The 246,155-nt window shown below is 42.8% G+C and overlaps 3 protein-coding genes, 301 non-coding genes and 31 pseudogenes across 306 annotated transcripts; 332 read left to right on the top strand and 3 right to left on the bottom strand.

Annotated features, from left to right (window-relative positions):
- Positions 1-25,754: 25,754 nt before the first annotated feature.
- LOC149517306 (uncharacterized) lies at positions 25,755-31,287 on the bottom strand. The gene is made up of 8 exons (XM_089765163.1): positions 31,234-31,287; positions 30,762-30,845; positions 30,441-30,616; positions 29,492-29,621; positions 28,735-28,894; positions 27,175-27,631; positions 26,941-26,996; positions 25,755-26,349 (listed from the first exon to the last, which is right to left on the bottom strand). The coding sequence occupies exons 1-6, from the start codon at positions 31,285-31,287 to the stop codon at positions 27,591-27,593; spliced, it is 645 nt and encodes a 214-aa protein (XP_089621289.1). The 3' UTR covers positions 25,755-26,349; positions 26,941-26,996; positions 27,175-27,590.
- Positions 31,288-32,692: 1,405 nt separating this feature from the next.
- LOC149517305 (dehydration-responsive element-binding protein 1F-like) lies at positions 32,693-35,055 on the top strand. 2 transcript variants are annotated; one of them, XM_089764583.1, is made up of 2 exons: positions 32,693-32,852; positions 34,150-35,055. In XM_089764583.1, exons 1-2 carry the CDS (start codon positions 32,824-32,826, stop codon positions 34,850-34,852), a joined length of 732 nt encoding a protein of 243 aa, XP_089620709.1. In that variant the 5' UTR covers positions 32,693-32,823; the 3' UTR covers positions 34,853-35,055. The 2 variants fall into 2 exon arrangements, with proteins under 2 accessions (XP_089620709.1, XP_089620708.1); XM_089764582.1 differs by having other exon boundaries at positions 32,721-32,852; positions 34,080-35,055.
- Positions 35,056-35,944: 889 nt separating this feature from the next.
- Positions 35,945-36,063, top strand: LOC149517304 (5S ribosomal RNA). Its single transcript, XR_016344655.1, has one exon. It is a non-coding gene; the product is annotated as a 5S ribosomal RNA (ribosomal RNA).
- A 312-nt stretch (positions 36,064-36,375) lies between these two features.
- Positions 36,376-36,494, top strand: LOC149517303 (5S ribosomal RNA). The gene has a single exon (XR_016344654.1). It is a non-coding gene; the product is annotated as a 5S ribosomal RNA (ribosomal RNA).
- Positions 36,495-36,806: 312 nt separating this feature from the next.
- LOC149517302 (5S ribosomal RNA) lies at positions 36,807-36,925 on the top strand. Its single transcript, XR_016344653.1, has one exon. It is a non-coding gene; the product is annotated as a 5S ribosomal RNA (ribosomal RNA).
- A 312-nt stretch (positions 36,926-37,237) lies between these two features.
- Positions 37,238-37,356, top strand: LOC149517301 (5S ribosomal RNA). The gene has a single exon (XR_016344652.1). It is a non-coding gene; the product is annotated as a 5S ribosomal RNA (ribosomal RNA).
- Positions 37,357-37,668: 312 nt separating this feature from the next.
- On the top strand, positions 37,669-37,787 carry LOC149517300 (5S ribosomal RNA). Its single transcript, XR_016344651.1, has one exon. It is a non-coding gene; the product is annotated as a 5S ribosomal RNA (ribosomal RNA).
- A 312-nt stretch (positions 37,788-38,099) lies between these two features.
- On the top strand, positions 38,100-38,218 carry LOC149517299 (5S ribosomal RNA). The gene has a single exon (XR_016344650.1). It is a non-coding gene; the product is annotated as a 5S ribosomal RNA (ribosomal RNA).
- Positions 38,219-38,530: 312 nt separating this feature from the next.
- Positions 38,531-38,649, top strand: LOC149517298 (5S ribosomal RNA). The gene has a single exon (XR_016344649.1). It is a non-coding gene; the product is annotated as a 5S ribosomal RNA (ribosomal RNA).
- A 312-nt stretch (positions 38,650-38,961) lies between these two features.
- On the top strand, positions 38,962-39,080 carry LOC149517297 (5S ribosomal RNA). The gene has a single exon (XR_016344648.1). It is a non-coding gene; the product is annotated as a 5S ribosomal RNA (ribosomal RNA).
- Positions 39,081-39,392: 312 nt separating this feature from the next.
- Positions 39,393-39,511, top strand: LOC149517296 (5S ribosomal RNA). The gene has a single exon (XR_016344647.1). It is a non-coding gene; the product is annotated as a 5S ribosomal RNA (ribosomal RNA).
- Positions 39,512-39,823: 312 nt separating this feature from the next.
- LOC149517295 (5S ribosomal RNA) lies at positions 39,824-39,942 on the top strand. The gene has a single exon (XR_016344646.1). It is a non-coding gene; the product is annotated as a 5S ribosomal RNA (ribosomal RNA).
- A 312-nt stretch (positions 39,943-40,254) lies between these two features.
- On the top strand, positions 40,255-40,373 carry LOC149517294 (5S ribosomal RNA). Its single transcript, XR_016344644.1, has one exon. It is a non-coding gene; the product is annotated as a 5S ribosomal RNA (ribosomal RNA).
- A 312-nt stretch (positions 40,374-40,685) lies between these two features.
- Positions 40,686-40,804, top strand: LOC149517293 (5S ribosomal RNA). Its single transcript, XR_016344643.1, has one exon. It is a non-coding gene; the product is annotated as a 5S ribosomal RNA (ribosomal RNA).
- Positions 40,805-41,116: 312 nt separating this feature from the next.
- On the top strand, positions 41,117-41,235 carry LOC149517292 (5S ribosomal RNA). Its single transcript, XR_016344642.1, has one exon. It is a non-coding gene; the product is annotated as a 5S ribosomal RNA (ribosomal RNA).
- Positions 41,236-41,547: 312 nt separating this feature from the next.
- On the top strand, positions 41,548-41,666 carry LOC149517291 (5S ribosomal RNA). The gene has a single exon (XR_016344641.1). It is a non-coding gene; the product is annotated as a 5S ribosomal RNA (ribosomal RNA).
- A 312-nt stretch (positions 41,667-41,978) lies between these two features.
- Positions 41,979-42,097, top strand: LOC149517290 (5S ribosomal RNA). The gene has a single exon (XR_016344640.1). It is a non-coding gene; the product is annotated as a 5S ribosomal RNA (ribosomal RNA).
- A 312-nt stretch (positions 42,098-42,409) lies between these two features.
- On the top strand, positions 42,410-42,528 carry LOC149517289 (5S ribosomal RNA). Its single transcript, XR_016344639.1, has one exon. It is a non-coding gene; the product is annotated as a 5S ribosomal RNA (ribosomal RNA).
- A 312-nt stretch (positions 42,529-42,840) lies between these two features.
- Positions 42,841-42,959, top strand: LOC149517288 (5S ribosomal RNA). The gene has a single exon (XR_016344638.1). It is a non-coding gene; the product is annotated as a 5S ribosomal RNA (ribosomal RNA).
- A 312-nt stretch (positions 42,960-43,271) lies between these two features.
- Positions 43,272-43,390, top strand: LOC149517287 (5S ribosomal RNA). The gene has a single exon (XR_016344637.1). It is a non-coding gene; the product is annotated as a 5S ribosomal RNA (ribosomal RNA).
- Positions 43,391-43,702: 312 nt separating this feature from the next.
- LOC149517286 (5S ribosomal RNA) lies at positions 43,703-43,821 on the top strand. The gene has a single exon (XR_016344636.1). It is a non-coding gene; the product is annotated as a 5S ribosomal RNA (ribosomal RNA).
- Positions 43,822-44,133: 312 nt separating this feature from the next.
- On the top strand, positions 44,134-44,252 carry LOC149517285 (5S ribosomal RNA). The gene has a single exon (XR_016344635.1). It is a non-coding gene; the product is annotated as a 5S ribosomal RNA (ribosomal RNA).
- Positions 44,253-44,564: 312 nt separating this feature from the next.
- Positions 44,565-44,683, top strand: LOC149517284 (5S ribosomal RNA). Its single transcript, XR_016344633.1, has one exon. It is a non-coding gene; the product is annotated as a 5S ribosomal RNA (ribosomal RNA).
- Positions 44,684-44,995: 312 nt separating this feature from the next.
- Positions 44,996-45,114, top strand: LOC149517283 (5S ribosomal RNA). The gene has a single exon (XR_016344632.1). It is a non-coding gene; the product is annotated as a 5S ribosomal RNA (ribosomal RNA).
- Positions 45,115-45,426: 312 nt separating this feature from the next.
- LOC149517282 (5S ribosomal RNA) lies at positions 45,427-45,545 on the top strand. Its single transcript, XR_016344631.1, has one exon. It is a non-coding gene; the product is annotated as a 5S ribosomal RNA (ribosomal RNA).
- Positions 45,546-45,857: 312 nt separating this feature from the next.
- Positions 45,858-45,976, top strand: LOC149517281 (5S ribosomal RNA). Its single transcript, XR_016344630.1, has one exon. It is a non-coding gene; the product is annotated as a 5S ribosomal RNA (ribosomal RNA).
- A 312-nt stretch (positions 45,977-46,288) lies between these two features.
- On the top strand, positions 46,289-46,407 carry LOC149517280 (5S ribosomal RNA). The gene has a single exon (XR_016344629.1). It is a non-coding gene; the product is annotated as a 5S ribosomal RNA (ribosomal RNA).
- A 313-nt stretch (positions 46,408-46,720) lies between these two features.
- LOC149517279 (5S ribosomal RNA) lies at positions 46,721-46,839 on the top strand. Its single transcript, XR_016344628.1, has one exon. It is a non-coding gene; the product is annotated as a 5S ribosomal RNA (ribosomal RNA).
- A 312-nt stretch (positions 46,840-47,151) lies between these two features.
- LOC149517278 (5S ribosomal RNA) lies at positions 47,152-47,270 on the top strand. Its single transcript, XR_016344627.1, has one exon. It is a non-coding gene; the product is annotated as a 5S ribosomal RNA (ribosomal RNA).
- A 312-nt stretch (positions 47,271-47,582) lies between these two features.
- LOC149517277 (5S ribosomal RNA) lies at positions 47,583-47,701 on the top strand. Its single transcript, XR_016344626.1, has one exon. It is a non-coding gene; the product is annotated as a 5S ribosomal RNA (ribosomal RNA).
- Positions 47,702-48,013: 312 nt separating this feature from the next.
- LOC149517276 (5S ribosomal RNA) lies at positions 48,014-48,132 on the top strand. The gene has a single exon (XR_016344625.1). It is a non-coding gene; the product is annotated as a 5S ribosomal RNA (ribosomal RNA).
- A 312-nt stretch (positions 48,133-48,444) lies between these two features.
- Positions 48,445-48,563, top strand: LOC149517275 (5S ribosomal RNA). Its single transcript, XR_016344624.1, has one exon. It is a non-coding gene; the product is annotated as a 5S ribosomal RNA (ribosomal RNA).
- Positions 48,564-48,875: 312 nt separating this feature from the next.
- Positions 48,876-48,994, top strand: LOC149517274 (5S ribosomal RNA). The gene has a single exon (XR_016344622.1). It is a non-coding gene; the product is annotated as a 5S ribosomal RNA (ribosomal RNA).
- A 312-nt stretch (positions 48,995-49,306) lies between these two features.
- Positions 49,307-49,425, top strand: LOC149517273 (5S ribosomal RNA). Its single transcript, XR_016344621.1, has one exon. It is a non-coding gene; the product is annotated as a 5S ribosomal RNA (ribosomal RNA).
- Positions 49,426-49,737: 312 nt separating this feature from the next.
- On the top strand, positions 49,738-49,856 carry LOC149517272 (5S ribosomal RNA). Its single transcript, XR_016344620.1, has one exon. It is a non-coding gene; the product is annotated as a 5S ribosomal RNA (ribosomal RNA).
- Positions 49,857-50,168: 312 nt separating this feature from the next.
- Positions 50,169-50,287, top strand: LOC149517271 (5S ribosomal RNA). The gene has a single exon (XR_016344619.1). It is a non-coding gene; the product is annotated as a 5S ribosomal RNA (ribosomal RNA).
- A 312-nt stretch (positions 50,288-50,599) lies between these two features.
- On the top strand, positions 50,600-50,718 carry LOC149517270 (5S ribosomal RNA). The gene has a single exon (XR_016344618.1). It is a non-coding gene; the product is annotated as a 5S ribosomal RNA (ribosomal RNA).
- Positions 50,719-51,030: 312 nt separating this feature from the next.
- On the top strand, positions 51,031-51,149 carry LOC149517269 (5S ribosomal RNA). The gene has a single exon (XR_016344617.1). It is a non-coding gene; the product is annotated as a 5S ribosomal RNA (ribosomal RNA).
- Positions 51,150-51,462: 313 nt separating this feature from the next.
- On the top strand, positions 51,463-51,581 carry LOC149517268 (5S ribosomal RNA). The gene has a single exon (XR_016344616.1). It is a non-coding gene; the product is annotated as a 5S ribosomal RNA (ribosomal RNA).
- A 312-nt stretch (positions 51,582-51,893) lies between these two features.
- Positions 51,894-52,012, top strand: LOC149517267 (5S ribosomal RNA). The gene has a single exon (XR_016344615.1). It is a non-coding gene; the product is annotated as a 5S ribosomal RNA (ribosomal RNA).
- Positions 52,013-52,325: 313 nt separating this feature from the next.
- LOC149517266 (5S ribosomal RNA) lies at positions 52,326-52,444 on the top strand. The gene has a single exon (XR_016344614.1). It is a non-coding gene; the product is annotated as a 5S ribosomal RNA (ribosomal RNA).
- Positions 52,445-52,756: 312 nt separating this feature from the next.
- On the top strand, positions 52,757-52,875 carry LOC149517265 (5S ribosomal RNA). Its single transcript, XR_016344613.1, has one exon. It is a non-coding gene; the product is annotated as a 5S ribosomal RNA (ribosomal RNA).
- A 312-nt stretch (positions 52,876-53,187) lies between these two features.
- Positions 53,188-53,306, top strand: LOC149517264 (5S ribosomal RNA). The gene has a single exon (XR_016344611.1). It is a non-coding gene; the product is annotated as a 5S ribosomal RNA (ribosomal RNA).
- A 312-nt stretch (positions 53,307-53,618) lies between these two features.
- LOC149517263 (5S ribosomal RNA) lies at positions 53,619-53,737 on the top strand. Its single transcript, XR_016344610.1, has one exon. It is a non-coding gene; the product is annotated as a 5S ribosomal RNA (ribosomal RNA).
- A 312-nt stretch (positions 53,738-54,049) lies between these two features.
- On the top strand, positions 54,050-54,168 carry LOC149517262 (5S ribosomal RNA). Its single transcript, XR_016344609.1, has one exon. It is a non-coding gene; the product is annotated as a 5S ribosomal RNA (ribosomal RNA).
- Positions 54,169-54,480: 312 nt separating this feature from the next.
- On the top strand, positions 54,481-54,599 carry LOC149517261 (5S ribosomal RNA). The gene has a single exon (XR_016344608.1). It is a non-coding gene; the product is annotated as a 5S ribosomal RNA (ribosomal RNA).
- A 312-nt stretch (positions 54,600-54,911) lies between these two features.
- LOC149517260 (5S ribosomal RNA) lies at positions 54,912-55,030 on the top strand. The gene has a single exon (XR_016344607.1). It is a non-coding gene; the product is annotated as a 5S ribosomal RNA (ribosomal RNA).
- Positions 55,031-55,342: 312 nt separating this feature from the next.
- On the top strand, positions 55,343-55,461 carry LOC149517259 (5S ribosomal RNA). The gene has a single exon (XR_016344606.1). It is a non-coding gene; the product is annotated as a 5S ribosomal RNA (ribosomal RNA).
- Positions 55,462-55,772: 311 nt separating this feature from the next.
- Positions 55,773-55,891, top strand: LOC149517258 (5S ribosomal RNA). Its single transcript, XR_016344605.1, has one exon. It is a non-coding gene; the product is annotated as a 5S ribosomal RNA (ribosomal RNA).
- Positions 55,892-56,203: 312 nt separating this feature from the next.
- Positions 56,204-56,322, top strand: LOC149517257 (5S ribosomal RNA). The gene has a single exon (XR_016344604.1). It is a non-coding gene; the product is annotated as a 5S ribosomal RNA (ribosomal RNA).
- Positions 56,323-56,634: 312 nt separating this feature from the next.
- On the top strand, positions 56,635-56,753 carry LOC149517256 (5S ribosomal RNA). Its single transcript, XR_016344603.1, has one exon. It is a non-coding gene; the product is annotated as a 5S ribosomal RNA (ribosomal RNA).
- Positions 56,754-57,065: 312 nt separating this feature from the next.
- LOC149517255 (5S ribosomal RNA) lies at positions 57,066-57,184 on the top strand. Its single transcript, XR_016344602.1, has one exon. It is a non-coding gene; the product is annotated as a 5S ribosomal RNA (ribosomal RNA).
- A 312-nt stretch (positions 57,185-57,496) lies between these two features.
- Positions 57,497-57,615, top strand: LOC149517254 (5S ribosomal RNA). The gene has a single exon (XR_016344819.1). It is a non-coding gene; the product is annotated as a 5S ribosomal RNA (ribosomal RNA).
- Positions 57,616-57,927: 312 nt separating this feature from the next.
- Positions 57,928-58,046, top strand: LOC149517253 (5S ribosomal RNA). The gene has a single exon (XR_016344600.1). It is a non-coding gene; the product is annotated as a 5S ribosomal RNA (ribosomal RNA).
- A 312-nt stretch (positions 58,047-58,358) lies between these two features.
- On the top strand, positions 58,359-58,477 carry LOC149517252 (5S ribosomal RNA). The gene has a single exon (XR_016344599.1). It is a non-coding gene; the product is annotated as a 5S ribosomal RNA (ribosomal RNA).
- Positions 58,478-58,789: 312 nt separating this feature from the next.
- Positions 58,790-58,908, top strand: LOC149517251 (5S ribosomal RNA). Its single transcript, XR_016344598.1, has one exon. It is a non-coding gene; the product is annotated as a 5S ribosomal RNA (ribosomal RNA).
- Positions 58,909-59,220: 312 nt separating this feature from the next.
- Positions 59,221-59,339, top strand: LOC149517250 (5S ribosomal RNA). The gene has a single exon (XR_016344597.1). It is a non-coding gene; the product is annotated as a 5S ribosomal RNA (ribosomal RNA).
- A 312-nt stretch (positions 59,340-59,651) lies between these two features.
- Positions 59,652-59,770, top strand: LOC149517249 (5S ribosomal RNA). The gene has a single exon (XR_016344596.1). It is a non-coding gene; the product is annotated as a 5S ribosomal RNA (ribosomal RNA).
- A 312-nt stretch (positions 59,771-60,082) lies between these two features.
- Positions 60,083-60,201, top strand: LOC149517248 (5S ribosomal RNA). The gene has a single exon (XR_016344595.1). It is a non-coding gene; the product is annotated as a 5S ribosomal RNA (ribosomal RNA).
- A 312-nt stretch (positions 60,202-60,513) lies between these two features.
- LOC149517247 (5S ribosomal RNA) lies at positions 60,514-60,632 on the top strand. Its single transcript, XR_016344823.1, has one exon. It is a non-coding gene; the product is annotated as a 5S ribosomal RNA (ribosomal RNA).
- A 312-nt stretch (positions 60,633-60,944) lies between these two features.
- Positions 60,945-61,063, top strand: LOC149517246 (5S ribosomal RNA). The gene has a single exon (XR_016344822.1). It is a non-coding gene; the product is annotated as a 5S ribosomal RNA (ribosomal RNA).
- A 312-nt stretch (positions 61,064-61,375) lies between these two features.
- Positions 61,376-61,494, top strand: LOC149517245 (5S ribosomal RNA). Its single transcript, XR_016344821.1, has one exon. It is a non-coding gene; the product is annotated as a 5S ribosomal RNA (ribosomal RNA).
- Positions 61,495-61,806: 312 nt separating this feature from the next.
- On the top strand, positions 61,807-61,925 carry LOC149517244 (5S ribosomal RNA). Its single transcript, XR_016344594.1, has one exon. It is a non-coding gene; the product is annotated as a 5S ribosomal RNA (ribosomal RNA).
- Positions 61,926-62,237: 312 nt separating this feature from the next.
- On the top strand, positions 62,238-62,356 carry LOC149517243 (5S ribosomal RNA). Its single transcript, XR_016344593.1, has one exon. It is a non-coding gene; the product is annotated as a 5S ribosomal RNA (ribosomal RNA).
- Positions 62,357-62,668: 312 nt separating this feature from the next.
- Positions 62,669-62,787, top strand: LOC149517242 (5S ribosomal RNA). The gene has a single exon (XR_016344592.1). It is a non-coding gene; the product is annotated as a 5S ribosomal RNA (ribosomal RNA).
- Positions 62,788-63,099: 312 nt separating this feature from the next.
- LOC149517241 (5S ribosomal RNA) lies at positions 63,100-63,218 on the top strand. Its single transcript, XR_016344591.1, has one exon. It is a non-coding gene; the product is annotated as a 5S ribosomal RNA (ribosomal RNA).
- Positions 63,219-63,529: 311 nt separating this feature from the next.
- Positions 63,530-63,648, top strand: LOC149517240 (5S ribosomal RNA). Its single transcript, XR_016344589.1, has one exon. It is a non-coding gene; the product is annotated as a 5S ribosomal RNA (ribosomal RNA).
- Positions 63,649-63,960: 312 nt separating this feature from the next.
- On the top strand, positions 63,961-64,079 carry LOC149517239 (5S ribosomal RNA). Its single transcript, XR_016344588.1, has one exon. It is a non-coding gene; the product is annotated as a 5S ribosomal RNA (ribosomal RNA).
- A 312-nt stretch (positions 64,080-64,391) lies between these two features.
- Positions 64,392-64,510, top strand: LOC149517238 (5S ribosomal RNA). Its single transcript, XR_016344587.1, has one exon. It is a non-coding gene; the product is annotated as a 5S ribosomal RNA (ribosomal RNA).
- A 312-nt stretch (positions 64,511-64,822) lies between these two features.
- On the top strand, positions 64,823-64,941 carry LOC149517237 (5S ribosomal RNA). The gene has a single exon (XR_016344586.1). It is a non-coding gene; the product is annotated as a 5S ribosomal RNA (ribosomal RNA).
- A 313-nt stretch (positions 64,942-65,254) lies between these two features.
- LOC149517236 (5S ribosomal RNA) lies at positions 65,255-65,373 on the top strand. Its single transcript, XR_016344817.1, has one exon. It is a non-coding gene; the product is annotated as a 5S ribosomal RNA (ribosomal RNA).
- Positions 65,374-65,685: 312 nt separating this feature from the next.
- Positions 65,686-65,804, top strand: LOC149517235 (5S ribosomal RNA). Its single transcript, XR_016344585.1, has one exon. It is a non-coding gene; the product is annotated as a 5S ribosomal RNA (ribosomal RNA).
- A 312-nt stretch (positions 65,805-66,116) lies between these two features.
- LOC149517234 (5S ribosomal RNA) lies at positions 66,117-66,235 on the top strand. Its single transcript, XR_016344583.1, has one exon. It is a non-coding gene; the product is annotated as a 5S ribosomal RNA (ribosomal RNA).
- Positions 66,236-66,544: 309 nt separating this feature from the next.
- On the top strand, positions 66,545-66,663 carry LOC149517233 (5S ribosomal RNA). The gene has a single exon (XR_016344838.1). It is a non-coding gene; the product is annotated as a 5S ribosomal RNA (ribosomal RNA).
- Positions 66,664-66,975: 312 nt separating this feature from the next.
- Positions 66,976-67,096, top strand: LOC149517232 (5S ribosomal RNA). Its single transcript, XR_016344315.1, has one exon. It is a non-coding gene; the product is annotated as a 5S ribosomal RNA (ribosomal RNA).
- Positions 67,097-67,408: 312 nt separating this feature from the next.
- Positions 67,409-67,527, top strand: LOC149517231 (5S ribosomal RNA). Its single transcript, XR_016344582.1, has one exon. It is a non-coding gene; the product is annotated as a 5S ribosomal RNA (ribosomal RNA).
- Positions 67,528-67,839: 312 nt separating this feature from the next.
- Positions 67,840-67,958, top strand: LOC149517230 (5S ribosomal RNA). Its single transcript, XR_016344581.1, has one exon. It is a non-coding gene; the product is annotated as a 5S ribosomal RNA (ribosomal RNA).
- A 312-nt stretch (positions 67,959-68,270) lies between these two features.
- LOC149517229 (5S ribosomal RNA) lies at positions 68,271-68,389 on the top strand. Its single transcript, XR_016344580.1, has one exon. It is a non-coding gene; the product is annotated as a 5S ribosomal RNA (ribosomal RNA).
- A 312-nt stretch (positions 68,390-68,701) lies between these two features.
- LOC149517228 (5S ribosomal RNA) lies at positions 68,702-68,820 on the top strand. The gene has a single exon (XR_016344579.1). It is a non-coding gene; the product is annotated as a 5S ribosomal RNA (ribosomal RNA).
- A 311-nt stretch (positions 68,821-69,131) lies between these two features.
- On the top strand, positions 69,132-69,250 carry LOC149517227 (5S ribosomal RNA). The gene has a single exon (XR_016344288.1). It is a non-coding gene; the product is annotated as a 5S ribosomal RNA (ribosomal RNA).
- A 312-nt stretch (positions 69,251-69,562) lies between these two features.
- LOC149517226 (5S ribosomal RNA) lies at positions 69,563-69,681 on the top strand. Its single transcript, XR_016344577.1, has one exon. It is a non-coding gene; the product is annotated as a 5S ribosomal RNA (ribosomal RNA).
- A 312-nt stretch (positions 69,682-69,993) lies between these two features.
- LOC149517225 (5S ribosomal RNA) lies at positions 69,994-70,112 on the top strand. Its single transcript, XR_016344576.1, has one exon. It is a non-coding gene; the product is annotated as a 5S ribosomal RNA (ribosomal RNA).
- Positions 70,113-70,424: 312 nt separating this feature from the next.
- On the top strand, positions 70,425-70,543 carry LOC149517224 (5S ribosomal RNA). Its single transcript, XR_016344575.1, has one exon. It is a non-coding gene; the product is annotated as a 5S ribosomal RNA (ribosomal RNA).
- A 312-nt stretch (positions 70,544-70,855) lies between these two features.
- LOC149517223 (5S ribosomal RNA) lies at positions 70,856-70,974 on the top strand. The gene has a single exon (XR_016344574.1). It is a non-coding gene; the product is annotated as a 5S ribosomal RNA (ribosomal RNA).
- Positions 70,975-71,286: 312 nt separating this feature from the next.
- LOC149517222 (5S ribosomal RNA) lies at positions 71,287-71,405 on the top strand. The gene has a single exon (XR_016344573.1). It is a non-coding gene; the product is annotated as a 5S ribosomal RNA (ribosomal RNA).
- Positions 71,406-71,717: 312 nt separating this feature from the next.
- On the top strand, positions 71,718-71,836 carry LOC149517221 (5S ribosomal RNA). Its single transcript, XR_016344572.1, has one exon. It is a non-coding gene; the product is annotated as a 5S ribosomal RNA (ribosomal RNA).
- A 312-nt stretch (positions 71,837-72,148) lies between these two features.
- On the top strand, positions 72,149-72,267 carry LOC149517220 (5S ribosomal RNA). Its single transcript, XR_016344836.1, has one exon. It is a non-coding gene; the product is annotated as a 5S ribosomal RNA (ribosomal RNA).
- A 312-nt stretch (positions 72,268-72,579) lies between these two features.
- On the top strand, positions 72,580-72,698 carry LOC149517219 (5S ribosomal RNA). The gene has a single exon (XR_016344571.1). It is a non-coding gene; the product is annotated as a 5S ribosomal RNA (ribosomal RNA).
- A 312-nt stretch (positions 72,699-73,010) lies between these two features.
- On the top strand, positions 73,011-73,129 carry LOC149517218 (5S ribosomal RNA). The gene has a single exon (XR_016344570.1). It is a non-coding gene; the product is annotated as a 5S ribosomal RNA (ribosomal RNA).
- Positions 73,130-73,441: 312 nt separating this feature from the next.
- LOC149517217 (5S ribosomal RNA) lies at positions 73,442-73,560 on the top strand. The gene has a single exon (XR_016344569.1). It is a non-coding gene; the product is annotated as a 5S ribosomal RNA (ribosomal RNA).
- A 312-nt stretch (positions 73,561-73,872) lies between these two features.
- On the top strand, positions 73,873-73,991 carry LOC149517216 (5S ribosomal RNA). Its single transcript, XR_016344568.1, has one exon. It is a non-coding gene; the product is annotated as a 5S ribosomal RNA (ribosomal RNA).
- Positions 73,992-74,303: 312 nt separating this feature from the next.
- On the top strand, positions 74,304-74,422 carry LOC149517215 (5S ribosomal RNA). Its single transcript, XR_016344565.1, has one exon. It is a non-coding gene; the product is annotated as a 5S ribosomal RNA (ribosomal RNA).
- Positions 74,423-74,734: 312 nt separating this feature from the next.
- Positions 74,735-74,853, top strand: LOC149517214 (5S ribosomal RNA). The gene has a single exon (XR_016344564.1). It is a non-coding gene; the product is annotated as a 5S ribosomal RNA (ribosomal RNA).
- A 312-nt stretch (positions 74,854-75,165) lies between these two features.
- On the top strand, positions 75,166-75,284 carry LOC149517213 (5S ribosomal RNA). The gene has a single exon (XR_016344563.1). It is a non-coding gene; the product is annotated as a 5S ribosomal RNA (ribosomal RNA).
- Positions 75,285-75,596: 312 nt separating this feature from the next.
- Positions 75,597-75,715, top strand: LOC149517212 (5S ribosomal RNA). Its single transcript, XR_016344562.1, has one exon. It is a non-coding gene; the product is annotated as a 5S ribosomal RNA (ribosomal RNA).
- Positions 75,716-76,027: 312 nt separating this feature from the next.
- On the top strand, positions 76,028-76,146 carry LOC149517211 (5S ribosomal RNA). The gene has a single exon (XR_016344561.1). It is a non-coding gene; the product is annotated as a 5S ribosomal RNA (ribosomal RNA).
- Positions 76,147-76,458: 312 nt separating this feature from the next.
- LOC149517210 (5S ribosomal RNA) lies at positions 76,459-76,577 on the top strand. The gene has a single exon (XR_016344560.1). It is a non-coding gene; the product is annotated as a 5S ribosomal RNA (ribosomal RNA).
- A 312-nt stretch (positions 76,578-76,889) lies between these two features.
- LOC149517209 (5S ribosomal RNA) lies at positions 76,890-77,008 on the top strand. The gene has a single exon (XR_016344559.1). It is a non-coding gene; the product is annotated as a 5S ribosomal RNA (ribosomal RNA).
- Positions 77,009-77,320: 312 nt separating this feature from the next.
- Positions 77,321-77,439, top strand: LOC149517208 (5S ribosomal RNA). The gene has a single exon (XR_016344558.1). It is a non-coding gene; the product is annotated as a 5S ribosomal RNA (ribosomal RNA).
- Positions 77,440-77,751: 312 nt separating this feature from the next.
- LOC149517207 (5S ribosomal RNA) lies at positions 77,752-77,870 on the top strand. Its single transcript, XR_016344557.1, has one exon. It is a non-coding gene; the product is annotated as a 5S ribosomal RNA (ribosomal RNA).
- A 312-nt stretch (positions 77,871-78,182) lies between these two features.
- On the top strand, positions 78,183-78,301 carry LOC149517206 (5S ribosomal RNA). Its single transcript, XR_016344556.1, has one exon. It is a non-coding gene; the product is annotated as a 5S ribosomal RNA (ribosomal RNA).
- A 312-nt stretch (positions 78,302-78,613) lies between these two features.
- Positions 78,614-78,732, top strand: LOC149517205 (5S ribosomal RNA). Its single transcript, XR_016344554.1, has one exon. It is a non-coding gene; the product is annotated as a 5S ribosomal RNA (ribosomal RNA).
- Positions 78,733-79,044: 312 nt separating this feature from the next.
- Positions 79,045-79,163, top strand: LOC149517204 (5S ribosomal RNA). Its single transcript, XR_016344553.1, has one exon. It is a non-coding gene; the product is annotated as a 5S ribosomal RNA (ribosomal RNA).
- A 312-nt stretch (positions 79,164-79,475) lies between these two features.
- LOC149517203 (5S ribosomal RNA) lies at positions 79,476-79,594 on the top strand. Its single transcript, XR_016344552.1, has one exon. It is a non-coding gene; the product is annotated as a 5S ribosomal RNA (ribosomal RNA).
- A 312-nt stretch (positions 79,595-79,906) lies between these two features.
- LOC149517202 (5S ribosomal RNA) lies at positions 79,907-80,025 on the top strand. Its single transcript, XR_016344551.1, has one exon. It is a non-coding gene; the product is annotated as a 5S ribosomal RNA (ribosomal RNA).
- Positions 80,026-80,337: 312 nt separating this feature from the next.
- LOC149517201 (5S ribosomal RNA) lies at positions 80,338-80,456 on the top strand. The gene has a single exon (XR_016344550.1). It is a non-coding gene; the product is annotated as a 5S ribosomal RNA (ribosomal RNA).
- A 312-nt stretch (positions 80,457-80,768) lies between these two features.
- On the top strand, positions 80,769-80,887 carry LOC149517200 (5S ribosomal RNA). The gene has a single exon (XR_016344549.1). It is a non-coding gene; the product is annotated as a 5S ribosomal RNA (ribosomal RNA).
- A 312-nt stretch (positions 80,888-81,199) lies between these two features.
- Positions 81,200-81,318, top strand: LOC149517199 (5S ribosomal RNA). The gene has a single exon (XR_016344548.1). It is a non-coding gene; the product is annotated as a 5S ribosomal RNA (ribosomal RNA).
- Positions 81,319-81,630: 312 nt separating this feature from the next.
- LOC149517198 (5S ribosomal RNA) lies at positions 81,631-81,749 on the top strand. The gene has a single exon (XR_016344547.1). It is a non-coding gene; the product is annotated as a 5S ribosomal RNA (ribosomal RNA).
- Positions 81,750-82,061: 312 nt separating this feature from the next.
- LOC149517197 (5S ribosomal RNA) lies at positions 82,062-82,180 on the top strand. The gene has a single exon (XR_016344546.1). It is a non-coding gene; the product is annotated as a 5S ribosomal RNA (ribosomal RNA).
- Positions 82,181-82,492: 312 nt separating this feature from the next.
- On the top strand, positions 82,493-82,611 carry LOC149517196 (5S ribosomal RNA). The gene has a single exon (XR_016344545.1). It is a non-coding gene; the product is annotated as a 5S ribosomal RNA (ribosomal RNA).
- A 312-nt stretch (positions 82,612-82,923) lies between these two features.
- On the top strand, positions 82,924-83,042 carry LOC149517195 (5S ribosomal RNA). The gene has a single exon (XR_016344543.1). It is a non-coding gene; the product is annotated as a 5S ribosomal RNA (ribosomal RNA).
- A 312-nt stretch (positions 83,043-83,354) lies between these two features.
- On the top strand, positions 83,355-83,473 carry LOC149517194 (5S ribosomal RNA). Its single transcript, XR_016344542.1, has one exon. It is a non-coding gene; the product is annotated as a 5S ribosomal RNA (ribosomal RNA).
- Positions 83,474-83,786: 313 nt separating this feature from the next.
- On the top strand, positions 83,787-83,905 carry LOC149517193 (5S ribosomal RNA). Its single transcript, XR_016344541.1, has one exon. It is a non-coding gene; the product is annotated as a 5S ribosomal RNA (ribosomal RNA).
- A 313-nt stretch (positions 83,906-84,218) lies between these two features.
- Positions 84,219-84,337, top strand: LOC149517192 (5S ribosomal RNA). Its single transcript, XR_016344540.1, has one exon. It is a non-coding gene; the product is annotated as a 5S ribosomal RNA (ribosomal RNA).
- Positions 84,338-84,649: 312 nt separating this feature from the next.
- Positions 84,650-84,768, top strand: LOC149517191 (5S ribosomal RNA). Its single transcript, XR_016344539.1, has one exon. It is a non-coding gene; the product is annotated as a 5S ribosomal RNA (ribosomal RNA).
- Positions 84,769-85,080: 312 nt separating this feature from the next.
- On the top strand, positions 85,081-85,199 carry LOC149517190 (5S ribosomal RNA). The gene has a single exon (XR_016344538.1). It is a non-coding gene; the product is annotated as a 5S ribosomal RNA (ribosomal RNA).
- A 312-nt stretch (positions 85,200-85,511) lies between these two features.
- On the top strand, positions 85,512-85,630 carry LOC149517189 (5S ribosomal RNA). The gene has a single exon (XR_016344537.1). It is a non-coding gene; the product is annotated as a 5S ribosomal RNA (ribosomal RNA).
- Positions 85,631-85,942: 312 nt separating this feature from the next.
- On the top strand, positions 85,943-86,061 carry LOC149517188 (5S ribosomal RNA). Its single transcript, XR_016344536.1, has one exon. It is a non-coding gene; the product is annotated as a 5S ribosomal RNA (ribosomal RNA).
- A 312-nt stretch (positions 86,062-86,373) lies between these two features.
- On the top strand, positions 86,374-86,492 carry LOC149517187 (5S ribosomal RNA). Its single transcript, XR_016344535.1, has one exon. It is a non-coding gene; the product is annotated as a 5S ribosomal RNA (ribosomal RNA).
- A 313-nt stretch (positions 86,493-86,805) lies between these two features.
- LOC149517186 (5S ribosomal RNA) lies at positions 86,806-86,924 on the top strand. Its single transcript, XR_016344534.1, has one exon. It is a non-coding gene; the product is annotated as a 5S ribosomal RNA (ribosomal RNA).
- A 312-nt stretch (positions 86,925-87,236) lies between these two features.
- On the top strand, positions 87,237-87,355 carry LOC149517185 (5S ribosomal RNA). The gene has a single exon (XR_016344532.1). It is a non-coding gene; the product is annotated as a 5S ribosomal RNA (ribosomal RNA).
- A 311-nt stretch (positions 87,356-87,666) lies between these two features.
- On the top strand, positions 87,667-87,785 carry LOC149517184 (5S ribosomal RNA). Its single transcript, XR_016344531.1, has one exon. It is a non-coding gene; the product is annotated as a 5S ribosomal RNA (ribosomal RNA).
- A 310-nt stretch (positions 87,786-88,095) lies between these two features.
- LOC149517183 (5S ribosomal RNA) lies at positions 88,096-88,214 on the top strand. The gene has a single exon (XR_016344530.1). It is a non-coding gene; the product is annotated as a 5S ribosomal RNA (ribosomal RNA).
- A 312-nt stretch (positions 88,215-88,526) lies between these two features.
- LOC149517182 (5S ribosomal RNA) lies at positions 88,527-88,645 on the top strand. The gene has a single exon (XR_016344529.1). It is a non-coding gene; the product is annotated as a 5S ribosomal RNA (ribosomal RNA).
- Positions 88,646-88,957: 312 nt separating this feature from the next.
- LOC149517181 (5S ribosomal RNA) lies at positions 88,958-89,076 on the top strand. Its single transcript, XR_016344528.1, has one exon. It is a non-coding gene; the product is annotated as a 5S ribosomal RNA (ribosomal RNA).
- Positions 89,077-89,388: 312 nt separating this feature from the next.
- Positions 89,389-89,507, top strand: LOC149517180 (5S ribosomal RNA). Its single transcript, XR_016344527.1, has one exon. It is a non-coding gene; the product is annotated as a 5S ribosomal RNA (ribosomal RNA).
- Positions 89,508-89,819: 312 nt separating this feature from the next.
- On the top strand, positions 89,820-89,938 carry LOC149517179 (5S ribosomal RNA). Its single transcript, XR_016344526.1, has one exon. It is a non-coding gene; the product is annotated as a 5S ribosomal RNA (ribosomal RNA).
- A 312-nt stretch (positions 89,939-90,250) lies between these two features.
- On the top strand, positions 90,251-90,369 carry LOC149517178 (5S ribosomal RNA). The gene has a single exon (XR_016344525.1). It is a non-coding gene; the product is annotated as a 5S ribosomal RNA (ribosomal RNA).
- Positions 90,370-90,681: 312 nt separating this feature from the next.
- On the top strand, positions 90,682-90,800 carry LOC149517177 (5S ribosomal RNA). Its single transcript, XR_016344524.1, has one exon. It is a non-coding gene; the product is annotated as a 5S ribosomal RNA (ribosomal RNA).
- A 312-nt stretch (positions 90,801-91,112) lies between these two features.
- On the top strand, positions 91,113-91,231 carry LOC149517176 (5S ribosomal RNA). Its single transcript, XR_016344523.1, has one exon. It is a non-coding gene; the product is annotated as a 5S ribosomal RNA (ribosomal RNA).
- Positions 91,232-91,543: 312 nt separating this feature from the next.
- On the top strand, positions 91,544-91,662 carry LOC149517175 (5S ribosomal RNA). Its single transcript, XR_016344521.1, has one exon. It is a non-coding gene; the product is annotated as a 5S ribosomal RNA (ribosomal RNA).
- A 312-nt stretch (positions 91,663-91,974) lies between these two features.
- Positions 91,975-92,093, top strand: LOC149517174 (5S ribosomal RNA). Its single transcript, XR_016344520.1, has one exon. It is a non-coding gene; the product is annotated as a 5S ribosomal RNA (ribosomal RNA).
- A 312-nt stretch (positions 92,094-92,405) lies between these two features.
- On the top strand, positions 92,406-92,524 carry LOC149517173 (5S ribosomal RNA). Its single transcript, XR_016344519.1, has one exon. It is a non-coding gene; the product is annotated as a 5S ribosomal RNA (ribosomal RNA).
- A 312-nt stretch (positions 92,525-92,836) lies between these two features.
- Positions 92,837-92,955, top strand: LOC149517172 (5S ribosomal RNA). Its single transcript, XR_016344303.1, has one exon. It is a non-coding gene; the product is annotated as a 5S ribosomal RNA (ribosomal RNA).
- A 312-nt stretch (positions 92,956-93,267) lies between these two features.
- On the top strand, positions 93,268-93,386 carry LOC149517171 (5S ribosomal RNA). Its single transcript, XR_016344518.1, has one exon. It is a non-coding gene; the product is annotated as a 5S ribosomal RNA (ribosomal RNA).
- A 312-nt stretch (positions 93,387-93,698) lies between these two features.
- On the top strand, positions 93,699-93,817 carry LOC149517170 (5S ribosomal RNA). Its single transcript, XR_016344517.1, has one exon. It is a non-coding gene; the product is annotated as a 5S ribosomal RNA (ribosomal RNA).
- A 312-nt stretch (positions 93,818-94,129) lies between these two features.
- Positions 94,130-94,248, top strand: LOC149517169 (5S ribosomal RNA). The gene has a single exon (XR_016344516.1). It is a non-coding gene; the product is annotated as a 5S ribosomal RNA (ribosomal RNA).
- A 312-nt stretch (positions 94,249-94,560) lies between these two features.
- On the top strand, positions 94,561-94,679 carry LOC149517168 (5S ribosomal RNA). Its single transcript, XR_016344515.1, has one exon. It is a non-coding gene; the product is annotated as a 5S ribosomal RNA (ribosomal RNA).
- A 312-nt stretch (positions 94,680-94,991) lies between these two features.
- Positions 94,992-95,110, top strand: LOC149517167 (5S ribosomal RNA). Its single transcript, XR_016344514.1, has one exon. It is a non-coding gene; the product is annotated as a 5S ribosomal RNA (ribosomal RNA).
- Positions 95,111-95,422: 312 nt separating this feature from the next.
- LOC149517166 (5S ribosomal RNA) lies at positions 95,423-95,541 on the top strand. Its single transcript, XR_016344513.1, has one exon. It is a non-coding gene; the product is annotated as a 5S ribosomal RNA (ribosomal RNA).
- Positions 95,542-95,853: 312 nt separating this feature from the next.
- On the top strand, positions 95,854-95,972 carry LOC149517165 (5S ribosomal RNA). Its single transcript, XR_016344512.1, has one exon. It is a non-coding gene; the product is annotated as a 5S ribosomal RNA (ribosomal RNA).
- Positions 95,973-96,284: 312 nt separating this feature from the next.
- LOC149517164 (5S ribosomal RNA) lies at positions 96,285-96,403 on the top strand. Its single transcript, XR_016344510.1, has one exon. It is a non-coding gene; the product is annotated as a 5S ribosomal RNA (ribosomal RNA).
- Positions 96,404-96,715: 312 nt separating this feature from the next.
- Positions 96,716-96,834, top strand: LOC149517163 (5S ribosomal RNA). The gene has a single exon (XR_016344310.1). It is a non-coding gene; the product is annotated as a 5S ribosomal RNA (ribosomal RNA).
- Positions 96,835-97,146: 312 nt separating this feature from the next.
- Positions 97,147-97,265, top strand: LOC149517162 (5S ribosomal RNA). Its single transcript, XR_016344509.1, has one exon. It is a non-coding gene; the product is annotated as a 5S ribosomal RNA (ribosomal RNA).
- Positions 97,266-97,577: 312 nt separating this feature from the next.
- LOC149517161 (5S ribosomal RNA) lies at positions 97,578-97,696 on the top strand. Its single transcript, XR_016344508.1, has one exon. It is a non-coding gene; the product is annotated as a 5S ribosomal RNA (ribosomal RNA).
- Positions 97,697-98,008: 312 nt separating this feature from the next.
- Positions 98,009-98,127, top strand: LOC149517160 (5S ribosomal RNA). The gene has a single exon (XR_016344507.1). It is a non-coding gene; the product is annotated as a 5S ribosomal RNA (ribosomal RNA).
- Positions 98,128-98,439: 312 nt separating this feature from the next.
- LOC149517159 (5S ribosomal RNA) lies at positions 98,440-98,558 on the top strand. Its single transcript, XR_016344506.1, has one exon. It is a non-coding gene; the product is annotated as a 5S ribosomal RNA (ribosomal RNA).
- A 312-nt stretch (positions 98,559-98,870) lies between these two features.
- LOC149517158 (5S ribosomal RNA) lies at positions 98,871-98,989 on the top strand. Its single transcript, XR_016344505.1, has one exon. It is a non-coding gene; the product is annotated as a 5S ribosomal RNA (ribosomal RNA).
- Positions 98,990-99,301: 312 nt separating this feature from the next.
- On the top strand, positions 99,302-99,420 carry LOC149517157 (5S ribosomal RNA). Its single transcript, XR_016344835.1, has one exon. It is a non-coding gene; the product is annotated as a 5S ribosomal RNA (ribosomal RNA).
- A 312-nt stretch (positions 99,421-99,732) lies between these two features.
- LOC149517156 (5S ribosomal RNA) lies at positions 99,733-99,851 on the top strand. The gene has a single exon (XR_016344504.1). It is a non-coding gene; the product is annotated as a 5S ribosomal RNA (ribosomal RNA).
- A 312-nt stretch (positions 99,852-100,163) lies between these two features.
- Positions 100,164-100,282, top strand: LOC149517155 (5S ribosomal RNA). Its single transcript, XR_016344503.1, has one exon. It is a non-coding gene; the product is annotated as a 5S ribosomal RNA (ribosomal RNA).
- A 312-nt stretch (positions 100,283-100,594) lies between these two features.
- On the top strand, positions 100,595-100,713 carry LOC149517154 (5S ribosomal RNA). The gene has a single exon (XR_016344502.1). It is a non-coding gene; the product is annotated as a 5S ribosomal RNA (ribosomal RNA).
- Positions 100,714-101,025: 312 nt separating this feature from the next.
- Positions 101,026-101,144, top strand: LOC149517153 (5S ribosomal RNA). The gene has a single exon (XR_016344501.1). It is a non-coding gene; the product is annotated as a 5S ribosomal RNA (ribosomal RNA).
- Positions 101,145-101,456: 312 nt separating this feature from the next.
- LOC149517152 (5S ribosomal RNA) lies at positions 101,457-101,575 on the top strand. The gene has a single exon (XR_016344312.1). It is a non-coding gene; the product is annotated as a 5S ribosomal RNA (ribosomal RNA).
- A 312-nt stretch (positions 101,576-101,887) lies between these two features.
- Positions 101,888-102,006, top strand: LOC149517151 (5S ribosomal RNA). Its single transcript, XR_016344499.1, has one exon. It is a non-coding gene; the product is annotated as a 5S ribosomal RNA (ribosomal RNA).
- A 312-nt stretch (positions 102,007-102,318) lies between these two features.
- On the top strand, positions 102,319-102,437 carry LOC149517150 (5S ribosomal RNA). The gene has a single exon (XR_016344498.1). It is a non-coding gene; the product is annotated as a 5S ribosomal RNA (ribosomal RNA).
- A 312-nt stretch (positions 102,438-102,749) lies between these two features.
- Positions 102,750-102,868, top strand: LOC149517149 (5S ribosomal RNA). The gene has a single exon (XR_016344497.1). It is a non-coding gene; the product is annotated as a 5S ribosomal RNA (ribosomal RNA).
- A 312-nt stretch (positions 102,869-103,180) lies between these two features.
- On the top strand, positions 103,181-103,299 carry LOC149517148 (5S ribosomal RNA). Its single transcript, XR_016344293.1, has one exon. It is a non-coding gene; the product is annotated as a 5S ribosomal RNA (ribosomal RNA).
- A 312-nt stretch (positions 103,300-103,611) lies between these two features.
- Positions 103,612-103,730, top strand: LOC149517147 (5S ribosomal RNA). Its single transcript, XR_016344834.1, has one exon. It is a non-coding gene; the product is annotated as a 5S ribosomal RNA (ribosomal RNA).
- Positions 103,731-104,042: 312 nt separating this feature from the next.
- On the top strand, positions 104,043-104,161 carry LOC149517146 (5S ribosomal RNA). Its single transcript, XR_016344496.1, has one exon. It is a non-coding gene; the product is annotated as a 5S ribosomal RNA (ribosomal RNA).
- A 312-nt stretch (positions 104,162-104,473) lies between these two features.
- LOC149517145 (5S ribosomal RNA) lies at positions 104,474-104,592 on the top strand. Its single transcript, XR_016344321.1, has one exon. It is a non-coding gene; the product is annotated as a 5S ribosomal RNA (ribosomal RNA).
- Positions 104,593-104,904: 312 nt separating this feature from the next.
- On the top strand, positions 104,905-105,023 carry LOC149517144 (5S ribosomal RNA). Its single transcript, XR_016344286.1, has one exon. It is a non-coding gene; the product is annotated as a 5S ribosomal RNA (ribosomal RNA).
- Positions 105,024-105,335: 312 nt separating this feature from the next.
- Positions 105,336-105,454, top strand: LOC149517143 (5S ribosomal RNA). Its single transcript, XR_016344285.1, has one exon. It is a non-coding gene; the product is annotated as a 5S ribosomal RNA (ribosomal RNA).
- Positions 105,455-105,766: 312 nt separating this feature from the next.
- LOC149517142 (5S ribosomal RNA) lies at positions 105,767-105,885 on the top strand. The gene has a single exon (XR_016344495.1). It is a non-coding gene; the product is annotated as a 5S ribosomal RNA (ribosomal RNA).
- A 312-nt stretch (positions 105,886-106,197) lies between these two features.
- LOC149517141 (5S ribosomal RNA) lies at positions 106,198-106,316 on the top strand. The gene has a single exon (XR_016344494.1). It is a non-coding gene; the product is annotated as a 5S ribosomal RNA (ribosomal RNA).
- A 312-nt stretch (positions 106,317-106,628) lies between these two features.
- Positions 106,629-106,747, top strand: LOC149517140 (5S ribosomal RNA). Its single transcript, XR_016344833.1, has one exon. It is a non-coding gene; the product is annotated as a 5S ribosomal RNA (ribosomal RNA).
- Positions 106,748-107,059: 312 nt separating this feature from the next.
- On the top strand, positions 107,060-107,178 carry LOC149517139 (5S ribosomal RNA). Its single transcript, XR_016344493.1, has one exon. It is a non-coding gene; the product is annotated as a 5S ribosomal RNA (ribosomal RNA).
- A 312-nt stretch (positions 107,179-107,490) lies between these two features.
- LOC149517138 (5S ribosomal RNA) lies at positions 107,491-107,609 on the top strand. The gene has a single exon (XR_016344320.1). It is a non-coding gene; the product is annotated as a 5S ribosomal RNA (ribosomal RNA).
- A 312-nt stretch (positions 107,610-107,921) lies between these two features.
- On the top strand, positions 107,922-108,040 carry LOC149517137 (5S ribosomal RNA). The gene has a single exon (XR_016344284.1). It is a non-coding gene; the product is annotated as a 5S ribosomal RNA (ribosomal RNA).
- Positions 108,041-108,352: 312 nt separating this feature from the next.
- Positions 108,353-108,471, top strand: LOC149517136 (5S ribosomal RNA). The gene has a single exon (XR_016344282.1). It is a non-coding gene; the product is annotated as a 5S ribosomal RNA (ribosomal RNA).
- A 312-nt stretch (positions 108,472-108,783) lies between these two features.
- LOC149517135 (5S ribosomal RNA) lies at positions 108,784-108,902 on the top strand. The gene has a single exon (XR_016344492.1). It is a non-coding gene; the product is annotated as a 5S ribosomal RNA (ribosomal RNA).
- A 312-nt stretch (positions 108,903-109,214) lies between these two features.
- Positions 109,215-109,333, top strand: LOC149517134 (5S ribosomal RNA). The gene has a single exon (XR_016344491.1). It is a non-coding gene; the product is annotated as a 5S ribosomal RNA (ribosomal RNA).
- Positions 109,334-109,645: 312 nt separating this feature from the next.
- Positions 109,646-109,764, top strand: LOC149517133 (5S ribosomal RNA). The gene has a single exon (XR_016344832.1). It is a non-coding gene; the product is annotated as a 5S ribosomal RNA (ribosomal RNA).
- A 312-nt stretch (positions 109,765-110,076) lies between these two features.
- On the top strand, positions 110,077-110,195 carry LOC149517132 (5S ribosomal RNA). Its single transcript, XR_016344490.1, has one exon. It is a non-coding gene; the product is annotated as a 5S ribosomal RNA (ribosomal RNA).
- A 312-nt stretch (positions 110,196-110,507) lies between these two features.
- LOC149517131 (5S ribosomal RNA) lies at positions 110,508-110,626 on the top strand. Its single transcript, XR_016344319.1, has one exon. It is a non-coding gene; the product is annotated as a 5S ribosomal RNA (ribosomal RNA).
- A 312-nt stretch (positions 110,627-110,938) lies between these two features.
- Positions 110,939-111,057, top strand: LOC149517130 (5S ribosomal RNA). Its single transcript, XR_016344280.1, has one exon. It is a non-coding gene; the product is annotated as a 5S ribosomal RNA (ribosomal RNA).
- Positions 111,058-111,369: 312 nt separating this feature from the next.
- On the top strand, positions 111,370-111,488 carry LOC149517129 (5S ribosomal RNA). Its single transcript, XR_016344279.1, has one exon. It is a non-coding gene; the product is annotated as a 5S ribosomal RNA (ribosomal RNA).
- A 312-nt stretch (positions 111,489-111,800) lies between these two features.
- On the top strand, positions 111,801-111,919 carry LOC149517128 (5S ribosomal RNA). Its single transcript, XR_016344278.1, has one exon. It is a non-coding gene; the product is annotated as a 5S ribosomal RNA (ribosomal RNA).
- Positions 111,920-112,231: 312 nt separating this feature from the next.
- Positions 112,232-112,350, top strand: LOC149517127 (5S ribosomal RNA). Its single transcript, XR_016344277.1, has one exon. It is a non-coding gene; the product is annotated as a 5S ribosomal RNA (ribosomal RNA).
- A 312-nt stretch (positions 112,351-112,662) lies between these two features.
- LOC149517126 (5S ribosomal RNA) lies at positions 112,663-112,781 on the top strand. Its single transcript, XR_016344276.1, has one exon. It is a non-coding gene; the product is annotated as a 5S ribosomal RNA (ribosomal RNA).
- A 312-nt stretch (positions 112,782-113,093) lies between these two features.
- On the top strand, positions 113,094-113,211 carry LOC149517125 (5S ribosomal RNA). Its single transcript, XR_016344309.1, has one exon. It is a non-coding gene; the product is annotated as a 5S ribosomal RNA (ribosomal RNA).
- Positions 113,212-113,523: 312 nt separating this feature from the next.
- On the top strand, positions 113,524-113,642 carry LOC149517124 (5S ribosomal RNA). Its single transcript, XR_016344275.1, has one exon. It is a non-coding gene; the product is annotated as a 5S ribosomal RNA (ribosomal RNA).
- Positions 113,643-113,954: 312 nt separating this feature from the next.
- LOC149517123 (5S ribosomal RNA) lies at positions 113,955-114,073 on the top strand. Its single transcript, XR_016344274.1, has one exon. It is a non-coding gene; the product is annotated as a 5S ribosomal RNA (ribosomal RNA).
- A 312-nt stretch (positions 114,074-114,385) lies between these two features.
- Positions 114,386-114,504, top strand: LOC149517122 (5S ribosomal RNA). Its single transcript, XR_016344273.1, has one exon. It is a non-coding gene; the product is annotated as a 5S ribosomal RNA (ribosomal RNA).
- A 312-nt stretch (positions 114,505-114,816) lies between these two features.
- On the top strand, positions 114,817-114,935 carry LOC149517121 (5S ribosomal RNA). The gene has a single exon (XR_016344272.1). It is a non-coding gene; the product is annotated as a 5S ribosomal RNA (ribosomal RNA).
- A 312-nt stretch (positions 114,936-115,247) lies between these two features.
- LOC149517120 (5S ribosomal RNA) lies at positions 115,248-115,366 on the top strand. Its single transcript, XR_016344488.1, has one exon. It is a non-coding gene; the product is annotated as a 5S ribosomal RNA (ribosomal RNA).
- A 312-nt stretch (positions 115,367-115,678) lies between these two features.
- LOC149517119 (5S ribosomal RNA) lies at positions 115,679-115,797 on the top strand. The gene has a single exon (XR_016344487.1). It is a non-coding gene; the product is annotated as a 5S ribosomal RNA (ribosomal RNA).
- A 312-nt stretch (positions 115,798-116,109) lies between these two features.
- Positions 116,110-116,228, top strand: LOC149517118 (5S ribosomal RNA). The gene has a single exon (XR_016344831.1). It is a non-coding gene; the product is annotated as a 5S ribosomal RNA (ribosomal RNA).
- A 312-nt stretch (positions 116,229-116,540) lies between these two features.
- LOC149517117 (5S ribosomal RNA) lies at positions 116,541-116,659 on the top strand. The gene has a single exon (XR_016344486.1). It is a non-coding gene; the product is annotated as a 5S ribosomal RNA (ribosomal RNA).
- Positions 116,660-116,971: 312 nt separating this feature from the next.
- Positions 116,972-117,090, top strand: LOC149517116 (5S ribosomal RNA). The gene has a single exon (XR_016344318.1). It is a non-coding gene; the product is annotated as a 5S ribosomal RNA (ribosomal RNA).
- Positions 117,091-117,402: 312 nt separating this feature from the next.
- On the top strand, positions 117,403-117,521 carry LOC149517115 (5S ribosomal RNA). Its single transcript, XR_016344271.1, has one exon. It is a non-coding gene; the product is annotated as a 5S ribosomal RNA (ribosomal RNA).
- A 312-nt stretch (positions 117,522-117,833) lies between these two features.
- Positions 117,834-117,952, top strand: LOC149517114 (5S ribosomal RNA). The gene has a single exon (XR_016344270.1). It is a non-coding gene; the product is annotated as a 5S ribosomal RNA (ribosomal RNA).
- A 312-nt stretch (positions 117,953-118,264) lies between these two features.
- On the top strand, positions 118,265-118,383 carry LOC149517113 (5S ribosomal RNA). Its single transcript, XR_016344269.1, has one exon. It is a non-coding gene; the product is annotated as a 5S ribosomal RNA (ribosomal RNA).
- A 312-nt stretch (positions 118,384-118,695) lies between these two features.
- On the top strand, positions 118,696-118,814 carry LOC149517112 (5S ribosomal RNA). Its single transcript, XR_016344268.1, has one exon. It is a non-coding gene; the product is annotated as a 5S ribosomal RNA (ribosomal RNA).
- A 312-nt stretch (positions 118,815-119,126) lies between these two features.
- LOC149517111 (5S ribosomal RNA) lies at positions 119,127-119,245 on the top strand. Its single transcript, XR_016344267.1, has one exon. It is a non-coding gene; the product is annotated as a 5S ribosomal RNA (ribosomal RNA).
- Positions 119,246-119,557: 312 nt separating this feature from the next.
- On the top strand, positions 119,558-119,676 carry LOC149517110 (5S ribosomal RNA). Its single transcript, XR_016344266.1, has one exon. It is a non-coding gene; the product is annotated as a 5S ribosomal RNA (ribosomal RNA).
- Positions 119,677-119,988: 312 nt separating this feature from the next.
- LOC149517109 (5S ribosomal RNA) lies at positions 119,989-120,107 on the top strand. Its single transcript, XR_016344265.1, has one exon. It is a non-coding gene; the product is annotated as a 5S ribosomal RNA (ribosomal RNA).
- Positions 120,108-120,419: 312 nt separating this feature from the next.
- On the top strand, positions 120,420-120,538 carry LOC149517108 (5S ribosomal RNA). The gene has a single exon (XR_016344264.1). It is a non-coding gene; the product is annotated as a 5S ribosomal RNA (ribosomal RNA).
- Positions 120,539-120,850: 312 nt separating this feature from the next.
- LOC149517107 (5S ribosomal RNA) lies at positions 120,851-120,969 on the top strand. The gene has a single exon (XR_016344263.1). It is a non-coding gene; the product is annotated as a 5S ribosomal RNA (ribosomal RNA).
- Positions 120,970-121,281: 312 nt separating this feature from the next.
- On the top strand, positions 121,282-121,400 carry LOC149517106 (5S ribosomal RNA). Its single transcript, XR_016344262.1, has one exon. It is a non-coding gene; the product is annotated as a 5S ribosomal RNA (ribosomal RNA).
- Positions 121,401-121,712: 312 nt separating this feature from the next.
- LOC149517105 (5S ribosomal RNA) lies at positions 121,713-121,831 on the top strand. The gene has a single exon (XR_016344260.1). It is a non-coding gene; the product is annotated as a 5S ribosomal RNA (ribosomal RNA).
- Positions 121,832-122,143: 312 nt separating this feature from the next.
- On the top strand, positions 122,144-122,262 carry LOC149517104 (5S ribosomal RNA). The gene has a single exon (XR_016344259.1). It is a non-coding gene; the product is annotated as a 5S ribosomal RNA (ribosomal RNA).
- Positions 122,263-122,574: 312 nt separating this feature from the next.
- Positions 122,575-122,693, top strand: LOC149517103 (5S ribosomal RNA). Its single transcript, XR_016344258.1, has one exon. It is a non-coding gene; the product is annotated as a 5S ribosomal RNA (ribosomal RNA).
- Positions 122,694-123,005: 312 nt separating this feature from the next.
- LOC149517102 (5S ribosomal RNA) lies at positions 123,006-123,124 on the top strand. Its single transcript, XR_016344485.1, has one exon. It is a non-coding gene; the product is annotated as a 5S ribosomal RNA (ribosomal RNA).
- A 312-nt stretch (positions 123,125-123,436) lies between these two features.
- On the top strand, positions 123,437-123,555 carry LOC149517101 (5S ribosomal RNA). The gene has a single exon (XR_016344257.1). It is a non-coding gene; the product is annotated as a 5S ribosomal RNA (ribosomal RNA).
- Positions 123,556-123,867: 312 nt separating this feature from the next.
- Positions 123,868-123,986, top strand: LOC149517100 (5S ribosomal RNA). Its single transcript, XR_016344256.1, has one exon. It is a non-coding gene; the product is annotated as a 5S ribosomal RNA (ribosomal RNA).
- A 312-nt stretch (positions 123,987-124,298) lies between these two features.
- On the top strand, positions 124,299-124,417 carry LOC149517099 (5S ribosomal RNA). Its single transcript, XR_016344301.1, has one exon. It is a non-coding gene; the product is annotated as a 5S ribosomal RNA (ribosomal RNA).
- A 312-nt stretch (positions 124,418-124,729) lies between these two features.
- LOC149517098 (5S ribosomal RNA) lies at positions 124,730-124,848 on the top strand. Its single transcript, XR_016344484.1, has one exon. It is a non-coding gene; the product is annotated as a 5S ribosomal RNA (ribosomal RNA).
- Positions 124,849-125,160: 312 nt separating this feature from the next.
- Positions 125,161-125,279, top strand: LOC149517097 (5S ribosomal RNA). Its single transcript, XR_016344483.1, has one exon. It is a non-coding gene; the product is annotated as a 5S ribosomal RNA (ribosomal RNA).
- A 312-nt stretch (positions 125,280-125,591) lies between these two features.
- On the top strand, positions 125,592-125,710 carry LOC149517096 (5S ribosomal RNA). Its single transcript, XR_016344830.1, has one exon. It is a non-coding gene; the product is annotated as a 5S ribosomal RNA (ribosomal RNA).
- Positions 125,711-126,022: 312 nt separating this feature from the next.
- LOC149517095 (5S ribosomal RNA) lies at positions 126,023-126,141 on the top strand. The gene has a single exon (XR_016344289.1). It is a non-coding gene; the product is annotated as a 5S ribosomal RNA (ribosomal RNA).
- A 312-nt stretch (positions 126,142-126,453) lies between these two features.
- Positions 126,454-126,572, top strand: LOC149517094 (5S ribosomal RNA). The gene has a single exon (XR_016344291.1). It is a non-coding gene; the product is annotated as a 5S ribosomal RNA (ribosomal RNA).
- Positions 126,573-126,884: 312 nt separating this feature from the next.
- LOC149517093 (5S ribosomal RNA) lies at positions 126,885-127,003 on the top strand. The gene has a single exon (XR_016344482.1). It is a non-coding gene; the product is annotated as a 5S ribosomal RNA (ribosomal RNA).
- Positions 127,004-127,315: 312 nt separating this feature from the next.
- LOC149517092 (5S ribosomal RNA) lies at positions 127,316-127,434 on the top strand. Its single transcript, XR_016344481.1, has one exon. It is a non-coding gene; the product is annotated as a 5S ribosomal RNA (ribosomal RNA).
- Positions 127,435-127,746: 312 nt separating this feature from the next.
- On the top strand, positions 127,747-127,865 carry LOC149517091 (5S ribosomal RNA). Its single transcript, XR_016344480.1, has one exon. It is a non-coding gene; the product is annotated as a 5S ribosomal RNA (ribosomal RNA).
- A 311-nt stretch (positions 127,866-128,176) lies between these two features.
- LOC149517090 (5S ribosomal RNA) lies at positions 128,177-128,295 on the top strand. The gene has a single exon (XR_016344479.1). It is a non-coding gene; the product is annotated as a 5S ribosomal RNA (ribosomal RNA).
- Positions 128,296-128,607: 312 nt separating this feature from the next.
- LOC149517089 (5S ribosomal RNA) lies at positions 128,608-128,726 on the top strand. Its single transcript, XR_016344296.1, has one exon. It is a non-coding gene; the product is annotated as a 5S ribosomal RNA (ribosomal RNA).
- A 312-nt stretch (positions 128,727-129,038) lies between these two features.
- On the top strand, positions 129,039-129,157 carry LOC149517088 (5S ribosomal RNA). Its single transcript, XR_016344290.1, has one exon. It is a non-coding gene; the product is annotated as a 5S ribosomal RNA (ribosomal RNA).
- Positions 129,158-129,469: 312 nt separating this feature from the next.
- LOC149517087 (5S ribosomal RNA) lies at positions 129,470-129,588 on the top strand. The gene has a single exon (XR_016344864.1). It is a non-coding gene; the product is annotated as a 5S ribosomal RNA (ribosomal RNA).
- A 312-nt stretch (positions 129,589-129,900) lies between these two features.
- Positions 129,901-130,019, top strand: LOC149517086 (5S ribosomal RNA). The gene has a single exon (XR_016344863.1). It is a non-coding gene; the product is annotated as a 5S ribosomal RNA (ribosomal RNA).
- A 312-nt stretch (positions 130,020-130,331) lies between these two features.
- Positions 130,332-130,450, top strand: LOC149517085 (5S ribosomal RNA). The gene has a single exon (XR_016344477.1). It is a non-coding gene; the product is annotated as a 5S ribosomal RNA (ribosomal RNA).
- Positions 130,451-130,762: 312 nt separating this feature from the next.
- On the top strand, positions 130,763-130,881 carry LOC149517084 (5S ribosomal RNA). The gene has a single exon (XR_016344862.1). It is a non-coding gene; the product is annotated as a 5S ribosomal RNA (ribosomal RNA).
- A 312-nt stretch (positions 130,882-131,193) lies between these two features.
- Positions 131,194-131,312, top strand: LOC149517083 (5S ribosomal RNA). The gene has a single exon (XR_016344292.1). It is a non-coding gene; the product is annotated as a 5S ribosomal RNA (ribosomal RNA).
- Positions 131,313-131,624: 312 nt separating this feature from the next.
- LOC149517082 (5S ribosomal RNA) lies at positions 131,625-131,743 on the top strand. Its single transcript, XR_016344295.1, has one exon. It is a non-coding gene; the product is annotated as a 5S ribosomal RNA (ribosomal RNA).
- A 312-nt stretch (positions 131,744-132,055) lies between these two features.
- On the top strand, positions 132,056-132,174 carry LOC149517081 (5S ribosomal RNA). The gene has a single exon (XR_016344300.1). It is a non-coding gene; the product is annotated as a 5S ribosomal RNA (ribosomal RNA).
- Positions 132,175-132,486: 312 nt separating this feature from the next.
- On the top strand, positions 132,487-132,605 carry LOC149517080 (5S ribosomal RNA). The gene has a single exon (XR_016344861.1). It is a non-coding gene; the product is annotated as a 5S ribosomal RNA (ribosomal RNA).
- Positions 132,606-132,917: 312 nt separating this feature from the next.
- LOC149517079 (5S ribosomal RNA) lies at positions 132,918-133,036 on the top strand. The gene has a single exon (XR_016344316.1). It is a non-coding gene; the product is annotated as a 5S ribosomal RNA (ribosomal RNA).
- A 312-nt stretch (positions 133,037-133,348) lies between these two features.
- Positions 133,349-133,467, top strand: LOC149517078 (5S ribosomal RNA). The gene has a single exon (XR_016344860.1). It is a non-coding gene; the product is annotated as a 5S ribosomal RNA (ribosomal RNA).
- A 312-nt stretch (positions 133,468-133,779) lies between these two features.
- Positions 133,780-133,898, top strand: LOC149517077 (5S ribosomal RNA). The gene has a single exon (XR_016344858.1). It is a non-coding gene; the product is annotated as a 5S ribosomal RNA (ribosomal RNA).
- Positions 133,899-134,210: 312 nt separating this feature from the next.
- On the top strand, positions 134,211-134,329 carry LOC149517076 (5S ribosomal RNA). The gene has a single exon (XR_016344857.1). It is a non-coding gene; the product is annotated as a 5S ribosomal RNA (ribosomal RNA).
- A 312-nt stretch (positions 134,330-134,641) lies between these two features.
- Positions 134,642-134,760, top strand: LOC149517075 (5S ribosomal RNA). Its single transcript, XR_016344856.1, has one exon. It is a non-coding gene; the product is annotated as a 5S ribosomal RNA (ribosomal RNA).
- Positions 134,761-135,072: 312 nt separating this feature from the next.
- On the top strand, positions 135,073-135,191 carry LOC149517074 (5S ribosomal RNA). Its single transcript, XR_016344307.1, has one exon. It is a non-coding gene; the product is annotated as a 5S ribosomal RNA (ribosomal RNA).
- A 312-nt stretch (positions 135,192-135,503) lies between these two features.
- LOC149517073 (5S ribosomal RNA) lies at positions 135,504-135,622 on the top strand. The gene has a single exon (XR_016344476.1). It is a non-coding gene; the product is annotated as a 5S ribosomal RNA (ribosomal RNA).
- A 312-nt stretch (positions 135,623-135,934) lies between these two features.
- On the top strand, positions 135,935-136,053 carry LOC149517072 (5S ribosomal RNA). Its single transcript, XR_016344855.1, has one exon. It is a non-coding gene; the product is annotated as a 5S ribosomal RNA (ribosomal RNA).
- A 312-nt stretch (positions 136,054-136,365) lies between these two features.
- On the top strand, positions 136,366-136,484 carry LOC149517071 (5S ribosomal RNA). Its single transcript, XR_016344326.1, has one exon. It is a non-coding gene; the product is annotated as a 5S ribosomal RNA (ribosomal RNA).
- Positions 136,485-136,796: 312 nt separating this feature from the next.
- LOC149517070 (5S ribosomal RNA) lies at positions 136,797-136,915 on the top strand. The gene has a single exon (XR_016344854.1). It is a non-coding gene; the product is annotated as a 5S ribosomal RNA (ribosomal RNA).
- A 312-nt stretch (positions 136,916-137,227) lies between these two features.
- Positions 137,228-137,346, top strand: LOC149517069 (5S ribosomal RNA). Its single transcript, XR_016344306.1, has one exon. It is a non-coding gene; the product is annotated as a 5S ribosomal RNA (ribosomal RNA).
- A 312-nt stretch (positions 137,347-137,658) lies between these two features.
- Positions 137,659-137,777, top strand: LOC149517068 (5S ribosomal RNA). The gene has a single exon (XR_016344475.1). It is a non-coding gene; the product is annotated as a 5S ribosomal RNA (ribosomal RNA).
- A 312-nt stretch (positions 137,778-138,089) lies between these two features.
- On the top strand, positions 138,090-138,208 carry LOC149517067 (5S ribosomal RNA). Its single transcript, XR_016344853.1, has one exon. It is a non-coding gene; the product is annotated as a 5S ribosomal RNA (ribosomal RNA).
- Positions 138,209-138,520: 312 nt separating this feature from the next.
- Positions 138,521-138,639, top strand: LOC149517066 (5S ribosomal RNA). Its single transcript, XR_016344852.1, has one exon. It is a non-coding gene; the product is annotated as a 5S ribosomal RNA (ribosomal RNA).
- A 312-nt stretch (positions 138,640-138,951) lies between these two features.
- LOC149517065 (5S ribosomal RNA) lies at positions 138,952-139,070 on the top strand. The gene has a single exon (XR_016344851.1). It is a non-coding gene; the product is annotated as a 5S ribosomal RNA (ribosomal RNA).
- A 312-nt stretch (positions 139,071-139,382) lies between these two features.
- LOC149517064 (5S ribosomal RNA) lies at positions 139,383-139,501 on the top strand. Its single transcript, XR_016344325.1, has one exon. It is a non-coding gene; the product is annotated as a 5S ribosomal RNA (ribosomal RNA).
- Positions 139,502-139,813: 312 nt separating this feature from the next.
- On the top strand, positions 139,814-139,932 carry LOC149517063 (5S ribosomal RNA). Its single transcript, XR_016344850.1, has one exon. It is a non-coding gene; the product is annotated as a 5S ribosomal RNA (ribosomal RNA).
- A 312-nt stretch (positions 139,933-140,244) lies between these two features.
- Positions 140,245-140,363, top strand: LOC149517062 (5S ribosomal RNA). Its single transcript, XR_016344304.1, has one exon. It is a non-coding gene; the product is annotated as a 5S ribosomal RNA (ribosomal RNA).
- Positions 140,364-140,675: 312 nt separating this feature from the next.
- LOC149517061 (5S ribosomal RNA) lies at positions 140,676-140,794 on the top strand. Its single transcript, XR_016344474.1, has one exon. It is a non-coding gene; the product is annotated as a 5S ribosomal RNA (ribosomal RNA).
- A 312-nt stretch (positions 140,795-141,106) lies between these two features.
- LOC149517060 (5S ribosomal RNA) lies at positions 141,107-141,225 on the top strand. The gene has a single exon (XR_016344849.1). It is a non-coding gene; the product is annotated as a 5S ribosomal RNA (ribosomal RNA).
- Positions 141,226-141,537: 312 nt separating this feature from the next.
- LOC149517059 (5S ribosomal RNA) lies at positions 141,538-141,656 on the top strand. Its single transcript, XR_016344324.1, has one exon. It is a non-coding gene; the product is annotated as a 5S ribosomal RNA (ribosomal RNA).
- Positions 141,657-141,968: 312 nt separating this feature from the next.
- LOC149517058 (5S ribosomal RNA) lies at positions 141,969-142,087 on the top strand. The gene has a single exon (XR_016344302.1). It is a non-coding gene; the product is annotated as a 5S ribosomal RNA (ribosomal RNA).
- Positions 142,088-142,399: 312 nt separating this feature from the next.
- LOC149517057 (5S ribosomal RNA) lies at positions 142,400-142,518 on the top strand. Its single transcript, XR_016344818.1, has one exon. It is a non-coding gene; the product is annotated as a 5S ribosomal RNA (ribosomal RNA).
- Positions 142,519-142,830: 312 nt separating this feature from the next.
- Positions 142,831-142,949, top strand: LOC149517056 (5S ribosomal RNA). Its single transcript, XR_016344473.1, has one exon. It is a non-coding gene; the product is annotated as a 5S ribosomal RNA (ribosomal RNA).
- A 312-nt stretch (positions 142,950-143,261) lies between these two features.
- Positions 143,262-143,380, top strand: LOC149517055 (5S ribosomal RNA). The gene has a single exon (XR_016344287.1). It is a non-coding gene; the product is annotated as a 5S ribosomal RNA (ribosomal RNA).
- Positions 143,381-143,692: 312 nt separating this feature from the next.
- On the top strand, positions 143,693-143,811 carry LOC149517054 (5S ribosomal RNA). Its single transcript, XR_016344297.1, has one exon. It is a non-coding gene; the product is annotated as a 5S ribosomal RNA (ribosomal RNA).
- A 312-nt stretch (positions 143,812-144,123) lies between these two features.
- On the top strand, positions 144,124-144,242 carry LOC149517053 (5S ribosomal RNA). Its single transcript, XR_016344847.1, has one exon. It is a non-coding gene; the product is annotated as a 5S ribosomal RNA (ribosomal RNA).
- A 312-nt stretch (positions 144,243-144,554) lies between these two features.
- Positions 144,555-144,673, top strand: LOC149517052 (5S ribosomal RNA). Its single transcript, XR_016344846.1, has one exon. It is a non-coding gene; the product is annotated as a 5S ribosomal RNA (ribosomal RNA).
- Positions 144,674-144,985: 312 nt separating this feature from the next.
- Positions 144,986-145,104, top strand: LOC149517051 (5S ribosomal RNA). The gene has a single exon (XR_016344298.1). It is a non-coding gene; the product is annotated as a 5S ribosomal RNA (ribosomal RNA).
- A 312-nt stretch (positions 145,105-145,416) lies between these two features.
- LOC149517050 (5S ribosomal RNA) lies at positions 145,417-145,535 on the top strand. Its single transcript, XR_016344829.1, has one exon. It is a non-coding gene; the product is annotated as a 5S ribosomal RNA (ribosomal RNA).
- Positions 145,536-145,847: 312 nt separating this feature from the next.
- LOC149517049 (5S ribosomal RNA) lies at positions 145,848-145,966 on the top strand. Its single transcript, XR_016344471.1, has one exon. It is a non-coding gene; the product is annotated as a 5S ribosomal RNA (ribosomal RNA).
- A 312-nt stretch (positions 145,967-146,278) lies between these two features.
- On the top strand, positions 146,279-146,397 carry LOC149517048 (5S ribosomal RNA). Its single transcript, XR_016344845.1, has one exon. It is a non-coding gene; the product is annotated as a 5S ribosomal RNA (ribosomal RNA).
- Positions 146,398-146,709: 312 nt separating this feature from the next.
- LOC149517047 (5S ribosomal RNA) lies at positions 146,710-146,828 on the top strand. Its single transcript, XR_016344437.1, has one exon. It is a non-coding gene; the product is annotated as a 5S ribosomal RNA (ribosomal RNA).
- Positions 146,829-147,140: 312 nt separating this feature from the next.
- Positions 147,141-147,259, top strand: LOC149517046 (5S ribosomal RNA). Its single transcript, XR_016344314.1, has one exon. It is a non-coding gene; the product is annotated as a 5S ribosomal RNA (ribosomal RNA).
- A 312-nt stretch (positions 147,260-147,571) lies between these two features.
- On the top strand, positions 147,572-147,690 carry LOC149517045 (5S ribosomal RNA). Its single transcript, XR_016344470.1, has one exon. It is a non-coding gene; the product is annotated as a 5S ribosomal RNA (ribosomal RNA).
- Positions 147,691-148,002: 312 nt separating this feature from the next.
- On the top strand, positions 148,003-148,121 carry LOC149517044 (5S ribosomal RNA). The gene has a single exon (XR_016344844.1). It is a non-coding gene; the product is annotated as a 5S ribosomal RNA (ribosomal RNA).
- Positions 148,122-148,433: 312 nt separating this feature from the next.
- Positions 148,434-148,552, top strand: LOC149517043 (5S ribosomal RNA). Its single transcript, XR_016344843.1, has one exon. It is a non-coding gene; the product is annotated as a 5S ribosomal RNA (ribosomal RNA).
- A 312-nt stretch (positions 148,553-148,864) lies between these two features.
- Positions 148,865-148,983, top strand: LOC149517042 (5S ribosomal RNA). The gene has a single exon (XR_016344469.1). It is a non-coding gene; the product is annotated as a 5S ribosomal RNA (ribosomal RNA).
- A 312-nt stretch (positions 148,984-149,295) lies between these two features.
- On the top strand, positions 149,296-149,414 carry LOC149517041 (5S ribosomal RNA). The gene has a single exon (XR_016344313.1). It is a non-coding gene; the product is annotated as a 5S ribosomal RNA (ribosomal RNA).
- A 312-nt stretch (positions 149,415-149,726) lies between these two features.
- LOC149517040 (5S ribosomal RNA) lies at positions 149,727-149,845 on the top strand. The gene has a single exon (XR_016344842.1). It is a non-coding gene; the product is annotated as a 5S ribosomal RNA (ribosomal RNA).
- A 312-nt stretch (positions 149,846-150,157) lies between these two features.
- LOC149517039 (5S ribosomal RNA) lies at positions 150,158-150,276 on the top strand. Its single transcript, XR_016344841.1, has one exon. It is a non-coding gene; the product is annotated as a 5S ribosomal RNA (ribosomal RNA).
- Positions 150,277-150,588: 312 nt separating this feature from the next.
- LOC149517038 (5S ribosomal RNA) lies at positions 150,589-150,707 on the top strand. The gene has a single exon (XR_016344468.1). It is a non-coding gene; the product is annotated as a 5S ribosomal RNA (ribosomal RNA).
- Positions 150,708-151,019: 312 nt separating this feature from the next.
- LOC149517037 (5S ribosomal RNA) lies at positions 151,020-151,138 on the top strand. The gene has a single exon (XR_016344840.1). It is a non-coding gene; the product is annotated as a 5S ribosomal RNA (ribosomal RNA).
- Positions 151,139-151,450: 312 nt separating this feature from the next.
- LOC149517036 (5S ribosomal RNA) lies at positions 151,451-151,569 on the top strand. Its single transcript, XR_016344839.1, has one exon. It is a non-coding gene; the product is annotated as a 5S ribosomal RNA (ribosomal RNA).
- Positions 151,570-151,881: 312 nt separating this feature from the next.
- On the top strand, positions 151,882-152,000 carry LOC149517035 (5S ribosomal RNA). Its single transcript, XR_016344467.1, has one exon. It is a non-coding gene; the product is annotated as a 5S ribosomal RNA (ribosomal RNA).
- A 312-nt stretch (positions 152,001-152,312) lies between these two features.
- LOC149517034 (5S ribosomal RNA) lies at positions 152,313-152,431 on the top strand. Its single transcript, XR_016344465.1, has one exon. It is a non-coding gene; the product is annotated as a 5S ribosomal RNA (ribosomal RNA).
- Positions 152,432-152,743: 312 nt separating this feature from the next.
- On the top strand, positions 152,744-152,862 carry LOC149517033 (5S ribosomal RNA). Its single transcript, XR_016344464.1, has one exon. It is a non-coding gene; the product is annotated as a 5S ribosomal RNA (ribosomal RNA).
- Positions 152,863-153,174: 312 nt separating this feature from the next.
- Positions 153,175-153,293, top strand: LOC149517032 (5S ribosomal RNA). Its single transcript, XR_016344463.1, has one exon. It is a non-coding gene; the product is annotated as a 5S ribosomal RNA (ribosomal RNA).
- Positions 153,294-153,605: 312 nt separating this feature from the next.
- LOC149517031 (5S ribosomal RNA) lies at positions 153,606-153,724 on the top strand. Its single transcript, XR_016344462.1, has one exon. It is a non-coding gene; the product is annotated as a 5S ribosomal RNA (ribosomal RNA).
- A 312-nt stretch (positions 153,725-154,036) lies between these two features.
- Positions 154,037-154,155, top strand: LOC149517030 (5S ribosomal RNA). Its single transcript, XR_016344461.1, has one exon. It is a non-coding gene; the product is annotated as a 5S ribosomal RNA (ribosomal RNA).
- A 312-nt stretch (positions 154,156-154,467) lies between these two features.
- On the top strand, positions 154,468-154,586 carry LOC149517029 (5S ribosomal RNA). The gene has a single exon (XR_016344460.1). It is a non-coding gene; the product is annotated as a 5S ribosomal RNA (ribosomal RNA).
- Positions 154,587-154,898: 312 nt separating this feature from the next.
- LOC149517028 (5S ribosomal RNA) lies at positions 154,899-155,017 on the top strand. The gene has a single exon (XR_016344459.1). It is a non-coding gene; the product is annotated as a 5S ribosomal RNA (ribosomal RNA).
- Positions 155,018-155,329: 312 nt separating this feature from the next.
- On the top strand, positions 155,330-155,448 carry LOC149517027 (5S ribosomal RNA). The gene has a single exon (XR_016344458.1). It is a non-coding gene; the product is annotated as a 5S ribosomal RNA (ribosomal RNA).
- Positions 155,449-155,760: 312 nt separating this feature from the next.
- Positions 155,761-155,879, top strand: LOC149517026 (5S ribosomal RNA). The gene has a single exon (XR_016344457.1). It is a non-coding gene; the product is annotated as a 5S ribosomal RNA (ribosomal RNA).
- Positions 155,880-156,191: 312 nt separating this feature from the next.
- LOC149517025 (5S ribosomal RNA) lies at positions 156,192-156,310 on the top strand. Its single transcript, XR_016344456.1, has one exon. It is a non-coding gene; the product is annotated as a 5S ribosomal RNA (ribosomal RNA).
- A 312-nt stretch (positions 156,311-156,622) lies between these two features.
- LOC149517024 (5S ribosomal RNA) lies at positions 156,623-156,741 on the top strand. Its single transcript, XR_016344454.1, has one exon. It is a non-coding gene; the product is annotated as a 5S ribosomal RNA (ribosomal RNA).
- Positions 156,742-157,053: 312 nt separating this feature from the next.
- On the top strand, positions 157,054-157,172 carry LOC149517023 (5S ribosomal RNA). Its single transcript, XR_016344453.1, has one exon. It is a non-coding gene; the product is annotated as a 5S ribosomal RNA (ribosomal RNA).
- A 312-nt stretch (positions 157,173-157,484) lies between these two features.
- Positions 157,485-157,603, top strand: LOC149517022 (5S ribosomal RNA). Its single transcript, XR_016344452.1, has one exon. It is a non-coding gene; the product is annotated as a 5S ribosomal RNA (ribosomal RNA).
- Positions 157,604-157,915: 312 nt separating this feature from the next.
- LOC149517021 (5S ribosomal RNA) lies at positions 157,916-158,034 on the top strand. Its single transcript, XR_016344451.1, has one exon. It is a non-coding gene; the product is annotated as a 5S ribosomal RNA (ribosomal RNA).
- Positions 158,035-158,346: 312 nt separating this feature from the next.
- Positions 158,347-158,465, top strand: LOC149517020 (5S ribosomal RNA). Its single transcript, XR_016344450.1, has one exon. It is a non-coding gene; the product is annotated as a 5S ribosomal RNA (ribosomal RNA).
- A 312-nt stretch (positions 158,466-158,777) lies between these two features.
- Positions 158,778-158,896, top strand: LOC149517019 (5S ribosomal RNA). Its single transcript, XR_016344449.1, has one exon. It is a non-coding gene; the product is annotated as a 5S ribosomal RNA (ribosomal RNA).
- Positions 158,897-159,208: 312 nt separating this feature from the next.
- LOC149517018 (5S ribosomal RNA) lies at positions 159,209-159,327 on the top strand. The gene has a single exon (XR_016344448.1). It is a non-coding gene; the product is annotated as a 5S ribosomal RNA (ribosomal RNA).
- A 312-nt stretch (positions 159,328-159,639) lies between these two features.
- On the top strand, positions 159,640-159,758 carry LOC149517017 (5S ribosomal RNA). The gene has a single exon (XR_016344447.1). It is a non-coding gene; the product is annotated as a 5S ribosomal RNA (ribosomal RNA).
- Positions 159,759-160,070: 312 nt separating this feature from the next.
- On the top strand, positions 160,071-160,189 carry LOC149517016 (5S ribosomal RNA). The gene has a single exon (XR_016344446.1). It is a non-coding gene; the product is annotated as a 5S ribosomal RNA (ribosomal RNA).
- Positions 160,190-160,501: 312 nt separating this feature from the next.
- Positions 160,502-160,620, top strand: LOC149517015 (5S ribosomal RNA). Its single transcript, XR_016344445.1, has one exon. It is a non-coding gene; the product is annotated as a 5S ribosomal RNA (ribosomal RNA).
- A 312-nt stretch (positions 160,621-160,932) lies between these two features.
- Positions 160,933-161,051, top strand: LOC149517014 (5S ribosomal RNA). Its single transcript, XR_016344443.1, has one exon. It is a non-coding gene; the product is annotated as a 5S ribosomal RNA (ribosomal RNA).
- Positions 161,052-161,363: 312 nt separating this feature from the next.
- On the top strand, positions 161,364-161,482 carry LOC149517013 (5S ribosomal RNA). Its single transcript, XR_016344442.1, has one exon. It is a non-coding gene; the product is annotated as a 5S ribosomal RNA (ribosomal RNA).
- Positions 161,483-161,794: 312 nt separating this feature from the next.
- On the top strand, positions 161,795-161,913 carry LOC149517012 (5S ribosomal RNA). The gene has a single exon (XR_016344441.1). It is a non-coding gene; the product is annotated as a 5S ribosomal RNA (ribosomal RNA).
- Positions 161,914-162,225: 312 nt separating this feature from the next.
- Positions 162,226-162,344, top strand: LOC149517011 (5S ribosomal RNA). Its single transcript, XR_016344440.1, has one exon. It is a non-coding gene; the product is annotated as a 5S ribosomal RNA (ribosomal RNA).
- A 312-nt stretch (positions 162,345-162,656) lies between these two features.
- Positions 162,657-162,775, top strand: LOC149517010 (5S ribosomal RNA). The gene has a single exon (XR_016344299.1). It is a non-coding gene; the product is annotated as a 5S ribosomal RNA (ribosomal RNA).
- A 312-nt stretch (positions 162,776-163,087) lies between these two features.
- Positions 163,088-163,206, top strand: LOC149517009 (5S ribosomal RNA). The gene has a single exon (XR_016344439.1). It is a non-coding gene; the product is annotated as a 5S ribosomal RNA (ribosomal RNA).
- A 312-nt stretch (positions 163,207-163,518) lies between these two features.
- Positions 163,519-163,637, top strand: LOC149517008 (5S ribosomal RNA). The gene has a single exon (XR_016344438.1). It is a non-coding gene; the product is annotated as a 5S ribosomal RNA (ribosomal RNA).
- Positions 163,638-163,949: 312 nt separating this feature from the next.
- Positions 163,950-164,068, top strand: LOC149517007 (5S ribosomal RNA). Its single transcript, XR_016344323.1, has one exon. It is a non-coding gene; the product is annotated as a 5S ribosomal RNA (ribosomal RNA).
- A 312-nt stretch (positions 164,069-164,380) lies between these two features.
- LOC149517006 (5S ribosomal RNA) lies at positions 164,381-164,499 on the top strand. The gene has a single exon (XR_016344308.1). It is a non-coding gene; the product is annotated as a 5S ribosomal RNA (ribosomal RNA).
- Positions 164,500-164,811: 312 nt separating this feature from the next.
- Positions 164,812-164,930, top strand: LOC149517005 (5S ribosomal RNA; annotated as a pseudogene).
- A 312-nt stretch (positions 164,931-165,242) lies between these two features.
- Positions 165,243-165,361, top strand: LOC149517004 (5S ribosomal RNA; annotated as a pseudogene).
- A 227-nt stretch (positions 165,362-165,588) lies between these two features.
- LOC149517003 (5S ribosomal RNA) lies at positions 165,589-165,707 on the top strand (annotated as a pseudogene).
- Positions 165,708-166,019: 312 nt separating this feature from the next.
- Positions 166,020-166,138, top strand: LOC149517002 (5S ribosomal RNA; annotated as a pseudogene).
- A 675-nt stretch (positions 166,139-166,813) lies between these two features.
- Positions 166,814-166,932, top strand: LOC149517001 (5S ribosomal RNA; annotated as a pseudogene).
- Positions 166,933-167,683: 751 nt separating this feature from the next.
- On the top strand, positions 167,684-167,802 carry LOC149517000 (5S ribosomal RNA; annotated as a pseudogene).
- Positions 167,803-168,103: 301 nt separating this feature from the next.
- On the top strand, positions 168,104-168,222 carry LOC149516999 (5S ribosomal RNA). Its single transcript, XR_016344322.1, has one exon. It is a non-coding gene; the product is annotated as a 5S ribosomal RNA (ribosomal RNA).
- A 311-nt stretch (positions 168,223-168,533) lies between these two features.
- On the top strand, positions 168,534-168,652 carry LOC149516998 (5S ribosomal RNA; annotated as a pseudogene).
- Positions 168,653-168,858: 206 nt separating this feature from the next.
- LOC149516997 (5S ribosomal RNA) lies at positions 168,859-168,977 on the top strand (annotated as a pseudogene).
- Positions 168,978-169,751: 774 nt separating this feature from the next.
- LOC149516996 (5S ribosomal RNA) lies at positions 169,752-169,870 on the top strand (annotated as a pseudogene).
- A 311-nt stretch (positions 169,871-170,181) lies between these two features.
- LOC149516995 (5S ribosomal RNA) lies at positions 170,182-170,300 on the top strand (annotated as a pseudogene).
- Positions 170,301-170,611: 311 nt separating this feature from the next.
- LOC149516994 (5S ribosomal RNA) lies at positions 170,612-170,730 on the top strand (annotated as a pseudogene).
- Positions 170,731-171,042: 312 nt separating this feature from the next.
- LOC149516993 (5S ribosomal RNA) lies at positions 171,043-171,161 on the top strand (annotated as a pseudogene).
- Positions 171,162-171,473: 312 nt separating this feature from the next.
- LOC149516992 (5S ribosomal RNA) lies at positions 171,474-171,592 on the top strand (annotated as a pseudogene).
- A 312-nt stretch (positions 171,593-171,904) lies between these two features.
- LOC149516991 (5S ribosomal RNA) lies at positions 171,905-172,023 on the top strand (annotated as a pseudogene).
- Positions 172,024-172,683: 660 nt separating this feature from the next.
- Positions 172,684-172,802, top strand: LOC149516990 (5S ribosomal RNA; annotated as a pseudogene).
- A 1,165-nt stretch (positions 172,803-173,967) lies between these two features.
- Positions 173,968-174,086, top strand: LOC149516989 (5S ribosomal RNA; annotated as a pseudogene).
- A 743-nt stretch (positions 174,087-174,829) lies between these two features.
- LOC149516988 (5S ribosomal RNA) lies at positions 174,830-174,948 on the top strand (annotated as a pseudogene).
- Positions 174,949-176,111: 1,163 nt separating this feature from the next.
- LOC149516987 (5S ribosomal RNA) lies at positions 176,112-176,230 on the top strand (annotated as a pseudogene).
- Positions 176,231-176,972: 742 nt separating this feature from the next.
- LOC149516986 (5S ribosomal RNA) lies at positions 176,973-177,091 on the top strand (annotated as a pseudogene).
- A 312-nt stretch (positions 177,092-177,403) lies between these two features.
- Positions 177,404-177,522, top strand: LOC149516985 (5S ribosomal RNA; annotated as a pseudogene).
- Positions 177,523-179,982: 2,460 nt separating this feature from the next.
- On the top strand, positions 179,983-180,101 carry LOC149516984 (5S ribosomal RNA). Its single transcript, XR_016344327.1, has one exon. It is a non-coding gene; the product is annotated as a 5S ribosomal RNA (ribosomal RNA).
- Positions 180,102-180,413: 312 nt separating this feature from the next.
- Positions 180,414-180,532, top strand: LOC149516983 (5S ribosomal RNA; annotated as a pseudogene).
- A 1,167-nt stretch (positions 180,533-181,699) lies between these two features.
- On the top strand, positions 181,700-181,818 carry LOC149516982 (5S ribosomal RNA; annotated as a pseudogene).
- A 311-nt stretch (positions 181,819-182,129) lies between these two features.
- LOC149516981 (5S ribosomal RNA) lies at positions 182,130-182,248 on the top strand (annotated as a pseudogene).
- Positions 182,249-182,559: 311 nt separating this feature from the next.
- LOC149516980 (5S ribosomal RNA) lies at positions 182,560-182,678 on the top strand (annotated as a pseudogene).
- A 313-nt stretch (positions 182,679-182,991) lies between these two features.
- Positions 182,992-183,110, top strand: LOC149516979 (5S ribosomal RNA; annotated as a pseudogene).
- Positions 183,111-183,421: 311 nt separating this feature from the next.
- LOC149516978 (5S ribosomal RNA) lies at positions 183,422-183,540 on the top strand (annotated as a pseudogene).
- Positions 183,541-183,817: 277 nt separating this feature from the next.
- LOC149516977 (5S ribosomal RNA) lies at positions 183,818-183,939 on the top strand (annotated as a pseudogene).
- A 743-nt stretch (positions 183,940-184,682) lies between these two features.
- On the top strand, positions 184,683-184,801 carry LOC149516976 (5S ribosomal RNA; annotated as a pseudogene).
- A 761-nt stretch (positions 184,802-185,562) lies between these two features.
- On the top strand, positions 185,563-185,680 carry LOC149516975 (5S ribosomal RNA; annotated as a pseudogene).
- Positions 185,681-201,313: 15,633 nt separating this feature from the next.
- On the top strand, positions 201,314-201,432 carry LOC149516974 (5S ribosomal RNA; annotated as a pseudogene).
- Positions 201,433-214,493: 13,061 nt separating this feature from the next.
- On the bottom strand, positions 214,494-229,552 carry LOC111278813 (uncharacterized; annotated as a pseudogene). Its single transcript, XR_016343983.1, has 11 exons — positions 228,826-229,552; positions 227,595-227,663; positions 226,234-226,326; positions 225,541-225,661; positions 224,293-224,466; positions 223,288-223,463; positions 222,332-222,461; positions 221,567-221,727; positions 216,131-216,219; positions 215,776-215,854; positions 214,494-214,928 (listed from the first exon to the last, which is right to left on the bottom strand). The product of XR_016343983.1 is annotated as an uncharacterized LOC111278813 (transcript).
- Positions 229,553-229,695: 143 nt separating this feature from the next.
- On the bottom strand, positions 229,696-233,454 carry LOC111278814 (uncharacterized). Its single transcript, XM_022865469.2, has 5 exons — positions 233,015-233,454; positions 232,153-232,294; positions 231,216-231,448; positions 230,117-230,290; positions 229,696-229,990 (listed from the first exon to the last, which is right to left on the bottom strand). The coding sequence occupies exons 1-5, from the start codon at positions 233,195-233,197 to the stop codon at positions 229,904-229,906; spliced, it is 819 nt and encodes a 272-aa protein (XP_022721204.1). The 5' UTR covers positions 233,198-233,454; the 3' UTR covers positions 229,696-229,903.
- Between the last annotated feature and the right edge of the window lie 12,701 nt (positions 233,455-246,155).

Here is a 246,155-nt window from a genome sequence, read left to right as displayed (position 1 = left end):
TGGTTAACCCTGGTGGTTTGCTTTCATGCTTTCTTTATCTTTTCAACCATTCCATATGCCCCTTTATCAGTGAATGAGAACTCCCCTTGGTTAAGTCCATAGGTTTCTGGAATGAATTGCTCACATCCGGATTGTCTTCTCACTAAAGCTGGAGTATAAGTAACAACACCCCATAGGCCTAATAAAAACACCCATGGCTGATTTCCACAATTGTATAACACCGTATCATGATGGATCCAAGGTGCTCTCCAAAGTATCTCTTGACTATCAAGGGCTCGAAAATAGAAAACCCATTCCTCTTTTGACTTTACCTGAGGTCATGTGATGTAATAGAATTCTTTGATAGGGATACTAAAATGAAGGTATGGCTTACGAAATTGACTTTCTTTACATTCCATATGACTCTTGATCCATACATAAAGCAACTGTAAACATCCATTAAATCAACCTTTCTGCGACAAAAGTTTAGAGATCGAATGGTTTCTGCCAAAATGGTTGGTGTTGCATTGACCTGATATGCTAACTGATCAACAAAATCCACCACTGCAACATCAACATATCCAATGACTTTTGAGAAAATCACCAATCCATATAAAGCTATAGCCATGGCTACTAATCCTTGATCATCATCTATGTGCCCCTGGATGAAATCTCGTAAAAAACTTCATGGAATAGTCTTACTTTCACCCTTTATCTTGACACATGAATCGACTTGAGGCAAACTAAGTCCAAGCATTTACATTAGTTTTTTACGATAGCCCACCTTGTTGGCCCAATAAATCTTGTTTGGGTTTGCTAGATCGAAGTGAAGTAGGACCATATACTCTTCAATTATGGGCACCATGTCTGCTTCATTGAAAACAAAACATCTATATGAAGGATCCCAAAACTGAATGATAGCCCTAATCAAATTATTATCCACTTGCACTTGTAGCAGTGAAGCTATGTCTCCATATCTATTCTTAAATTTCTTTTATCTTATTTTATTCATGCATCTCCATATACTGCTTAAGTCGGATAGATCATTTTACTGTAGCTTTAGATGAACTCTTTCGGGTAATGATGAAATAAAATCCTTAGGCAAGCAATCTCTTTATTTTCTTTGACCCTCTTCTGACTTAATCTTTAATTGATGAGCAGACTCATAGTGGACTGATGTGGATTTTGGTTGCATTTGGCTTTTCATGGATGTAAGTGTGAGATCTGATTTATCAATAACTGATATACGGTAAATATTTCTTATATGAAAATGATACAAACGATAGTGTTAAATATGATCATGATATGATAATGCTAGAACATGAAGATAGAGATGATGCATAAAATGAAATGCTAGAACATGAGAATGAAATGACATATAGATGCACAAAATCAAGCAGACAAAAAGGTTAGATAACAAATTATTCTTTATTGTGTTCTAATTTTGGGTTATATATATTGATGGATAGAAAGGGCTTAAGTTGATTTCTTAAGGGTGAACTAGTAAGACAGTCCAATCCTCACCCATCACAGGCTACCAACGAAAAGGATTCAATTTGAGTGGGAGTATTTTGCTAGCCATTGCAGAGATTATCATCTTACGAGAGCGTAGGTACTTTACTTCTTCCTAAGAGGGACTGAGCCTAGGTATAGAGCTCATGTAATGCAAATGCATGTTATAGTGTGTGTGAAGGAACACAAAATTATCAATCCCATAAATCAAATAAAAAACCAAAAAAGGAAAATGTTAATAAACAAATAACTTAAAGCCATTAGTTCAAAGGATAGGATAAATTCAAAAATTATGGCTCGACTCTCTAATGTCCCTAGTGGAGTCGCCAAACTGTCATAACATATAGATTCAAAAATCTATAACTAGATTTAATGGATGAATGGAGTCCATTCATTTGTTAAATCTAGCTATAGATTTTTGAATATATATGTTATGACAGATTGGCTACTCTACTGGGGACCTTCGAGAGTCAGGCCAGCAAATAAATTTGTGTTATCCAAAAGCCTAATAAAATTGAACCTTTTGTATAGATTTTTTTATTCATTCATGTTTATTTACTTTATTAATTATGTCATTCATATGCATATGCATAACATGAGCTCTATACCCGAGTTTCATCCCTCTAAGAGGGAGTAAAGTACCTATTACTTTCGTGAGGTTTAATGCCTCCACAGTGGCTAGTGAAATACTCCTATTCAAATTAAACATTTTTCACTTATAGCCCTGTAATGGGTGAGAATTAGGGTGCCTTATTAGTCTGTAATGGATAATGATGTAATGAGCAATTTGGAAACCTTTAGACTTTAACCTGAACCACATATAGTGAACCTTAAAAGTACCTAAACCTAAGATAGAGCCCTTTCTACCCAATGATAGGTATACCCTGAAACTAGGACACAAGAAGAATGTTTATCTAATCATTTTAATTGTCTGACTTTATGCATCATTTTTATTATCATATGTAACATTATGCATCGACATCACTTTCAGTTCATCTGTGAAACTAACTATGTTGTTTGTCTGATTTTGTGCTTCTATATTATTTTCATGATCATGTTTTAACATTATCATTTGCATCCATTTCCTATTAGATTTTATCCATGAAAATGTACATTTCATTCATGCATCAACGTATCATACATAAAGCATAGCATAGCATTTCTAATCATAATTGTGGTGCTAAAGGTTCAAGGATAGCTCCATCTAGCGAGAACCCTATCCATCAATACAACACAAGATCCAGAGCCAAACAAATGGAGCAAAAAAATTCTCACCAATTTGAAAAACTGGAAAAAGCTCAAGAAAAGATTGAGAATGAATTAAGTAAAATTTTGAATGCTCTCAACAAATTAAATAAGGGGAAAATAGTAGAAAAGAACACAAGCCAACAAGGCCCTTCATCGTAAGAAGTGACTGGCCCCCTATATCCACCTGATTTTGGTCCATCTCAAGCCCAGTCTACACAAGAGGTTCCACCACAACACTTCACATATCCTATATATCTTGGAATGTCATCAGTTTCTAATCCAAGGCATTACCATAGCTATGTGAATCCTGTCTTTACTGAAAAGATAGTTGAACCAATTCAAATCCCTGATCTGGATGAACTGAAAGGAAAAGATAAAGAAAAGATAAAAGTGGAAGCTCAAGAAAACTTTAAAATTAGTATGCTAAAACAAAAGCTACAGGCTGTGGAAGGAATTGGTTTCTATGGTTCAGTTGATGCTGCTGGGCTTTGCTTAGTCCCTGATGTGGTCATTCCTCCTAAGTTTAAAGTACCAAAATTTGAAAAATATGATGACACAAAGTGCCCAAAAACTCATATTACCATGTATTGTCGAAAGATGGCAGCCCATGCTCATGACGAAAAGCTACTAATGTATATTTTTCAAGATAGTCTTACTGGTTCTGCTGTTAGGTGGTACATCCAGTTAGACAGAGCTCACATCTGTTCCTGGAGTGATATGGCCCATGATTTTATCAGTCAATATCGACATATCATGGATTTGGCCCCTGATCATTTGTCTTTACAAAACCTAGAAAAAAAGGCCAATGAAACTTTTAAAGAGTATGCCTAGAGGTGGAGGGATATTGCTTCTCAAGTACAGCCTCCTCTAACTGAGAAAAAAATTACAGTGTTGTTTATCAGCACTTTAAAATCTCCCTATTATGAAAAGATGATAGGGAATGTAATAAAGAATTTTGTCGACATGGTGATCTCTGGACAAATTATTGAAAGTGCCATCAAGAATAGCAAGTTGAAAGGAGGAGAAACCAAGAAGGTATCAGAAAAGAAAGAAACTGAAGTTCAAGCTATGAGCTTTGATAGGCAACAATTCAGAGGTTATCAACCCTATCCATCCTAAGGTTACTTTCCATACTATCCTGCTATGAATAATGCCTCATCCTACCCATACCAGCTAGCTCTACAACCACCTTATTCATCCATATACCGATCAATTTTTAGCCCTCAAGATCTTACATATAGCCTTAACATTCAAACTCCTGTAGTAGCCCAAATTCATCTTACCAACCCAACAAGTGGTTTACGAGAGCAACGGATTACTCGAGAAAAACTTGTATTTGATCCAATCCTCACGACTTATATGGAATTATATCGAGAACTCTATAATAGCCTTTTGATTGCCCTTAGCCATGTAGACCACTTAAGCCACCCTACCTTAAGTGGTATGATCCTACAGCCCACTGAATTACCACTATGGAATTGCTGGCCATTCTATTAAAAATTGTACTGCTTTAAAGCATAAGGTACAACGATTAATCAAGGATGGAATAGTAAGTTTTGATCAAAGAAGAGCAACAACACCTAATGTTAGTGGTAATCCATTGCTTAATCACAATGTCAATGCTCTGAATGAGAATCAAGAATATGTTAATTCAAAAAAGCCTGAAGAGTCGTAATGAATCAAGGGGGTGAGATAAAAATCCTTCACCTGATCGCACAGGGGCATGATTTTAAAGAAAGATGTTAAAACTGGTTGAATGCTACTTGTCATTTTAGGATTTCTTTTAGAGTAATGTTAGGTTTCTTTTTTGCAATATGATTTCACTTGTTATCATTTTAATAAAGGCAAGTTAATGCATTTCACTACATTTTCTCTTTCACTCGACCATTACTCCATGTTTTGCTACCTTTCATAAATTTATATTCCCATTCTCAAATTTCAGATGATGAATATTTAGATAATGATAACAATAATTTTGAGATTTAATTTTGAGAACTCATCCACATTAATATGAGGAGATGATTTGAACAAAAAAGTAAGTTGTTACCAAAGGTGAAATAGATATGTCTTGAAGATGTGTAATCTTTTATACAGGTTCATGAGCTTTGTTCAATAGATGATGTTCAAGAAAAGTATTCACAATTGAGATGAAAAATGACCATCTTTCTTTTACCAATCAAAAAATCATTCATTGCTACCCCTTTGAGCCTATTATGATTTCTTTTTCTAAAGAACCCCAACCAAGGATCACCCTCTACACTGGAGGGTAATTTTAAAAAAAAATATCATAAAAGGTCTCAAAGATGAAAAGAGAAAGAAAACCAAAAGAAAAAAATAAATGCCACACATGATTTGGGGTAAAGTAATGAGAATCCTTTGTGTGAGGAAAGGAAAAATAGTGAAATGATGTGGGGGCAAAATGCCAAGTTGCATCAAATGATCCTTTGGTCTTGAACCTTTTTAATATATGTTTTGAGCCTATTATATCTATTTCTTTTATGACCCCTCACCTTGACCTACATTACAACCTTGAAAAGCCCATTTGGATCAAGTGTGAATGCTCAACTTGAATGATCATATGTTGAGCGAAAGCATGCTCATGATGAAACAATTGAATCATGCTACATTGCTCTAAAGTTTAATGTGTGAAAGATATCAACAATGGATGAAAAATGAAAAAAAAAAAAGATGATGAAAAAAATAGAGAAAAAATAAGAAAATGAAAAAAAGAGATTCAAATTGAAAACTTGAAAGGGTGATTTTGGTAGAAAAAGATCCAGGTCAAATGGTTCACATAGATGAAAGATCAAAGATATCTGAAGATCCCTCAAAGACGGGGCAAAGTTCGCCAACTTCAAAATGACTTCAACAGTAAATAGAATGAGGTTTTGAAAAAGAATCCTAGATTAATGTTGAGAATTGTCTGAATCTTCATCGTTTGGACATACCATTCATCCCAATGACATGTATCCAATTTATTTCCTTTCCTATTTTTTTTGTACCAAAATAGATCTTCATTGATTATCTTTACCATGATTCACCTTGTGTTCTCTTAGTGTTACATCCCTAGAATAAATCAAGAAAATGTATGAGTGCATTATAATTGTCAAGAATTGAAATGATGATGAATGAATGACAATGTGCATAAAAAAGTCTTACATTCTTTTAAAGAGAAATCTAAGATGATGGTGGTAACAAAATGAAGAAATGGTAGAAACCTAAAAGAGATGATTTGGAAGGATATATGATGTGACGAAATGGAGAATATGATGATGGATTTAACAATAAAATAAAGATAGGGCAAATCTTAAAAAATGGTATAACTAAGTGATGAGTACAAGGATGAATTGATCGATATGACTTGCAAGTTATGATTGAATGATGTAAATAATCAGTGCACAAGTTATGACTTGCAAGTTTGTTTTGGAATGGTTAATGCTAAGACACCTATGAGTAAAACACAGTGATGGTGGATGAAACTTGTTTTGAAATTTGTTAGTGCTGAGAAGTCCATGAATAGTGGTCAAGTGATGATCGATAGATGAAACTTATTCTAAAGTATTGAGAAACTGAACAAGAAAGACATACGAAATGGTGGAGTTTTGAGAGCTATATTACCACAATTATTTAGAATTCTGTGACATAGACGTCTGCATTACATGCATCATGGGGGAATCATTGCTTGAATAATACATGCACATAATTCGATGAATTAAACTTTGTTTGGACATGCATGGCACTATAAGAATATAGGTTACCGCATTTGCATCATTAAGAAGGCATTTGCATTTTTGGTCATAACATTCATTCATGCAAATTTTTGAGTCACTTGAAAAAAGTTATGAATATTTTGATGAGAATTTTTTAGAACTCAAATGAGAATCTTTGAGTTTCAAAATGAGAATCTTTGAGGAGTGAAACCCTAAAGTTCATCGAATGTGAATCTTCGAACTAGAATGAAAAGTTTTAAACTTTTGGATGTGAATCTCCAAAATACAAAGCTTCAACTTTTTGGATATGAATCTCTAAATTTTTTAAATGAGAACATTTGAACTTAGATGTGAAACTCTAAGTTTTATTGCTGAGCCTTTGAACTCAAATGAGAAGCTTTAAATTTTTTGATGTGAATCCCAATCTTGCCAAATACGAACTTTTAAAAATCCTTGAACTTTTGGATGTGAGCCTCCAAAATTCAAATAAGGATCTTTGATGTGAGTTTTGCAAGTAGCAAATGCAAATCTTGAGATCTTGCAAATTTGAACGAAACTGAAATTTTGAGAATTAAATTTTAGTAAATTCTTACGAAGTTGGAAGGTTCTTGCGAATCTGAACCTATGAATGTTGAACTCAAATTGTGAATCTTTGAGTTTCCATTATAAAATTTCTTCAATCACGATCTATAACTCCTTTGGACATGATTGTCAATGAGCAATTTACTTTTCAAAGTTGTGGTGCCTCTATTTAGAGGAGCAATTTACTTTTCAAAAGCTAAGGTGCCTCTGTTTAGAGAAGCAATTTATTTTTCAAAGTTGTGGTGCCTCTATTTAGATGAGCAATTTACTTTTCAAAAGTTAAGCTTCTGATTAGGAGAGCCATTTACTTTTCAAAGTTATTGAGCCTCTGATTAGAGAAGCCATTTATTTTTCCAAAGTCGTAGAGCCTTTAATTAGAAGAACCATTTACTTTTCAAAGTTGTTGAGCCTCTGATTAGAGGAGCCATTTATTTTTCCAAAGTCGTTGAGCCTCTGATTAGAGGAGCTTTGTTTATGTTTCTCAAAGTCGTTAAGCCTCTGCTTAGAGGAGCTTTGATCAAAATTTTAACAAAAATATGAAAAAAACAAAACCAAACAAAAAAAAAGTGTCAAGTTGAGTCTTGAATGGGTGTCTACGTCTTTGTACAATTCTTGCTTCGTAGAAAATGTGCAAAGAGGGGCAGCCGTAGACACCTTATTTAGTCTGGACCCAAACCCATTGGGCATGATCCAATAGGATTTGGGTCTAAGCCCATTGGACCCGGTTTAGGATCCAATTAGCTGGCCCCAATGTGTTTTTTATTTTTATTTTCATTATTTAATATATATATTATATATTTTTATCTATTAATATTTTTATTATTTATCTGCTTTTATTTTTTATTATTATTTATCTATTTTTTTTATTTATCTAATTACTTTTTTTTGTTATCTATTAATATATTTATCTTTTTATTTTGATTAATTTTCGGTTAAGATTAGGATAAAAAAATTGGAATGAATTTGGCTATGATTTGGGAATTGGCAGAGTTGGGATTGGATTCAAAGATTGAATCTAAATCTCAGAAAAAGTTAGGATTGATTAAAAACTCTTATGATCAATCCCTATAAATAGGTGCTGGAAGAACAAAAGAAGACATAGAAAAAAGGCAAACACAGAGAAGAAAGGGAAGCCAAAAAAGGGTTTTTATGGGTTAGAATAGCTCTAGGAATCGATGGGGAATTTTTGGAGAATTTTTTTAAGATTTATTTTTTTCTGAAAATTTTTGAAAAATTTTCAGATTCCGGTTCAATTTTTCGGCGAAGGTTAAATTTTTCGACAACTTTTCCAGCCAAGTTTGAACTTTTCGACCAGCTGCCTAGTTTTCGGTAAGGATTTCCAAAAACCGACCCGCGTCTCCGAGCCGAGACCTCAAGCCGAGCCGTTCCCAGGTTTTTTTTTTGTTTTTTTTTTCGTTATTTATTTATTATTATTATTATTAGATTAGAATTGTTTAATATTTTTATTTTTATTTTTTATTTTCATTTTTATTGTATTTTATTTTATTATTTTATTTTCTTTAGATAAGCTTTCTAAAAAAAATTTTTTTGAGGAAAAGTTAAAAGTATCAATTTTCCTTGAAAATAAGCTTTCTAAAAAAGATTTTTGGGGAAAAGTTGAAATTATCAATTCTCCTTAAAAATAAGTTTTCAAAAAATGAATTTTTGAAGAAAAGTTGAAAGTATCAATTTTTCTTAGAAACAAGTTTTCAAAAGTGAATTTTTGAGGAAAAGTTGAAAGTATCAATTTTCTTCGAAATTAAAGTTTCCAAAAAAAATATTTTTGGGAAAAAGTTAAAAGTATTAATTTTCCTTAAAAATAAATTTTCAAAAAAGGTTTTTTTTGAGAAAAAGTTGAAAGTATCAATTTTCCTCGAAATTAAAGTTTCCAAAAAATATTTTTGGGGAAAAGTTGAAAGTATCAATTTTTCTTAAAAATAAATTTTCAAAAAAAGGTTTTTTTTTTAGGAAAAGTTGAAAGTATCAATTTTCCTTAAAAATAAATTTTTCAAAAAAGGTTTTTTTTAAGGAAAAGTTGAAAGTATCAATTTTCCTCGAAATTAAAGTTTCTAAAAAATATTTTGGGGAAAAGTTGAAAGTATCAATTTTTCCTGTACAAAAGCAATCATTTTTTTCTTCCTTTTTATTTTCTTGAATTTTCTTTAATGTTAAATAATCCGACGATGGAGCCTCTGCAAGTGAAACAGTAGTTTTCTTGCATACTCTTGAGGTGAGAGAATTTTTTCAATTTTTTGCTAAAAGTATTAGAGTCAATTGAGAATAATTTCTAATAATTAATTACTTGATAAATTTTTAAGGCTTATTGGATAACACAAAATTAGGCTGGTACCATCTTTCGATGGGCGTTGTGAGGGTGCTATAACCTTCCTCACACGTAATCGAACTCCCGAACCCTGTTCTGGTTAGTAGACCTGAACCTATTCTTTTAGGGGCCCTTAAACTTAGGTGTTTCCTAAAACGATAGATTCTTTAGGTGGCCAATCGCACCTAGATAAAAAAAGATTGGTGGCGACTCCCTTAAGTCAATGTCTAGCGATGGATCCCTAGATCTAGATGTTATAGCTGCCCCTCTTTGCACATTTTCTGTGAAACAAAAATTACGCAAAGACGTAGACACCCATTCAAGACTCAACTCGACCCTTTTTTTTCTTTTTTTTTTTTGTGTTTAAGATTTGATCAAGGCTCCTCTAAGCAGAGGTTCAACGACTTTGAAAAACATAAACAATGCTCATCTAATCAGAGGCTCAACAACTTTGAAAATGAATAAAACTCCTCTAATCAGAGGCTCAATGACTTTGAAAAATAAATAAAGCTCATCTAATAAAAGGCTCAATGACTTTGAAAAATAAATAAAGCTCCTCTAATCAGAGGCTCAACGACTTTGAAAAATAAACAAAGCTCCTCTAATCAGAGGCTCGATGACTTTTGAAAAATAAATGGCTCCTCTAATCGAGGCTCAATGACTTTGAAAAATAAATGGCTCCTCCAATCAGAGGCTCAACGACTTTGAAAAGTAAATGGCTCCTTGACAATCATGTCCAAAAGAGTGGAAAATCGTGTTTGAAGGAATTTCAGGGGATTTTGCCCAAAGGTCTTATAAATCAACCCTGATACCAAAAGACATCCTATTTTAAGGATTAGGAACTTACTTGACAAGCTTTTTCTCAAATTTAAAAATGTCTTCACATTTATAATCTCTATGTGGGATTTTGGAATACCCCTGCTTCTTGAATTTATGTAGTAAATGCTATGCAATGTATATGAAATTCAATGCATGTTATGCAAATGTTGGCTAATTAACTCCTATTCAATTGTGGTACTCAAGTTTCTCAAGCTCTTTTTTTGGGCCCCGAACCCTTGATTCTTCAAAGACCCAATTACACTGCTCTTTTAAGATCGAACCAGTATAGCTCTCAATCATCTCTTCCACTCACATTCTTCTTGTAAGAAATCTCTTTCCAAATTCAATGTCCTTATCAGAAACTGAACGTCTCAATTCTGCCTTTATCACCCTTGACTTATTCAATGTAATGTAAAAATCTTTCATGCCATTATTCATTCATCAATCATTATTTCAAACTCAAAAAGTAAGAATGCATTTGCACATTTCTTCCATTGTAGGATATTAGGAAGAAAAGAATATGAATGGTTGAGAAACAGTCACCAGAAAAAAAAAAAAAAGACACAAAGAGTGAAATAGAATGTCTTTTATTAGCAAAATATTGGCAAACTTTGGCCAAGAAAGAATTACAAGGATAAGTGTGGGGACAAAGCCTAAAAATGAACAATCAGATAATCATGATAACATATCTCAAGGTTTTTCTAAAAACTCAACCCTCTGATGTATTTAACAACTTGGAGCTCCTCCGAATTTGTTAGTCTCCATGCTAACGAATTTTTAAATTTGATGTTGTATTCTTCTTATCTAAGCTGTCTTTTCAGGTTTTCAACTTAGATAATCCCCTCAATGACTCAAACCGCCCTTTTAGGATTTTCGCCTTGAGTCCTCCTTTTTCATTCTTTTTTTTTTTTTTTCATTTTTTTCATTTTTTTTTCAAGCATAGTATTTCTTCACAGCATCAAAATTTATAGGATGGGGCAAATCATTTCCATCCATCTCAGTCAGTATCAGCGTTCTTTTCGAAAAAGCCTGTCTCACCACATACGGCCCTTCTCAATTCGAAGTCCATTTTCATCTACTATCATGCTGGATTGAGAGGATTTTCTTCAAGACCAACTCTCCTTTTCGAAAGCAACGGGGTCAAATCTTTTTATCATGAGCCCTCATCATTCTTCTTTGATATAGCTGACCATGGCACAGTGCAGTCAATCTCTTTTCTTTTATGAAATTTAATTGTTCATAGCATTCTTGAATCCATTCAGCTTCTTCCAACTCAACTTCTTTTAGAACCCTCAAGGAGGGGATCTCCACTTTCACTGGTAGTATAGCTTCCATCCCATAAACCAAAAAAAATAGGGTTGCCCCAGTAGAGGTGCGCACTGATGTTCGATATGCATGCAGTGCAAATGGCAACTTTTCATGTCAATCTTTATAAGTCTTGGTCATCTTTTCCAAAATCCTTTTTATGTTCTTGTTGGTTGCCTCAACTGCCCCATTCATTTTTAGACGGTATGGTGCCAAGTTATGATGCTTGATCTTATATTGAGCACATATTTCTTGCATCATCTTACTATTTAGATTCTTGGCATTGTTTGAAATAATTCTCTTCGAAAGTTCATATCTACAGATGATCTCTCTTTATGAACTTACAAACCACCGATCGTGTTACACTTGCATATGATGCTACTTTCACCCACTTTGTGAAGTAATCTATCATCACAAAAATAAATCTATATCCATTAGAAGCCTTTGGAGTGATAGGACCAATGACATCCATGCCTCAAATTGAGAATGGCCAAGGTGGTGCCATAACATGTAAAACAGATGGCGGAGCATGGATCTTATCAGCATATATCTAGCATTTATGGCATTTTCGTGCATAGTTAATGCAATCACTCTCCATTGTCAACCAATAATATCCTGTTCTTATAATCTATCTCGCCATCATATGTCCACTGGTATGTGTCTCACATATTCCATCGTGCACCTCTTCAATGATTTTTCTTGCTTCAGCTTTACTTACACACTTTAGTAATACTTGATCCCAATTTTTTTTGCATAGAGCATCCTCATCCAGGAAAAAGTTCATAACCAATCTTCGAAAGACCCTTTTATCATTTTTTGTTACTTAAACTAGGTACTGCTGATCCTTAATATACTATAGGATATCATAATACCAAGGCTTCTCATTTTTTTCCTCTTCTACATTGGAGCAATAAGCTGGCATATCTTTAACATCTAGCTTGATGGGGCTGAATGTCAGTATTGCCATTAATTCGAATCATTGCAGTCAGAGTAGCCAATGCATCAGCAATTAGATTCTCTTATCGAGGTAAATAATCAAACTGGACATCTTCAAATTATTTTATCTACTCTAGAATATACTTATGATATGGAATGAGTTTTGAATCTCTCGTCTCCCATTCCCCTTTCAATTGATATATAACTAGAGTTGAGTCTCTAAATACTTTTAATACTTTCACTCTCCTAGCTATAGCAGCTTGTAAGCCCATGATGCATGCCTCATATTCAGCAATGTTATTTGTGTAATTAAAATTTAACCTTACTGTTACAGGGCAGTATTGTTCTTCTGGAGAGATCAGAATTACCCTAATTCCATGTCCCAAAGCATTGGCAGCTCCATCAAAATACATTATCTAGCATTTTTCTCCATGCTCTTCTTTCTCTAGTTAGGAAATAGTCATTAGGTCTTCATCAGGGAATTTCAACTTCATTGGCTCATATTTTTCAGTAACATGTTTTGCAAGAAACTCCGCTATAGCGCCTCTTTTTATTACCTTTTGGCTCACATATATAATATCATACTCCGAGAGCATTACTTGCCATCTAGTAATTCTTTCAGACAAAGAAGGCTTCTCGAAGATATATTTAATTAGATCTAATTTTACTATGAGCCATGTGGTATGATAAAGCATATACTGTCTGAGTCTTTTGGCAGTCTACGCTAATGCATAACACATTTTTTCCAATGAAGAATACTTGGATTAATATTCTGTGAGCTTTTTACTCAGATAGTAAATAGCTCTCTTCTTTCAGCTAGACTCATCTTGCTGTCCCAGCATACATCCAATTGAATTTTCACATACAGTTAAGTATAAAATTAAAGGTCAACACTAAAGGGTTCGATAAGTATTGCTTAATTTTACCAAATGCCTCTTGACATTCCACATTCCATTTTCCAATATTATTCTAGCGAAGAAGCTTAAATATGGGATCACATTTGTAAGTAAGCTGAGAGAAAAATTGAGAAATATAGTTCAATCTCCTCAAAAAACCTCGAACTTCCTTTGGTGTGCTGGAAGGTGACAAATTTAGAATGGCCCGTATCTTATTTGGATCAACTTCAATTCCTCTTTCACTGACCACAAAGCCTAGCAACTTCCCTGACTTTACCCCAAAGGTGCACTTGGCTAGGTTTAATTTAAGCTGGAATCTTCTCAACCTCTCAAATAGCTTTCTAAGGCTGGTGACATGATCTTCATCATCACAAGACTTTGCAATCATATCATCTACATACACATCGATCTTTTTGTGCATCATGTCATGAAAGAGTGTTATCATGGCCCTTTGATATGTTGCCCTAGCATTCTTTAACCCAAAAGGCATGACCTTGTAGCAAAAGGTTCCTCATATAGTCATGAAAGTAGTCTTTTCCATATCATCTACAACCTTTTTTATCTGATTATACCCTGAAAAACCATCCATAAAAGAGAAAATTGAATGCCTAGCCATATTATCTACCAGTGTGTCGATATGAGGTAAAGGAAAGTTATCCTTTGGACTAGCCTTATTCAAATCACGATAATCTACACATTCGTACCTTTTTATCTTTCTTAGGAACGGGTACTATATTGGTTACCCAATCTGGATACTTGGCCACTTGTAGAAAACCTGCATCAAATTGTTTCTTCATCTCTTCTTTGATCTTTAATAACATTTCAGGCTTCATCTGTCTCAATTTTTGCTGAACTGGCTTACACTATGGCTTTAAGGGCAATCTGTGCTCCACTATCTCCGTGCTTAGTCCTGGCATATTCTGGTAAGACCAAACAAATACATCTATGAATTCTCGAAGTAGGTCTGTCAATCGTTGTTTATCTCTTGATGAAAGTGAAGTGCCAATTCTGACATCTTTCTTATTTTCTTCATCTTTCAGATTCACTAAATCAACTATCTCTTGATGAGGCTCAATTAGCTTATTTTCTTGTTCAATCAATCTCATTAGGTCTGGAGGCATAACATATTCCTCAAAATTCTCTTCATTATCAAGTTCATCAGTGTTAATTAAATTCTCAAAACTAACCTCTTGATTGTTATCATAATTATCTTCATGTTCATTTAAAGACCTGAAATTGAAAGAAATGGGATTTGTTGACAAGATGTGTTTGGAAAGATGGAAATAATGAAGACATAAGAAAAAATGAATAAAAATGCATCTTTCCTAATTTTTATTAAAAATAATAAAAGATAAATGACCCAAACAAGAAAGATCACCCCAATGCCTTGGGCAATAGTTGTTAGGATGTTACAATTACATTGTATTAGTTTCAAAAGTCATAGGCATCTCGATGGCGCTCTAATTATTCAGCTCATAATCTAACGGACAAAGGCGAACCCACCCCTCTTGATTAATCTCCCCTTCATTTTCAATAGCATCAATGGTTAACTGGGCAAAAGCGTTTTCCATGCTTTTTCCTGTATTTGGGTACATGAATCCTTCAGGTCTAAAAGTCTCACACAAGTGTGGGATAACCATTAGTCTTACTGTCTTTCTCGTTGGCTTTCTCTTGATCTCCCATTTTGCCATCTCATAGCCTAGGCCTAACCTGTCGCTATTGTTTATCACCGTCGAGGGTTCTTTTATTTCTTACAAGTTCTTGCCCAGCCCTAGTCCTGGAAACCAGCCCTTGTTAATGACTTGGCTCATCACTATCCTAGAAAAAGGCTGATTTTTAAATCCTTCACCTACAGAATTAACCAATTCAAAAGATCGATAGGAGCATTCTAATGCTTTTTCGACAGCCTCTACATATAGAGTATTCAATGGTTGGGTCACTAGCATGTCTTCCTCCTCAACTACCACTACCGGTTAACCTTCTACATTAAACTTGATCTTCTAGTGCAAGGTAGAGGGCACAGCTCCTGCCATGTAAATCCATGGTCTTCTCAATAGATAACTGTAGGATAGAGAGATATACATCACTTGAAACTTCACATTAAAAGTGCATGGCCCAATTTGTAAGGGCATCTTGATATCCTCTAGAAATTCTCTTCTGGTCCCATCAAAAGCTCTCACAATCATCTGACTGTCCTTTGTATGAGAGTAATCAATGAGTAGCGTCGCCAGAGTTGACGTAGGCATGACATTGATAGCAAAGCCATTATCGATAAGGACCTTGGCTATGATATGGCTCTTGCACTTAACCGTGATATATAGAGCCTTGGCATTTCTCTTTCCCTCTAAGGGAATCTCATCGTCACTAAATGAAATGTGATTTGGCATGACTAGATTTCTAGCCAGGTGATTCACATATTTAACAGATATATTATGTGCCACGTATGCCTGATTCAACACTTTCAGCAGGGCATTTTGGTGTGGCTCTGGGTTTAGCAGCAGTGATAGTAATGATATTCGATCTGGCATTTTATTCAACTGTTCAACAACCGAATACTCACTATGTTTTACCAGCTTCAGGAATTCACAAACCTTTCTTTCTGATACTGGCTTCGGACGATCTTCTTCAGGTTCTACTTCAGGATTATTTCATCTTTCTCTTTCTTTGGCCTTTTTCTCCAGGTTTTGTAAAGATAAACGATCAGGAGCTAAATCCATGATATGTCGATATTAACTGATAAAATCATGGGTCATGTCACTCCAAGAACGGATGTGAGCTCTGTCAACTGGATGTATCATCTAATAGCAGAACCAGTAAGACTATCTTGAAAAATATGCATTAGTAGCTTTTCGTCATGAGCATGGGCTGCCATCTTTTGATAATACATGGTAATATGAGTTTTTAGGCACTTTGTGCCATCATATTTTTTAAATTTTGGTACATTGAACTTAGGAGGAATGATCACATCAGGGACTAAGTAAAGCCCAACAGCATCAACTGAACCATAGAAACCAATTCCTTCCACAGCCCGTAGCTTTTGTTCTAGCATACTAATTTTAAAGTTTTCTTGAGCTTCTACTTTTATCTTTTCCTTGTCTTTTCTTTTCAGTTCATTCAGATTAGGGATTTGAATTGGTTCAACTGCCTTTTTAGTAAAAATAGGATTCACATAGCTATGGAAATGCCCTGGATTAGAAACTGATGGCATTCCATGATATATAGGATATGTGAAGTGTTGTGGTGGAACCTCTTGTGTAGACTGGGCTTGAGGTGGACCAAAATTAAGTGTATATAAGGGGTCAGTCACTTCTTATGATGTAGAGCCTTGTTGGCTTGTATTTTCTTCTACTCTTTTCCTCTTATTTAATTTGTTGAGAGCATCCAAAATTTTACTTAACTCATTCTCAAACTTTTTTCGAGCTTTTTTCAGTTTTTCAAATCGATGAGAATTTTCTTAGTCCATTTGTCTGACCCTAGCTCTTGTATTATGTCGGTGAATGGGGTTTCTATAGGATGGAGTTATCCTTGAACCTTTAGCATCATAATTACAATTAAAAACTTTGTATGATATGCAAATGTATGCATGAAATGTACTAATGTTTGCCATATCATCGATATTGATAAAAGAAATCTCCATTTGAAACTTTATTAAATAAAATTTCAAAATTACATCCTAAAGTCAGAGCAATATTCTAAAGCCCTAAAATTATTCTTTATTTCTAATGCCTCCTTATAAACTTCCTAGCTTGTTGGTAATGATTTTGTGCCTCATCTAGGAAATCAAGTAAATGTCGCCCATGCACTCCCACTGGTTGCACCATAGCCTTCAAACTTTCTACTTTTTCTTCCATTTCTAATGCTTTGTCTGCAACAATGCATATCTAATCAAACAAATGCCTTAGATGCCTTTGTTTTTCTGTACACATGTCTTTCCATAACTCACTCTGTTGAGCTTGTTTCCTGCATTCATCAGACAAAGCTTCTACTTGTGTTGTGTACTAATTCATCGCCAATCTGTCATAATGTCTAGATCTGAGGATTCATCGCTAGACATTGACTTAAGGGAGTCGCCAACAATCTTTTTTTATCTAGGTGCAATTGGTCACCTAAAGGATCTATCCTTTCAGGGAACACCTAAGTTTAAGGGCCCCTAAAAGAATAGGTTCAGGTCTACTAACTAGAACAGGGTTCGGGAGTTCGGTTACGTGTAAAGAAGGTTATAGCACCCTCACAACGCCCATCGAAAGATGGTACCAACCTAATTTTATGTTATCCAATAAGCCTTAAAAATTTAGCAAGTAATTAATTATTAGAAATTATTCTCAATTGACTCTAATACTTTTAACAAAAAATTGAGAAAATTCTCTCACCTCAAGAGTATGCAAGAAACTACTATTTCACTTACAGAGGCTCTATCGTCGGATTATTTAACATTAAAGAAAATTTAAGAAAATAAAAAAGAAGAAAAAATGATTGCTTTTGTACAGGAAAAATTGATACTTTCAACTTTTTCTCAAAAACCCATTTTTGAAAATTTATTTTTTAGGAAAATTGATACTTTCAACTTTTCCTAAAAAAAAACTTTTTTTTGAAAATTTATTTTTAAGAAAAATTGATGCTTTCAACTTTCCCCAAAAATATTTTTTGGAAACTTTAATTTCGAAAAAAATTGATACTTTCAACTTTTCCTCAAAAAAAACCTTTTTTGAAAATTTATTTTTAAGAAAAATTGATACTTTTAACTTTTCTCCAAAAATATTTTTTTTGAAAACTTTAATTTCAAGGAAAATCAATACTTTCAACTTTTCCTCAAAAATCCTTTTTAGAAAGCTTATTTTTAAGAAAAATTAATACTTTCAACTTTTCCTCAAAAATATTTTTTTTAGAAAGCTTATCTAAAGAAAATAAAATAATAAAATAAAATACAATAAAAATGAAAAAATAAAAAATAAAATACAATAAAAATGAAAAAATAAAAAATAAAAATATTAAACAATTCTAATATAATAATAATAAATAAATAAATAAATAATGAAAAAAAAAACTTGGGAACGGCTCAGCTCGGAGACGCGGGTCGGTTTCTGGAAATCCTTGCCGAAAACTAGGCAGCTGGCCGAAAAGTTCAAACTTGGCTAAAAAAGTCACCGAAAAATTCAACCGAAATCTGAAAATTTTTCAAAAAAAAAAACAAATCGCAAAAACAATTCTCCAAAAATTCTCCACCGATTCCTAGAGCTATTCTAACCCACAAAAACCCTTTTTTAGCTTCCCTTTCTTCTCTTTGTCTGCCTTTTTTCTGTGTCTTCTTTTGTTCTTCCAGTATCTATTTAGGGATTAATCAGAAGAGTTTCTGATCAATCTCAACTTTTTCTGGGATTTAGATTCAATCTTTGAATCCAATCCCAACTCTACCAATTCTCAAATCACAGCCAAATTCATTCCAATTTTTTTATCCTAATCTTAACCGAAAATTAATCAAAATAAAAAGATAAATATATTAATAGATAAAAATAATAATAATTAGATAAATAAAAGAAATAGATAAATAATAATAAAAAATAAAAGCAGATAAATAATAAAAATATTAATAGATAAAAAATATAAAATATATATTAAATAATAAAAATAAAAATAAAAGCCAATTGGGGTCAGCTAATTGGATCCTAAATGGGGTCCAATGGGTTTAGACCCAAATCCTATTGGACCAGGCCCAATGGGCTTGGGTCCGGACTAAATAGGATGTCTACAATTATTTTTTTTTTCTTTTTTTTCTTTTTTTTTCTTTCTTTCTTTTTTTTTCTTCTTCTTCCTTATTCGGTTCAAATCTAGTGCATTAAATGCACAATTCCTAAAGTCCAAAATCGCCGTTGTTAGCTGCCAGCGACCGACCGACAAATTGCCTAACATGCATGGCAAGTGTGAATTTTCGGTTGAAAAATAGGATTCGAATCCCAGAAGATCTGGGATTTGAATCCCAGCAAGCTATATAAATAAAGCTTGTAATATGCAAACAAAATGAGGGGAAGAAACCAAAAAAAAAACTGCAAAAAAAAATTTTTACAAAAAAAAAAACAAAGCTTTCTGTCAAAAAAAATATTTTGCAAAAACCAAAAAGAAAGTAGAAATAGTCCCTTAGAACTAGGAACCCAACACCAAAATACACCTACAAAAACACAAAAAACAGGCAAACCAAAAAAACACAACAAAAAAAAAAAATTTTTGATCGAAACTTTGAAAGCCGATCTAGGTCGTTTGGGATACTTTTGGGTGAAACCAAGCCCAAATCTGTGTTTAGGGGGACGAGAAGGATTTTTTAAGATTTTTTTTGAATTTTTTAACCACCGGTGACTAGCGAACGGCAACCGCGACAAAGGCCTGCCGCTTCTAGATTTTTGTCTTAAAAAAAAAAAGAAGACATTTCTTTTTAAAGAAAAAAATGAATGAAAAAAAATTTAACTTTTATATAGAAGACTAATAACCAAAACGACGTCGTTTCAATAAACGTTTAAAACGACATCGTTTTGAGACCTGAGGATCAGCGCGTCAACTCGTAACCCGACCCGAGATCCGCGTAACCGACCCGACGACCCATTCTCCCTTTTGACCCTCAATCAATCCAGGTGAACTAGACCAGACCTCCGTTGAACCGTCGAATCGGCCAGACCAGATCAGTGCCAAACCGACCAAATTGGTCCAGACCCGCGTGACTAGATCGTTAATAGGTTTGGTTCAGGTAAAAAAAAATTTTTTTCAATTTTTTTAAAGATTTTTTTTATATATTATTTTAATTATTTTAATTATTATTATTAATTTTTATGTATGTAAAAATGTTTAAATTTACCAAAATAAATTTTTATTGTTTTATAATATTAATTAATAAATAAATAAAAAAAATTTTATCCGACGATGAGATTCAGAGGTACTCTGAGTAGTGATACCTATTAAATCTCTAGGTGAGAAGATATTTTTTAGTACTACCAGTGTATTTGAGTATTTATAAAAAATTTTCAATAGAATAAAATTTTTTTTATAGAATAATAAATAAAAATTAATTAATTTATTAAAAATAATATAAATAAGGAAAAAAAATTTTATCCAATGATGGGATTCTAAAAGTATTCCGAGTAATATTACTTTACGAAATCCTTATATGAGAAGATTTTTTTTAAATATTACCAGTATATTAAAAATTTATAAAAAAACTTCAATACAAGAAAAAAAATTTTCTTCAAAATTAAATATAAAACAATTAATAAAATTTTTAAAAAAAAAGAGAATAAAATGTGTGCATCAACATGTTATTATTTGCATTGCATACATGACATAATTTTTTACAAAAAGTAAATTCAAACCTCCAAAGATGAGATTCTAAGGTATTCCGAGAAGTAATGCCTAAGAAATCTCTAGGTGAGAAAGAGTTTTTTTAATGTTACCAACGTACTAGAATATTTTAAAAATTATTTTAATAAAAAAACTCTAATTTATTTTTCTCGAATAATATTTGAATATAAAGACAATAAATAAAAAATAAAAAAATCAAGAAAGTTATTTTTCAAACACCGAAATAGGACTATTTTTTATCAAAATCAAAGGATAACACGTAGTTAATTAGTACCGTTTTAAACGGACGCTGTGAGGGTGCTAATCCTTCCCTACACGTAACCGACTCCCGAACCCATATTGTTGCGCAGACCCTAAAATTATCTTTTTAATAAATTTTAATTAATTTTAAGATTTCATTAAAAGGATATGTTTTAATAGGTGGCCAATCGCACCTAACCAAAAAAAAATTGGTGGCGACTCTGTTATTTTTTTTTATTTCGTTTCCAAATTCGTTGGACGGACACAAAATCGTTACGACAAGTTACAGCTAAAACTAGACTTTAAATTTGAACTCCAAACTTGGCTCGAGCTAGATCATTTTTTTCTTTTTTGTTACTCAAACTCAACTCGAAATAGAAATCAAAATACTCGAACTTGCTTTATTAGGCTCGATTAACATATAAAAATAAACTTGATTTTATATTCAATAAAAGTTTGATTGATTCGAGATATTTTACTAATTAAAATTATTAAAATATATTAAAATATAAAAATTCGATTAGGCTCATGAACTACTCAAATCAGGTATAAAAATACTTAAACTCGACTTGATCTATAAGTTGAATTATTTGAGCTCAAACTTCACTTGATATTAATTAAGTTGAATTCAAGTTAAATTTGAATAACTTGGGAATACTAATTTATCATTTACATCTTTAATCTCTCTTTTATCTCGTAAAGCTAACGGTTCCATCCTAGCTCAAACTTTCAAATTTTTTTATTTTTGAAATGTACATTCCTTTTAGTTGTTAGCTGTTAGCTGTTATGATTATTATAAAATACAATCTGAGTGGTATGATGTTAGAAAAAATTGTTGTTCTAAATTACTAATAACGATAAAATTACGTAGAATATAAAGACATTTATAATATGTATTTTTGGAAATTCATAGTTCTTGAAACATAAGAAAGCCTTTTGTTTTTCTTTTAGACCCTGAAATTGGCGATTATAAAACAATCAAGATTTTCTTTTTAAATCCTAAAATTAGCAAATACAAAACAATGAAAATTAAAATAAATAATGATTACATGAAATTTTTGAAAACTATGATTTGAAAATTATTAGTTTAGAAAATTTCAAATATTAACAAACAAATCAAACATTAAAGAATAATTTTAGATATTGGAGCAATCATATTTAATATGTAAAATTTATGACCATTTGTTGTGTATGCATATTAAAAAAATTTAATTTTTTTTCTAAACTTAATACTCAAATCTGCTCTGAAATTTTTTTTTTACAAAATAGATATAAACTATACAGACCTTTTATTAGATTTTTATTTTTTATTTTTGAAAAAAAAAATCAAATTGATCATAGAATTATGGGATATAAGATTTAATTTGTTACTGTATTTTTTAAAAAGTAAGAAAAAAGAAAAGTGATTCAAAAAAGATATTTAAATTCTTTTATAAATTAAAAAATATAAATTTTTGTTTTTTTGAAAAAAACAAACAAATATTTTTCTTAAAAGTTTTTTATTTTAAGAAAACCTTTATATTGAGATTTTGGTTAAGAAGACGAAAAGCTATAGAATACACTTAAATATTAGTATTGAGATTAGAAACTCAAAAGATATAAAATAATCAATGAAATTCAAATTTTTGACAGTTTTTGACATTATTGTTATGTTTTTATCAGTAAGATACACGTTACGAGTTTTTTCAATGAAATTATTAAGTAATAAAAATGTATATTAAAGTAATATATAATTTCTATAATAATACTTGGTCTGTAAATAAAAACAGTTACTTGTAAAGCAAATGACATGATGGTGGAAACTTTGTTTGTTTTATTTGATGTGCTCTACTTTTCTATGCAATAGATTTCCCTTCAAAAAAAAAAAAAAAAAAAAAGAAAAACAAGAATTGATGGTGGTGGTGGACAAGCAGGACATATTAGTAGAAAATGATAAAAGAAGTAACATGCTACAAGTTCATGGTATTAAGACCAATCACGATAGTTGCAATAACAAGTCAACAGCTATTACAGGATCGATCATTTACACAAGCATCGATACAAGAGCAACGACAAACAAGACTTCTACATGTACGAAACTCAACAAAACAACTAATCTAATCAACAAACCCAGTTGCTAAATCATCTCAACAGCAAACTCAGCAGAACCAACTAAATCAAGATCAATCCCTTCTTCATTGATCCTAACTCATGGCAGCAGATTCAATGACTCAGTCCAACAACAGCAAAGGTTTTTCTTTAGTTGACTTAGTTAAAGATATCTGAATGTATACAATCAAATGTAACTCATGTATTCCTTTCATCAAATGAGTTAGGATTGTTGTAATACAAAGATGGGATCAACATTAACCTCATATTTGCAACTCATGTATGCATATATACCTGCAATGTACTTAATTAAAATTCAAGTTGATTCTCATTATTCTCGATTTGATTTTATATGGTATCAGAGTCTATCTAAGCTTAATAGTTTCCTTATCAAATGGCATCAATGAATCCGGCCTCAAGCAAAAACCCTTGGTCTGATGTGATACAAATCAATTCAACCACACAACTACCATTTAAACTCAATAGCATCAACTTTCCTTCCTGGTATTTACAATTTGATACTCTCCTAGTTGGTCTCGATCTTATAGGCTATGTTAATGACACTCATCCCTATCCAGCCCCAACTATTACCATTAAAACTGCCCCTACCCCAAATCCTGCTTACTCAAAGTTGGTCAGGTAAGACAAACTCATCCTGTATGCCATCGTAGCGTCAGTCATAGAATCAGTGATACCACTGATAGTTGCTTTTAAGACCTCAAATGAGGCAATGACAAAGCTCACAAATCTGTTTGGAAGCAAAACCAAGTCAAGAGTCCTGTCCCTCAAGAAATTGTTGTCACCGTCTACTAAAGGAAACAAATTAGTTGCAAAATTCATACAAGCAATGAAAAGCATTGCAGATGAGCTAGCACTAGCTCAAGCATCTGTAGCTGATGACAATTTGATACCTAAATTCAAAGATACCTCAACTGCTATAAGAGTCAGGGAAAGTGCAATATCCTTAGAAAAATTGCATGATAAATTGACTAATTTTGAAGCAGTAATCAGACAAAAGAACTTGTGACAACACTTGTTATAGCAGCCAACATAGCCAGAAAAAGGCAAAAGATTTGAGTTTTCACAACAAGTTAAGAGGTAACAATTTTAGAGTTAAAGTCAATGCAAGTTATAACAACAGACCAACCTGTCAGCTGTGTGAGAAATTTGATCACAATGCTAAAATTTGCAAAAACTACAAAGTCTCATCCCTGCAGAAATCAAGTGCAAAATTTGCTCAAGTTTTTGGTTCAACAAACAATCAAAATTGGATGATGGATTCAGAAGCCTCACATCATGTCAACATTAACCTTAACAATCTGTCCCTCTACTCTGAGTATGAAGGTCCTGATAAAATTTTGGTGGGAACAAAACTCACACTAGTTCCACACAAATCACTACTCCATAAAAATCTTTACTTCTCTCTAATGTTTTGTATGTTCCTCAAATGCAAAGAAATCTTATTTCAATCTCACAAATCTACAAAACTAATGATGTTTTTGTTCAATTCTTTCCCTATCAGTTATTTGTGAAGGATGAAGGAATAACAGCTGATCTTGTTGAGTTCACCCATTGCATCAAATAAAATCGAAGCAGTCTTGTTAAGTTCCAAAATAACAGCTGATCTTTGGCATAGAAGGTTAGGACATCCATCATCAAGGATTTTAAATCATGCTGAAGTCCTCGAGTTTTGATTATGACACTTCTAGCAAAATTTCTGATTGTAATTCATGTTTATGTAACAAAAGCCAGAAGCTGCCATTTAATAATTCAAGCTTATCTAGTACTCATCCCTTGCAAATACTGTTTTACGATGTTAGGGAACCTGCCTTTCTCCAACTAGAAACAAGTCTGATGTCCAGCATATATTTCCAGCATCTAAAGCACAAGTTGAGAAGCAATTTAATACTTCAATTCTCTCCGTATATTCTAATAATGGAGGTGAATAGACAACCCTGTCACCCTTGCTTGCATCTCATGGTATAAAACATCTATAAACATCATCACATACACTTGAACATACTGAAAAATCAAAGAAGAAATGCAGACATATTGTTGAACTTGGTCTTACCCTTCTTCACCGTGCCTTAGTATCCTCCACCTACTGCCCACATGCATTCCGAACAGTAGTGTACGTCATTAACATTAATTTGGTGTAATTTAGAAGCATGTAATTTGGTGACTTAATTAGAGTTTGGCGTTATAAAGATGATAATATGTAAATTTTTACAATTATAATTATGAAATTTACTGTTATGTTGTCAATAATATACGACTATGTTATTAGTTTTTTCACTATCCATGATTTACCAATATAAAATAATCTAAATGGGAATTATTTGAACAATCAATTGGCTAAAAAAGCAAAATTAGAACACTAATTTGAGACATTAGCTTGAAACATAAAAGATCAAAAATAGTTCAAATCCTATTAATGGCCTCATACTTAGAGTGACAACCTAAAACACCTAATTTAGACCTTCAGTTACCACCTGTATTCAAGAGGAATTTAATTTCATTAATTTCTTGTTGGGATTTTAAGCAATATGGTTTGCCATTGTTATTGAAACAACGAAACATGTCATGATTTAAACATTTAAACAAGTTAATCACAAAAGAAGATTAGTTTTACAATAAAAAGAAGAAAAAATTCAATTAGAACGTCAAAATTACAAACCCTTATGATAATGAAAGAAAGTTGCCTCATTAATGAGGTATAATAATCAAAACCACATTATTATGGAGTACTATTACTATATAATAACGAAACCTTACCGGGTGTTGACTTCTTTGACAATGTAAAAAGTATATTCAAGATAGCTGAAACTTCCATGAATATACGTACAAAATTTTACGATTTCGAATTGGTTTTAGTCTTATTTTTTTTCAATTTTTTTCCTCAATCCTGCCTAGAAAAGAATAATAATGAGTTAATGACCATATCGAATCAGACTTAAATTGAACATAAACTTCCATAAATATACAAATCTATTACATTTACCAAGTGTTGCAGCCTTCAACTGCTCTATAGTCTATACCGTGGGGGGATGACACTGAGTGAGGAAAACTGTATTGGTTTTTCAAATACTAAATTTGCATAAAAAATATTAAAAGAATTTAAACTAGGTTGCAAATTGCAATTTTCTCAATGTCTTCTTCTTTTTCATTTTAGGGCAAGGCCAACAAGTTGCAGCGGACTTGAAGTTCCAAGACAAAGCTACCCGAACCAACCCATGGTCTTTTCAGAACCAACCCTCGATCAGCAACTCAGTACTCAAGGGCAGCTATTGCTGAGTTTGGGCTTAAGCTAATCCAGAAATCAGATTAGAGGTTGCCTTTCGGCCATTTAAGAGCACCATTTGCAACAGACCTGCAATATCACATTTTTTTTAAGGTTAAAAATCATAAAACCGGCAATTAACAAGGAAAATAGATGCAATGGATGGTGAAGAATTCATCTATAGAACTCATAACAAAATTGAAATGAAAGAACACAAGGAAATATCAACAAAAGAGAGAACCGTTGCTGATGATAAATCAAAGAATGATGAAAAGACTGGCACATCTGGCTTCACATATTCTAGATTGAGAAAATTTTTCAGAAGATGATGTAAGATTCTGTTTGGTGCATGAAAAAATTGAGGGAAAGGAAAATGGAATTTCAAGGATTATTTTCTCAGGTTTGATAGAGAGAAAAAAAAAAGTGAGGAAAAGTTTAATAAGGAAAATGTCAAAGAAAAACTATTAAAATTTGGAAAATACATTACTAAATTTTCCTTAGTTTTTTTTCTTGTACCATCCAAACAAGATGAAGATTTTTTTTCCTTTGCTTTTCCTTAAAATTTTCCTTTCCTTCAAAAGTTTCATATACCAAACGGAGGCTAAGAGTTTTGTTGCACAAGATGGTTTCAACTGAAAAGTGGCAAAACATGCAACGGGAAGGTATGGAGCAGTGAATCACTGGATCTTGCGCCACTATCATAATCCATGCATCAAGCTTCAAAGTCTTCCTCAAACCTAAGACATAAACATTGTTGCAAGTTATATGCCGCTAACATATGGAGTTCAATTTTTTTTTTAAGAATATGTATGTGTTCATGCAAATAATGATAACAATTCACAGCAGCATATGCATGAAGAAAGGCAAGATGAGGATGCAAGCAACCACAGACACACAAAGAAAGAGAGAGATTACCCTGCTAAATCTTTTAACTTTGTCCACAGATCATTCTGATTCTTCAGTTTTTTATGCATCCATACCAGCCTTACTTTTGGTAGTTTTGGCTGCACAAAGTAAATATGTATAATTAACTCATGTAATCCAAACGATAAGTAACGAATACCTATGCTTACCACAGCATTGATCTTGTAGAACATAAGACAAAAAATACAACTTTTCTTAACCCAGGTTGATGACAATGATATGTTAGTATCACAATGTATTTGACTATGAAATTCCGAAAGTTTAGACCAAAATAGTGCATCCTGTGCATACAACTTCATTACTTTAAATGAAAAAGGGAAAGAAAGTCGTTTGCACAAGGCAAAGCAATTGCTAACTGGCAGGTTGAGTTCAAGGACAGATTCGTGAGTGGCTGCTTGTTGTATTACTCAGGAAGGCAAGTTCCTCAAGCAATTCTCGTTCTTTGGCACTGCAAATATAAAGCATTGCAGTGTGAAGTTAGTGGAAATAACTAGAAATAACTAAGTTTGGTAGATTAAAGCTTTTGAGGGAACAGATTCAACACAACCAGTGGTCTTCAATAACAGGCCATTACACTAAACCAATAAAACTATTTAATCACTCTCACTAAGCACACCATCAAGACTGTTAACATAGGTTAAAACACCATCCAATTTACTAATTTAATTGAATTTTCAGGTACCCAATCATGAACTTTTATGTAACTCTCAACGAACCCATGTGTAATTAAACAAAAAAACTTATATACGTCAACAGTTATGTGATTTATTAATAGAGTGTCGAACTCTTAATTTCAGTGATCGGGATTCAAATTATAATAATTTTAATTACCAAAAAAAAAAAAAACGAGAAAAACTTATAATGCACCAATTGCACTTCTCAACTCTAATCGCGCCACTAAAAAGTATATTTATCCTTTCCATTTGGGATATGGGCAAATTTGCCTCTATACAATGAAACAATGTAGCAGTTTGCAATTGTACTTCAATTTTATTGAGTTTTGCCACATTACTTTCAATTTTATTGATTTTTGGACAAAAAATTACAGAATTGACAGAATTTTGCCAATTGCATTGGTGAAATATTCGACAGAATATTCCCCTTCCATTAGTTTTTGTCAAAAAATCAACTAAATTGGAAGTGTAGTGGCAAATTTTAATAAAATTTAAATACAGTGATAAAATTCAATATTGAACCATAGTATAGTGGCCATTTTATTACTTTAACTAAAAACATGAAATGCGATAAACCAATATGAATTAGCTTACATTCAGAAAATGGCCTAAAGAACAAATTGTTAATTCAGCCAAGATGATAAAGATAATGGAACCTACTGGTCTAATTTAACAAGCTGAAGAGATGTATTTACTACCAATGAAAAATGGAGGATCTATGAGAAATTGACCTACAGTTGATGAAGACTTAATATGGTCTAGAAGGAAAATCAACAAAAAATCACAAATAATAATAAACAATGATATATTTAATTCACAATGCAGTTTGGCTAGTCTATTTCCATATAACTAAATGCTAATAAAGATAATCTCACACCTATTCTATTTGGTATGGAAACTTTAATTGTGAATAAATGGTCACCGCGTATAGATGGTTTGTTCAGCTTTGGCACCCCTTTCCTTGCAAGGACTAATACATCCCCGGGTTGAGTGCCAGGTGGGATCTGTAGTTCAGTTAACCCTTCCACTGTCTTCACCTGTTTTAGTAAAAAGAAATTCACTATGTAATAAAGCACAGGATGTTGGTGAGGTGAAAATAGGAATATAGTTGCCAGCAATGACATAATTATGTCCTCCAGATGTTAGCAAACAAAAGCAGATATAGCCAAGCGAACCAGAAAACAGTTTCCCTTTCGTGTGGAAGACAGTGATGAGGTTTTGCAAAAACAGTCCTTTTGCCATAATGCCATAAGCCTGTCTCATCAGTTGAAGTTATTCCAGGTTTTGCAGTTTATTTTACAATGGCACCTTGGTAAGATGATTTAGCATGCAAAGGGATGACAGATAGGAAATGGATTGCAGAATAAGCTAATGACAATAAAATACTGAAAACAATCTTTAACCAAATAAGAAACAAAATATTCAAGAGAAAGAACATTTAAGAAAGTACGGAGATGCAGGCTTTTACCATGCATAAAGGTGCTCTACAAAATCACAAAAAAATATAGGAACAAACACTCTTCCACTCAACTTTTGCAATCCTATCATTTATAAGAAGTGATATGAAAACAAAAGTATCTAGAATTTAATGCATGAATAAATAATGAGACAGATAAAGAGCAATGAAAAACTACCTTTACAACAGACCCCAGTATGGCATCAAGGTAACTAATGGACACTGTTGAGGAAAGATTTATGCCATCTATTTGGATTCCTTGTACCTCTTCAAAATCTAGATATACAAAAGGATCTCCAGGAGGGTCCCTGCAGAAACCAAAAAGTTTATTATAGTCAAGAACAAGGGAAATTGGCAACAGACCTTTCGAAGATACATATCTACAAGTAGAGTTAAATGTAAAACACTAAGTCGCCAAGACCTAAGTCTACAGGTTTCTTTTGCCTACTTCTGATCACTGCATTATCCATGAAGGTGAAACTGGAAACAAGAGATTAATGTAAAAAATTTGCAGTTGCAAGTTCCCCAAAAGTAAGTCTTATTTTTTATGTAGCAAATTTATCTAAAAGAATCAAGGAGAAGCAACCATATGCGACAAGAAATCCACTTCCCTAAAAGTGATAATGAGAAAGTATTATTACATGTATAGATTTAATTATAAAAAATACAAAAACACTAGTTGAGAAGAAAAGGAAAGAAAATAAACTGGAATGTGTAAAAAGCACATTGAAAGAACAATTCTGTGGCAAGACTTCTATGAGAAAAAACAAAAAAAAAAACCATCATGAAGACATCCAGTAGAATCACAGTACAGTCGCAAAGAAGTTAATCTGATTCCAACACGATCAAGGAATTTGTAAAATGTAATATCACTATCATCCAATTTTAAATAAAGTTTGCATTCTTGACTTTAAAATGTAAGTCTGGAGAAAACTGACAAACAAAAAAAACTTCAATCAAAGTTCCCCCGGTCATTATGGCTGACAGGAAATGGAGCTTATGTTTACTCAGTAATATATTTTAAAGGGCATTAACATACCTAGTATAATTGAAAAAATACAATCAACTGATGATACCAGAAAAACTCATCAATATTAGAGATACAATAAAAAAATTCATCCACATACCCTCTTGGTCCAGCATCACCCTCCCCTGCAACTCTGAGAATACCGCCTATACTAACTCCAGGAGGAACTTTGACTTTGATGTTTTTCTTAACTTGTAAACGTCCTTTACCAGAGCATTTCCTACAGTATTCAGAAATGACTTCACCATCCCCACCACAATTTGGACAAACAGAAACCTAACATATTGAAGTGGAAAAGCTTATATAAGAAACATCTGATAACAAAGTCTTCACACATAGGTTATGAACAGAAATCAAGATTAGAACTAAAAATCCTGAGAAAATAAAAAAAAGGACCAATCAAATCATTATATTTAGAAACATAATTGCTTCCATCTAGCAGCCACGTTAAAAGCTTCAGATATTCAATCATGTAATGTTCAATGCCTCTTTTGATCTTTCTGTTCTGCAATAAAAAAAAAAAAAAAAACAGAACACACTACTAGGATCTCCAATGTTTCTTGAACCAAATTCTGCAGTTGGAATCAATACAAATGCTAAAAATTAAATGGCTGTAATCTCTCACATAATAGCATCATCAGTTTTCCCCTAGAAGCCTGGTTGGACAAAAATCCTTCCAGAGGTTAAAAAGTTCATTGGAAATAATATCTCCTTACTTTATCTTTTTTAGTGTTCCAAGTTTAACAGGCTCTAGGCTATTCCTAGTGTGGTAAAGAAGTGGACATATCTTCTTTCCAAAACTGGTTCTTGGTGTCAAACCATTGGTTACAGTAAATTGTAGAATAGTAGGCCATTGTTAAAATTAAATAGAATGGCTAGTACCACCAGGGTACCACGGTCCATATTCTAAAGGCAATGATACATTTAAACTGTAGACAAAAGGCCATGTTGAGAAATGATCATAAAAAGCCTTAATTCCTCACTACATTCCAACACAACCTGCCTCTACCCTCCCTTCCTCCCCCCTTCCCTCCCCCCCCCCCCCCAAAAAAAAAAAAAAGTGATCAATAGTCCTAAAAGGCAAAAGGAAATCCCAATAAAAAATATAAATTTTATATATTTAAATTGACGTTATTTATTTATATTGTTTATTAGTATAATTATATTAAAAAAATCTATATATCGCACTAATTACAAATTAATTAAATGTAATAACTTATTATTAATATGCTGATTTCTAATATATTAAAATAAAATATTATTAAGTACAATAATTTTAAAAAATATTTTAGAGCACTCCTTAATAAAATATTTAATTTAAATGCAAAATAAAACTTTCCCAAATTATTTTGAACAGATTTTAGCTTGAACAGGGAGTAATGTGACAATGTTTTTATTTATAGTTAAAATATTAAAAAAGTTTTTGTACTTTAGGTTCTTATTTTTTATTATACCTAATTAAACTTTTTGGTAATGTTTAATTTATAAGTTGATAAATAAGATATAATGTTAATTATTTTATATTATATTAAATTTGTATTTAAAAAAATAAATAGGATTATAAGGAGAATTAATTATTCTCTTAGTATAAAACAATTCAATTCTTTCAAAGAAAAAATAATTATTTTTAATTTATAAAATTAAATTTATATGTTTTATTATATCATTAAAAATTATATCACTAATTTAAATTATATAAATTTTGAAAAAATTTGGCTTTAATCCTAAAACCTCTACATGAAAATTGATTCATAGTGTCAAAATATTAAGAACAATCAAGAAATTTTCAAAAAAAAACATTTTGTTGCTTAAAGTAATTAGCAATAACAACTGGTACTAATATTTTCTTGTAACTAAATGATGTAATTCAGTTACATTATTTTTAATTCGTCATTCAGAAAAAAAAAATTAGCAATTTATTGTCAAATAATTAGATAAAATTTTTAATATTATTTATTTTCAATTTACAATAACAATTAGAAAATTTTTGTCACTGCTGAAAAGTTTTTTAGCGGACCGGCATTGAATATAAAGCTAAAAGAAAAATGAAAAAGGATAAAGTTGGCTTTTTAAATCGAAACACATTAAAGGTGAGGGAAAAACACAAAAATAAATGAACAGATAATTTTTTTTTCCTTGAAAACCAAATATTTAAGATAAATGAAAAAAAAAAAAGTTGTAAAAATAAATAAATAAAAAATACAAGGGAAGGAGAGCAAGTCAATTGTGACTTATCCTTTACGGCTTCCGCCACATCCAAGTGCCGTTAAACTAAAGGGAAAAAGAATAAAAAATGGCAGCTTCAACCGTGGCAAGCCGTCTCTGTTGCTCCAACCCAAATCTCAGCCGATTAAATCCGGCTTCAAAGCTTAAGGGCTCCGTAAAGTTTCTCATTGACGCCAACAAGCGCTCCTCAACTACCTCGTTTCAACGCTCATTTCCCATTCGCGCTGTTGACTCAGAAGAAAAAAATCCAAGCTTGGATGAATCCAATGCTGCTTTCATCTCTCAGGTCAGTTTCTCTATAATTTTTCGTTTTGTCTTGTCTGATGAAATAATGGTATTTTTAAAAAATCCAAAATTTACTCTGTTAAAAAAAAAAAAAAAAGCCTTCTTCTTATGTTGCTGTTGAGTGAAATGTGAATAAGAAGAAGAAGAGATGTTAGGAAAATTGTGAAACTTGATTGAATTTTACACTGTAGAATGTTTGGAAAATGGCAATTTTCTGGATTAATGCTAACTTTATTCTTTCAAAGAAAGCAGCAAAACTGCTATAGCAAGACCAGGCTGCTAGAAAGCAGCACACAAAATGAGACTAAGCAGACGACTTTTTTAGACCCCCAATGCTGACAAATAACACAATTCTGCAAGATATTTGGAAACTGAATATTGCTAAGCTTGAGTCGAATAGTTTTCTTGATGCCAACAGCCATCTCGTCTGTTGGTAGAGTACTGTACACTTGGTTCCAGTGAACAGGTTCAAATCCTGGCAGTTTCAAATAAAAAAAAAAAAGAAAGAATTGTTTCCTTGATGCAAGCAACAATATGATCGACAGGCTTAGGGGTTCTTCCAAACTTACTATTGTTTCTCTCATTCCAAATAAAAATAGAAAAGCTGACCAGGCAAGCTTAAGAATAGTAGCAGCCAAAGACTTCCCTTGATATTAGCAGTAGCCCATTGAAGCTCAGAATGCCAATCATCATCTGGTGTAGTTTTCTAAGAAAGATGCAAAATAGCAGCCCACACCTGATGAGAAAAGGAACATGAGAAAAATATATGATCTCTACTCTCCGGAGACAAACCACAAAACAGACAGTTGATACCAGAAATCGAAGTATTGAGCGAGGAGCCAAAAAAAAAACACATGTTTAATCCGTTTTGTTTTTGTACGTTACCTTTTCACTGTTCTACCGGTCAAAAATACTCCAATTATTATCGAAAAATAATGTTTCAATTTCTCGCATTTCAGATTTCGTCATGAATTTCATCGAATCCCCGTTTATTTCTTTTTCACGTGTCTAAAATCAAGTCATGCCGCCCCGTGTCCGTCTCCATGCCCAATTCGCGGATTGATTTTCTTTCAAATCCCCACCCTTTTACTGTTTCCCTATCATTCTCTTCACTTCACTACTGCTTACTTGCTTCACTACTAATCTTTTCATGTTTCTTCTACTTATATATAATTCTAATTACTTGGAAGAACCATTTTGGGGAATTGGTTTCCCTTTTTTGTTATAGCTAGAATGGAGTGCTTGGAGCTTGATTCTTCTCCATCATCTTCTTCTTCTTCTTCATGCAAGCTATACAGCCCGGATTCAGAATCCTTAGCTGAGGCATTGCCTGTTTCCCTCAAGCGAAAAGGTGGTAGGAAGAAGTTTATGGAGATGCGACAGCCGGTTTTAAGAGGTGTTCGGCAGAGGAAAGGGAATAAATGGGTGTGTAAAGTGCGTGAACCATACAAGAAATCAAGGATTTGGTTGGGGACTTTCCTTTGTCCTGAAATGGCTGCTAGGGCTTATGATGTTGCTGCCTTAGCGGTTAGAGGCAAGTCTGCTGCTCTTAATTTTCCTAACTTAGCTTCGATTCTTCCACGGGCCAAGTCTTCTTCAGCTGAGGATATAAAAACGGCTGCTCTTGCAGCTGCTGAAGCTTTTAGGCCAACAAGTTCAACCAATATGGTCCCTTCACATTCAACAAGTTCAACGCATATTGATCAACGTCCAGGTTGCTCATCAACCCCAATTTCCAATGAGAAGAAACCCGCTTGTTTGTTGGATATGCAAGTTGTTGAGAATTCTTCAATATTGGATCACAGTGAGAGCTTGGAAACCAATGCTAATGAGTTTGATCATCCATTGTTCATCGATGAGGAGGCATCGTTTAACATGCCTGGGTTAGTCGAAAGCATGGCAGAGGCTATGCTCCTCACTCCACCGGCATTTCATAGAGAAGTTGATTGGGATGATGATACAGCTGCTACCATTAACATTGATTTAAGGGTAGATCACTAACAAATCATACAGCATTAGGATTGACGGGAATCATATATCAGTTTCACATTGCATTTTTATGCTTCCTTTTTTCTTCTTTTCAATAAGCTTTGGTAAGGCTAGAGAGGGTATTAGTGTAAATTATTATATGACCCTGCTAGTACTGTATTTCTGTACCATAACTTGTCTAAACCAAAGAACAATTAGTTGTAGATTTTCTTTGATCCCATGCTGTTTCATATTCTAATCCGATATAGGTGAGTTCCTATTAATCTAGATAATCTTGCAGATTTGGTGTTTGCACTACATGCAACTATCTCCAAACCATGCTTGAATAAGGTTATTATTGTTGCTATAATTTGATAGTAGATGATTTCTTAGATTCTGGTTTCCTTGAATTTATACCAATAGTTTATATAAACAAAATTATGACAAATTTGTAAATGGGCTTTTTGAAAGTTGAAGATTTTCCCCCACGAATTTGTGAGAAAATAATTTTTATATACTGCCTTCATGCTATTCTTGTACAATTTCATGGTTATTCATCAGTTTTACCGATAAGCAAACAGAAACCAATATGATCACTTCAAATTCAACAAGTTCAACATATATTGATCAACGTCCAGGTTCGCCATCGACCCCAATTTCCAATGCGAAAAAACCTGCTTCTTAATTGATGGAAATATTGATAGTTTAGCGAGTAAAATATCCCATATTGAACAGAAAAATAACTTTCATAGAGTTTAAAAGATACTATCTGTCCTACCACGACAATGGAAGTTGTTAGAGTGCTCCAAGGGCAAGTAAAAACAATTTTAAAAATCAAAGATATGGCACTTGGGCACTTGGGCATTTGGGCTTGTTCGTTGATTGCCGTTCGCAGCACCTCACGTTCTTTTTAGTTTTTGGTATCCGTCCGTCGCAATTACTGCATATTTAATCGTTTGCTCGCCGATTACCGTTCGCGGCGATTAATCGATGACGGGTTGAGAAATCGATGAACCCCCTCTTCTTGGCGTATTGCGTAATCTTTTGGACGGGGGCTCGCGTGTGACACGTCGAGCAACGCACGGGAAAGGAAGGGTCGGATACATAATTTGCGCAAGAAGTGACGGGTGCGATCATACCAGCACTAAAGCACCGGATCCCATCAGAACTCCGCAGTTAAGCGTGCTTGGGCGAGAGTAGTACTAGGATGGGTGACCTCCTGGGAAGTCCTCGTGTTGCACTCCTCGTTCTTTTTAATTTCCGGTATTCTTCCGTCGTTTATTGCCGTGCAGGCACTTGGGCTTGTTCGTTGATTGCCGTTCGCAGCACCTCACGTTCTTTTTAGTTTTTGGTATCCGTCCGTCGCAATTACTGCATACTTAATCGTTTGCTCGCCGATTACCGTTCGCGGCGATTAATCGATGACGGGTTGAGAAATCGATGAACCCCCTCTTCTTGGCGTATTGCGTAATCTTTTGGACGGGGGCTCGCGTGTGACACGTCGAGCAACGCACGGGAAAGGAAGGGTCGGATACATAATTTGCGCAAGAAGTGACGGGTGCGATCATACCAGCACTAAAGCACCGGATCCCATCAGAACTCCGCAGTTAAGCGTGCTTGGGCGAGAGTAGTACTAGGATGGGTGACCTCCTGGGAAGTCCTCGTGTTGCACTCCTCGTTCTTTTTAATTTCCGGTATTCTTCCGTCGTTTATTGCCGTGCAGGCACTTGGGCTTGTTCGTTGATTGCCGTTCGCAGCACCTCACGTTCTTTTTAGTTTTTGGTATCCGTCCGTCGCAATTACTGCATACTTAATCGTTTGCTCGCCGATTACCGTTCGCGGCGATTAATCGATGACGGGTTGAGAAATCGATGAACCCCCTCTTCTTGGCGTATTGCGTAATCTTTTGGACGGGGGCTCGCGTGTGACACGTCGAGCAACGCACGGGAAAGGAAGGGTCGGATACATAATTTGCGCAAGAAGTGACGGGTGCGATCATACCAGCACTAAAGCACCGGATCCCATCAGAACTCCGCAGTTAAGCGTGCTTGGGCGAGAGTAGTACTAGGATGGGTGACCTCCTGGGAAGTCCTCGTGTTGCACTCCTCGTTCTTTTTAATTTCCGGTATTCTTCCGTCGTTTATTGCCGTGCAGGCACTTGGGCTTGTTCGTTGATTGCCGTTCGCAGCACCTCACGTTCTTTTTAGTTTTTGGTATCCGTCCGTCGCAATTACTGCATACTTAATCGTTTGCTCGCCGATTACCGTTCGCGGCGATTAATCGATGACGGGTTGAGAAATCGATGAACCCCCTCTTCTTGGCGTATTGCGTAATCTTTTGGACGGGGGCTCGCGTGTGACACGTCGAGCAACGCACGGGAAAGGAAGGGTCGGATACATAATTTGCGCAAGAAGTGACGGGTGCGATCATACCAGCACTAAAGCACCGGATCCCATCAGAACTCCGCAGTTAAGCGTGCTTGGGCGAGAGTAGTACTAGGATGGGTGACCTCCTGGGAAGTCCTCGTGTTGCACTCCTCGTTCTTTTTAATTTCCGGTATTCTTCCGTCGTTTATTGCCGTGCAGGCACTTGGGCTTGTTCGTTGATTGCCGTTCGCAGCACCTCACGTTCTTTTTAGTTTTTGGTATCCGTCCGTCGCAATTACTGCATACTTAATCGTTTGCTCGCCGATTACCGTTCGCGGCGATTAATCGATGACGGGTTGAGAAATCGATGAACCCCCTCTTCTTGGCGTATTGCGTAATCTTTTGGACGGGGGCTCGCGTGTGACACGTCGAGCAACGCACGGGAAAGGAAGGGTCGGATACATAATTTGCGCAAGAAGTGACGGGTGCGATCATACCAGCACTAAAGCACCGGATCCCATCAGAACTCCGCAGTTAAGCGTGCTTGGGCGAGAGTAGTACTAGGATGGGTGACCTCCTGGGAAGTCCTCGTGTTGCACTCCTCGTTCTTTTTAATTTCCGGTATTCTTCCGTCGTTTATTGCCGTGCAGGCACTTGGGCTTGTTCGTTGATTGCCGTTCGCAGCACCTCACGTTCTTTTTAGTTTTTGGTATCCGTCCGTCGCAATTACTGCATACTTAATCGTTTGCTCGCCGATTACCGTTCGCGGCGATTAATCGATGACGGGTTGAGAAATCGATGAACCCCCTCTTCTTGGCGTATTGCGTAATCTTTTGGACGGGGGCTCGCGTGTGACACGTCGAGCAACGCACGGGAAAGGAAGGGTCGGATACATAATTTGCGCAAGAAGTGACGGGTGCGATCATACCAGCACTAAAGCACCGGATCCCATCAGAACTCCGCAGTTAAGCGTGCTTGGGCGAGAGTAGTACTAGGATGGGTGACCTCCTGGGAAGTCCTCGTGTTGCACTCCTCGTTCTTTTTAATTTCCGGTATTCTTCCGTCGTTTATTGCCGTGCAGGCACTTGGGCTTGTTCGTTGATTGCCGTTCGCAGCACCTCACGTTCTTTTTAGTTTTTGGTATCCGTCCGTCGCAATTACTGCATACTTAATCGTTTGCTCGCCGATTACCGTTCGCGGCGATTAATCGATGACGGGTTGAGAAATCGATGAACCCCCTCTTCTTGGCGTATTGCGTAATCTTTTGGACGGGGGCTCGCGTGTGACACGTCGAGCAACGCACGGGAAAGGAAGGGTCGGATACATAATTTGCGCAAGAAGTGACGGGTGCGATCATACCAGCACTAAAGCACCGGATCCCATCAGAACTCCGCAGTTAAGCGTGCTTGGGCGAGAGTAGTACTAGGATGGGTGACCTCCTGGGAAGTCCTCGTGTTGCACTCCTCGTTCTTTTTAATTTCCGGTATTCTTCCGTCGTTTATTGCCGTGCAGGCACTTGGGCTTGTTCGTTGATTGCCGTTCGCAGCACCTCACGTTCTTTTTAGTTTTTGGTATCCGTCCGTCGCAATTACTGCATACTTAATCGTTTGCTCGCCGATTACCGTTCGCGGCGATTAATCGATGACGGGTTGAGAAATCGATGAACCCCCTCTTCTTGGCGTATTGCGTAATCTTTTGGACGGGGGCTCGCGTGTGACACGTCGAGCAACGCACGGGAAAGGAAGGGTCGGATACATAATTTGCGCAAGAAGTGACGGGTGCGATCATACCAGCACTAAAGCACCGGATCCCATCAGAACTCCGCAGTTAAGCGTGCTTGGGCGAGAGTAGTACTAGGATGGGTGACCTCCTGGGAAGTCCTCGTGTTGCACTCCTCGTTCTTTTTAATTTCCGGTATTCTTCCGTCGTTTATTGCCGTGCAGGCACTTGGGCTTGTTCGTTGATTGCCGTTCGCAGCACCTCACGTTCTTTTTAGTTTTTGGTATCCGTCCGTCGCAATTACTGCATACTTAATCGTTTGCTCGCCGATTACCGTTCGCGGCGATTAATCGATGACGGGTTGAGAAATCGATGAACCCCCTCTTCTTGGCGTATTGCGTAATCTTTTGGACGGGGGCTCGCGTGTGACACGTCGAGCAACGCACGGGAAAGGAAGGGTCGGATACATAATTTGCGCAAGAAGTGACGGGTGCGATCATACCAGCACTAAAGCACCGGATCCCATCAGAACTCCGCAGTTAAGCGTGCTTGGGCGAGAGTAGTACTAGGATGGGTGACCTCCTGGGAAGTCCTCGTGTTGCACTCCTCGTTCTTTTTAATTTCCGGTATTCTTCCGTCGTTTATTGCCGTGCAGGCACTTGGGCTTGTTCGTTGATTGCCGTTCGCAGCACCTCACGTTCTTTTTAGTTTTTGGTATCCGTCCGTCGCAATTACTGCATACTTAATCGTTTGCTCGCCGATTACCGTTCGCGGCGATTAATCGATGACGGGTTGAGAAATCGATGAACCCCCTCTTCTTGGCGTATTGCGTAATCTTTTGGACGGGGGCTCGCGTGTGACACGTCGAGCAACGCACGGGAAAGGAAGGGTCGGATACATAATTTGCGCAAGAAGTGACGGGTGCGATCATACCAGCACTAAAGCACCGGATCCCATCAGAACTCCGCAGTTAAGCGTGCTTGGGCGAGAGTAGTACTAGGATGGGTGACCTCCTGGGAAGTCCTCGTGTTGCACTCCTCGTTCTTTTTAATTTCCGGTATTCTTCCGTCGTTTATTGCCGTGCAGGCACTTGGGCTTGTTCGTTGATTGCCGTTCGCAGCACCTCACGTTCTTTTTAGTTTTTGGTATCCGTCCGTCGCAATTACTGCATACTTAATCGTTTGCTCGCCGATTACCGTTCGCGGCGATTAATCGATGACGGGTTGAGAAATCGATGAACCCCCTCTTCTTGGCGTATTGCGTAATCTTTTGGACGGGGGCTCGCGTGTGACACGTCGAGCAACGCACGGGAAAGGAAGGGTCGGATACATAATTTGCGCAAGAAGTGACGGGTGCGATCATACCAGCACTAAAGCACCGGATCCCATCAGAACTCCGCAGTTAAGCGTGCTTGGGCGAGAGTAGTACTAGGATGGGTGACCTCCTGGGAAGTCCTCGTGTTGCACTCCTCGTTCTTTTTAATTTCCGGTATTCTTCCGTCGTTTATTGCCGTGCAGGCACTTGGGCTTGTTCGTTGATTGCCGTTCGCAGCACCTCACGTTCTTTTTAGTTTTTGGTATCCGTCCGTCGCAATTACTGCATACTTAATCGTTTGCTCGCCGATTACCGTTCGCGGCGATTAATCGATGACGGGTTGAGAAATCGATGAACCCCCTCTTCTTGGCGTATTGCGTAATCTTTTGGACGGGGGCTCGCGTGTGACACGTCGAGCAACGCACGGGAAAGGAAGGGTCGGATACATAATTTGCGCAAGAAGTGACGGGTGCGATCATACCAGCACTAAAGCACCGGATCCCATCAGAACTCCGCAGTTAAGCGTGCTTGGGCGAGAGTAGTACTAGGATGGGTGACCTCCTGGGAAGTCCTCGTGTTGCACTCCTCGTTCTTTTTAATTTCCGGTATTCTTCCGTCGTTTATTGCCGTGCAGGCACTTGGGCTTGTTCGTTGATTGCCGTTCGCAGCACCTCACGTTCTTTTTAGTTTTTGGTATCCGTCCGTCGCAATTACTGCATACTTAATCGTTTGCTCGCCGATTACCGTTCGCGGCGATTAATCGATGACGGGTTGAGAAATCGATGAACCCCCTCTTCTTGGCGTATTGCGTAATCTTTTGGACGGGGGCTCGCGTGTGACACGTCGAGCAACGCACGGGAAAGGAAGGGTCGGATACATAATTTGCGCAAGAAGTGACGGGTGCGATCATACCAGCACTAAAGCACCGGATCCCATCAGAACTCCGCAGTTAAGCGTGCTTGGGCGAGAGTAGTACTAGGATGGGTGACCTCCTGGGAAGTCCTCGTGTTGCACTCCTCGTTCTTTTTAATTTCCGGTATTCTTCCGTCGTTTATTGCCGTGCAGGCACTTGGGCTTGTTCGTTGATTGCCGTTCGCAGCACCTCACGTTCTTTTTAGTTTTTGGTATCCGTCCGTCGCAATTACTGCATACTTAATCGTTTGCTCGCCGATTACCGTTCGCGGCGATTAATCGATGACGGGTTGAGAAATCGATGAACCCCCTCTTCTTGGCGTATTGCGTAATCTTTTGGACGGGGGCTCGCGTGTGACACGTCGAGCAACGCACGGGAAAGGAAGGGTCGGATACATAATTTGCGCAAGAAGTGACGGGTGCGATCATACCAGCACTAAAGCACCGGATCCCATCAGAACTCCGCAGTTAAGCGTGCTTGGGCGAGAGTAGTACTAGGATGGGTGACCTCCTGGGAAGTCCTCGTGTTGCACTCCTCGTTCTTTTTAATTTCCGGTATTCTTCCGTCGTTTATTGCCGTGCAGGCACTTGGGCTTGTTCGTTGATTGCCGTTCGCAGCACCTCACGTTCTTTTTAGTTTTTGGTATCCGTCCGTCGCAATTACTGCATACTTAATCGTTTGCTCGCCGATTACCGTTCGCGGCGATTAATCGATGACGGGTTGAGAAATCGATGAACCCCCTCTTCTTGGCGTATTGCGTAATCTTTTGGACGGGGGCTCGCGTGTGACACGTCGAGCAACGCACGGGAAAGGAAGGGTCGGATACATAATTTGCGCAAGAAGTGACGGGTGCGATCATACCAGCACTAAAGCACCGGATCCCATCAGAACTCCGCAGTTAAGCGTGCTTGGGCGAGAGTAGTACTAGGATGGGTGACCTCCTGGGAAGTCCTCGTGTTGCACTCCTCGTTCTTTTTAATTTCCGGTATTCTTCCGTCGTTTATTGCCGTGCAGGCACTTGGGCTTGTTCGTTGATTGCCGTTCGCAGCACCTCACGTTCTTTTTAGTTTTTGGTATCCGTCCGTCGCAATTACTGCATACTTAATCGTTTGCTCGCCGATTACCGTTCGCGGCGATTAATCGATGACGGGTTGAGAAATCGATGAACCCCCTCTTCTTGGCGTATTGCGTAATCTTTTGGACGGGGGCTCGCGTGTGACACGTCGAGCAACGCACGGGAAAGGAAGGGTCGGATACATAATTTGCGCAAGAAGTGACGGGTGCGATCATACCAGCACTAAAGCACCGGATCCCATCAGAACTCCGCAGTTAAGCGTGCTTGGGCGAGAGTAGTACTAGGATGGGTGACCTCCTGGGAAGTCCTCGTGTTGCACTCCTCGTTCTTTTTAATTTCCGGTATTCTTCCGTCGTTTATTGCCGTGCAGGCACTTGGGCTTGTTCGTTGATTGCCGTTCGCAGCACCTCACGTTCTTTTTAGTTTTTGGTATCCGTCCGTCGCAATTACTGCATACTTAATCGTTTGCTCGCCGATTACCGTTCGCGGCGATTAATCGATGACGGGTTGAGAAATCGATGAACCCCCTCTTCTTGGCGTATTGCGTAATCTTTTGGACGGGGGCTCGCGTGTGACACGTCGAGCAACGCACGGGAAAGGAAGGGTCGGATACATAATTTGCGCAAGAAGTGACGGGTGCGATCATACCAGCACTAAAGCACCGGATCCCATCAGAACTCCGCAGTTAAGCGTGCTTGGGCGAGAGTAGTACTAGGATGGGTGACCTCCTGGGAAGTCCTCGTGTTGCACTCCTCGTTCTTTTTAATTTCCGGTATTCTTCCGTCGTTTATTGCCGTGCAGGCACTTGGGCTTGTTCGTTGATTGCCGTTCGCAGCACCTCACGTTCTTTTTAGTTTTTGGTATCCGTCCGTCGCAATTACTGCATACTTAATCGTTTGCTCGCCGATTACCGTTCGCGGCGATTAATCGATGACGGGTTGAGAAATCGATGAACCCCCTCTTCTTGGCGTATTGCGTAATCTTTTGGACGGGGGCTCGCGTGTGACACGTCGAGCAACGCACGGGAAAGGAAGGGTCGGATACATAATTTGCGCAAGAAGTGACGGGTGCGATCATACCAGCACTAAAGCACCGGATCCCATCAGAACTCCGCAGTTAAGCGTGCTTGGGCGAGAGTAGTACTAGGATGGGTGACCTCCTGGGAAGTCCTCGTGTTGCACTCCTCGTTCTTTTTAATTTCCGGTATTCTTCCGTCGTTTATTGCCGTGCAGGCACTTGGGCTTGTTCGTTGATTGCCGTTCGCAGCACCTCACGTTCTTTTTAGTTTTTGGTATCCGTCCGTCGCAATTACTGCATACTTAATCGTTTGCTCGCCGATTACCGTTCGCGGCGATTAATCGATGACGGGTTGAGAAATCGATGAACCCCCTCTTCTTGGCGTATTGCGTAATCTTTTGGACGGGGGCTCGCGTGTGACACGTCGAGCAACGCACGGGAAAGGAAGGGTCGGATACATAATTTGCGCAAGAAGTGACGGGTGCGATCATACCAGCACTAAAGCACCGGATCCCATCAGAACTCCGCAGTTAAGCGTGCTTGGGCGAGAGTAGTACTAGGATGGGTGACCTCCTGGGAAGTCCTCGTGTTGCACTCCTCGTTCTTTTTAATTTCCGGTATTCTTCCGTCGTTTATTGCCGTGCAGGCACTTGGGCTTGTTCGTTGATTGCCGTTCGCAGCACCTCACGTTCTTTTTAGTTTTTGGTATCCGTCCGTCGCAATTACTGCATACTTAATCGTTTGCTCGCCGATTACCGTTCGCGGCGATTAATCGATGACGGGTTGAGAAATCGATGAACCCCCTCTTCTTGGCGTATTGCGTAATCTTTTGGACGGGGGCTCGCGTGTGACACGTCGAGCAACGCACGGGAAAGGAAGGGTCGGATACATAATTTGCGCAAGAAGTGACGGGTGCGATCATACCAGCACTAAAGCACCGGATCCCATCAGAACTCCGCAGTTAAGCGTGCTTGGGCGAGAGTAGTACTAGGATGGGTGACCTCCTGGGAAGTCCTCGTGTTGCACTCCTCGTTCTTTTTAATTTCCGGTATTCTTCCGTCGTTTATTGCCGTGCAGGCACTTGGGCTTGTTCGTTGATTGCCGTTCGCAGCACCTCACGTTCTTTTTAGTTTTTGGTATCCGTCCGTCGCAATTACTGCATACTTAATCGTTTGCTCGCCGATTACCGTTCGCGGCGATTAATCGATGACGGGTTGAGAAATCGATGAACCCCCTCTTCTTGGCGTATTGCGTAATCTTTTGGACGGGGGCTCGCGTGTGACACGTCGAGCAACGCACGGGAAAGGAAGGGTCGGATACATAATTTGCGCAAGAAGTGACGGGTGCGATCATACCAGCACTAAAGCACCGGATCCCATCAGAACTCCGCAGTTAAGCGTGCTTGGGCGAGAGTAGTACTAGGATGGGTGACCTCCTGGGAAGTCCTCGTGTTGCACTCCTCGTTCTTTTTAATTTCCGGTATTCTTCCGTCGTTTATTGCCGTGCAGGCACTTGGGCTTGTTCGTTGATTGCCGTTCGCAGCACCTCACGTTCTTTTTAGTTTTTGGTATCCGTCCGTCGCAATTACTGCATACTTAATCGTTTGCTCGCCGATTACCGTTCGCGGCGATTAATCGATGACGGGTTGAGAAATCGATGAACCCCCTCTTCTTGGCGTATTGCGTAATCTTTTGGACGGGGGCTCGCGTGTGACACGTCGAGCAACGCACGGGAAAGGAAGGGTCGGATACATAATTTGCGCAAGAAGTGACGGGTGCGATCATACCAGCACTAAAGCACCGGATCCCATCAGAACTCCGCAGTTAAGCGTGCTTGGGCGAGAGTAGTACTAGGATGGGTGACCTCCTGGGAAGTCCTCGTGTTGCACTCCTCGTTCTTTTTAATTTCCGGTATTCTTCCGTCGTTTATTGCCGTGCAGGCACTTGGGCTTGTTCGTTGATTGCCGTTCGCAGCACCTCACGTTCTTTTTAGTTTTTGGTATCCGTCCGTCGCAATTACTGCATACTTAATCGTTTGCTCGCCGATTACCGTTCGCGGCGATTAATCGATGACGGGTTGAGAAATCGATGAACCCCCTCTTCTTGGCGTATTGCGTAATCTTTTGGACGGGGGCTCGCGTGTGACACGTCGAGCAACGCACGGGAAAGGAAGGGTCGGATACATAATTTGCGCAAGAAGTGACGGGTGCGATCATACCAGCACTAAAGCACCGGATCCCATCAGAACTCCGCAGTTAAGCGTGCTTGGGCGAGAGTAGTACTAGGATGGGTGACCTCCTGGGAAGTCCTCGTGTTGCACTCCTCGTTCTTTTTAATTTCCGGTATTCTTCCGTCGTTTATTGCCGTGCAGGCACTTGGGCTTGTTCGTTGATTGCCGTTCGCAGCACCTCACGTTCTTTTTAGTTTTTGGTATCCGTCCGTCGCAATTACTGCATACTTAATCGTTTGCTCGCCGATTACCGTTCGCGGCGATTAATCGATGACGGGTTGAGAAATCGATGAACCCCCTCTTCTTGGCGTATTGCGTAATCTTTTGGACGGGGGCTCGCGTGTGACACGTCGAGCAACGCACGGGAAAGGAAGGGTCGGATACATAATTTGCGCAAGAAGTGACGGGTGCGATCATACCAGCACTAAAGCACCGGATCCCATCAGAACTCCGCAGTTAAGCGTGCTTGGGCGAGAGTAGTACTAGGATGGGTGACCTCCTGGGAAGTCCTCGTGTTGCACTCCTCGTTCTTTTTAATTTCCGGTATTCTTCCGTCGTTTATTGCCGTGCAGGCACTTGGGCTTGTTCGTTGATTGCCGTTCGCAGCACCTCACGTTCTTTTTAGTTTTTGGTATCCGTCCGTCGCAATTACTGCATACTTAATCGTTTGCTCGCCGATTACCGTTCGCGGCGATTAATCGATGACGGGTTGAGAAATCGATGAACCCCCTCTTCTTGGCGTATTGCGTAATCTTTTGGACGGGGGCTCGCGTGTGACACGTCGAGCAACGCACGGGAAAGGAAGGGTCGGATACATAATTTGCGCAAGAAGTGACGGGTGCGATCATACCAGCACTAAAGCACCGGATCCCATCAGAACTCCGCAGTTAAGCGTGCTTGGGCGAGAGTAGTACTAGGATGGGTGACCTCCTGGGAAGTCCTCGTGTTGCACTCCTCGTTCTTTTTAATTTCCGGTATTCTTCCGTCGTTTATTGCCGTGCAGGCACTTGGGCTTGTTCGTTGATTGCCGTTCGCAGCACCTCACGTTCTTTTTAGTTTTTGGTATCCGTCCGTCGCAATTACTGCATACTTAATCGTTTGCTCGCCGATTACCGTTCGCAGGCGATTAATCGATGACGGGTTGAGAAATCGATGAACCCCCTCTTCTTGGCGTATTGCGTAATCTTTTGGACGGGGGCTCGCGTGTGACACGTCGAGCAACGCACGGGAAAGGAAGGGTCGGATACATAATTTGCGCAAGAAGTGACGGGTGCGATCATACCAGCACTAAAGCACCGGATCCCATCAGAACTCCGCAGTTAAGCGTGCTTGGGCGAGAGTAGTACTAGGATGGGTGACCTCCTGGGAAGTCCTCGTGTTGCACTCCTCGTTCTTTTTAATTTCCGGTATTCTTCCGTCGTTTATTGCCGTGCAGGCACTTGGGCTTGTTCGTTGATTGCCGTTCGCAGCACCTCACGTTCTTTTTAGTTTTTGGTATCCGTCCGTCGCAATTACTGCATACTTAATCGTTTGCTCGCCGATTACCGTTCGCGGCGATTAATCGATGACGGGTTGAGAAATCGATGAACCCCCTCTTCTTGGCGTATTGCGTAATCTTTTGGACGGGGGCTCGCGTGTGACACGTCGAGCAACGCACGGGAAAGGAAGGGTCGGATACATAATTTGCGCAAGAAGTGACGGGTGCGATCATACCAGCACTAAAGCACCGGATCCCATCAGAACTCCGCAGTTAAGCGTGCTTGGGCGAGAGTAGTACTAGGATGGGTGACCTCCTGGGAAGTCCTCGTGTTGCACTCCTCGTTCTTTTTAATTTCCGGTATTCTTCCGTCGTTTATTGCCGTGCAGGCACTTGGGCTTGTTCGTTGATTGCCGTTCGCAGCACCTCACGTTCTTTTTAGTTTTTGGTATCCGTCCGTCGCAATTACTGCATACTTAATCGTTTGCTCGCCGATTACCGTTCGCGGCGATTAATCGATGACGGGTTGAGAAATCGATGAACCCCCTCTTCTTGGCGTATTGCGTAATCTTTTGGACGGGGGCTCGCGTGTGACACGTCGAGCAACGCACGGGAAAGGAAGGGTCGGATACATAATTTGCGCAAGAAGTGACGGGTGCGATCATACCAGCACTAAAGCACCGGATCCCATCAGAACTCCGCAGTTAAGCGTGCTTGGGCGAGAGTAGTACTAGGATGGGTGACCTCCTGGGAAGTCCTCGTGTTGCACTCCTCGTTCTTTTTAATTTCCGGTATTCTTCCGTCGTTTATTGCCGTGCAGGCACTTGGGCTTGTTCGTTGATTGCCGTTCGCAGCACCTCACGTTCTTTTTAGTTTTTGGTATCCGTCCGTCGCAATTACTGCATACTTAATCGTTTGCTCGCCGATTACCGTTCGCGGCGATTAATCGATGACGGGTTGAGAAATCGATGAACCCCCTCTTCTTGGCGTATTGCGTAATCTTTTGGACGGGGGCTCGCGTGTGACACGTCGAGCAACGCACGGGAAAGGAAGGGTCGGATACATAATTTGCGCAAGAAGTGACGGGTGCGATCATACCAGCACTAAAGCACCGGATCCCATCAGAACTCCGCAGTTAAGCGTGCTTGGGCGAGAGTAGTACTAGGATGGGTGACCTCCTGGGAAGTCCTCGTGTTGCACTCCTCGTTCTTTTTAATTTCCGGTATTCTTCCGTCGTTTATTGCCGTGCAGGCACTTGGGCTTGTTCGTTGATTGCCGTTCGCAGCACCTCACGTTCTTTTTAGTTTTTGGTATCCGTCCGTCGCAATTACTGCATACTTAATCGTTTGCTCGCCGATTACCGTTCGCGGCGATTAATCGATGACGGGTTGAGAAATCGATGAACCCCCTCTTCTTGGCGTATTGCGTAATCTTTTGGACGGGGGCTCGCGTGTGACACGTCGAGCAACGCACGGGAAAGGAAGGGTCGGATACATAATTTGCGCAAGAAGTGACGGGTGCGATCATACCAGCACTAAAGCACCGGATCCCATCAGAACTCCGCAGTTAAGCGTGCTTGGGCGAGAGTAGTACTAGGATGGGTGACCTCCTGGGAAGTCCTCGTGTTGCACTCCTCGTTCTTTTTAATTTCCGGTATTCTTCCGTCGTTTATTGCCGTGCAGGCACTTGGGCTTGTTCGTTGATTGCCGTTCGCAGCACCTCACGTTCTTTTTAGTTTTTGGTATCCGTCCGTCGCAATTACTGCATACTTAATCGTTTGCTCGCCGATTACCGTTCGCGGCGATTAATCGATGACGGGTTGAGAAATCGATGAACCCCCTCTTCTTGGCGTATTGCGTAATCTTTTGGACGGGGGCTCGCGTGTGACACGTCGAGCAACGCACGGGAAAGGAAGGGTCGGATACATAATTTGCGCAAGAAGTGACGGGTGCGATCATACCAGCACTAAAGCACCGGATCCCATCAGAACTCCGCAGTTAAGCGTGCTTGGGCGAGAGTAGTACTAGGATGGGTGACCTCCTGGGAAGTCCTCGTGTTGCACTCCTCGTTCTTTTTAATTTCCGGTATTCTTCCGTCGTTTATTGCCGTGCAGGCACTTGGGCTTGTTCGTTGATTGCCGTTCGCAGCACCTCACGTTCTTTTTAGTTTTTGGTATCCGTCCGTCGCAATTACTGCATACTTAATCGTTTGCTCGCCGATTACCGTTCGCGGCGATTAATCGATGACGGGTTGAGAAATCGATGAACCCCCTCTTCTTGGCGTATTGCGTAATCTTTTGGACGGGGGCTCGCGTGTGACACGTCGAGCAACGCACGGGAAAGGAAGGGTCGGATACATAATTTGCGCAAGAAGTGACGGGTGCGATCATACCAGCACTAAAGCACCGGATCCCATCAGAACTCCGCAGTTAAGCGTGCTTGGGCGAGAGTAGTACTAGGATGGGTGACCTCCTGGGAAGTCCTCGTGTTGCACTCCTCGTTCTTTTTAATTTCCGGTATTCTTCCGTCGTTTATTGCCGTGCAGGCACTTGGGCTTGTTCGTTGATTGCCGTTCGCAGCACCTCACGTTCTTTTTAGTTTTTGGTATCCGTCCGTCGCAATTACTGCATACTTAATCGTTTGCTCGCCGATTACCGTTCGCGGCGATTAATCGATGACGGGTTGAGAAATCGATGAACCCCCTCTTCTTGGCGTATTGCGTAATCTTTTGGACGGGGGCTCGCGTGTGACACGTCGAGCAACGCACGGGAAAGGAAGGGTCGGATACATAATTTGCGCAAGAAGTGACGGGTGCGATCATACCAGCACTAAAGCACCGGATCCCATCAGAACTCCGCAGTTAAGCGTGCTTGGGCGAGAGTAGTACTAGGATGGGTGACCTCCTGGGAAGTCCTCGTGTTGCACTCCTCGTTCTTTTTAATTTCCGGTATTCTTCCGTCGTTTATTGCCGTGCAGGCACTTGGGCTTGTTCGTTGATTGCCGTTCGCAGCACCTCACGTTCTTTTTAGTTTTTGGTATCCGTCCGTCGCAATTACTGCATACTTAATCGTTTGCTCGCCGATTACCGTTCGCGGCGATTAATCGATGACGGGTTGAGAAATCGATGAACCCCCTCTTCTTGGCGTATTGCGTAATCTTTTGGACGGGGGCTCGCGTGTGACACGTCGAGCAACGCACGGGAAAGGAAGGGTCGGATACATAATTTGCGCAAGAAGTGACGGGTGCGATCATACCAGCACTAAAGCACCGGATCCCATCAGAACTCCGCAGTTAAGCGTGCTTGGGCGAGAGTAGTACTAGGATGGGTGACCTCCTGGGAAGTCCTCGTGTTGCACTCCTCGTTCTTTTTAATTTCCGGTATTCTTCCGTCGTTTATTGCCGTGCAGGCACTTGGGCTTGTTCGTTGATTGCCGTTCGCAGCACCTCACGTTCTTTTTAGTTTTTGGTATCCGTCCGTCGCAATTACTGCATACTTAATCGTTTGCTCGCCGATTACCGTTCGCGGCGATTAATCGATGACGGGTTGAGAAATCGATGAACCCCCTCTTCTTGGCGTATTGCGTAATCTTTTGGACGGGGGCTCGCGTGTGACACGTCGAGCAACGCACGGGAAAGGAAGGGTCGGATACATAATTTGCGCAAGAAGTGACGGGTGCGATCATACCAGCACTAAAGCACCGGATCCCATCAGAACTCCGCAGTTAAGCGTGCTTGGGCGAGAGTAGTACTAGGATGGGTGACCTCCTGGGAAGTCCTCGTGTTGCACTCCTCGTTCTTTTTAATTTCCGGTATTCTTCCGTCGTTTATTGCCGTGCAGGCACTTGGGCTTGTTCGTTGATTGCCGTTCGCAGCACCTCACGTTCTTTTTAGTTTTTGGTATCCGTCCGTCGCAATTACTGCATACTTAATCGTTTGCTCGCCGATTACCGTTCGCGGCGATTAATCGATGACGGGTTGAGAAATCGATGAACCCCCTCTTCTTGGCGTATTGCGTAATCTTTTGGACGGGGGCTCGCGTGTGACACGTCGAGCAACGCACGGGAAAGGAAGGGTCGGATACATAATTTGCGCAAGAAGTGACGGGTGCGATCATACCAGCACTAAAGCACCGGATCCCATCAGAACTCCGCAGTTAAGCGTGCTTGGGCGAGAGTAGTACTAGGATGGGTGACCTCCTGGGAAGTCCTCGTGTTGCACTCCTCGTTCTTTTTAATTTCCGGTATTCTTCCGTCGTTTATTGCCGTGCAGGCACTTGGGCTTGTTCGTTGATTGCCGTTCGCAGCACCTCACGTTCTTTTTAGTTTTTGGTATCCGTCCGTCGCAATTACTGCATACTTAATCGTTTGCTCGCCGATTACCGTTCGCAGGCGATTAATCGATGACGGGTTGAGAAATCGATGAACCCCCTCTTCTTGGCGTATTGCGTAATCTTTTGGACGGGGGCTCGCGTGTGACACGTCGAGCAACGCACGGGAAAGGAAGGGTCGGATACATAATTTGCGCAAGAAGTGACGGGTGCGATCATACCAGCACTAAAGCACCGGATCCCATCAGAACTCCGCAGTTAAGCGTGCTTGGGCGAGAGTAGTACTAGGATGGGTGACCTCCTGGGAAGTCCTCGTGTTGCACTCCTCGTTCTTTTTAATTTCCGGTATTCTTCCGTCGTTTATTGCCGTGCAGGCACTTGGGCTTGTTCGTTGATTGCCGTTCGCAGCACCTCACGTTCTTTTTAGTTTTTGGTATCCGTCCGTCGCAATTACTGCATACTTAATCGTTTGCTCGCCGATTACCGTTCGCGGCGATTAATCGATGACGGGTTGAGAAATCGATGAACCCCCTCTTCTTGGCGTATTGCGTAATCTTTTGGACGGGGGCTCGCGTGTGACACGTCGAGCAACGCACGGGAAAGGAAGGGTCGGATACATAATTTGCGCAAGAAGTGACGGGTGCGATCATACCAGCACTAAAGCACCGGATCCCATCAGAACTCCGCAGTTAAGCGTGCTTGGGCGAGAGTAGTACTAGGATGGGTGACCTCCTGGGAAGTCCTCGTGTTGCACTCCTCGTTCTTTTTAATTTCCGGTATTCTTCCGTCGTTTATTGCCGTGCAGGCACTTGGGCTTGTTCGTTGATTGCCGTTCGCAGCACCTCACGTTCTTTTTAGTTTTTGGTATCCGTCCGTCGCAATTACTGCATACTTAATCGTTTGCTCGCCGATTACCGTTCGCGGCGATTAATCGATGACGGGTTGAGAAATCGATGAACCCCCTCTTCTTGGCGTATTGCGTAAATCTTTTGGACGGGGGCTCGCGTGTGACACGTCGAGCAACGCACGGGAAAGGAAGGGTCGGATACATAATTTGCGCAAGAAGTGACGGGTGCGATCATACCAGCACTAAAGCACCGGATCCCATCAGAACTCCGCAGTTAAGCGTGCTTGGGCGAGAGTAGTACTAGGATGGGTGACCTCCTGGGAAGTCCTCGTGTTGCACTCCTCGTTCTTTTTAATTTCCGGTATTCTTCCGTCGTTTATTGCCGTGCAGGCACTTGGGCTTGTTCGTTGATTGCCGTTCGCAGCACCTCACGTTCTTTTTAGTTTTTGGTATCCGTCCGTCGCAATTACTGCATACTTAATCGTTTGCTCGCCGATTACCGTTCGCGGCGATTAATCGATGACGGGTTGAGAAATCGATGAACCCCCTCTTCTTGGCGTATTGCGTAATCTTTTGGACGGGGGCTCGCGTGTGACACGTCGAGCAACGCACGGGAAAGGAAGGGTCGGATACATAATTTGCGCAAGAAGTGACGGGTGCGATCATACCAGCACTAAAGCACCGGATCCCATCAGAACTCCGCAGTTAAGCGTGCTTGGGCGAGAGTAGTACTAGGATGGGTGACCTCCTGGGAAGTCCTCGTGTTGCACTCCTCGTTCTTTTTAATTTCCGGTATTCTTCCGTCGTTTATTGCCGTGCAGGCACTTGGGCTTGTTCGTTGATTGCCGTTCGCAGCACCTCACGTTCTTTTTAGTTTTTGGTATCCGTCCGTCGCAATTACTGCATACTTAATCGTTTGCTCGCCGATTACCGTTCGCGGCGATTAATCGATGACGGGTTGAGAAATCGATGAACCCCCTCTTCTTGGCGTATTGCGTAATCTTTTGGACGGGGGCTCGCGTGTGACACGTCGAGCAACGCACGGGAAAGGAAGGGTCGGATACATAATTTGCGCAAGAAGTGACGGGTGCGATCATACCAGCACTAAAGCACCGGATCCCATCAGAACTCCGCAGTTAAGCGTGCTTGGGCGAGAGTAGTACTAGGATGGGTGACCTCCTGGGAAGTCCTCGTGTTGCACTCCTCGTTCTTTTTAATTTCCGGTATTCTTCCGTCGTTTATTGCCGTGCAGGCACTTGGGCTTGTTCGTTGATTGCCGTTCGCAGCACCTCACGTTCTTTTTAGTTTTTGGTATCCGTCCGTCGCAATTACTGCATACTTAATCGTTTGCTCGCCGATTACCGTTCGCGGCGATTAATCGATGACGGGTTGAGAAATCGATGAACCCCCTCTTCTTGGCGTATTGCGTAATCTTTTGGACGGGGGCTCGCGTGTGACACGTCGAGCAACGCACGGGAAAGGAAGGGTCGGATACATAATTTGCGCAAGAAGTGACGGGTGCGATCATACCAGCACTAAAGCACCGGATCCCATCAGAACTCCGCAGTTAAGCGTGCTTGGGCGAGAGTAGTACTAGGATGGGTGACCTCCTGGGAAGTCCTCGTGTTGCACTCCTCGTTCTTTTTAATTTCCGGTATTCTTCCGTCGTTTATTGCCGTGCAGGCACTTGGGCTTGTTCGTTGATTGCCGTTCGCAGCACCTCACGTTCTTTTTAGTTTTTGGTATCCGTCCGTCGCAATTACTGCATACTTAATCGTTTGCTCGCCGATTACCGTTCGCGGCGATTAATCGATGACGGGTTGAGAAATCGATGAACCCCCTCTTCTTGGCGTATTGCGTAATCTTTTGGACGGGGGCTCGCGTGTGACACGTCGAGCAACGCACGGGAAAGGAAGGGTCGGATACATAATTTGCGCAAGAAGTGACGGGTGCGATCATACCAGCACTAAAGCACCGGATCCCATCAGAACTCCGCAGTTAAGCGTGCTTGGGCGAGAGTAGTACTAGGATGGGTGACCTCCTGGGAAGTCCTCGTGTTGCACTCCTCGTTCTTTTTAATTTCCGGTATTCTTCCGTCGTTTATTGCCGTGCAGGCACTTGGGCTTGTTCGTTGATTGCCGTTCGCAGCACCTCACGTTCTTTTTAGTTTTTGGTATCCGTCCGTCGCAATTACTGCATACTTAATCGTTTGCTCGCCGATTACCGTTCGCGGCGATTAATCGATGACGGGTTGAGAAATCGATGAACCCCCTCTTCTTGGCGTATTGCGTAATCTTTTGGACGGGGGCTCGCGTGTGACACGTCGAGCAACGCACGGGAAAGGAAGGGTCGGATACATAATTTGCGCAAGAAGTGACGGGTGCGATCATACCAGCACTAAAGCACCGGATCCCATCAGAACTCCGCAGTTAAGCGTGCTTGGGCGAGAGTAGTACTAGGATGGGTGACCTCCTGGGAAGTCCTCGTGTTGCACTCCTCGTTCTTTTTAATTTCCGGTATTCTTCCGTCGTTTATTGCCGTGCAGGCACTTGGGCTTGTTCGTTGATTGCCGTTCGCAGCACCTCACGTTCTTTTTAGTTTTTGGTATCCGTCCGTCGCAATTACTGCATACTTAATCGTTTGCTCGCCGATTACCGTTCGCGGCGATTAATCGATGACGGGTTGAGAAATCGATGAACCCCCTCTTCTTGGCGTATTGCGTAATCTTTTGGACGGGGGCTCGCGTGTGACACGTCGAGCAACGCACGGGAAAGGAAGGGTCGGATACATAATTTGCGCAAGAAGTGACGGGTGCGATCATACCAGCACTAAAGCACCGGATCCCATCAGAACTCCGCAGTTAAGCGTGCTTGGGCGAGAGTAGTACTAGGATGGGTGACCTCCTGGGAAGTCCTCGTGTTGCACTCCTCGTTCTTTTTAATTTCCGGTATTCTTCCGTCGTTTATTGCCGTGCAGGCACTTGGGCTTGTTCGTTGATTGCCGTTCGCAGCACCTCACGTTCTTTTTAGTTTTTGGTATCCGTCCGTCGCAATTACTGCATACTTAATCGTTTGCTCGCCGATTACCGTTCGCGGCGATTAATCGATGACGGGTTGAGAAATCGATGAACCCCCTCTTCTTGGCGTATTGCGTAATCTTTTGGACGGGGGCTCGCGTGTGACACGTCGAGCAACGCACGGGAAAGGAAGGGTCGGATACATAATTTGCGCAAGAAGTGACGGGTGCGATCATACCAGCACTAAAGCACCGGATCCCATCAGAACTCCGCAGTTAAGCGTGCTTGGGCGAGAGTAGTACTAGGATGGGTGACCTCCTGGGAAGTCCTCGTGTTGCACTCCTCGTTCTTTTTAATTTCCGGTATTCTTCCGTCGTTTATTGCCGTGCAGGCACTTGGGCTTGTTCGTTGATTGCCGTTCGCAGCACCTCACGTTCTTTTTAGTTTTTGGTATCCGTCCGTCGCAATTACTGCATACTTAATCGTTTGCTCGCCGATTACCGTTCGCGGCGATTAATCGATGACGGGTTGAGAAATCGATGAACCCCCTCTTCTTGGCGTATTGCGTAATCTTTTGGACGGGGGCTCGCGTGTGACACGTCGAGCAACGCACGGAAAGGAAGGGTCGGATACATAATTTGCGCAAGAAGTGACGGGTGCGATCATACCAGCACTAAAGCACCGGATCCCATCAGAACTCCGCAGTTAAGCGTGCTTGGGCGAGAGTAGTACTAGGATGGGTGACCTCCTGGGAAGTCCTCGTGTTGCACTCCTCGTTCTTTTTAATTTCCGGTATTCTTCCGTCGTTTATTGCCGTGCAGGCACTTGGGCTTGTTCGTTGATTGCCGTTCGCAGCACCTCACGTTCTTTTTAGTTTTTGGTATCCGTCCGTCGCAATTACTGCATACTTAATCGTTTGCTCGCCGATTACCGTTCGCGGCGATTAATCGATGACGGGTTGAGAAATCGATGAACCCCCTCTTCTTGGCGTATTGCGTAATCTTTTGGACGGGGGCTCGCGTGTGACACGTCGAGCAACGCACGGGAAAGGAAGGGTCGGATACATAATTTGCGCAAGAAGTGACGGGTGCGATCATACCAGCACTAAAGCACCGGATCCCATCAGAACTCCGCAGTTAAGCGTGCTTGGGCGAGAGTAGTACTAGGATGGGTGACCTCCTGGGAAGTCCTCGTGTTGCACTCCTCGTTCTTTTTAATTTCCGGTATTCTTCCGTCGTTTATTGCCGTGCAGGCACTTGGGCTTGTTCGTTGATTGCCGTTCGCAGCACCTCACGTTCTTTTTAGTTTTTGGTATCCGTCCGTCGCAATTACTGCATACTTAATCGTTTGCTCGCCGATTACCGTTCGCGGCGATTAATCGATGACGGGTTGAGAAATCGATGAACCCCCTCTTCTTGGCGTATTGCGTAATCTTTTGGACGGGGGCTCGCGTGTGACACGTCGAGCAACGCACGGGAAAGGAAGGGTCGGATACATAATTTGCGCAAGAAGTGACGGGTGCGATCATACCAGCACTAAAGCACCGGATCCCATCAGAACTCCGCAGTTAAGCGTGCTTGGGCGAGAGTAGTACTAGGATGGGTGACCTCCTGGGAAGTCCTCGTGTTGCACTCCTCGTTCTTTTTAATTTCCGGTATTCTTCCGTCGTTTATTGCCGTGCAGGCACTTGGGCTTGTTCGTTGATTGCCGTTCGCAGCACCTCACGTTCTTTTTAGTTTTTGGTATCCGTCCGTCGCAATTACTGCATACTTAATCGTTTGCTCGCCGATTACCGTTCGCGGCGATTAATCGATGACGGGTTGAGAAATCGATGAACCCCCTCTTCTTGGCGTATTGCGTAATCTTTTGGACGGGGGCTCGCGTGTGACACGTCGAGCAACGCACGGGAAAGGAAGGGTCGGATACATAATTTGCGCAAGAAGTGACGGGTGCGATCATACCAGCACTAAAGCACCGGATCCCATCAGAACTCCGCAGTTAAGCGTGCTTGGGCGAGAGTAGTACTAGGATGGGTGACCTCCTGGGAAGTCCTCGTGTTGCACTCCTCGTTCTTTTTAATTTCCGGTATTCTTCCGTCGTTTATTGCCGTGCAGGCACTTGGGCTTGTTCGTTGATTGCCGTTCGCAGCACCTCACGTTCTTTTTAGTTTTTGGTATCCGTCCGTCGCAATTACTGCATACTTAATCGTTTGCTCGCCGATTACCGTTCGCGGCGATTAATCGATGACGGGTTGAGAAATCGATGAACCCCCTCTTCTTGGCGTATTGCGTAATCTTTTGGACGGGGGCTCGCGTGTGACACGTCGAGCAACGCACGGGAAAGGAAGGGTCGGATACATAATTTGCGCAAGAAGTGACGGGTGCGATCATACCAGCACTAAAGCACCGGATCCCATCAGAACTCCGCAGTTAAGCGTGCTTGGGCGAGAGTAGTACTAGGATGGGTGACCTCTTGGGAAGTCCTCGTGTTGCACTCCTCGTTCTTTTTAATTTTCGGTATTCTTCCGTCGTTTATTGCCGTGCAGGCACTTGGGCTTGTTCGTTGATTGCCGTTCGCAGCACCTCACGTTCTTTTTAGTTTTTGGTATCCGTCCGTCGCAATTACTGCATACTTAATCGTTTGCTCGTCGATTACCGTTCGCGGCGATTAATCGATGACGGGTTGAGAAATCGATGAACCCCCTCTTCTTGGCGTATTGCGTAATCTTTTGGACGGGGGCTCGCGTGTGACACGTCGAGCAACGCACGGGAAAGGAAGGGTCGGATACATAATTTGCGCAAGAAGTGACGGGTGCGATCATACCAGCACTAAAGCACCGGATCCCATCAGAACTCCGCAGTTAAGCGTGCTTGGGCGAGAGTAGTACTAGGATGGGTGACCTCCTGGGAAGTCCTCGTGTTGCACTCCTTGTTCTTTTTAATTTTCGGTATTCTTCCGTCGTTTATTGCCGTGCAGGCACTTGGGCTTGTTCGTTGATTGCCGTTCGCAGCACCTCACGTTCTTTTTAGTTTTTGGTATCCGTCCGTCGCAATTACTGCATACTTAATCGTTTGCTCGCCGATTACCGTTCGCGGCGATTAATCGATGACGGGTTGAGAAATCGATGAACCCCCTCTTCCTGGCGTATTGCGTAATCTTTTGGACGGGGGCTCGCGTGTGACACGTCGAGCAACGCACGGGAAAGGAAGGGTCGGATACATAATTTGCGCAAGAAGTGACGGGTGCGATCATACCAGCACTAAAGCACCGGATCCCATCAGAACTCCGCAGTTAAGCGTGCTTGGGCGAGAGTAGTACTAGGATGGGTGACCTCCTGGGAAGTCCTCGTGTTGCACTCCTCGTTCTTTTTAATTTTCGGTATTCTTCCGTCGTTTATTGCCGTGCAGGCACTTGGGCTTGTTCGTTGATTGCCGTTCGCAGCACCTCGCGTTCTTTTTAGTTTTTGGTATCCGTCCGTCGCAATTACTGCATACTTAATCGTTTGCTCGCCGATTACCGTTCGCGGCGATTAATCGATGACGGGTTGAGAAATCGATGAACCCCCTCTTCCTGGCGTATTGCGTAATCTTTTGGACGGGGGCTCGCGTGTGACACCTCGAGCAACGCACGGGAAAGGAAGGGTCGGATACATAATTTGCGCAAGAAGTGACGGGTGCGATCATACCAGCACTAAAGCACCGGATCCCATCAGAACTCCGCAGTTAAGCGTGCTTGGGCGAGAGTAGTACTAGGATGGGTGACCTCCTGGGAAGTCCTCGTGTTGCACTCCTCGTTCTTTTTAATTTTCGGTATTCTTCCGTCGTTTATTGCCGTGCAGGCACTTGGGCTTGTTCGTTGATTGCCGTTCGCAGCACCTCGCGTTCTTTTTAGTTTTTGGTATCCGTCCGTCGCAATTACTGCATACTTAATCGTTTGCTCGCCGATTACCGTTCGCGGCGATTAATCGATGACGGGTTGAGAAATCGATGAACCCCCTCTTCCTGGCGTATTGCGTAATCTTTTGGACGGGGGCTCGCGTGTGACACCTCGAGCAACGCACGGGAAAGGAAGGGTCGGATACATAATTTGCGCAAGAAGTGACGGGTGCGATCATACCAGCACTAAAGCACCGGATCCCATCAGAACTCCGCAGTTAAGCGTGCTTGGGCGAGAGTAGTACTAGGATGGGTGACCTCCTGGGAAGTCCTCGTGTTGCACTCCTCGTTCTTTTTAATTTTCGGTATTCTTCCGTCGTTTATTGCCGTGCAGGCACTTGGGCTTGTTCGTTGATTGCCGTTCGCAGCACCTCACGTTCTTTTTAGTTTTTGGTATCCGTCCGTCGCAATTACTGCATACTTAATCGTTTGCTCGCCGATTACCGTTCGCGGCGATTAATCGATGACGGGTTGAGAAATCGATGAACCCCCTCTTCTTGGCGTATTGCGTAATCCTTTGGACGGGGGCTCGCGTGTGACACGTCGAGCAACGCACGGGAAAGGAAGGGTCGGATACATAATTTGCGCAAGAAGTGACGGGTGCGATCATACCAGCACTAAAGCACCGGATCCCATCAGAACTCCGCAGTTAAGCGTGCTTGGGCGAGAGTAGTACTAGGATGGGTGACCTCCTGGGAAGTCCTCGTGTTGCACTCCTCGTTCTTTTTAATTTTCGGTATTCTTCCGTCGTTTATTGCCGTGCAGGCACTTGGGCTTGTTCGTTGATTGCCGTTCGCAGCACCTCACGTTCTTTTTAGTTTTTGGTATCCGTCCGTCGCAATTACTGCATACTTAATCGTTTGCTCGCCGATTACCGTTCGCGGCGATTAATCGATGACGGGTTGAGAAATCGATGAACCCCCTCTTCTTGGCGTATTGCGTAATCCTTTGGACGGGGGCTCGCGTGTGACACGTCGAGCAACGCACGGGAAAGGAAGGGTCGGATACATAATTTGCGCAAGAAGTGACGGGTGCGATCATACCAGCACTAAAGCACCGGATCCCATCAGAACTCCGCAGTTAAGCGTGCTTGGGCGAGAGTAGTACTAGGATGGGTGACCTCCTGGGAAGTCCTCGTGTTGCACTCCTCGTTCTTTTTAATTTTCGGTATTCTTCCGTCGTTTATTGCCGTGCAGGCACTTGGGCTTGTTCGTTGATTGCCGTTCGCAGCACCTCACGTTCTTTTTAGTTTTTGGTATCCGTCCGTCGCAATTACTGCATACTTAATCGTTTGCTCGCCGATTACCGTTCGCGGCGATTAATCGATGACGGGTTGAGAAATCGATGAACCCCCTCTTCTTGGCGTATTGCGTAATCCTTTGGACGGGGGCTCGCGTGTGACACGTCGAGCAACGCACGGGAAAGGAAGGGTCGGATACATAATTTGCGCAAGAAGTGACGGGTGCGATCATACCAGCACTAAAGCACCGGATCCCATCAGAACTCCGCAGTTAAGCGTGCTTGGGCGAGAGTAGTACCAGGATGGGTGACCTCCTGGGAAGTCCTCGTGTTGCACTCCTCGTTCTTTTTAATTTTCGGTATTCTTCCGTCGTTTATTGCCGTGCAGGCACTTGGGCTTGTTCGTTGATTGCCGTTCGCAGCACCTCACGTTCTTTTTAGTTTTTGGTATCCGTCCGTCGCAATTACTGCATACTTAATCGTTTGCTCGCCGATTACCGTTCGCGGCGATTAATCGATGACGGGTTGAGAAATCGATGAACCCCCTCTTCTTGGCGTATTGCGTAATCCTTTGGACGGGGGCTCGCGTGTGACACGTCGAGCAACGCACGGGAAAGGAAGGGTCGGATACATAATTTGCGCAAGAAGTGACGGGTGCGATCATACCAGCACTAAAGCACCGGATCCCATCAGAACTCCGCAGTTAAGCGTGCTTGGGCGAGAGTAGTACCAGGATGGGTGACCTCCTGGGAAGTCCTCGTGTTGCACTCCTCGTTCTTTTTAATTTTCGGTATTCTTCCGTCGTTTATTGCCGTGCAGGCACTTGGGCTTGTTCGTTGATTGCCGTTCGCAGCACCTCACGTTCTTTTTAGTTTTTGGTATCCGTCCGTCGCAATTACTGCATACTTAATCGTTTGCTCGCCGATTACCGTTCGCGGCGATTAATCGATGACGGGTTGAGAAATCGATGAACCCCCTCTTCTTGGCGTATTGCGTAATCCTTTGGACGGGGGCTCGCGTGTGACACGTCGAGCAACGCACGGGAAAGGAAGGGTCGGATACATAATTTGCGCAAGAAGTGACGGGTGCGATCATACCAGCACTAAAGCACCGGATCCCATCAGAACTCCGCAGTTAAGCGTGCTTGGGCGAGAGTAGTACCAGGATGGGTGACCTCCTGGGAAGTCCTCGTGTTGCACTCCTCGTTCTTTTTAATTTTCGATATTCTTCCGTCGTTTATTGCCGTGCAGGCACTTGGGCTTGTTCGTTGATTGCCGTTCGCAGCACCTCACGTTCTTTTTAGTTTTTGGTATCCGTCCGTCGCAATTACTGCATACTTAATCGTTTGCTCGCCGATTACCGTTCGCGGCGATTAATCGATGACGGGTTGAGAAATCGATGAACCCCCTCTTCTTGGCGTATTGCGTAATCCTTTGGACGGGGGCTCGCGTGTGACACGTCGAGCAACGCACGGGAAAGGAAGGGTCGGATACATAATTTGCGCAAGAAGTGACGGGTGCGATCATACCAGCACTAAAGCACCGGATCCCATCAGAACTCCGCAGTTAAGCGTGCTTGGGCGAGAGTAGTACTAGGATGGGTGACCTCCTGGGAAGTCCTCGTGTTGCACTCCTCGTTCTTTTTAATTTTCGGTATTCTTCCGTCGTTTATTGCCGTGCAGGCACTTGGGCTTGTTCGTTGATTGCCGTTCGCAGCACCTCACGTTCTTTTTAGTTTTTGGTATCCGTCCGTCGCAATTACTGCATACTTAATCGTTTGCTCGCCGATTACCGTTCGCGGCGATTAATCGATGACGGGTTGAGAAATCGATGAACCCCCTCTTCTTGGCGTATTGCGTAATCTTTTGGACGGGGGCTCGCGTGTGACACGTCGAGCAACGCACGGGAAAGGAAGGGTCGGATACATAATTTGCGCAAGAAGTGACGGGTGCGATCATACCAGCACTAAAGCACCGGATCCCATCAGAACTCCGCAGTTAAGCGTGCTTGGGCGAGAGTAGTACTAGGATGGGTGACCTCCTGGGAAGTCCTCGTGTTGCACTCCTCGTTCTTTTTAATTTTCGGTATTCTTCCGTCGTTTATTGCCGTGCAGGCACTTGGGCTTGTTCGTTGATTGCCGTTCGCAGCACCTCACGTTCTTTTTAGTTTTTGGTATCCGTCCGTCGCAATTACTGCATACTTAATCGTTTGCTCGCCGATTACCGTTCGCGGCGATTAATCGATGACGGGTTGAGAAATCGATGAACCCCCTCTTCTTGGCGTATTGCGTAATCTTTTGGACGGGGGCTCGCGTGTGACACGTCGAGCAACGCACGGGAAAGGAAGGGTCGGATACATAATTTGCGCAAGAAGTGACGGGTGCGATCATACCAGCACTAAAGCACCGGATCCCATCAGAACTCCGCAGTTAAGCGTGCTTGGGCGAGAGTAGTACTAGGATGGGTGACCTCCTGGGAAGTCCTCGTGTTGCACTCCTCGTTCTTTTTAATTTTCGGTATTCTTCCGTCGTTTATTGCCGTGCAGGCACTTGGGCTTGTTCGTTGATTGCCGTTCGCAGCACCTCACGTTCTTTTTAGTTTTTGGTATCCGTCCGTCGCAATTACTGCATACTTAATCGTTTGCTCGCCGATTACCGTTCGCGGCGATTAATCGATGACGGGTTGAGAAATCGATGAACCCCCTCTTCTTGGCGTATTGCGTAATCTTTTGGACGGGGGCTCGCGTGTGACACGTCGAGCAACGCACGGGAAAGGAAGGGTCGGATACATAATTTGCGCAAGAAGTGACGGGTGCGATCATACCAGCACTAAAGCACCGGATCCCATCAGAACTCCGCAGTTAAGCGTGCTTGGGCGAGAGTAGTACTAGGATGGGTGACCTCCTGGGAAGTCCTCGTGTTGCACTCCTCGTTCTTTTTAATTTTCGGTATTCTTCCGTCGTTTATTGCCGTGCAGGCACTTGGGCTTGTTCGTTGATTGCCGTTCGCAGCACCTCACGTTCTTTTTAGTTTTTGGTATCCGTCCGTCGCAATTACTGCATACTTAATCGTTGCTCGCCGATTACCGTTCGCGGCGATTAATCGATGACGGGTTGAGAAATCGATGAACCCCCTCTTCTTGGCGTATTGCGTAATCTTTTGGACGGGGGCTCGCGTGTGACACGTCGAGCAACGCACGGGAAAGGAAGGGTCGGATACATAATTTGCGCAAGAAGTGACGGGTGCGATCATACCAGCACTAAAGCACCGGATCCCATCAGAACTCCGCAGTTAAGCGTGCTTGGGCGAGAGTAGTACTAGGATGGGTGACCTCCTGGGAAGTCCTCGTGTTGCACTCCTCGTTCTTTTTAATTTTCGGTATTCTTCCGTCGTTTATTGCCGTGCAGGCACTTGGGCTTGTTCGTTGATTGCCGTTCGCAGCACCTCACGTTCTTTTTAGTTTTTGGTATCCGTCCGTCGCAATTACTGCATACTTAATCGTTTGGTCGCCGATTACCGTTCGCGGCGATTAATCGATGACGGGTTGAGAAATCGATGAACCCCCTCTTCTTGGCGTATTGCGTAATCCTTTGGACGGGGGCTCGCGTGTGACACGTCGAGCAACGCACGGGAAAGGAAGGGTCGGATACATAATTTGCGCAAGAAGTGACGGGTGCGATCATACCAGCACTAAAGCACCGGATCCCATCAGAACTCCGCAGTTAAGCGTGCTTGGGCGAGAGTAGTACTAGGATGGGTGACCTCCTGGGAAGTCCTCGTGTTGCACTCCACGTTCTTTTTAATTTTCGGTATTCTTCCGTCGTTTATTGCCGTGCAGGCACTTGGGCTTGTTCGTTGATTGCCGTTCGCAGCACCTCACGTTCTTTTTAGTTTTTGGTATCCGTCCGTCGCAATTACTGCATACTTAATCGTTTGCTCGCCGATTACCGTTCGCGGCGATTAATCGATGACGGGTTGAGAAATCGATGAACCCCCTCTTCTTGGCGTATTGCGTAATCCTTTGGACGGGGGCTCGCGTGTGACACGTCGAGCAACGCACGGGAAAGGAAGGGTCGGATACATAATTTGCGCAAGAAGTGACGGGTGCGATCATACCAGCACTAAAGCACCGGATCCCATCAGAACTCCGCAGTTAAGCGTGCTTGGGCGAGAGTAGTACTAGGATGGGTGACCTCCTGGGAAGTCCTCGTGTTGCACTCCTCGTTCTTTTTAATTTTCGGTATTCTTCCGTCGTTTATTGCCGTGCAGGCACTTGGGCTTGTTCGTTGATTGCCGTTCGCAGCACCTCACGTTCTTTTTAGTTTTTGGTATCCGTCCGTCGCAATTACTGCATACTTAATCGTTTGCTCGCCGATTACCGTTCGCGGCGATTAATCGATGACGGGTTGAGAAATCGATGAACCCCCTCTTCTTGGCGTATTGCGTAATCTTTTGGACGGGGGCTCGCGTGTGACACGTCGAGCAACGCACGGGAAAGGAAGGGTCGGATACATAATTTGCGCAAGAAGTGACGGGTGCGATCATACCAGCACTAAAGCACCGGATCCCATCAGAACTCCGCAGTTAAGCGTGCTTGGGCGAGAGTAGTACTAGGATGGGTGACCTCCTGGGAAGTCCTCGTGTTGCACTCCTCGTTCTTTTTAATTTTCGGTATTCTTCCGTCGTTTATTGCCGTGCAGGCACTTGGGCTTGTTCGTTGATTGCCGTTCGCAGCACCTCACGTTCTTTTTAGTTTTTGGTATCCGTCCGTCGCAATTACTGCATACTTAATCGTTTGCTCGCCGATTACCGTTCGCGGCGATTAATCGATGACGGGTTGAGAAATCGATGAACCCCCTCTTCTTGGCGTATTGCGTAATCTTTTGGACGGGGGCTCGCGTGTGACACGTCGAGCAACGCACGGGAAAGGAAGGGGTCGGATACATAATTTGCGCAAGAAGTGACGGGTGCGATCATACCAGCACTAAAGCACCGGATCCCATCAGAACTCCGCAGTTAAGCGTGCTTGGGCGAGAGTAGTACTAGGATGGGTGACCTCCTGGGAAGTCCTCGTGTTGCACTCTTCGTTCTTTTTAATTTTCGGTATTCTTCCGTCGTTTATTGCCGTGCAGGCACTTGGGCTTGTTCGTTGATTGCCGTTCGCAGCACCTCACGTTCTTTTTAGTTTTTGGTATCCGTCCGTCGCAATTACTGCATACTTAATCGTTTGCTCGCCGATTACCGTTCGCGGCGATTAATCGATGACGGGTTGAGAAATCGATGAACCCCCTCTTCTTGGCGTATTGCGTAATCCTTTGGACGGGGGCTCGCGTGTGACACGTCGAGCAACGCACGGGAAAGGAAGGGTCGGATACATAATTTGCGCAAGAAGTGACGGGTGCGATCATACCAGCACTAAAGCACCGGATCCCATCAGAACTCCGCAGTTAAGCGTGCTTGGGCGAGAGTAGTACTAGGATGGGTGACCTCCTGGGAAGTCCTCGTGTTGCACTCCACGTTCTTTTTAATTTTCGGTATTCTTCCGTCGTTTATTGCCGTGCAGGCACTTGGGCTTGTTCGTTGATTGCCGTTCGCAGCACCTCACGTTCTTTTTAGTTTTTGGTATCCGTCCGTCGCAATTACTGCATACTTAATCGTTTGCTCGCCGATTACCGTTCGCGGCGATTAATCGATGACGGGTTGAGAAATCGATGAACCCCCTCTTCTTGGCGTATTGCGTAATCCTTTGGACGGGGGCTCGCGTGTGACACGTCGAGCAACGCACGGGAAAGGAAGGGTCGGATACATAATTTGCGCAAGAAGTGACGGGTGCGATCATACCAGCACTAAAGCACCGGATCCCATCAGAACTCCGCAGTTAAGCGTGCTTGGGCGAGAGTAGTACTAGGATGGGTGACCTCCTGGGAAGTCCTCGTGTTGCACTCCTCGTTCTTTTTAATTTTCGGTCTTCCGTCGTTTATTGCCGTGCAGGCACTTGGGCTTGTTCGTTGATTGCCGTTCGCAGCACCTCACGTTCTTTTTAGTTTTTGGTATCCGTCCGTCGCAATTACTGCATACTTAATCGTTTGCTCGCCGATTACCGTTCGCGGCGATTAATCGATGACGGGTTGAGAAATCGATGAACCCCCTCTTCTTGGCGTATTGCGTAATCCTTTGGACGGGGGCTCGCGTGTGACACGTCGAGCAACGCACGGGAAAGGAAGGGTCGGATACATAATTTGCGCAAGAAGTGACGGGTGCGATCATACCAGCACTAAAGCACCGGATCCCATCAGAACTCCGCAGTTAAGTGTGCTTGGGCGAGAGTAGTACTAGGATGGGTGACCTCCTGGGAAGTCCTCGTGTTGCACTCCTCGTTCTTTTTAATTTTCGGTATTCTTCCGTCGTTTATTGCCGTGCAGGCACTTGGGCTTGTTCGTTGATTGCCGTTCGCAGCACCTCACGTTCTTTTTAGTTTTTGGTATCCGTCCGTCGCAATTACTGCATACTTAATCGTTTGCTCGCCGATTACCGTTCGCGGCGATTAATCGATGACGGGTTGAGAAATCGATGAACCCCCTCTTCTTGGCGTATTGCGTAATCCTTTGGACGGGGGCTCGCGTGTGACACGTCGAGCAACGCACGGGAAAGGAAGGGTCGGATACATAATTTGCGCAAGAAGTGACGGGTGCGATCATACCAGCACTAAAGCACCGGATCCCATCAGAACTCCGCAGAGTTAAGCGTGCTTGGGCGAGAGTAGTACTAGGATGGGTGACCTCCTGGGAAGTCCTCGTGTTGCACTCCTCGTTCTTTTTAATTTTCGGTATTCTTCCGTCGTTTATTGCCGTGCAGGCACTTGGGCTTGTTCGTTGATTGCCGTTCGCAGCACCTCACGTTCTTTTTAGTTTTTGGTATCCGTCCGTCGCAATTACTGCATACTTAATCGTTTGCTCGCCGATTACCGTTCGCGGCGATTAATCGATGACGGGTTGAGAAATCGATGAACCCCCTCTTCTTGGCGTATTGCGTAATCCTTTGGACGGGGGCTCGCGTGTGACACGTCGAGCAACGCACGGGAAAGGAAGGGTCGGATACATAATTTGCGCAAGAAGTGACGGGTGCGATCATACCAGCACTAAAGCACCGGATCCCATCAGAACTCCGCAGTTAAGCGTGCTTGGGCGAGAGTAGTACTAGGATGGGTGACCTCCTGGGAAGTCCTCGTGTTGCACTCCTCGTTCTTTTTAATTTTCGGTATTCTTCCGTCGTTTATTGCCGTGCAGGCACTTGGGCTTGTTCGTTGATTGCCGTTCGCAGCACCTCACGTTCTTTTTAGTTTTTGGTATCCGTCCGTCGCAATTACTGCATACTTAATCGTTTGCTCGCCGATTACCGTTCGCGGCGATTAATCGATGACGGGTTGAGAAATCGATGAACCCCCTCTTCTTGGCGTATTGCGTAATCCTTTGGACGGGGGCTCGCGTGTGACACGTCGAGCAACGCACGGGAAAGGAAGGGTCGGATACATAATTTGCGCAAGAAGTGACGGGTGCGATCATACCAGCACTAAAGCACCGGATCCCATCAGAACTCCGCAGTTAAGCGTGCTTGGGCGAGAGTAGTACTAGGATGGGTGACCTCCTGGGAAGTCCTCGTGTTGCACTCCTCGTTCTTTTTAATTTTCGGTATTCTTCCGTCGTTTATTGCCGTGCAGGCACTTGGGCTTGTTCGTTGATTGCCGTTCGCAGCACCTCACGTTCTTTTTAGTTTTTGGTATCCGTCCGTCGCAATTACTGCATACTTAATCGTTTGCTCGCCGATTACCGTTCGCGGCGATTAATCGATGACGGGTTGAGAAATCGATGAACCCCCTCTTCTTGGCGTATTGCGTAATCCTTTGGACGGGGGCTCGCGTGTGACACGTCGAGCAACGCACGGGAAAGGAAGGGTCGGATACATAATTTGCGCAAGAAGTGACGGGTGCGATCATACCAGCACTAAAGCACCGGATCCCATCAGAACTCCGCAGTTAAGCGTGCTTGGGCGAGAGTAGTACTAGGATGGGTGACCTCCTGGGAAGTCCTCGTGTTGCACTCCTCGTTCTTTTTAATTTTCGGTATTCTTCCGTCGTTTATTGCCGTGCAGGCACTTGGGCTTGTTCGTTGATTGCCGTTCGCAGCACCTCACGTTCTTTTTAGTTTTTGGTATCCGTCCGTCGCAATTACTGCATACTTAATCGTTTGCTCGCCGATTACCGTTCGCGGCGATTAATCGATGACGGGTTGAGAAATCGATGAACCCCCTCTTCTTGGCGTATTGCGTAATCTTTTGGACGGGGGCTCGCGTGTGACACGTCGAGCAACGCACGGGAAAGGAAGGGTCGGATACATAATTTGCGCAAGAAGTGACGGGTGCGATCATACCAGCACTAAAGCACCGGATCCCATCAGAACTCCGCAGTTAAGCGTGCTTGGGCGAGAGTAGTACTAGGATGGGTGACCTCCTGGGAAGTCCTCGTGTTGCACTCCTCGTTCTTTTTAATTTTCGGTATTCTTCCGTCGTTTATTGCCGTGCAGGCACTTGGGCTTGTTCGTTGATTGCCGTTCGCAGCACCTCACGTTCTTTTTAGTTTTTGGTATCCGTCCGTCGCAATTACTGCATACTTAATCGTTGCTCGCCGATTACCGTTCGCGGCGATTAATCGATGACGGGTTGAGAAATCGATGAACCCCCTCTTCTTGGCGTATTGCGTAATCTTTTGGACGGGGGCTCGCGTGTGACACGTCGAGCAACGCACGGGAAAGGAAGGGTCGGATACATAATTTGCGCAAGAAGTGACGGGTGCGATCATACCAGCACTAAAGCACCGGATCCCATCAGAACTCCGCAGTTAAGCGTGCTTGGGCGAGAGTAGTACTAGGATGGGTGACCTCCTGGGAAGTCCTCGTTTTGCACTCCTCGTTCTTTTTAATTTTCGGTATTCTTCCGTCGTTTATTGCCGTGCAGGCACTTGGGCTTGTTCGTTGATTGCCGTTCGCAGCACCTCACGTTCTTTTTAGTTTTTGGTATCCGTCCGTCGCAATTACTGCATACTTAATCGTTTGGTCGCCGATTACCGTTCGCGGCGATTAATCGATGACGGGTTGAGAAATCGATGAACCCCCTCTTCTTGGCGTATTGCGTAATCCTTTGGACGGGGGCTCGCGTGTGACACGTCGAGCAACGCACGGGAAAGGAAGGGTCGGATACATAATTTGCGCAAGAAGTGACGGGTGCGATCATACCAGCACTAAAGCACCGGATCCCATCAGAACTCCGCAGTTAAGCGTGCTTGGGCGAGAGTAGTACTAGGATGGGTGACCTCCTGGGAAGTCCTCGTGTTGCACTCCACGTTCTTTTTAATTTTCGGTATTCTTCCGTCGTTTATTGCCGTGCAGGCACTTGGGCTTGTTCGTTGATTGCCGTTCGCAGCACCTCACGTTCTTTTTAGTTTTTGGTATCCGTCCGTCGCAATTACTGCATACTTAATCGTTTGCTCGCCGATTACCGTTCGCGGCGATTAATCGATGACGGGTTGAGAAATCGATGAACCCCCTCTTCTTGGCGTATTGCGTAATCCTTTGGACGGGGGCTCGCGTGTGACACGTCGAGCAACGCACGGGAAAGGAAGGGTCGGATACATAATTTGCGCAAGAAGTGACGGGTGCGATCATACCAGCACTAAAGCACCGGATCCCATCAGAACTCCGCAGTTAAGCGTGCTTGGGCGAGAGTAGTACTAGGATGGGTGACCTCCTGGGAAGTCCTCGTGTTGCACTCCTCGTTCTTTTTAATTTTCGGTATTCTTCCGTCGTTTATTGCCGTGCAGGCACTTGGGCTTGTTCGTTGATTGCCGTTCGCAGCACCTCACGTTCTTTTTAGTTTTTGGTATCCGTCCGTCGCAATTACTGCATACTTAATCGTTTGCTCGCCGATTACCGTTCGCGGCGATTAATCGATGACGGGTTGAGAAATCGATGAACCCCCTCTTCTTGGCGTATTGCGTAATCTTTTGGACGGGGGCTCGCGTGTGACACGTCGAGCAACGCACGGGAAAGGAAGGGTCGGATACATAATTTGCGCAAGAAGTGACGGGTGCGATCATACCAGCACTAAAGCACCGGATCCCATCAGAACTCCGCAGTTAAGCGTGCTTGGGCGAGAGTAGTACTAGGATGGGTGACCTCCTGGGAAGTCCTCGTGTTGCACTCCTCGTTCTTTTTAATTTTCGGTATTCTTCCGTCGTTTATTGCCGTGCAGGCACTTGGGCTTGTTCGTTGATTGCCGTTCGCAGCACCTCACGTTCTTTTTAGTTTTTGGTATCCGTCCGTCGCAATTACTGCATACTTAATCGTTTGCTCGCCGATTACCGTTCGCGGCGATTAATCGATGACGGGTTGAGAAATCGATGAACCCCCTCTTCTTGGCGTATTGCGTAATCTTTTGGACGGGGGCTCGCGTGTGACACGTCGAGCAACGCACGGGAAAGGAAGGGTCGGATACATAATTTGCGCAAGAAGTGACGGGTGCGATCATACCAGCACTAAAGCACCGGATCCCATCAGAACTCCGCAGTTAAGCGTGCTTGGGCGAGAGTAGTACTAGGATGGGTGACCTCCTGGGAAGTCCTCGTGTTGCACTCCTCGTTCTTTTTAATTTTCGGTATTCTTCCGTCGTTTATTGCCGTGCAGGCACTTGGGCTTGTTCGTTGATTGCCGTTCGCAGCACCTCACGTTCTTTTTAGTTTTTGGTATCCGTCCGTCGCAATTACTGCATACTTAATCGTTTGCTCGCCGATTACCGTTCGCGGCGATTAATCGATGACGGGTTGAGAAATCGATGAACCCCCTCTTCTTGGCGTATTGCGTAATCCTTTGGACGGGGGCTCGCGTGTGACACGTCGAGCAACGCACGGGAAAGGAAGGGTCGGATACATAATTTGCGCAAGAAGTGACGGGTGCGATCATACCAGCACTAAAGCACCGGATCCCATCAGAACTCCGCAGTTAAGCGTGCTTGGGCGAGAGTAGTACTAGGATGGGTGACCTCCTGGGAAGTCCTCGTGTTGCACTCCACGTTCTTTTTAATTTTCGGTATTCTTCCGTCGTTTATTGCCGTGCAGGCACTTGGGCTTGTTCGTTGATTGCCGTTCGCAGCACCTCACGTTCTTTTTAGTTTTTGGTATCCGTCCGTCGCAATTACTGCATACTTAATCGTTTGCTCGCCGATTACCGTTCGCGGCGATTAATCGATGACGGGTTGAGAAATCGATGAACCCCCTCTTCTTGGCGTATTGCGTAATCCTTTGGACGGGGGCTCGCGTGTGACACGTCGAGCAACGCACGGGAAAGGAAGGGTCGGATACATAATTTGCGCAAGAAGTGACGGGTGCGATCATACCAGCACTAAAGCACCGGATCCCATCAGAACTCCGCAGTTAAGCGTGCTTGGGCGAGAGTAGTACTAGGATGGGTGACCTCCTGGGAAGTCCTCGTGTTGCACTCCTCGTTCTTTTTAATTTTCGGTATTCTTCCGTCGTTTATTGCCGTGCAGGCACTTGGGCTTGTTCGTTGATTGCCGTTCGCAGCACCTCACGTTCTTTTTAGTTTTTGGTATCCGTCCGTCGCAATTACTGCATACTTAATCGTTTGCTCGCCGATTACCGTTCGCGGCGATTAATCGATGACGGGTTGAGAAATCGATGAACCCCCTCTTCTTGGCGTATTGCGTAATCCTTTGGACGGGGGCTCGCGTGTGACACGTCGAGCAACGCACGGGAAAGGAAGGGTCGGATACATAATTTGCGCAAGAAGTGACGGGTGCGATCATACCAGCACTAAAGCACCGGATCCCATCAGAACTCCGCAGTTAAGTGTGCTTGGGCGAGAGTAGTACTAGGATGGGTGACCTCCTGGGAAGTCCTCGTGTTGCACTCCTCGTTCTTTTTAATTTTCGGTATTCTTCCGTCGTTTATTGCCGTGCAGGCACTTGGGCTTGTTCGTTGATTGCCGTTCGCAGCACCTCACGTTCTTTTTAGTTTTTGGTATCCGTCCGTCGCAATTACTGCATACTTAATCGTTTGCTCGCCGATTACCGTTCGCGGCGATTAATCGATGACGGGTTGAGAAATCGATGAACCCCCTCTTCTTGGCGTATTGCGTAATCCTTTGGACGGGGGCTCGCGTGTGACACGTCGAGCAACGCACGGGAAAGGAAGGGTCGGATACATAATTTGCGCAAGAAGTGACGGGTGCGATCATACCAGCACTAAAGCACCGGATCCCATCAGAACTCCGCAGTTAAGCGTGCTTGGGCGAGAGTAGTACTAGGATGGGTGACCTCCTGGGAAGTCCTCGTGTTGCACTCCTCGTTCTTTTTAATTTTCGGTATTCTTCCGTCGTTTATTGCCGTGCAGGCACTTGGGCTTGTTCGTTGATTGCCGTTCGCAGCACCTCACGTTCTTTTTAGTTTTTGGTATCCGTCCGTCGCAATTACTGCATACTTAATCGTTTGCTCGCCGATTACCGTTCGCGGCGATTAATCGATGACGGGTTGAGAAATCGATGAACCCCCTCTTCTTGGCGTATTGCGTAATCCTTTGGACGGGGGCTCGCGTGTGACACGTCGAGCAACGCACGGGAAAGGAAGGGTCGGATACATAATTTGCGCAAGAAGTGACGGGTGCGATCATACCAGCACTAAAGCACCGGATCCCATCAGAACTCCGCAGTTAAGCGTGCTTGGGCGAGAGTAGTACTAGGATGGGTGACCTCCTGGGAAGTCCTCGTGTTGCACTCCTCGTTCTTTTTAATTTTCGGTATTCTTCCGTCGTTTATTGCCGTGCAGGCACTTGGGCTTGTTCGTTGATTGCCGTTCGCAGCACCTCACGTTCTTTTTAGTTTTTGGTATCCGTCCGTCGCAATTACTGCATACTTAATCGTTTGCTCGCCGATTACCGTTCGCGGCGATTAATCGATGACGGGTTGAGAAATCGATGAACCCCCTCTTCTTGGCGTATTGCGTAATCCTTTGGACGGGGGCTCGCGTGTGACACGTCGAGCAACGCACGGGAAAGGAAGGGTCGGATACATAATTTGCGCAAGAAGTGACGGGTGCGATCATACCAGCACTAAAGCACCGGATCCCATCAGAACTCCGCAGTTAAGCGTGCTTGGGCGAGAGTAGTACTAGGATGGGTGACCTCCTGGGAAGTCCTCGTGTTGCACTCCTCGTTCTTTTTAATTTTCGGTATTCTTCCGTCGTTTATTGCCGTGCAGGCACTTGGGCTTGTTCGTTGATTGCCGTTCGCAGCACCTCACGTTCTTTTTAGTTTTTGGTATCCGTCCGTCGCAATTACTGCATACTTAATCGTTTGCTCGCCGATTACCGTTCGCGGCGATTAATCGATGACGGGTTGAGAAATCGATGAACCCCCTCTTCTTGGCGTATTGCGTAATCCTTTGGACGGGGGCTCGCGTGTGACACGTCGAGCAACGCACGGGAAAGGAAGGGTCGGATACATAATTTGCGCAAGAAGTGACGGGTGCGATCATACCAGCACTAAAGCACCGGATCCCATCAGAACTCCGCAGTTAAGCGTGCTTGGGCGAGAGTAGTACTAGGATGGGTGACCTCCTGGGAAGTCCTCGTGTTGCACTCCTCGTTCTTTTTAATTTTCGGTATTCTTCCGTCGTTTATTGCCGTGCAGGCACTTGGGCTTGTTCGTTGATTGCCGTTCGCAGCACCTCACGTTCTTTTTAGTTTTTGGTATCCGTCCGTCGCAATTACTGCATACTTAATCGTTTGCTCGCCGATTACCGTTCGCGGCGATTAATCGATGACGGGTTGAGAAATCGATGAACCCCCTCTTCTTGGCGTATTGCGTAATCCTTTGGACGGGGGCTCGCGTGTGACACGTCGAGCAACGCACGGGAAAGGAAGGGTCGGATACATAATTTGCGCAAGAAGTGACGGGTGCGATCATACCAGCACTAAAGCACCGGATCCCATCAGAACTCCGCAGTTAAGCGTGCTTGGGCGAGAGTAGTACTAGGATGGGTGACCTCCTGGGAAGTCCTCGTGTTGCACTCCTCGTTCTTTTTAATTTTCGGTATTCTTCCGTCGTTTATTGCCGTGCAGGCACTTGGGCTTGTTCGTTGATTGCCGTTCGCAGCACCTCACGTTCTTTTTAGTTTTTGGTATCCGTCCGTCGCAATTACTGCATACTTAATCGTTTGCTCGCCGATTACCGTTCGCGGCGATTAATCGATGACGGGTTGAGAAATCGATGAACCCCCTCTTCTTGGCGTATTGCGTAATCCTTTGGACGGGGGCTCGCGTGTGACACGTCGAGCAACGCACGGGAAAGGAAGGGTCGGATACATAATTTGCGCAAGAAGTGACGGGTGCGATCATACCAGCACTAAAGCACCGGATCCCATCAGAACTCCGCAGTTAAGCGTGCTTGGGCGAGAGTAGTACTAGGATGGGTGACCTCCTGGGAAGTCCTCGTGTTGCACTCCTCGTTCTTTTTAATTTTCGGTATTCTTCCGTCGTTTATTGCCGTGCAGGCACTTGGGCTTGTTCGTTGATTGCCGTTCGCAGCACCTCACGTTCTTTTTAGTTTTTGGTATCCGTCCGTCGCAATTACTGCATACTTAATCGTTTGCTCGCCGATTACCGTTCGCGGCGATTAATCGATGACGGGTTGAGAAATCGATGAACCCCCTCTTCTTGGCGTATTGCGTAATCCTTTGGACGGGGGCTCGCGTGTGACACGTCGAGCAACGCACGGGAAAGGAAGGGTCGGATACATAATTTGCGCAAGAAGTGACGGGTGCGATCATACCAGCACTAAAGCACCGGATCCCATCAGAACTCCGCAGTTAAGCGTGCTTGGGCGAGAGTAGTACTAGGATGGGTGACCTCCTGGGAAGTCCTCGTGTTGCACTCCTCGTTCTTTTTAATTTTCGGTATTCTTCCGTCGTTTATTGCCGTGCAGGCACTTGGGCTTGTTCGTTGATTGCCGTTCGCAGCACCTCACGTTCTTTTTAGTTTTTGGTATCCGTCCGTCGCAATTACTGCATACTTAATCGTTTGCTCGCCGATTACCGTTCGCGGCGATTAATCGATGACGGGTTGAGAAATCGATGAACCCCCTCTTCTTGGCGTATTGCGTAATCCTTTGGACGGGGGCTCGCGTGTGACACGTCGAGCAACGCACGGGAAAGGAAGGGTCGGATACATAATTTGCGCAAGAAGTGACGGGTGCGATCATACCAGCACTAAAGCACCGGATCCCATCAGAACTCCGCAGTTAAGCGTGCTTGGGCGAGAGTAGTACTAGGATGGGTGACCTCCTGGGAAGTCCTCGTGTTGCACTCCTCGTTCTTTTTAATTTTCGGTATTCTTCCGTCGTTTATTGCCGTGCAGGCACTTGGGCTTGTTCGTTGATTGCCGTTCGCAGCACCTCACGTTCTTTTTAGTTTTTGGTATCCGTCCGTCGCAATTACTGCATACTTAATCGTTTGCTCGCCGATTACCGTTCGCGGCGATTAATCGATGACGGGTTGAGAAATCGATGAACCCCCTCTTCTTGGCGTATTGCGTAATCCTTTGGACGGGGGCTCGCGTGTGACACGTCGAGCAACGCACGGGAAAGGAAGGGTCGGATACATAATTTGCGCAAGAAGTGACGGGTGCGATCATACCAGCACTAAAGCACCGGATCCCATCAGAACTCCGCAGTTAAGCGTGCTTGGGCGAGAGTAGTACTAGGATGGGTGACCTCCTGGGAAGTCCTCGTGTTGCACTCCTCGTTCTTTTTAATTTTCGGTATTCTTCCGTCGTTTATTGCCGTGCAGGCACTTGGGCTTGTTCGTTGATTGCCGTTCGCAGCACCTCACGTTCTTTTTAGTTTTTGGTATCCGTCCGTCGCAATTACTGCATACTTAATCGTTTGCTCGCCGATTACCGTTCGCGGCGATTAATCGATGACGGGTTGAGAAATCGATGAACCCCCTCTTCTTGGCGTATTGCGTAATCTTTTGGACGGGGGCTCGCGTGTGACACGTCGAGCAACGCACGGGAAAGGAAGGGTCGGATACATAATTTGCGCAAGAAGTGACGGGTGCGATCATACCAGCACTAAAGCACCGGATCCCATCAGAACTCCGCAGTTAAGCGTGCTTGGGCGAGAGTAGTACTAGGATGGGTGACCTCCTGGGAAGTCCTCGTGTTGCACTCCTCGTTCTTTTTAATTTTCGGTATTCTTCCGTCGTTTATTGCCGTGCAGGCACTTGGGCTTGTTCGTTGATTGCCGTTCGCAGCACCTCACGTTCTTTTTAGTTTTTGGTATCCGTCCGTCGCAATTACTGCATACTTAATCGTTTGCTCGCCGATTACCGTTCGCGGCGATTAATCGATGACGGGTTGAGAAATCGATGAACCCCCTCTTCTTGGCGTATTGCGTAATCCTTTGGACGGGGGCTCGCGTGTGACACGTCGAGCAACGCACGGGAAAGGAAGGGTCGGATACATAATTTGCGCAAGAAGTGACGGGTGCGATCATACCAGCACTAAAGCACCGGATCCCATCAGAACTCCGCAGTTAAGCGTGCTTGGGCGAGAGTAGTACTAGGATGGGTGACCTCCTGGGAAGTCCTCGTGTTGCACTCCTCGTTCTTTTTAATTTTCGGTATTCTTCCGTCGTTTATTGCCGTGCAGGCACTTGGGCTTGTTCGTTGATTGCCGTTCGCAGCACCTCACGTTCTTTTTAGTTTTTGGTATCCGTCCGTCGCAATTACTGCATACTTAATCGTTTGCTCGCCGATTACCGTTCGCGGCGATTAATCGATGACGGGTTGAGAAATCGATGAACCCCCTCTTCTTGGCGTATTGCGTAATCCTTTGGACGGGGGCTCGCGTGTGACACGTCGAGCAACGCACGGGAAAGGAAGGGTCGGATACATAATTTGCGCAAGAAGTGACGGGTGCGATCATACCAGCACTAAAGCACCGGATCCCATCAGAACTCCGCAGTTAAGCGTGCTTGGGCGAGAGTAGTACTAGGATGGGTGACCTCCTGGGAAGTCCTCGTGTTGCACTCCTCGTTCTTTTTAATTTTCGGTATTCTTCCGTCGTTTATTGCCGTGCAGGCACTTGGGCTTGTTCGTTGATTGCCGTTCGCAGCACCTCACGTTCTTTTTAGTTTTTGGTATCCGTCCGTCGCAATTACTGCATACTTAATCGTTTGCTCGCCGATTACCGTTCGCGGCGATTAATCGATGACGGGTTGAGAAATCGATGAACCCCCTCTTCTTGGCGTATTGCGTAATCCTTTGGACGGGGGCTCGCGTGTGACACGTCGAGCAACGCACGGGAAAGGAAGGGTCGGATACATAATTTGCGCAAGAAGTGACGGGTGCGATCATACCAGCACTAAAGCACCGGATCCCATCAGAACTCCGCAGTTAAGCGTGCTTGGGCGAGAGTAGTACTAGGATGGGTGACCTCCTGGGAAGTCCTCGTGTTGCACTCCTCGTTCTTTTTAATTTTCGGTATTCTTCCGTCGTTTATTGCCGTGCAGGCACTTGGGCTTGTTCGTTGATTGCCGTTCGCAGCACCTCACGTTCTTTTTAGTTTTTGGTATCCGTCCGTCGCAATTACTGCATACTTAATCGTTTGCTCGCCGATTACCGTTCGCGGCGATTAATCGATGACGGGTTGAGAAATCGATGAACCCCCTCTTCTTGGCGTATTGCGTAATCCTTTGGACGGGGGCTCGCGTGTGACACGTCGAGCAACGCACGGGAAAGGAAGGGTCGGATACATAATTTGCGCAAGAAGTGACGGGTGCGATCATACCAGCACTAAAGCACCGGATCCCATCAGAACTCCGCAGTTAAGCGTGCTTGGGCGAGAGTAGTACTAGGATGGGTGACCTCCTGGGAAGTCCTCGTGTTGCACTCCTCGTTCTTTTTAATTTTCGGTATTCTTCCGTCGTTTATTGCCGTGCAGGCACTTGGGCTTGTTCGTTGATTGCCGTTCGCAGCACCTCACGTTCTTTTTAGTTTTTGGTATCCGTCCGTCGCAATTACTGCATACTTAATCGTTTGCTCGCCGATTACCGTTCGCGGCGATTAATCGATGACGGGTTGAGAAATCGATGAACCCCCTCTTCTTGGCGTATTGCGTAATCTTTTGGACGGGGGCTCGCGTGTGACACGTCGAGCAACGCACGGGAAAGGAAGGGTCGGATACATAATTTGCGCAAGAAGTGACGGGTGCGATCATACCAGCACTAAAGCACCGGATCCCATCAGAACTCCGCAGTTAAGCGTGCTTGGGCGAGAGTAGTACTAGGATGGGTGACCTCCTGGGAAGTCCTCGTGTTGCACTCCTCGTTCTTTTTAATTTTCGGTATTCTTCCGTCGTTTATTGCCGTGCAGGCACTTGGGCTTGTTCGTTGATTGCCGTTCGCAGCACCTCACGTTCTTTTTAGTTTTTGGTATCCGTCCGTCGCAATTACTGCATACTTAATCGTTTGCTCGCCGATTACCGTTCGCGGCGATTAATCGATGACGGGTTGAGAAATCGATGAACCCCCTCTTCTTGGCGTATTGCGTAATCTTTTGGACGGGGGCTCGCGTGTGACACGTCGAGCAACGCACGGGAAAGGAAGGGTCGGATACATAATTTGCGCAAGAAGTGACGGGTGCGATCATACCAGCACTAAAGCACCGGATCCCATCAGAACTCCGCAGTTAAGCGTGCTTGGGCGAGAGTAGTACTAGGATGGGTGACCTCCTGGGAAGTCCTCGTGTTGCACTCCTCGTTCTTTTTAATTTTCGGTATTCTTCCGTCGTTTATTGCCGTGCAGGCACTTGGGCTTGTTCGTTGATTGCCGTTCGCAGCACCTCACGTTCTTTTTAGTTTTTGGTATCCGTCCGTCGCAATTACTGCATACTTAATCGTTTGCTCGCCGATTACCGTTCGCGGCGATTAATCGATGACGGGTTGAGAAATCGATGAACCCCCTCTTCTTGGCGTATTGCGTAATCTTTTGGACGGGGGCTCGCGTGTGACACGTCGAGCAACGCACGGGAAAGGAAGGGTCGGATACATAATTTGCGCAAGAAGTGACGGGTGCGATCATACCAGCACTAAAGCACCGGATCCCATCAGAACTCCGCAGTTAAGCGTGCTTGGGCGAGAGTAGTACTAGGATGGGTGACCTCCTGGGAAGTCCTCGTGTTGCACTCCTCGTTCTTTTTAATTTTCGGTATTCTTCCGTCGTTTATTGCCGTGCAGGCACTTGGGCTTGTTCGTTGATTGCCGTTCGCAGCACCTCACGTTCTTTTTAGTTTTTGGTATCCGTCCGTCGCAATTACTGCATACTTAATCGTTTGCTCGCCGATTACCGTTCGCGGCGATTAATCGATGACGGGTTGAGAAATCGATGAACCCCCTCTTCTTGGCGTATTGCGTAATCTTTTGGACGGGGGCTCGCGTGTGACACGTCGAGCAACGCACGGGAAAGGAAGGGTCGGATACATAATTTGCGCAAGAAGTGACGGGTGCGATCATACCAGCACTAAAGCACCGGATCCCATCAGAACTCCGCAGTTAAGCGTGCTTGGGCGAGAGTAGTACTAGGATGGGTGACCTCCTGGGAAGTCCTCGTGTTGCACTCCTCGTTCTTTTTAATTTTCGGTATTCTTCCGTCGTTTATTGCCGTGCAGGCACTTGGGCTTGTTCGTTGATTGCCGTTCGCAGCACCTCACGTTCTTTTTAGTTTTTGGTATCCGTCCGTCGCAATTACTGCATACTTAATCGTTTGCTCGCCGATTACCGTTCGCGGCGATTAATCGATGACGGGTTGAGAAATCGATGAACCCCCTCTTCTTGGCGTATTGCGTAATCTTTTGGACGGGGGCTCGCGTGTGACACGTCGAGCAACGCACGGGAAAGGAAGGGTCGGATACATAATTTGCGCAAGAAGTGACGGGTGCGATCATACCAGCACTAAAGCACCGGATCCCATCAGAACTCCGCAGTTAAGCGTGCTTGGGCGAGAGTAGTACTAGGATGGGTGACCTCCTGGGAAGTCCTCGTGTTGCACTCCTCGTTCTTTTTAATTTTCGGTATTCTTCCGTCGTTTATTGCCGTGCAGGCACTTGGGCTTGTTCGTTGATTGCCGTTCGCAGCACCTCACGTTCTTTTTAGTTTTTGGTATCCGTCCGTCGCAATTACTGCATACTTAATCGTTTGCTCGCCGATTACCGTTCGCGGCGATTAATCGATGACGGGTTGAGAAATCGATGAACCCCCTCTTCTTGGCGTATTGCGTAATCTTTTGGACGGGGGCTCGCGTGTGACACGTCGAGCAACGCACGGGAAAGGAAGGGTCGGATACATAATTTGCGCAAGAAGTGACGGGTGCGATCATACCAGCACTAAAGCACCGGATCCCATCAGAACTCCGCAGTTAAGCGTGCTTGGGCGAGAGTAGTACTAGGATGGGTGACCTCCTGGGAAGTCCTCGTGTTGCACTCCTCGTTCTTTTTAATTTTCGGTATTCTTCCGTCGTTTATTGCCGTGCAGGCACTTGGGCTTGTTCGTTGATTGCCGTTCGCAGCACCTCACGTTCTTTTTAGTTTTTGGTATCCGTCCGTCGCAATTACTGCATACTTAATCGTTTGCTCGCCGATTACCGTTCGCGGCGATTAATCGATGACGGGTTGAGAAATCGATGAACCCCCTCTTCTTGGCGTATTGCGTAATCTTTTGGACGGGGGCTCGCGTGTGACACGTCGAGCAACGCACGGGAAAGGAAGGGTCGGATACATAATTTGCGCAAGAAGTGACGGGTGCGATCATACCAGCACTAAAGCACCGGATCCCATCAGAACTCCGCAGTTAAGCGTGCTTGGGCGAGAGTAGTACTAGGATGGGTGACCTCCTGGGAAGTCCTCGTGTTGCACTCCTCGTTCTTTTTAATTTTCGGTATTCTTCCGTCGTTTATTGCCGTGCAGGCACTTGGGCTTGTTCGTTGATTGCCGTTCGCAGCACCTCACGTTCTTTTTAGTTTTTGGTATCCGTCCGTCGCAATTACTGCATACTTAATCGTTTGCTCGCCGATTACCGTTCGCGGCGATTAATCGATGACGGGTTGAGAAATCGATGAACCCCCTCTTCTTGGCGTATTGCGTAATCTTTTGGACGGGGGCTCGCGTGTGACACGTCGAGCAACGCACGGGAAAGGAAGGGTCGGATACATAATTTGCGCAAGAAGTGACGGGTGCGATCATACCAGCACTAAAGCACCGGATCCCATCAGAACTCCGCAGTTAAGCGTGCTTGGGCGAGAGTAGTACTAGGATGGGTGACCTCCTGGGAAGTCCTCGTGTTGCACTCCTCGTTCTTTTTAATTTTCGGTATTCTTCCGTCGTTTATTGCCGTGCAGGCACTTGGGCTTGTTCGTTGATTGCCGTTCGCAGCACCTCACGTTCTTTTTAGTTTTTGGTATCCGTCCGTCGCAATTACTGCATACTTAATCGTTTGCTCGCCGATTACCGTTCGCGGCGATTAATCGATGACGGGTTGAGAAATCGATGAACCCCCTCTTCTTGGCGTATTGCGTAATCTTTTGGACGGGGGCTCGCGTGTGACACGTCGAGCAACGCACGGGAAAGGAAGGGTCGGATACATAATTTGCGCAAGAAGTGACGGGTGCGATCATACCAGCACTAAAGCACCGGATCCCATCAGAACTCCGCAGTTAAGCGTGCTTGGGCGAGAGTAGTACTAGGATGGGTGACCTCCTGGGAAGTCCTCGTGTTGCACTCCTCGTTCTTTTTAATTTTCGGTATTCTTCCGTCGTTTATTGCCGTGCAGGCACTTGGGCTTGTTCGTTGATTGCCGTTCGCAGCACCTCACGTTCTTTTTAGTTTTTGGTATCCGTCCGTCGCAATTACTGCATACTTAATCGTTTGCTCGCCGATTACCGTTCGCGGCGATTAATCGATGACGGGTTGAGAAATCGATGAACCCCCTCTTCTTGGCGTATTGCGTAATCTTTTGGACGGGGGCTCGCGTGTGACACGTCGAGCAACGCACGGGAAAGGAAGGGTCGGATACATAATTTGCGCAAGAAGTGACGGGTGCGATCATACCAGCACTAAAGCACCGGATCCCATCAGAACTCCGCAGTTAAGCGTGCTTGGGCGAGAGTAGTACTAGGATGGGTGACCTCCTGGGAAGTCCTCGTGTTGCACTCCTCGTTCTTTTTAATTTTCGGTATTCTTCCGTCGTTTATTGCCGTGCAGGCACTTGGGCTTGTTCGTTGATTGCCGTTCGCAGCACCTCACGTTCTTTTTAGTTTTTGGTATCCGTCCGTCGCAATTACTGCATACTTAATCGTTTGCTCGCCGATTACCGTTCGCGGCGATTAATCGATGACGGGTTGAGAAATCGATGAACCCCCTCTTCTTGGCGTATTGCGTAATCTTTTGGACGGGGGCTCGCGTGTGACACGTCGAGCAACGCACGGGAAAGGAAGGGTCGGATACATAATTTGCGCAAGAAGTGACGGGTGCGATCATACCAGCACTAAAGCACCGGATCCCATCAGAACTCCGCAGTTAAGCGTGCTTGGGCGAGAGTAGTACTAGGATGGGTGACCTCCTGGGAAGTCCTCGTGTTGCACTCCTCGTTCTTTTTAATTTTCGGTATTCTTCCGTCGTTTATTGCCGTGCAGGCACTTGGGCTTGTTCGTTGATTGCCGTTCGCAGCACCTCACGTTCTTTTTAGTTTTTGGTATCCGTCCGTCGCAATTACTGCATACTTAATCGTTTGCTCGCCGATTACCGTTCGCGGCGATTAATCGATGACGGGTTGAGAAATCGATGAACCCCCTCTTCTTGGCGTATTGCGTAATCTTTTGGACGGGGGCTCGCGTGTGACACGTCGAGCAACGCACGGGAAAGGAAGGGTCGGATACATAATTTGCGCAAGAAGTGACGGGTGCGATCATACCAGCACTAAAGCACCGGATCCCATCAGAACTCCGCAGTTAAGCGTGCTTGGGCGAGAGTAGTACTAGGATGGGTGACCTCCTGGGAAGTCCTCGTGTTGCACTCCTCGTTCCTTTTAATTTTCGGTATTCTTCCGTCGTTTATTGCCGTGCAGGCACTTGGGCTTGTTCGTTGATTGCCGTTCGCAGCACCTCACGTTCTTTTTAGTTTTTGGTATCCGTCCGTCGCAATTACTGCATACTTAATCGTTTGCTCGCCGATTACCGTTCGCAGGCGATTAATCGATGACGGGTTGAGAAATCGATGAACCCCCTCTTCTTGGCGTATTGCGTAATCTTTTGGACGGGGGCTCGCGTGTGACACGTCGAGCAACGCACGGGAAAGGAAGGGTCGGATACATAATTTGCGCAAGAAGTGACGGGTGCGATCATACCAGCACTAAAGCACCGGATCCCATCAGAACTCCGCAGTTAAGCGTGCTTGGGCGAGAGTAGTACTAGGATGGGTGACCTCCTGGGAAGTCCTCGTGTTGCACTCCTCGTTCCTTTTAATTTTCGGTATTCTTCCGTCGTTTATTGCCGTGCAGGCACTTGGGCTTGTTCGTTGATTGCCGTTCGCAAGCACCTCACGTTCTTTTTAGTTTTTGGTATCCGTCCGTCGCAATTACTGCATACTTAATCGTTTGCTCGCCGATTACCGTTCGCGGCGATTAATCGATGACGGGTTGAGAAATCGATGAACCCCCTCTTCTTGGCGTATTGCGTAATCTTTTGGACGGGGGCTCGCGTGTGACACGTCGAGCAACGCACGGGAAAGGAAGGGTCGGATACATAATTTGCGCAAGAAGTGACGGGTGCGATCATACCAGCACTAAAGCACCGGATCCCATCAGAACTCCGCAGTTAAGCGTGCTTGGGCGAGAGTAGTACTAGGATGGGTGACCTCCTGGGAAGTCCTCGTGTTGCACTCCTCGTTCTTTTTAATTTTCGGTATTCTTCCGTCGTTTATTGCCGTGCAGGCACTTGGGCTTGTTCGTTGATTGCCGTTCGCAGCACCTCACGTTCTTTTTAGTTTTTGGTATCCGTCCGTCGCAATTACTGCATACTTAATCGTTTGCTCGCCGATTACCGTTCGCGGCGATTAATCGATGACGGGTTGAGAAATCGATGAACCCCCTCTTCTTGGCGTATTGCGTAATCTTTTGGACGGGGGCTCGCGTGTGACACGTCGAGCAACGCACGGGAAAGGAAGGGTCGGATACATAATTTGCGCAAGAAGTGACGGGTGCGATCATACCAGCACTAAAGCACCGGATCCCATCAGAACTCCGCAGTTAAGCGTGCTTGGGCGAGAGTAGTACTAGGATGGGTGACCTCCTGGGAAGTCCTCGTGTTGCACTCCTCGTTCTTTTTAATTTTCGGTATTCTTCCGTCGTTTATTGCCGTGCAGGCACTTGGGCTTGTTCGTTGATTGCCGTTCGCAGCACCTCACGTTCTTTTTAGTTTTTGGTATCCGTCCGTCGCAATTACTGCATACTTAATCGTTTGCTCGCCGATTACCGTTCGCGGCGATTAATCGATGACGGGTTGAGAAATCGATGAACCCCCTCTTCTTGGCGTATTGCGTAATCTTTTGGACGGGGGCTCGCGTGTGACACGTCGAGCAACGCACGGGAAAGGAAGGGTCGGATACATAATTTGCGCAAGAAGTGACGGGTGCGATCATACCAGCACTAAAGCACCGGATCCCATCAGAACTCCGCAGTTAAGCGTGCTTGGGCGAGAGTAGTACTAGGATGGGTGACCTCCTGGGAAGTCCTCGTGTTGCACTCCTCGTTCTTTTTAATTTTCGGTATTCTTCCGTCGTTTATTGCCGTGCAGGCACTTGGGCTTGTTCGTTGATTGCCGTTCGCAGCACCTCACGTTCTTTTTAGTTTTTGGTATCCGTCCGTCGCAATTACTGCATACTTAATCGTTTGCTCGCCGATTACCGTTCGCGGCGATTAATCGATGACGGGTTGAGAAATCGATGAACCCCCTCTTCTTGGCGTATTGCGTAATCTTTTGGACGGGGGCTCGCGTGTGACACGTCGAGCAACGCACGGGAAAGGAAGGGTCGGATACATAATTTGCGCAAGAAGTGACGGGTGCGATCATACCAGCACTAAAGCACCGGATCCCATCAGAACTCCGCAGTTAAGCGTGCTTGGGCGAGAGTAGTACTAGGATGGGTGACCTCCTGGGAAGTCCTCGTGTTGCACTCCTCGTTCCTTTTAATTTTCGGTATTCTTCCGTCGTTTATTGCCGTGCAGGCACTTGGGCTTGTTCGTTGATTGCCGTTCGCAGCACCTCACGTTCTTTTTAGTTTTTGGTATCCGTCCGTCGCAATTACTGCATACTTAATCGTTTGCTCGCCGATTACCGTTCGCGGCGATTAATCGATGACGGGTTGAGAAATCGATGAACCCCCTCTTCTTGGCGTATTGCGTAATCTTTTGGACGGGGGCTCGCGTGTGACACGTCGAGCAACGCACGGGAAAGGAAGGGTCGGATACATAATTTGCGCAAGAAGTGACGGGTGCGATCATACCAGCACTAAAGCACCGGATCCCATCAGAACTCCGCAGTTAAGCGTGCTTGGGCGAGAGTAGTACTAGGATGGGTGACCTCCTGGGAAGTCCTCGTGTTGCACTCCTCGTTCCTTTTAATTTTCGGTATTCTTCCGTCGTTTATTGCCGTGCAGGCACTTGGGCTTGTTCGTTGATTGCCGTTCGCAGCACCTCACGTTCTTTTTAGTTTTTGGTATCCGTCCGTCGCAATTACTGCATACTTAATCGTTTGCTCGCCGATTACCGTTCGCCGGCGATTAATCGATGACGGTTGAGAAATCGATGAACCCCCTCTTCTTGGCGTATTGCGTAATCTTTTGGACGGGGGCTCGCGTGTGACACGTCGAGCAACGCACGGGAAAGGAAGGGTCGGATACATAATTTGCGCAAGAAGTGACGGGTGCGATCATACCAGCACTAAAGCACCGGATCCCATCAGAACTCCGCAGTTAAGCGTGCTTGGGCGAGAGTAGTACTAGGATGGGTGACCTCCTGGGAAGTCCTCGTGTTGCACTCCTCGTTCCTTTTTAATTTTCGGTATTCTTCCGTCGTTTATTGCCGTGCAGGCACTTGGGCTTGTTCGTTGATTGCCGTTCGCAGCACCTCACGTTCTTTTTAGTTTTTGGTATCCGTCCGTCGCAATTACTGCATACTTAATCGTTTGCTCGCCGATTACCGTTCGCGGCGATTAATCGATGACGGGTTGAGAAATCGATGAACCCCCTCTTCTTGGCGTATTGCGTAATCTTTTGGACGGGGGCTCGCGTGTGACACGTCGAGCAACGCACGGGAAAGGAAGGGTCGGATACATAATTTGCGCAAGAAGTGACGGGTGCGATCATACCAGCACTAAAGCACCGGATCCCATCAGAACTCCGCAGTTAAGCGTGCTTGGGCGAGAGTAGTACTAGGATGGGTGACCTCCTGGGAAGTCCTCGTGTTGCACTCCTCGTTCTTTTTAATTTTCGGTATTCTTCCGTCGTTTATTGCCGTGCAGGCACTTGGGCTTGTTCGTTGATTGCCGTTCGCAGCACCTCACGTTCTTTTTAGTTTTTGGTATCCGTCCGTCGCAATTACTGCATACTTAATCGTTTGCTCGCCGATTACCGTTCGCGGCGATTAATCGATGACGGGTTGAGAAATCGATGAACCCCCTCTTCTTGGCGTATTGCGTAATCTTTTGGACGGGGGCTCGCGTGTGACACGTCGAGCAACGCACGGGAAAGGAAGGGTCGGATACATAATTTGCGCAAGAAGTGACGGGTGCGATCATACCAGCACTAAAGCACCGGATCCCATCAGAACTCCGCAGTTAAGCGTGCTTGGGCGAGAGTAGTACTAGGATGGGTGACCTCCTGGGAAGTCCTCGTGTTGCACTCCTCGTTCTTTTAATTTTCGGTATTCTTCCGTCGTTTATTGCCGTGCAGGCACTTGGGCTTGTTCGTTGATTGCCGTTCGCAGCACCTCACGTTCTTTTTAGTTTTTGGTATCCGTCCGTCGCAATTACTGCATACTTAATCGTTTGCTCGCCGATTACCGTTCGCGGCGATTAATCGATGACGGGTTGAGAAATCGATGAACCCCCTCTTCTTGGCGTATTGCGTAATCTTTTGGACGGGGGCTCGCGTGTGACACGTCGAGCAACGCACGGGAAAGGAAGGGTCGGATACATAATTTGCGCAAGAAGTGACGGGTGCGATCATACCAGCACTAAAGCACCGGATCCCATCAGAACTCCGCAGTTAAGCGTGCTTGGGCGAGAGTAGTACTAGGATGGGTGACCTCCTGGGAAGTCCTCGTGTTGCACTCCTCGTTCTTTTAATTTTCGGTATTCTTCCGTCGTTTATTGCCGTGCAGGCACTTGGGCTTGTTCGTTGATTGCCGTTCGCAGCACCTCACGTTCTTTTTAGTTTTTGGTATCCGTCCGTCGCAATTACTGCATACTTAATCGTTTGCTCGCCGATTACCGTTCGCGGCGATTAATCGATGACGGGTTGAGAAATCGATGAACCCCCTCTCTTGGCGTATTGCGTAATCTTTTGGACGGGGGCTCGCGTGTGACACGTCGAGCAACGCACGGGAAAGGAAGGGTCGGATACATAATTTGCGCAAGAAGTGACGGGTGCGATCATACCAGCACTAAAGCACCGGATCCCATCAGAACTCCGCAGTTAAGCGTGCTTGGGCGAGAGTAGTACTAGGATGGGTGACCTCCTGGGAAGTCCTCGTGTTGCACTCCTCGTTCCTTTTAATTTTCGGTATTCTTCCGTCGTTTATTGCCGTGCAGGCACTTGGGCTTGTTCGTTGATTGCCGTTCGCAGCACCTCACGTTCTTTTTAGTTTTTGGTATCCGTCCGTCGCAATTACTGCATACTTAATCGTTTGCTCGCCGATTACCGTTCGCGGCGATTAATCGATGACGGGTTGAGAAATCGATGAACCCCCTCTTCTTGGCGTATTGCGTAATCTTTTGGACGGGGGCTCGCGTGTGACACGTCGAGCAACGCACGGGAAAGGAAGGGTCGGATACATAATTTGCGCAAGAAGTGACGGGTGCGATCATACCAGCACTAAAGCACCGGATCCCATCAGAACTCCGCAGTTAAGCGTGCTTGGGCGAGAGTAGTACTAGGATGGGTGACCTCCTGGGAAGTCCTCGTGTTGCACTCCTCGTTCTTTTTAATTTTCGGTATTCTTCCGTCGTTTATTGCCGTGCAGGCACTTGGGCTTGTTCGTTGATTGCCGTTCGCAGCACCTCACGTTCTTTTTAGTTTTTGGTATCCGTCCGTCGCAATTACTGCATACTTAATCGTTTGCTCGCCGATTACCGTTCGCGGCGATTAATCGATGACGGGTTGAGAAATCGATGAACCCCCTCTTCTTGGCGTATTGCGTAATCTTTTGGACGGGGGCTCGCGTGTGACACGTCGAGCAACGCACGGGAAAGGAAGGGTCGGATACATAATTTGCGCAAGAAGTGACGGGTGCGATCATACCAGCACTAAAGCACCGGATCCCATCAGAACTCCGCAGTTAAGCGTGCTTGGGCGAGAGTAGTACTAGGATGGGTGACCTCCTGGGAAGTCCTCGTGTTGCACTCCTCGTTCTTTTTAATTTTCGGTATTCTTCCGTCGTTTATTGCCGTGCAGGCACTTGGGCTTGTTCGTTGATTGCCGTTCGCAGCACCTCACGTTCTTTTTAGTTTTTGGTATCCGTCCGTCGCAATTACTGCATACTTAATCGTTTGCTCGCCGATTACCGTTCGCGGCGATTAATCGATGACGGGTTGAGAAATCGATGAACCCCCTCTTCTTGGCGTATTGCGTAATCTTTTGGACGGGGGCTCGCGTGTGACACGTCGAGCAACGCACGGGAAAGGAAGGGTCGGATACATAATTTGCGCAAGAAGTGACGGGTGCGATCATACCAGCACTAAAGCACCGGATCCCATCAGAACTCCGCAGTTAAGCGTGCTTGGGCGAGAGTAGTACTAGGATGGGTGACCTCCTGGGAAGTCCTCGTGTTGCACTCCTCGTTCTTTTTAATTTTCGGTATTCTTCCGTCGTTTATTGCCGTGCAGGCACTTGGGCTTGTTCGTTGATTGCCGTTCGCAGCACCTCACGTTCTTTTTAGTTTTTGGTATCCGTCCGTCGCAATTACTGCATACTTAATCGTTTGCTCGCCGATTACCGTTCGCGACGATTAATCGATGACGGGTTGAGAAATCGATGAACCCCCTCTTCTTGGCGTATTGCGTAATCTTTTGGACGGGGGCTCGCGTGTGACACGTCGAGCAACGCACGGGAAAGGAAGGGTCGGATACATAATTTGCGCAAGAAGTGACGGGTGCGATCATACCAGCACTAAAGCACCGGATCCCATCAGAACTCCGCAGTTAAGCGTGCTTGGGCGAGAGTAGTACTAGGATGGGTGACCTCCTGGGAAGTCCTCGTGTTGCACTCCTCGTTCCTTTTAATTTTCGGTATTCTTCCGTCGTTTATTGCCGTGCAGGCACTTGGGCTTGTTCGTTGATTGCCGTTCGCAGCACCTCACGTTCTTTTTAGTTTTTGGTATCCGTCCGTCGCAATTACTGCATACTTAATCGTTTGCTCGCCGATTACCGTTCGCGGCGATTAATCGATGACGGGTTGAGAAATCGATGAACCCCCTCTTCTTGGCGTATTGCGTAATCTTTTGGACGGGGGCTCGCGTGTGACACGTCGAGCAACGCACGGGAAAGGAAGGGTCGGATACATAATTTGCGCAAGAAGTGACGGGTGCGATCATACCAGCACTAAAGCACCGGATCCCATCAGAACTCCGCAGTTAAGCGTGCTTGGGCGAGAGTAGTACTAGGATGGGTGACCTCCTGGGAAGTCCTCGTGTTGCACTCCTCGTTCCTTTTAATTTTCGGTATTCTTCCGTCGTTTATTGCCGTGCAGGCACTTGGGCTTGTTCGTTGATTGCCGTTCGCAGCACCTCACGTTCTTTTTAGTTTTTGGTATCCGTCCGTCGCAATTACTGCATACTTAATCGTTTGCTCGCCGATTACCGTTCGCGGCGATTAATCGATGACGGGTTGAGAAATCGATGAACCCCCTCTTCTTGGCGTATTGCGTAATCTTTTGGACGGGGGCTCGCGTGTGACACGTCGAGCAACGCACGGGAAAGGAAGGGTCGGATACATAATTTGCGCAAGAAGTGACGGGTGCGATCATACCAGCACTAAAGCACCGGATCCCATCAGAACTCCGCAGTTAAGCGTGCTTGGGCGAGAGTAGTACTAGGATGGGTGACCTCCTGGGAAGTCCTCGTGTTGCACTCCTCGTTCTTTTTAATTTTCGGTATTCTTCCGTCGTTTATTGCCGTGCAGGCACTTGGGCTTGTTCGTTGATTGCCGTTCGCAGCACCTCACGTTCTTTTTAGTTTTTGGTATCCGTCCGTCGCAATTACTGCATACTTAATCGTTTGCTCGCCGATTACCGTTCGCGGCGATTAATCGATGACGGGTTGAGAAATCGATGAACCCCCTCTTCTTGGCGTATTGCGTAATCTTTTGGACGGGGGCTCGCGTGTGACACGTCGAGCAACGCACGGGAAAGGAAGGGTCGGATACATAATTTGCGCAAGAAGTGACGGGTGCGATCATACCAGCACTAAAGCACCGGATCCCATCAGAACTCCGCAGTTAAGCGTGCTTGGGCGAGAGTAGTACTAGGATGGGTGACCTCCTGGGAAGTCCTCGTGTTGCACTCCTCGTTCTTTTTAATTTTCGGTATTCTTCCGTCGTTTATTGCCGTGCAGGCACTTGGGCTTGTTCGTTGATTGCCGTTCGCAGCACCTCACGTTCTTTTTAGTTTTTGGTATCCGTCCGTCGCAATTACTGCATACTTAATCGTTTGCTCGCCGATTACCGTTCGCGGCGATTAATCGATGACGGGTTGAGAAATCGATGAACCCCCTCTTCTTGGCGTATTGCGTAATCTTTTGGACGGGGGCTCGCGTGTGACACGTCGAGCAACGCACGGGAAAGGAAGGGTCGGATACATAATTTGCGCAAGAAGTGACGGGTGCGATCATACCAGCACTAAAGCACCGGATCCCATCAGAACTCCGCAGTTAAGCGTGCTTGGGCGAGAGTAGTACTAGGATGGGTGACCTCCTGGGAAGTCCTCGTGTTGCACTCCTCGTTCCTTTTAATTTTCGGTATTCTTCCGTCGTTTATTGCCGTGCAGGCACTTGGGCTTGTTCGTTGATTGCCGTTCGCAGCACCTCACGTTCTTTTTAGTTTTTGGTATCCGTCCGTCGCAATTACTGCATACTTAATCGTTTGCTCGCCGATTACCGTTCGCGGCGATTAATCGATGACGGGTTGAGAAATCGATGAACCCCCTCTTCTTGGCGTATTGCGTAATCTTTTGGACGGGGGCTCGCGTGTGACACGTCGAGCAACGCACGGGAAAGGAAGGGTCGGATACATAATTTGCGCAAGAAGTGACGGGTGCGATCATACCAGCACTAAAGCACCGGATCCCATCAGAACTCCGCAGTTAAGCGTGCTTGGGCGAGAGTAGTACTAGGATGGGTGACCTCCTGGGAAGTCCTCGTGTTGCACTCCTCGTTCTTTTTAATTTTCGGTATTCTTCCGTCGTTTATTGCCGTGCAGGCACTTGGGCTTGTTCGTTGATTGCCGTTCGCAGCACCTCACGTTCTTTTTAGTTTTTGGTATCCGTCCGTCGCAATTACTGCATACTTAATCGTTTGCTCGCCGATTACCGTTCGCGGCGATTAATCGATGACGGGTTGAGAAATCGATGAACCCCCTCTTCTTGGCGTATTGCGTAATCTTTTGGACGGGGGCTCGCGTGTGACACGTCGAGCAACGCACGGGAAAGGAAGGGTCGGATACATAATTTGCGCAAGAAGTGACGGGTGCGATCATACCAGCACTAAAGCACCGGATCCCATCAGAACTCCGCAGTTAAGCGTGCTTGGGCGAGAGTAGTACTAGGATGGGTGACCTCCTGGGAAGTCCTCGTGTTGCACTCCTCGTTCTTTTTAATTTTCGGTATTCTTCCGTCGTTTATTGCCGTGCAGGCACTTGGGCTTGTTCGTTGATTGCCGTTCGCAGCACCTCACGTTCTTTTTAGTTTTTGGTATCCGTCCGTCGCAATTACTGCATACTTAATCGTTTGCTCGCCGATTACCGTTCGCGGCGATTAATCGATGACGGGTTGAGAAATCGATGAACCCCCTCTTCTTGGCGTATTGCGTAATCTTTTGGACGGGGGCTCGCGTGTGACACGTCGAGCAACGCACGGGAAAGGAAGGGTCGGATACATAATTTGCGCAAGAAGTGACGGGTGCGATCATACCAGCACTAAAGCACCGGATCCAATCAGAACTCCGCAGTTAAGCGTGCTTGGGCGAGAGTAGTACTAGGATGGGTGACCTCCTGGGAAGTCCTCGTGTTGCACTCCTCGTTCTTTTTAATTTTCGGTATTCTTCCGTCGTTTATTGCCGTGCAGGCACTTGGGCTTGTTCGTTGATTGCCGTTCGCAGCACCTCACGTTCTTTTTAGTTTTTGGTATCCGTCCGTCGCAATTACTGCATACTTAATCGTTTGCTCGCCGATTACCGTTCGCGGCGATTAATCGATGACGGGTTGAGAAATCGATGAACCCCCTCTTCTTGGCGTATTGCGTAATCTTTTGGACGGGGGCTCGCGTGTGACACGTCGAGCAACGCACGGGAAAGGAAGGGTCGGATACATAATTTGCGCAAGAAGTGACGGGTGCGATCATACCAGCACTAAAGCACCGGATCCCATCAGAACTCCGCAGTTAAGCGTGCTTGGGCGAGAGTAGTACTAGGATGGGTGACCTCCTGGGAAGTCCTCGTGTTGCACTCCTCGTTCCTTTTAATTTTCGGTATTCTTCCGTCGTTTATTGCCGTGCAGGCACTTGGGCTTGTTCGTTGATTGCCGTTCGCAGCACCTCACGTTCTTTTTAGTTTTTGGTATCCGTCCGTCGCAATTACTGCATACTTAATCGTTTGCTCGCCGATTACCGTTCGCGGCGATTAATCGATGACGGGTTGAGAAATCGATGAACCCCCTCTTCTTGGCGTATTGCGTAATCTTTTGGACGGGGGCTCGCGTGTGACACGTCGAGCAACGCACGGGAAAGGAAGGGTCGGATACATAATTTGCGCAAGAAGTGACGGGTGCGATCATACCAGCACTAAAGCACCGGATCCCATCAGAACTCCGCAGTTAAGCGTGCTTGGGCGAGAGTAGTACTAGGATGGGTGACCTCCTGGGAAGTCCTCGTGTTGCACTCCTCGTTCCTTTTAATTTTCGGTATTCTTCCGTCGTTTATTGCCGTGCAGGCACTTGGGCTTGTTCGTTGATTGCCGTTCGCAGCACCTCACGTTCTTTTTAGTTTTTGGTATCCGTCCGTCGCAATTACTGCATACTTAATCGTTTGCTCGCCGATTACCGTTCGCGGCGATTAATCGATGACGGGTTGAGAAATCGATGAACCCCCTCTTCTTGGCGTATTGCGTAATCTTTTGGACGGGGGCTCGCGTGTGACACGTCGAGCAACGCACGGGAAAGGAAGGGTCGGATACATAATTTGCGCAAGAAGTGACGGGTGCGATCATACCAGCACTAAAGCACCGGATCCCATCAGAACTCCGCAGTTAAGCGTGCTTGGGCGAGAGTAGTACTAGGATGGGTGACCTCCTGGGAAGTCCTCGTGTTGCACTCCTCGTTCTTTTTAATTTTCGGTATTCTTCCGTCGTTTATTGCCGTGCAGGCACTTGGGCTTGTTCGTTGATTGCCGTTCGCAGCACCTCACGTTCTTTTTAGTTTTTGGTATCCGTCCGTCGCAATTACTGCATACTTAATCGTTTGCTCGCCGATTACCGTTCGCGGCGATTAATCGATGACGGGTTGAGAAATCGATGAACCCCCTCTTCTTGGCGTATTGCGTAATCTTTTGGACGGGGGCTCGCGTGTGACACGTCGAGCAACGCACGGGAAAGGAAGGGTCGGATACATAATTTGCGCAAGAAGTGACGGGTGCGATCATACCAGCACTAAAGCACCGGATCCCATCAGAACTCCGCAGTTAAGCGTGCTTGGGCGAGAGTAGTACTAGGATGGGTGACCTCCTGGGAAGTCCTCGTGTTGCACTCCTCGTTCTTTTTAATTTTCGGTATTCTTCCGTCGTTTATTGCCGTGCAGGCACTTGGGCTTGTTCGTTGATTGCCGTTCGCAGCACCTCACGTTCTTTTTAGTTTTTGGTATCCGTCCGTCGCAATTACTGCATACTTAATCGTTTGCTCGCCGATTACCGTTCGCGGCGATTAATCGATGACGGGTTGAGAAATCGATGAACCCCCTCTTCTTGGCGTATTGCGTAATCTTTTGGACGGGGGCTCGCGTGTGACACGTCGAGCAACGCACGGGAAAGGAAGGGTCGGATACATAATTTGCGCAAGAAGTGACGGGTGCGATCATACCAGCACTAAAGCACCGGATCCCATCAGAACTCCGCAGTTAAGCGTGCTTGGGCGAGAGTAGTACTAGGATGGGTGACCTCCTGGGAAGTCCTCGTGTTGCACTCCTCGTTCTTTTTAATTTTCGGTATTCTTCCGTCGTTTATTGCCGTGCAGGCACTTGGGCTTGTTCGTTGATTGCCGTTCGCAGCACCTCACGTTCTTTTTAGTTTTTGGTATCCGTCCGTCGCAATTACTGCATACTTAATCGTTTGCTCGCCGATTACCGTTCGCGGCGATTAATCGATGACGGGTTGAGAAATCGATGAACCCCCTCTTCTTGGCGTATTGCGTAATCTTTTGGACGGGGGCTCGCGTGTGACACGTCGAGCAACGCACGGGAAAGGAAGGGTCGGATACATAATTTGCGCAAGAAGTGACGGGTGCGATCATACCAGCACTAAAGCACCGGATCCCATCAGAACTCCGCAGTTAAGCGTGCTTGGGCGAGAGTAGTACTAGGATGGGTGACCTCCTGGGAAGTCCTCGTGTTGCACTCCTCGTTCTTTTTAATTTTCGGTATTCTTCCGTCGTTTATTGCCGTGCAGGCACTTGGGCTTGTTCGTTGATTGCCGTTCGCAGCACCTCACGTTCTTTTTAGTTTTTGGTATCCGTCCGTCGTAATTACTGCATACTTAATCGTTTGCTCGCCGATTACCGTTCGCGGCGATTAATCGATGACGGGTTGAGAAATCGATGAACCCCCTCTTCTTGGCGTATTGCGTAATCTTTTGGACGGGGGCTCGCGTGTGACACGTCGAGCAACGCACGGGAAAGGAAGGGTCGGATACATAATTTGCGCAAGAAGTGACGGGTGCGATCATACCAGCACTAAAGCACCGGATCCCATCAGAACTCCGCAGTTAAGCGTGCTTGGGCGAGAGTAGTACTAGGATGGGTGACCTCCTGGGAAGTCCTCGTGTTGCACTCCTCGTTCTTTTTAATTTTCGGTATTCTTCCGTCGTTTATTGCCGTGCGGGCACTTGGGCTTGTTCGTTGATTGCCGTTCGCAGCACCTCACGTTCTTTTTAGTTTTTGGTATCCGTCCGTCGCAATTACTGCATACTTAATCGTTTGCCCGCCGATTACCGTTCGCGGCGATTAATCGATGACGGGTTGAGAAATCGATGAACCCCCTCTTCTTGGCGTATTGCGTAATCTTTTGCACGGGGGCTCGCGTGTGACACGTCGAGCAACGCACGGGAAAGGAAGGGTCGGATACATAATTTGCGCAAGAAGTGACGGGTGCGATCATACCAGCACTAAAGCACCGGATCCCATCAGAACTCCGCAGTTAAGCGTGCTTGGGCGAGAGTAGTACTAGGATGGGTGACCTCCTGGGAAGTCCTCGTGTTGCACTCCTCGTTCTTTTTAATTTTCGGTATTCTTCCGTCGTTTATTGCCGTGCGGGCACTTGGGCTTGTTCGTTGATTGCCGTTCGCAGCACCTCACGTTCTTTTTAGTTTTTGGTATCCGTCCGTCGCAATTACTGCATACTTAATCGTTTGCTCGCCGATTACCGTTCGCGGCGATTAATCGATGACGGGTTGAGAAATCGATGAACCCCCTCTTCTTGGCGTATTGCGTAATCTTTTGGACGGGGGCTCGCGTGTGACACGTCGAGCAACGCACGGGAAAGGAAGGGTCGGATACATAATTTGCGCAAGAAGTGACGGGTGCGATCATACCAGCACTAAAGCACCGGATCCCATCAGAACTCCGCAGTTAAGCGTGCTTGGGCGAGAGTAGTACTAGGATGTGTGACCTCCTGGGAAGTCCTCGTGTTGCACTCCTCGTTCTTTTTAATTTTCGGTATTCTTCCGTCGTTTATTGCCGTGCAGGCACTTGGGCTTGTTCGTTGATTGCCGTTCGCAGCACCTCACGTTCTTTTTAGTTTTTGGTATCCGTCCGTCGCAATTACTGCATACTTAATCGTTTGCTCGCCGATTACCGTTCGCGGCGATTAATCGATGACGGGTTGAGAAATCGATGAACCCCCTCTTCTTGGCGTATTGCGTAATCTTTTGGATGGGGGCTCGCGTGTGACACGTCGAGCAACGCACGGGAAAGGAAGGGTCGGATACATAATTTGCGCAAGAAGTGACGGGTGCGATCATACCAGCACTAAAGCACCGGATCCCATCAGAACTCCGCAGTTAAGCGTGCTTGGGCGAGAGTAGTACTAGGATGGGTGACCTCCTGGGAAGTCCTCGTGTTGCACTCCTCGTTCTTTTTAATTTTCGGTATTCTTCCGTCGTTTATTGCCGTGCGGGCACTTGGGCTTGTTCGTTGATTGCCGTTCGCAGCACCTCACGTTCTTTTTAGTTTTTGGTATCCGTCCGTCGCAATTACTGCATACTTAATCGTTTGCTCGCCGATTACCGTTCGCGGCGATTAATCGATGACGGGTTGAGAAATCGATGAACCCCCTCTTCTTGGCGTATTGCGTAATCTTTTGGACGGGGGCTCGCGTGTGACACGTCGAGCAACGCACGGGAAAGGAAGGGTCGGATACATAATTTGCGCAAGAAGTGACGGGTGCGATCATACCAGCACTAAAGCACCGGATCCCATCAGAACTCCGCAGTTAAGCGTGCTTGGGCGAGAGTAGTACTAGGATGGGTGACCTCCTGGGAAGTCCTCGTGTTGCACTCCTCGTTCTTTTTAATTTTCGGTATTCTTCCGTCGTTTATTGCCGTGCGGGCACTTGGGCTTGTTCGTTGATTGCCGTTCGCAGCACCTCACGTTCTTTTTAGTTTTTGGTATCCGTCCGTCGCAATTACTGCATACTTAATCGTTTGCTCGCCGATTACCGTTCGCGGCGATTAATCGATGACGGGTTGAGAAATCGATGAACCCCCTCTTCTTGGCGTATTGCGTAATCTTTTGGACGGGGGCTCGCGTGTGACACGTCGAGCAACGCACGGGAAAGGAAGGGTCGGATACATAATTTGCGCAAGAAGTGACGGGTGCGATCATACCAGCACTAAAGCACCGGATCCCATCAGAACTCCGCAGTTAAGCGTGCTTGGGCGAGAGTAGTACTAGGATGGGTGACCTCCTGGGAAGTCCTCGTGTTGCACTCCTCGTTCTTTTTAATTTTCGGTATTCTTCCGTCGTTTATTGCCGTGCGGGCACTTGGGCTTGTTCGTTGATTGCCGTTCGCAGCACCTCACGTTCTTTTTAGTTTTTGGTATCCGTCCGTCGCAATTACTGCATACTTAATCGTTTGCTCGCCGATTACCGTTCGCGGCGATTAATCGATGACGGGTTGAGAAATCGATGAACCCCCTCTTCTTGGCGTATTGCGTAATCTTTTGGACGGGGGCTCGCGTGTGACACGTCGAGCAACGCACGGGAAAGGAAGGGTCGGATACATAATTTGCGCAAGAAGTGACGGGTGCGATCATACCAGCACTAAAGCACCGGATCCCATCAGAACTCCGCAGTTAAGCGTGCTTGGGCGAGAGTAGTACTAGGATGGGTGACCTCCTGGGAAGTCCTCGTGTTGCACTCCTCGTTCTTTTTAATTTTCGGTATTCTTCCGTCGTTTATTGCCGTGCGGGCACTTGGGCTTGTTCGTTGATTGCCGTTCGCAGCACCTCACGTTCTTTTTAGTTTTTGGTATCCGTCCGTCGCAATTACTGCATACTTAATCGTTTGCTCGCCGATTACCGTTCGCGGCGATTAATCGATGACGGGTTGAGAAATCGATGAACCCCCTCTTCTTGGCGTATTGCGTAATCTTTTGGACGGGGGCTCGCGTGTGACACGTCGAGCAACGCACGGGAAAGGAAGGGTCGGATACATAATTTGCGCAAGAAGTGACGGGTGCGATCATACCAGCACTAAAGCACCGGATCCCATCAGAACTCCGCAGTTAAGCGTGCTTGGGCGAGAGTAGTACTAGGATGGGTGACCTCCTGGGAAGTCCTCGTGTTGCACTCCTCGTTCTTTTTAATTTTCGGTATTCTTCCGTCGTTTATTGCCGTGCGGGCACTTGGGCTTGTTCGTTGATTGCCGTTCGCAGCACCTCACGTTCTTTTTAGTTTTTGGTATCCGTCCGTCGCAATTACTGCATACTTAATCGTTTGCTCGCCGATTACCGTTCGCGGCGATTAATCGATGACGGGTTGAGAAATCGATGAACCCCCTCTTCTTGGCGTATTGCGTAATCTTTTGGACGGGGGCTCGCGTGTGACACGTCGAGCAACGCACGGGAAAGGAAGGGTCGGATACATAATTTGCGCAAGAAGTGACGGGTGCGATCATACCAGCACTAAAGCACCGGATCCCATCAGAACTCCGCAGTTAAGTGTGCTTGGGCGAGAGTAGTACTAGGATGGGTGACCTCCTGGGAAGTCCTCGTGTTGCACTCCTCGTTCTTTTTAATTTTCGGTATTCTTCCGTCGTTTATTGCCGTGCGGGCACTTGGGCTTGTTCGTTGATTGCCGTTCGCAGCACCTCACGTTCTTTTTAGTTTTTGGTATCCGTCCGTCGCAATTACTGCATACTTAATCGTTTGCTCGCCGATTACCGTTCGCGGCGATTAATCGATGACGGGTTGAGAAATCGATGAACCCCCTCTTCTTGGCGTATTGCGTAATCTTTTGGACGGGGGCTCGCGTGTGACACGTCGAGCAACGCACGGGAAAGGAAGGGTCGGATACATAATTTGCGCAAGAAGTGACGGGTGCGATCATACCAGCACTAAAGCACCGGATCCCATCAGAACTCCGCAGTTAAGCGTGCTTGGGCGAGAGTAGTACTAGGATGGGTGACCTCCTGGGAAGTCCTCGTGTTGCACTCCTCGTTCTTTTTAATTTTCGGTATTCTTCCGTCGTTTATTGCCGTGCGGGCACTTGGGCTTGTTCGTTGATTGCCGTTCGCAGCACCTCACGTTCTTTTTAGTTTTTGGTATCCGTCCGTCGCAATTACTGCATACTTAATCGTTTGCTCGCCGATTACCGTTCGCGGCGATTAATCGATGACGGGTTGAGAAATCGATGAACCCCCTCTTCTTGGCGTATTGCGTAATCTTTTGGACGGGGGCTCGCGTGTGACACGTCGAGCAACGCACGGGAAAGGAAGGGTCGGATACATAATTTGCGCAAGAAGTGACGGGTGCGATCATACCAGCACTAAAGCACCGGATCCCATCAGAACTCCGCAGTTAAGCGTGCTTGGGCGAGAGTAGTACTAGGATGGGTGACCTCCTGGGAAGTCCTCGTGTTGCACTCCTCGTTCTTTTTAATTTTCGGTATTCTTCCGTCGTTTATTGCCGTGCGGGCACTTGGGCTTGTTCGTTGATTGCCGTTCGCAGCACCTCACGTTCTTTTTAGTTTTTGGTATCCGTCCGTCGCAATTACTGCATACTTAATCGTTTGCTCGCCGATTACCGTTCGCGGCGATTAATCGATGACGGGTTGAGAAATCGATGAACCCCCTCTTCTTGGCGTATTGCGTAATCTTTTGGACGGGGGCTCGCGTGTGACACGTCGAGCAACGCACGGGAAAGGAAGGGTCGGATACATAATTTGCGCAAGAAGTGACGGGTGCGATCATACCAGCACTAAAGCACCGGATCCCATCAGAACTCCGCAGTTAAGCGTGCTTGGGCGAGAGTAGTACTAGGATGGGTGACCTCCTGGGAAGTCCTCGTGTTGCACTCCTCGTTCTTTTTAATTTTCGGTATTCTTCCGTCGTTTATTGCCGTGCGGGCACTTGGGCTTGTTCGTTGATTGCCGTTCGCAGCACCTCACGTTCTTTTTAGTTTTTGGTATCCGTCCGTCGCAATTACTGCATACTTAATCGTTTGCTCGCCGATTACCGTTCGCGGCGATTAATCGATGACGGGTTGAGAAATCGATGAACCCCCTCTTCTTGGCGTATTGCGTAATCTTTTGGACGGGGGCTCGCGTGTGACACGTCGAGCAACGCACGGGAAAGGAAGGGTCGGATACATAATTTGCGCAAGAAGTGACGGGTGCGATCATACCAGCACTAAAGCACCGGATCCCATCAGAACTCCGCAGTTAAGCGTGCTTGGGCGAGAGTAGTACTAGGATGGGTGACCTCCTGGGAAGTCCTCGTGTTGCACTCCTCGTTCTTTTTAATTTTCGGTATTCTTCCGTCGTTTATTGCCGTGCGGGCACTTGGGCTTGTTCGTTGATTGCCGTTCGCAGCACCTCACGTTCTTTTTAGTTTTTGGTATCCGTCCGTCGCAATTACTGCATACTTAATCGTTTGCTCGCCGATTACCGTTCGCGGCGATTAATCGATGACGGGTTGAGAAATCGATGAACCCCCTCTTCTTGGCGTATTGCGTAATCTTTTGGACGGGGGCTCGCGTGTGACACGTCGAGCAACGCACGGGAAAGGAAGGGTCGGATACATAATTTGCGCAAGAAGTGACGGGTGCGATCATACCAGCACTAAAGCACCGGATCCCATCAGAACTCCGCAGTTAAGCGTGCTTGGGCGAGAGTAGTACTAGGATGGGTGACATCCTGGGAAGTCCTCGTGTTGCACTCCTCGTTCTTTTTAATTTTCGGTATTCTTCCGTCGTTTATTGCCGTGCGGGCACTTGGGCTTGTTCGTTGATTGCCGTTCGCAGCACCTCACGTTCTTTTTAGTTTTTGGTATCCGTCCGTCGCAATTACTGCATACTTAATCGTTTGCTCGCCGATTACCGTTCGCGGCGATTAATCGATGACGGGTTGAGAAATCGATGAACCCCCTCTTCTTGGCGTATTGCGTAATCTTTTGGACGGGGGCTCGCGTGTGACACGTCGAGCAACGCACGGGAAAGGAAGGGTCGGATACATAATTTGCGCAAGAAGTGACGGGTGCGATCATACCAGCACTAAAGCACCGGATCCCATCAGAACTCCGCAGTTAAGCGTGCTTGGGCGAGAGTAGTACTAGGATGGGTGACCTCCTGGGAAGTCCTCGTGTTGCACTCCTCGTTCTTTTTAATTTTCGGTATTCTTCCGTCGTTTATTGCCGTGCGGGCACTTGGGCTTGTTCGTTGATTGCCGTTCGCAGCACCTCACGTTCTTTTTAGTTTTTGGTATCCGTCCGTCGCAATTACTGCATACTTAATCGTTTGCTCGCCGATTACCGTTCGCGGCGATTAATCGATGACGGGTTGAGAAATCGATGAACCCCCTCTTCTTGGCGTATTGCGTAATCTTTTGGACGGGGGCTCGCGTGTGACACGTCGAGCAACGCACGGGAAAGGAAGGGTCGGATACATAATTTGCGCAAGAAGTGACGGGTGCGATCATACCAGCACTAAAGCACCGGATCCCATCAGAACTCCGCAGTTAAGCGTGCTTGGGCGAGAGTAGTACTAGGATGGGTGACCTCCTGGGAAGTCCTCGTGTTGCACTCCTCGTTCTTTTTAATTTTCGGTATTCTTCCGTCGTTTATTGCCGTGCGGGCACTTGGGCTTGTTCGTTGATTGCCGTTCGCAGCACCTCACGTTCTTTTTAGTTTTTGGTATCCGTCCGTCGCAATTACTGCATACTTAATCGTTTGCTCGCCGATTACCGTTCGCGGCGATTAATCGATGACGGGTTGAGAAATCGATGAACCCCCTCTTCTTGGCGTATTGCGTAATCTTTTGGACGGGGGCTCGCGTGTGACACGTCGAGCAACGCACGGGAAAGGAAGGGTCGGATACATAATTTGCGCAAGAAGTGACGGGTGCGATCATACCAGCACTAAAGCACCGGATCCCATCAGAACTCCGCAGTTAAGCGTGCTTGGGCGAGAGTAGTACTAGGATGGGTGACCTCCTGGGAAGTCCTCGTGTTGCACTCCTCGTTCTTTTTAATTTTCGGTATTCTTCCGTCGTTTATTGCCGTGCAGGCACTTGGGCTTGTTCGTTGATTGCCGTTCGCAGCACCTCACGTTCTTTTTAGTTTTTGGTATCCGTCCGTCGCAATTACTGCATACTTAATCGTTTGCTCGCCGATTACCGTTCGCGGCGATTAATCGATGACGGGTTGAGAAATCGATGAACCCCCTCTTCTTGGCGTATTGCGTAATCTTTTGGACGGGGGCTCGCGTGTGACACGTCGAGCAACGCACGGGAAAGGAAGGGTCGGATACATAATTTGCGCAAGAAGTGACGGGTGCGATCATACCAGCACTAAAGCACCGGATCCCATCAGAACTTCGCAGTTAAGCGTGCTTGGGCGAGAGTAGTACTAGGATGGGTGACCTCCTGGGAAGTCCTCGTGTTGCACTCCTCGTTCTTTTTAATTTTCGGTATTCTTCCGTCGTTTATTGCCGTGCGGGCACTTGGGCTTGTTCGTTGATTGCCGTTCGCAGCACCTCACGTTCTTTTCAGTTTTTGGTATCCGTCCGTCGCAATTACTGCATACTTAATCGTTTGCTCGCCGATTACCGTTCGCGGCGATTAATCGATGACGGGTTGAGAAATCGATGAACCCCCTCTTCTTGGCGTATTGCGTAATCTTTTGGACGGGGGCTCGCGTGTGACACGTCGAGCAACGCACGGGAAAGGAAGGGTCGGATACATAATTTGCGCAAGAAGTGACGGGTGCGATCATACCAGCACTAAAGCACCGGATCCCATCAGAACTCCGCAGTTAAGCGTGCTTGGGCGAGAATAGTACTAGGATGGGTGACCTCCTGGGAAGTCCTCGTGTTGCACTCCTCGTTCTTTTTAATTTTCGGTATTCTTCCGTCGTTTATTGCCGTGCGGGCACTTGGGCTTGTTCGTTGATTGCCGTTCGCAGCACCTCACGTTCTTTTTAGTTTTTGGTATCCGTCCGTCGCAATTACTGCATACTTAATCGTTTGCTCGCCGATTACCGTTCGCGGCGATTAATCGATGACGGGTTGAGAAATCGATGAACCCCCTCTTCTTGGCGTATTGCGTAATCTTTTGGACGGGGGCTCGCGTGTGACACGTCGAGCAACGCACGGGAAAGGAAGGGTCTTATACATAATTTGCGCAAGAAGTGACGGGTGCGATCATACCAGCACTAAAGCACCGGATCCCATCAGAACTCCGCAGTTAAGCGTGCTTGGGCGAGAGTAGTACTAGGATGGGTGACCTCCTGGGAAGTCCTCGTGTTGCACTCCTCGTTCTTTTTAATTTTCGGTATTCTTCCGTCGTTTATTGCCGTGCAGGCACTTGGGCTTGTTCGTTGATTGCCGTTCGCAGCACCTCACGTTCTTTTTAGTTTTTGGTATCCGTCCGTCGCAATTACTGCATACTTAATCGTTTGCTCGCCGATTACCGTTCGCGGCGATTAATCGATGACGGGTTGAGAAATCGATGAACCCCCTCTTCTTGGCGTATTGCGTAATCTTTTGGACGGGGGCTCGCGTGTGACACGTCGAGCAACGCACGGGAAAGGAAGGGTCGGATACATAATTTGCGCAAGAAGTGACGGGTGCGATCATACCAGCACTAAAGCACCGGATCCAATCAGAACTTCGCAGTTAAGCGTGCTTGGGCGAGAGTAGTACTAGGATGGGTGACCTCCTGGGAAGTCCTCGTGTTGCACTCCTCGTTCTTTTTAATTTTCGGTATTCTTCCGTCGTTTATTGCCGTGCAGGCACTTGGGCTTGTTCGTTGATTGCCGTTCGCAGCACCTCACGTTCTTTTTAGTTTTTGGTATCCGTCCGTCGCAATTACTGCATACTTAATCGTTTGCTCGCCGATTACCGTTCGCGGCGATTAATCGATGACGGGTTGAGAAATCGATGAACCCCCTCTTCTTGGCGTATTGCGTAATCTTTTGGACGGGGGCTCGCGTGTGACACGTCGAGCAACGCACGGGAAAGGAAGGGTCGGATACATAATTTGCGCAAGAAGTGACGGGTGCGATCATACCAGCACTAAAGCACCGGATCCCATCGGAACTCCGCAGTTAAGCGTGCTTGGGCGAGAGTAGTACTAGGATGGGTGACCTCCTGGGAAGTCCTCGTGTTGCACTCCTCGTTCTTTTTAATTTTCGGTATTCTTCCGTCGTTTATTGCCGTGCAGGCACTTGGGCTTGTTCGTTGATTGCCGTTCGCAGCACCTCACGTTCTTTTTAGTTTTTGGTATCCGTCCGTCGCAATTACTGCATACTTAATCGTTTGCTCGCCGATTACCGTTCGCGGCGATTAATCGATGACGGGTTGAGAAATCGATGAACCCCCTCTTCTTGGCGTATTGCGTAATCTTTTGGACGGGGGCTCGCGTGTGACACGTCGAGCAACGCACGGGAAAGGAAGGGTCGGATACATAATTTGCGCAAGAAGTGACGGGTGCGATCATACCAGCACTAAAGCACCGGATCCCATCGGAACTCCGCAGTTAAGCGTGCTTGGGCGAGAGTAGTACTAGGATGGGTGACCTCCTGGGAAGTCCTCGTGTTGCACTCCTCGTTCTTTTTAATTTTCGGTATTCTTCCGTCGTTTATTGCCGTGCAGGCACTTGGGCTTGTTCGTTGATTGCCGTTCGCAGCACCTCACGTTCTTTTTAGTTTTTGGTATCCGTCCGTCGCAATTACTGCATACTTAATCGTTTGCTCGCCGATTACCGTTCGCGGCGATTAATCGATGACGGGTTGAGAAATCGATGAACCCCCTCTTCTTGGCGTATTGCGTAATCTTTTGGACGGGGGCTCGCGTGTGACACGTCGAGCAACGCACGGGAAAGGAAGGGTCGGATACATAATTTGCGCAAGAAGTGACGGGTGCGATCATACCAGCACTAAAGCACCGGATCCCATCAGAACTCCGCAGTTAAGCGTGCTTGGGCGAGAGTAGTACTAGGATGGGTGACCTCCTGGGAAGTCCTCGTGTTGCACTCCTCGTTCTTTTTAATTTTCGGTATTCTTCCGTCGTTTATTGCCGTGCAGGCACTTGGGCTTGTTCGTTGATTGCCGTTCGCAGCACCTCACGTTCTTTTTAGTTTTTGGTATCCGTCCGTCGCAATTACTGCATACTTAATCGTTTGCTCGCCGATTACCGTTCGCGGCGATTAATCGATGACGGGTTGAGAAATCGATGAACCCCCTCTTCTTGGCGTATTGCGTAATCTTTTGGACGGGGGCTCGCGTGTGACACGTCGAGCAACGCACGGGAAAGGAAGGGTCGGATACATAATTTGCGCAAGAAGTGACGGGTGCGATCATACCAGCACTAAAGCACCGGATCCCATCAGAACTCCGCAGTTAAGCGTGCTTGGGCGAGAGTAGTACTAGGATGGGTGACCTCCTGGGAAGTCCTCGTGTTGCACTCCTCGTTCTTTTTAATTTTCGGTATTCTTCCGTCGTTTATTGCCGTGCGGGCACTTGGGCTTGTTCGTTGATTGCCGTTCGCAGCACCTCACGTTCTTTTTAGTTTTTGGTATCCGTCCGTCGCAATTACTGCATACTTAATCGTTTGCTCGCCGATTACCGTTCGCGGCGATTAATCGATGACGGGTTGAGAAATCGATGAACCCCCTCTTCTTGGCGTATTGCGTAATCTTTTGGACGGGGGCTCGCGTGTGACACGTCGAGCAACGCACGGGAAAGGAAGGGTCGGATACATAATTTGCGCAAGAAGTGACGGGTGCGATCATACCAGCACTAAAGCACCGGATCCCATCAGAACTCCGCAGTTAAGCGTGCTTGGGCGAGAATAGTACTAGGATGGGTGACCTCCTGGGAAGTCCTCGTGTTGCACTCCTCGTTCTTTTTAATTTTCGGTATTCTTCCGTCGTTTATTGCCGTGCGGGCACTTGGGCTTGTTCGTTGATTGCCGTTCGCAGCACCTCACGTTCTTTTTAGTTTTTGGTATCCGTCCGTCACAATTACTGCATACTTAATCGTTTGCTCGCCGATTACCGTTCGCGGCGATTAATCGATGACGGGTTGAGAAATCGATGAACCCCCTCTTCTTGGCGTATTGCGTAATCTTTTGGACGGGGGCTCGCGTGTGACACGTCGAGCAACGCACGGGAAAGGAAGGGTCTTATACATAATTTGCGCAAGAAGTGACGGGTGCGATCATACCAGCACTAAAGCACCGGATCCCATCAGAACTCCGCAGTTAAGCGTGCTTGGGCGAGAGTAGTACTAGGATGGGTGACCTCCTGGGAAGTCCTCGTGTTGCACTCCTCGTTCTTTTTAATTTTCGGTATTCTTCCGTCGTTTATTGCCGTGCAGGCACTTGGGCTTGTTCGTTGATTGCCGTTCGCAGCACCTCACGTTCTTTTTAGTTTTTGGTATCCGTCCGTCGCAATTACTGCATACTTAATCGTTTGCTCGCCGATTACCGTTCGCGGCGATTAATCGATGACGGGTTGAGAAATCGATGAACCCCCTCTTCTTGGCGTATTGCGTAATCTTTTGGACGGGGGCTCGCGTGTGACACGTCGAGCAACGCACGGGAAAGGAAGGGTCGGATACATAATTTGCGCAAGAAGTGACGGGTGCGATCATACCAGCACTAAAGCACCGGATCCAATCAGAACTTCGCAGTTAAGCGTGCTTGGGCGAGAGTAGTACTAGGATGGGTGACCTCCTGGGAAGTCCTCGTGTTGCACTCCTCGTTCTTTTTAATTTTCGGTATTCTTCCGTCGTTTATTGCCGTGCAGGCACTTGGGCTTGTTCGTTGATTGCCGTTCGCAGCACCTCACGTTCTTTTTAGTTTTTGGTATCCGTCCGTCGCAATTACTGCATACTTAATCGTTTGCTCGCCGATTACCGTTCGCGGCGATTAATCGATGACGGGTTGAGAAATCGATGAACCCCCTCTTCTTGGCGTATTGCGTAATCTTTTGGACGGGGGCTCGCGTGTGACACGTCGAGCAACGCACGGGAAAGGAAGGGTCGGATACATAATTTGCGCAAGAAGTGACGGGTGCGATCATACCAGCACTAAAGCACCGGATCCCATCGGAACTCCGCAGTTAAGCGTGCTTGGGCGAGAGTAGTACTAGGATGGGTGACCTCCTGGGAAGTCCTCGTGTTGCACTCCTCGTTCTTTTTAATTTTCGGTATTCTTCCGTCGTTTATTGCCGTGCAGGCACTTGGGCTTGTTCGTTGATTGCCGTTCGCAGCACCTCACGTTCTTTTTAGTTTTTGGTATCCGTCCGTCGCAATTACTGCATACTTAATCGTTTGCTCGCCGATTACCGTTCGCGGCGATTAATCGATGACGGGTTGAGAAATCGATGAACCCCCTCTTCTTGGCGTATTGCGTAATCTTTTGGACGGGGGCTCGCGTGTGACACGTCGAGCAACGCACGGGAAAGGAAGGGTCGGATACATAATTTGCGCAAGAAGTGACGGGTGCGATCATACCAGCACTAAAGCACCGGATCCCATCGGAACTCCGCAGTTAAGCGTGCTTGGGCGAGAGTAGTACTAGGATGGGTGACCTCCTGGGAAGTCCTCGTGTTGCACTCCTCGTTCTTTTTAATTTTCGGTATTCTTCCGTCGTTTATTGCCGTGCAGGCACTTGGGCTTGTTCGTTGATTGCCGTTCGCAGCACCTCACGTTCTTTTTAGTTTTTGGTATCCGTCCGTCGCAATTACTGCATACTTAATCGTTTGCTCGCCGATTACCGTTCGCGGCGATTAATCGATGACGGGTTGAGAAATCGATGAACCCCCTCTTCTTGGCGTATTGCGTAATCTTTTGGACGGGGGCTCGCGTGTGACACGTCGAGCAACGCACGGGAAAGGAAGGGTCGGATACATAATTTGCGCAAGAAGTGACGGGTGCGATCATACCAGCACTAAAGCACCGGATCCCATCAGAACTCCGCAGTTAAGCGTGCTTGGGCGAGAGTAGTACTAGGATGGGTGACCTCCTGGGAAGTCCTCGTGTTGCACTCCTCGTTCTTTTTAATTTTCGGTATTCTTCCGTCGTTTATTGCCGTGCAGGCACTTGGGCTTGTTCGTTGATTGCCGTTCGCAGCACCTCACGTTCTTTTTAGTTTTTGGTATCCGTCCGTCGCAATTACTGCATACTTAATCGTTTGCTCGCCGATTACCGTTCGCGGCGATTAATCGATGACGGGTTGAGAAATCGATGAACCCCCTCTTCTTGGCGTATTGCGTAATCTTTTGGACGGGGGCTCGCGTGTGACACGTCGAGCAACGCACGGGAAAGGAAGGGTCGGATACATAATTTGCGCAAGAAGTGACGGGTGCGATCATACCAGCACTAAAGCACCGGATCCCATCAGAACTCCGCAGTTAAGCGTGCTTGGGCGAGAGTAGTACTAGGATGGGTGACCTCCTGGGAAGTCCTCGTGTTGCACTCCTCGTTCTTTTTAATTTTCGGTATTCTTCCGTCGTTTATTGCCGTGCGGGCACTTGGGCTTGTTCGTTGATTGCCGTTCGCAGCACCTCACGTTCTTTTTAGTTTTTGGTATCCGTCCGTCGCAATTACTGCATACTTAATCGTTTGCTCGCCGATTACCGTTCGCGGCGATTAATCGATGACGGGTTGAGAAATCGATGAACCCCCTCTTCTTGGCGTATTGCGTAATCTTTTGGACGGGGGCTCGCGTGTGACACGTCGAGCAACGCACGGGAAAGGAAGGGTCGGATACATAATTTGCGCAAGAAGTGACGGGTGCGATCATACCAGCACTAAAGCACCGGATCCCATCAGAACTCCGCAGTTAAGCGTGCTTGGGCGAGAATAGTACTAGGATGGGTGACCTCCTGGGAAGTCCTCGTGTTGCACTCCTCGTTCTTTTTAATTTTCGGTATTCTTCCGTCGTTTATTGCCGTGCGGGCACTTGGGCTTGTTCGTTGATTGCCGTTCGCAGCACCTCACGTTCTTTCTAGTTTTTGGTATCCGTCCGTCGCAATTACTGCATACTTAATCGTTTGCTCGCCGATTACCGTTCGCGGCGATTAATCGATGACGGGTTGAGAAATCGATGAACCCCCTCTTCTTGGCGTATTGCGTAATCTTTTGGACGGGGGCTCGCGTGTGACACGTCGAGCAACGCACGGGAAAGGAAGGGTCTTATACATAATTTGCGCAAGAAGTGACGGGTGCGATCATACCAGCACTAAAGCACCGGATCCCATCAGAACTCCGCAGTTAAGCGTGCTTGGGCGAGAGTAGTACTAGGATGGGTGACCTCCTGGGAAGTCCTCGTGTTGCACTCCTCGTTCTTTTTAATTTTCGGTATTCTTCCGTCGTTTATTGCCGTGCAGGCACTTGGGCTTGTTCGTTGATTGCCGTTCGCAGCACCTCACGTTCTTTTTAGTTTTTGGTATCCGTCCGTCGCAATTACTGCATACTTAATCGTTTGCTCGCCGATTACCGTTCGCGGCGATTAATCGATGACGGGTTGAGAAATCGATGAACCCCCTCTTCTTGGCGTATTGCGTAATCTTTTGGACGGGGGCTCGCGTGTGACACGTCGAGCAACGCACGGGAAAGGAAGGGTCGGATACATAATTTGCGCAAGAAGTGACGGGTGCGATCATACCAGCACTAAAGCACCGGATCCAATCAGAACTTCGCAGTTAAGCGTGCTTGGGCGAGAGTAGTACTAGGATGGGTGACCTCCTGGGAAGTCCTCGTGTTGCACTCCTCGTTCTTTTTAATTTTCGGTATTCTTCCGTCGTTTATTGCCGTGCAGGCACTTGGGCTTGTTCGTTGATTGCCGTTCGCAGCACCTCACGTTCTTTTTAGTTTTTGGTATCCGTCCGTCGCAATTACTGCATACTTAATCGTTTGCTCGCCGATTACCGTTCGCGGCGATTAATCGATGACGGGTTGAGAAATCGATGAACCCCCTCTTCTTGGCGTATTGCGTAATCTTTTGGACGGGGGCTCGCGTGTGACACGTCGAGCAACGCACGGGAAAGGAAGGGTCGGATACATAATTTGCGCAAGAAGTGACGGGTGCGATCATACCAGCACTAAAGCACCGGATCCCATCGGAACTCCGCAGTTAAGCGTGCTTGGGCGAGAGTAGTACTAGGATGGGTGACCTCCTGGGAAGTCCTCGTGTTGCACTCCTCGTTCTTTTTAATTTTCGGTATTCTTCCGTCGTTTATTGCCGTGCAGGCACTTGGGCTTGTTCGTTGATTGCCGTTCGCAGCACCTCACGTTCTTTTTAGTTTTTGGTATCCGTCCGTCGCAATTACTGCATACTTAATCGTTTGCTCGCCGATTACCGTTCGCGGCGATTAATCGATGACGGGTTGAGAAATCGATGAACCCCCTCTTCTTGGCGTATTGCGTAATCTTTTGGACGGGGGCTCGCGTGTGACACGTCGAGCAACGCACGGGAAAGGAAGGGTCGGATACATAATTTGCGCAAGAAGTGACGGGTGCGATCATACCAGCACTAAAGCACCGGATCCCATCGGAACTCCGCAGTTAAGCGTGCTTGGGCGAGAGTAGTACTAGGATGGGTGACCTCCTGGGAAGTCCTCGTGTTGCACTCCTCGTTCTTTTTAATTTTCGGTATTCTTCCGTCGTTTATTGCCGTGCAGGCACTTGGGCTTGTTCGTTGATTGCCGTTCGCAGCACCTCACGTTCTTTTTAGTTTTTGGTATCCGTCCGTCGCAATTACTGCATACTTAATCGTTTGCTCGCCGATTACCGTTCGCGGCGATTAATCGATGACGGGTTGAGAAATCGATGAACCCCCTCTTCTTGGCGTATTGCGTAATCTTTTGGACGGGGGCTCGCGTGTGACACGTCGAGCAACGCACGGGAAAGGAAGGGTCGGATACATAATTTGCGCAAGAAGTGACGGGTGCGATCATACCAGCACTAAAGCACCGGATCCCATCGGAACTCCGCAGTTAAGCGTGCTTGGGCGAGAGTAGTACTAGGATGGGTGACCTCCTGGGAAGTCCTCGTGTTGCACTCCTCGTTCTTTTTAATTTTCGGTATTCTTCCGTCGTTTATTGCCGTGCAGGCACTTGGGCTTGTTCGTTGATTGCCGTTCGCAGCACCTCACGTTCTTTTTAGTTTTTGGTATCCGTCCGTCGCAATTACTGCATACTTAATCGTTTGCTCGCCGATTACCGTTCGCGGCGATTAATCGATGACGGGTTGAGAAATCGATGAACCCCCTCTTCTTGGCGTATTGCGTAATCTTTTGGACGGGGGCTCGCGTGTGACACGTCGAGCAACGCACGGGAAAGGAAGGGTCGGATACATAATTTGCGCAAGAACTGACGGGTGCGATCATACCAGCACTAAAGCACCGGATCCCATCGGAACTCCGCAGTTAAGCGTGCTTGGGCGAGAGTAGTACTAGGATGGGTGACCTCCTGGGAAGTCCTCGTGTTGCACTCCTCGTTCTTTTTAATTTTCGGTATTCTTCCGTCGTTTATTGCCGTGCAGGCACTTGGGCTTGTTCGTTGATTGCCGTTCGCAGCACCTCACGTTCTTTTTAGTTTTTGGTATCCGTCCGTCGCAATTACTGCATACTTAATCGTTTGCTCGCCGATTACCGTTCGCGGCGATTAATCGATGACGGGTTGAGAAATCGATGAACCCCCTCTTCTTGGCGTATTGCGTAATCTTTTGGACGGGGGCTCGCGTGTGACACGTCGAGCAACGCACGGGAAAGGAAGGGTCGGATACATAATTTGCGCAAGAACTGACGGGTGCGATCATACCAGCACTAAAGCACCGGATCCCATCGGAACTCCGCAGTTAAGCGTGCTTGGGCGAGAGTAGTACTAGGATGGGTGACCTCCTGGGAAGTCCTCGTGTTGCACTCCTCGTTCTTTTTAATTTTCGGTATTCTTCCGTCGTTTATTGCCGTGCAGGCACTTGGGCTTGTTCGTTGATTGCCGTTCGCAGCACCTCACGTTCTTTTTAGTTTTTGGTATCCGTCCGTCGCAATTACTGCATACTTAATCGTTTGCTCGCCGATTACCGTTCGCGGCGATTAATCGATGACGGGTTGAGAAATCGATGAACCCCCTCTTCTTGGCGTATTGCGTAATCTTTTGGACGGGGGCTCGCGTGTGACACGTCGAGCAACGCACGGGAAAGGAAGGGTCGGATACATAATTTGCGCAAGAACTGACGGGTGCGATCATACCAGCACTAAAGCACCGGATCCCATCGGAACTCCGCAGTTAAGCGTGCTTGGGCGAGAGTAGTACTAGGATGGGTGACCTCCTGGAAGTCCTCGTGTTGCACTCCTCGTTCTTTTTAATTTTCGGTATTCTTCCGTCGTTTATTGCCGTGCAGGCACTTGGGCTTGTTCGTTGATTGCCGTTCGCAGCACCTCACGTTCTTTTTAGTTTTTGGTATCCGTCCGTCGCAATTACTGCATACTTAATCGTTTGCTCGCCGATTACCGTTCGCGGCGATTAATCGATGACGGGTTGAGAAATCGATGAACCCCCTCTTCTTGGCGTATTGCGTAATCTTTTGGACGGGGGCTCGCGTGTGACACGTCGAGCAACGCACGGGAAAGGAAGGGTCGGATACATAATTTGCGCAAGAAGTGACGGGTGCGATCATACCAGCACTAAAGCACCGGATCCCATCGGAACTCCGCAGTTAAGCGTGCTTGGGCGAGAGTAGTACTAGGATGGGTGACCTCCTGGGAAGTCCTCGTGTTGCACTCCTCGTTCTTTTTAATTTTCGGTATTCTTCCGTCGTTTATTGCCGTGCAGGCACTTGGGCTTGTTCGTTGATTGCCGTTCGCAGCACCTCACGTTCTTTTTAGTTTTTGGTATCCGTCCGTCGCAATTACTGCATACTTAATCGTTTGCTCGCCGATTACCGTTCGCGGCGATTAATCGATGACGGGTTGAGAAATCGATGAACCCCCTCTTCTTGGCGTATTGCGTAATCTTTTGGACGGGGGCTCGCGTGTGACACGTCGAGCAACGCACGGGAAAGGAAGGGTCGGATACATAATTTGCGCAAGAAGTGACGGGTGCGATCATACCAGCACTAAAGCACCGGATCCCATCGGAACTCCGCAGTTAAGCGTGCTTGGGCGAGAGTAGTACTAGGATGGGTGACCTCCTGGGAAGTCCTCGTGTTGCACTCCTCGTTCTTTTTAATTTTCGGTATTCTTCCGTCGTTTATTGCCGTGCAGGCACTTGGGCTTGTTCGTTGATTGCCGTTCGCAGCACCTCACGTTCTTTTTAGTTTTTGGTATCCGTCCGTCGCAATTACTGCATACTTAATCGTTTGCTCGCCGATTACCGTTCGCGGCGATTAATCGATGACGGGTTGAGAAATCGATGAACCCCCTCTTCTTGGCGTATTGCGTAATCTTTTGGACGGGGGCTCGCGTGTGACACGTCGAGCAACGCACGGGAAAGGAAGGGTCGGATACATAATTTGCGCAAGAACTGACGGGTGCGATCATACCAGCACTAAAGCACCGGATCCCATCGGAACTCCGCAGTTAAGCGTGCTTGGGCGAGAGTAGTACTAGGATGGGTGACCTCCTGGGAAGTCCTCGTGTTGCACTCCTCGTTCTTTTTAATTTTCGGTATTCTTCCGTCGTTTATTGCCGTGCAGGCACTTGGGCTTGTTCGTTGATTGCCGTTCGCAGCACCTCACGTTCTTTTTAGTTTTTGGTATCCGTCCGTCGCAATTACTGCATACTTAATCGTTTGCTCGCCGATTACCGTTCGCGGCGATTAATCGATGACGGGTTGAGAAATCGATGAACCCCCTCTTCTTGGCGTATTGCGTAATCTTTTGGACGGGGGCTCGCGTGTGACACGTCGAGCAACGCACGGGAAAGGAAGGGTCGGATACATAATTTGCGCAAGAAGTGACGGGTGCGATCATACCAGCACTAAAGCACCGGATCCCATCGGAACTCCGCAGTTAAGCGTGCTTGGGCGAGAGTAGTACTAGGATGGGTGACCTCCTGGGAAGTCCTCGTGTTGCACTCCTCGTTCTTTTTAATTTTCGGTATTCTTCCGTCGTTTATTGCCGTGCAGGCACTTGGGCTTGTTCGTTGATTGCCGTTCGCAGCACCTCACGTTCTTTTTAGTTTTTGGTATCCGTCCGTCGCAATTACTGCATACTTAATCGTTTGCTCGCCGATTACCGTTCGCGGCGATTAATCGATGACGGGTTGAGAAATCGATGAACCCCCTCTTCTTGGCGTATTGCGTAATCTTTTGGACGGGGGCTCGCGTGTGACACGTCGAGCAACGCACGGGAAAGGAAGGGTCGGATACATAATTTGCGCAAGAAGTGACGGGTGCGATCATACCAGCACTAAAGCACCGGATCCCATCAGAACTCCGCAGTTAAGCGTGCTTGGGCGAGAGTAGTACTAGGATGGGTGACCTCCTGGGAAGTCCTCGTGTTGCACTCCTCGTTCTTTTTAATTTTCGGTATTCTTCCGTCGTTTATTGCCGTGCAGGCACTTGGGCTTGTTCGTTGATTGCCGTTCGCAGCACCTCACGTTCTTTTTAGTTTTTGGTATCCGTCCGTCGCAATTACTGCATACTTAATCGTTTGCTCGCCGATTACCGTTCGCGGCGATTAATCGATGACGGGTTGAGAAATCGATGAACCCCCTCTTCTTGGCGTATTGCGTAATCTTTTGGACGGGGGCTCGCGTGTGACACGTCGAGCAACGCACGGGAAAGGAAGGGTCGGATACATAATTTGCGCAAGAAGTGACGGGTGCGATCATACCAGCACTAAAGCACCGGATCCCATCAGAACTCCGCAGTTAAGCGTGCTTGGGCGAGAGTAGTACTAGGATGGGTGACCTCCTGGGAAGTCCTCGTGTTGCACTCCTCGTTCTTTTTAATTTTCGGTATTCTTCCGTCGTTTATTGCCGTGCGGGCACTTGGGCTTGTTCGTTGATTGCCGTTCGCAGCACCTCACGTTCTTTTTAGTTTTTGGTATCCGTCCGTCGCAATTACTGCATACTTAATCGTTTGCTCGCCGATTACCGTTCGCGGCGATTAATCGATGACGGGTTGAGAAATCGATGAACCCCCTCTTCTTGGCGTATTGCGTAATCTTTTGGACGGGGGCTCGCGTGTGACACGTCGAGCAACGCACGGGAAAGGAAGGGTCGGATACATAATTTGCGCAAGAAGTGACGGGTGCGATCATACCAGCACTAAAGCACCGGATCCCATCAGAACTCCGCAGTTAAGCGTGCTTGGGCGAGAATAGTACTAGGATGGGTGACCTCCTGGGAAGTCCTCGTGTTGCACTCCTCGTTCTTTTTAATTTTCGGTATTCTTCCGTCGTTTATTGCCGTGCGGGCACTTGGGCTTGTTCGTTGATTGCCGTTCGCAGCACCTCACGTTCTTTTTAGTTTTTGGTATCCGTCCGTCGCAATTACTGCATACTTAATCGTTTGCTCGCCGATTACCGTTCGCGGCGATTAATCGATGACGGGTTGAGAAATCGATGAACCCCCTCTTCTTGGCGTATTGCGTAATCTTTTGGACGGGGGCTCGCGTGTGACACGTCGAGCAACGCACGGGAAAGGAAGGGTCTTATACATAATTTGCGCAAGAAGTGACGGGTGCGATCATACCAGCACTAAAGCACCGGATCCCATCAGAACTCCGCAGTTAAGCGTGCTTGGGCGAGAGTAGTACTAGGATGGGTGACCTCCTGGGAAGTCCTCGTGTTGCACTCCTCGTTCTTTTTAATTTTCGGTATTCTTCCGTCGTTTATTGCCGTGCAGGCACTTGGGCTTGTTCGTTGATTGCCGTTCGCAGCACCTCACGTTCTTTTTAGTTTTTGGTATCCGTCCGTCGCAATTACTGCATACTTAATCGTTTGCTCGCCGATTACCGTTCGCGGCGATTAATCGATGACGGGTTGAGAAATCGATGAACCCCCTCTTCTTGGCGTATTGCGTAATCTTTTGGACGGGGGCTCGCGTGTGACACGTCGAGCAACGCACGGGAAAGGAAGGGTCGGATACATAATTTGCGCAAGAAGTGACGGGTGCGATCATACCAGCACTAAAGCACCGGATCCAATCAGAACTTCGCAGTTAAGCGTGCTTGGGCGAGAGTAGTACTAGGATGGGTGACCTCCTGGGAAGTCCTCGTGTTGCACTCCTCGTTCTTTTTAATTTTCGGTATTCTTCCGTCGTTTATTGCCGTGCAGGCACTTGGGCTTGTTCGTTGATTGCCGTTCGCAGCACCTCACGTTCTTTTTAGTTTTTGGTATCCGTCCGTCGCAATTACTGCATACTTAATCGTTTGCTCGCCGATTACCGTTCGCGGCGATTAATCGATGACGGGTTGAGAAATCGATGAACCCCCTCTTCTTGGCGTATTGCGTAATCTTTTGGACGGGGGCTCGCGTGTGACACGTCGAGCAACGCACGGGAAAGGAAGGGTCGGATACATAATTTGCGCAAGAAGTGACGGGTGCGATCATACCAGCACTAAAGCACCGGATCCCATCGGAACTCCGCAGTTAAGCGTGCTTGGGCGAGAGTAGTACTAGGATGGGTGACCTCCTGGGAAGTCCTCGTGTTGCACTCCTCGTTCTTTTTAATTTTCGGTATTCTTCCGTCGTTTATTGCCGTGCAGGCACTTGGGCTTGTTCGTTGATTGCCGTTCGCAGCACCTCACGTTCTTTTTAGTTTTTGGTATCCGTCCGTCGCAATTACTGCATACTTAATCGTTTGCTCGCCGATTACCGTTCGCGGCGATTAATCGATGACGGGTTGAGAAATCGATGAACCCCCTCTTCTTGGCGTATTGCGTAATCTTTTGGACGGGGGCTCGCGTGTGACACGTCGAGCAACGCACGGGAAAGGAAGGGTCGGATACATAATTTGCGCAAGAAGTGACGGGTGCGATCATACCAGCACTAAAGCACCGGATCCCATCGGAACTCCGCAGTTAAGCGTGCTTGGGCGAGAGTAGTACTAGGATGGGTGACCTCCTGGGAAGTCCTCGTGTTGCACTCCTCGTTCTTTTTAATTTTCGGTATTCTTCCGTCGTTTATTGCCGTGCAGGCACTTGGGCTTGTTCGTTGATTGCCGTTCGCAGCACCTCACGTTCTTTTTAGTTTTTGGTATCCGTCCGTCGCAATTACTGCATACTTAATCGTTTGCTCGCCGATTACCGTTCGCGGCGATTAATCGATGACGGGTTGAGAAATCGATGAACCCCCTCTTCTTGGCGTATTGCGTAATCTTTTGGACGGGGGCTCGCGTGTGACACGTCGAGCAACGCACGGGAAAGGAAGGGTCGGATACATAATTTGCGCAAGAAGTGACGGGTGCGATCATACCAGCACTAAAGCACCGGATCCCATCGGAACTCCGCAGTTAAGCGTGCTTGGGCGAGAGTAGTACTAGGATGGGTGACCTCCTGGGAAGTCCTCGTGTTGCACTCCTCGTTCTTTTTAATTTTCGGTATTCTTCCGTCGTTTATTGCCGTGCAGGCACTTGGGCTTGTTCGTTGATTGCCGTTCGCAGCACCTCACGTTCTTTTTAGTTTTTGGTATCCGTCCGTCGCAATTACTGCATACTTAATCGTTTGCTCGCCGATTACCGTTCGCGGCGATTAATCGATGACGGGTTGAGAAATCGATGAACCCCCTCTTCTTGGCGTATTGCGTAATCTTTTGGACGGGGGCTCGCGTGTGACACGTCGAGCAACGCACGGGAAAGGAAGGGTCGGATACATAATTTGCGCAAGAACTGACGGGTGCGATCATACCAGCACTAAAGCACCGGATCCCATCGGAACTCCGCAGTTAAGCGTGCTTGGGCGAGAGTAGTACTAGGATGGGTGACCTCCTGGGAAGTCCTCGTGTTGCACTCCTCGTTCTTTTTAATTTTCGGTATTCTTCCGTCGTTTATTGCCGTGCAGGCACTTGGGCTTGTTCGTTGATTGCCGTTCGCAGCACCTCACGTTCTTTTTAGTTTTTGGTATCCGTCCGTCGCAATTACTGCATACTTAATCGTTTGCTCGCCGATTACCGTTCGCGGCGATTAATCGATGACGGGTTGAGAAATCGATGAACCCCCTCTTCTTGGCGTATTGCGTAATCTTTTGGACGGGGGCTCGCGTGTGACACGTCGAGCAACGCACGGGAAAGGAAGGGTCGGATACATAATTTGCGCAAGAACTGACGGGTGCGATCATACCAGCACTAAAGCACCGGATCCCATCGGAACTCCGCAGTTAAGCGTGCTTGGGCGAGAGTAGTACTAGGATGGGTGACCTCCTGGGAAGTCCTCGTGTTGCACTCCTCGTTCTTTTTAATTTTCGGTATTCTTCCGTCGTTTATTGCCGTGCAGGCACTTGGGCTTGTTCGTTGATTGCCGTTCGCAGCACCTCACGTTCTTTTTAGTTTTTGGTATCCGTCCGTCGCAATTACTGCATACTTAATCGTTTGCTCGCCGATTACCGTTCGCGGCGATTAATCGATGACGGGTTGAGAAATCGATGAACCCCCTCTTCTTGGCGTATTGCGTAATCTTTTGGACGGGGGCTCGCGTGTGACACGTCGAGCAACGCACGGGAAAGGAAGGGTCGGATACATAATTTGCGCAAGAACTGACGGGTGCGATCATACCAGCACTAAAGCACCGGATCCCATCGGAACTCCGCAGTTAAGCGTGCTTGGGCGAGAGTAGTACTAGGATGGGTGACCTCCTGGGAAGTCCTCGTGTTGCACTCCTCGTTCTTTTTAATTTTCGGTATTCTTCCGTCGTTTATTGCCGTGCAGGCACTTGGGCTTGTTCGTTGATTGCCGTTCGCAGCACCTCACGTTCTTTTTAGTTTTTGGTATCCGTCCGTCGCAATTACTGCATACTTAATCGTTTGCTCGCCGATTACCGTTCGCGGCGATTAATCGATGACGGGTTGAGAAATCGATGAACCCCCTCTTCTTGGCGTATTGCGTAATCTTTTGGACGGGGGCTCGCGTGTGACACGTCGAGCAACGCACGGGAAAGGAAGGGTCGGATACATAATTTGCGCAAGAACTGACGGGTGCGATCATACCAGCACTAAAGCACCGGATCCCATCGGAACTCCGCAGTTAAGCGTGCTTGGGCGAGAGTAGTACTAGGATGGGTGACCTCCTGGGAAGTCCTCGTGTTGCACTCCTCGTTCTTTTTAATTTTCGGTATTCTTCCGTCGTTTATTGCCGTGCAGGCACTTGGGCTTGTTCGTTGATTGCCGTTCGCAGCACCTCACGTTCTTTTTAGTTTTTGGTATCCGTCCGTCGCAATTACTGCATACTTAATCGTTTGCTCGCCGATTACCGTTCGCGGCGATTAATCGATGACGGGTTGAGAAATCGATGAACCCCCTCTTCTTGGCGTATTGCGTAATCTTTTGGACGGGGGCTCGCGTGTGACACGTCGAGCAACGCACGGGAAAGGAAGGGTCGGATACATAATTTGCGCAAGAAGTGACGGGTGCGATCATACCAGCACTAAAGCACCGGATCCCATCGGAACTCCGCAGTTAAGCGTGCTTGGGCGAGAGTAGTACTAGGATGGGTGACCTCCTGGGAAGTCCTCGTGTTGCACTCCTCGTTCTTTTTAATTTTCGGTATTCTTCCGTCGTTTATTGCCGTGCAGGCACTTGGGCTTGTTCGTTGATTGCCGTTCGCAGCACCTCACGTTCTTTTTAGTTTTTGGTATCCGTCCGTCGCAATTACTGCATACTTAATCGTTTGCTCGCCGATTACCGTTCGCGGCGATTAATCGATGACGGGTTGAGAAATCGATGAACCCCCTCTTCTTGGCGTATTGCGTAATCTTTTGGACGGGGGCTCGCGTGTGACACGTCGAGCAACGCACGGGAAAGGAAGGGTCGGATACATAATTTGCGCAAGAAGTGACGGGTGCGATCATACCAGCACTAAAGCACCGGATCCCATCGGAACTCCGCAGTTAAGCGTGCTTGGGCGAGAGTAGTACTAGGATGGGTGACCTCCTGGGAAGTCCTCGTGTTGCACTCCTCGTTCTTTTTAATTTTCGGTATTCTTCCGTCGTTTATTGCCGTGCAGGCACTTGGGCTTGTTCGTTGATTGCCGTTCGCAGCACCTCACGTTCTTTTTAGTTTTTGGTATCCGTCCGTCGCAATTACTGCATACTTAATCGTTTGCTCGCCGATTACCGTTCGCGGCGATTAATCGATGACGGGTTGAGAAATCGATGAACCCCCTCTTCTTGGCGTATTGCGTAATCTTTTGGACGGGGGCTCGCGTGTGACACGTCGAGCAACGCACGGGAAAGGAAGGGTCGGATACATAATTTGCGCAAGAAGTGACGGGTGCGATCATACCAGCACTAAAGCACCGGATCCCATCGGAACTCCGCAGTTAAGCGTGCTTGGGCGAGAGTAGTACTAGGATGGGTGACCTCCTGGGAAGTCCTCGTGTTGCACTCCTCGTTCTTTTTAATTTTCGGTATTCTTCCGTCGTTTATTGCCGTGCAGGCACTTGGGCTTGTTCGTTGATTGCCGTTCGCAGCACCTCACGTTCTTTTTAGTTTTTGGTATCCGTCCGTCGCAATTACTGCATACTTAATCGTTTGCTCGCCGATTACCGTTCGCGGCGATTAATCGATGACGGGTTGAGAAATCGATGAACCCCCTCTTCTTGGCGTATTGCGTAATCTTTTGGACGGGGGCTCGCGTGTGACACGTCGAGCAACGCACGGGAAAGGAAGGGTCGGATACATAATTTGCGCAAGAACTGACGGGTGCGATCATACCAGCACTAAAGCACCGGATCCCATCGGAACTCCGCAGTTAAGCGTGCTTGGGCGAGAGTAGTACTAGGATGGGTGACCTCCTGGGAAGTCCTCGTGTTGCACTCCTCGTTCTTTTTAATTTTCGGTATTCTTCCGTCGTTTATTGCCGTGCAGGCACTTGGGCTTGTTCGTTGATTGCCGTTCGCAGCACCTCACGTTCTTTTTAGTTTTTGGTATCCGTCCGTCGCAATTACTGCATACTTAATCGTTTGCTCGCCGATTACCGTTCGCGGCGATTAATCGATGACGGGTTGAGAAATCGATGAACCCCCTCTTCTTGGCGTATTGCGTAATCTTTTGGACGGGGGCTCGCGTGTGACACGTCGAGCAACGCACGGGAAAGGAAGGGTCGGATACATAATTTGCGCAAGAACTGACGGGTGCGATCATACCAGCACTAAAGCACCGGATCCCATCGGAACTCCGCAGTTAAGCGTGCTTGGGCGAGAGTAGTACTAGGATGGGTGACCTCCTGGGAAGTCCTCGTGTTGCACTCCTCGTTCTTTTTAATTTTCGGTATTCTTCCGTCGTTTATTGCCGTGCAGGCACTTGGGCTTGTTCGTTGATTGCCGTTCGCAGCACCTCACGTTCTTTTTAGTTTTTGGTATCCGTCCGTCGCAATTACTGCATACTTAATCGTTTGCTCGCCGATTACCGTTCGCGGCGATTAATCGATGACGGGTTGAGAAATCGATGAACCCCCTCTTCTTGGCGTATTGCGTAATCTTTTGGACGGGGGCTCGCGTGTGACACGTCGAGCAACGCACGGGAAAGGAAGGGTCGGATACATAATTTGCGCAAGAAGTGATGGGTGCGATCATACCAGCACTAAAGCACCGGATCCCATCGGAACTCCGCAGTTAAGCGTGCTTGGGCGAGAGTAGTACTAGGATGGGTGACCTCCTGGGAAGTCCTCGTGTTGCACTCCTCGTTCTTTTTAATTTTCGGTATTCTTCCGTCGTTTATTGCCGTGCAGGCACTTGGGCTTGTTCGTTGATTGCCGTTCGCAGCACCTCACGTTCTTTTTAGTTTTTGGTATCCGTCCGTCGCAATTACTGCATACTTAATCGTTTGCTCGCCGATTACCGTTCGCGGCGATTAATCGATGACGGGTTGAGAAATCGATGAACCCCCTCTTCTTGGCGTATTGCGTAATCTTTTGGACGGGGGCTCGCGTGTGACACGTCGAGCAACGCACGGGAAAGGAAGGGTCGGATACATAATTTGCGCAAGAAGTGACGGGTGCGATCATACCAGCACTAAAGCACCGGATCCCATCAGAACTCCGCAGTTAAGCGTGCTTGGGCGAGAGTAGTACTAGGATGGGTGACCTCCTGGGAAGTCCTCGTGTTGCACTCCTCGTTCTTTTTAATTTTCGGTATTCTTCCGTCGTTTATTGCCGTGCAGGCACTTGGGCTTGTTCGTTGATTGCCGTTCGCAGCACCTCACGTTCTTTTTAGTTTTTGGTATCCGTCCGTCGCAATTACTGCATACTTAATCGTTTGCTCGCCGATTACCGTTCGCGGCGATTAATCGATGACGGGTTGAGAAATCGATGAACCCCCTCTTCTTGGCGTATTGCGTAATCTTTTGGACGGGGGCTCGCGTGTGACACGTCGAGCAACGCACGGGAAAGGAAGGGTCGGATACATAATTTGCGCAAGAAGTGACGGGTGCGATCATACCAGCACTAAAGCACCGGATCCCATCGGAACTCCGCAGTTAAGCGTGCTTGGGCGAGAGTAGTACTAGGATGGGTGACCTCCTGGGAAGTCCTCGTGTTGCACTCCTCGTTCTTTTTAATTTTCGGTATTCTTCCGTCGTTTATTGCCGTGCAGGCACTTGGGCTTGTTCGTTGATTGCCGTTCGCAGCACCTCACGTTCTTTTTAGTTTTTGGTATCCGTCCGTCGCAATTACTGCATACTTAATCGTTTGCTCGCCGATTACCGTTCGCGGCGATTAATCGATGACGGGTTGAGAAATCGATGAACCCCCTCTTCTTGGCGTATTGCGTAATCTTTTGGACGGGGGCTCGCGTGTGACACGTCGAGCAACGCACGGGAAAGGAAGGGTCGGATACATAATTTGCGCAAGAAGTGACGGGTGCGATCATACCAGCACTAAAGCACCGGATCCCATCGGAACTCCGCAGTTAAGCGTGCTTGGGCGAGAGTAGTACTAGGATGGGTGACCTCCTGGGAAGTCCTCGTGTTGCACTCCTCGTTCTTTTTAATTTTCGGTATTCTTCCGTCGTTTATTGCCGTGCAGGCACTTGGGCTTGTTCGTTGATTGCCGTTCGCAGCACCTCACGTTCTTTTTAGTTTTTGGTATCCGTCCGTCGCAATTACTGCATACTTAATCGTTTGCTCGCCGATTACCGTTCGCGGCGATTAATCGATGACGGGTTGAGAAATCGATGAACCCCCTCTTCTTGGCGTATTGCGTAATCTTTTGGACGGGGGCTCGCGTGTGACACGTCGAGCAACGCACGGGAAAGGAAGGGTCGGATACATAATTTGCGCAAGAAGTGACGGGTGCGATCATACCAGCACTAAAGCACCGGATCCCATCAGAAATCCGCAGTTAAGCGTGCTTGGGCGAGAGTAGTACTAGGATGGGTGACCTCCTGGGAAGTCCTCGTGTTGCACTCCTCGTTCTTTTTAATTTTCGGTATTCTTCCGTCGTTTATTGCCGTGCAGGCACTTGGGCTTGTTCGTTGATTGCCGTTCGCAGCACCTCACGTTCTTTTTAGTTTTTGGTATCCGTCCGTCGCAATTACTGCATACTTAATCGTTTGCTCGCCGATTACCGTTCGCGGCGATTAATCGATGACGGGTTGAGAAATCGATGAACCCCCTCTTCTTGGCGTATTGCGTAATCTTTTGGACGGGGGCTCGCGTGTGACACGTCGAGCAACGCACGGGAAAGGAAGGGTCGGATACATAATTTGCGCAAGAAGTGACGGGTGCGATCATACCAGCACTAAAGCACCGGATCCCATCAGAACTCCGCAGTTAAGCGTGCTTGGGCGAGAGTAGTACTAGGATGGGTGACCTCCTGGGAAGTCCTCGTGTTGCACTCCTCGTTCTTTTTAATTTTCGGTATTCTTCCGTCGTTTATTGCCGTGCAGGCACTTGGGCTTGTTCGTTGATTGCCGTTCGCAGCACCTCACGTTCTTTTTAGTTTTTGGTATCCGTCCGTCGCAATTACTGCATACTTAATCGTTTGCTCGCCGATTACCGTTCGCGGCGATTAATCGATGACGGGTTGAGAAATCGATGAACCCCCTCTTCTTGGCGTATTGCGTAATCTTTTGGACGGGGGCTCGCGTGTGACACGTCGAGCAACGCACGGGAAAGGAAGGGTCGGATACATAATTTGCGCAAGAACTGACGGGTGCGATCATACCAGCACTAAAGCACCGGATCCCATCAGAACTCCGCAGTTAAGCGTGCTTGGGCGAGAGTAGTACTAGGATGGGTGACCTCCTGGGAAGTCCTCGTGTTGCACTCCTCGTTCTTTTTAATTTTCGGTATTCTTCCGTCGTTTATTGCCGTGCGGGCACTTGGGCTTGTTCGTTGATTGCCGTTCGCAGCACCTCACGTTCTTTTTAGTTTTTGGTATCCGTCCGTCGCAATTACTGCATACTTAATCGTTTGCTCGCCGATTACCGTTCGCGGCGATTAATCGATGACGGGTTGAGAAATCGATGAACCCCCTCTTCTTGGCGTATTGCGTAATCTTTTGGACGGGGGCTCGCGTGTGACACGTCGAGCAACGCACGGGAAAGGAAGGGTCGGATACATAATTTGCGCAAGAAGTGACGGGTGCGATCATACCAGCACTAAAGCACCGGATCCCATCAGAACTCCGCAGTTAAGCGTGCTTGGGCGAGAATAGTACTAGGATGGGTGACCTCCTGGGAAGTCCTCGTGTTGCACTCCTCGTTCTTTTTAATTTTCGGTATTCTTCCGTCGTTTATTGCCGTGCGGGCACTTGGGCTTGTTCGTTGATTGCCGTTCGCAGCACCTCACGTTCTTTTTAGTTTTTGGTATCCGTCCGTCGCAATTACTGCATACTTAATCGTTTGCTCGCCGATTACCGTTCGCGGCGATTAATCGATGACGGGTTGAGAAATCGATGAACCCCCTCTTCTTGGCGTATTGCGTAATCTTTTGGACGGGGGCTCGCGTGTGACACGTCGAGCAACGCACGGGAAAGGAAGGGTCTTATACATAATTTGCGCAAGAAGTGACGGGTGCGATCATACCAGCACTAAAGCACCGGATCCCATCAGAACTCCGCAGTTAAGCGTGCTTGGGCGAGAGTGGTACTAGGATGGGTGACCTCCTGGGAAGTCCTCGTGTTGCACTCCTCGTTCTTTTTAATTTTCGGTATTCTTCCGTCGTTTATTGCCGTGCAGGCACTTGGGCTTGTTCGTTGATTGCCGTTCGCAGCACCTCACGTTCTTTTTAGTTTTTGGTATCCGTCCGTCGCAATTACTGCATACTTAATCGTTTGCTCGCCGATTACCGTTCGCGGCGATTAATCGATGACGGGTTGAGAAATCGATGAACCCCCTCTTCTTGGCGTATTGCGTAATCTTTTGGACGGGGGCTCGCGTGTGACACGTCGAGCAACGCACGGGAAAGGAAGGGTCGGATACATAATTTGCGCAAGAAGTGACGGGTGCGATCATACCAGCACTAAAGCACCGGATCCCATCAGAACTCCGCAGTTAAGCGCGCTTGGGCGAGAGTAGTACTAGGATGGGTGACCTCCTGGGAAGTCCTCGTGTTGCACTCCTCGTTCTTTTTAATTTTCGGTATTCTTCCGTCGTTTATTGCCGTGCGGGCACTTGGGCTTGTTCGTTGATTGCCGTTCGCAGCACCTCACGTTCTTTTTAGTTTTTGGTATCCGTCCGTCGCAATTACTGCATACTTAATCGTTTGCTCGCCGATTACCGTTCGCGGCGATTAATCGATGACGGGTTGAGAAATCGATGAACCCCCTCTTCTTGGCGTATTGCGTAATCTTTTGGACGGGGGCTCGCGTGTGACACGTCGAGCAACGCACGGGAAAGGAAGGGTCGGATACATAATTTGCGCAAGAAGTGACGGGTGCGATCATACCAGCACTAAAGCACCGGATCCCATCAGAACTCCGCAGTTAAGCGTGCTTGGGCGAGAGTAGTACTAGGATGGGTGACCTCCTGGGAAGTCCTCGTGTTGCACTCCTCGTTCTTTTTAATTTTCGGTATTCTTCCGTCGTTTATTGCCGTGCGGGCACTTGGGCTTGTTCGTTGATTGCCGTTCGCAGCACCTCACGTTCTTTTTAGTTTTTGGTATCCGTCCGTCGCAATTACTGCATACTTAATCGTTTGCTCGCCGATTACCGTTCGCGGCGATTAATCGATGACGGGTTGAGAAATCGATGAACCCCCTCTTCTTGGCGTATTGCGTAATCTTTTGGACGGGGGCTCGCGTGTGACACGTCGAGCAACGCACGGGAAAGGAAGGGTCGGATACATAATTTGCGCAAAAAGTGACGGGTGCGATCATACCAGCACTAAAGCACCGGATCCCATCAGAACTCCGCAGTTAAGCGTGCTTGGGCGAGAGTAGTACTAGGATGGGTGACCTCCTGGGAAGTCCTCGTGTTGCACTCCTCGTTCTTTTTAATTTTCGGTATTCTTCCGTCGTTTATTGCCGTGCGGGCACTTGGGCTTGTTCGTTGATTGCCGTTCGCAGCACCTCACGTTCTTTTTAGTTTTTGGTATCCGTCCGTCGCAATTACTGCATACTTAATCGTTTGCTCGCCGATTACCGTTCGCGGCGATTAATCGATGACGGGTTGAGAAATCGATGAACCCCCTCTTCTTGGCGTATTGCGTAATCTTTTGGACGGGGGCTCGCGTGTGACACGTCGAGCAACGCACGGGAAAGGAAGGGTCGGATACATAATTTGCGCAAGAAGTGACGGGTGCGATCATACCAGCACTAAAGCACCGGATCCCATCAGAACTCCGCAGTTAAGCGTGCTTGGGCGAGAGTAGTACTAGGATGGGTGACCTCCTGGGAAGTCCTCGTGTTGCACTCCTCGTTCTTTTTAATTTTCGGTATTCTTCCGTCGTTTATTGCCGTGCGGGCACTTGGGCTTGTTCGTTGATTGCCGTTCGCAGCACCTCACGTTTTTTTAGTTTTTGGTATCCGTCCGTCGCAATTACTGCATACTTAATCGTTTGCTCGCCGATTACCGTTCGCGGCGATTAATCGATGACGGGTTGAGAAATCGATGAACCCCCTCTTCTTGGCGTATTGCGTAATCTTTTGGACGGGGGCTCGCGTGTGACACGTCGAGCAACGCACGGGAAAGGAAGGGTCGGATACATAATTTGCGCAAGAAGTGACGGGTGCGATCATACCAGCACTAAAGCACCGGATCCCATCAGAACTCCGCAGTTAAGCGTGCTTGGGCGAGAGTAGTACTAGGATGGGTGACCTCCTGGGAAGTCCTCGTGTTGCACTCCTCGTTCTTTTTAATTTTCGGTATTCTTCCGTCGTTTATTGCCGTGCAGGCACTTGGGCTTGTTCGTTGATTGCCGTTCGCAGCACCTCACGTTCTTTTTAGTTTTTGGTATCCGTCCGTCGCAATTACTGCATACTTAATCGTTTGCTCGCCGATTACCGTTCGCGGCGATTAATCGATGACGGGTTGAGAAATCGATGAACCCCCTCTTCTTGGCGTATTGCGTAATCTTTTGGACGGGGGCTCGCGTGTGACACGTCGAGCAACGCACGGGAAAGGAAGGGTCGGATACATAATTTGCGCAAGAAGTGACGGGTGCGATCATACCAGCACTAAAGCATCGGATCCCATCAGAACTCCGCAGTTAAGCGTGCTTGGGCGAGAGTAGTACTAGGATGGGTGACCTCCTGGGAAGTCCTCGTGTTGCACTCCTCGTTCTTTTTAATTTTCGGTATTCTTCCGTCGTTTATTGCCGTGCAGGCACTTGGGCTTGTTCGTTGATTGCCGTTCGCAGCACCTCACGTTCTTTTTAGTTTTTGGTATCCGTCCGTCGCAATTACTGCATACTTAATCGTTTGCTCGCCGATTACCGTTCGCGGCGATTAATCGATGACGGGTTGAGAAATCGATGAACCCCCTCTTCTTGGCGTATTGCGTAATCTTTTGGACGGGGGCTCGCGTGTGACACGTCGAGCAACGCACGGGAAAGGAAGGGTCGGATACATAATTTGCGCAAGAAGTGACGGGTGCGATCATACCAGCATTAAAGCACCGGATCCCATCGGAACTCCGCAGTTAAGCGTGCTTGGGCGAGAGTAGTACTAGGATGGGTGACCTCCTGGGAAGTCCTCGTGTTGCACTCCTCGTTCTTTTTAATTTTCGGTATTCTTCCGTCGTTTATTGCCGTGCAGGCACTTGGGCTTGTTCGTTGATTGCCGTTCGCAGCACCTCACGTTCTTTTTAGTTTTTGGTATCCGTCCGTCGCAATTACTGCATACTTAATCGTTTGCTCGCCGATTACCGTTCGCGGCGATTAATCGATGACGGGTTGAGAAATCGATGAACCCCCTCTTCTTGGCGTATTGCGTAATCTTTTGGACGGGGGCTCGCGTGTGACACGTCGAGCAACGCACGGGAAAGGAAGGGTCGGATACATAATTTGCGCAAGAAGTGACGGGTGCGATCATACCAGCACTAAAGCACCGGATCCCATCGGAACTCCGCAGTTAAGCGTGCTTGGGCGAGAGTAGTACTAGGATGGGTGACCTCCTGGGAAGTCCTCGTGTTGCACTCCTCGTTCTTTTTAATTTTCGGTATTCTTCCGTCGTTTATTGCCGTGCAGGCACTTGGGCTTGTTCGTTGATTGCCGTTCGCAGCACCTCACGTTCTTTTTAGTTTTTGGTATCCGTCCGTCGCAATTACTGCATACTTAATCGTTTGCTCGCCGATTACCGTTCGCGGCGATTAATCGATGACGGGTTGAGAAATCGATGAACCCCCTCTTCTTGGCGTATTGCGTAATCTTTTGGACGGGGGCTCGCGTGTGACACGTCGAGCAACGCACGGGAAAGGAAGGGTCGGATACATAATTTGCGCAAGAAGTGACGGGTGCGATCATACCAGCACTAAAGCACCGGATCCCATCGGAACTCCGCAGTTAAGCGTGCTTGGGCGAGAGTAGTACTAGGATGGGTGACCTCCTGGGAAGTCCTCGTGTTGCACTCCTCGTTCTTTTTAATTTTCGGTATTCTTCCGTCGTTTATTGCCGTGCAGGCACTTGGGCTTGTTCGTTGATTGCCGTTCGCAGCACCTCACGTTCTTTTTAGTTTTTGGTATCCGTCCGTCGCAATTACTGCATACTTAATCGTTTGCTCGCCGATTACCGTTCGCGGCGATTAATCGATGACGGGTTGAGAAATCGATGAACCCCCTCTTCTTGGCGTATTGCGTAATCTTTTGGACGGGGGCTCGCGTGTGACACGTCGAGCAACGCACGGGAAAGGAAGGGTCGGATACATAATTTGCGCAAGAACTGACGGGTGCGATCATACCAGCACTAAAGCACCGGATCCCATCAGAACTCCGCAGTTAAGCGTGCTTGGGCGAGAGTAGTACTAGGATGGGTGACCTCCTGGGAAGTCCTCGTGTTGCACTCCTCGTTCTTTTTAATTTTCGGTATTCTTCCGTCGTTTATTGCCGTGCAGGCACTTGGGCTTGTTCGTTGATTGCCGTTCGCAGCACCTCACGTTCTTTTTAGTTTTTGGTATCCGTCCGTCGCAATTACTGCATACTTAATCGTTTGCTCGCCGATTACCGTTCGCGGCGATTAATCGATGACGGGTTGAGAAATCGATGAACCCCCTCTTCTTGGCGTATTGCGTAATCTTTTGGACGGGGGCTCGCGTGTGACACGTCGAGCAACGCACGGGAAAGGAAGGGTCGGATACATAATTTGCGCAAGAAGTGACGGGTGCGATCATACCAGCACTAAAGCACCGGATCCCATCGGAACTCCGCAGTTAAGCGTGCTTGGGCGAGAGTAGTACTAGGATGGGTGACCTCCTGGGAAGTCCTCGTGTTGCACTCCTCGTTCTTTTTAATTTTCGGTATTCTTCCGTCGTTTATTGCCGTGCAGGCACTTGGGCTTGTTCGTTGATTGCCGTTCGCAGCACCTCACGTTCTTTTTAGTTTTTGGTATCCGTCCGTCGCAATTACTGCATACTTAATCGTTTGCTCGCCGATTACCGTTCGCGGTGATTAATCGATGACGGGTTGAGAAATCGATGAACCCCCTCTTCTTGGCGTATTGCGTAATCTTTTGGACGGGGGCTCGCGTGTGACACGTCGAGCAACGCACGGGAAAGGAAGGGTCGGATACATAATTTGCGCAAGAAGTGATGGGTGCGATCATACCAGCACTAAAGCACCGGATCCCATCAGAACTTCGCAGTTAAGCGTGCTTGGGCGAGAGTAGTACTAGGATGGGTGACCTCCTGGGAAGTCCTCGTGTTGCACTCCTCGTTCTTTTTAATTTTCGGTATTCTTCCGTCGTTTATTGCCGTGCAGGCACTTGGGCTTGTTCGTTGATTGCCGTTCGCAGCACCTCACGTTCTTTTTAGTTTTTGGTATCCGTCCGTCGCAATTACTGCATACTTAATCGTTTGCTCGCCGATTACCGTTCGCGGCGATTAATCGATGACGGGTTGAGAAATCGATGAACCCCCTCTTCTTGGCGTATTGCGTAATCTTTTGGACGGGGGCTCGCGTGTGACACGTCGAGCAACGCACGGGAAAGGAAGGGTCGGATACATAATTTGCGCAAGAAGTGACGGGTGCGATCATACCAGCACTAAAGCATCGGATCCCATCAGAACTCCGCAGTTAAGCGTGCTTGGGCGAGAGTAGTACTAGGATGGGTGACCTCCTGGGAAGTCCTCGTGTTGCACTCCTCGTTCTTTTTAATTTTCGGTATTCTTCCATCGTTTATTGTCGTGCAGGCACTTGGGCTTGTTCGTTGATTGCCGTTCGCAGCACCTCACGTTCTTTTTAGTTTTTGGTATCCGTCCGTCGCAATTACTGCATACTTAATCGTTTGCTCGCCGATTACCGTTCGCGGCGATTAATCGATGACGGGTTGAGAAATCGATGAACCCCCTCTTCTTGGCGTATTGCGTAATCTTTTGGACGGGGGCTCGCGTGTGACACGTCGAGCAACGCACGGGAAAGGAAGGGTCGGATACATAATTTGCGCAAGAAGTGACGGGTGCGATCATACCAGCACTAAAGCACCGGATCCCATCGGAACTCCGCAGTTAAGCGTGCTTGGGCGAGAGTAGTATTAGGATGGGTGACCTCCTGGGAAGTCCTCGTGTTGCACTCCTCGTTCTTTTTAATTTTCGGTATTCTTCCGTCGTTTATTGCCGTGCAGGCACTTGGGCTTGTTCGTTGATTGCCGTTCGCAGCACCTCACGTTCTTTTTAGTTTTTGGTATCCGTCCGTCGCAATTACTGCATACTTAATCGTTTGCTCGCCGATTACCGTTCGCGGCGATTAATCGATGACGGGTTGAGAAATCGATGAACCCCCTCTTCTTGGCGTATTGCGTAATCTTTTGGACGGGGGCTCGCGTGTGACACGTCGAGCAACGCACGGGAAAGGAAGGGTCGGATACATAATTTGCGCAAGAACTGACGGGTGCGATCATACCAGCACTAAAGCACCGGATCCCATCGGAACTCCGCAGTTAAGCGTGCTTGGGCGAGAGTAGTACTAGGATGGGTGACCTCCTGGGAAGTCCTCGTGTTGCACTCCTCGTTCTTTTTAATTTTCGGTATTCTTCCGTCGTTTATTGCCGTGCAGGCACTTGGGCTTGTTCGTTGATTGCCGTTCGCAGCACCTCACGTTCTTTTTAGTTTTTGGTATCCGTCCGTCGCAATTACTGCATACTTAATCGTTTGCTCGCCGATTACCGTTCGCGGCGATTAATCGATGACGGGTTGAGAAATCGATGAACCCCCTCTTCTTGGCGTATTGCGTAATCTTTTGGACGGGGGCTCGCGTGTGACACGTCGAGCAACGCACGGGAAAGGAAGGGTCGGATACATAATTTGCGCAAGAACTGACGGGTGCGATCATACCAGCACTAAAGCACCGGATCCCATCGGAACTCCGCACTTAAGCGTGCTTGGGCGAGAGTAGTACTAGGATGGGTGACCTCCTGGGAAGTCCTCGTGTTGCACTCCTCGTTCTTTTTAATTTTCGGTATTCTTCCGTCGTTTATTGCCGTGCAGGCACTTGGGCTTGTTCGTTGATTGCCGTTCGCAGCACCTCACGTTCTTTTTAGTTTTTGGTATCCGTCCGTCGCAATTACTGCATACTTAATCGTTTGCTCGCCGATTACCGTTCGCGGCGATTAATCGATGACGGGTTGAGAAATCGATGAACCCCCTCTTCTTGGCGTATTGCGTAATCTTTTGGACGGGGGCTCGCGTGTGACACGTCGAGCAACGCACGGGAAAGGAAGGGTCGGATACATAATTTGCGCAAGAAGTGACGGGTGCGATCATACCAGCACTAAAGCACCGGATCCCATCGGAACTCCGCAGTTAAGCGTGCTTGGGCGAGAGTAGTACTAGGATGGGTGACCTCCTGGGAAGTCCTCGTGTTGCACTCCTCGTTCTTTTTAATTTTCGGTATTCTTCCGTCGTTTATTGCCGTGCAGGCACTTGGGCTTGTTCGTTGATTGCCGTTCGCAGCACCTCACGTTCTTTTTAGTTTTTGGTATCCGTCCGTCGCAATTACTGCATACTTAATCGTTTGCTCGCCGATTACCGTTCGCGGCGATTAATCGATGACGGGTTGAGAAATCGATGAACCCCCTCTTCTTGGCGTATTGCGTAATCTTTTGGACGGGGGCTCGCGTGTGACACGTCGAGCAACGCACGGGAAAGGAAGGGTCGGATACATAATTTGCGCAAGAAGTGACGGGTGCGATCATACCAGCACTAAAGCACCGGATCCCATCGGAACTCCGCAGTTAAGCGTGCTTGGGCGAGAGTAGTACTAGGATGGGTGACCTCCTGGGAAGTCCTCGTGTTGCACTCCTCGTTCTTTTTAATTTTCGGTATTCTTCCGTCGTTTATTGCCGTGCAGGCACTTGGGCTTGTTCGTTGATTGCCGTTCGCAGCACCTCACGTTCTTTTTAGTTTTTGGTATCCGTCCGTCGCAATTACTGCATACTTAATCGTTTGCTCGCCGATTACCGTTCGCGGCGATTAATCGATGACGGGTTGAGAAATCGATGAACCCCCTCTTCTTGGCGTATTGCGTAATCTTTTGGACGGGGGCTCGCGTGTGACACGTCGAGCAACGCACGGGAAAGGAAGGGTCGGATACATAATTTGCGCAAGAAGTGACGGGTGCGATCATACCAGCACTAAAGCACCGGATCCCATCGGAACTCCGCAGTTAAGCGTGCTTGGGCGAGAGTAGTACTAGGATGGGTGACCTCCTGGGAAGTCCTCGTGTTGCACTCCTCGTTCTTTTTAATTTTCGGTATTCTTCCGTCGTTTATTGCCGTGCAGGCACTTGGGCTTGTTCGTTGATTGCCGTTCGCAGCACCTCACGTTCTTTTTAGTTTTTGGTATCCGTCCGTCGCAATTACTGCATACTTAATCGTTTGCTCGCCGATTACCGTTCGCGGCGATTAATCGATGACGGGTTGAGAAATCGATGAACCCCCTCTTCTTGGCGTATTGCGTAATCTTTTGGACGGGGGCTCGCGTGTGACACGTCGAGCAACGCACGGGAAAGGAAGGGTCGGATACATAATTTGCGCAAGAACTGACGGGTGCGATCATACCAGCACTAAAGCACCGGATCCCATCGGAACTCCGCAGTTAAGCGTGCTTGGGCGAGAGTAGTACTAGGATGGGTGACCTCCTGGGAAGTCCTCGTGTTGCACTCCTCGTTCTTTTTAATTTTCGGTATTCTTCCGTCGTTTATTGCCGTGCAGGCACTTGGGCTTGTTCGTTGATTGCCGTTCGCAGCACCTCACGTTCTTTTTAGTTTTTGGTATCCGTCCGTCGCAATTACTGCATACTTAATCGTTTGCTCGCCGATTACCGTTCGCGGCGATTAATCGATGACGGGTTGAGAAATCGATGAACCCCCTCTTCTTGGCGTATTGCGTAATCTTTTGGACGGGGGCTCGCGTGTGACACGTCGAGCAACGCACGGGAAAGGAAGGGTCGGATACATAATTTGCGCAAGAACTGACGGGTGCGATCATACCAGCACTAAAGCACCGGATCCCATCGGAACTTCGCAGTTAAGCGTGCTTGGGCGAGAGTAGTACTAGGATGGGTGACCTCCTGGGAAGTCCTCGTGTTGCACTCCTCGTTCTTTTTAATTTTCGGTATTCTTCCGTCGTTTATTGCCGTGCAGGCACTTGGGCTTGTTCGTTGATTGCCGTTCGCAGCACCTCACGTTCTTTTTAGTTTTTGGTATCCGTCCGTCGCAATTACTGCATACTTAATCGTTTGCTCGCCGATTACCGTTCGCGGCGATTAATCGATGACGGGTTGAGAAATCGATGAACCCCCTCTTCTTGGCGTATTGCGTAATCTTTTGGACGGGGGCTCGCGTGTGACACGTCGAGCAACGCACGGGAAAGGAAGGGTCGGATACATAATTTGCGCAAGAAGTGACGGGTGCGATCATACCAGCACTAAAGCACCGGATCCCATCAGAACTCCGCAGTTAAGCGTGCTTGGGCGAGAGTAGTACTAGGATGGGTGACCTCCTGGGAAGTCCTCGTGTTGCACTCCTCGTTCTTTTTAATTTTCGGTATTCTTCCGTCGTTTATTGCCGTGCAGGCACTTGGGCTTGTTCGTTGATTGCCGTTCGCAGCACCTCACGTTCTTTTTAGTTTTTGGTATCCGTCCGTCGTAATTACTGCATACTTAATCGTTTGCTCGCCGATTACCGTTCGCGGCGATTAATCGATGACGGGTTGAGAAATCGATGAACCCCCTCTTCTTGGCGTATTGCGTAATCTTTTGGACGGGGGCTCGCGTGTGACACGTCGAGCAACGCACGGGAAAGGAAGGGTCGGATACATAATTTGCGCAAAAAGTGACGGGTGCGATCATACCAGCACTAAAGCACCGGATCCCATCGGAACTCCGCAGTTAAGCGTGCTTGGGCGAGAGTAGTACTAGGATGGGTGACCTCCTGGGAAGTCCTCGTGTTGCACTCCTCGTTCTTTTTAATTTTCGGTATTCTTCCGTTGTTTATTGCCGTGCAGGCACTTGGGCTTGTTCGTTGATTGCCGTTCGCAGCACCTCACGTTCTTTTTAGTTTTTGGTATCCGTCCGTCGCAATTACTGCATACTTAATCGTTTGCTCGCCGATTACCGTTCGCGGCGATTAATCGATGACGGGTTGAGAAATCGATGAACCCCCTCTTCTTGGCGTATTGCGTAATCTTTTGGTCGGGGGCTCGCGTGTGACACGTCGAGCAACGCACGGGAAAGGAAGGGTCGGATACATAATTTGCGCAAGAAGTGACGGGTGCGATCATACCAGCACTAAAGCGCCGGATCCCATCAGAACTCCGCAGTTAAGCGTGCTTAGGCGAGAGTAGTACTAGGATGGGTGACCTCCTGGGAAGTCCTCTTGTTGCACTCCTCGTTCTTTTTAATTTTCGGTATTCTTCCGTCGTTTATTGCCGTGCAGGCACTTGGGCTTGTTCGTTGATTGCCGTTCGCAGCACCTCACGTTCTTTTTAGTTTTTGGTATCCGTCCGTCGCAATTACTGCATACTTAATCGTTTGCTCGCCGATTACCGTTCGCGGCGATTAATCGATGACGGGTTGAGAAATCGATGAACCCCCTCTTCTTGGCGTATTGCGTAATCTTTTGGACGGGGGCTCGCGTGTGACACGTCGAGCAACGCACGGGAAAGGAAGGGTCGGATACATAATTTGCGCAAGAACTGACGGGTGCGATCATACCAGCACTAAAGCACCGGATCCCATCGGAACTCCGCAGTTAAGCGTGCTTGGGCGAGAGTAGTACTAGGATGGGTGACCTCCTGGGAAGTCCTCGTGTTGCACTCCTCGTTCTTTTTAATTTTCGGTATTCTTCCGTCGTTTATTGCCGTGCAGGCACTTGGGCTTGTTCGTTGATTGCCGTTCGCAGCACCTCACGTTCTTTTTAGTTTTTGGTATCCGTCCGTCGCAATTACTGCATACTTAATCGTTTGCTCGCCGATTACCGTTCGCGGCGATTAATCGATGACGGGTTGAGAAATCGATGAACCCCCTCTTCTTGGCGTATTGCGTAATCTTTTGGACGGGGGCTCGCGTGTGACACGTCGAGCAACGCACGGGAAAGGAAGGGTCGGATACATAATTTGCGCAAGAACTGACGGGTGCGATCATACCAGCACTAAAGCACCGGATCCCATCGGAACTTCGCAGTTAAGCGTGCTTGGGCGAGAGTAGTACTAGGATGGGTGACCTCCTGGGAAGTCCTCGTGTTGCACTCCTCGTTCTTTTTAATTTTCGGTATTCTTCCGTCGTTTATTGCCGTGCAGGCACTTGGGCTTGTTCGTTGATTGCCGTTCGCAGCACCTCACGTTCTTTTTAGTTTTTGGTATCCGTCCGTCGCAATTACTGCATACTTAATCGTTTGCTCGCCGATTACCGTTCGCGGCGATTAATCGATGACGGGTTGAGAAATCGATGAACCCCCTCTTCTTGGCGTATTGCGTAATCTTTTGGACGGGGGCTCGCGTGTGACACGTCGAGCAACGCACGGGAAAGGAAGGGTCGGATACATAATTTGCGCAAGAAGTGACGGGTGCGATCATACCAGCACTAAAGCACCGGATCCCATCAGAACTCCGCAGTTAAGCGTGCTTGGGCGAGAGTAGTACTAGGATGGGTGACCTCCTGGGAAGTCCTCGTGTTGCACTCCTCGTTCTTTTTAATTTTCGGTATTCTTCCGTCGTTTATTGCCGTGCAGGCACTTGGGCTTGTTCGTTGATTGCCGTTCGCAGCACCTCACGTTCTTTTTAGTTTTTGGTATCCGTCCGTCGCAATTACTGCATACTTAATCGTTTGCTCGCCGATTACCGTTCGCGGCGATTAATCGATGACGGGTTGAGAAATCGATGAACCCCCTCTTCTTGGCGTATTGCGTAATCTTTTGGACGGGGGCTCGCGTGTGACACGTCGAGCAACGCACGGGAAAGGAAGGGTCGGATACATAATTTGCGCAAGAAGTGACGGGTGCGATCATACCAGCACTAAAGCACCGGATCCCATCGGAACTCCGCAGTTAAGCGTGCTTGGGCGAGAGTAGTACTAGGATGGGTGACCTCCTGGGAAGTCCTCGTGTTGCACTCCTCGTTCTTTTTAATTTTCGGTATTCTTCCGTCGTTTATTGCCGTGCAGGCACTTGGGCTTGTTCGTTGATTGCCGTTCGCAGCACCTCACGTTCTTTTTAGTTTTTGGTATCCGTCCGTCGCAATTACTGCATACTTAATCGTTTGCTCGCCGATTACCGTTCGCGGCGATTAATCGATGACGGGTTGAGAAATCGATGAACCCCCTCTTCTTGGCGTATTGCGTAATCTTTTGGACGGGGGCTCGCGTGTGACACGTCGAGCAACGCACGGGAAAGGAAGGGTCGGATACATAATTTGCGCAAGAAGTGACGGGTGCGATCATACCAGCACTAAAGCACCGGATCCCATCGGAACTCCGCAGTTAAGCGTGCTTGGGCGAGAGTAGTACTAGGATGGGTGACCTCCTGGGAAGTCCTCGTGTTGCACTCCTCGTTCTTTTTAATTTTCGGTATTCTTCCGTCGTTTATTGTCGTGCAGGCACTTGGGCTTGTTCGTTGATTGCCGTTCGCAGCACCTCACGTTCTTTTTAGTTTTTGGTATCCGTCCGTCGCAATTACTGCATACTTAATCGTTTGCTCGCCGATTACCGTTCGCGGCGATTAATCGATGACGGGTTGAGAAATCGATGAACCCCCTCTTCTTGGCGTATTGCGTAATCTTTTGGACGGGGGCTCGCGTGTGACACGTCGAGCAACGCACGGGAAAGGAAGGGTCGGATACATAATTTGCGCAAGAAGTGACGGGTGCGATCATACCAGCACTAAAGCACCGGATCCCATCGGAACTCCGCAGTTAAGCGTGCTTGGGCGAGAGTAGTACTAGGATGGGTGACCTCCTGGGAAGTCCTCGTGTTGCACTCCTCGTTCTTTTTAATTTTCGGTATTCTTCCGTCGTTTATTGCCGTGCAGGCACTTGGGCTTGTTCGTTGATTGCCGTTCGCAGCACCTCACGTTCTTTTTAGTTTTTGGTATCCGTCCGTCGCAATTACTGCATACTTAATCGTTTGCTCGCCGATTACCGTTCGCGGCGATTAATCGATGACGGGTTGAGAAATCGATGAACCCCCTCTTCTTGGCGTATTGCGTAATCTTTTGGTCGGGGGCTCGCGTGTGACACGTCGAGCAACGCACGGGAAAGGAAGGGTCGGATACATAATTTGCGCAAGAAGTGACGGGTGCGATCATACCAGCACTAAAGCGCCGGATCCCATCAGAACTCCGCAGTTAAGCGTGCTTAGGCGAGAGTAGTACTAGGATGGGTGACCTCCTGGGAAGTCCTCTTGTTGCACTCCTCGTTCTTTTTAATTTTCGGTATTCTTCCGTCGTTTATTGCCGTGCAGGCACTTGGGCTTGTTCGTTGATTGCCGTTCGCAGCACCTCACGTTCTTTTTAGTTTTTGGTATCCGTCCGTCGCAATTACTGCATACTTAATCGTTTGCTCGCCGATTACCGTTCGCGGCGATTAATCGATGACGGGTTGAGAAATCGATGAACCCCCTCTTCTTGGCGTATTGCGTAATCTTTTGGACGGGGGCTCGCGTGTGACACGTCGAGCAACGCACGGGAAAGGAAGGGTCGGATACATAATTTGCGCAAGAACTGACGGGTGCGATCATACCAGCACTAAAGCACCGGATCCCATCGGAACTCCGCAGTTAAGCGTGCTTGGGCGAGAGTAGTACTAGGATGGGTGACCTCCTGGGAAGTCCTCGTGTTGCACTCCTCGTTCTTTTTAATTTTCGGTATTCTTCCGTCGTTTATTGCCGTGCAGGCACTTGGGCTTGTTCGTTGATTGCCGTTCGCAGCACCTCACGTTCTTTTTAGTTTTTGGTATCCGTCCGTCGCAATTACTGCATACTTAATCGTTTGCTCGCCGATTACCGTTCGCGGCGATTAATCGATGACGGGTTGAGAAATCGATGAACCCCCTCTTCTTGGCGTATTGCGTAATCTTTTGGACGGGGGCTCGCGTGTGACACGTCGAGCAACGCACGGGAAAGGAAGGGTCGGATACATAATTTGCGCAAGAACTGACGGGTGCGATCATACCAGCACTAAAGCACCGGATCCCATCGGAACTTCGCAGTTAAGCGTGCTTGGGCGAGAGTAGTACTAGGATGGGTGACCTCCTGGGAAGTCCTCGTGTTGCACTCCTCGTTCTTTTTAATTTTCGGTATTCTTCCGTCGTTTATTGCCGTGCAGGCACTTGGGCTTGTTCGTTGATTGCCGTTCGCAGCACCTCACGTTCTTTTTAGTTTTTGGTATCCGTCCGTCGCAATTACTGCATACTTAATCGTTTGCTCGCCGATTACCGTTCGCGGCGATTAATCGATGACGGGTTGAGAAATCGATGAACCCCCTCTTCTTGGCGTATTGCGTAATCTTTTGGACGGGGGCTCGCGTGTGACACGTCGAGCAACGCACGGGAAAGGAAGGGTCGGATACATAATTTGCGCAAGAAGTGACGGGTGCGATCATACCAGCACTAAAGCACCGGATCCCATCAGAACTCCGCAGTTAAGCGTGCTTGGGCGAGAGTAGTACTAGGATGGGTGACCTCCTGGGAAGTCCTCGTGTTGCACTCCTCGTTCTTTTTAATTTTCGGTATTCTTCCGTCGTTTATTGCCGTGCAGGCACTTGGGCTTGTTCGTTGATTGCCGTTCGCAGCACCTCACGTTCTTTTTAGTTTTTGGTATCCGTCCGTCGTAATTACTGCATACTTAATCGTTTGCTCGCCGATTACCGTTCGCGGCGATTAATCGATGACGGGTTGAGAAATCGATGAACCCCCTCTTCTTGGCGTATTGCGTAATCTTTTGGACGGGGGCTCGCGTGTGACACGTCGAGCAACGCACGGGAAAGGAAGGGTCGGATACATAATTTGCGCAAAAAGTGACGGGTGCGATCATACCAGCACTAAAGCACCGGATCCCATCGGAACTCCGCAGTTAAGCGTGCTTGGGCGAGAGTAGTACTAGGATGGGTGACCTCCTGGGAAGTCCTCGTGTTGCACTCCTCGTTCTTTTTAATTTTCGGTATTCTTCCGTTGTTTATTGCCGTGCAGGCACTTGGGCTTGTTCGTTGATTGCCGTTCGCAGCACCTCACGTTCTTTTTAGTTTTTGGTATCCGTCCGTCGCAATTACTGCATACTTAATCGTTTGCTCGCCGATTACCGTTCGCGGCGATTAATCGATGACGGGTTGAGAAATCGATGAACCCCCTCTTCTTGGCGTATTGCGTAATCTTTTGGTCGGGGGCTCGCGTGTGACACGTCGAGCAACGCACGGGAAAGGAAGGGTCGGATACATAATTTGCGCAAGAAGTGACGGGTGCGATCATACCAGCACTAAAGCGCCGGATCCCATCAGAACTCCGCAGTTAAGCGTGCTTAGGCGAGAGTAGTACTAGGATGGGTGACCTCCTGGGAAGTCCTCTTGTTGCACTCCTCGTTCTTTTTAATTTTCGGTATTCTTCCGTCGTTTATTGCCGTGCAGGCACTTGGGCTTGTTCGTTGATTGCCGTTCGCAGCACCTCACGTTCTTTTTAGTTTTTGGTATCCGTCCGTCGCAATTACTGCATACTTAATCGTTTGCTCGCCGATTACCGTTCGCGGCGATTAATCGATGACGGGTTGAGAAATCGATGAACCCCCTCTTCTTGGCGTATTGCGTAATCTTTTGGACGGGGGCTCGCGTGTGACACGTCGAGCAACGCACGGGAAAGGAAGGGTCGGATACATAATTTGCGCAAGAAGTGACGGGTGCGATCATACCAGCACTAAAGCACCGGATCCAATCAGAACTCCGCAGTTAAGCGTGCTTGGGCGAGAGTAGTACTAGGATGGGTGACCTCCTGGGAAGTCCTCGTGTTGCACTCCTCGTTCTTTTTAATTTTCGGTATTCTTCCGTCGTTTATTGCCGTGCAGGCACTTGGGCTTGTTCGTTGATTGCCGTTCGCAGCACCTCACGTTCTTTTTAGTTTTTGGTATCCGTCCGTCGCAATTACTGCATACTTAATCGTTTGCTCGCCGATTACCGTTCGCGGCGATTAATCGATGACGGGTTGAGAAATCGATGAACCCCCTCTTCTTGGCGTATTGCGTAATCTTTTGGACGGGGGCTCGCGTGTGACACGTCGAGCAACGCACGGGAAAGGAAGGGTCGGATACATAATTTGCGCAAGAAGTGACGGGTGCGATCATACCAGCACTAAAGCACCGGATCCCATCAGAACTCCGTAGTTAAGCGTGCTTGGGCGAGAGTAGTACTAGGATGGGTGACCTCCTGGGAAGTCCTCGTGTTGCACTCCTCGTTCTTTTTAATTTTCGGTATTCTTCCGTCGTTTATTGCCGTGCAGGCACTTGGGCTTGTTCGTTGATTGCCGTTCGCAGCACCTCACGTTCTTTTTAGTTTTTGGTATCCGTCCGTCGCAATTACTGCATACTTAATCGTTTGCTCGCCGATTACCGTTCGCGGCGATTAATCGATGACGGGTTGAGAAATCGATGAACCCCCTCTTCTTGGCGTATTGCGTAATCTTTTGGACGGGGGCTCGCGTGTGACACGTCGAGCAACGCACGGGAAAGGAAGGGTCGGATACATAATTTGCGCAAGAAGTGACGGGTGCGATCATACCAGCACTAAAGCACCGGATCCCATCAGAACTCCGCAGTTAAGCGTGCTTGGGCGAGAGTAGTACTAGGATGGGTGACCTCCTGGGAAGTCCTCGTGTTGCACTCCTCGTTCTTTTTAATTTTCGGTATTCTTCCGTCGTTTATTGCCGTGCAGGCACTTGGGCTTGTTCGTTGATTGCCGTTCGCAGCACCTCACGTTCTTTTTAGTTTTTGGTATCCGTCCGTCGCAATTACTGCATACTTAATCGTTTGCTCGCCGATTACCGTTCGCGGCGATTAATCGATGACGGGTTGAGAAATCGATGAACCCCCTCTTCTTGGCGTATTGCGTAATCTTTTGGACGGGGGCTCGCGTGTGACACGTCGAGCAACGCACGGGAAAGGAAGGGTCGGATACATAATTTGCGCAAGAAGTGACGGGTGCGATCATACCAGCACTAAAGCACCGGATCCCATCAGAACTCCGCAGTTAAGCGTGCTTGGGCGAGAGTAGTACTAGGATGGGTGACCTCCTGGGAAGTCCTCGTGTTGCACTCGTCGTTCTTTTTAATTTTCGGTATTCTTCCGTCGTTTATTGCCGTGCAGGCACTTGGGCTTGTTCGTTGATTGCCGTTCGCAGCACCTCACGTTCTTTTTAGTTTTTGGTATCCGTCCGTCGTAATTACTGCATACTTAATCGTTTGCTCGCCGATTACCGTTCGCGGCGATTAATCGATGACGGGTTGAGAAATCGATGAACCCCCTCTTCTTGGCGTATTGCGTAATCTTTTGGACGGGGGCTCGCGTGTGACACGTCGAGCAACGCACGGGAAAGGAAGGGTCGGATACATAATTTGCGCAAGAAGTGACGGGTGCGATCATACCAGCACTAAAGCACCGGATCCCATCAGAATTCCGCAGTTAAGCGTGCTTGGGCGAGAGTAGTACTAGGATGGGTGACCTCCTGGGAAGTCCTCGTGTTGCACTCCTCGTTCTTTTTAATTTTCGGTATTCTTCCGTCGTTTATTGCCGTGCAGGCACTTGGGCTTGTTCGTTGATTGCCGTTCGCAGCACCTCACGTTCTTTTTAGTTTTTGGTATCCGTCCGTCGCAATTACTGCATACTTAATCGTTTGCTCGCCGATTACCGTTCGCGGCGATTAATCGATGACGGGTTGAGAAATCGATGAACCCCCTCTTCTTGGCGTATTGCGTAATCTTTTGGACGGGGGCTCGCGTGTGACACGTCGAGCAACGCACGGGAAAGGAAGGGTCGGATACATAATTTGCGCAAAAAGTGACGGGTGCGATCATACCAGCACTAAAGCACCGGATCCCATCGGAACTCCGCAGTTAAGCGTGCTTGGGCGAGAGTAGTACTAGGATGGGTGACCTCCTGGGAAGTCCTCGTGTTGCACTCCTCGTTCTTTTTAATTTTCGGTATTCTTCCGTCGTTTATTGCCGTGCAGGCACTTGGGCTTGTTCGTTGATTGCCGTTCGCAGCACCTCACGTTCTTTTTAGTTTTTGGTATCCGTCCGTCGCAATTACTGCATACTTAATCGTTTGCTCGCCGATTACCGTTCGCGGCGATTAATCGATGACGGGTTGAGAAATCGATGAACCCCCTCTTCTTGGCGTATTGCGTAATCTTTTGGACGGGGGCTCGCGTGTGACACGTCGAGCAACGCACGGGAAAGGAAGGGTCGGATACATAATTTGCGCAAGAAGTGACGGGTGCGATCATACCAGCACTAAAGCACCGGATCCCATCGGAACTCCGCAGTTAAGCGTGCTTGGGCGAGAGTAGTACTAGGATGGGTGACCTCCTGGGAAGTCCTCGTGTTGCACTCCTCGTTCTTTTTAATTTTCGGTATTCTTCCGTCGTTTATTGCCGTGCAGGCACTTGGGCTTGTTCGTTGATTGCCGTTCGCAGCACCTCACGTTCTTTTTAGTTTTTGGTATCCGTCCGTCGCAATTACTGCATACTTAATCGTTTGCTCGCCGATTACCGTTCGCGGCGATTAATCGATGACGGGTTGAGAAATCGATGAACCCCCTCTTCTTGGCGTATTGCGTAATCTTTTGGACGGGGGCTCGCGTGTGACACGTCGAGCAACGCACGGGAAAGGAAGGGTCGGATACATAATTTGCGCAAGAAGTGACGGGTGCGATCATACCAGCACTAAAGCACCGGATCCCATCGGAACTCCGCAGTTAAGCGTGTTTGGGCGAGAGTAGTACTAGGATGGGTGACCTCCTGGGAAGTCCTCGTGTTGCACTCCTCGTTCTTTTTAATTTTCGGTATTCTTCCGTCGTTTATTGCCGTGCAGGCACTTGGGCTTGTTCGTTGATTGCCGTTCGCAGCACCTCACGTTCTTTTTAGTTTTTGGTATCCGTCCGTCGCAATTACTGCATACTTAATCGTTTGCTCGCCGATTACCGTTCGCGGCGATTAATCGATGACGGGTTGAGAAATCGATGAACCCCCTCTTCTTGGCGTATTGCGTAATCTTTTGGACGGGGGCTCGCGTGTGACACGTCGAGCAACGCACGGGAAAGGAAGGGTCGGATACATAATTTGCACAAGAAGTGACGGGTGCGATCATACCAGCACTAAAGCACCGGATCCCATCAGAACTCCGCAGTTAAGCGTGCTTGGGCGAGAATAGTACTAGGATGGGTGACCTCCTGGGAAGTCCTCGTGTTGCACTCCTCGTTCTTTTTAATTTTCGGTATTCTTCCGTCGTTTATTGCCGTGCAGGCACTTGGGCTTGTTCGTTGATTGCCGTTCGCAGCACCTCACGTTCTTTTTAGTTTTTGGTATCCGTCCGTCGTAATTACTGCATACTTAATCGTTTGCTCGCCGATTACCGTTCGCGGCGATTAATCGATGACGGGTTGAGAAATCGATGAACCCCCTCTTCTTGGCGTATTGCGTAATCTTTTGGACGGGGGCTCGCGTGTGACACGTCGAGCAACGCACGGGAAAGGAAGGGTCGGATACATAATTTGCGCAAGAAGTGACGGGTGCGATCATACCAGCACTAAAGCACCGGATCCCATCAGAACTCCGCAGTTAAGCGTGCTTGGGCGAGAGTAGTACTAGGATGGGTGACCTCCTGGGAAGTCCTCGTGTTGCACTCCTCGTTTTTTTTAATTTTCGGTATTCTTCCGTCGTTTATTGCCGTGCAGGCACTTGGGCTTGTTCGTTGATTGCCGTTCGCAGCACCTCACGTTCTTTTTAGTTTTTGGTATCCGTCCGTCGCAATTACTGCATACTTAATCGTTTGCTCGCCGATTACCGTTCGCGGCGATTAATCGATGACGGGTTGAGAAATCGATGAACCCCCTCTTCTTGGCGTATTGCGTAATCTTTTGGACGGGGGCTCGCGTGTGACACGTCGAGCAACGCACGGGAAAGGAAGGGTCGGATACATAATTTGCGCAAGAAGTGACGGGTGCGATCATACCAGCACTAAAGCACCGGATCCCATCGGAACTCCGCAGTTAAGCGTGCTTGGGCGAGAGTAGTACTAGGATGGGTGACCTCCTGGGAAGTCCTCGTGTTGCACTCCTCGTTCTTTTTAATTTTCGGTATTCTTCCGTCGTTTATTGCCGTGCAGGCACTTGGGCTTGTTCGTTGATTGCCGTTCGCAGCACCTCACGTTCTTTTTAGTTTTTGGTATCCGTCCGTCGCAATTACTGCATACTTAATCGTTTGCTCGCCGATTACCGTTCGCGGCGATTAATCGATGACGGGTTGAGAAATCGATGAACCCCCTCTTCTTGGCGTATTGCGTAATCTTTTGGACGGGGGCTCGCGTGTGACACGTCGAGCAACGCACGGGAAAGGAAGGGTCGGATACATAATTTGCGCAAGAAGTGACGGGTGCGATCATACCAGCACTAAAGCACCGGATCCCATCCGAACTCCGCAGTTAAGCGTGCTTGGGCGAGAGTAGTACTAGGATGGGTGACCTCCTGGGAAGTCCTCGTGTTGCACTCCTCGTTCTTTTTAATTTTCGGTATTCTTCCGTCGTTTATTGCCGTGCAGGCACTTGGGCTTGTTCGTTGATTGCCGTTCGCAGCACCTCACGTTCTTTTTAGTTTTTGGTATCCGTCCGTCGCAATTACTGCATACTTAATCGTTTGCTCGCCGATTACCGTTCGCGGCGATTAATCGATGACGGGTTGAGAAATCGATGAACCCCCTCTTCTTGGCGTATTGCGTAATCTTTTGGACGGGGGCTCGCGTGTGACACGTCGAGCAACGCACGGGAAAGGAAGGGTCGGATACATAATTTGCACAAGAAGTGACGGGTGGGATCATACCAGCACTAAAGCACCGGATCCCATCAGAACTCCGCAGTTAAGCGTGCTTGGGCGAGAGTAGTACTAGGATGGGTGACCTCCTGGGAAGTCCTCGTGTTGCACTCCTCGTTTTTTTTAATTTTCGGTATTCTTCCGTCGTTTATTGCCGTGCAGGCACTTGGGCTTGTTCGTTGATTGCCGTTCGCAGCACCTCACGTTCTTTTTAGTTTTTGGTATCCGTCCGTCGTAATTACTGCATACTTAATCGTTTGCTCGCCGATTACCGTTCGCGGCGATTAATCGATGACGGGTTGAGAAATCGATGAACCCCCTCTTCTTGGCGTATTGCGTAATCTTTTGGACGGGGGCTCGCGTGTGACACGTCGAGCAACGCACGGGAAAGGAAGGGTCGGATACATAATTTGCGCAAGAAGTGACGGGTGCGATCATACCAGCACTAAAGCACCGGATCCCATCAGAACTCCGCAGTTAAGCGTGCTTGGGCGAGAGTAGTACTAGGATGGGTGACCTCCTGGGAAGTCCTCGTGTTGCACTCCTCGTTTTTTTTAATTTTCGGTATTCTTCCGTCGTTTATTGCCGTGCAGGCACTTGGGCTTGTTCGTTGATTGCCGTTCGCAGCACCTCACGTTCTTTTTAGTTTTTGGTATCCGTCCGTCGTAATTACTGCATACTTAATCGTTTGCTCGCCGATTACCGTTCGCGGCGATTAATCGATGACGGGTTGAGAAATCGATGAACCCCCTCTTCTTGGCGTATTGCGTAATCTTTTGGACGGGGGCTCGCGTGTGACACGTCGAGCAACGCACGGGAAAGGAAGGGTCGGATACATAATTTGCGCAAGAAGTGACGGGTGCGATCATACCAGCACTAAAGCACCGGATCCCATCGGAACTCCGCAGTTAAGCGTGCTTGGGCGAGAGTAGTACTAGGATGGGTGACCTCCTGGGAAGTCCTCGTGTTGCACTCCTCGTTCTTTTTAATTTTCGGTATTCTTCCGTCGTTTATTGCCGTGCAGGCACTTGGGCTTGTTCGTTGATTGCCGTTCGCAGCACCTCACGTTCTTTTTAGTTTTTGGTATCCGTCCGTCGCAATTACTGCATACTTAATCGTTTGCTCGCCGATTACCGTTCGCGGCGATTAATCGATGACGGGTTGAGAAATCGATGAACCCCCTCTTCTTGGCGTATTGCGTAATCTTTTGGACGGGGGCTCGCGTGTGACACGTCGAGCAACGCACGGGAAAGGAAGGGTCGGATACATAATTTGCGCAAGAAGTGACGGGTGCGATCATACCAGCACTAAAGCACCGGATCCCATCGGAACTCCGCAGTTAAGCGTGCTTGGGCGAGAGTAGTACTAGGATGGGTGACCTCCTGGGAAGTCCTCGTGTTGCACTCCTCGTTCTTTTTAATTTTCGGTATTCTTCCGTCGTTTATTGCCGTGCAGGCACTTGGGCTTGTTCGTTGATTGCCGTTCGCAGCACCTCACGTTCTTTTTAGTTTTTGGTATCCGTCCGTCGCAATTACTGCATACTTAATCGTTTGCTCGCCGATTACCGTTCGCGGCGATTAATCGATGACGGGTTGAGAAATCGATGAACCCCCTCTTCTTGGCGTATTGCGTAATCTTTTGGACGGGGGCTCGCGTGTGACACGTCGAGCAACGCACGGGAAAGGAAGGGTCGGATACATAATTTGCGCAAGAAGTGACGGGTGCGATCATACCAGCACTAAAGCACCGGATCCCATCAGAACTCCGCAGTTAAGCGTGCTTGGGCGAGAGTAGTACTAGGATGGGTGACCTCCTGGGAAGTCCTCGTGTTGCACTCCTCGTTCTTTTTAATTTTCGGTATTCTTCCGTCGTTTATTGCCGTGCAGGCACTTGGGCTTGTTCGTTGATTGCCGTTCGCAGCACCTCACGTTCTTTTTAGTTTTTGGTATCCGTCCGTCGCAATTACTGCATACTTAATCGTTTGCTCGCCGATTACCGTTCGCGGCGATTAATCGATGACGGGTTGAGAAATCGATGAACCCCCTCTTCTTGGCGTATTGCGTAATCTTTTGGACGGGGGCTCGCGTGTGACACGTCGAGCAACGCACGGGAAAGGAAGGGTCGGATACATAATTTGCACAAGAAGTGACGGGTGGGATCATACCAGCACTAAAGCACCGGATCCCATCAGAACTCCGCAGTTAAGCGTGCTTGGGCGAGAGTAGTACTAGGATGGGTGACCTCCTGGGAAGTCCTCGTGTTGCACTCCTCGTTTTTTTTAATTTTCGGTATTCTTCCGTCGTTTATTGCCGTGCAGGCACTTGGGCTTGTTCGTTGATTGCCGTTCGCAGCACCTCACGTTCTTTTTAGTTTTTGGTATCCGTCCGTCGTAATTACTGCATACTTAATCGTTTGCTCGCCGATTACCGTTCGCGGCGATTAATCGATGACGGGTTGAGAAATCGATGAACCCCCTCTTCTTGGCGTATTGCGTAATCTTTTGGACGGGGGCTCGCGTGTGACACGTCGAGCAACGCACGGGAAAGGAAGGGTCGGATACATAATTTGCGCAAGAAGTGACGGGTGCGATCATACCAGCACTAAAGCACCGGATCCCATCGGAACTCCGCAGTTAAGCGTGCTTGGGCGAGAGTAGTACTAGGATGGGTGACCTCCTGGGAAGTCCTCGTGTTGCACTCCTCGTTCTTTTTAATTTTCGGTATTCTTCCGTCGTTTATTGCCGTGCAGGCACTTGGGCTTGTTCGTTGATTGCCGTTCGCAGCACCTCACGTTCTTTTTAGTTTTTGGTATCCGTCCGTCGCAATTACTGCATACTTAATCGTTTGCTCGCCGATTACCGTTCGCGGCGATTAATCGATGACGGGTTGAGAAATCGATGAACCCCCTCTTCTTGGCGTATTGCGTAATCTTTTGGACGGGGGCTCGCGTGTGACACGTCGAGCAACGCACGGGAAAGGAAGGGTCGGATACATAATTTGCGCAAGAAGTGACGGGTGCGATCATACCAGCACTAAAGCACCGGATCCCATCGGAACTCCGCAGTTAAGCGTGCTTGGGCGAGAGTAGTACTAGGATGGGTGACCTCCTGGGAAGTCCTCGTGTTGCACTCCTCGTTCTTTTTAATTTTCGGTATTCTTCCGTCGTTTATTGCCGTGCAGGCACTTGGGCTTGTTCGTTGATTGCCGTTCGCAGCACCTCACGTTCTTTTTAGTTTTTGGTATCCGTCCGTCGTAATTACTGCATACTTAATCGTTTGCTCGCCGATTACCGTTCGCGGCGATTAATCGATGACGGGTTGAGAAATCGATGAACCCCCTCTTCTTGGCGTATTGCGTAATCTTTTGGACGGGGGCTCGCGTGTGACACGTCGAGCAACGCACGGGAAAGGAAGGGTCGGATACATAATTTGCGCAAGAAGTGACGGGTGCGATCATACCAGCACTAAAGCACCGGATCCCATCAGAACTCCGCAGTTAAGCGTGCTTGGGCGAGAGTAGTACTAGGATGGGTGACCTCCTGGGAAGTCCTCGTGTTGCACTCCTCGTTTTTTTTAATTTTCGGTATTCTTCCGTCGTTTATTGCCGTGCAGGCACTTGGGCTTGTTCGTTGATTGCCGTTCGCAGCACCTCACGTTCTTTTTAGTTTTTGGTATCCGTCCGTCGTAATTACTGCATACTTAATCGTTTGCTCGCCGATTACCGTTCGCGGCGATTAATCGATGACGGGTTGAGAAATCGATGAACCCCCTCTTCTTGGCGTATTGCGTAATCTTTTGGACGGGGGCTCGCGTGTGACACGTCGAGCAACGCACGGGAAAGGAAGGGTCGGATACATAATTTGCGCAAGAAGTGACGGGTGCGATCATACCAGCACTAAAGCACCGGATCCCATCGGAACTCCGCAGTTAAGCGTGCTTGGGCGAGAGTAGTACTAGGATGGGTGACCTCCTGGGAAGTCCTCGTGTTGCACTCCTCGTTCTTTTTAATTTTCGGTATTCTTCCGTCGTTTATTGCCGTGCAGGCACTTGGGCTTGTTCGTTGATTGCCGTTCGCAGCACCTCACGTTCTTTTTAGTTTTTGGTATCCGTCCGTCGCAATTACTGCATACTTAATCGTTTGCTCGCCGATTACCGTTCGCGGCGATTAATCGATGACGGGTTGAGAAATCGATGAACCCCCTCTTCTTGGCGTATTGCGTAATCTTTTGGACGGGGGCTCGCGTGTGACACGTCGAGCAACGCACGGGAAAGGAAGGGTCGGATACATAATTTGCGCAATAAGTGACGGGTGCGATCATACCAGCACTAAAGCACCGGATCCCATCGGAACTCCGCAGTTAAGCGTGCTTGGGCGAGAGTAGTACTAGGATGGGTGACCTCCTGGGAAGTCCTCGTGTTGCACTCCTCGTTCTTTTTAATTTTCGGTATTCTTCCGTCGTTTATTGCCGTGCAGGCACTTGGGCTTGTTCGTTGATTGCCGTTCGCAGCACCTCACGTTCTTTTTAGTTTTTGGTATCCGTCCGTCGCAATTACTGCATACTTAATCGTTTGCTCGCCGATTACCGTTCGCGGCGATTAATCGATGACGGGTTGAGAAATCGATGAACCCCCTCTTCTTGGCGTATTGCGTAATCTTTTGGACGGGGGCTCGCGTGTGACACGTCGAGCAACGCACGGGAAAGGAAGGGTCGGATACATAATTTGCGCAAGAAGTGACGGGTGCGATCATACCAGCACTAAAGCACCGGATCCCATCAGAACTCCGCAGTTAAGCGTGCTTGGGCGAGAGTAGTACTAGGATGGGTGACCTCCTGGGAAGTCCTCGTGTTGCACTCCTCGTTCTTTTTAATTTTCGGTATTCTTCCGTCGTTTATTGCCGTGCAGGCACTTGGGCTTGTTCGTTGATTGCCGTTCGCAGCACCTCACGTTCTTTTTAGTTTTTGGTATCCGTCCGTCGCAATTACTGCATACTTAATCGTTTGCTCGCCGATTACCGTTCGCGGCGATTAATCAATGACGGGTTGAGAAATCGATGAACCCCCTCTTCTTGGCGTATTGCGTAATCTTTTGGACGGGGGCTCGCGTGTGACACGTCGAGCAACGCACGGGAAAGGAAGGGTCGGATACATAATTTGCGCAAGAAGTTACGGGTGCGATCATACCAGCACTAAAGCACCGGATCCCATCAGAACTCCGCAGTTAAGCGTGCTTGGGCGAGAGTAGTACTAGGATGGGTGACCTCCTGGGAAGTCCTCGTGTTGCACTCCTCGTTTTTTTTAATTTTCGGTATTCTTCCGTCGTTTATTGCCGTGCAGGCACTTGGGCTTGTTCGTTGATTGCCGTTCGCAGCACCTCACGTTCTTTTTAGTTTTTGGTATCCGTCCGTCGCAATTACTGCATACTTAATCGTTTGCTCGCCGATTACCGTTCGCGGCGATTAATCGATGACGGGTTGAGAAATCGATGAACCCCCTCTTCTTGGCGTATTGCGTAATCTTTTGGACGGGGGCTCGCGTGTGACACGTCGAGCAACGCACGGGAAAGGAAGGGTCGGATACATAATTTGCGCGAGAAGTGACGGGTGCGATCATACCAGCACTAAAGCACCGGATCCCATCAGAACTCCGCAGTTAAGCGTGCTTGGGCGAGAGTAGTACTAGGATGGGTGACCTCCTGGGAAGTCCTCGTGTTGCACTCCTCGTTCTTTTTAATTTTCGGTATTCTTCCGTCGTTTATTGCCGTGCAGGCACTTGGGCTTGTTCGTTGATTGCCGTTCGCAGCACCTCACGTTCTTTTTAGTTTTTGGTATCCGTCCGTCGCAATTACTGCATACTTAATCGTTTGCTCGCCGATTACCGTTCGCGGCGATTAATCGATGACGGGTTGAGAAATCGATGAACCCCCTCTTCTTGGCGTATTGCGTAATCTTTTGGACGGGGGCTCGCGTGTGACACGTCGAGCAACGCACGGGAAAGGAAGGGTCGGATACATAATTTGCGCGAGAAGTGACGGGTGCGATCATACCAGCACTAAAGCACCGGATCCCATCAGAACTCCGCAGTTAAGCGTGCTTGGGCGAGAGTAGTACTAGGATGGGTGACCTCCTGGGAAGTCCTCGTGTTGCACTCCTCGTTCTTTTTAATTTTCGGTATTCTTCCGTCGTTTATTGCCGTGCAGGCACTTGGGCTTGTTCGTTGATTGCCGTTCGCAGCACCTCACGTTCTTTTTAGTTTTTGGTATCCGTCCGTCGCAATTACTGCATACTTAATCGTTTGCTCGCCGATTACCGTTCGCGGCGATTAATCGATGACGGGTTGAGAAATCGATGAACCCCCTCTTCTTGGCGTATTGAGTAATCTTTTGGACGGGGGCTCGCGTGTGACACGTCGAGCAACGCACGGGAAAGGAAGGGTCGGATACATAATTTGCGCGAGAAGTGACGGGTGCGATCATACCAGCACTAAAGCACCGGATCCCATCAGAACTCCGCAGTTAAGCGTGCTTGGGCGAGAGTAGTACTAGGATGGGTGACCTCCTGGGAAGTCCTCGTGTTGCACTCCTCGTTCTTTTTAATTTTCGGTATTCTTCCGTCGTTTATTGCCGTGCAGGCACTTGGGCTTGTTCGTTGATTGCCGTTCGCAGCACCTCACGTTCTTTTTAGTTTTTGGTATCCGTCCGTCGCAATTACTGCATACTTAATCGTTTGCTCGCCGATTATCGTTCGCGGCGATTAATCGATGACGGGTTGAGAAATCGATGAACCCCCTCTTCTTGGCGTATTGCGTAATCTTTTGGACGGGGGCTCGCGTGTGACACGTCGAGCAACGCACGGGAAAGGAAGGGTCGGATACATAATTTGCGCGAGAAGTGACGGGTGCGATCATACCAGCACTAAAGCACCGGATCCCATCAGAACTCCGCAGTTAAGCGTGCTTGGGCGAGAGTAGTACTAGGATGGGTGACCTCCTGGGAAGTCCTCGTGTTGCACTCCTCGTTCTTTTTAATTTTCGGTATTCTTCCGTCGTTTATTGCCGTGCAGGCACTTGGGCTTGTTCGTTGATTGCCGTTCGCAGCACCTCACGTTCTTTTTAGTTTTTGGTATCCGTCCGTCGCAATTACTGCATACTTAATCGTTTGCTCGCCGATTACCGTTCGCGGCGATTAATCGATGACGGGTTGAGAAATCGATGAACCCCCTCTTCTTGGCGTATTGCGTAATCTTTTGGACGGGGGCTCGCGTGTGACACGTCGAGCAACGCACGGGAAAGGAAGGGTCGGATACATAATTTGCGCGAGAAGTGACGGGTGCGATCATACCAGCACTAAAGCACCGGATCCCATCAGAACTCCGCAGTTAAGCGTGCTTGGGCGAGAGTAGTACTAGGATGGGTGACCTCCTGGGAAGTCCTCGTGTTGCACTCCTCGTTCTTTTTAATTTTCGGTATTCTTCCGTCGTTTATTGCCGTGCAGGCACTTGGGCTTGTTCGTTGATTGCCGTTCGCAGCACCTCACGTTCTTTTTAGTTTTTGGTATCCGTCCGTCGCAATTACTGCATACTTAATCGTTTGCTCGCCGATTACCGTTCGCGGCGATTAATCGATGACGGGTTGAGAAATCGATGAACCCCCTCTTCTTGGCGTATTGCGTAATCTTTTGGACGGGGGCTCGCGTGTGACACGTCGAGCAACGCACGGGAAAGGAAGGGTCGGATACATAATTTGCGCGAGAAGTGACGGGTGCGATCATACCAGCACTAAAGCACCGGATCCCATCAGAACTCCGCAGTTAAGCGTGCTTGGGCGAGAGTAGTACTAGGATGGGTGACCTCCTGGGAAGTCCTCGTGTTGCACTCCTCGTTCTTTTTAATTTTCGGTATTCTTCCGTCGTTTATTGCCGTGCAGGCACTTGGGCTTGTTCGTTGATTGCCGTTCGCAGCACCTCACGTTCTTTTTAGTTTTTGGTATCCGTCCGTCGCAATTACTGCATACTTAATCGTTTGCTCGCTGATTACCGTTCGCGGCGATTAATCGATGACGGGTTGAGAAATCGATGAACCCCCTCTTCTTGGCGTATTGCGTAATCTTTTGGACGGGGGCTCGCGTGTGACACGTCGAGCAACGCACGGGAAAGGAAGGGTCGGATACATAATTTGCGCGAGAAGTGACGGGTGCGATCATACCAGCACTAAAGCACCGGATCCCATCAGAACTCCGCAGTTAAGCGTGCTTGGGCGAGAGTAGTACTAGGATGGGTGACCTCCTGGGAAGTCCTCGTGTTGCACTCCTCGTTCTTTTTAATTTTCGGTATTCTTCCGTCGTTTATTGCCGTGCAGGCACTTGGGCTTGTTCGTTGATTGCCGTTCGCAGCACCTCACGTTCTTTTTAGTTTTTGGTATCCGTCCGTCGCAATTACTGCATACTTAATCGTTTGCTCGCCGATTACCGTTCGCGGCGATTAATCGATGACGGGTTGAGAAATCGATGAACCCCCTCTTCTTGGCGTATTGCGTAATCTTTTGGACGGGGGCTCGCGTGTGACACGTCGAGCAACGCACGGGAAAGGAAGGGTCGGATACATAATTTGCGCGAGAAGTGACGGGTGCGATCATACCAGCACTAAAGCACCGGATCCCATCAGAACTCCGCAGTTAAGCGTGCTTGGGCGAGAGTAGTACTAGGATGGGTGACCTCCTGGGAAGTCCTCGTGTTGCACTCCTCGTTCTTTTTAATTTTCGGTATTCTTCCGTCGTTTATTGCCGTGCAGGCACTTGGGCTTGTTCGTTGATTGCCGTTCGCAGCACCTCACGTTCTTTTTAGTTTTTGGTATCCGTCCGTCGCAATTACTGCATACTTAATCGTTTGCTCGCCGATTACCGTTCGCGGCGATTAATCGATGACGGGTTGAGAAATCGATGAACCCCCTCTTCTTGGCGTATTGAGTAATCTTTTGGACGGGGGCTCGCGTGTGACACGTCGAGCAACGCACGGGAAAGGAAGGGTCGGATACATAATTTGCGCGAGAAGTGACGGGTGCGATCATACCAGCACTAAAGCACCGGATCCCATCAGAACTCCGCAGTTAAGCGTGCTTGGGCGAGAGTAGTACTAGGATGGGTGACCTCCTGGGAAGTCCTCGTGTTGCACTCCTCGTTCTTTTTAATTTTCGGTATTCTTCCGTCGTTTATTGCCGTGCAGGCACTTGGGCTTGTTCGTTGATTGCCGTTCGCAGCACCTCACGTTCTTTTTAGTTTTTGGTATCCGTCCGTCGCAATTACTGCATACTTAATCGTTTGCTCGCCGATTATCGTTCGCGGCGATTAATCGATGACGGGTTGAGAAATCGATGAACCCCCTCTTCTTGGCGTATTGCGTAATCTTTTGGACGGGGGCTCGCGTGTGACACGTCGAGCAACGCACGGGAAAGGAAGGGTCGGATACATAATTTGCGCGAGAAGTGACGGGTGCGATCATACCAGCACTAAAGCACCGGATCCCATCAGAACTCCGCAGTTAAGCGTGCTTGGGCGAGAGTAGTACTAGGATGGGTGACCTCCTGGGAAGTCCTCGTGTTGCACTCCTCGTTCTTTTTAATTTTCGGTATTCTTCCGTCGTTTATTGCCGTGCAGGCACTTGGGCTTGTTCGTTGATTGCCGTTCGCAGCACCTCACGTTCTTTTTAGTTTTTGGTATCCGTCCGTCGCAATTACTGCATACTTAATCGTTTGCTCGCCGATTACCGTTCGCGGCGATTAATCGATGACGGGTTGAGAAATCGATGAACCCCCTCTTCTTGGCGTATTGCGTAATCTTTTGGACGGGGGCTCGCGTGTGACACGTCGAGCAACGCACGGGAAAGGAAGGGTCGGATACATAATTTGCGCGAGAAGTGACGGGTGCGATCATACCAGCACTAAAGCACCGGATCCCATCAGAACTCCGCAGTTAAGCGTGCTTGGGCGAGAGTAGTACTAGGATGGGTGACCTCCTGGGAAGTCCTCGTGTTGCACTCCTCGTTCTTTTTAATTTTCGGTATTCTTCCGTCGTTTATTGCCGTGCAGGCACTTGGGCTTGTTCGTTGATTGCCGTTCGCAGCACCTCACGTTCTTTTTAGTTTTTGGTATCCGTCCGTCGCAATTACTGCATACTTAATCGTTTGCTCGCCGATTACCGTTCGCGGCGATTAATCGATGACGGGTTGAGAAATCGATGAACCCCCTCTTCTTGGCGTATTGCGTAATCTTTTGGACGGGGGCTCGCGTGTGACACGTCGAGCAACGCACGGGAAAGGAAGGGTCGGATACATAATTTGCGCGAGAAGTGACGGGTGCGATCATACCAGCACTAAAGCACCGGATCCCATCAGAACTCCGCAGTTAAGCGTGCTTGGGCGAGAGTAGTACTAGGATGGGTGACCTCCTGGGAAGTCCTCGTGTTGCACTCCTCGTTCTTTTTAATTTTCGGTATTCTTCCGTCGTTTATTGCCGTGCAGGCACTTGGGCTTGTTCGTTGATTGCCGTTCGCAGCACCTCACGTTCTTTTTAGTTTTTGGTATCCGTCCGTCGCAATTACTGCATACTTAATCGTTTGCTCGCCGATTACCGTTCGCGGCGATTAATCGATGACGGGTTGAGAAATCGATGAACCCCCTCTTCTTGGCGTATTGCGTAATCTTTTGGACGGGGGCTCGCGTGTGACACGTCGAGCAACGCACGGGAAAGGAAGGGTCGGATACATAATTTGCGCGAGAAGTGACGGGTGCGATCATACCAGCACTAAAGCACCGGATCCCATCAGAACTCCGCAGTTAAGCGTGCTTGGGCGAGAGTAGTACTAGGATGGGTGACCTCCTGGGAAGTCCTCGTGTTGCACTCCTCGTTCTTTTTAATTTTCGGTATTCTTCCGTCGTTTATTGCCGTGCAGGCACTTGGGCTTGTTCGTTGATTGCCGTTCGCAGCACCTCACGTTCTTTTTAGTTTTTGGTATCCGTCCGTCGCAATTACTGCATACTTAATCGTTTGCTCGCCGATTACCGTTCGCGGCGATTAATCGATGACGGGTTGAGAAATCGATGAACCCCCTCTTCTTGGCGTATTGCGTAATCTTTTGGACGGGGGCTCGCGTGTGACACGTCGAGCAACGCACGGGAAAGGAAGGGTCGGATACATAATTTGCGCGAGAAGTGACGGGTGCGATCATACCAGCACTAAAGCACCGGATCCCATCAGAACTCCGCAGTTAAGCGTGCTTGGGCGAGAGTAGTACTAGGATGGGTGACCTCCTGGGAAGTCCTCGTGTTGCACTCCTCGTTCTTTTTAATTTTCGGTATTCTTCCGTCGTTTATTGCCGTGCAGGCACTTGGGCTTGTTCGTTGATTGCCGTTCGCAGCACCTCACGTTCTTTTTAGTTTTTGGTATCCGTCCGTCGCAATTACTGCATACTTAATCGTTTGCTCGCCGATTACCGTTCGCGGCGATTAATCGATGACGGGTTGAGAAATCGATGAACCCCCTCTTCTTGGCGTATTGCGTAATCTTTTGGACGGGGGCTCGCGTGTGACACGTCGAGCAACGCACGGGAAAGGAAGGGTCGGATACATAATTTGCGCGAGAAGTGACGGGTGCGATCATACCAGCACTAAAGCACCGGATCCCATCAGAACTCCGCAGTTAAGCGTGCTTGGGCGAGAGTAGTACTAGGATGGGTGACCTCCTGGGAAGTCCTCGTGTTGCACTCCTCGTTCTTTTTAATTTTCGGTATTCTTCCGTCGTTTATTGCCGTGCAGGCACTTGGGCTTGTTCGTTGATTGCCGTTCGCAGCACCTCACGTTCTTTTTAGTTTTTGGTATCCGTCCGTCGCAATTACTGCATACTTAATCGTTTGCTCGCCGATTACCGTTCGCGGCGATTAATCGATGACGGGTTGAGAAATCGATGAACCCCCTCTTCTTGGCGTATTGCGTAATCTTTTGGACGGGGGCTCGCGTGTGACACGTCGAGCAACGCACGGGAAAGGAAGGGTCGGATACATAATTTGCGCGAGAAGTGACGGGTGCGATCATACCAGCACTAAAGCACCGGATCCCATCAGAACTCCGCAGTTAAGCGTGCTTGGGCGAGAGTAGTACTAGGATGGGTGACCTCCTGGGAAGTCCTCGTGTTGCACTCCTCGTTCTTTTTAATTTTCGGTATTCTTCCGTCGTTTATTGCCGTGCAGGCACTTGGGCTTGTTCGTTGATTGCCGTTCGCAGCACCTCACGTTCTTTTTAGTTTTTGGTATCCGTCCGTCGCAATTACTGCATACTTAATCGTTTGCTCGCCGATTACCGTTCGCGGCGATTAATCGATGACGGGTTGAGAAATCGATGAACCCCCTCTTCTTGGCGTATTGCGTAATCTTTTGGACGGGGGCTCGCGTGTGACACGTCGAGCAACGCACGGGAAAGGAAGGGTCGGATACATAATTTGCGCGAGAAGTGACGGGTGCGATCATACCAGCACTAAAGCACCGGATCCCATCAGAACTCCGCAGTTAAGCGTGCTTGGGCGAGAGTAGTACTAGGATGGGTGACCTCCTGGGAAGTCCTCGTGTTGCACTCCTCGTTCTTTTTAATTTTCGGTATTCTTCCGTCGTTTATTGCCGTGCAGGCACTTGGGCTTGTTCGTTGATTGCCGTTCGCAGCACCTCACGTTCTTTTTAGTTTTTGGTATCCGTCCGTCGCAATTACTGCATACTTAATCGTTTGCTCGCCGATTACCGTTCGCGGCGATTAATCGATGACGGGTTGAGAAATCGATGAACCCCCTCTTCTTGGCGTATTGCGTAATCTTTTGGACGGGGGCTCGCGTGTGACACGTCGAGCAACGCACGGGAAAGGAAGGGTCGGATACATAATTTGCGCGAGAAGTGACGGGTGCGATCATACCAGCACTAAAGCACCGGATCCCATCAGAACTCCGCAGTTAAGCGTGCTTGGGCGAGAGTAGTACTAGGATGGGTGACCTCCTGGGAAGTCCTCGTGTTGCACTCCTCGTTCTTTTTAATTTTCGGTATTCTTCCGTCGTTTATTGCCGTGCAGGCACTTGGGCTTGTTCGTTGATTGCCGTTCGCAGCACCTCACGTTCTTTTTAGTTTTTGGTATCCGTCCGTCGCAATTACTGCATACTTAATCGTTTGCTCGCCGATTACCGTTCGCGGCGATTAATCGATGACGGGTTGAGAAATCGATGAACCCCCTCTTCTTGGCGTATTGCGTAATCTTTTGGACGGGGGCTCGCGTGTGACACGTCGAGCAACGCACGGGAAAGGAAGGGTCGGATACATAATTTGCGCGAGAAGTGACGGGTGCGATCATACCAGCACTAAAGCACCGGATCCCATCAGAACTCCGCAGTTAAGCGTGCTTGGGCGAGAGTAGTACTAGGATGGGTGACCTCCTGGGAAGTCCTCGTGTTGCACTCCTCGTTCTTTTTAATTTTCGGTATTCTTCCGTCGTTTATTGCCGTGCAGGCACTTGGGCTTGTTCGTTGATTGCCGTTCGCAGCACCTCACGTTCTTTTTAGTTTTTGGTATCCGTCCGTCGCAATTACTGCATACTTAATCGTTTGCTCGCCGATTACCGTTCGCGGCGATTAATCGATGACGGGTTGAGAAATCGATGAACCCCCTCTTCTTGGCGTATTGCGTAATCTTTTGGACGGGGGCTCGCGTGTGACACGTCGAGCAACGCACGGGAAAGGAAGGGTCGGATACATAATTTGCGCGAGAAGTGACGGGTGCGATCATACCAGCACTAAAGCACCGGATCCCATCAGAACTCCGCAGTTAAGCGTGCTTGGGCGAGAGTAGTACTAGGATGGGTGACCTCCTGGGAAGTCCTCGTGTTGCACTCCTCGTTCTTTTTAATTTTCGGTATTCTTCCGTCGTTTATTGCCGTGCAGGCACTTGGGCTTGTTCGTTGATTGCCGTTCGCAGCACCTCACGTTCTTTTTAGTTTTTGGTATCCGTCCGTCGCAATTACTGCATACTTAATCGTTTGCTCGCCGATTACCGTTCGCGGCGATTAATCGATGACGGGTTGAGAAATCGATGAACCCCCTCTTCTTGGCGTATTGCGTAATCTTTTGGACGGGGGCTCGCGTGTGACACGTCGAGCAACGCACGGGAAAGGAAGGGTCGGATACATAATTTGCGCGAGAAGTGACGGGTGCGATCATACCAGCACTAAAGCACCGGATCCCATCAGAACTCCGCAGTTAAGCGTGCTTGGGCGAGAGTAGTACTAGGATGGGTGACCTCCTGGGAAGTCCTCGTGTTGCACTCCTCGTTCTTTTTAATTTTCGGTATTCTTCCGTCGTTTATTGCCGTGCAGGCACTTGGGCTTGTTCGTTGATTGCCGTTCGCAGCACCTCACGTTCTTTTTAGTTTTTGGTATCCGTCCGTCGCAATTACTGCATACTTAATCGTTTGCTCGCCGATTACCGTTCGCGGCGATTAATCGATGACGGGTTGAGAAATCGATGAACCCCCTCTTCTTGGCGTATTGAGTAATCTTTTGGACGGGGGCTCGCGTGTGACACGTCGAGCAACGCACGGGAAAGGAAGGGTCGGATACATAATTTGCGCGAGAAGTGACGGGTGCGATCATACCAGCACTAAAGCACCGGATCCCATCAGAACTCCGCAGTTAAGCGTGCTTGGGCGAGAGTAGTACTAGGATGGGTGACCTCCTGGGAAGTCCTCGTGTTGCACTCCTCGTTCTTTTTAATTTTCGGTATTCTTCCGTCGTTTATTGCCGTGCAGGCACTTGGGCTTGTTCGTTGATTGCCGTTCGCAGCACCTCACGTTCTTTTTAGTTTTTGGTATCCGTCCGTCGCAATTACTGCATACTTAATCGTTTGCTCGCCGATTACCGTTCGCGGCGATTAATCGATGACGGGTTGAGAAATCGATGAACCCCCTCTTCTTGGCGTATTGCGTAATCTTTTGGACGGGGGCTCGCGTGTGACACGTCGAGCAACGCACGGGAAAGGAAGGGTCGGATGCATAATTTGCGCGAGAAGTGACGGGTGCGATCATACCAGCACTAAAGCACCGGATCCCATCAGAACTCCGCAGTTAAGCGTGCTTGGGCGAGAGTAGTACTAGGATGGGTGACCTCCTGGGAAGTCCTCGTGTTGCACTCCTCGTTCTTTTTAATTTTCGGTATTCTTCCGTCGTTTATTGCCGTGCAGGCACTTGGGCTTGTTCGTTGATTGCCGTTCGCAGCACCTCACGTTCTTTTTAGTTTTTGGTATCCGTCCGTCGCAATTACTGCATACTTAATCGTTTGCTCGCCGATTACCGTTCGCGGCGATTAATCGATGACGGGTTGAGAAATCGATGAACCCCCTCTTCTTGGCGTATTGCGTAATCTTTTGGACGGGGGCTCGCGTGTGACACGTCGAGCAACGCACGGGAAAGGAAGGGTCGGATGCATAATTTGCGCGAGAAGTGACGGGTGCGATCATACCAGCACTAAAGCACCGGATCCCATCAGAACTCCGCAGTTAAGCGTGCTTAGGCGAGAGTAGTACTAGGATGGGTGACCTCCTGGGAAGTCCTCGTGTTGCACTCCTCGTTCTTTTTAATTTTCGGTATTCTTCCGTCGTTTATTGCCGTGCAGGCACTTGGGCTTGTTCGTTGATTGCCGTTCGCAGCACCTCACGTTCTTTTTAGTTTTTGGTATCCGTCCGTCGCAATTACTGCATACTTAATCGTTTGCTCGCCGATTACCGTTCGCGGCGATTAATCGATGACGGGTCGAGAAATCGATGAACCCCCTCTTCTTGGCGTATTGCGTAATCTTTTGGACGGGGGCTCGCGTGTGACACGTCGAGCAACGCACGGGAAAGGAAGGGTCGGATACATAATTTGCGCGAGAAGTGACGGGTGCGATCATACCAGCACTAAAGCACCGGATCCCATCAGAACTCCGCAGTTAAGCGTGCTTGGGCGAGAGTAGTACTAGGATGGGTGACCTCCTGGGAAGTCCTCGTGTTGCACTCCTCGTTCTTTTTAATTTTCGGTATTCTTTCGTCGTTTATTGCCGTGCAGGCACTTGGGCTTGTTCGTTGATTGCCGTTCGCAGCACCTCACGTTCTTTTTAGTTTTTGGTATCCGTTCGTCGCAATTACTGCATACTTAATCGTTTGCTCGCCGATTACCGTTCGCGGCGATTAATCGATGACGGGTCGAGAAATCGATGAACCCCCTCTTCTTGGCGTATTGCGTAATCTTTTGGACGGGGGTTCGCGTGTGACACGTCGAGCAACGCACGGGAAAGGAAGGGTCGGATACATAATTTGCGCAAGAAGTGACGGGTGCGATCATACCAGCACTAAAGCACCGGATCCCATCAGAACTCCGCAGTTAAGCGTGCTTGGGCGAGAGTAGTACTAGGATGGGTGACCTCCTGGGAAGTCCTCGTGTTGCACTCCTCGTTCTTTTTAATTTTCGGTATTCTTCCGTCGTTTATTGCCGTGCAGGCACTTGGGCTTGTTCGTTGATTGCCGTTCGCAGCACCTCACGTTCTTTTTAGTTTTTGGTATCCGTCCGTCGCAATTACTGCATACTAAATCGTTTGCTCGCCGATTACCGTTCGCGGCGATTAATCGATGACGGGTCGAGAAATCGATGAACCCCCTCTTCTTGGCGTATTGCGTAATCTTTTGGACGGGGGCTCGCGTGTGACACGTCGAGCAACGCACGGGAAAGGAAGGGTCGGATACGTAATTTGCGCAAGAAGTGACGGGTGCGATCATACCAGCACTAAAGCATCGGATCCCATCAGAAGTCCGCAGTTAAGCGTGCTTGGGCGAGAGTAGTACTAGGATGGGTGACCTCCTGGGAAGTCCTCGTGTTGCACTCCTCGTTCTTTTTAATTTTCGGTATTCTTCCGTCGTTTATTGCCGTGCAGGCACTTGGGCTTGTTCGTTGATTGCCGTTCGCAGCACCTCACGTTCTTTTTAGTTTTTGGTATCCGTCCGTCGTAATTACTGCATACTTAATCGTTTGCTCGCCGATTACCGTTCGCGGCGATTAATCGATGACGGGTGGAGAAATCGATGAACCCCCTCTTCTTGGCGTACTGCGTAATCTTTTGGACGGGGGCTCGCGTGTGACACGTCGAGCAACGCACGAGAAAGGAAGGGTCGGATACATAATTTGCGCAAGAAGTGACGGGTGCGATCATACCAGCACTAAAGCACCGAATCCCATCAGAACTCCGCAGTTAAGCGTGCTTGGGCGAGAGTAGTACTAGGATGGGTGACCTCCTGGGAAGTCCTCGTGTTGCACTCCTCGTTCTTTTTAATTTTCAGTATTCTTCCGTCGTTTATTGCCGTGCAGGCACTTGGGCTTGTTCGTTGATTGCCGTTCGCAGCACCTCACGTTCTTTTTAGTTTTTGGTATCCGTCCGTCGTAATTACTGCATACTTAATCGTTTGCTCGCCGATTACCGTTCGCGGCGATTAATCGATGACGGGTTGAGAAATCGATGAACCCCCTCTTCTTGGCGTACTGCGTAATCTTTTGGACGGGGGCTCGCGTGTGACACGTCGAGCAACGCACGGGAAAGGAAGGGTCGGATACATAATTTGCGCAAGAAGTGACGGGTGCGATCATACCAGCACTAAAGCATCGGATCCAATCAGAACTTCGCAGTTAAGCGTGCTTGTGTGAAAGTAGCACTAGGATGGGTGACCTCCTGGGAAGTCCTCGTGTTGCACTCCTCGTTCTTTTTAATTTTTGGTATTCGTCCGTCGTTTATTGCCGTATAGGCACTTGGGCTTGTTCGTTATTTGCCGTTCGCAGCACCTCACGTTCTTTTTAGTTTTTGGTATCCATCCGTCGCAATTTCTGCATACTTAATCCTTTGCTCGCCGATTACCGTTCGCGGCGATTAATCGATGACGGGTTAAGAAATCGATGAACCCCCTCTTATTGGCGTATTGCGTAATCTTTTGGACGGGGGCTCGCGTGTGACACGTCGAGCGACGCACTAAAAAGAAAGGGTCGGATACATAATTTGCGCAAGAAGTGACGGGTGCAATCATACCAGCACTAAAGCACCGGATCCGATCAAAACTCCGCAGTTAAACATGCTTGGGCAAAAGTAGCCCTAGGATGGGTGACCTCCTGGGAAGTCCTCGTGTTGCACTCTTCGTTCTTTTTAATTTTCGGTATTCGTCCATCGTTTATTGCCGTATAGGCACTTGGGCTTGTTCGTTATTTACCGTTCGTGGTGATTAATCGATGACGGGTTGAGAAATCGATGAACCCCCTCTTTTTGGCGTATTGCGTAATCTTTTGGGCGGGGACTCGCGTGTGACACGTCGAACAACGCACGGGAAAGGAAGGGTCGGATACATAATTTGCGCAAGAAGTGACGGGTGCGATCATACCTGCACCAAAGCCCGGGATCCCATCAGAACTCTGCACTTAAGCGTGCTTGGGCGAGAGTAGTACTAGGATGGGTGACCTCTTGGGATGTCCTCGTGTTGCACTCCTCATTCTTTTTAATTTTCGGTATTTGTCCGTCGTTTATTACCGTATAAGCACTTGGGCTTGTTCGTTAACTACCGTTCACAGCACCCCACGTTCTTTTTAGTTTATGGTATCCGTCCGTCGTAATTACTGCATACTTAATCGTTTGCCCGTTGATTACCGTTCACGTCAATTAATCGATGACAGGTTTAGAAATTGATGAACCCCCTCTTCTTGGCGTATTGCGTAATCTCTTGCATGGGAGCTCGCGTGTGACACGTCGAGCAACGCACGGGAAAGGATGGGTCGGATACATAATTTGCGCAAGAATTGACGGGTGCAATCATACCAACACTAAAACACCGGATCCCATTAGAATTTCGCAGTTAAGCGTCCTTGGGCGAGAGTGGTACTAAAAAGGGTGACCTCTTGGGAACTCCTCGTGTTGCACTCCTTGTTTTTTTAATTTTTGATATTCGTCCGTCGTTTATTATCGTATAGGCACTTGGGCTTGTTCGTTGATTGCCGTTCGCAGCACCCCACATTTTTTTTAGTTTTTGGTATCCGTCCATCGTAACTACTGCATACTTAATCGTTTGCTCACAGATTACCGTTCGCGATGATTAATCGATGACGGGTTGAGAAATCGATGAACCCCTTTTTCTTGGCGTATTGCGTAATCTTTTGGACAGGGGCTCGCGTGTGACACGTCGAGCAATGCGCGGGAAAAGAATGGTCGGATACATAATTTGTGCAAGAAGTGATAGGTGCTATCGTACTAGCACTAAAGCACCGGATCCAATCAAAACTTTGCAGTTAAGCGTGATTGGACGAGAGTAGTGCTAAGATGGGTGATCTCCTGGGAACTCCTTGTGTTGCACTCTTCGTTCTTTTTAATTTTTGGTATTCGTCCACCGTTTATTACCATATAGGCAGTTGGACTTGTTCGAACTTAATCGTTTGTTCGTCGATTACCGTTCGCGGTGATTAATCGATGGCGGGTTGAAAAATCGATGATCCCTCTCTTCTTGGCGTATTGCGTAATCTTTTGGACGGGGGCTCGCGTGTGACACGTCGAGCAACGCACGGGAAAGGAAGGGTCGGATACATAATTTACGCAAAAAGTGATGAGTTCGATCATACCAGCACTAAAGCACCGGATCCTATTAGAACTCCGCAGTTAAACGTGCTTGGGTGAGAGTAGTACTAGGATGGGTGACCTCATGGGAAGTCTTCGTGTTGCACTACTCGTTCTTTTTAATTTTCGATATTCGTCCGTCGTTTATTGCCATATAGGCACTTGGGCTTCTTCGTTGAATGTCGTTCGCAGCACCCCACGTTCTTTTTAGTTTTTGGTATCTGTCCGTCGCAATTACTGCATACTTAATCATTTGCTCGCCGATTACCGTTCGCGGTGATTAATCGATGACGGGTCGAGAAATCGATGAACCCCCTCTTCTTGGCGTATTGCGTAATCTTTTGGACGGGGGCTCGCGTGTGACACGTCGAGCAACGCACGGGAAAGGAAGGGTCGGATACATAATTTGCATAAGAAGTGATGGGTGCGATCATACCAGCACTAAAGCATCGAATCCCATCAGAACACCGCAGTTAAACATGCTTGGACGAGAGTAGTACTAGGATGGGTGACCACCTGACCTCCTGGGAAGTCCTCGTGTTACACTCCTTGTTCTTTTTAATTTTTGGTATTCATCCATCGTTTATTACCGTATAGGCACTTGGGCTTGTTCGTTGATTGCCGTTCGTAACAACTTACGTTATTTTTGGTTTTTGGTATCCGTCCGTCGTAATTACTGCATACTTAATTGTTTGCTCGTCGATTACCGTTTGCAGCGATTAATCGATGACGGGTTGAGAAATCGATGAACCCCCTCTTGTTGGCGTATTGCGTAATCTTTTGGATGGGGGCTCGCGTGTGTCATGTCGAGCAACACACGAGAAAAGAAGGGTCGGATACATAATTTATGCAAGAAGTGACGGGTTCAATCATACCAGCACTAAAACATCGAATCCCATCAGAACTCCGTAGTTAAACGTGCTTGGGCAAGAGTAGTACTAAGATAGGTGACCTCCTAGGAAGTCCTCGTGTTGCACTTCTCGTTCTTTTTAATTTTCGGTATTCGTCCATCGTTTATTACCGTATAGGCACTTGGGCTTGTTCGTTGATTGCCGTTCGCAACATCCCATGCTCTTTTTAGTTTTTGGTATCCTTCCGTCGTAATTACTGCATACTTAATCGTTTGGTCACCGATTACCGTTCGCGGTGATTAATCGATGATGGATTGAAAAATTGATGAACCCTCTTTTCTTTGCGTATTGCGTAATCTTTTGGACGGGGGCTCGCTTGTCAATCCACGTGAAAGGAAGGGTCGGATACATAATTTGCACATGAAGTGACGGGTGCGATCATACCAGCACTAAAGCACCGGATCCCATCAGAACTCCGCAGTTAAGCGTGCTTGGGCGAGAGTAGTACTAGGATGGGTGACCTCCTGGGAAGTCCTCGTGTTGGATTCCTCGTTCTTTTTAATTTTCGGTATTCTTCCGTCGTTTATTGCCGTGTAGGCACTTGGGCTTGTTCGTTGATTGTCGTTCGCAGCACCTCACGTTCTTTTTAGTTTTTGGTATCCGTCCGTCGTAATTACTGCATACTTAATCGTTTGCTCGCCGATTACCGTTCGCGGTGATTAATCGATGACGGGTTGAGAAATCGATGAACCCCCTTTTCTTGGCACAGCGCGTAATCTTTTGGACGGGGCTCACGTGTGACACGTCGAGCAACGCACGAGAAAGAAAGGGTCGGATAAATAATTTGCACAAAAAGTAACGGGTTTGATCATACCAGCACTAAAGCATTGGATCCTATCAGAACTTCGTGGTTAAGCGTGCTTGGGCAAGAGAAGTACTATGATGGGTGACCTCCTGGGAAGTCCTCGTGTTGCACTTCTCGTTCTTTTTAGTTTTTTGTATCCGTCTGTCGTAATTACTGTATACTGAATCGTTTGCTCATCGATTATCGTTTGCGGTGATTAGACGATGACGGGTCGAGACATCGATGAATCCCCTTTTCTTGGCGTAGCACGTAATCTTTTGAATGGGGGAGCAACGCACGAAAAAAGAAGGGTCGGATACATAATTTACGCAAGATGTGACGGGTGCAATCATACTAGTACTAAAGCATAGGATCCCATCAGAACTTCACAGTTAAGCATGCTTGGGCGAGAGTAGTACTAGGATGGGTGACCTCTTAGAAAGTCCTCATGTTGCACTCCTCTTTTTTTTTTAATTTTTGATATTCGTCCGTCATTTATTTTTGTATAGGCACTTGGGCTTGTTCGTTGATTGTCGTTCGTAGTACCCCACGTTCTTTTTAGTTTTTCCTATCCGTCCATCGTAATTACTGCATACTTAATCATTTTCTCACCGATTATCGTTCGTAGCGATTAATTGATGACGGATCAAAAATTGATTAACCCTTTTTCTTGGGGTACCGTGTAATCTTTTGGATGGGGGCTCACGTGTGACACATCAAAAACGCACGGGAAAAGAAGGGTTGCATACATAATTTGCATAAAAAGTGACGGGTGCGATCATTCCAGCACTAAGGCATCGGATCCGATTAGAACTCCGTAGTAAAGCATGCTTGGGTGAGAATAGTACTAGGATGGGTGACCTCCTTGGGCAAGAGTAGTACTAGAATTGGTGACTTCCTGGGAACTCCTCATGTTGCACTCATCTTTTTCTTAATTTTCGGTATTCGTCCGTCGTTTATTTTTGTATAGGCATTTGGGCTTGTTCGTTGATTGCCGTTTGTAACACCCCACATTTTTTTTAGTTTTTCATATCCATCCATCGTAATTGCTGCATACTTAATCATTTACTCATCGATTACTGTTCGCAACGATTAATCGATGACGGGACGAGAAATCAATGAACCCCCTTTTTTTGACGTAGCACGTAATCTTTGGGATGGGGGCTCATGTGTGACACGTCGAGCCACGCACGAGAAAGGAAGGGTCGGATACATAATTTATGCAAAAAGTGTCAGGTGCGATCATACCAGCACTAAAGCATCGAATCCCATCAGAACTCCATAGTTATGCGTGCTTGGGCGAGAGTAGTACTTGGATGGGTGACCTCCTGGGAAGTCCTCGTGTTGCACTCCTCGTTATTTTTAATTTTTGATATTCATCCATTGTTTATTGCTGTATAAGCACTTGGGCTTGTTCGTTGATTGCCGTTCGTAGCATCCCACATTCTTTTTAGTTTTTGGTATCCGTCCGTCGTAATTACTGCATACTTAATCATTTTCTCACCAACTACCGTTCGCGACGATTAATTGATGATGGGTCGAGAAATCGATGAACCCCTTTTCTTGGCGAAGCGTGTAATCTTTTGGACGAAGGCTCGCGTGTGACACATTGGGCAACGCACGGGAAAAGAAAGGTCTGATGCATAGTTTGCGCAAGAAGTGACGGGTGCGATCATACCAGCACTAAAACACCAGATCCCATCAGAACCCCGTAGTTAAGCGTGCTTGGGCGAGAGTAGTACTAAGATAGGTGACCTCTTGGGAAGTCCTCGTGTTACACTCTTCATTTTTTTTAATTTTTGGTATTCGTCCGTCGTTTATTTCTATATAGGCACTTGGGCTTGTTCGTTGATTGCTGTTCGGAGCACCCCACGTCTTTTTACTTTTCGATATCCGTCCATCATAATTACTGCATACTTAATCATTTGCTCGCCGATTACCATTCGTGATGAATAATCGATGACGGGTCGAGAAATCGATGAACCCCGATTTCTTGGCGTAGCGCGTAATCTTTTGAATGGGGGCTCGCATGTGACACGTCAAGCAACGCACGGGATAGGAAGGGTCGGACACATAATTTACGCAAGAAGTGACAGGTGCGATCCTACCAGCACTAAAGCACTAGATCCCGTCAGAACTTCGTAGTTAAGCGTACTTGGGTGAGAGTAGTACTAGGATGGGTGACCTCATGGGAAGTCCTCGTGTTGCACTTCTCATTCTTTTTAATTTTTGGTATTCGTCCTTCATTTATTACCGTATAGGCAGTTGGGCTTGTTCATTGATTGCCATTCATAGCACCCCACATTTTTTTTAGTTTTTGGTATCCGTCCATCGTAATTACTTTATACTTAATTGTTTATTCGACGATTACCGTTCGCGGTGATTAATCAATGACAGGTCAAAAAATCGATGAACCCATTTTTCTTGACATAGCGCGTAATCTTTTGGATGGGGGCTAACGTGTGACACATCGAGCAACGTACGAGAAAGGAAAGGTTGGATACATAATTTATGTAAGAAGTGATGGGTGCGATCATACCGGCACTAAAGCACCGAATCCCATCAGAACGTCGTAGTTAAACGTGCTTAGGCGAGAGTCGTACTAGGATGGGTGACCTCTTGGGAAGTATTCGTGTTGCATTCCTTGTTCTTTTTTATTTTCGGTATTCGTCCGTCGTTTATTATCGTATAGGCACTTGGGCTTGTTCGTTGATTATCATTCGTAGCACCCCACGTTCTTTTTAGTTTTCGGTATCCGTTCATCGTAATTACTGCATACTTAATCGTTTGCTCGTCGATTATCGTTCGCAATGATTAATCAATGACGGGTCGAGAAATCGATGAACCTCTTTTTCTTGGCATAACGCGTAATCTTTTGGACGGGGGCTCGCGTGTGACACGTCGAGCAACGCACGGGAAAAGAAGGGTCGAATAAATAATTAGAGCAAGAAGTGATAGGTGTGATCGTACCAGCGCTAAAGCACCGGATCCTATCAGAACGTCGCAGTTAAACGTGCTTGGGCGAGAGTAGTATTAGGATGGGTGACCTCTTAGGATGTCCTCGTGTTGCACTCTTTGTTCTTTTTAATTTTCGATATTTGTCCATCGTTTATTACTATATAAGCACTTGGGCTTGTTCGTTGATTGCCATTCGTAGCACCCCATGTTCTTTTTAGTTTTTGGTATCCGTCCGTCATAATTACTGCATACTTAATCGTTTGCTTGCCGATTATCGTTCACGGTGATTAATCGATGACGGGTCGAGAAATCGATGAACCTCCTTTTCTTGGCGTAACGCATAATCTTTTGGACTGGGGCTCGCGTGTGACACGTCGAGCAACGCACGGGAAAAGAAGGGTTGAATACATAATTGGAGAAAAAAGTAACGGGTGTGATCATACCAGCACTAAAGCACTGGATCCCATCAGAATTCTGTAGTTAAACGTGCTTGGTCGAGAGTAGTACTAGGATGGGTGACCTCCTGGGAAGTTCTCGTGTTGCACTCTTCGTTCTTTTTAATTTTTGGTATTCATCCATCATTTATTGCTGTATAGGCACTCGGGCTTGTTCGTTGATTACCGTTCGCAGCACCCTACGTTCAATTCAATTTTCGGTATCCATCCGTCGTAATTACTGCATACTTAATCGTTTGCTCATCGATTTCCATTTGCGGTGATTAATCGATGATGGGTCGAGAAATCGATGAACCCTCTTTTCTTGGCGTAGCGCGTAATCTTTTAAATGGGGGCTCGCGTGTGACATGTCGAGCAACGCACGGGAAAAGAAGCGTCGGATACATAATTTACGCAAGAAGTGACGGGTGAGATCACACCAGCACTAAAACACCAAATTCGATCAGAACAAGTCCTCATGTCACACTTCTCGTTCTTTTTAATTTTCAATATTCGTTCATCGTTTATTATTGTATAGGCACTTGGGCTTGTTCGTTGATTGTCGTTCGTAGCAACCCACATTATTTTTAGTTTTTGGTATCCTTCCATCATAATTACTGCATACTTAATCGTTTGCTCGCCGATTACCATTCGTGGTGATTAATCAATAACAGGTCGAGGAATTGATGAACCCCATTTTCTTGGCGTAACGCGTAATCTTTGGGACGGGGGCTTGCATGTGACTTGTCGAGCAACGCACAGGAAAGAAGTGATAGGTGCGATCATACCAGCACTAAAGCATTGGAACCCATCAGAACTCCGCTGTTAAGCATGCTTGGGCAAGAGTAGTACTAGGATGGGTGACCTCCTGAGAAGTCCTCGTCTTGCACTCGACGTTCTTTTCAATTTTTGGTATTTGTCCATCGTTTATTCCTATATAGGCACTTGTGCTTGTTCGTTGATTGTCGCTCGTAGCACCCCACGTTTTTTTTAGTTTTTGCCATCCGTCCATCGTAATTATTGCATATTTAATCATTTTTTCAGTAATTACTGTTCGCGGTAATTAATCGATTATGGGTCAAGAAATCGATGAACCCCCTTTTCTTGGCATAGTGCGTAATCTTTTGGACGATGGCTCGTGTGTGACATGTTGAGCAATGCACGGGAAAAGAAAGGTCCGATACATAATTTACGTAAGAAGTGACTTGTACGATCATACCAGCACAAAAGCAACGGTTCCAATCAGAACTTCGCAGTTAAGCGTGCTTGGGCAAAAGTAGTACTAGGATGGGAGATCTCCTGGGAAGTCTTCGTGTTGAATTCCATGTTCTTTTCAATTTTTGATATTCGTCTGTCGTTTATTGCTGTATGGGCACTTAGACTTGTTCGTTGATTGTCGTTCACAGCACCCCACGTTCTTTTTAGATTTTGGTATCCGTCCATCGTAATTACTACATACTTAATCATTTACTCGTCGATTACCGTTTGCGATGATTAATCGATGACGGGTCGAGAAATCGATGAACCATTTTTTCTTGGCGTAGCGTGTAATCTTTGGGATGGGGCTCGCGTGTGACACATCGAGCAACGTATAGGAAAGGAAGGGTCAGATGCATAATTTATGCAAAGGTGCGATCATACCAGCACTAAAGCACCAAATCCCATCAGAACTTCGCAGTCAAGTGTACTTAGGTGTTACTGGAACTAGGATGGGTGACCTTCTGGGAAGTACTTGGGTTACACTCCACATCCTTTTTAATTTTTGATATTCGTCTGTCATTTATTGTTGTCTAGGCTCTTGGGCTTGTTCGTTGATTGTCGTTCATAGCTCCACACATTTTTTTTAGTTTCTAGTATCCGTCCATCGTAATTACTGCATACTTAATCATTTGCTCATCAATTACTGTTCGCGACGATTAATCGATGACGAGACAAGAAATCGATGAACCCTCTTTTCTTGGCATAGCGCGTAATCTTTAAGACGGGGCCTCACGTGTGACACGAAGAGCAATGCACGGGAAAAGAAAGGTCGGATACGTAATTTACGCAAGAAGTGACGGGTGCGATCATACCAACACTAAAGCATCAAAACCCATCAGAACTCCGCTGTTAAGCGTGCTTGGGCGAGAGTAGTAGTAGGATGGGTGACCTCCTGATAAATCTTCATGTTGCACTCCTCGTCCTTTTCAATTTTCAATATTCGTCCATCATTTATTACTGTATAGGCACTCGTGCTTGTTCATTGATTGTCGTTCGTAGCACCCCACATTTTTTTTAATTCTTGGTATCCGTCCATCGTAATTACTATATACTTAATCATTTTCTCATCGATTACTGTTCGCGGTAATTAATCAATGATAGGCTTAGAAATCGATGAACCCTCTTTTCTTGGCGTAACATGTAATCTTTTGGACGGGAGCTCGCGTGTGACACGTCGAGCAACGCACGAGAAAAGAAGGGTCGGATACGTAATTTACGTAAGAAGTAACGGGTGCAATCATACCACCATAAAAGCATCGGATCCAATCAAAACTCCATAGTTAAGCGTGCTTGGACAAGAGTAGTACTAGGATGGGAGACCTTTTAGAAAGTCCTCGTGTTACACTCCACGTTCTTTTCAATTTTTGATATTCGTCCGTCGTTTATTACTGTATAGGCACTTAAGCTTGTTTGTTGATTGCCGTTCATAGCACCTCATGTTCTTTTTAGTTTTTGGTATTCGTCCATCTTAATTACTACATACTTAATCATTTACTCGTCGATTACCATTCGCGACGATTAATCGATGATGGGTCAAGAAATTGATGAACTCTCTTTTCTTGGTGTAGCACGTAATCTTTGGGATGGGGGCTTGCGTGTGACATATCGAGCAACACACGGAAAAGGAAGGGTCGAATACATAATTTACGCATGAAGTGATGGGTGCGATCATACTAGCACCAAAGTATTGGATCCTATCAAAACTCCGTAGTTAAACGTGCTTGGGCGAATGTAGTACTAGGATAGGTGACCTCCTGGGAAATCCTCGTGTTGCACTCCACGTTCTTTTTAATTCTCGATATTCATCCATCGTTTATTGCTGTATAGGCATTTAGGCTTCTTCGTTGCTTATCGTTCGTAGCACCACACGTTTTTTTTTAGTTTTTAGTATCTGTCTGTCGTAATTACTGCATACTTAATCGTTTGCTCGTCGATTACCATACGCAACGATTAATCGATGACGGGTTGAGAAATCGATGAACACCCTTTTCTTGGCGTAGCACGTAATCTTTTAGACGGGGGCTCGCGTGTGACACATCGAGCAATGCATGGGAAAGGAAGGGTCGGATACATAATTTACGCAAGAAGTGACAGGTGCGATCATACCAGTCCAAAAGCATCGAAACCGATTAGAACTCTACTATTAAGCGTGCTTGGGTGAGAGTAGTACTAAGATGGGTGACCTTCTGAGAAGTCCTCGTGTTTCACTCCACGTTCTTTTCAATTTTTTGTATTCGTCTATCGTTTATTGTGGTATAGGCACTTGTGCTTTTTCGTCGATCGTCGCTCGTAGTACCCCATGTTTTTTTTAGTTTTTGGTATCCGTCCGTCACAATTACTGCATACTTAATCATTTTCTCATCGATTATCGTTCGTGATGATTAATTGAAGATAGGTCAAGAAATCGATGAACGCTTTTTTCTTGGCGTAGCACGTAATCTTTTGGATGAGGGCTAGCGTGTGACACGTCGACCAACGTACGAGGAAGAAAGGATCAGATACATAATTTACGCAAGAAGTGATGGGCGTAATCATACCAGCATTAAAGCATAGAATCCCATCAAAACTTCGCAGTTAAGTGTTCTTGGGCGATAGTAGTACTAAGATAGCTGATCTCTTGAGAAGTCTTCGTGTTGCACTCCACATTCTTTCTAATTTTTGGTATTCGTCTATCGTTTATTGCTATATAGGCATTTAGGCTTGTTCTTTTATTGCCGTTTGTAGCACCCACGATTTTGGTATCCGTCTTTTGTAATTACCACGTACTTACTCGTTTGCTCGTCGATTATCGTTCGCGACGATTAATCGTTGATGGGTCAAAATATCGATGAACCTCATTTTCTTGGCTTAGCACGTAATCTTTGGGACGGGGGCTCGAGTGTGACACATTAGCAATGCACGGGAAAAGAAGGGTCAGATACATAATTTACAAAAAAAGTGACGGGTGCAATCATACCACTACCAAAGCACCAGATCCCATCAGAACTCCGTAGTTAAGCGTGCTTGGGCCAGAGTAGTACTAGGATGGGTGACCTCTTGGGAAGTCTTCGTATTGCACTCCGTATTCTTTTTAATTTTTGATATTCGTCTGTTGTTTATTGCTGTATAGGCACTTGGGCTTATTCGTTGACTGTCGTTTGCAGCACCCAACGTTCTTTTTAGTTTTTGGTATCTGTCCATCGAAATTACTGCATACTTAGTTGTTTGTTCACCGATTACCGTTCACGATGATTAATCGATGACAGGTCAACAAATCGATGAACCTCTTTTTCTGGGCGTAACACGTAATCTTTTGGACAGGGGCTCAAGTGTGACACATCGAGCAAAGCACGGGAAAAGAAGGGTCAAATACATAATTTATGTAAAAAGTGACGGGTGTGATCATAACAGCCCTAAAGCATCGAAACCCTTCAGAACTCCACTGTTAAACGAGCTTGGATAAGAGTAGTACTAAGATGGGTGACCTCCTGAGAAGTCCTCGTGTTGCACTCCATGTTCCTTTCAATTTTTTGTATTCGTCCTTCGTTTATTACGGTATAGGCATTTGTGCTTGTTCATTGATTGTCGCTTGCAGCACCCCATGTTCTTTTTAGTTTTTGCTATCCGTCCATCATAATTTTTGCATGCTTAATCATTTTTTCATCGATTACCGTTCGCTGTGATTAATCGAAGACGGAACGAGAAATCGATGAACCTCTTTTTCTTGGCATAGCACGTAATCTTTGGATAGGAGCTAGCGTGTGACACGTCGAGCAACGCACCGGAATGAAAGGGTCGGATACATAATTTGCGCAAGAAGTGGTGGGCGTAATCATACCAGCACTAAAGCACAGAATCCCATCAGAACTTCACAGTTAAGCGTGCTTGGGCGATAGTAGTACTAGGATGGCTGACCTCCTAGGAAGTCATTGTGTTGCACTTCACGTTCCTTTTAATTTTTGGTATTCGTCTGTCGTTTATTGCTGTATAGGCATTTGGGCTTGCTCCTTGATTGCTGTTCGTAGCACCCATGTTCTTTTTAGGTTTTGGTATCCATCTTTCGTAATTATCGCTTACTTAATCATTTTCTCATCGATTACCGTTCGCGACGATTAATCTTTGATAGATTGAGAAATCGATGAACCCTTTTTTTCTTGGCGTAACGCGTAATCTTTGGGACAGGAGCTCGCGTGTGACACATCGAGCAACGCACGAAAAAGGAAGGGTCAGATACATAATTTACGCAAGAAGTGACGGGTGTGATCATACCACCACCAAAGCATCGGATCCCATCAGAACTTCGTAGTTAAGCGTGCTTAGGTGAGAGTAGTACTAGGATGGGTGACCTCTTGGGAAGCCCTCGTGTTGCACTCTGCATTCTTTTTAATTTTTGACATGCGTTCATTTTTTATTGCTGTATAGGCACTTGGGCTTGTTCGTTGATTACCGTTCGTAGCACCTCAGGTTCTTTTTAATTTTTGGTATCCGTCCATCGTAATTACTGCATACTTAATCGTTTGCTCGCCGATTACCATTTGTAACGATTAATCGATGACGGGTCAAAAAATCGTTGAACCCTTTTTTCTTTGCGTAGCGCGTAATCTTTAGGATGGGGCTCGCGTGTGACACGTCGAACAACGCACGGGAAAAAAAAGGTCGGATACATAATTTGAGAAAGAAGTGACGGGTGCGATCATACCAGCCCTAAAGCATTAGAACCCATCAGAACTCTGCTGTTAAACATGCTTGGGCGAGAGTAGTTCTAAGATGAGTGACCTCCAGAGAGGTCCTCGTGTTGCACTTCACATTCTTTTCAATTTTCGGTATTCATTTGTCGTTTATTACGGTATAGGCACTTGTGCTTGTTCGTTGATTGTCGCTCGCAGCACCCTACATTTTTTTTAGTTTTTGGTATCCTTCCATCATAATTACTGCATACTTAATCATTTTCTCATCGATTACCATTCGCGATGATTAATCGAAGATGAGTCGAGAAATCGACAAACCCCCTTTTTATGGCGTAGCACGTAATCTTTTCGACAAGGGCTAGCGTGTGACAAATAGAGCAACGAATGAAAAAGTAAGGGTCGGATACATAATTTACGTAAGAAATGATGGGTACGATCATACCAGCACTAAAGCACCAAATCCCATCAGAACTTCGCAGTGAAGCCTACTTAGGCAACAATAGTACTAAGATGGTAACCTCTTGGGAAGTCCCCATGTTGCACTCCACATTCTTTTTAATTTTTGATATTCGCCTGTCGTTTATTGCTATATAGGCATTTAGGCTTGTTCCTTGATTGCTGTTCGTAGCACCCACATTCTTTTCAGGTTTTGGTATCCGTTCGTCATAATTATCGCGTACTTAATCGTTTGCTCGTTGATTACCGTTCTCAACGATTAATTCTTGACGGGTTGAGAAATTGATGAACCTTTTTTTTTTCGTATAAAGTGTAATCTTTGAGACGGGGGCTCGCGTGTGACACGTCGAGCAACATACGAGAAAGAAAGGGTAAGATACATAATTTGCATAAAAAGTGATGGGTACCATCATGCCACCACCAATGCATCGGATCCAATCAGAACTCTATAGTTAACCGTGCTTGGGTGAGAGTAATACTAGGATGGGTGACCTCTTGGGAAGTCTTCTTGTTACATTCTACATTTTTTTTAATTTTTGGTATTCGTCCATCGTTTATTGCTGTATAAGCACTTAGGCTTGTTTATTGATTGTCGTTCGCGACACCATACATTCTTTTTAGTTTTTGGTTTTCGTCCATTGTAATTACTGTATACTTAATCATTTGTTCGTCGATTACTGTTCGCGATGATTAATCGATGATAGTTCAAGAAATTGATGAACCCCCTTTTTCTTGGCATAGCGCGTAATCTTTGGGACAAGAGCTCGCATGTGACACGTTGAGCAATGCACGAGAAAGGAAGGTTCAGATACATAATTTGAGCAAGGAGTCAGGTGTAATCATACCAGCACTAAAGTATCGGATCCTATCAAAACTCCGTAATTAAACGTGCTTGGGCGGGAGTAGTACTAGTATGAGTGACCTCATAAAAAGTTCCCATATTGCACTCTACGTTCTTCTTAATTTTTGGTATTTGCCCGTCGTTTATTATTATATAGGCACTTAGACTTGTTCCTTGATTGTCGTTCGCAGCACCCTACATTCTTTTAGGTTTTGGTATCCGTCCGTCGTAATTATTGCATACTTAATCATTTGCTCACTGATTACCATTCGCGATGATTAATCGATGACGGGTCGAGAAATCGATGAACCCCCTTTTCTTGGCGTAGCGCATAAGCTTTGGGACAGGGTCTCGCATATGACACGTCGAGCAATGCACAGGAAAAGAAGGGTCGGATACATAATTTTCATAAAAAGTGATGGGAGCGATCATACCAGCACTAAAGCATCAAATCCCATCAAACTCCGCAGTTAAGTGTGCTTTGACGAGAGTAGTACTAGGATGGGTGATATCCTGGGAAGTCCTCGTGTTGCACTCCACATTCTTTTTAATTTTCAATATCCGTCTATCGTTTATTGCTATATAGGCACTTGGGCTTGTTCGTTGATTGCCGTTCGTCGCACCTTACGTTTTTTTTAGTTTTTGGTATCGTCCATCATAATTACTGCATACTTAATCATTTGCTCATCGATTACCGTTCGCGATGATTAATCGATGTCGGGTCAAGAAATCGATGAACCCTCTTTTCTTGGTATAGCGCGTAATCTTTAGGACGGGGGCTCGCGTGTGACACGTCGAGCAATGTACGGGAAAGGAAGGGTCTGATACATAATTTCTGCAAGAAGTGACGGGTGCGATCATGCTAGCACCAAAGCACCGGATCTCATCAGAACTCCGTAGTGAAGCGTGCTTGGGCGAGATTAGTACTAGGATGGGTGACCTCTTGGGAAGTTCTCGTGTTGCACTCCATGTTCTTTTTAATTTTTGATATTCGTCTGTTGTTTATTACTATATAGGCACTTAGGCTTGTTCGTTGATTGCCGTTCGTAGCACCTCACTTTTTTTTTAGTTTTTGGCATCCATCCGTCATAATTTTTGCATACTTAATTGTTTGCTCACCGATTACCGTTCATGGTAATTATTCGATGACAGGTCAAGAAATCGATGAATCCCATTTTCTTGGCGTAGCGTGTAAACTTTAGGACGGGGGCTCACGTGTGACACGTCGAGCAACGCACGGGAAAGGAAGGGTCAGATGGATAATTTACGTAAAAAGTGACAGGTGCAATCATACCAGTACTAAAGCACCTAATCCCATTAGAACTCTACAGTTAAGCATGCTTGGGCGAGAGTAGTACCAGGATGGGTGACCTCTTGGGAAGTCTTCATGTTACACTCCACGTTCTTTTCAATTTTCGGTATTCATCCATCATTTATTATTGTATAGGCACTTGTGCTTGTTCATTGATTGCTGTTCGTAGCACCCCACGTTCTTTTTAGTTTTTGGTATCCGTTCGTTATAATTACTGTATACTTAATCATTTACTGACCGTTACCATTCGTGACGATTAATCAATGATAGATCGAGAAATCAATGAACCCCATTTTCTTGATGTAGCGCATAATCTTTAGGACGGGAGCTCACGTGTGACATGTCGAGCAATGCACAAGAAAGGAAGGGTTAGATACATAATTTGAGCAAGGAGTTGGGGGCGATCATACCAATACTAAACCACTAGATCCTATCAGAACTCCGCAGCTAAGCGTGCTTAAGCGAGAGTAGTACTAGGATCACCTCCTGGTAAGTCCTCATGTTGCACTCCACATTCTTTTTCATTTTTGGTATTTGTTCATCTTTTATTACTTTATAGGCACTTGGGCTTGTTCATTGATTACCCTTCGCAGCACCCCATGTTTTTTTTAGTTTTTCGTATCCGTCCGTCATAATTACTGCATATTTAATCATTTGCTCGCCGATTACCATTTGCAATGATTAATCGATGAGGGGTCGAGAAATAGATGAACCTTTTTTTCTTGGAGTAACGTGAAATCTTTGGGACGGAGGCTCGTATGTGACATGTCGAGCAACACACAAGAAAGGAAGGGTCGGATATATAATTTGCCTAAGAAGTGACGGGTGTGATCTTATTAGCACTAAAGCACCGGATCCTATCAGAACACCGCAATTAAGCGTGCTTGGGCGAGAGTGGTACTAGGATAGGTCATCTCCTGGGAAGTCTTCGTGTTGCACTCCACGTTCTTTTTAATTTTTGATATTCGTCTGTCTTTTATTGCTTTATAGGCACTTGGGTTTGTTCGTTGATTACCGTTCGTAGCACCCCACGTTCTTTTTAGTTTTTGGTATCCATCAGTCGTAATTATTGCATACCTAATCATTTTTTCATCGATTACCGTTCGTGACGATTAATCGATAATCGATCGAGAAATCGATGAACCCTTTTTTTCTTGGCATAGTGCGTAATCTTTTAGACGGGGCTCGCATGTGACACGTTGAGCAACGCATGGGAAAAGAAGGGTCAGATATGTAATTTGCGTAAGAAGTGATGGGTGCGATCATACCAACACAAAAGCATCGGATCCCATCAGAACTTCATAGTTAAAAGTGATTGGGCGAGAGTAGTACTAGGATGGGTAACCTCTTGGGAAGTCCTCATGTTGCACTCCATGTTCTTTTCAATTTTTGGTATTCATCCATCTTTTATTGCTGTATAGGCACTTCTGCTTGTTCATTGATTACTGTTCACAGCACCCCATGTTCTTTTTACTTTTTGGTATTCGTCCGTCGTAATTACTCCATACTTAATCATTTACTCACGATTATCGTTCACGATGATTAATCGATGACAAGTCGAGAATTCAATGAACCCCATTTTCTTAACGTAGCGCGTAATCTTTGGGACGGGGGCTCGTGTGTACTGCATCGAGCAATGCTCAGGAAAAAAAAGGTTGAATACATAATTTACGCAAGAAGTGACGAGTGCGATCATACCAGCACTAAAGCATTGGATCCAATCAGAACTCCACAATTAAGTGTGCTTGGGCGAGAGTAGTACTAGGATAGGTGACCTATTGAGAAGTCCTCGTGTTGCACTCTAAGTTTTTTTTAATTTTTGGTACTCGTCCATCGTTTATAGCTGTATAGGCATTTGGGCTTGTTCGTTGATTGTCATTCGTAGCACCCCACTTTCTTTTTAGGTTTTGTATCCGTCCGTCGCACTTACTAAAAACTTAATTGTTTGCTCACTGATTATCGTTCGTGGTGATTAATCGATGACAGGTCGAGAAATGGATGAACCCTATTTTCATGGCGTAACGCGTAATCTTTGGGATGGGGGCTCGCGTGTGACATGTCGAGCAACGTACGGGAAAGGAAGGGTCAGATTCACAATTTATGCAAAAAGTGACTGGTATGATCGTACCAGCACTAAAGCCCCAGATCTCATCAGAACTTCACAGTCAAACGTGCTTGGGCGAGAGTAGTACTAGGATGGGTAACCTCCTGGGAAGGCCTCGTGTTGCACTTCATGTTCTTTTCAATTTTTGATATTCATCCTTCGTTTATTGTTGTGTAGGCACTTAGGCTTGTTTGTTGATTACCGTTCGTAGCACCCCACATTCTTTTTAGTTTTTGATATCCGTCTATTGCAATCACTGCATACTTAATCATTTGCTCGTCGATTACCGTTCGCGATGATTAATCAATGACGGGTCGAGAAATCGATGAACCTCTTTTTTCTCGAGGTAGCGCGTAATCTTTGGGATAGGAGCTCGTGTGTGACACGTCGAGCAACGCACGAAAAAAGAGGAGTCTGATGCATAATTTACGTAAAAAGTGACGGGTGCGATCATACCAGTACTAAAACATCGGATTTCATCATAACTCTGCAGTTAAGCGTGCTTAGGCGAGAGTAGTACTAGGATAGGTGACCTCTTGAGAAGTCCTCGTGTTACACTTCACATTCTTTTTAACTTTCGATATTCATCCGTCATTTATTACTGTATAGGCACTTGGGCTTGTTTGTTGATTACCGTTCGTAGCACCCTACGTTCTTTTTAGTTTTTGGCATCCGTCCATCGTAATTTCTGCATACTTAATCGTTTGCTCACCGATTACCGTTCACGACGATTAATCGATGACGGGTCGAGAAATCGATGAACCCCCTTTTCTTGGTGTAGTGCATAAACTTTGAGACGGGGATCGCATGTTACAGGTCGAGCAATGCACAAGAAAGAAAGAGTCAGACAGATAATTTGCCTAAGAAGTGACTGGTGTGATCATACCATCACTAAAACACCTGATCCCATCAAAAATCTACAGTTAAGCATGCTTGGGCGAGAGTAGTACTAGGTTGGGTGATCTCTTGGGAAGTCCTCGTGTTGCACTCCACATGCTTTTCAATTTTCAGTATTCGTTCGTCGTTTATTGCTATTCGCAGCACCCCACATTCTTTTTAGTTTTTGGTATCCATCCGTCGTAATTACTGCATACTTAGTCGTTTGCTCGTCGATACCATTCGCGGGGATTAATCGATGACGGGTCGAGAAATCGATGAACCCTCTTTTCTTGGCGTAGCACGTAATCTTTGAGACGGGAGCTCGCGTGTGACATGTCGAGCAATGCACGGGAAAAGAAAGGTCGGATACATAATTTGAGCAAGGAATCGGATGCGATCATACCAGCACTAAAGCACCGGATGTTCCCATCAGAACTCCACAATTAAGCGTGCTTAGGTGAGAGTAGTATTAGGATGGGTGACCTCCTGGGAAGTTCTCGTGTTGCACTCCACGTTTTTTTTAATTTTTGGTATTTGTCTATCTTTTATTGCTTTATAGGCACTTGGACTTGTTCGTTGATTACCATTCGTAGCAGCCCACATTCTTTTTAGTTTTTCGTATCCGTCCATCGTAATTACTGAATACTTAATCGTTTGCTCGTCGATTACCGTTCACAGTGATTATTCGATGACGGGTCAAAAAATTGATGAACCCTCTTTTCTTGGTATAACACATAATCTTTGGGATAGAGGCTCGCATGTGACACATTGAGCAACACACGGGAAAAGAAGGGTCGGATACATAATTTACGCAAGAAGTGATGGGTGCTTTCATACTAGCACTAAAGCTCGAGATCCCATCAGAACTTCACAGTTAAGCGTGCTTGGGCGAGAGTAGTACTAGGATGGATGACATCTTGGAAAGTCCTCATGATGCACTCCACGTTCTTTTTAATTTTTGGTATTCGTCCATCGTTTATTGCTATATAGGCACTTGAGCTTGTTCATTGATTGTCGTTCGTAGCACCCCACGTTCTTTTTAGTTTTTGGTATCCGTTCATCGTAATTACTGCATACTTAATCGTTTGCTCATCAATTACCATTCGTGATGATTAATCGATGACGTGTTGAAAAATCGATGAACGCCATTTTCTTTGCATAACGCGTAATTTTTGGGACGGGGGCTCGCGTGTGACACGTTAAGCAACGCACTAGAAAGGAAGGGTCGGATACATAATTTACACAAGAAGTGACGGATGTGATCATACCAGTACTAAAGCATCGGATCCTATTAGAACTCCGTAGTTAAGCGTGCTTGGGCGAGAGTAGTACTAGAATGGGTGACCTCTTGCGAAGTCCTCGTGATGCACTTCACGTTTTTTTTAATTTTCGGTATTCATCCATCGTTTATTACTGTATAGGCACTTGGGCTTGTTCGTTGATTGCCGTTCGTAGCACCCCATATGTTTTTTAGTTTTTGGTGGGATCCCATCAAAACTCTGTAGTTAAGCGTGCTTAGGCGAGAGTAACACTATAATGGTGACCTTTCAGGAAGTTCTTATGTTACACCCCGCGTTCTTTTTAATTTTTGGTTTTTGTCCATCATTTTTATTGTATAACTTAATTGTTTATTCATTGATTTTCATTCGCAGTGATTAATCTGTGACAAAATGAGAAATCAATGAACCATTTTTTGGTGTAGCACAAAATTATGGGGACAGGGACTCGCGTGTGATATACCGAGCAACACATGTGAATAGAAGTGTTAGATATATAATTTACACATCAAAAAATGGGTGAGATCATACCAACACTAAAAAATCAGATCCCATCAGAACTTTACAGTTAAACGTGCTTCGACAAAAGTCATTTTGGGATGGGTGACCTCCCAAGGATTTCTCATGTTACACCCCATGTTCTTTTAACTTTTGGTTTCCATCTGTCATTATTACTTTATACTTAATTGTTTATTCATTGATTACCATTCGTATCGATTAATCGGTGACAACTTAAGAAATCGATGAACTTTTTTTTTGGTGTAGCACAAAATTATGGGGACGAGGGCTCATGTGTGATATATCGAGCAACACATAGGAAAAGAAAGATCGAAAATATAATTTGTGCATTAAATAATGGGTGCAATCATACTAGCATTAAAGCATTGGATCCCATCAGAACTTTGTAGTTAAGCGTGCTTGGGTGAGGTAGTACTATGATGGGTTATCTCTTGGGAATTCCTCATGTCGCACCCCACATGTTTTTAATTTTTAGTTTTCATCTGTCGTTACTATTGTATACTTAATTGTTTATTCGTTGATTACCATTCATAGTGATTAATCAGTGATGACTCGAGAAATCGATGAACCCATGTTTTACATAAAGCAAAATTACGAGAATGAGGGCTCGCGTTTGATATATAGAGCAATGCATGGGAAAGGAAAGGTCGGATATATAATTTGTGCATCAAACAACAGGTGCGATCATACCAGCACTACAGCATTAGATCTCATCAGAACTCAGCAATTAAGCATGCTTGGGCAAAAGTAGCACTAAGATGGGTGACATCCCGAGAAGTCATCGTGTCGCACCCCATGTTATTTTAATTTTTGGTTTTCATTCATCGTTATTACTATCTACTTAATTATTTATTCGTTGATTATCGTTTGTAGCAATTAATTGGTGATGACTCAAAAAATCGATGAACCCTTTTTTGGCATAACGTAAAATTACAAGGATAAGGGCTCGCGTGTGATATATCGAGCAACGCATGGGAAAATAAGGGTCGAATATATAATTTACGCATAAAATGATTGGTATGATCATACCAGCACTAAAGCACCGGATCCCTCAGAATTTCGCAGTTAAGTATGCTTGGGCAAGAGTGGTACTAGAATGGATGGCCTCCTACGAAGTCCTCATGTCGCACCCCACATTCTTTTAATTTTTGGTTTTCATCCATCGTTATTATTGTATACTAATTGTTTATTCATTGATTACCATTCGTAATGATTAATTGAGGATGACTCGAGAAATCGATGAACCCATTTTTGACATAGTGTAAATTTATGGGGATGGGGGCTCACATATGATATGTCAAGCAACGTATGAGAAAATAAGGGTCAGATATATAATTTGCACAACAAATGATGGTTGTGACCATAACAGCACTAAATTAGAACTCTACAATTAAGTGTGTTTGGGCAAGAGTAAAATTAGGATGGGTGACCTCCTAAGAAGTCCTTATGTCACCCCTAATGTTCTTTTAGTTTTTGGTTTTTGTTTGTCGTTATTAATGTATACTTAATTTGTTTATTCATTGATTGCCTTTCGTAATGATTAATCGATAATGGCTCGAGAAATCAATGAACCTATTTTTGGTGAATCATAAAATTATGGGGGCGAGAGCTCGCGTGTGGTATATCAAGCAACGCACGAGAAAGGAAGGGTTGGATATATAATTTGCGCAACAAACGACTAGTGTAATCATATCATACCAGCACTAAAGCACTGGATCCCATTAGAACTCCACAGTTAAGCATGCTTGGGCGAGAGTAGTATTAAGATGGGTGATGTCCCATGAAATCCTTGTGTCACACCCCATGTTCTTTTAATTTTTGGTTTTTGTCCATTGTTATTACTATATACTTAATTGTTTATTCATTGATTACTATTCGTAGAGATTAATCGATGATGACTCAAGAAATTGATGAACCCATTTTTGGTGTAGTGCAAAATTGCATGGATAAAGGCTCACGTGTGATATATTGAGCAACGTATGGGAAATGATGGGTCCGATATATAATTTGCACATCAAATGATAGGTGCAATTGTACCAACATTAAAGCACTGCATTTTAGCAGAACTTTGTAGTTAAACGTGCTTAGGCGAGAGTAGTACTAGGATGGGTGACCTTTTGAAAAGTCCTCGTGTTGCACCCCATATTTTATTAATTTTTGGTTTTTGTCTACCGTTCTTACTGTATACTTAATTGTTTATTCGTTGATTTTCGTTCGTAGCAATTAATCGATGATGACTCGAGAAATCGATGAACCTTTTTTTTGCATAGCCAAAATTGTAAGGACAGGGGCTTGCGTGTTATATATCGAGCAACGCATGAAAATGAAAGGGTCAGATATATAATTTGTGCTTCAAATGATGGGTGCAATCATCCCAACACTAAAGCACTAAATCCCATTAAAACTCAGCAGTTAAGTATGCTTAGGCAAGAGTAGTGCTAGAATGGGTGACCTCCAAGAAAGTCCTCGTGTTGCACCCGCGTTCCTTTAATTTTTGGTTTTTTTTCATCATTATTACTACATACTTAATTATTTATTTGTTGATTACCATTTGTAGCAATTAATCGATGACGACTTGAGAAATCGATGAACCTTTTTTTAGTGTAACGTAAAATTACAGGGATGGGGGCTCGCGTGTGATATATCGAGCAACACATAAGGATGAAAGGGTTGAATATATAATTTGCACATTGAATGATAGGTGTGATCATACCAATACTAAAGCATTGGATCCCATCAGAACTTCGTAATTAAAAGTGCTCAAGCAAGAGTAGTGCTAGGATGGGTAACCTCTGGGGAAGTCCTCATGTTGCACCCTATGTTCTTTTAATTTTTGGTTTTCATCCGTCATTTTTACTATATACTTAATTTTTTATTTGTTGATTGTCATTCGTAGCGATTAATTATTGACGACTCAATAAATTGATGAACCTTTTTTTGGCGTAGCGTAAAATTACAGGGATGGGGACTCGCGTGTGATATATCGAGCAACGCACAGGGATGAAAGGGTCGAATATATAATTTGCACATCTAATGACAAGTGTGATCACACCAGCACTCAAGCATTGGATCCCATAAAAACTTCACAATTGAGCGCGCTCAAGCAAGAGTAGTGCTAAGATGGGTGACCTCTAGGGAAGTTCTCATGTTGCAACCCAAGTTCTTTTAAGTTTTGGTTTTCATCCGTCATTTTTACTATATACTTAATTTTTTATTTGTCGATAGCCGTTCGTAGTGATTAATCGCTGATGACTCGAGAAATTTATTACTATATACTTAATTATTTGTCTGTTAATTAACGTTCGTAGCAAGTAATCACTGATGACTCGAGAAATTGAACTTTTTTTTAGCGTAGCACAAAATTACAGGGACAGGGGCTCGCGTGTGATATATTGATCATCGCACAGGTATGGAAAGGTCGAATATAAAATTTGTGCATCTAACAGCTAGTGCAATCATCCTAGCATCAAAGCATCGGATCCCATCAGAACTTCGTGATTAAGCATGCTCAGGCAAGAATAGTACTAAGATGGGTGACCTCTGGGGAAGTCTTCATTTTGCACCCCACGTTCTTTTAATTTTTGGTTTTCATCTGTTGTTATTACTATATAGTTATTTGTTTATTCATTGATTACCATTCGTAGTGATTAATCAGTGACAACTCAAGAAATCAATGAATCTTTTTTTGGCATAGAGCAAAATTATGGGGACAGGGGCTCGCGTGTGATATATAGAGCAACGCATAGGAAAAGAAAGCTCGAATATATAATTTGTGCATTAAATGATGGGTGCAATTATACCAACACTTAAGCATCGGATCCCATCAAAACTTCATAGTTAAACGTGCTTAGGTGAGAGTGGTACTAGGATGGGTGACCTCCTAGGAGGTCCTCATGATGCACCTTACGTTTTTTTAATTTTTTATTTTCGTCCGTCATTATTCCCATATATTTATTTGTTTATTCGTTGATTACTAGTCATAGTGATTAATCGATGTCAACTCGAGAAATCGATGAACCTTTTTTTGTCGTAGTGCAAAATTGTGGGGATAGGGGCTTGCATGTGATATATCGAGCAACGCAAGGAAAATGAAGGGTCGGATAGAAATTCTCAGATTTTGGCAAATTTTTTCAAAATTTAGTGAGGATTTTGACAAATTTAAATTTTCTAGCGAGTTTTCTATAATCCAGTTGAATTTTTCAATGAAGATTGAATTTTTTAGCGAACTTTAAACGTCTTAACCTAAATTCTAACAAGATTTTTAAAATTTGATGAAGATTCAACCAGCATTCTTCTGGTTTTAGAAAGAGAATAAGAGGAAAATAAAAGAAGAGAGTAAGGGAAAAGAGAAAATCTAAGGAGAAAAGATGTTTCTTTCTTTTTATACCACCCCAAAACATCATTTTAGCCTTAAGAAACCTTAGGATCCACGTGTTTGCCCAATGGGTGACTTGACCTGAGTGCCAACCAATTCTATTGACCTACATTCTAAACAAACTTTCAGTCAAGCTTAGCCACGTCTTTAAAGCCACCATCTGTGTCTTTAGTCGAGTTGTTCTAGTCGTCGAGTCGAGCATTTTTTATATTATTTATTTATTTAGTTATTTTATTTATTTTTATAGTATTTTTGCATGATTAAATTTTAGAAAAAATTATAAAAAATTAAAAATAAAATAAAGTAAAAATATTTTTTTGACAATAAATAATAATTATCCAATAATGAAATTTTTAGAAATTTCAAATGATAAATTTCTATTAAATTCTCAGGTGTGAAATTTTTTCTAAATTTGTCCCAAATTGTAGAACAATTTTGGTAAAGTTTCAATAATAATAGTTAATTTATTTTCAATAAAAAAAGAGAAAAAATAGAAAAAAAAACTTTTTGTTTGAAAATATTTGACAATTATCCAATAATGAGATTCTTAAAAATATTAAATAGTAAATTTCTTAAGAAATCTCTTGATGAGAAATTTCTTTAAATTTATCCCAAATGGTGGAAGAATTTAAATAAAATTTCAATAAAAATAACTATCATATTATTTTCTTTCTAAAAATATAAAAAAATACAAAAATTTTCTAAATAGGCCCAAATGGTGGAAATTTAGAAATTAAAAAAAAATCTAAATAGGCCCAAATGGTGAAAATTTTAGAATTTAAAAAGAAAAGATATTTCTAATTTGGCCTAAATGGTAGAATGATTAGATATATTTTCAATAAAAAAATAAAAAAAAATGATTAAACTTTTTTTCTGAAGATGGATTCTCTTCAAGAAAACTAATGGGATTCTTGAAGACTCTTGAGGTGAGGAATTATTTTTAATAGTTTTGCCAGATTGATGGAGAATCTTAAAAATTATTTTCAATATTCAACATTAAAATTTAAGACCATTAGAATCAAGACCTTAAGATAATTTAAAATAAAATGGTATCATCCTTTGGATGGAGATGTGGGGGTGCTATAACCTTCCATATATGTAACGAAACTTTGAACCCCATTCTGATTAGGAGACTAGAACCTATTCTTTTAAGGACCCTTAGTCAAGTTTATGAGGTCCTTAAAAATATAGATTCATTAGGTGGCCAATCACACCTAGTTAAAAAAGATTTGTGGCAACTCCTCTTGTTAAGTCTAGCCATAGATTTATGGATATATATGTTATGATAGTTTGGCTACACCACTGGGGATGAGCTAGAGAGTTAGGCCATAACAATTTTAAATTTATCCTATCTTTTGAGTTAATGGTTTTAAATTTTAATTATCTATTTGCTAACGTTTTATTTCTGTTTGGTCTTTTATTTATGGGGGTTGAAAATTTTATGTTCCTTCACAAAGACTATCACATGCATTTGCATTACATGAGCTCTATATTTAGGTTCCATCCCTCTTAAGAGGGAATAAAGTACCTACGCTCTCGTGAAATGATAATCTCTGTAATAGCTAGCAAAATACTCCTTACTCAAATTAAATCCTTTCCATTGGTAGCCTATAATAGGTGATGATTAAACTGCCTTACTAGTTCGCAATGGACAATAATGTAAGGAACAATTTGAGAACCTTTAGTTGTCAAAGTCACCTAACCCTACATATAATTTACACTTAATAGGCTAGCTTTAAGATAGAGCCATCCCTACCTGTTAATAGATGTAACCTGAAGTTAGAACACAAAAAGGAATAATTTGTGTGATATATTGATTATCTAACCATTTTGTGTGTTTAACTTTGTGTATTTGCATCATTTTCATGGTCGTGTTTGACATTGTCATATGCATCATTCTCATATAGAAAATATTTGCCACATATCAATCATTGATAAATTAGATCTCATACTTACATCTATGGAAAGCCAAATACAATCAAAGTCTATATCAATTCGTTATGACTCTGCCCATCAATTGAAAATCAAGTTAGAGGAAGGTCAAAGACAATAGGGTAATTGCTTACCTAAAGGTTTTATCTTATTATTGCTTAAGAGACTCATCTCAATCTCTAACAAAATGACCTAGTTGGCGTAAGTAATGTCTAGGGATGCATGAGTTGAACAAGGCAGGAGATATTTGAGAATAAATATAGAGATATAGCTTAACTACTCCAAGTGGATGTGGACAATAATTTGATTAGAGCCATCCTTCAGTTTTGGGATCCTTCTTATAAGTGTTTCATTTTAATAAAATAAATATGGTGCTAACAATTGAAGAGTACATGGTTTTACTTCACTTTGATTTGCCAAACCCAAACAAGATTTATTGGTCAAATAAGGTAGGTTATCATAAGAAGCTTGTGCAAATGCTTGGACTTAGCTTGCCTCAAGTTGATGCATATGTCAAGACAAAAGTTGAAAATAAGGTTAAATCATAAGGTTTTCTATGAGACATTATCTAGGGGCATTTGGATGATGATCAAGGGTTAGTGGTAATAGCTATAGCTCTATATGGATTGGTAATCTTTCCAAAAGTCATTGGATATATAGATGTCATAATGATAGACTTTGTCAATTAGTTAGCATACAAAGTCAATACAGCACCAATTATTTTAGCAAAAACCATTTGTTCCTTGAATTATTGTCATAAAAATGGTAAAGCTCAATTTAATGGGTGCTTACAAATGCTTTATGTATGGATGAAGAGTCTTATTGAATGTGAAGAAAGCTAATTTTGCAAACCATACCTTCGTTTTACTATTCCAATCAAGGAGATTTGTTGTAGCACATGGCCTAAAGCAAAGTCAAAAAAAAAAAATGGGTTTCATATTTTCATGCACTTGATAGCCAATGGATAATTTAAAAAGCACCTTAGATACGTCATGATATAGTGTTATATTATTATGGGAATTAACCTTGGGTGTTCTTATTAGGCCTATGGGGTGCTATTACTTATGCCCCAACTTTGGTAAGAAGATAATCTGGATGTGAGCAATTTATTCCAGAAACATATGGACTTAACCAGCAAAAATTTTATTTCACTAAAAAAGAAGCATATGGAATGATTGAAATGATAAAAAAAAAGGCATAGAAATAAACCATCAGGTTAACCAAGAGAGGTTTACTTATGCTGTCACCTAAGAATATATTATGTGGCATACAAGGAAGGGCAAGGACATTGTGGTTCCTTGAGAACAAATAGTTGACCATTCTTCAAAGTTGATTTTTCAAGATCATCTACTAAACGTAGAAATTGCTAAAAGGAAACTTCAAACTGAAAAGGATAAGCTAGAACAAAAAAATAAGCAATTAAAAGTAAAAATAGGAAAAAGTTTGTAACTCTAAGAACAAAAAATCCAAAGCCTCAATGAGAAAAAAAAAGATTAGTGGAAAGCCTTATTCAATGAGTTAGACAAGACACATTCATTGTCACACCCAAACTTGCTTGACTCTTAAAAGAAAATGAATTATTGAAAACAAGGGTGTAAGAAAGACAAAAGGCCACTACTAGGGCACACAGACATAGCAAATGCTATAAAGAATAGTGGATCAGCGTATAGCACAGGTAAAAGCTTTGACTAATGAATGCAAGAAACATGCTAAACAAAGTGAGCTATGGAAGGGCATGTGTATGAAAAAACAAAAACATCTAAGGCACATGTTCGATCAACTATGCATTATTGCAAAAAAGGCATCAAAAATGAAAAAAATAAGTGGAAGATTTGAAAGCTGTGGTATAGCCAGTAGGAAGTCATGGGAAATGATTGCTTAACTTCTTAGATGAGACACTAGATCATTATTAGCAAGCTAAAAAATTTATAAGGGGGCATTAGAGTAATGTTTAGGAAATATTACATTAGTGTTTAGGACTTTAAAATGTTATTTTGGCTCTATTAAGATGTACTTTTGAAATTTTATTAAATAAAGTTTCAAATTGAGATTTCTTTTATCAATGATAGTTATGTGGCAAATATTAGTACATTCCATTCATGCATTAAAATATCAAACATAAAGAATAGCATTTCTAATAATGACATAATTATGATACTCAAGGTTCAAATATAGCTCCACCAAGCAAGAACCTCACACAATCAATTCATTAATACAATACAAGAGCTCGAGCCAAACAAATGGAATAAGAAAATTCTAATCATCTTGAGAAGATAAAGAGAGCTCAAGAGAAACTTGAAAGAGAGTTGAGTAAGATTCTAGAGGCTTTGAACAAGTTGAATAAAGGGAAGGGAATTACTAGCCAATAGGATCACCCATCACAAAAGGTGACTGACCTTCTATATCTTCCTAATTATGAACTGCGTCAAGTCCAGTCCATTCAAGATACACCATCACAACAGTTCACATACCTTGTAGGGTATACATACTCCAGAATGCTATCAACTTCAAATACAGGGCATTATCAGATTCATATATATCCTGTCTTTATTGAGAATGTAATAGAATAATTCAAATCCTTAATCTAAATGATCCAAAAGAAAAAGAAAAATTAAAACCAAAAGGGGTCGAGTTACTAGGGGACACAATAGCTAACAAAAATATGAGTATGCTCGAGTAAAGGTAACGAGCAATTGAAGGATTTGATTTTTGTGGTTTCGTGGATGTTGCTAGGCTTTGTTTAGTCCCAAATGTCGTTATTCCTTCAAAGTTTTAAAGTTCAAAAAAATGATGGTACAAAGTGTCCAAAGACCTATATTATTACGTACTGATAAAAAATGGCTACCCATTCTAATAATAAAAAGCTGTTAATGTATGAGTTCCAAGATAGTGTTATTGGCTCTGCTACTAGGTAGTATGTCCAACTAGATAGGACTCGATTCAATTGTGAAGTGATATGGCTCGTGACTTTATTAGTCAGTATCAATATATCATTGATCTAGCCTCTAATTGTTTATCTTTGTAGAATATAAAGAAAAAGGTAACTAAATCATTCAAAGAATATGCCCAGAGGTGAAGGGACATAGCTACTCAAGTTCAGCTTTTTTTAACTAACAAAAAGACTACAATATTATTTGTCAGCACTTTAAAATCTCTTTATTATGAAAAGATGATAGGGAATGTAACAAAAAATTTTACTAACATGATGATTTCAAGTGAAATCATTAAGATTGACATTAAGAATGGCAAGTTGAAAAGAGAAGAAGCTTCCACTAAGAAGGCACCAAAGAAAAAAAAGACTGAAGCTCAAGCTATGAACTTTGAAAGATAATAGTTTAAGGGTTATCAACCTTATCCACTGTAAGGTTATTCTTTATACTATCCTATAGTGAATAATACCTCACCTTACCTATACTAGCCTACCCCATAACCATCTTACCCACCAAAATATCAGCCCATTTTCATATCTCAAATTTGTCTTGCTAGCCCTGCAAGTGGTTTGCGAGAACTACGAACTATTCATAATAAAGTTTAAATGATGAATGTTTAAATAATGATAACAATAATTTTAGGATTTAATTTTGAAAACTCATTCACATTGATATAGTTTAATCTGTTGAGATTATTTGAGCAAAAAAAGCAAGCTACTACTAGATGTGAAATAGCTATGTCTTGAAAATATGTAATCTTTTATAAATATCCATGAGCTTGTTTTTTTTCAATAGATAATTTTCAAAAAAAGCATTTACGTTTGAGATGAAAAATGACTATCTTTTTTTTTACCATTCGTAAAACCATCCATTGCTATCCCTGTTAAGCCTATTATGATTTTTTTTCTAAAAGAACCCCAACCAAGGATCACTCTCCATAGTGGGGGTAAATTTTGAAAAGAACATGCTTGAAAAAAAAAAAAAGACAAAAGATCATAAAAGGTCTCAAAGATAGAAAGTCACAAAAAAAAAAGAAAAAAGAAACCCTTTAAATAAAAAAATAAAAACAAAAGGATAAAAAAGAAAAAATAATGAAAAAAATGAATGCCACAAATGAGTTGGGGCAAAGTATTGAGAATCCTTTTATGAGAAATAAGATGAATGAAAAAAGAATAAATAGTGAAATAATGTGGAATAGGGCGAAACGCCAAGTTGCATCAAATGATGAAAAATGATCATTTGGTTTTGAACCCTTTAAGCACATGTTTTGAGTCTATTTTATCCATTTCTTTTATGACCCCTAGCCATAGCCTACATTACAACTTTTAAAAGTTCATTTTAATCAAATGTGAATGCTCAAATTAAAAGAACATATGTTATGCTAAGGCATGCTTGTGATGGAATAATGGAATCATACTATGTTGTTTTAGAGATTGATGTGTGGGATATATCAATAATGCATGAAAAAATAAAAATATGAAAATTATGAAAAATGAAAAATGAAAAATGAAAAATATGAAAAATATGAAAACTATGAAAAATATGAAAAATATGAAAAATATGAAAAAAGGAAAAAAGGAAAAATGAAAAAAATGAAAAATGAAAAAAATATAAATCAAAGAAAAGGAAGACTCAAATTGAAAACCCAAAAGGGTGATTTAGGTAAAAAAACCTCTAAGTTGAGAGTTGGATAGACAATTCAAATATATGAAAAATCAATGACATCTGAAGATCCCTTAAAGCTGGGGCAAAGTTCAATGAGCTCAAAATGATATTCATTGTTTGGACATTGTGGTAATATTCAATAACATTCATCCTTATGACATGCTTTGAACTTGTTCTTTTGTCCATTTATTTTTGTACCTGACTCATTCATGTATTGATTACATTTGTATCAATTCACTTTATACTCTCTTATTTTTGCATCCCTAGAATAAATCAAGGAAATATTTGATTGCATTATATTTGTCAAGAATTAAAATGATAATGAATGAATGATAATGTTCATAAAAGATTCTTGCATTCCTTTGAAAAGAAATCCAAGATGATTGGGGTAAAAAAAATGAAAAGATAGCAAAAAATTGATAAGATGATTTGAAAGGACACATGGTGTGACCAAGTAATGAATATGGTGATGGATTGGTCGACATAACTTGTGAATTGTGATCAAATGATAGAAATAATGCAGATTAGTGGATGAAATTTATTCTAAAATTGCTAGTGTTGAGAAGCCTATGAATTGTGATCAAATGATGGAAATAAAATGGATCAATAGATAAAATTTATTCTGAAATTGCTAGTATTGAGAAGCTTGTGAGTTGTGATCAAAAGATGGAAATAATGTGGATCAGTTGATAAAATTTATTTTGAAATGGCTAGCACTGAAAAGTTAAAAAGAGAAATGAGAGATGGTGGAGTCTTGAGAACCATATTACCACAATTAATTAGAATTTTATGAAATTAATGTTAGTGACATCTACATAACATGTATGTAATTTGGTTTGGCTATGCACTTACATCATGCACTAAACATTTGAATCATGATATGCCATTTGTAGTATTGTGAAAATCTAGATTATTGCACTTGCATCATTAAGAAAACATTTACAACATTATCATGACAAAGTTTTCACTTTGATGAAAGATTGAGAATTTTCATAACAAGATATTTTGAACATTTGGAGGAAAGCTTAACATTTGCATAGTATGCATTGCATTTCTGAATGTTTAATGCATGGCATGGATTGCATTTAAAAACATCTAGTGCATGAAACAGGGATATTTCAAGATCCCATGAAAACTTTCTAATGAAAGAATTTTAATTTTTCATTTGAAAAAAGAAGACCTCTAAGGTAAGATTCTAATATTGGAAAAAGGATGTTTCAAGAAAAACAATTATAAAAGTGTTAAGCCTTTGCTCAAAGAAGCAATTTTTTTTTTATTTTAGGAATGATTTGTAAGACTTCCAGACATAATCTCTTATAATTTCTTTTGATGATCTGTAAGGCCCCTGCTTAGATGAGCCTTATTTTTCAAAGTCATTAAGCTTCTATTCAGATGAGCCTTATTTATTTTTCAAAGTCATTGAACTTCTGCCTAGAGGAGCCTTATTTATTTTTCAAAAGTTGTTGAGCCTCTGTTTAAAGGTGCTTTATTTATTTTTCAAAATTGTTAAACCTTTGTTTAGATGAGCCTTATTTATTTTTCAAAGTTGTTGACCCTCTATTTAAATGAGTCTTATTTATTTTTCAAAAGTCGTTGAGTCTTTATCTAGGGAAGATTTATTTATTTCTCAAAAGTTATGGAGCCTCTATTTAGAGGAGCTTTTATGATATTCAAGAAGTCTAAGTATGCTATAAAAAAAAAGTGTCAAGTTCATTACTGATTGGGTTGTCTACGTCTTTGCACAATTACATATTTTATAAAAAAAATATGCAAAAAGAGGCAGCTATAGACACCCCAATCAATTTGGGGTTCTAATTAATTTTGTTTTTGTTAATAAAAAGATAAAAAATAAAAAAAAAACAAAAAAAAATTAAGTGGCTGAATTTGAATGAAATTGTTTGTTTAGGTTTGGGTTGGACTTAAAGTTTGAAAGGAAGCTTTAAAGGGAATCAAAATCCCTTATGGATTAAGGTTATTTGAATCAGAACCTTATAAATATAGACCTGGATCAAGCAAAAAAAGAACACATAGAAACATAGAAAAAAAGGTAGAAGAAAACACATGAAATAGCAATCAGAGAGTACAAAATTTTTAGGAATTTTTTTGCAAGATTTTTTTTTGGAAATTTTTTTGAAAAATTCCCAGATTTTGGCAAACTTTTTTAGATTTAGGTGAGGATTATGGTGACATTTGAATTTTTTGATAAACTTTTGATGAAGATTGAATTTTCTAACGAACTTCTAATGACTCATCCAGATTCTAATGAGATTTTCAAAATTAGGTGAAGATTCAACTGACATTCTTTGGGTTTTAAAAAGAGAGAGGGGATGTTGATTTTTAGAACACTACCCTAAAACGATGTTGTTTTGGCCTTAAGAAAACCTGGGATCTATATGTTTGCCCAGTGGGTGACTCAACCCGAACGCCAACCCATTCCATTGACTCGCGTTCAAGCCAAACTCTTCAGCCGAGCAAGCTGCTGAGCCTTATCTCTAAGCCGCCATCTATTTCTCCAACTGAGCCATTCCAATCACCAAGCCAAGCAAAATTTTTGGTAATTTTATTTATTTAGTTATTTTATTTATTTTTCAAGTATTTTTGCATGATTAAATTTTAGAAAAATTAAAAAAATTAAATTATATATAATAAAATAAAATTTTTTTTACAATAAATAATAATTTTTCAAAGATGAAATTTTTAGAAATTTCTATAAAATTCCTGGGTGAGAAATTTTTTCTAAATTTGTCCCAAATTATGGAATAATTTAGATAAAGTTTCAATAATAATAATAATAATAATAATAATAATAATAATAAATATTTATTTTCAATCAAAAAAAGAGAAAAAATAACAAAATAAAACTTTTTGGTTAAAAATATTTGACAATTATCCAATAATGAGATTCTTAGAAATTTCAAATGGTAAATTTTCTAAGAAATCTCTACGTGAGAAATTTCTTTAAATTTGTCCCAAATTATGAAATAATGTAAATAAAATTTCAATAAAAATAATTGTCATATTACTTTCTTTCAAAAAAGAAAAATATAAAAAATTTTTAAATAGACCCAAATGGTAAAAAATTTAGAAATAAAAAAAGAATTTCTAAATAGGACCAGATGGTGGAAAATTTAGAAATTAAAAAGAAAAGATATTTCTAATTTGGACAAATGATTTAATAATTAGATATATTTTCAATAAAAAAACAAAAATAAAAAATGATTTAACCCTTTTTTCTGGCGACGGAGCCTATTCAAGAAAGCAAATTAGATTTTTGATTACTCTTGAGGTGAGAAAATATTTTTAAGAGTTTTGCCAGATTGATGGAGAATCTTAAAAATTATTTTCAATATTCAACATTAAAATTTAAGACCATTAAAATTAATACCTTATGATAATTAAAAATAAAATGGTACCATCCTTTAAATAGGCATATGGGGTTGCTATAACCTTTCCCATATGTAACCAAAGTCCCAAACCCTGTTTTAATTAGTAGGCCAGAATCTACTATTTTAAGACCCTTAATCAAGTTTAGGAGCTCCTCTAAATGATAGATTTGCTGGGTAGCCAATCACATCTAGTTAAAAAAATTGGTGGCAACTCCTCTTGTTAAGTCTAGCTATAGATTTATAGATCTGTATGTTATGATAGTTATTACTATATATTTATTAATTTATTCATTGATTACCATTTTTACTGATTAATCGGTTACGACTCAAGAAATCATTAGACCTTTTTTTTAATGTAGCACAAAATTACGGAGATAGGGATTCATGTATGATATAACGAGTAACGTACGAGAAAGGAAAGGTCAAATATATAATTTGCACATCAAACAATAGGTGCGATCATACCAACACTAAAGCATTAAATCCCATTAGAACTCTGTAGTTAAGTGTGATTAGAAGAGTAGTACTAGCATAGGTGACCTCCTAGGAAGTCCTCATATTGCACCCCATATTCGTTTAATTTTTAGTTTTCATCCGTTGTTATTACTATATATTTATTTGTTTATTTGTTGATTTCATTCATAGTAATTAATTGGTGACAACTTGAGAAATCATTGAACCCTTTTTTGGCATAGTGCAAAATTACGGGGACAAGGGCTCACGTATGATATATCGAGCAATACACAGGAGAGAAAGGGTCGAATATATAATTTGTGCATCAAATGACAAGTTTGATCATACTAGCACCAAAACAACAGATCCTATCATAACTCTACAATTAAACGTACTTGGGTGAGAGTAGTACTAGGGTGGGTGACCTCCTATGAATTCCTTATATTGCACCCCACATTCTTTTAATTTTTGCTTTTCGTTCATCATTATTACTATATATTTATTTGTTTATTCATTGATTACCATTCATAGTGATTAATCGATAATGACTTGAGAAGTCAATGAACCATTTTTTGGCAAAGCGCAAAATTGTGAGGACAAGAGCTAGCATGTAATATATCAAGCAATGCACGAGAAATAAAGGGTTAGATATATAATTTATGCATTAAATAATGGGTGCAATTATACCAGCACTAAAGTAATAGTTCTCATCAGAACTCTGTAGTTAAGCATGCTTAGGCGATAGTAGTACTATGATAGATGTCCTCTTGGGAAGTCCTCGTATTACACCATACATTCTTTTAATTTTTGACTTTCATCCATCATTATTGCTATATATTTATTTGTTTATTCGTCGATTACTGTTCGTAGTGATTAATTGGTGATGACTCAAGAAATCGATGAACCCTTTTTTGGCATAGCACAAAATTGTAGGGACGGGGGCTCACATGTAATATATCGAGCAATGCACGAGAAAGGAAGGATTGAATATATAACTTACGCATCAAATGATGCATACGATCATACCAGCACAAAAACACCAGATCCCATCAGAACTCAGTAGTTAAAAGTTTTTGGGTAAAAGAAGTACTATGATGAGTGACCTCTTGGGAAGTCCTCATGTTACACCCTATATTCTTTTAGTTTTTGGTTTTCATACATCGTTATTGCTATATATTTATTTGTTTATTTGTCAATTACTATTCATAGTTAATCGATAACAATTCAAGAAATCGATGAACCCTATTTAACGTAGCAAAAAATTATGAGGGGATAGGGGCTTGCGTGTGATATATCAAGCAATGCATGGGAAAGAAAGGATCGATATATAATTTACACATCAAACAACTGGGGCGATCATATTAGCACTAAAGTACCAGATCCCATCAGAACTCTATAGTTAAGAGTGCTTGGGCAAGAGTAGTACTAGGATGGGTGACCTCTCGAGAAGTCCTCTTATTGCACCCCACATTCTTTTTTTTTTTTGCTTTTAGTCATCGTTATTACTATATATTTATTTGTTTATTGGTTGATTACCATTCGTAATGATTAATCAGTGACAACTCGAGAAATTGATGAACCTTTTTTTTGTGTAGCGTAAAATTACAAGGACGAGGGCTAGCGTATGATATATCAAGCAACGCATGGGAAAAGAAGGGTCGAATATATAATTTATGCATCAAATGATGTGTGCAATCATACTAGCACTAAAAGCATGGGATCCCATCAATATTCCACAATTAAGCGTACGTGGATGAAAGTAGTACTATGATGGGTGACCTTTTAGGAAGTCTTCATGTTTCACTCTATATTCTTTTATTTTTTGCTTTTCATTCATCGTTATTACTATATATTTATTTGTTTATTCATTGATTACCATTCGTAATGATTAATTGATGATGACTTGATAAATCGATGAACCTTTTTTTGGCATAGCACAAAATTACAAAAACTGGGGCTCGTGTATGATATTTCGAGCAACACATCAAAAAAGAAAGGTCAGATATATAATTTATGTTTCAAACGACAAGTACGATAATACTAGCACTAAAGCACTGATAGGTGACCTCTTAGGAAGTCCTCATGTTGCACCCCACATTCTTTTATTTTTTGCTTTTTGTTTGTCATTTTTACTATATATTTATTTGTTTATTCATTAATTACCCTTCATTGTGATTAATCGATAATGACTCGAGAAATCGGTGAACTCTTTTTTGGCACAACGCAAAATTATAGGGATGGGGGCTTATTGAGCAATGCACGAGAAAAGAAGGGTCGGATCTATAATTTGTGCATTAAATGATGGGTGTGATCATACCAGCACTAAAGCATAGGATCCCATCAAAACTTCGCAATTAAGTAAGCTTGGACAAGAGTAATACTAGGATGTGTGATCTCCTAGGAAGTCCTCGTGTTGCACCCCACATTCTTTTATTTTTTGCTTTTTGTCAATCGTTAGTACTCTATATTTATTTGTTTATTCATTAATTACCGTTCGTAGTGATTAATTGGTGATAACTCAATAAATCAATGAACTCTTTTTTGGCATAGCGTAAATTATAACGATGGGGGCCCGCGTCTGATACATTAAGGAACATACAGGAAATGAATGGTCAGATATATAATTTGTGCTACATACACTAAAAGGACTTTAACGTAGGCAAAAAGTCGCTGTTTATCTTAATTTTTGCATCATCAACATGAGAAACAAAACAAAAAAAATGCATTAAGACCAGAACAAAGAATAAAATTCCTAAACCCCGACTTTGTTTCAAATAGTTCAATCCAAATAAACTTTAAAAAAATAATATATTTTAAAAAATGAAAAAGAGTACCTTATCCTTGTATAGTTGCTTAAGCTCAACAACACCTTAAAACTTATTCTCAACAAGCTGCCTCAAATTTCTAGGTCCCACACCTTGCATAGTCAACAAATATGGACTTCTTACCAAAATCCTTGAACCCTTTTGCCTTTTCTTCAACCTTATCGGTTTTTTTTTTTTCTTCTTTGCTTTTATTTTCACCTAAAATTTTCAACCTTTCACCAGTACTCAACTGCTCTTCCACCCCACCCAAATGGCACCAAGCTAGTCGAGTCTTAACCTTCCTAGGCTATAAATAGGTTCTCTTGTATTTAATATGGGTTGGTAAATACTACAAGTAGCAGTGGTGTAAAATTGCCTAGAAAAGAAAGGGATTTTATTGGTAAAAACGATCGCGGATAAGGTAAAGCTGCAGCTTAGAGAGTGGCTATAGGCATTTTGAAAATAGAATAGTCAACACTGCCTTCTATGAAAACTTACACCCTATCAAGAGTTGTAATCATTGCAATTATAATGAAGGAAAAAATTTTGTAAACTCTAAAATGGTAAAAGCTAAGAAGGGTGATTTCCACATCTGGGTTTCAATCTGGGCAGAGTGGGGATTTCAATCTAAAAAATAAAAAGAAAGGGCTTCAATCTGGGCTGAATGAGAGAAAAAAGGAAATGAAAATGAAAGATAAAAAAATTGAAAAGAAATGAAAATGAAAACAATTTGAATCTTGACTGAGTAGGAAAAAGAAGGTAAATGAAATAGAGGAAAATTTGTAGCTCAACTAAATTTTTTATTTTGGGGAAAATTTAGCCCAAACACCACCTAATGATGTTAAATAATGACGTTTATTATATAAATGTCACTAAATGATATTAAATAGTGGTGTTTACTATGATAAACATCATTAACTTTGAGATGCTAAATAGTGGCATTTATAAGGTAAATGCAATTAAATATGATCAAAGTTGTACATCCTAATTTTTCAAAAACAAAATCAATTTAATCAATGTTAATAATTTGTGACATTTTAGCTTTTAAATGCCATTAATTTTTATTAATTAATGGCATTTTATGTTACAAATATCACTATATATATTTAATGACGTTTATGATAAATACACTATTAAATTTTTAAAAATATAAAGTTTAGTAGCATTTGTTGAAAAACGCCGCTAAAAAACCATCACTAAATACTCATTTTCTAGTATGGGTATAATATAAAAATTTAGAGATAAGGATAGGAAATATTCTACCCTACCTATAATCTATCCATTGACATCCCTACTTCCAAGTGCATATATTAGAAAACTTAAATTTTTGATGATTTTATTATAATTAAGACAAAATTGGTTGATTTAATTCCCATTTTAAAGGTTCTGAATTTAATGCTTACATATTTTATATAGATTGAGGACATTTATTAAATAAATAATTTTTTTTATGAAATTATAAGTATAAGATAAGTTATAATTATAATCAAGTATTACATCTATATATAATTAACTAATAAATTAGAATATAACTAAACAAATCTAAACCCCACACACTATGAGACTTGAACCTAAAAATTTAAGATTTTATAATCTCTTCCGTACCATTAAACCAAAGTTTCATTAGCTATACCATTAATAACATAGATTACTATCATGTGTATATATTATATTTTGTTGTACACTTTTGCAACTTTGTACTTTTCTTATTTATTTATGTTATTTGTATAAATTAATGGATATTATAAAGTAGAATTATAAATTCAATTTAATTTTTTAAAAAGTAGATATTATAAAGTGTGAAAGAAAACAAAAAAATTTTATAGTTAAAATTATACATGATTAAATACAGTTGTGCCTCATGTCTTTATAGGTCTTTTCAAATCAAATGTTAGATTTTTTTTTTTCCATTCATGAAAGCCATTACATGCTAGATTACAGAAAGAGTGTTATCTCGTTTAAGGGTGCAATTGATTGAGTTTAAGTTGATAAAGTATTAAGCTCAAGTTATAACTTGATTTCAAATTTGAATTTCAAACTCAGCTCGAGCTGGATCGAGTTTTTTTTTGTTGTTATTGAAACTCAATTCGAAATAAAAATTGAGATACTTAAACTCGCTCGATTATGCTCGATTAACATATAAAAATAAACTTGATTCTTATATTCGATAAAAGTTCAATTATTTCTATTCAAGCTTGCGTTTAGATTCGAAATATTTTACTAATTAAAATTATTAAAATATAAAAATTCGATTAGGCTTGTGAATTACTCGAGTTAATTATAAAAATATTTGCACTCGACTCGATCTATAAATTAAACTATTCAAACTCAAATTTTACTTGATATTAACTGAATTGAATTCGAATTAAACTCAAATAACTTAATAGTACTAATATATTATTAACACCCGCAATCTCTCTTTTATCTCATAAAGCTAACACTTCCATCCTAGCTCAAACTTTCAAATTTTTTTATTTTTGAGATGTACATTCCTTTTAGTTGTTAGCTGTTAGCCATTATGATTATTATAAAAAAATACAATCTGAGTGGTATAATGTCAGAAAAAATTGTTGTTTTAAATTACTAATAACGATAAAATTACGTAGAATATAAAGACCTTTATAATATGTATTTTTGGAAATTCATAGTTCTTAAAACATAAGAAAGCCTTTTGTTTTTCTTTTAGATCCTAAAATTAGTGATTATAAAACAAGTTTTTCCTTTTAAATCCTAAAATTAGCAAATACAAAACAATCAAAATTAAAATAAATAATAATTACATGAAATTTTTGAAAAATATGATTTGAAAATTATTAGTTTGGAAATTTTCAAATATTAACATACAAATCAAACATTAAAGAATAATTTTAGATATTGGTGCAATCATATTTAATATGTAAAATTTATGACCATTTGTTGTGTATGCATATTAAAACTTTTCAAACCTATTCGTAAAAAATAAAATAAAATTTTTTTCTATACTTAAAAAGAAATTACAATGAAATTAGCTAAGATAAGAATTTTGATTGGAATGAATTGACAAGATTAAAATTTTCTTTCTCCATGCGCTTCAAAACCACGACGATAGTTAAAAAGAGTCATAAAACTCTCCGTTTAAACCTTTGTATAAACGGATATTGATTTTGGTTAAGAAGACGAAAAGCAATAGAACACAATTAAATATTAGTGTTAAGATTAGAAACTCAAAAGATATAAAATAATCAATGAAATTCAAATTTTTGACAAGCTTTGACATTATTATTATGTTTTTATTAGTAAGATACATGTTACGAGGTTTTTCAATGAAATTATTAAGTAATAAAAATGTATATTAAAGTAATATATAATTTCTATATCTGTAAATAAAAATAGATATTTGTGAAGTAAATCACATGATGGTGGAAACTTTGGTTTATTTGAAGTACTCTACTTTTCTATGCAATAGATTTCTCTTTAAAAGAAAAATGGCTACTTGAGTCTTGTAAAAATAAACCTGTGGAAAGAAAAAAGGAAAGACAAGACTTGGCAACAATTGGTGATGGTGGCGGACAAGCAGGACATATTAGTAGAAAATGATAAAAGAAGTAACATGCTACAAGTTCATGGTATTAAGACCAATCACAATAGTTGCATCAACAAGTCAACAACTATTACAGGTCAATCATTTACACCATGATCAATCTCCTAGCAACTACAAGAGCAACGACAAACAAGACTTTTACAGATATGAAACTCAACCAAAACAAATCTTATCAACAAACCCAGTTGCTAAATCATCACAATAGCAAACTCAGCAGAACCAACTAAATCAAGATCATTCCCTTTTTCATTCATCCTAACTCATGGCAGCAGATTCAACGACTGAGTCCAACGACAGCAAAGGTTTTCCTTTAGTTGACTTGGTTAAAGATATCTGAATGTATGCAATCAAATGTAACTCATGTATTCCTTCCATCAAATGAGTTAGGATTGTTGTAATACTAAGATGGGATCAACATTAACCGGATATTTGCAACTCATGTATGCATATATACCAGTAATATACTTAAAAAAAATTCAAGTTGATTCACATTATTCTCGAGTTGATTTTATATAGTATCATAGTCTATCTAAGCTTAATAGTTTCCTTATCAAATAGCATCAATGAATCTGGCCTTAAGCATAAACCCTCAATCTGATGTGATACAAATCAATTCAACCACACAACTACCACTTAAACTCAATAGCATCAACTTTCCTTCTTGGTATTTACAATTTGATACTCTCCTAGTTGGTCTCAATTTTATAGGCTATGTTAATAGCACTCATCCCTATCCAGCCCCAACCATTACCATTCAAACTGCCATTACTCCAAATCCTACTTACTCAAAGTGAATCAGGTAAGACAAACTGATTCTATATGCCATCATAGCATCAGTCATAGAATCAATGATACCACTGATAGATTCTTTTAAAACCTCAAATGAGGCAATGACAAAGCTCCCAAATCTGTTTGCAAGCAAAACCAAGTCAAGAGTCACATCCCTCAATGACATCGGAGTGTCTACACATCATACAATTTAGGCTGAGACTAAGGTAGACTTATCCAAAAATAAAACGGGCCTATCCTTGGTCCAAATCTACACATAAATAAGGTGGGCTAGAATATGATTTATTGCAGCAACTACCCATGTTGACACAAAAGATGCCCTTATAGAGGAGATGCAGTAATAAATCATTCAACTACAATATTGGCTGCATATATAAAAAGAGAGAGAAGAGATAAGGAGGCAACAAAAGAGAAATGAAGAAGATGAAAGAGAAACCAATCCATTCCACGAAAACAACAATGATTCTAATGATAGCACCCTATCTTACCCATGGCAAGTTAGAGACTATCTACGTAGAAACCAACTTCAACCTAGCATATTCAATCCAAAGATAAATATTTTTGAGTTCGAGGGGAAGATGCAACCAAAAAAATTCTTAGATTGGCTACAGACGGTGAAACATATATTTGAATATCATAATGCCTATGAACATCGCAAAGTTAAGCTAGTGGCCATTAAACTCAGAAAGCATGCATCTTTTTGGTGGGAAAATCTAAAAAAGCAAAAGGAAAGAGAAGGCAAGAGAAAAATTACAACTTGAGAAAAGATGAAAAGAGAGTTGAAAAGCAAGTATCTCCTAGATAACTTTTAACAAGATATCTTCCTTAAGCTCCATAACTAAAGCAAAAAGATCTCTCAATGGAAGAGTATATGGCTAAGTTTGACCACCTCATGTTAAAGTGCGAATTGGTGAAACAGGAAGAGCAGACTATTGTCTAGTATCTTGAAGGATTGAAGATTGAGATAACTAATATGGTGTAGCTACAATCCTATTGGACTTTTAATAATGTATGCAAGCTTACCCTTAAGGTGGAAAGACAACAAAATAAGGCCTGTGGTAGTAGCTCAAGATTTTGGTCCAGAAAAAGTTATATCAATAAAGGTGACTCATCCAAAATTATTGTTCTTTTTAAGCCCAGTCCAAAGCAACCGCAAAAGAAAGATGAAACCTCAACAAGCAAGCCTTAATCTAGTGCACAAACTAGAAGGTGTTTTAAATATCAAAGGCTTGGACACATTGCTTCAGAATGCCCAAACAAGAAGATTGTGACTCTAATAAAGGAAGACTTGAAGAAAAATGAAGAGGAGCTGGCTGAAAAAGATCAAAACCTTAAAGAGGAAGAAGAGTTAACCTATGGTGATTGTGAAGCATCCTTAGTCATACAATGTAGCTTGAGCATCGCACCTACTAAGGAAAAAGATTGGTTGTGTAAAAACATGTTCCACACCTAGTGTACTACCCATGAGAATGTATGTGATGTTATAATTGATAGTAAAAGTTTTAAAAATGTTGTTTCTACCTTTATTGTGCAAAAATTAAGCCTCAAAGCAATGGATCACCCCCAATTATATAAGCTGTCTTGGCTGTAGAAAGAAAATGAAATCAAGGTTAGCAATAGGTGTTTGGTTCCTTTTTTCATAGAAAAGTAATACAAAGATGAAGTGTGGTGTGATGTAGCTCCAATGGATGCTTTCCATTTACTGCTCGAAAGACCTTGGCATTATGATAAGAGGGTTATTTATGATGGTTACTACAACACTTACACATTTGTGAAAAATGGATGCAAAATCATCCTAGGCCCTACCAAGCCCATGGTGATGTCAAAACCAACCAAAGGGGAAGGAAACAGTTTGTTTATCAAGGCCAATTATAGAAAAAAAATTAATATGAGTGGTACTATGTATGCTCTGGCGTTGATTAAGAAGAATAAAGATAGTGAAAAGCCCCTCGTAGTGATATAACCACTATTGGCAGAATTTCAATATGTTGTTCAGGAGGAGTTACCAGTTGGTCTACCACCAATGAGGGACATTCAACACTGCATAGATCTTATCCTAGGAGTTGTTCTACCTAATAAGGTAACCTATATGATGAGTCTTAAAAAGCATGCAGAGTTGTAATTCCAAGTTGATGAATTGCAAAGAAAAAGAATTGTGCGTGAAAACATTAGCCCTTGTGTAATCCCAACCCTTTTGGTGCCTAAGAAGGATGGATCATGGCGTATGTGTATGGATAGTAGGGTAATTAACAAAATCACAGTTGACTATCACTTTTCTATTCCACGCTTAGATGACTTGTTGGACCAACTACATGAAGCAACTATTTTCTCCAAGATAGACCTATGCAGTGGATATCATCAAATCGGAATGAGGCCTAAAGATAAGTGGAAAATAGCCTTCAGGACAAGGGATAGGCTCTATGAATGGATGGTAATGCCTTTTGGTTTATCTAATGCTCCTAGTACTTTAATAAGATTTATGAATCATATCCTTAAACCTTGCATTGGCAAATTTGTAATAGTTTATTTTAATGATATTTTGGTATACAGCAAAGATGAGGACCAACACTTGAATCATCTACACCAACTATTTTGTATATTGAGGGAACAAAAACTTTATGCTAACCTTAAAAATTATAGTTTCTTTACTTTCAGCCTTGTGTTTCTAGGGTTTGTGGTGTCAAATAAAGGAATAAAGATGGATTCCAGCAAGGTTGAGGCAATTTTAAATTGGCCAACACCAGCATCTCTATATGATATCCGAAGCTTCCATGGCTTTGCATCTTTTTATAAAAGCTTCATTAGGAGTTTTAGCTCCATTATGGCTCCTATCACTAAATGTTTGAATAATGAAGTTTTTAAATGGACCAAATAAGCCTAACATAACTTTGAGCTCATCAAGACCAAGATCACTGAAGCTTCCATCTTGTCTCTACCAGATTTTGATCAAGTGTTCAAGGTGGAATGTGATGCATCCAATTCTGGAATAGGTGATATTTTAAGTCAATGAGGAAAGCCTATAGCATTTTTCAGTGAAAAACTTAATGATACCAAGAAAAAGTATTCAACCTATGACAAAGAGTTCTATGCCATATATAGAGCATTATTCCATTAGAGTCAATATCTCATTCTCAAGTCATTTGTCCTATATTCAGACCATGAGACCTTGAAATTTATCAATAGCCAGCACAAGCTCAACTGAAGGCATGCAACTTGGGTGGAGTTCTTTCAAGCCTTCAACTTCACTATCAAACATAAATCGAAAACTCAAAATGTGGTGGCAGATGCTTTAAGTTGAAAGCACTCCTTATTAGGGACTAAAGTTCTTGGATTTGATGTGATCAAAAGGCTTTATGAGACAGATCCTTACTTTAGTCGAATTTAGGGAAAATGTAAGCAAGGACCACACAATCAGTTTTTGTTGCATAATGGATATCTCTTCAAGGATAATAGCCTTTGCATTCTCTCATGTTCCTTAAGACAAGCCTTAATCAACGAGGCTCATGATGGTGCACTAGGTGGACATTTTGGAAGGGACAAGACACTTGCTCTTTTGCAAGATAGATTTTATTGGCCAAGAATAGAAAGGGATGTGATGAAACACCTTGAATGATGTAGAGTGTGCCACATTGCCAAGAGTTATGGCTAAAACACTGGATTATATACTATACTGCCTGTGCCTAATGCTCTTTGAAAATATGTTAGTTTGGACTTTATGGTTAGACTGCCCATAACTGAGAGGAACAAAGACTCTATCATAGTGGTTGTGGATCATTTTTCCAAGATGGCCCATTTTGTTCCTTGTACCAAAACTATAGATGCTTCTCATGTTTCTTATCTGTATTTCAGAAAAATTATAAGGCTACATGGAGTTCCTAGATCCATGTTGTCTGATTGGGATTCTAAGTTTCTTAGTCATTTTTGGCGCACCTTCTAGAGGAAACTTGGCACCAATCTCAAGTATAGTTCTTCTCATCATCCTCAAACAGATGGTCAAACAAAAGTAACCAACAGTAATTTGGACAACCTTTTAAGAAGTTATGTGGGAAAGAATATCAAGTAATGGGATCTTGTTTTACCTCAAGTAAAGTTTACCTACAACCGCTCACCAAGCCAAACCACTAGTTGCAACCCTTTTAAGGTGGTGTATGATAAAAATCCAATCAACCCTTTAGATTTAGTTCTTCTCCCTACTAATCAACAATTTAGTGGAGATGCAGAAGAGATGGCTAACAATATCAAACAATTGCATGAACAAGTGAAAGTTAAAATTTTGCAGCAAAATGAGAAATATAAAATGGTAGCAAATAAGCATCAAAAATATTTGGAGTTCAAAAAAGGTGATTTGGTGTGGATTAAGTTACAGAAAGAGAGATTTCCTCTAGGGAAGTTTAGCAAATTACAACCTAAGACAGATGGTCCATTTAGAGTCCTCCAACGTATTGGGGAGAATGCCTACAAGATAGAGTTTTTCGACACTTATGGAGTATCTTCCATCTTCAATGTTGTTGATTTATCACCCTACCATGGTGAGAATACTAGTTCAAACTTAAGAACAAGTCTTTTCCAACAAGAGGAGATTGACATCGGAATGTCTGCACATCATACAACTTGGGCTAAACTAAGACAGACTTAACCAAAAATAAGATGGGCTTATCATTAGTCCAAATCCACACATAAATAAGGTGGGCTAGAATAGGGAGATTGCTTTCACACTAGCTGAAAAAAAAAAAGATCATGAATATGAATAGGATTATGGTCAGGTTCAGGAGTAAATGGGTAGATTATGTTCACATGCAAATCTCATGATTTTAGGTATGATTCTAGCAATGCAATATGAAAGTTTTCATGCTTTGAGGGATGTTCCTAGCCTATATATTTTCTATTATTCTTTGGTAAAAGGCATAATAGAGTTTTATTTATCCTTAAGCAATCTTCTAGATTATTTTTTTTTTCAAGTTCTGTATCTCTTAGGTGGATTTCCTAGAATGTTGAATTTTTATTGTTCTGTATCCTTGATTAGAATTCTTAGGATAGTGTTTCTGTATTCCTTAGTTTCTAGTCTTGGTGGTGAACTTTTATCCCTTTTAATCTAATAATCATATTCTGCCATTATTCAAATCCTTATGAGTTATTTTTTTTGTGAGTTTTTCTGTTTGCAGTTAATCTCCACATCTCAAACATTAATTCCAGGCATCACTTAAGAAAAAGTTGTCATAGTCTACTCAAGGAAACAAATTAGTTGCAGAATTCATACAAGCAATGAAAAGCATTGCAGATGAGCTAGCACTAGCTAAAGCATCTGCAACTGAGGACAATTTAATCATCTTCATTCTCAAAGGGACTTGTACCTAAGTTCAAAGAAACCTCAACTGCTACAAGAGTCGGGGAAAGTGCAATATCCTTCGAAAAATTTCATGCTAAATTGACTAATTTTGAAGCGGTAATCAGACGAGAACTTGTGACAATACTTGTTATAGTAGCAACATGGCCAGAAAAAGGCAAAAGATTTGAGTTTTCACAACAAATTAAGAGGTAACAATTTCAGAGGTAATGTCAATGCAAGTTATAACAACAAACCAACCTGTCAACTGTGTAAGAAATTTGATCACAGTGCTAAAATTTGCAAAAACTATAGAGTTCATCCCTGCAGGAATAAAGTGCAAAATTTGCTTAAGTTTCTGGTTCAACAAACAATCAGGATTGGATGATGGATTCAGGAGCCTCACATCATGTCAACATTAACCTTAACAATCTGTCTCTCTGCTCTGAATATGAAGGTCCTAATAAAATTTTGGTGGGAACATAACTCACACTAGTTCCACACAAATCACTACTCCATAAAAATCTTTACTTCTCTCTAATGTTTTGTGTGCTCCTCAAATGCAAAGAAATCTTATTTCAATCTCACAAATCTACAAAACTAATTATGTTTCTGTTGAATTCTTTCCCTATCATTTACTTGTGAAGGATGAAGGAATAATAGCTGATCTTGTTGAGTTCACCCACTGCATCAAATAAAATCGAAGCTGTCTTGTTGAGTTCCAAATAACAGCTGATCTTTGGCATAGGAGGTTAGGACATCCATCATCAAGGATTTTAAATATCATGCTGATGTCCTCGAGTTTTAATTATGACACTTACTAGCAAAATTTCTGATCGTAATTCATGTTTATGTAACAAAAGCCATAAGCTGCCATTTAATAATTCAAGCTTATCTAGTACTCATCCCTTGCAAATACTATTTTATGATGTCTGGGGAACCTAACTGTTTCCAATTAGAAACAAGTATGATGTCCAGCATCTAAAGCACAAATTGAGAAGCGATTTAATACTTCAATTCTCTCCGTATATTCTGATAATGGAGGTGAATATACAACCGCCACCTTTGCTTGCATCTCATGGTATAAAAAATCTATAAACATCTTCAAATATACTTGAACATAATGAAATATCAGAGAAGAAATGCAGACATATTGTTAAACTTGGTCTCACCCTTCTTCACCGTGCGTCGGTATCAACCACCTACAGCCCACATGCATTCCGAACAGTAGTGTACATCATTAACACTAATTTGGTGTAATTTAGAAGCATGTAATTTGGTGACTGAATTAGAGTTTGGTGTTATAAAGATGATAATATTCACAAAAGTATAATTATATAAATTTTTACAATTATAATTATGAAATTTATTATTATGTTGTCAATAATATACTTCTATGATATTAATTTTTTCACTATCCATGATTTACCAACTTAAAATAATCTAAATGGGAATTATTTGAACAATCGATTGGCTAAAAAATCATAGTCAGAACACTAATTTAAGACATTAGCTTGAAACATAAACGATCGAAAACAGTTCAAATCCTATTAATGACCTCATACTTGACAACCTAAAATACGTAATTCAGACCTTCAGTTACCACCCCTATTCAAGAGGAATTTAATTTCTTTTCTTGTTGGGATTTTAAGCATTATGGTTTGCCATTGTTATCGAAACAACGAAACATGTCATGATTTAAACAAGTTAATCACAAAAGAATATTAGGTTTAAAATAAAAAGAAGAAAAAAATTCAATTAGAACGTCAAAATTACAAACTCTTATGATAATGAAAGAAAGTTGCCTTATTAATGATGTATAATAATCAAAACCACATTATTATGAAGTACTATTACTATATAATAATGAAACCTTGCCTGTTGTTGACTTCTTTGATAATGTAAAAAGTACATTCAAGACAGCTGAAACTTTTAGGAATGTTCAAATCAATTTCAAATCAATTTTTAATTTTTTTTTGTTATTTTTTTCCCCAATCCTGCCTAAAAAAGAATAATAATGAGCTAATGACTATATCGAATCAGGCTTAAATTGAATATAAACTTCGATAAATATACAAATCTATTACATTTTTACCTAGTGTTGCAGCCTTCAACTGCTCTATAGCGTAGACCATGGATAGATGACACACAGTGAGGAAAACTGCACTGGTTTTTCAAATACTAAATTTGCATTAAAAAAAAATAAAAGAAGTTAAACTAGGTTGCAAATTGCAATTTGCTCAATGTCTTCTTTTTCATTTTAGGGCAAGGCCAACAAGTTGCAGCGGACCTAAAGTTCCAAGAAAAAGCCACCCGAACTAAGCAATCCCACGGTCTTTTCAGAACCAACCCTGGATCAGCAACTTGGTACTCAAGGGCAGGTATTACAGAGTTTAGGCTTAAGCTAATCCAAAAATAAGATTAGAAGTTGTCTTTCAGCCATTTAAGAGCACCATTTGAAACATACCTGCAATATCACATTTTTTTAAGGTTAAAAATCATAAAACCGGCAATTAACAAGGAAAATAGATGCAATGGATGGTGAAGAATTCATCTCTGTAACACATAACAAAATTGAAATGAAAGAACACGAGGAAATATCAACAAAAGAGAGAACCGCTGCTGATGATAAATCAAAGAATGATGAAACATCAAAGAATGATGAAACGACCGGCACATCTGGCTTCACAAATTCTAGATTGAGAGAATTTTTCAGAAGATGATGTTTCTGTTTGGTGCATGAAAATTTTGTGGGAAAGGAAAATGGAATTTCAAGGATTATTTTCTCACGTTTGATAGAGAGAAAAAAATGTGAGGAAGAGTTTAATAAGGAAAATGTCAAAGAAAAACTATTAAAATTTCAAAAATACATTACTAAATTTTCCTTAGTTTCTTTCTTGTACCATCCGAACAAGATAGAGAATTTTTTTTCCTTTGATTTTTCTTTAAAACTTTCCTTCAAAATTTTCATATACCAAATGGAGCCTAAGAGTTTTGTTGCACGAGATGGTTTCAACTGAAAAGTGGCAAAACATGCAACGGGAAGGTATGGAGCAGTGAATCATTGGATCTTGCACCACTATCATAATCCATGCATCAAGCTTCAAAGTGTGCCTCAAACCTATGAAATAAACATCGTTGCAAGTTATATGCCGCTAACACATGGAGTTCAATTTTTTTTTTTAGGAATATATATGTATGCGTGCAAATAATGATAACAATTCACAGCAGCATATGCATGAAGGCAAGATGAGCATGCAAGCACCCACAGACACACAAAGAAAGAGAGAGATTAGCCCGCAAAATCTTTTAACTTTGTCCACAGATCATTCTGATCTGCTGATTCTTCAGTTTTTTCTGCATCCATACCAACCTTACTTTCAGTAGTTTTGGCTGCACAAAGTAAATATGCATAATTAACTCATGTAATCAAAACAATAAGTAACGAATACCTATGCTTACCACAGCATTGTTCTTGCAGAACATACGACGAAAAATACAACTTTTCTTAACCCAGATTGGTGACAATGATATGTTAGTATCACAATGTATTTCACTATGAAATTCCAAAAGTTTAGACCATAACAGTGCATCTTGTGCATACAACTTCATTACTTTAAATGAAAAAGGGAAAGAAAGTCATTTGCACAAGGCAAAGCAATTGCTTACTGGCAGGCTGAGTTCTAGGACAAATTCGTGAGCAGCTGCTTGTATCACTCAGGGAGGCAAGCTCCTCAAGCAATTCTCACTCTTTGGCACTGCAAATATAAAGCATTGCCGTGTGAAGTTAGTGGAAATAACTAAGTTTGGTAGATTCAAGCCTTTGAGGGAACAGATTCAACACTGCCAGTGGTCTCCAATAACAGGCCATTACACTAAATCAATAAAACTATTTAACCACTCTCATTAAGCACACCATCAAGATGATTAACATAGGGTAAAACACCATACAATTTACTAATTTAATTGAATTTTCAGGTACCCAATCATGAACTTCTATGAAACTCTTAACAAGATTCAAAATTGGAACCATATATAATTAAACAAAAAAAATATATATTCCAACAGCTATGTGGTCTACTGGTAGAGTGTTGAACTCTTAGTTCCAATGATTAAGGTTCATGTGGAAAAACTAAGAAATAAATCAGTGTGAAAACTGAATGTATATTAAAAAACTGCTCATATATAATTATACAAGAACCTTAGGTTTATATACAACTAAATATGGGTTAAACTACGAAATTAAATCTTCCTAAAAAACTAATCCTATAATTGAGGGATTGTCTATCTTAATTTTTTGTCCTTAATTCTGGGGATACAAATACTTAATTCTAGAAATACAAATATAAATATACAGATTACAAAATTACAACCAGCTGTAAATAAGTGTTTTCCCACACTCCCCTTCAAGTTGGTGAATAAGTGTTTTCCATTCCCAGCTTGGAAATAATTTCTTGAAATGTTGCACTGCTGAGACCTTTAGTCAACACATTTGCAAGTTGACCCTTGGTTGATACATAAGGTGTACAAATCAACCCACTGTCTAGTTTCTCCTTTATGAAATGCTGGTCTACTTCAATGTGTTTTGTTCTGTCATGTTGCACAGGATTGTGTGCAATGCTTCTTGCAAACTTGTTATCACAATAGAGTGTCATTGATCCCTCCCACTTGATCTTTAAGTCTTCTAGGATAATCTTTAACCATAATAGTTCACAAATTCCTTGAGCCATTGCTTTGAACTCTACTTCAACACTTGATCTTGCCACCACATTCTATTTTATACTCTTCCAAGTCACAAGATTACCACCTAAGAAAATGCAATAGCCTGAGGTGGATCCTCTATCAGTTACTAAATCTGCATAATCAGCATCTGTATAAGCTTCTAGAACTCGCCCCGAATTTCTTTTGAATAAGATACCTCTCCTAGGATTGACCTTCAAATAGTGCAATATACGGTAGACAGCCTGTAAGTGCACTTCTTTAGGATTGTGCATAAATTGACTTACCACACTCACAGCATATACTATATCAGGTCTAGTATGTGAGAGATAAATGAGTCTTCCAACTAATCTTTGGTACATCTCTCTATTTACAGCAGCATCTTCATTAGCTTCTCCAATTTATGATTAGAATCTATAGGAGTATTTACAGGTTTACATGCGAGCTTCCCAGTTTCTTTCAAAAGATCCATCACATTTTTCTGTTGTGAGATGAAGATACCATGCCATGAGTGAGCTACTTCAATTCCTAGGAAGTACTTCAATCTCCCTAGCCCTTTTATCTCAAATTCTCTAGCCAAACATTGGTTTAGAGATTCTCTCTTTTTCATCATCTCCAATTACAATTATATCATCAACATACACTAATAGAACTGACTCTCCTTGAATCAAAGTGCTTGATAAACAATGTGTGATCTCCTTGACTCTGTTTATATCCCATTGCTAGCATCACTTTGACAAATCTCCCGAACCAAGCCCTAGGAGACTGTTTAAGGCCATATAAAGCCTTTTTCAACCTGCATACTTTGTTTGCTTCTAGATGACCTCCAAATCCCGGTGGAACCTACATATATATTTCTTCTTCCAAATCGTCATGTAGAAAAGCATCGTTTACATCAAATTGTTGAAGTTGCCAGTTGTAATTTGCAGCCAATGATAACAAAATCCTAACTGTATTCATCTTGGCAACTGGAGCAAAAGTTTCCTGATAATCCACTCCATAGGTTTGAGTGTAGCCCTTAGCCACTAACCTGACTTTATACCTTTCAACAGTACCATATGCCTTGCATTTTACAATGAAAACCCATTTACACCTCACTAGATTTTTTCTTTTAAGCAACTCTATCAGTTCTCATGTCTGATTTTTCTCTAAAGCCTCCATTTCTATTTTCATGGCTTGCCTCCATTTCTCATTGAATAATGCCTCGGATAATGTAGTTGGAACAGAAATAGTGTTTAGGCTCACAAGAAAATTTTTGTCGGATGGTGAGAATTTTTCAAATGACACAAAATTAAAGATTAGGTATAATGGATGCTTAGTACATTCTCTGGTTCCTTTCCTAATGGCAATAGGCAGATCATAATCACTAGTTATAGTTTTAGGAGATTTATGCTCATTTTGAGAAACAGAGTCAAAAACTGTAGTTACCTCATTTTCAGAGTTAGGATCAGGTTCTTGGACTGGCACTGGTTCAGGATCTGAAACTTTCATTCCTGAGTACACCTGTAATTCCTTCATAGACTCAAGAACAACATTATCATTCGTCACATCTTCTGTATTTGGAATGGATTCAGACTCAAATTCAGTGTTTGACTTGGGCTCAGTAGAAACAGGTTTTGACTCAGAAGAATTAATGGGTGTAAATGTTGAAGAAAGGGACAAATCAAGCAAAAAGAAGTCTTTATCCTTATCTTCCATGAATGAAGTCTCCCCCTAAAGATAAAGTTGAGTAAAAAGTTATTTACTTTCTTCAAAAGTGACATCTGCAGACACAGAATTTTTTGGTAGGAGGATGATAGCACTTATATCCTTTTTGAGTTGAGGAATACCCCACAAAAATACACTTAATTGCTCTTGGATCCAACTTTCCCCTGTTATGACTATGAACATGAACAAATGATGTACAACCAAATATCCTAGGTGTGAGATTGTTTGTGGTATTAAGGTTGAGATAAAATTGTGAGAGTAGTTCCATAAGAGTTTTAAATCCCAAAACCCTTGAAGGTAACCTATTTATAATGTGTGGCAGTGAGAACAGCTTCCTCCCAATAAGATTTAAGTATATTTGATTGAAAAAGAAAGACTTGAGTTGTGGCTAGTAAATGGCTGTTTTTCCTCTTTGCCACTCCATTCTACTGTGGAATGGTAACACAAGATAACTCATGGATAATCCCCTCATTTTGGAAATAGGTGGATAGACTTTGGTTGAAGTAATCTCTTGCATTATCAGACCTAAATCTCTTGATTCTCACTCCAAATTGATTTTAGATCATGTTTTGGAAGCTTAAAAATACACTATTCACATTTGATTTGGATTTAAGTAAAAAAACCCAAGAGACCCTGGTACAATCATCTATGAATGAAACAAACTATCTTGCACCAGAAATATTAGGAATTGTAGAAGGACCTCAAATGTCACTATGAATCAAGTAAAAGGGAATAGAACTTTTTTTGTTACTAATTGGAAAAGACACGCATCTATGCTTTGCAAGTTCGCAAGCATCATAATGAAAATCTTCGACATTTAATCCTTTGAACAAAGAAGGAAACATGTTTCTCAAGATTCCAAAAAAAAGATGTCCAAAACGAAAATAATAAAGTCAGATTTTGTCTTTATTGGAAGATTTTTCAAAAAGAAATGACAAAAGTAAACTATTCTTGATATTACTTGTGTTATTTGATGTCTCAAGATAGTATAGCCCATCCTTCTCCTTAGCAAGTCCAATCATCTTTCCCGAACTTTGGTCCTGAAATTCACAATAAGCGGGATAAAAAGTCACTTTCCAATTCTTATCTCTAGTAAGTTTTTGTATAGATATCCGATTAGTAGACAATCCAGGAACATGAAGAACATTTTTGAGAACAAACGAGGGATTAACTTGAACATCTCCTAATCTTGCCACTGTAGTAAGTGAACCATCTGCAACAATAATTTTCTTATTACTAAGACACAAGGTATATGTACTAAACTTCTGTGAGGAATGTGTCATATGGTCTGTGGCTCCAAAGTCAATGACCCAAGAACTCGTAATAGGTTTAACCGAGATATTTAATCCATGAGAACCAGAAGCTTTACCTGAACTAAAGACCTTATCCAAGGAACATACCACAATAGGCTTTTCAAGGATTTTCAATAAGTTTCTCAGCTTTTCAATCTCTTCCCTGTCGAACTCTTCTTGTTTCCGAGACATCTGTAGTACTCCAGTGATTTTCTCAGTTGATATTTCCTCAAATTGGGTGGTAATGATATCTTTCTTTGAAAGGGTTCAACAATGAAGGCTTAAACAGGATTCGACAATGAAGGCCTAAAATAGAAGTCAGCAATGAAAGCTGAAAATTTTGCTTCCCAAGAAGAGCCTAAAGCTCTGATACCATGTGGAAAAACTAAGAAACAAATCAGTGTGAAAACTGAATGTATATTGAAAAACTGCTCATATATAATTATACAAGAACCTTAGGTTTATATGCAACTAACTAGGGGTTAAACTCGGAAACTAAATCTTCCTAAAACACTAATCCTATAAGTGAGTGATTGTCTATCTTAATTTTTTGTCCTTAATTCTAGGGATACAAATACTTAATTCTAGAGATACAAATATAAATATACAGGTTACAAGATTACAATCAGCTGTAAATAAGTGTTTTCCCACAGTTCAAATCCTGGTAATCTCAACCCAAAAAATAAAAAACAAGAAAAACTTATAATGCACCAATTGCACCATTCTCAACTCTAATTGGGCCACTAAAAAGTATATTTATCCTTTCCATTTGGGATTATGGCCAAATTTGCCTCTATACAATGAAACAATGTTGCAGTTTGCAATTGATTGAGTTTTGCCACAATACTTTCAATTTTATTGATTTTTGGACAAAAAATAACAGAATTGACAGAATTTTGCCAATTGCATTGGCGAAATCTTTGACAGAATATTCCACTTCCATTAGTTTTTTGTCAAAAAATCAACTAAATTGGAAGTATAGCGGCAAATTTTAATAAAATTTAAATACAGTGATAAAATTCAATATTGAACCATAGTATAGTGGCCATTTTATTACTTTAACTAAAAACATGAAATGCGATAAACCAATATGAATTAGCTTACATTCATAAAATGGCCTAAAGAAAAAATTGTTAATTCAGCCAAGATGATAAAGATAATGGAACCTACTGGTCTAATTTAACAAGCTGAAGAGATGTATTTACTACAAATGAAAATTGGAGGATCTATGAGAAATTGACCTACGGTTGATGAAGACTTAATATGGTCTAGAAGCAAAATCTAAAAAAAATCACAAATAATAATAAACAATGATATATTTTATTCACAATGCAGTTTGGCTATTCTATTTCCATATAACTAAATGCTAATAAAGATAATCTCATACCTTCTTCTATTTGGTATGGAAACTTTAATTGTGAATAAATGGTCACCACGTATAGATGGTTTGTTCAGCTTTGGCACCCCTGTCCTTCCAAAGACTAATACATCCCTTGGTTGAGTACCAGGTGGGATCTGTAGTTCAGTTAACCCTTCCACTGTTTTCACCTGTTTTAGTAAAAAGAAATCCACTATGTAATAAAGCACAGGATCTTGGTGAGGTGAAAATAGGAATATAGTTGCCAGCAATGACATATACTTATATCCTTAAGATGTTAGCAAACAAAATTTTATCAGATATAGCCAAGCAAACCAGAAAACAGTTTCCCTTTGGTTTGGAAGGCAGTTATGAGGCTTTGCAAAGCAGTCCTTTTGGCATAATGCCAGAAGCCTGTCTCATCACTTGAAGTTATTCCAGGTTTTGCAGTTTATTTTACAATGGCGCCTTGGGAAGATAATTTAAAATGCAAAGGGATGACAGATAGGAATTGGACTGCAGAATAAGCTAATGAAAATAAAATACTGAAAACAATCTTCAACCAAATAAGAAATGAAGTATTCAAGAGAAAGAACATTTAAGAAAGTACAGAGATGCAGGCTTTTACCATGCATACAGGTGCTCTACAAAATCACAAATAAATATAGGAACACACACTCTTCCACTCAACTTTTGCAATCCTATCATTTATAAGAAGTGATATGAAAACTAAAGCATCAAGAATTTAATGCATGAATAAATAATGAGACAAGACAAAGAACAGTGAAAATGTACCTTTACAACAGACCCCACTATGGCATCAAGGTAACTAATGGACACTGTTTATGGAAGATTTATGCCATCTATTTGGATTCCTTTTACCTCTTCAAAATCTAGATATACAAAAAGATATCCTGGTGGGCCACTGCAGAAACCAGAAAGTTTATTATATTCAAGAACAAGGGAAATTGGCAACAGACCTTTCGAAGATACATATCTACAAGTAGAGTCAAATGTAAAGCACTAAATCTCCAAGACCTAAGTCTACAGGTTTCTTTTGCCTACTTCTGATCACTGCATTATCCATGAAGGTGAAACTTGAAACAAGAGGTTAATGTAAAAAATTTGCAGTTGCAAGTTCCCCAACAGTAAGTTTTATTTTTTACGTAGCAAATTTATCTAAAAGAATCAAGGAGAAGCAACCATATGCGACAAGAAATGCACTTCCCTAAAAGTGATAATGAGAAAGTACAATTACATGTATAGATTTAATTACAAAAAATACAAAAACACTAGTTGAGAAGAAAAGGAAAGAAAATAAACTGGAATGTGTAAAAAGCACATTGAAAGAACACTTCTGTGGCAAGACTTCTATGAGGAAAAAAAACACCATCATGAATACATGCAGTAGAATCACAGTACAGTCGCAAAGAAGTTAATCTGATTCCAACACGATCAAGGAATTTGTAAAATGGAAGATCACTATCATCCAATTTTAAATAAAGTTTGCCATTCTTGAATTTAAAATGTAAGTCTGGAGAAAACTGATAAACAAAAAACTTCAATCAAAGTTCCCCTTGTCATTATGGCTGTGACAGGAAATGGAGATTATATTTACTCAGTAATATATTTTAAAGGGCATGAACATACCTAGTATAATTGAAAAAATACAATTTCAGAATACAATCAACTGATAATACCAGAAGAACTCATCAATATTAGAGATACAATAAAAAAGTTCATCCACATACCCTCTTGGTCCAGCATCACCCTCCCCAGCAACTCTGAGAATACTGCCTATACTAACTCCAGGAAGAACTTTGACTTTGATGTTTTTCTGAACTTGTAAATGTCCATTACCAGAGCGTTTCCTACAGTATTCAGAAATGACTTCACAATCCCCACCACAATTTGGAAAAACAGAAACCTAACATATTGAAGTGGAAAAGCTATATAAGAAACATCTGATAACAAGTCTTCACACATAGGTTATGAACAGAAATCAAGATTAGAACTACAAATCCTGAGGAAAAAAAAAAAAGAACAGTCAAATCATTTTATTTAGAAACATAATTGCTTCCATCTAGCAGCCACGTTAAAAGCTTCAGATATTCAATCATGTAATGTTCAATGCCTCCTTTGATCTTTCTGTTCTGCAATAAAAAAAAAAAGGAACAGCACACGGTACTAAGATCTCTCATTTTTCTTGAACCATATTCTGCAGTTGGAATCAATACAAATGCTACAAATTAAATGGCTGTAATCTCTCACATAATAGCATCACCAGTTTTTCCCTAGAAGCCCTGGTTAGACAAAAATCCTTCTAGAGGTTAAAAAGTTCACTGGAAATAATATCTCCTAACTTTATCTTGTAATTAAGAGGCTTTTTTAGTTTTGCAAGTTTAACAATTTATCTCTATGGCTCTAGGTTATTCCTAGTGTGGTAAAGAAGTGGACTTATCTTCTTTACAAAACTGATCCTTGGAGTCAAACCATTGGCTACAGTAAATTGCAGATAGTAGGCCATTGTTAAAATTAAATCAAATGCCTAGTACCACCAGGGTACCAGGGTCCTTATCCTAAAGGCAATTATACATTTAAAGTGTAGACAAAAGGCCATGTTGAGAAATGATCATAAAAAGCCTTACGTCCTCACTACATTCTAACACACCCTGCCCATACCCCCCCCCCCCCCCCCCCCCAAAAAAAAAAAGAACAATCAAGAGTCCAAAAGGGCAAAAGGAAATCCCAATTACCTGTGAGAACAAGCCAAAGGGTGTCTGCTCAGTCGTCATAACTTGGCCTCTCCACCCCAAGTTGAGCACATCCTCATCTTACCAAGACAAGCTTCACATGTTTCTAAATGGGAAAGCTCAAATTCCTTTTCAGCTCCAAAAATAGCCTCCGAAAATTCGAAAGTACTGTCATAACTGAAAATATTCAAATTATCAGAATAATATAGATTATAAAAGCTGTTGAACAAGGATATAAAGATGCAAAGATACAGAAAAACATGTCAAAGAAACCTGCAAGAAATACTGATATGAACATATGTTATTAGTAAGCAACGGCTCAACTAACATATACGATAATTTTTTTTCACAATCAAACTTCAAAGGCACTCTAATGTTTATTGAAAAGTGAAGCAATGTCACTTGGACCTATCTGATGAGGAGGATGGGATGGAATTTAGGTAGAGATTGTAGGTTTATATTGTAGCATTCTTTTTTTGGTATTTAAAAGAAAAAAAAAAGGCAGAGAGATGCACTTATTTAAACATAACAAGAAAACAATGAAATAATTGGAAAATCAAAGATTCAAAATAGACAATTGCTTAGTCAAAGAGGAGGGCTACCCTGTAGTGTAGCCTACCCAATTATAGGACCTAAGAAATTTGATAACAGGATAATTAGACAATATCTAACAAAGTAACATTGATGCAGGCACAAGAGAAAAACACAATATAGCATAGGCATGTTTAGAAAATTTTTGGAAACTATTACTTAAATTCCCAATGCATTAGATGACAATTCCAACTTGATTTGTCTAAATAAAACAATTATGCTAGACATGGTACACCTTGCTATAATGCTCGAGGCTTTCTGTAGGATACCAGGTGTTCAGATTCACCAAGTCAAGTTTACTATCAGAGCTGGTTATTATTAGTAGCTTCCAGGAAATGAAATTGTTCAAAAAAAAAAATGCTTCAAAAATCTATAATCCCCAAAAAGAAACACCACTACCTCCAACCCACCCACCCCCTCCCCCCCCCCCCCCCCAAAAAAGGGACACATAAGGGAAGAAAACTCCATCAGCAACACAAGAAACACTGTAAACGTAAGTAAGTTCATTACTGTATATTAAAACAGACGTATAGATGACCATGGCCAAGCTTAGTATGCATACTAAAGCAATTAGTCAATCAGCACTCATGAATAACCAAAGTGAATGATTATGGGACCAACAACCATCATTCAAAACATCAAATAAAGATCTCACCTTACCGTATATCATCACCTTTAGTAACTGTACTACGACAACTTGTTCTGAAACCAGTTTGGTCCATGCCAGGAAAACCACCCATACTTGATCCAAAGATGTCTCAAAGAGATCAAAGGGATTAATCTGCAGGTCAAGGAAAATAATATCTAAGTTAGACTAACAACTGTCTAGAGTTCCTATTGCTGCCTAGGTTAATTGCATGCTAATTCATAGAGAATCCATCATAATTTTTCACAAAAATATAGGTGCACAACTGTTTTATTTCCCCACCTAATCTGAAACTCGGCAATCAAAACTCTACATGTTAAAGCAACTATGCAGACAAACAAAAATTCTTGCTTACAAGCAGACATGGTGCACAAAGTGGCAACCGAAAAGGCAACAATGACTTAGACGGCCAAGCTGACAAAGCCCTCTAATAATTTTCCACAATTGTTGTCTAACCACTTAAATTTCACATTCAATGTGACATTAATCTTATACTCAAACAACCAAATATACATTAATCTTATACTCAAACAACCAAATATTTAGGAAGGAATAATCAAACAGGAACCTTGCTGTCCAAGTCTGGTTCACATGTCTTTCAGTGAAGTAATCAACAAGGAAAGTATGTCTATACTTCAAGCATTATCCCTTGTCATTATGAGAACAGCTAAACTTAATTAAAAAAAATATACATAATAAATGCATACCGTATAAGCACTGGACTGTCCCCCTACTGTACTCTTGACTTCAGCTTCACCATATTGATCATAAAAAGCTCTCTTTTTATCATCCGATAACACCTGACAGTATTGCATGTCATTGTTCAAAAAACAACATGATGAATAATTTTGAACACGGTAATGTACTTTTACAAAAGGAAACCTCTAGGAAAGAAAATTTGTGAACACTATGCTCGACAGACTGAAATGACATTAACAGAAAAAAGAATAAAATATGAAACAATCATGTTCATCAACAGGGTAAATATCAAGACCTTCATCTGCAATCATAGGATAACCAACATAAGTTGTATCTTAAGATTTCAAGGCATGTTGAATCAGTATTAACAAATAACAACACACTATGATATAGAAAGACACCAACACACATTAAGGCCAATTAATCAACTTGAAACCATAATAAACTTACCCTTTGGAACTTGCTTTCCCTGCAAAAAGCAGGATGTAAATTACATCAGTTTTATAACCTCTAAGGATGAAAGTAATTGAGTTTAGTTTGTTGGGCACAAGAAAATTTCAGATACTTTTTTCAACAGGCTTTACATCCAATTCCTCCCTTATATGGAGTCTGAAATTGTTTTAATTTGAGAGGATCTGGTGCATATTCTACAGGGCCTAACTCTAGAAGTCTTGACTGAATAAATAGCACATTGACATATTATTGATCACATGTCACAATAAAAAATAAGAAACCTGGTATTCACAGTACTTTTAATCTCAATATTCAATGCTAAACAACATTAATACATCTGTTTATATATTTTACACATGGGTTAAAAGATATATATATATATATAAATAGATTTATAATCCAGAAATATATGCCACACTTTACAATATTATAGATAAATTTTGCACAAATTTACCATAAATTTTGCACAAATTTACCATAAATTTTGCACAAATTTACCAAATCTATTTTACCTTTGCTAATCCTTGGTCCTAAAGTCAAATTACGTGGAAATTCAAAACTATGCTCACTAGCAAGAGAGAGAAAGAGAGCCAAACAAACAAGCAAACAATAATAAAGCAGAAATTTTAGAATTGCCCTTCAAGAATAACATTTTATTTTTAATTTTTTGTTTCAGGTAAACAAGCAAACAGATTCTTGGCGTGACATTAATCTGTACAGAGAATGAAAGACAAATAGTAGGACAAAAAAGAAAAAAGAAAGTAAGTAAAACATAAGCAACTCCAATAAAGCTATCCACAATGGAGAAAACCACTTAAACCATAAAGTTAGTAGAATATTTCAACTAGCAGTACTCAGAATGCAGGTAATCATGGAAAAATTTTGAAAATCATTGGCCTAAACATTTTGTGCATACCTCATATGCAGCACTAATCTCCTTAAACTTTTCAGTTGCTCCTGGTTCCTTATTCACATCAGGATGATACTTCAAATTAAGATGAAAAGTTACACTGTCAAGATTACCAAGACAAACAAAACAAAAGATAACAAGTAAACAAATCATTAGTGCATGCAGTTCCAATACAAACTTAGAAGCTTTAAATTCACAATAAAGGCTATTTACAATTAAAAGATAATGAAGTTAAACCAGTAAACATCTAGAAAGAACTCCGGTTTACCTTTTCAAAAGAGTTTTTTTCTAGGGGCAAATAGCTTGCTCGAATCAGGCCAGATTATATAGTTGAAAGCACAAGATAAGAGACACCAACCAAATGATGTTCTGAGAAGCAAGCATGGAGTACAATCATTTAATTGCTAATCATACAACTATTCTGCCACTGATTTATGATTGGCAACAGGTTACATACAAATGGACGTGTAATATTTACAAGAAAGACAGCAAAAATTTCAATGCAGAACAGAACAGCTTTTCTTCATGAAGCTATAGAAAGTTGAAGCATTTTATTCATAGATATCTAAATTTGGGTTGGCTGTTAGCTACAATGGAAAAGATAGGCCAAATAAGATCAAATTAAACACAGAATAAACTTGCTATGTAATTGTCACGAAATTCATGCCTTTCTCTAAACCAAAAAGGAACAACAGTGAGCACCATAATGACAGTGAACTTACAAATTTACAAACAAAGCATCTCAAAAATAACCCATGATATGCTACAGTCATCATTGAAAGAATGAAGAGAAAAGGTTTCTGCCAAAATGAGAGGACTAAAACAATGTTAAAGGAATAAGCAAATCCCTTGCCACATTCTATTTTCTTTTTCCTTGTACAATCTTTCCACCAACCATTTCCTTCATATCCACCCACTCCAAAAGTTAAAACTTGGGACTTTCAACTTAGAGCTCTCAGGTCCGAATATCGGGTTCTGCTGGAAAAAATCACCTCTCTTTTTATAACTCAAGACCTAAGTAACTTGCTTTCATATGTACCAAAAATTGTGGGAAAAGCATTCGTCCCCTTATCCAAAATACCCATTTGAACTTCGCTCTTCTTGAGAGCTCCTTACCTCACTTATCTCAACAAGAGAACACACCAGTAACAAAACCCAGAACGGAAATGCAAAATAAATAATAAAGAGAATTCTAAAATTAAAGAAGAAAAAAAAACAATTGAGTTGAGTGAGGTACCTGACGAGCTAATCTACGATAAGCGGACTTAATTTCCTTACTAGAAGCTGATTTCGGTACTCCAAGAGTAGCGTAATAATCCCCAGAAGTAGCCACCACCATCCCAAAGCGGTACCTGCCATTATTCAATCTCCAAGAACATTTTGAAGAACAAAAGGAACCCACGAAAGCAAAGCAGTCGTGGGACCCGAGACGTGTCCCACCATTGAAGAAAACAGAACAAAAAGAAGAGGAAGCTTGGGAAGCGTTTGAATGGCGTTCAGTTGGGATGCTGAGAGATGAAGGGAGTAGAGAGAGAGAGAGAGATAGTGGCAGCCATGAAAAAGAAAAAGAAAAAAAAGAAGTGTGAATTCTCTTGTAAGTGTTTGATAAAATGGGCGTCCAATGACACAGAATGTTGCGTTTGATCTGGTTTGTGTTTGGTTGGTTTGACAAAGCAGCAGAAAGAGAGAAACTGAGAGTTGAGAGGAAAGGCGGGGCCGTCGGAGCCAGAAATATTGGATTTGTGGTTTTTATACAAACACGTTTTTTTGTAGTCCCCACCGTTTCTTTTCTTTCTTTCTTTTTATTTTTTATTTTTTTAGTTTTTCTACAAAGAAAAAAAATCAACTTTTTTTACTTTATTGGCATAAAAAATTAAATTTGTGAGAAAATAAGTTGCTTATTTAGAAATATATAAGAAATAAAAGTAAGGAAAGTAGCCTTTCTTTCAATTCTGGTTGTTGGTCTAAAAAATTTGGAAATTTTAGTACATGATTTGAGATTATATATATCATCTTATTAATTTCATTTATGTAATATCTTACTTATTCAGATCTTAATCTCACTTTCGAAAATTTGATAATTATTCACAGTAAACAAGTAGTCCACTTTAAGAATCCAAAGATATTAAGATAACAAAGAAAATACAGAGATTAAACTGATTCACTTTGAAATATAAATTTGATATTTCTTTAACATACTGGAGAATGAATCAACACTTCATGGCCCCCACATCAGACACAAACTAAATTTCATAGCAAACATACCAACTTAGGCAAACAGATTAAGCACTTCATCACTAAGATCCATCTTATTTTCAGAAGACATCGGGGTGGAAATGCCCTGGGATGGAGTTGCTTTGCTGTGCCTCTCTCAAATGCATCGTCAAGGCATAGTTATTTACCTGCAATGCAAGCAAAATACGAACATAAATTCCATCGACATAATAGTAACTTGATATTCTCCACCAGTATATTACAGACAACGTTTACTGACTAAAAGAAGAGTTGTGAAAAATTTTGATAGAGACCTCTAGAGTTCGCAGCTGCTCCTGATACTGAGACACCAACTGCTTCAAATGTTGCAATTCATGGTTTTTATCCTGATACTCCTTTTGACGTTCATGCTGAATAGCCACAGCACGTTTGAGGACTGTATTTTCTTGAATCAACACTTCAATCTGTTCCTTTAACAAGATGTTTTCCTGCAAATAGAATTAAAATCAAGTCGACAAGGTGATATTTAACAGCTTTAACGCAACATATAAGACAGCACTATTATCCAACATGAAACCCATGTTTGATTTTCATGGATATATCACAAACCATATGCAAAAATTTTAACCTGACTACTTAAAATTACAACTAAGCCAGAAGGCCAAAACCCTCCAAGCTCATGTTTTCCCCTACTTCCAAAAAAAGTTTAACACTTTTTTGGAAGTTCTCTGGAACCACTGCTGTATTTGCATCTAACCAGCTTTTAAAAAAAAAAAAGATTGGAACTGTGATGATCAAATATTCATGAGGATTGCAGTTCTCAATTCTAATTGAGTGGGCCTGCCCCACACTCGACTTAACTAAACTTGCACCGAAAAGCAACCTGACGGAAGCAACTCTAAATTCTCAAGAACCAACAAGACCATAACCACCTAATTTATGTCTTTTCTTTTGGCTCTAAAGTTATCCATACCTGAATTTCCATTCCACTTTAAATCAAGAACATCCAATGAAGTGTAGTTCAGAGGACTGGCAACTTTTGTCACCAAAAAGTTCTACCATTCAGTTCCTCCAAAAGAACCATGCATACTTGATCATAGACAAATTTGTCACTGAAGGGGAAAGGAATGGACAAAAATGATGCTCTTGGAGACAATGATAAGAAATTTTTTGCCATGTCTAAGCATATTGGCATAAAGGGAGGGTCCCCTAGCTTCAAGAACAGACACCTTTCATTGTAGGTCATATTGATTCCTGCTAAGCTCAATCAAGTTCATGCGAACACCTAACTAATATGACTGTCCACCATATAGCATTTTGTCTAAAAACTGCTTCATAAGTTCTACAGGGCCTCTGTCTAATCTGGAAAAAGTATGATAGGTACAGATGTCCAGATGGAAACGAGATACATACCTCGTGAAAACTTTGTGCTGACTCTTCAGCAGCACGGTTACTTATGGACTTCTCCAGAACCTCCAGCAATTTAGAGGCACGGTCTTTAGCATCATCCACACTTGTAGCACTCATCATCTCCCTCACAAACAAGTCCACCCATTCTGCACCATCAACAGGCAGATTTTCTGGGGCCAATATATTCTGAACAGTCATGGCAGCAGTAGCAGTTTCTCTATCATTGGTCAATGTAACTGCAATTTCAAATGAAGATGTGAGATTCCTTACTTAAGAAGTGAGAACAGCCTAGCTTAAAGCAGATGGCGTATTACACACAGCACAACAATTAAACATTAAATAATTAATCTTGAGGAAAAGGCTACATTTTGGTATATATATATATATATTGTTCTACAGAAAATATCCTTCTGAAATTGATTACAAACACAATATAATATTGGAAGCACAAAGCTAAGGACTTAGACATCAAACAGGAAGAGTTAAAATTAAAAAAACAAGATTCCCCACTTCTTTCTCTCATTCAAAAATCATTTTATTGATTTGGATAAGTGTTGGAAGAAGAAAGGTAAACTAGTGGTGAAAGGAAGCTTGTAAACTAATTGGATAATCTCACTGTTTACTCTATGAAACCTACATCCCTTCTCAATCTGCATATAAATTTCACCATTATGCATATAGAATATTCAAGGACTACCAAAAAGAGGCTAGAATCAAATCAAGAGAGCAATAGCATGTAATTACTGATTGACACTGAAACTTTGTAGGTACATCATAGAAAATGTTTTGCAAAATCAACCATCAATCTGCTATAGATTTAAAGTTAATGAAAATTCTTGATAGCAAAAATAAAAAAATTAAAGATGATACAGATCGATCATCAATTATGATGGCAATGTTAAACTAAAATGAATCACAATTGCAAGAAGTAATGGCACACCCTGCTCTGCAATTGTGCCCAGTTCCTCAACAGGAACCGACCTATCCCCAGTAGCTTCTACACCTCCTAAGCAAAGTTCCTGCAGCCTCTTGATGGCAGTGTTTATATCATTGCCGCATTCTAGCAGTGCTCTCTCCAGAAGCTGCAAGGAATAGTTGTTAAATATTAATTAATAGAAGAGACGGATGGATCACTATTTTGACAGCCAACCATAATCTCTTAATCAACCAATGAATTAGTAAAAGCAAACATTTTAAGAGCTAAGCAACAAAAAAGAAGACAAGTAGCTAAGTCTAATATTTTGTACAGTCACACAACTGATTCAGTTAACTTCTTTAAAAGAACTTTCTTCAGTTTTGGGAAATGACACCATTAAGAAAACCCCGACAACTACACAAAGAATTAAACAAAGATGATCATAGAAGTAACCAACTATATGGTTCAACTTAGTTGGTACCTTGCAAAAAAAGGACTTAAACAGTCCCAACCTCAAAGATTTACCATAAAATTCAACTGGGAGATGAAAATTACCTTCTTTTCTTTTAAATGAATTTTACAATAACTAGAAATAAAATTCTGTTTGCTTGCAGGATAAGCCGACGAATCAAACGTATACAAAACCCAATCCAAGTTTAGAATTTTATCCTTTTATCCCCACTTTCCAATCTCCGCATACAAACAGAATTACCAAAGCAAGGAATCAAAAAAATTACACCTTAATCATAAATCTTTTGAAATCTAATTTGCCAATACTATAATAATTTACTGATAACAAATCAAATTTACATTGGCGCATCTAATTAACACAAGAATTGGCGAACATAAATAAATAAGTAAATAAGTAAATAAAAGGGCGATATACCTCAGGTTCCATGTGAGGGAAGAGGGTTTGGAGGTGATCGAGTGGAGACGGCGGCGGAGCGAAACGAACAGACGAAGGAGATGAAGGCGAGCAGCGCCGGAGCTTCTTAGAGACAGAAGCCGATGGCGACGACGGGATATCCTCGAAGAACGGTCTCTTGCTCCCGCACACTGCCGCAGACATCCTTCGTTAAATCAAAGAAAAACTCTCTTTCTAACTCTATCAATCTTTATTCCCTCTCACTCTCCCTTCCTGTCTCTCTAATTTAGAAAAAGAAAATTAGGGTTTTTAAGGGGATCGACTTTTCTGTTTGGTTGATGAGAAATTGACGGATTCTTTTTCAGAGGGTTTACCTTTGGATTTAGGTTTTCTGATTTATATATAATAATGGAGGTGGTCTGGTGGAGAAGAAAAGGAATGCTTTAAAGCGCTGCTGTCTTGTTTTCTGTTTTTATTCTTTTGTTCTTTTATTCTGGGAGCTGCGGCGGTGTCGCGTCGGGGACCTTTTGGCGTAGGGGTCAAATCTATTCTTTTCTTTTTTTTTTTTTTTTAAGGCGAATAATATATTTTTAACTAAATTTATTATTAAATTTTAATAATTTTAAATTAAATAATAAATAAATAAAAATTAATTAAATAAAAAAAATTGAATAAATATTAATTACAGATTTAATTAAGAGTGTATTTATCTTTATCAAACATATCACTTACTATCATTGAATTGCAATTAATCAAAATTACAATTTAAAATTATATGATGTATATCAAAATTCTATATAAAACTCTCATTTTAGTAAACAATTGATGGATTATAATAAAAAAAATTATAAATAAAAAACATTTTGTCTTACTCTATAGAGAAAAGATCTATTTACACCATATTAAAATGTTATACTTTTTTTATCATTAGATTTGCATCAAAATAAATATTTTAAATCTTAAACATTTTAATCAATAGATAAAAGAAATATAATATTAATATTAATGTAACAGGATTCCTAATCATTATATATATATATATATATATATATTAGTAAAATCTCTTCTTTAGCTATTGCAAGTATCAATCTTTTTATTTTTAAAATATAAATTAATAAACTTTTGAATTTAATAAAAATTAAAAAGAGTTATTTTAAATCAAATAATTTTTACAGATATAATATTTGATCTAAATTATTCTTTCTTCTTATATTTCTTTTTTCTTTATAAGTATTTTTTTCTTTTAACAAAATATTTAATTTCTTTACCTTATTTTAAAGACATAAATTGATAAAATTAATATGAATGTTGGATAAAATTTTAGTTTTTCACAAAAATAAATTGTTAAAAATTTTTAAAAAAAAGCACTAAATCCATCCAAAAAAATTAAACACTATTTTATATATACAAAACATTCAAAATTATATTAGCCTAACAAATTAATATTTATTCTCACAAGCTCAAAAACCTAAAATCCATTTAATTATGTAATACCAAAAATACTTTCAAAACTCAAAAATACTCCAACTACTTTTTTCATTAGATAAACAACTTTAATCTATGCTAATATCTATACTATATAATGAAAATAATCCTTAATTATCTTATTGACATTTGGCACAAAATAATTCATTTAAAATTTTTAATTATTGTCAATTATCAGAGGAAGAAATTTGAAAAAATATTTAAAAAAAAAAGTAATCTCAACTATATATATTATAAATCAAATAAACAGAGAAAAAAAAGATAAGAATAGGGAATTTCTAGAAATTTGAATAAGAGAAAAAAAAGGAGAAAAAAAAACAAAGACAAAAATAAAATCCAAGCTTTCGATGCCTCAGGAAAATATGAAGAGTGAGAGAAAGGAAAAGGAGAAAGAGAATGCGATTAGTGAAAATGGGCCAATTCTTCTCCTCTCCTCAACGCCACCTATTAAGATTCAATCTCTTCGTCTTTGTCTTTTGTCCCTCTTAAATCTCTATTTAGTTGGTAACAAAAAATTAAAAAAAAAAAAGGAAATTTTTTGTCATTTTTTGTTTTATATTTTCCTTTTTCGAAAACTTTTTTAATTGGAGATCTATGAGTGAATTGTATATAATAATTTTTCTTTCTAGTTTCTCTTACTTTTTCCCCCCATCTTCTTCTCATTGTTTTCTTTTCCTTCCTCTATGCTTCTCTTAATTTCCTTCAGGTATTTCATTTTTGAATTTTGATTTTTTACTTTAAATCATATTTTTTTTCGTATGTTCATCTTAGTTTGGAACATTCTTTTTTTTTTTTTTTGATTTCTTTAGATTTTTTTTTTTTTTTTGCTTTAATCTTTCATTTATTTGTTTAGTCTTAAATGAGAAATTATAGTATCATTGTTTTTATATTTGATCAAAAGAATATATATCAATTTGGTTTTGATTTATTTTTGCTTTTCGTTTCTATTGAAAAGAAATTGTTTAAATAAAAAGTTTCATCTATTTACTTTTTTATGAATGTTTTGTAGAGGTTCTTTGTCTTATTAGTGCAATGTAAGATGTATACAAATAGATTAAAGTTATACTTAAAATTAAAGTCTAATTTACAGACAACTCATATTTGTCTTAAATTATAATTTAAGGGTTAAATTGGGTATAATATTATAAGCATTTGGGTTAAATTTGATTTTGTTAGTTTTAAAATTATCATGATAACTTAAGAACGAAAATGATTTTATTAAGTTAATAATTATTTAAAAAATTAAAAATCATTTTTGTGTTTACTTATATATCAAATCTACACCTTACTATTATTTTGAGGTTTAGGAGGAATGAGATGACATTTGGTCAATTAAGATACTTAATTGAATGAGACATGTTCTTAATTGTGATACATTGATTGAGTTGAGTTGAATGAGTTATAAAAGATCGTATGATTTGTAGTTAATTGGATTCAAGGATACTATTTACTTATATTCTTATTCTTTTATTTTAAATTACGTGAATTTAATTATTCATAAATTTAACTATTCATGAACTTAACCATTTATGAATTCATGATATCCATAAACCTAATTAATTGTTTATGAATATACTTTTTAATTAATGTTATTTAAATTTAATATTTTGAGTTTAAATTCATATCTATTATTTAATAGCATAAATAACCATGAATCAAACCCAAATTGCATGCATCTAACTATTTATGATCTTAACACTATAAAAAATCTAACATATAGTGACTTTCAAAAAAGCATCGGTAAAAGCCCAAAATCCGTCAGTATAGCACCACAAACCTTATACCGATGGTCAAAATATGTATTCCGATGAATTTTTAACCATTAGTATATCTTTTATTGGTATAAACCTATACTGATGGTTTTTAAAAGTATCAGAATAGCTTACAAATATATACCGATGGTTCAAGACCGTCAATTAAATGTATATCTATATACCAATGGTTTAGGACCTATACTAACGAATGTTAAGCATCGGTATAGGTAAGCATTTGTATGTGTTCCACTATTATACCTTTTAGCGACGGTCAACACCCGTCAGTATATACTTGTATGTATTAATTTTTCTTGCCTATACCAATGGTTAATTGTCATTAGTATCGATTTTACTTATATTGATGCTTAAAAGCCATCAGTATAAAGTTATATGTTTTAATTTTCTTACCTATACTGACAACTAGTACCCTTTAGAATAGACTTGTAATTTTTCTTACCTATACTGACGCTTAACATCTGTCAGTATAAACTTACATTTTTTAATTTTTTTACCTATACCGACAATTAGAGACTACCAACATATGTTTTAATTTTTTTATTATATTTTGATGACTATGAGTATCACATGAAATATTTCAACAATCAAGTGCATCAGTATAAATATTAAGATATTGGTAAATTTTTGAAAAAATTATATTTTTAATTATTAATATTAATTTATTTATAATCATAATATAATATGTTTTCATATAAAAAAAAAACACAATAAAGTAAAATTATTTAATAATATTAAAACTACAATTGAATTATTTAGAATCCACAAACTTAGTATAAATGAAATACTAAAATCATTGTAGCAAGTTTGATAAAACAAACATAGATAAAAAGTTACACCACTTCACCTTAAAAAACACAATATTAACTTTGTACCACCAGACACCTAAAGACCTTTTGATTACCTTAAAACTTCAATAGAACTCTGAACAAAATAATCTTAAAAGTCTATAAATGAACAAACAATTACAAAAATCACCTCAATAAGAAAAAACATACATGCACCTATTACAAGCCCTTTCCAAAACCAAAATATTTTCATTCATACAAAATATCACAAGTCTTGAAAAAATCAACAAGTGTAGCTATATCATATAACTAACAAGTCCAATAAACCTAGCTCACTAACAGTATTCAATATATCAATCAAGCGTCACAAAATACAGCAACATTATTTCAACAAAGTATATAACATCTAAAATATAACCAAATTCCCTTACAAATACTATTCTCCGAATAAATAAACAACTTTCTAAAGTAAATGATCCCATCATAGATTTCTACAAAGAACCATCTGCATAACATAAAAAAATCCAATTAGAATTTTTGTAAATTATCTTATATATACAAAAGATAAGAAGGTAATTATCCATTCATATAGCAGTAGAAATAATTTTATAAATATCTTATTCATTCATATATACAAAAGTCAATCATCCATTTATATGCCAGCAAAAATAATTTTATAAACATCCTATTCATTAGTGTAATGCATGAATGATCAAGAAATAACATAATTTGCATGTGTAATCTCCTTTTTCTTTTAGTTTAGTTCTAAATAATAACTTAATGAAACCAATATAAGATTATTTTAGTTAATAGAACTATCATTAAACAAATATTTTCACTAAAACATTTAAGTCTACAACTACAAAGTATGCTTACATCATAAGAAAACCTTTTTAAAGAAAAAAAAATACAAGAAAACATTCTCAAGGGAAAAAAAGTAGGCTTTAAATCATAGTATAATTTAATGATTATGGCAAAAACAATGAGTAATGTTTCAAGATCACAATTACATGATTCAAAACCTAGATTCAAAATTGATTTTGGCATTCTATCTGAGATACAAGTATCAAACAAAGCATTTTCAAATATATATCATGTGATGACGAGTTTACCATCTTCATTTTCATTAGGTTGATGACTTAAATTTGAAGAGTGATAGTTTTCATTTAAGATTTCTGGAGCACTACTAGCATCAGGAGCCTAAAAATAATTCAAAAAAAACTTTAATAAGGTTCAAGATTTATGAGCAAAATAACAATTAACATACATATAAATTAAAATAGATGTTATATATATACCTCTCTATTCACCATGTGAGTAATAGTATTCAATATATCTATATTCTCATTAAAAAATTATTTTTTAAGTACTAATAAGATAGTACCTAAAGTTTCTTTCAAGTCTTTAATTTCAGCCTTCAATTATTGTACCTTTTTCTTATGTTGAACCAATTCAAAAGATAAAGGACCATATTATTTAGATAAAGTAGATATTGTACCCATGCAACGAACACACCATTTTCTCTTCGGTCTTTTAACTTTTGAATAAACATCATCTTTTCATGAACTCCTTTTAGAATTTTGAGCACTAGTTTCGCTCAAACTTTGTTTCATGAGTTCCTAAAATTGTAAACAAACTCAATTAATTATGAATTCTAACCATTAATGAATCTATGGTTTCATAAACTCAATTAATTATGAATGAATGTACTTTTAGTGATTAGTGTAATGAACCCAATTCATTTTTTTATGTTGTAAGATTGTAAGTTTTGGTTTGTATCATTAGAAATTAAGTTTTAATTTTTAGTTTATCCATCAATGGAGTTCCAATTAAATCAATTTGTTGATTTTTTTTACTTAGATATTATTTTATAAATATCTATGAATTGTTCATACCGAATAAAATTATAACCTGAGTGAAGGATAAATTTTTCTAGTATCTAATACTTAATTTTGTAGAGAATAGGAGAAGAAAAAGATGTCTACATGGCACCCTTACTTTCCTTTAATGTCTATTTTTTATTTTTTTTATTGCATTTATTTTTTTAACTTATTTATTTATTTTTTATTGGATAACTTTTGTAAAAAAAGTTAATGGAGGCAGAGATGATGAAAAAATTTGCATTCAATTAATTTTGATTCGCACCAATCCAACATAAGTGCTTTTTAAAAAAAAAAATTCAAGACCAATCAATATTTTTTAAAAATGAAATCAAGTTGGAGATGAATTTAAAACGTTTCGTTCTGTCTCAGATGACTGTTTGGTTCCTCCTTCATTTTTTTATTTTTTAAAGCTTTTGCTTTTTTTGGTTTCTTTTTTTTTCTTCTTTTAAAAAACAATTTTACTTTTTTTTTTGATAAATTTTCTAATAAAAAAGTTAATTAAGATAAAGATGATAAAATAACCCATATCCAATGAGTTTTGATTTGCCCTAGTCCAATTGCTACATTTTCTTTTAATTTAGAATAATTTGGTTGAGTTTTTTTTCAAAAAAAAAAATTTAGTTTGAATCAAAGTAAGATTTTGGATGTTACGCTTCAACCTTAATATATATATAAAAATATATATTTTATTATTTATTTAATGTTATATTTATATATTATTTAATACCTTAATTTAACAAATTCATCTGTCATCCCATTTGGCTTTTTTTGTCATTTTATTTATTTTTTAAATTTTATTTATTAGATAAATTTTGTAAAGAAAAAATCAGTGGATGTAAGGATAACAAAACTACTTATATTTAATGGGTTTTGATTCACCACAATCTAATCGATGTAGTTTTTTTAAATAAGATTAGGTTAAGTTTTAGTTTTTTGAACAATTTACGTAAAGTAGGGATCGGATTTGGAGTGCTTTGCCCTAACCATTCTCAGGATATATAAAAAATGTATTTTATTATTTATTTAATTTACACTTACATAGATTTATTTTATTAATACCTTAATTTAATAAAAAATTATATTTATATAATTAAGTTATAATTTATATTAAAAATAAATACACTTATATTTAACTATATGTTATCATTCATTAAAACAGAACATAAAAATTTTATTTTTTTCATATTTAAAACATAATTTAAAATATAAAAAAAAATTATCCTGCAATGAAATACGGATCTAATTCTAGTATATATTAAAACAATTTTACGAGGGATTCTCCTTTAGACATCTATCACTATTAAACTAAGAAAAAAACATTGTTTGTCCTTAATCAAATTAAAAAATATTAAAAATCCAAGTTGACAGAAACTTATAGACCCAGAGCGAGATGAAAGAGTTATGGAGTTCAAAACGTTGTATTAAAAGAAAAAGAATAGTGGAATGATTTAAAAATGATAAAGAAAGAAGGTGAACAAATTAAGATCAAAGAATTAAAAAAAAAAAAAACAAAATTAGAAAAATCAGATGACAAGGATAAGAGGATAAAAGAAATAAAGAAAAAATGTAGGCTTTTTCAAAGAGTTCTAAAAGAAAAGATCTTTTGTAGTCCCTTTGCTCTTTATTCTTTCACACCCTTTCATTTCTTTCAATTTTTCATTTTTTTTTATTTTATTTTTTTATTTTTTTTACAGTTTTGTGTTCTTTAATCATCTTATTTTTCTTTCTAATTTTCAAGGATTGTGTTTTATATGTTTGGCTTTTGTATTAACCTTACTAATTAACAAGAAACCAAATTTAAGATTGTTATAATTCATAAATCCATAGAACTATAGCTAGACCTAACTTTAAGGAGTCACCACCAATTTTTTTTATTAAAGGTGTGATTGGCCACTTTATTAAATTTGTCCCATTTTAAAAAAATATCCCAAGCTTAACTGAGGTATCTTTAAAAGGTAGATTCATGTCTACAAAACTATGATTAGGTCCGAGAGTACGATTACGTATGAAAAAAATATAGCACCCCCACATTGCCTACCCAAAGGATAGTACTAGTTTAATTTTCTGTTATCAAAAAGCCTTAAAATGTGTTTGTAATTTACCTAGTAAATTTAATACTGAAAATTATTTTTAAAATTACTCCAATTGTTTGGTAGTAATTTAAGATAATTTTCTTACCTCAAGAGTATCCATAGAGATTCATGTCCCACTTTGAAGAAGCTTCGTTGTTAAATTCATTAATATAATTATTTTGAAAATAATCGATAAAATCATCCAATCATTTGGTGGGATTTTATATTGATATATATCCCTTAATTGTTTGGTGCGATTTTTATTTGAAAGCATTCTTTAAAAATAAAGGTCATTAAAACCTACAATAGTTTGGTAAGATTTAATAGAAATTTGAATTCTCCAATCATTTAATAAGATTGAAATTTTATTTTTTAAAAAATTTATTAAGTGCTCTAATCGTTGGGTAGAACTTAATTTGAGATTTGAATCCTTCAATCGTTTAGTAGGATTAAAGACAATTTATTTTTATTATGAAATTCTCCAATTGTTTGGTAGAACTTAATTTAAAATTTTAAACTCATGAAAATCCTCCAACAATTTAGTAGGAATCATGAATTTATTATAAAAATTTATTTTAAATATGAATAAAAGAAGAAAGAGAAATAACTAAACAACATAAATAGATATATAAATAAATAAGAAGAAAAATAGAAATTACCAAATAAATTGGGCTACAATTGGTTCTAAAGCATGTGGACCTTTGTAATTATGCTTGCCCACTTCAATTTGCTAGTTGTTAGAACTAGTTACGATTTGGGCTTTTTATTGGATTAAATCTTCAAACTAGGTTAGTCCTCTTTTACTTTTCTTTCTTTTTTACCCTTTTGTCTTTTTTCTTATTTCTCTACAAAATAGCTTATGGCATCATTGGCGCCCCTCGCTTGTGGTGATTGTTTTTCTTTCTGGTTTAAATAAAAATCAAACAAAAACCTAAAATATATATACCCAAAACCCTAAAAAATTTTACTATTAAAACTTTTTGTTAAATGCCTCCCTTTTATTTTTCTTCTCAACTCTTTTCCTTAACATAGAACTTCCAAAAGAAAATCTTAATTATCTAAAACAAAAACACCAAAAAAGACTACAAAAATATCTCTTAATTTTTTTTGCTTTTTTTTTACTCTTCCTCTCTTGATTTTTTTTTTTATTGATTCTTGATTGTTTCTAATTGATCTTAATGGGGTCTTTTTATAGGCTTTTAATCCCAATTACAATAGGAAAATGAGTTTTCTTAGTTTGAATCTCTTAATCAACTTCAACCTTGGATTTTTAATCCAAATTCACCTCCCAAACTAATTCTCTTTTACGATCCTTTTTCAATTAAAACACTTTCAATTTAACAACCCAATTAGAAATAAACTCTTTTCAAGTTTTAGCAAAACAATTCTTTCAACCTTTTTTTAAAATAATAATAATAACTCTAAACTAAATACAATACCAAAAATAAACAAAAAAATTTCAAACTCTAATATTAAAATATAAATTGACCATAGACTAAATGGGGTGCCCACAAAGATATGATTTCATTTTTTTTAATAATAATAATAATAATAATAATAATAATATTATTATTATTATTGCTATGTGATTTTGTATCAAATCGATTATAAATATTCAATTTCCTCAATATTTGCATGATGTTTTTGTTTAACTTTATTTCTTCATATATTCAAGTGCAACTAAGGTAAATTCATTTAATATTTCCTTGATTTTTATTGTTTTTCCTTTTTTGGATTTTTTTCTTTTCTTTCTTAGATACATTTATGTCTCAAATTTGAAATTCCTAATTTTTTCTAAAGCTCAACTTAGTTGAATTCAAGAATGTAGTTTTGATTATTTTGTTACATTTTCTTTATTTATTTAGAACCAAGGTAGTGAAGAAATTTGCTTATATGCTTTAAGTTTAAGTTGAATTAGACATATTCTTGATAGTTTCTTATTTTAAATTAGTTTCGTATGGTCTTTTTTTCTTTTTTAAATCAATTATAATGTTTTGTGTTTAACAATCATGAATTGTAGTTAAGCATTCTTTACAAAAAGTATAGATTTTCATATAAAAGTATAAATATTGTCACAGAAATGCTAGTTCCTAAGGTTAAAAATTAGTTAATCTCAATGATAAAAGGAATAAAACTACCTATTACTACCTTGTTATATTGGCTTTGACGAAATTTTGTTTGAACTAATCATTTATCATGTTAAAACAGAGAGATAAAACTACCTGCTACTGCTTTATCATAAATATGGGCATTCATGACCCTTATTTATGTATCCTAATGGCATTTTTTGGCAAAAACTTACACAACAGTAGCATTGTTTACTAACTAATACAACAAAAGAAGTTAAGTTTTACCTACTAACCATTTTCTGTTGGTTCATATCAAATCCATTCTTTCGAGTAGTTTATTTATGTTAAAGAAGGAGCTTTCTTTTTTTTTTTTTAAATAAAGAGGCAGCTTTCTTTAGTTGCAAGAGAAAATTAAAAATAATAAACCTAAAAATAAAAAATATTTCTATGATGATAGACAGATCTTTATATTTTATTCATCAATTTGAATATTAAAATCAAAAGGTATTAATGGAACATGTGTGATAATATAGCTTGATTAACTTAATTCAATATCAATATATTATTTAGATCCTGTTTATGTCATGAAGTTTACATAACTTGCCTTGATTTATTTGTTATCTATTTGCTTCTTCGTTTTTTTTTTTTTTTTTTTTTTGCATCAAAATGATTTTGATTAACTAAGTTGTTTGATAATCATTGCTTTTTTTAATTAGTAAAGTCAACTAAAATCAAGGCTCATTACTTTCAAGAGCAAGGATAGTTGGCTCCATCAACTTAGATGGATCAATCTACCTTAGCTCTTTAGATTATATTTTTAATTTTAAACTTAGCTCTTTAATCTTTATATATTTTGAAAGTTTATCTAAGGCTTTTGAAAGATGTTATCTTACCCTAATTACTACTATTATGCCTTCAGTATTAAATATTTTTCCTTTTTTATATATTTGGCAATTTCCATTGCGAAGTTACGATATCCTCACTATTTTTATGCTAAATGAAAGCCTAAAACTACAGATATCATGTAATAAACAAAAAAAAGTCTACAAAAAAAATTGTCGACCATGAAATATAACATATTAATACCTAAAGAAAAGGCAAAAAACACACCTTGATTTACAAATTGCAAAATAAACCAAAAACAAAAAAGAAATCCTACAAAGTTAAAAATTAATGGTGAAATATTTAAAATCGATATCAATAAAATTCACTTAATCCGTAAAAAGATACAACTTGGCTTGTTACTCTTTTTGAGGGATGCCACGTGGGAATAGGTGGTCGAAAGATATTGGTATTTCATTTTTTTACCACATAAAGGAAACACCAAAAAAGAACTTTACTATTGTTTTACACTTTAATAGAGGTCAAGGTGAATTAATGTTTATTCCTAGCCCCACATTTTCGATTTATCCAAAAAAAATTCATTCAATCCTTTACCTACAACAAAAAATATACTTAAATATGATTTTTTTTCTTCATTTTTCCTTTATTTATTGACACATTGATCCCTTCCATTTATCTTTTCTTCCCATTTCTCAACTCTTACTCTCCTTTTTTATTCAAAATTTCTCCATTGTTCCCTTTTTCTCTCTATTTTCAAAATTTTTCCTTTTATTTTGTTTCTTTTTTCTCCAAAAGTTCCTTTTTTTTTCCTTTTTTCATTCATTTTCTTTTTTTCTTCTCTATTTTCTTTTCTAATTTTTCTCCTTTGATCTGCCAACAACCATTACACCTTCATTCTCTATGTCGTCTTCCCCATTCTCAACTTTTTCTTTTTTCTTCAAAATTTTTCTCATATTCTTTTTTCTTTTTTTATCCTCTAGATTTTTTTAATTTATTTAAAAAGTATCAATAAAAACATGCAAAATGTTAAGAACTAAAAAGATTTTATTTTAAGCCAAATCGGACTTAAAAAAGAATTGATAAAAATAAGTCAAGTGAGATTTATCTTTTATACTTTTATTTAAGGTATAGATTAAAAATTAACTAAAAATAATTTATTAATGCAATCAATAAAATGTTGTCAAATGTCAAACAATAAATCTTTTAGGGATTGTTTTAATATATAACTCGTGTGCAGTCCTCATTACATTAGGGATTAAATATTTTTTTTATTTTAAAATATAAATTATTTAATTTTTATTTTAATATAAATTAAAATTATCTAACTCACTTGATAATTTAAGTTTGATTATTTTTAATAAAATGCCACATGTCTAATTTTATAAACCAATGGTAAGGGTATCATAGTAATTTAATAAATGATTAATTTTATATTATGTTAAAATTTAATACATAATTTAATATGAGCATTATAGTAATTTTAAAACAAAATGCCACATGTGAACTTTTTATAAAACATTCATAAGGGCATTTGTGTAATTATGATATAAACAACATTATAATAATTTTGGGTAATTATGTTGAAGGGCATTTTCGTAAGTATGGTATAAGATGTATTATGGTAATTTTGACCAATTATAGTAGAATGAGTATTTTCATAATTATGGTGAGAAGGCATTATAGTAATTTTGAAACAAAATACCGCATATTAACTTTCTATTAAGCACTTATAAGGGTATTTACGTAGTTATGATATAAGAGGCATTATAGTAATTTTGATCAATTATGGTGAAATGACATTTTTGTAAGTATGGTATAAAGGGTATTATAATAATTTTAGTCAATTATGGTAGAAGGGGTATTTTTATAATTATGATAAGAGAACATTATAGTAATTTTGATCAATTATAGTAAAAGGGGCATTTCTATAATCATGATAGGATAGCATTACAATAATTTTGACCAATTATGAAAAGAAAGGTATTTTCGTAATTATGATAAAAAAGTATTATAGTAAATTTGGATATGTATCAACATCATATTAAATAAACAATGGAGCATTATAGTAATTTTCATTAGAATTATTTTAATATATGTTATTTAAAATTTAATAAGTAATTTAATAGGGGTATTATAATAAATTTCAAACAATACTTCACATGTCAAGTATTTATGAAGCAATGCAAAGGTATTTTAGTAATTTAATACATAATTAATTTTATATTATGTTAAAATTTCATATGTAATTTAATA

The sequence above is a fragment of the Durio zibethinus genome, chromosome 8 (genome assembly GCF_047325235.1).
Source record: "Durio zibethinus cultivar Kanyao isolate XHJ-2024 chromosome 8, ASM4732523v1, whole genome shotgun sequence".
NCBI lineage: Eukaryota > Viridiplantae > Streptophyta > Magnoliopsida > Malvales > Malvaceae > Durio > Durio zibethinus.
The sequence above is the reverse complement of the archived record's forward strand: the minus strand, read 5'-3'. Positions and strand labels throughout refer to the sequence as shown.

Bases quoted from the DNA above. Each gene is read 5' to 3' on its own strand.
- LOC149517306 (XM_089765163.1), bottom strand. From the start codon at position 31,287: ATGGCCTTTTGTCTACAGTTTAAATGTATCATTGCCTTTAGAATATGG. The intron at 29,622-30,440 runs GTATGTGGATGA...TGGTTTCTGCAG, and splicing joins GGTGATGCTGGACCAAGAGG to GGACCCTCCTGGAGATCCTT. The intron at 28,895-29,491 runs GTAGTTTTTCAT...TTACTAAAACAG, and splicing joins TACTGGGGTCTGTTGTAAAG to GTGAAGACAGTGGAAGGGTT.
- LOC111278814 (XM_022865469.2), bottom strand. From the start codon at position 233,197: ATGTCTGCGGCAGTGTGCGGGAGCAAGAGACCGTTCTTCGAGGATATC. The intron at 232,295-233,014 runs GTATATCGCCCT...TATTCCTTGCAG, and splicing joins TCCCTCACATGGAACCTGAG to CTTCTGGAGAGAGCACTGCT. The intron at 230,291-231,215 runs GTATGTATCTCG...TTCTATTTGCAG, and splicing joins CAGCACAAAGTTTTCACGAG to GAAAACATCTTGTTAAAGGA.
- LOC149517305 (XM_089764582.1), top strand. From the start codon at position 34,085: ATGGAGTGCTTGGAGCTTGATTCTTCTCCATCATCTTCTTCTTCTTCT.